Source organism: Myxocyprinus asiaticus, chromosome 1 (assembly GCF_019703515.2).
Source record: "Myxocyprinus asiaticus isolate MX2 ecotype Aquarium Trade chromosome 1, UBuf_Myxa_2, whole genome shotgun sequence".
NCBI classification, from domain to species: domain Eukaryota; kingdom Metazoa; phylum Chordata; class Actinopteri; order Cypriniformes; family Catostomidae; genus Myxocyprinus; species Myxocyprinus asiaticus.
In genome coordinates this window covers 53,897,341-54,185,698 of record NC_059344.1, presented here as the reverse complement: position 1 = coordinate 54,185,698, position 288,358 = coordinate 53,897,341, and the positions used below count along the sequence as shown (strand labels likewise).

The following is a 288,358-nucleotide window of genomic DNA, read 5'->3' as shown; positions in this document are numbered from 1 at the left end:
ATGAAAGGATGAAAGAAAATGTTTTCTCTCACAACTGTTCTTCCAATTCATTCTCTCTCTCTCTCTCTCTCTCTCTCTCTCTCTCTCTCTCTCTCAAGTCTAATACTTTCTGCAAGCAAAATTCATTTATTACAATCTTGGCCCTACATAAGATAAAACCACCTACGGATTTGCTGTCACAAAGAAAAGAACATTCTGGAAATATGGATGAAAAAAATTACATCGCCGCCAAAGGTTTGGGATTAATATGAAATATCTAGTCTCTTCCTGCCATCAGACACAAGGGAGTCGTATGAGTTAATCATTTGTTACTGATAAACTGATTTTCATTCATTTAAGCTACACTACTAATTACTGAGGTAACATGATTTTCATGAAACTATCTTCATCATGCTTATAATAGTCTCATTAAGTAACAACATGGGAATGTGAATTGCTTTAACAAATGTCAAGGGGAGACTTATCACATATTTTTGCAATGCATATTCCTGATATTTTTGACAATTGTTGAGAAATACATTTCACATAGTACACTTGAATATAATTTTTCATATGGTATCAACAAAATAGATGAGAGATTAGATGCTTAACTTCAGTCTTTATTAGCTGTACAGTAAATAAACAATACACCAGAGTATTTTCTTTTAAACAGTTTTTGGACAGCGTGGTGAAGAGAGCCCAATGTTGGCTGGGATTGAGCTTTTAAGGCCATTTCCTGTGAGCTGTGTCCATCATTGCTCTCCATTTCGCTACGTTCCCCTTGTCAGCCATTATTCATCAGTGTAATGTTGTGCTGGGCAGCGCCCCAAAACCTCCACTTACCATAGGGAAAGAAATGGAGAGAGAGCAAACACCCGACACAAACACATGCCATATTTAAATTTGCCATGGATGGGATGTTGATACCCCAGAGTGTAGATATAGCACCTTTAAAAGTTTTGTAACATTTGGAAAGCTCTGATAAGTTCATTGATGGTGTGTTGAGTACCAGTGCAAACTCGAGATAATCACGTTAATGATATATGAAAGCACATGCATACATTTGGGTTAAAAAATAATTATTGCCTAATCTGAAGCGTCCTTTAAGCAAGGCAGACACAGTGACCCCATAAAGTATTTTGAACACTTAAAAATTTATAAATGTCATTACATTAGATAACAAAATATCAAAAAGAGAGTAATCTGCAAACAAATAAATTATGAGGACTTTTTCTCAGACCTAACTTAACTTTTCTTGGCCATTTGTTTGCCCTTAATACTGTGCTGGTGTGTTGTTGTAAATAACATTTGTTAAATGCTGCAATCAATATCAAGCACCAAGGTTTCCTGGGAAACAGCATTTTGTTTTTTATTGGAAAAATTACAATAAACTGACTTTAACTTTATTGCTTCTGCCCTACTGTTGTCAAGGTGATTTAAAATTGATGTAAGTCAGTTCCGCTCAAGTTCATACAAGTGTAGTTTATCAAAATAACTATGTATATGTTCCACTAATGTCTGACAACCAGAAAAAGCCCAAATATTTTTGGGCAAATTTAATTCTGGATGATATATACAGTACATTGTTTTATCATTTAAAACCTAACAAATATAGTAACTGATGGTTTGACATTTTGTTATCTAAAGCAATTTAATGCACATTCACACCTTTTTAAGGTGTCCAAACAATTCATGGCCCCTGTATGTATATTTAATGATTCTAAATTACTCAAGTTTTGGTTAGGAACTATTTAGGAAGTATTTATAAGCATGCAAGGCTTAAGTTACTGTGGCAAATGGATACAGTGTTCGAAATGCACTCTATGAAACTCATGCTTCTTTAATAACTCCACTCCAGATTTTCTCAGCAGCCATCGTTTGGTTCTGTATGGGCCTCTGGGGCTCGGGTAGGGAGAGGTCCTGTTGGGATGGAGATAGGGGATTGATGGTGATTGTTTTAGCATGTGAGACTGCAGGGGAGGACAGGCTCTGCTGCAAACTGCCTGCCTGAGCTGAGGTTAGATAAGGTGAGAGCTGGAGGGCTGGAACAGTTCTCCTGGCTTCAAGCCCACCTGTAAATAAAGTCATACTCACACAGGATTCTCTGTCCAGGACCTTGTTTGAAGTATTTAGAAAAAGTGAAAGCTAAAGTTCCCCTGCTTCACTTGAGAGGGGTCTAGAGTAGCACTCACCAACTCGATCAGTTTATTTCATTTTGAGATAATAAGGGTTCTTTGTTTATCAGAATGAAAATTTGTGTTGCCTTTACATAGCATAACGGAAAGATATAAAGCAGTCTGCAACCTAGTCCCACAAAACACGCACCCACACCATAAAGAACAAAACTGCCTTATCTAGCACTGAACCGCTGCCAGTGATTCCATTCACATAATTGACTTGTGCCACAAGCCTGTCCAAATGAATTTTTGTCCCCTCACAATGAACCCTTTCCTCATTATTCATAATTAGGCTTACAGTCTATAATTGAAGAGGTACTGATAATGATAATGGAAATGATTATAGTTTTTCAGTTTTTGCTTTTGTTTTCTGTTCCATTTCAAGAATGGATTGTGGAACACAGTATAGATGTAAATCAGCTGCATTGTTGTTCAGCAACAAAATTGTCCCAAATCCTTATTAACTGGTTTTTACACATATAATTATATACAATGTGCTCATAAACTTAGCGTTATGAACCTAAAACAGAGGACTTACTGACTCACTGTTCCTTTTGTTGTCAAAACCAATTCAATACCCTCAGTTCACTGAATGTAATTGTAAAGTAGCCTCAAAAAGTATTTGGACAGTCAAGTCACACTTCAAAATGAAAAAAAATTAATTGCATTAGATAACAACATGTCAAACCCAGAGTTAAGGTTAGGATTAGAAGAATTTAGAAAGTCTAGCATTTAAAAAGTATTTTTGTATTATATGTCTCAGAATTTAACTTTTCTTGGACATTTATGAAATACTTTTAATGGAATATTCTGAATTCAAAACAAGTTAAACTCAATCGACCGCATGTGTGGTATAATGTTGATTACCACAAAAAAATCATTTCAACTCATCCCTCCTTTTCTTAAAAAAAGCATTAATCAAGGTTACAGTGAGGCACTTACAATGGAAGTGAATGGGGCCCATTTTTGGAGGGTTTAAATGCAGAAATGTGAAGCATATAATTTCATAAAAGCACTTACATAAATGTTTCTGTTAAAACGTGTTTATTTATTTATTTATTTTTTTAATTTTTTTTAAAGATTAGTTAACTATAACATGAACTATAGACATGTTCCATTACATTTGACAATCAGACAGTGTCTAAATACTTTAAATAGTATGATGCAGTATGCTGCATTTTGAGTTCATGAGAGAATGTAAATAGGTGAAACCATTTAGAAATTCAAAGGCAACATAACAGTAGCATTAAACAGTCAGAACTTTCCAAACCAACATCACCATGCCATTGACATATGTGTGATATATCTTATCAATGTTATAAAATAAAAATGATGCAACTAATCCTTGTATTCTGCTTTATTTCTGCAGCCAGATGCTAATCTTTGGAATTCTAGTTTATCAGTCTCTAATCCCACTTTTCCCTGGTGAGGTTCTGTATGTGGAAATAGCTCTGCATAGATACATACACAAACAAACTCTCCCCCCCAGTTTATACAGTAATCCACCGATCACAACACAAGACTTCGGCATTACAATGGAGACCAGCATTCAGAGGGAGAATGGGAGATGCCACCCGCGTTTCCTATGCTAATCTGAATATGCAAGATGAGGAAGACTGGCACCACTGCCAATTTGACAGATGGACAATTAATCTGAGCTAAGATGGCATTTTAGCCTGAATGAGAATTGCAAGATCGAGAGCTGGACCACAGTACAAACCACAGCATTGTTTCCCACGGAAACATGGTCTTAAGAAATGAGTCAGAGAGAGAGCGGCCGTGACTGTTCATCCATATGGGTAAATTTAATCACTCTCCGAACGAGACTAGTAATCACATTAATATCATACATGTGAGTGCAAGAAAGATGTGTTTCACAGATTAATTTTCAAATATTACTGATCATCACACTTTACTTTAAACTTAAGGCCTGGGAGGACAAGTTCTTTATTAAATTTCTGTAATAAATTACAATTCACTCAAGGAAATGTTTTTTTTTTTTTTTTTTTTTTTTTGTTAAAATGCATGTATAATATTAAAGCACAATATGAATGTGTAACGCTAGCCAGCTGGTACGTGATAGCTGTACAGTGTGTAAACATCATTCTGCTGGCCTTAAGAGAGGCACTAGCGACCGAGTCTAGAGGCCAGGGCTTTTCTAGCCTCCTTGCTAGTGTGTCCAGTCCCCATGCCGGGGATCACCGGTTTGAATCCCGCTCGGGGTGGGTCGAGTAGAACTGGTGAAGAATGCACAACATTAATCCTGCATGAATTATTATGCACAATAACTGTTTTGTTGATGACATCTATGATGACCTGCAGGGTTCCCACGGTGATAGAAAACCTGGAAATAGACCAGGGAATCTGAAAATTGTGATTTTCAGGCTTGACAAAGTGATGGAATTAATAAAGTCTTAAAAAATAATGGAAAAGGTATTCGCAGCCAAATCATTCGTTAAGTATGAGCAGTTCAGTGACGTGATCTGAGCCAATCTTGAGCAGTCACAGACGCTGCAATATTTTCAAGCATGTTTGATATTATTGGCACATAATCTTGTAGTGTAAGCAATGCAGCGACAACTGCAAACTGCTCCAGCTAATCACATCTAATCATGCATCTTTTTTTTTTCCTCCCTTTTTCACCCCAATTCGGAATGCCCAATTCCCAATGCGCTCTAAGTTCTCGTGGTGGCGTAGTGACTCTCCTCAATCTGGGTGGCGGAGGACAAATCTCAGTTGCCTCCGCATCTGAGACAGTCAGTCTGCACATCTTATCATGTGGCTTGTTGAGCGAGTTACCGCGGAGACCTAGCGCACGTGGAGGCTTCACGCTATTCTCCGCAGCATCCAAGCACAACTCACCACGCACCCAACTAAGAGCGAAAAGAGGAGGTTACCCCATGTGACTCTACCCTCCCTAGCAACCGGGCCAATTTGGTTGCTTAGGAGACCTGGCTGGAGTCACTCAGCATGCCCTGGATTCGAACTCGCGACTCCAGGGGTGGTAGTCATCATGCATCTTTATGTACAGGAATGGAAAGCCAAAATTTGACCATAATTGTGTTTTATAGTAATAAGACTTTTTAACTAATAAATAAACAGTCTGAGCACTCTACTTGACATTGTGCTGTTTTATTTACCTCCAACTCTTTTTCCAAAACAGACTCAGACAGCCTGCCCGTGACTTCCTAATAATTTTTTTCTGCCATATTTTCTTTTTCCCATCTCTTCTTTTATATTTTCAGACAATGTCAGTAAACAGACAACTTTTTGACAGCGAGCTGATCGTGACCATTTATTTCTGGAAAAACCTCAATTTCTCACCGGATTTATGTGAGAAAAGTTTTTTCCCCACTGCTGGCCGGGGATGCCTCTTGGCCAAAGATCTTGTAGTTTGTGCACCTCATCTGCATAGTATGTGTAGTACAGTATGTGCACTGCAACGACAGGAAACCTTGTTGTGTAATGTGAGCAGTACAGATTTTCAGGTAGTCTGATAGTCGTGTAGTGAGAGAGCAGCTTTAAGGGGATGTTATCACAACTAGATAGTTCAAACAACTTTTAAAAGAGTTTATCTGACATTATAGACGTTTTGGAATTGTTTTTTTTTTTTTATGTATTTATTTATTTATTTATTTTATTTTATTTTATTTTTTACAGTGCAGACACACTCTCTAGTTACATATAGAAGTTTTAAAATGTTATTTGTTATAGACCAAGGATGTAAACAATACCAAAGGATTTAGAACGCTCCTGGCCTGGGAGCACTTCCGGTATCATTACTGGATCCTTTGAATGAGGCTCTGAGTTAACATTTTCTCAAAGAACATCAAACGTTTACCTGAAGTGACTTATCCAGACATGTTGTTGATACTGAGCGTCTACGAGAGAGATGATAAAATTGTATCGTAGTTTAGATGCTCACAATTATATCCACAGCGGAGAGATCGGGAGTACTGGATAGTTCCTATTATAATCATTGAAGCTGTCTGTGTGACCTGTGGACAAGGTAAGGAATAATTTTTTTGTGTTGCTAATTTGTAAGTCATTTAGGATAAAAGTGTCTTCTAAATGACTAAATGTAATAGTAAATTACTTCAGCAGCTTCATTCATTATAATGGGAGTGATATATAATCACTTTTAGAGCTCTGCCTATCAAACTTACAATTAGTTGGCATACATTTCTTTCACATACAAGAAAAAAGATGTGTGCTACAGTTGTTAGTAATCGCTTCGGTTCATGTGTCCATTTGTAGTTTTTTCATTTAATTTCTGTTATTTTCAGGCATTAATCGTGTTAAAGTCACTATGAATGAAGCGCCTCACGCTGTTGTTTTGAATTAGTATGACAACTAGTATAAATGTGCATGGAACAATGATGTCACCATCTTGAAATGGTCTATTAAAAACTGGTTTTCTTGCCATTTATTATTACCAAAGTTTTAAGCCTAAGGGCACTACAAGTCTAAAGGATGTAGTGTCAGTAAAAATAGCACTGATCTTGAGAGTAAAACCACGCCAAAGTTTTTTTTTTTTTTTTTTTCTGGATTAGATTGTACCAGTCAGCAAGCTGGATATGTCACATGAGGAACCTACTTAAAAGAACCTTACAAGGACTGAATGGCAACTAAAAGGAAAAAGACAGGCTGCTTTTATAAATATCCCCAGAGAATTAGCAGTGAAAAGAATATATTACTGAATTTAGATGAAACGCTGTGATCTGCAGATTTACTGAGGGGATTCCATTTGTTTAAACACTGATGCTTCTCACATCTGGAGGGCACACAGTTTGGTTAAGTGTATGACTTGGCCACAAGAGGGCGATTGTTTGATAATTTCTTGCTGTTTAACCTTGCAGTGATGTTCTTTATGGTGTGAGCAGTGACTCACTGTACTTTAAAACAATTTCTACTTTCCTCCCACAATGCCTATTTTATTTTAAAGTACTCAGAATTACTATTAAAGGGATAGTTCATAAAAGTGAAAATTCTGTCATCACTGACTCTCATGTTCCTACCCTGTATGACATTATTTTTATTTTTTTTCCAGTGGAACACAAAAAGAGATGTTTGGCAGAATGTTAGGGAAGGACAGCCTTAGTCACCATTCACTGTCATTGTATTGAGGCCGTCCATCCCTAACATTCTGCCTATTGTGTGTCAAGGAAGAAAGAAAGTAATAAAGGCTTCAACAAAAGGGTGGAAGAAATAATGACAATTTAAGTTTTTGGGTGAACTATTTCTTTAATAGCACTGGGACTGTGACATAATTTCCCTTGAATATTCTGTGGTGTATATGTGAAAACTCTGACCCTTATTATTTACAACCAATGTTGTACAGGTGTAGAATTCCATTTCTGCTTCCCGTCCCATTTTTTTAAGTTAATTAGCGATTTGTTCTTTGTATATGACAAAAGGATTATTCTCACTTGCCCTGCTGTTAATCAGGAGTTTCAAAGCATATTTTTACTCCAAATTCTAGTTATTTTTCAAAACCCTAATCTCTCCTTCCAGATGGCCTGAGTCTCTCTCTAATATAATTGGCTTTAAATCTGGTGTGAGTTACAGCCTAACACATTGCAAAGACAGGTGCACGTTTCCATTTTCCCTTTTTTCAGAGGCCCTCACTTTCTGCTAAACTACAATGATCACACATGTCCATGGTGAAGTGAGAAAAAAAATCAATTGCCACTCTTTCTGGATCCCCGAGTTCTGGCCTTGAATCATGAAATTCTCAATGGCTTGCAATGCGCAGTAGACACATGTGTCCTTGTATGTTTCACGCCTCTGTGTTATTGCGCCAGCGTTTTCCACATATCTGTTAGCATATGTCAGGAATTAGGGAAGGTAGCGAGAGCAAAGCAACGCTGATGTGTTTGAAGTGATTGCCATGTTGGGAAGAACAAGGAAGAAAAAAGAGGCAGCGCTAGCGAGAGTACTCGAAGGAGATCGCTCAGGGGTACACCAAACATTGAGCCTGACCCCAGCGATCATTCCCCACACTTGCACTGCTTAGTGTGTGATTCTTTGGCAAAGCCATCTGGCCCTCTCTCGCTCTCATTTCCACTCAACATATTGTCATTCCCTCCCCCTGTCCCGATCACACACACCAATCTGTCCCCTACCTACGCCAGCCATGCAAGTGTGCTTGCACACCTCGAGAGAAGATCCCCGCTCCCTTAAATGCTCCCAGTTGCCCTTTTCCCTCTTCAATCACGACGAGGCCGATATCTTCCCTGTGAGCTCTGAATGGCAAAAGGACCCCATACTGCAATCATATGGAGATGATGGGTGGGGGGCGTCTTCTCAATAGCACTCCCCACTGAGGGAAAAGGCTTTCTCCTGTCTGAGCATGAAAGAGCGTGTGAAATACATGTGAAGTGTTCGGAGACGTCCAGAGGTGGGAAAAAAGGGATCATACTTCTTATATTCTCAGTATACTTTTCAGCTAGTTTGACCTTTGTCTCTCACTGCTGTTCGTTCAGCTTTGAAATAGGAGTTACTGTTAGTTTTCTAGATTGATTTGATATGGAGAATTAAACCTGAATACATAAAGGATTTACCTTTGTAGCCTTTTGTAATATTGACAATGATAATATTGGAAATACATTTAAGAACCAAATGTTGTCCTTCTAAAGGTCAAGTACATGCGTTAATGATCCAACTGTTCGCAACTGTAATCAGCCTTTAAAGGTAATGAGAGATTAAGAATCGGACATATCATAGCCAGTTGTGTCCATGAATAACAATAGTCTCCATGCTGGGACTTGTCCCCTAATGGACCTTCGCAAGGTTCCACTGCTTAGATATTCATTTCCCTTTCTATTTTCCTATCCCTCCTTCTACCTCTGACATAATTTGCCAATGAACGGCCAATCACAACAGATAAGGAAAGTGAGAGAAAGGAAAGCAGCCAATCAGTGGCAAGTGTTTCATGTGCCTTCCTGCACCAGGTCAAACATATGGTCAGCCTGTGCCACCTTCTGTCTAAGTGTGAATGAGTGAGAGACATCCAGGTATCACTGGCCAGCAGCTGCTGTGAGATGAAAAATGAACAAAACATTTAGTTTGCCAAGAATAAAAATAAATGGTAATGAAATCCACAGACAGGCCAAAATAAACAGTAAACAATCTGTAAGTGACAGCGGGTAAGGTAGCATATCTCATTGTATTCCATGAGGTGGTAAGGATTATAGTCAATATAAGCTAGCCAAGGATATGCTACTTTTGCACAAGGAAGTAACTTTTGTGTGAGCAACAAAGCACTAATTTGACATTACTTTTGTGTGAGCAACAAAGCACTGATTCTTGAGACAATCAACAAAGTCATTGGCTATGATGAGTTTTATAGTTTTTAGTTTTTCTTCTAATTTAAGGTACAGTAATTGCACTTAATGTATGGGTAGTTGACGCATAAAGCATCAATGGCTTTTTTGAATTAACATAAAATATTTTAGGGTAATATTTAAAAGTATAAGTGATAGTGTATAGCTTAGGTTCTGTAACTGGTACACTGCAAATAATCATTATTTTGTCTTGTTTTCCAGTAAAAATATCTAAACATTCTTAAAACAGGACAAATTTACTTGACAATGACATTTACTTGAGACATTTTGTCTTGTTTTTAGAGAAATCGAATTAAATGTAGTGAGATTTATGCTAAGAAAAAACGAAGTCCAATTAAAAGAAAAACTAGTTTTATTTTTCTTACGCCACTAGCAGATTTGATTTATTTATTTATTTATTTTTTTTCTTGATTTAAGCATAACGTTTACTAAATTTTGTCATATTTTTCTGAAAACAAGACTTAAAATCTTATGCCATTTTACTTGTTAAGTAATTACACCTTGTTTTAAGAATATTTAAATATTTTTACAGGAAAAAAATACAAAAATACTAAGATTTTTTTGCAGTGTATTATGTTTTTACATTTTTATATATATATATATATATATACATTTTTGCCTTTATCATTGGTAAATTGTCATGCAGTTCAACAAAAAGTACAAATAAGTACACATTTATCTCTGTTAATATGAGGTCATAAAACTATACTCACAATAGTTATAAAATAATTAAATTAATTTCGTAATTATAAAATAATTTGTACAATGGTGTAATACATTTTTAGATGGAATTTTAGTATGTCAGGCAGCAGGTCAACTACATTTATATGTTCTGTGCCACCAACATGATGTTAACTCCATCATTTACAATTGTTAGTAAATATCTCTTATTTTATGTAGGCCCTATGAGAAGCTAGAAACAACAGAAAAACAAAATTTCTAGTGCCATGCATGAAATGCAAAATATAGATTGCCTAACTTTCTCAGCATGTCAGCTGTCATACCTGTGTGTGTGTGTGTGTGTGTGTGTGTGTGTGTGTCTCAGGATGGTTATAATTCACGAAGAAACTGACAATCAATTTTAAACCAATCTTTTTTTTATTTGTTAATCAAAATGAAGGCTATATTTGTCAGGATTTAAAATAAAATTTTGACATGACTGTTCACATTATTTTTAATTCTGACAGGCAAGTCATCTGAACTCAAGTTTTCATTCTCAGAGGCCTCAGAAAGCCTAATCAAATCATGCCAGCACATTTTTCAATGTCATCAGCAACTGAACTGGGACTGGGCACCCACTCCGGACTGCATACGCATCTGTGTGCAACTTTCAAGGTTGCCAGGCAACAGTTTGGACATTGGTTACAGTGTAAGATGCCAGAAATGGGCTGGCATCGACCGTTACTATTCGCCTGCATTTCAACATTAAGCTGGGCTAGACATAATAGTGACCCTTATTGGGCTGGGTGCCAGTCCATATCAATCAGTGAATATAGAATTTTTGTTTGTCTATTGTGTATACCAGGGTTCACCACAATGCCTTTAAGATCTAGCAATTATATGATTTATCGAAAGGACTTCCACAGGGGGTCCATGACCTCTAAGTGGCCTGCCCTGCAGTGGTGTACTCACAAACTAATTTTTTGTAAGAGAAAAATAAAATGAAATAATGTGTAACAAAAAATGCAATATCAAGTTAACTTCAACCAAAGATAGATTTGGGAAACTAAAGTTATACTGCAAGTAAAATTTACATTTAATAAATTGGTTTTATGACGTAAAACTCAAAGTATGTAAATACATCAATTTGGAACTAGATTCAATATATGTTTTTATAGGACAGTCTTCAAAATGCATCACTGAGTATTACACAATATGTAACTAAGGGTCCCATGGTCTGAAAAAGGTTAAAGACCCCTGATTTAAACTTACATTTACAAATCATTGTATTTATTTTTTACACCAGAAAATAACCTTTGTTTTTGCAGAGCCTTGGTCTTGACATTTCCAATACTCAAGCCACACACAAAAAGCCTTCTCACAGATCACTTAAGGCATTAAACCACTAAGTGTTTTCAATTCATTCTCCAGGCTCAGCAAAGATGACAGCTGATGGGAATATTGGGTATCATTATGAGTTCAGTGCTGTACCCGTGCGCTCCCAGGCTTTGAGGTCCAAGACTAATCACTCAACCTTGTGAGAGTCAAAATTCCCAGGCCTTCAAGAGTCCCAAACGCAGCCACCGTCCCACACATAGATACTCCCCCCTCGGTCCTCCCCTCTGTGCGAACGCACTCTCATCTTAATGAGCGTAGAATTGGAAATCAGGCCTGATTGTTCTTCGAGCGCTTGCCTGGAGGCACGTTAGCGCTGGATGGAGGACTCGGGCCCTGAGAAGTCATACGTTTCTCTCTTGTTTTATTGTGAAGAGATCAGACTCCACAAAGGGCTCGTTAGCTGGTCCCCCTCCTCCTCTGTCTCTCCTTTTCCTCTTCACCAAGCGGCAGCTGATTATGAATGTGCAGGGGCTGGGATTCTAATTGGAGTGCTCTTTGGCGAGGGGACGTGCTGCACAAGGGTTTGAAGATGCCATGGTTTGGCGTTTCAGTGCTGCCAGTGGCTACGGCTCAGGATCGCATGCTTAATAATACAAAGGCACGTCTAGGAGGCTTCGGTCCACAATGAAGGTGTTTAAGTGTAATGGTCCAGAAAGGGCTGGAATTGATACAATTAATTAATGACTAACCGTCCCTAACACAAACCAGCAACTATGCACATTTCTCCATCTGTGATGTGTTGTTGATCGCAGAGGAGACAGACCTGAATAGGCAGTTTTATGCCAGTTCTAGCTCGTCTGTCCTCTCTGTCCTTGAGAAGTGCTCAGTCACACTGTCAGCATCTTTCACGCTGAGCCCAGGAGCCAAACCACAGAGTGCCAAAATCTGAGCTCACTGCGTGAATATCACTGTCTGGCTGTGCGTACGGTCGCAGTGCTTGAAATATAAATACTTTTTTAATACTACATCATAGATTGCAATGCGCTAAAATAAAAATCCTAAACATGACATCATTAAGATCATTTCCAACAAGGTTCAGCGTTATACATTTTGAATGCACTATTCATCATTCACTCTGAATACTTCTAGAGCGAGGCACCTATCTCAGACGAGTAAATCCGCTTATTGTTGTGTAATAGATTGAGATTTCCCAGTTGTGTTTGTGGCACAGTACAGATTAGAGTATAAATACAAAAATATCCCGGAACCCCCCAAAGTCTCTCAGAGAGCACTCTGAACTGTATTTATAGATAAGCCTCTGTAAATACCCACTGCAGAGATCATACTGTACATGTTTCTTTCCAGCAGAGGGCAGTCCCAATCTCTCCATATAAAGTAGACTTGGCACCACACCATGCAACACACCAACATTGTTTTGTGTCCAGTCAGTAGGGGAGATAGGGGCAGAAATTTTAATACTTAGACCTAATAAGCTGATTTGAGACCTGCAGTCTTTTGCTGCCATGTTCTAAAACCACCATTACAATTTTAGCACCGCTTGTCTGTGCCGGTCTTTAAGGCATTTGATTTGATTTATGTGCTAATAATGTAATGAGGTCAGAATTTTTTTTTATGGTAATTTTCTAAACCAGTGAGGGTTTCCAAATGACATGAACTCTTTCCATGATTACAGTTTCAAGAGTTCATTTATTTTTTTCTATATATGCATTTATGTGCTAAGGATGTACCCAGTCATGGTATTCTTTTTGTCTTCAAGAATTAAATGTTATGTAAGTCCTAAAAATAGTATGCAATCTAGACATTTCAATCTAATTTGTGGTCATATGGAGCTCAGTTACAATAACATGATCTACCATATCATCAAACCATGATGTTTCTTACAGGGAGAGTTTAACCTTACACTTTGGATAAATATTGGTTCTACTCAGCAAATTTATGGTTTATGGTTAATATCTATGTGAATAGTTGGCGCATAACATGCTCATGTACTTTTTATTTTTTCTTCCAAATCAAGATTTTAGGTGAAAATGTATATGAATGGTTAAGTGAAAGTGTATCTCTTAGGTGCCCATTTCTTTTAAATTGCTTTTAACATGTTTAACTACGCTTTTTACGCTTTAACGCCTTAACTAGCTCACTTTAAATGGTCCTGCGGTGTGACAAATGATTTTTTAAGTATAAGCATTCCACTTAGTGTTCCGATTAATGTGAGGTTTTAAAAACAGCTTGCATAATAATTAGAAATTGAATTAGAAAAATGCTGTAAAAATGCTGTTTTAGTTTAGTATAGTATGCAAGTAGCCACAGGACATGTCAGCTTTAAAAAAAGTATTTCATGTCAGATACCCATGAACAATTATATTGTTAGAATGAGAGTCATGTTGCAGTAACAATGTGCATTGCAATGTCTTGTCCTGTGAATGAGTCACTGGTTCAAAATCCTCTGTCAGAATGCACACTCTGATCAGACTATGAATGCTTAATAATGCCAGTTTTGTAAACATTAAATTTTTTGTTTTGTTTTGTTGTCTAAGGGTGATCTGATAAATGAAGGAAAATTAAGCTGTTTACATCAATACAAACAAATAAACATGCCTATTTGTCCAATCAACAGACATAAACACTTATAAACCCAATCTAATAAAAGCCTTTCAGTGCTCTTTATTGCAGCACTCATTGGCCACAAAAATCTAAAATATGAAAGAGGACATATTTAATCAGTATCACCCAAGCAAGAGTGCTGTTTCGGCCACAGATAATTAATTATAGACGTGCTGATATGTAGTACATTAGCAACTCTAGCTTGTGCATTAACACTTTTAAGAAGTTAATATCAAATATCTTACAGTAATTTTGTCTATTCACGTTCTGCTAAATATGTACTAAATATTAGCACTCTTGGAATGACACTTGTCCAAATCAAATAAGAGGACTGTATAGTTGCAGTTGTATAACTTTTGTTATCCATAATTTATAAGGCATAAAGTGAAAAGACTAACATTTCCCATGGCTCTGAGTTTGGGTCTCTCTCTCTCTCTCTCTCTCTCTGTCTCTCTCCGGAGGACAGTGGTGGTTGTGAGGGGGTGTTTTAGGTAGGTAAGAGTTCACCAGTACTGGAAGCCTTCTTCGTCCGGTAATGAATTCCCCAGGTCGGAATTCTGGTCTCTCCCGTTAAGATAAACAATGATTACACCTGGAGGGGGGAGCGAGGGAGCGAGTGTGTGCAAGTGTGTGTGTGTGTGTTTAAATCAGTGGCAGGTGCAGCAGCAGATCAGGCCTCATTAGCAGCACCTTCTGCCACAACAGGCCTTCAGCAGATGGGAGTTCCACCCTCGTACACAACCTCACCTCATATGGCATGGGCGTTTGTTCGTATGTTAGGAGGGGGTATTTAAATCAGCCTTTATAAGATAGTTGCGGACAGCCTGAGTAACACAGTGGATCCGTGGGATGATCCTGGCTTTCATATGTGCATGATCTGTTTTTACTCAGTACTGTGCTGCGGCATCTAAATCAGGAAGCCTGAGAGAAAAAATAATATTCTGTCTGTTCACATGCAGACGAACTAAACAACAGCTGATCCTCTTAATGCCAATCTGAATGGCCTTCAAAAAATTATCAACATGTTCACGAGCACCATGCAACACCATCATGAACCACAAGAATACTAGCTTGAAATGTGTATTTGCTAGAATGTTATCATACATTTATAACAGGATTAATAATAATCTAATCCAAAAGATAGGAAATCCTCGGCTCTTTACATTTATGCTTCAAAGAGCAAATGTCTTGCTCATTTATTTTCTAGAGGAGATTAGTTTCAGAAATCTTTCTCAACGGAATTCATAAATACTGCTCACCAGATACATAAAGGACTTTCTCCATCTGCCATTCATAGTGGATTAAGTACCTGCTTCTAAATCAATCTTTAGCATTTCCAAGCAACATTTCTTAGTCTGCAGCATTATTATTATTAGATTAAAAAAAATAAATGCTATGCAAGCATTTTTGGATACCAACCATAACAATGACATATGAGTCAGTGATAAAAGAATAAATAATAAAGGCTTAAAAGGCCAATTTTATAATCAATGTATGCATTAAATTTGGTTTCAAGGAGAACTGTTTTCAAGAAAGGTTTACACTGAATAATTATTTATTTATACCTTTATCATAAAATTATATATATGTAATGCATTTCTACAGATATACTGGTTATGAAAAGGATATAGTCTTGGAATATATGTTTATATAAGCTTTGTGTTGAATATGTCACAATCTATAGGCTACATCATTGTGGGCTGGTTTCCATAGTCGTCCTACAAATATTAAATTTAAACTACAGGTGATACACAAAGCACACAGTACAATAAAGGTTACAAAAAAGTACAATAACAGGCTTTAAAGCCTTAACCTCCATGAATTATGGACAAAGCTATCAGTTTTCCTCCTTTGTAAAATGTATTTTGATCTAATGCTCTATGGCCTTGTTTGCCCTTAAAAATCAAAAAAAGATGACTTCAATAATTAAGAGCCTGATGAAAGGAAAACAGTATATGTTAAGGAGTGTCAGTCTAGCCACTGGAATATTCCAACTGGGCACTATATTAATTAGGTGTTAATTAAATTGAAATGTATCTACTGTAAAGTTATGGCAAGAGTATTGCATATTAAGTATATTAAGATTTTGCTCCACCAATGCCTGCATTCTGAGTATGTTTCGTGGTTTGTGTCCGTATGCCTGTGTGTGTCTGTGGTATTTCGTTGTGCCCAACAGCATCTGCTACAATCCTGCCCCCTTTTAAACTGACAGCTATGCCAGTATGAAAAGGAAGGCCTCATCACATCCTGATCCTGCCATACAAAACACATGTTCTCAAAACACTTCTAAACTCATAAACTATGCAATTGCGTGAGAATGAGTTTTCTTGCCCTTTTTGCCCCAATTTCAATGTGATCAGACCTTCATCTGTTGTGAATGTAAATAAATAAAGTAAAACAAATCAAAACATTTGCTGGTGACATTGGCGGTTTAAATAACTCATTAGTGGAATGCACTTTTGGCAATATCTCCAACCAAATGCTTTCTTTAGCTGCTGATCAGAGGTATTTTGGCCTAATAGTTACTTAGTTTGGTGGGTTTGTTTTAAATTATTATTTATTTTATAAGATTTGGAATTAGTGGACTGCTGCAAATCATATCACATCATTTAAAGAAATCTGAGATATTAATACCTTGTTTTTTATCCAACGTGATCTCATGAGAATTCGTATGTATTCTTTTGTAAAATTTGGTTGTAGTAAATGTAGATTCTCTTACGTTTGCATAGATACCGAAACGTACAACACTGACATCATCTAAAAGGTCATAATTTTACATATTAACACCTTTAGAAAGGTACAAATGTTTATGTATACTGATTAAATTGATGAATGTTGGATTAATGGAATTAATCAGTAAATTTCATTGCATTTATAATCAATAAGATTTAACGTTAAATGCCATCACATTTATTTAACACAGTTGCTGCATTTACCTAATTTGACATTAATGGTTTTAATTGGTTCTGTGTGATTTCTGCTGCCAAGACTAAATGTAAAAATTTTAAAATTAATATTAATTTTCCAATCGTTTAATCATTCATTAAGCATTACATTTTTATTTAGCTTGCCATGGGAAACAAAAGGTGTTTTCAGAATACTGTATGCGAAAAAATAAAAAAATAAATAAACCACAATAGCACCATAACAATCACAAAATTATCAATTTTATTAGTTTGCTGTGTTCCAAACGTTCAGGTAGCTTTGTGTGAGGAATAAACCCAAATTCAAGCCTTTTATTCAGTTTAAATTTGATTACATTTATCTGTCTGTAACATTTTTTTATATGGTTTAGAAATGGTTATGGTTAGGGGTAGGGTGGTATTAGCAGCTGTAAAATAAATACAGTACATTAATATATTGTAACTGTAATTATTGTAATTATTGTCACTGTACATTAATCTGCCTGTTAGATCTTTTTATGTGGTTGAAAAGTGGTTATGTTTAGGGGTTGGGGTAGGATTAAGGGATGTAAATATCTATAAAAATGTAAAAATAAAAATAAAATAAAAAAAATTATTTGACCACAATTTTTTTTCTTCACAATTTCTCCCTTTGTGTTTAGAAAAAGAAAGAAAGTCAAATGGGGTTATAACAACACAGGGGTGAGTAAACAATGACTGAACTTTCATTTTTGGGTGAACTATCCATTTAACTGCACCAAAATGCACATCTGTCCAAATGCAACAAAATGATATCTGTCCAATTTTTATGACATTTGTTTTTACAGCATAATTAATCACACATTTTTGTAGCAACTTTGTGTTTGGCTCAAACTTTGACGGCAGACTTCTTACAACAGTGTCCTAACCTCGATACGTGCTCAAACTGTTCATTTTACAGCTTTGTTCACACATTGTTTTAATGCAGAACTTTTCCAGCAATAGAGCGAAACAGTCTGGTTCCAGAAGTAGAAATCCCACTCATTTATCCCATGGATGAATAGATTTTCAAAGATAACTTATAAACCATTAGAGGCAGACCTACCTTGAGCTAGGTAGGTAGCTCAAGGTAGGTCGAGTTTGTTTATCGAAGGTATATGCTTCCATTGAAGCCATCTGTCTACGTACAACTTCATTGTTTAAAAATCAAGTTTGATGAAGGGAATTCATGGTAAACAACTATATTACCCATGATCCAGCAGATAAAGCTTCACAAATCAGAGAACTGCGGCCAACGAAGCCTGGCCTCAGAGCGACCGCCCACTCCCATGACGCACTGTGAATGACGTAATCGAGTCGGTGTGTCTTCACCCTTAAACTACTTATATATTTGTACATATCAGAATATTTTGCAATAAACTTAAAATATATTGTTTCTATACTTATAGTCAACAACCTAAAATCAACAGTTTTACATTGTTTTTTATTAAACAACATCATTCGCAATGCCTCATGGGATTGTAGTCCGTGCTCTCATGAAAGATGGTAAGTACACAGCCTTGTACCTTTGTCTTTTTGTCGGATTTCAAATACTTTTTCACCTTAAAAATTCTTTTAAAAAAAAAAATAAATAAATAAAAAGGTTTGTGAAGTTGTGATTCACCTCGGAGCTGGTTGGTTAGGTTCATGGCTTACAACTCGTTTATGAAGGATTTTATGAAAAGTTTATGGAAGAAATTAATGGGGAAAATACTTCCGGTGGGCGGGTACTGTTGCACTCTATAATACATTTTCATATTTGCTGGTATTTTGACAATACGTCAAAATTCTAACAACAACAACAACAACAAAAACTTCCCTACATTGCACTCTTTCTCCACCAGCTGGGATGACATTTTGATGTTGGAATGCAGTTTTTTTTTTTTTTAAACCATAACACCATGTACATTTAGAAAAAGGTTAAACTTTTGTCTCCTCTATCGACAGAACATTCAGTCAAGATGTGGAACAAACGTCCTGGTTACTTTCATAACCTCCGTTCCCTGACGGAGGGAACAAGACATTGTGCCTATATAAAACGCCACAACTATCTGAACTGTTACGTGAGCTGGCAGTGTGTGACGGCAGACCGCTGTGTGCCTCGTAGCCAGCGCACCAGGCCGTCAAGTAACCTCCCCCAACGCTCTTATGAGCATCGAACGGTCCATCAGGAACAAGTCGACTGCCCAACTATAGGGACAGGCTAGCCCAGCCGAGGCCACTTTTCCCTCTCTTTTCTCCCCAAAAAGAGTGGAATTTGTTAACTGACTGGTAGCCATAAGTGTCTGCGTCGGGGGTGTCCCTCCCAAGGGGAAGACACTGCGGAGACCACACCCCGCCCAAAAAGAGGGGGGGGGGGGTATTTTGAGTGGAATACGTCACATGGTCTTACCGAGTCTTGTCGGAAGTGTGTCATGTGGAGAGGTCCCATGGTAGGTCCTACCCGAAGGGGGAGGAGTTTCTACAGAGCATGGCGACCGGGGGCAGAGGAGGCTCTGCCCAAGGAAGATGCAGTTTGCCGCCAGGGAAAATTTCACATGGGGTCGCCTTCGGGGAACCAGCACATGTGGAGCACCTACCTCAGTACATTGGCTCATTAGCGCACGTACTGGGCCGGTCAGCGAGTTTCTCCGCAAACTCAACTGCCAGAGGGCTAAGGAGGAAAGTCATCCAGGGATCACAGTCTGTGAACACGACTGGGAGTCAAGAGTGCACGTCTTCACCTCAAGGGAGGGGAAAGGCGCTATGCGCAAGCGGTACACCCAGCCAGCTGTCCCGGAACTTACCTGCTTGTGCCTGCCAATACACGGGACAAGACCAGCTCAACCCAGAGATTGTAGAACCTCGCAAAGGTGTTGGGTGCTGCCCAGCCCGCTGCTCTGCAGATGTCTGCCAAAGAGGCGCCACTGGCCAGGGCCCAGGAGGCCGCCAAACTCCTGGTAGAGTGGGCTCATAACCCCGCAGGGGGTGGCACGTCCTGAGCCTGATATGCCATCACGATGGCATCAATGACCCAGTGGGCGATCCTCTGTTTGGAGACAGCGCTTCCTTTCCGCTGTCTACCACAGCAGACAAAGAGCTGCTCGGAGCTTCTAAGGCTCTGCGTGCGATCCAAATAGATGCGTAAAGCTCGCACCGGACACAGCAATGCCAAGGCTGTGTCTGCCTCCTCCTGGGGCAGCGTTTGCAGGTTCACCACCTGATCCCTAAAAGGGGTCGTGGGAACCTTGGGCACATAGCATAGTCGGGGTCTCAGGATCTGGTCGCGGGCGCCAGATGGTGCCCCGTCCTGAGAAAGAAGGTCCTTCCTCAGGGGAATTCATCGGGGGGGGGGGGGGCTGTCGCGAGGAGTGTGAGATCCAAGAACCACGTCTGGGTGGGCCAGCAGGTTGCTACTAGGACGACCTGCTTCTCGTCCTCCCTGACCTTGCACAGGTTCTGTGCAAGTAGGCTCACTGGGGAAAATGCATCTTTGCATAGTCCAGGGAGCCAGCTGTGTGCCAGCGCATCTATACCGAGGGGTGCCTCGGTCAGGGCGTACCAAAGCGGGCAGTGGGAGGATTCCCTGGAAGCAAACAGGTCTACCTGTGGTCAACTGAATCGACTCCAAATCAGCTGGACCACCTGAGGGTGGAGTCTCCACTCTTCCCTGAGGGCAACCTGACATGACAACGCGTCCGCTGCGGTGTTGAGGTCGCCCAGGATGTGAGTGGCTCGTAGCAACTTGAGGTGTTGCTGAATCCAGAGGAGGAGACGGTGGGTGAGTTGTGACATGCAACGGGAGCGTAGACCACCTTGACGGTTGATGTACGCTACCGTCGCTGTGTTGTCCGTCCGGACCAACAAGTGCTTGCCCTGGATCAACAGCCGGAACCTCCACAGGGCAAGCAGTGCTACCAACAACTCTAGGCAGTTGATGTGCCAATGCAGCCGCGGGTCAGTCCAGGAGCCGGCGGCTGTGTGCCCGTTGCATCCGGTGCCCCAGCCCATCTTGGAGGCGTCTGTTGTAACCACGACGTGCCTGGAGACCTGCTCTAGGGGAACCCCTGTCTGTAGAAATGCAAGGTTGGTCCAAGGGCTGAAGAGGCGGTGACAGATCGGTGTGATGGTCACGCGATGTGTCCTGTGGCACCATGCCCATCTCGGGACTCGAGTCTGAAGCCAGTGCTGAAGCGGTCTCATATGCATCAACCCGAGCGGTGTGGCCGCTGCTGAGGATGCCCTTTGCCCCAGGAGCCTCTGAAAAAGTTTCAGTGGAACCGCTGTACTCCGTCTGAATGCCTTCAGACAGTTTAAGCACCGACTGCATGCTCTCGTTTGCGAGGTGTGCTGTCATCGAGACTGAGTGCAACTCCAAACCGAGAAAAGAGATGCTCTGAACCGGGGAGAGCTTGCTCTTTTCCCAGTTGACCGAAGCCCCAGTCGGCTGAGGTGCCGGAGCACGAGGTCCCTGTGTGTGCACAGCAACTCTCGAGAGTGAGCTAGGAGATAGTTGAGGATGCGGACGCCCACTTCCCTTAGCGGGGCAAGGGCTGCCTCTGAGACCTTCGTGAAGACGCGAGGGGACAAGGACTGGCCAAAGGGGAGGACCTTGTACTGGTATGCTTGGCCTTCGAAGACAAACCGCAGAAAGGGTCTGTGTCGAGGTAAGACCAAGATGTGGCAGTAAGCGTCCTTCAGGTCTACCGCCGTGAACAAATCTTGATGCCGGACGCTCGTTAGAGTGCGTTTTTGTTTCAGCATCTTGGACGGGAGTCTGTGCAAAGCCCGGTTCAGTACTCGCAAGTCCAGGATTGGTCGCAACCCACCGCCTTTCTTCGGTACAAAGAAGTAAGGTCTGTAGAACCCTTTCTTCATCTCGGCTGGAGGGACAGGCTCTATCGCGCCCTTGCGAGAAGGGTAGCGATTTCCGCATGCAAGGTAGCAGCGTTCTCGCCCTTCACCGAGGTGAAGCGGAGCCGCTGAACCTGGGCGGGTGCCTGGCGAACTGAATCGCGTAGCCAAGTCGGACGGTCCGGGTCAGCCATCACAACGGGTTGGAAAGCGCAAGCCATGCGCCCAAACTCCGGGCAAGGGGGACCAAGGGAATGATCACATCGGACGTACCGGCGGGTGGGGCCTCACGGCGGGGCAGAGCTTGAGGTGCCACATCATGGGGACTCGAGCCCCATGGCCGTGCTGAGTCCAGGGACATCGAATCACTTACCTGGCTCCTGCCGCCCACAATAAGATTGGCCGAGGAGGCAGAGGAGGAATCTCGTCTCCGTAGTCCACTGGAACCTTGTGTGGGTGTGTTTGTGCCACAGCTGGGCGCACAGGGGCAGGGGGTCCGTCACTGGAGCGCCATACCTGCCAAAATGGTGGTCGGTGGTCATGACGACGGCTGTGCGCACCAGATATGTGACCCAGGAGATGAGGGAACCATTCTTTTGTCAGGCTTTTGGGTGCCACAGCCTCCTGGGCATGCCGCAACAAAAGATTCCCCTCCCAGCCCTCCAACGGGGGATGGAGTGGTCTGCCGACCGGCCCCAGAGAAGTGGGTCTCCTCGCCCCTGGGTAGCCCGTCTCGGGGGCGCTTCAAAGCCTTCCTTGGGTTCTTAGCGGCCGGCCATGAGACGGGTGGCATATGCTTCCTGCGGAGGGCTCCACGCCAGAGCCGGGTCACGGGTGCGGGCTGCGGCGAAGCCGGCGTTGTTGCTGCAGGAGGACGCCCTTGGCAACGAGCAAACAGGGTGCAGGGTCTTAAGCCGCGCCGGGGCAGGATAAGTTATAAGGCCTCCGTCTGCTTCTTCATCGCCGAGAACTGCTGGGAAATGTCCTCGACGGCGTCGCCAAACAGGCCAACCTGGGAAATGGGGGCATCAAGGAACCGTGCCTTGTCTGCCTCTCCCATCTTGACCAATTTGAGCCAAAGGTGGCGCTCCTGGACCACCAGGGTGGACATCGCTTGCCCGAGAGACCGCACCGTGACCTTCATCGCCCGGAGAGCGAGGTCGGTCCCGAGTGCAGTTCCTGCATCAATCCCGGGTCAGAACTACCCTAGTGCAGTTCTTTTAGCGCCTTGGCTTGGTGTACTTGCAGGAGAGCCATGGTGTGCAGGGCGGAGGCGGCTTGTCCAGCGGCACCGCAGGCCACAGTCATCAGGGATGACGTAAATCTACAGGCCCTGGACGGGAGCTTTGGGCGCCCGCGCCAGGTGGCGGCGCTCTGCAGACACAAGTGCACCGCGAGCACCTTATCCACCTGGGGGATCACCGAATACCCCCTGGCCGCTCCACCATCAAGGGTAGTGAGAGCGGGGGAGCTGAAAGACCAGGACCGGGCAGTAAAAGGTGCCTCCCACGATCTAGTCAGCTCCTCATGGACTTCCCGGAAGAAAGGAACGGGGGAGGGGTGGGGCCGTGGGTGGCACTCCGAGCCCAGGTACCAATCGTTGAGCCGCAAGGGTTCAGAAGGGTTCTCAAACCCTTAGGTAGAAGGACCGCTGACGCTTACGAAAGCAAGCCACGACCGCAACGTTGCCATGGACATGTTCTCGCAATGAGGACATGACTCATCCACGAACGATGTCTCTGGGCAGTGCCCAGACACGTAAGACAGCGATCGTGGCCGTCAGAAGCGGAGAGATAACGACCGCAAACAGGAATAACACACAAACGGAAAGGCATCTTTAAAAAGATGTTCCGTGTGTATGCTGCTCTTTTTGTGAATGAAAATATACTCTTTTAGAATATACTCTCTTATTTTTGCTCTGCCGAAGCGCCCAGGGGCATTCTCTGTACTCCATGGGTGCAGAGGGGGAGAAGCCGCTGAAATGCGACGTAAATCCAGCAGTTTTGAGGTGCGTCTTTGGAAGGAATTGAAATCAGTGCACTGAATACAACCGCTCGGCTCTGAAGAGAATATCTGAATGAGTGGTTGCATACCAGCTCCTTTTATACCCGTATGTCCAGGGGAGTGGCATGCAAATTCCACTCGCCAATTCTCATTGGCATTTTTAAAAAAAAGCAGAGGTGTTTGGGGCTCCCAAGAGTGACCCCTAGTGTCACTACATCGACACAACATCGAGTGAGTGACAGATAGGGAACAACTGATGTTTAGCAAACTGGAAACAGCCAGCTAAAGAGCAGTTTTTCCACAGTGCTAACCTCCATATATTTTTTTTTTTATTTTTTTTTAGAAAAATAACCAAATCACAATTAAAACACATCTGCAAAGGTGAGTAACATTAGATTGATTGCCACTCAGCACTTTTGCAGCATTACTAACAATTAGCACCTACATGAGTTTTGACAGCAAAAGTTTTAAGCCATTAGTTCTAAACACTGCAAAATGATTTGATGTGTTGAGGGTAGAGCTTCAAAGATAATGGCAGCAAATGTCAAACAGAGACAAATTACACTGACAAAGAGAAACGTTGAGAAATCAAATCTTACAGGGACAGAATGACCCTTTACAGGATAGTCAGCCAGAAAAATACAAGTGACTTCAAAAAGTACAGTGCATCTTTAAAAATTATCTCAGAACTGAATCAACACTTGTGTGACATAAAAAACTATATGTTTTCAGCTTCACAAAGCTGGAATTTATTGCAGACCCTATGTTTGCATCAAAGGCCGATGCACAAAGGCATGTAGCCTGGTTTTTACAGAGCATAAAATCTGGCCTTCTGAGCAGTGGAAAAATAATATGGTCTGATAAATCATCTGTTACCATATTTGTTTTATCCAGATGTGTTTATATTTGGTAAATGTCAAAGCATGCCTTCAATCCACACATACAATATCTGAATCGCACATTTTTTCACTGTTGAGCCACAATCTAAATATTATTCAAGGAATAGTTCACCCAAAAATTTAAATTCTGTCACATTTAAGAGCGTTTTTTATGTCAGTCCACGCTGTTTTTTAATTGTTTTTCATTTAAACACGTACTAGATTGACATCAGTGTTTTTGTTGTTGTTTGTTTGTTTTTGTTTCGTGCTGAAGCAGTATTTTAGAGATTGTGTATGCAAAAAAAGAATTTAAACTTTTAAACAAAAACAAGTTCGGTCTGAACGGCCGCTAACCAGGGCCGCATTAATGCACGGGCTTACCTAGGCTTAAACCCCAGGGCCCGCGGCAGCAGGGGGGCCCCGAACTACCGGGGGGAGTAGCTCATGATCATCGAGTGAAAATGTCCACCCCCGACAACCGACAGGGGCCCAGTGAAACGATAAGCCCAGGGGCCCATGACAACCTTAATGCGGCCCTGCCCTTAACACACCTTCATGTTGTCCCAAAGACTTTCTTTCTTCAATGGAACTCAAAAGGAGATGTTAGGCAGCCTCAGTCACCATTCATTTTCATTGCATATTTTTTCCATACAATAAAAGTGAATGGTAAATGAGGCTGTCGATCTGCTTAACATCTCCTTTTGTGTTCCACCAAAAAAAAGAAAGTCACACAGGTTTGGAACAATATGAGAGTGAGTCAATGGTGACAATTTTCATTTTAGGAATAACTATAGAACTTATTCACGCTTGCGCCATCTTTGATTTTTAATGGGAATGACAATGAGGCTGTTAGGGATAGACTTACCATCACTTCAGTGGCACAAATGGTATAAAGCTGTATAAAGATCCTACATCACATCTGATTTTCCACAACTCATGTTGTCTGGAGTTCTTTGTATACTTAATGTCCTTGGACAGATATTTCATCAATGTTCTGTCTGCGAAACAATCTAAAAATACAACAACTTAAAACTGCAGTACATCCCATTGAAGAGACTGTAAGTCTTTCCCATTAAAAATCAAAGATGCGCTAGCGTGAATAAGATCTATAACTTTATTTTGTGGTGATCAGAACAACCACAAAGAGGAATAATTTAATTATGCTTTCAAGTAAAAGCACACAGAGAATGATGATAAAACATTACAACTCACCAATAAATAGAAGCCCTGGGCTTGTTTCCCTGCAGTCCCAAGATGGTCCCACCAAGGAGGTCTGGATCAGTTGATCCTCTTCCTAAATTGACTGACATTGATTCCGGTGTTGTATCGAAATGTGTTCCCCGTCGGAATCTGTTTCCCCCTAGCCCCGATAGGGTATGGGGTTATGGTTAGGGTAGGTAGGGTAGTGCAGGTTAGGGTGGGTAGGATATGGTAGGGTAGGGTAAGGAAGGGTTAGGCTTAGATTTGTGCATGGGGGAACACATTCTGATGTTAAGTTTTTGTTCTGTGTGGTCCCGTGTTGCTCTGCAATTCATTTTAGTTCTACGCGGTTTGTGTTGTTCATTATATGTTGTTTTAGTATTGGTTTCATGCATGCTAATATATGTAATCATTCATGTGACTGCTTGTACCATAGCGACGGCCCTGTTTGGTTCGGCACGGATACACGTACTGTTACAGCCCTAATATAAACAAATATGCATCGAAGTATCTTCATTTGTGTTCCACAGAAGAAAAAAATCATACAAGTTTCAGATGCCATAAAGAAATATTCAGTGTAGCTGTGTACGAAGCACCGCCCACACAGAGGTCACGGTTCACCAAACTTGAACTCGCAAAATAGCGAAATACGCAGGGGGAAATACTCGCCACCGGAAGTCCATCACGCAAAATTCACGATTCCTATTGAGGTGACTGTATGTCTGCCACGGAATTTCACCGTGTGAAGGTAAATGTGACTGGCCTTAAGGGTGAGTAAATGATGAGAGAATCATCTTTGGGAGAACTACTCCTTTAAAGGTAAAAATGCACAGAGAAGAATGTGGTGGCGCATATAGCAATGAGAGTAATGAGAACGGTGCTGTGCATAGCTATGGCCACGAACCATTAATTATGTTTCAATAGTTCAGGATAATAATGCACCCATAAACAGAAATATCAGGATAGTTTTAATCTGGTTTAACACATTCCCTAATCACATCTCTAATCATGAGACCCACCTAAACGGTGGGATTAGGACCCTCTGTCGTTTTTAGCATCAGGCCTGCAGCCCAGTGCGGCTGCACACTCCACTCTGTCTGTAGTACACCACAGTAATGTGGTAAAGTACCTGTAACACACAGCCCCCAGTATGTTATTGCTTATACAAAGCAGCGGCAACAGCAAAACTCCAATGTTCAATACATAGTCACGTTTATTAAAATTTACTGTATAATCGAAATACACAGTTCTTCTGCCAAGTAATATAATTTCCAACATCCTCATGAGGACTGTTTTTGGTTACCAACCAACACAGCAACTTAGCATTAATATTGAATGTGCAGTCACAGGTGTGCGTTTAGTGGCATTTTACAACAGAATGGAATGCGGCTCGTTTTTTATTTTATTTAGATTTGTAACTATTTGTTGTATAAGAAAGATTTGAAAGCCTTACTCTTTATTAAGTCAGTGATATTTTGTGAGTTGGTTGTATTATTTTTATAAACCACCAGCATTTTTTTTCTTTTTTGATGCTCTAAATAAATGATCAGTTAAAATGTTTGAACCATAAGAGAAACAGGACCACAACAGGGTAACCAGAGTCCTGAATCCATGTATCATCAGAATTTGGCTATTTTCTTGTTTCATGTTACCTGCCTTTGACGCCAAACATGCCAATATAGTTTAACATCAAGAGATTCCTATAATGTTAACGCTGATATTTAAAACCCTCTGTTCATACCCCGTTGTGATTTTAATGCAACTGAATCCCCCTTGCTATAAGAGGAACTTTGTTTTATATCATAAACAGTGTGAGGTTGAGCTGAGCTGAGGTTTGCAGACAAAAAACAAGACCCAAACTTTTGTGAAAAGGAAACCTTTGCTTGAAAATTGCAAACTGAAAACATATTAGAACATACAGTGCATTCACAAAGAATTCAGACCCCTTCATTTTTTTCACATTTTGTTATGTTTCTGCCTTATGCTAAAATGTTTTAAATTATTTTTTTTCCTCATCAATCTACACTCCATACCCCATAATGACAAAGCAAAAACCAGATTTTTGTTAACTTTGCAAATTTATTAAAAAGAAAAAACTGAAATATCACATTGACATAAGTATTCAGACCCTTAACTCAGTACTTAGTTGAAGCACCTTTGGCAGTGATTACAGCCTCAAGTCTTTTTGGGTATGATGCGACAAACTTTGCACTCCTGGATTTTGGGATTGTCTGCCATTCTTCTCCTCAGATTCTCTCAAGCTTTGTCAGGTTGTATGGGGACTGTCGATGGACAGCCATTTTCAGGTCTCTCAAGAGATGTTCAGTTGGGTTCAAGTCCAGGCTCTGGCTGGGCCACTCAGTCACAGAGTTGTCCCTAAGCCACACTTGCGTTGACTTGGCTGTGTGCTTAGGGTCATTATCCTGTTGAAAGGTGAACCTTTGGCCCAGTCTGAGGTCTTGAGTGCTCTGGACCAGGTTTTCATTAAGGATATCTCTGTATTTTGCTGCATTCAACTTTCCTTTAAACCTGACCAGGCCCCAGTCCCTGCCGCTGAAAAACACTCCCACATCATGATGCTACCACCACCACGCTTCTCTGTTGGGATGGTATTGCGCAGGTGATGAGCGGTGCCTGGTTTCCTCCAGACATGACGCTTGGAATTGAGGCCAAACAGTTCAATCTTCATTTCATCAGACCAGAGAATCTTGTTTCTCACAGTCTGAGAGTCCTTTAGATGCTTTTTTTGAAAATTCCAAGTGGGCTTTAATGTGTCTTGCACTGAGGAGAGGCTATCGTCTGGCCACTCTGCCATAAAGCCCAGATCGGTGGAATGTTGCAGTGGTGTCTGTCCTTTTGCAAGTTTCTCCCATCTCCACACATGATCTCTGGAGCTCAACCAGAGTGACCATCGGGTTCTTGGTCGCCTCTCTTACCAAGGACCTTCTCCCCTGATTGCTCAGTTTGGCTGGGAGGCCAGCTCTAGGAACAGTCCTGGTTGTTCCAAACTTCTTCCATTTAAGAATTATTTAGGCCACTGTGGTCTTGGGAACCTTCAATGCAGCCAAACAATTTTTGTAGCCTTCCCCAGATCTGTGGTTCGCAGAGATGGGAACTCGAGTTAGAGACAGAGACTCGACTTCAGTCTCGACTTCAGACTCAAACTAAAACAACTTCAGACTTGACTCGACACAAAGGACTTGTGAATATTTCAAAAACGACTCAAGTCTTTAAACCTTAACTTAAAGGAAGAATTTGTGTTTTATTGGTACAGTTTTATTACATCTGCTACGCATTTCCCTGTGTGTCATGATCGATCGGATCCTTATCATAGAATTTGATTGTGTATTTCTGCATTAACCCCGAAAAGTGCTACGAGTCCCATTAAACATGACGGCACCTGCCATTTGTGCTCACATTTGGTTGTGCCCTCAGAAGCAGAAACTTCAGGAAGAACACATTCTCAAAGGTTAGTTATTAATTAACACACAAAGCTAGCTTATATTGTACTGTCGTAAACACTGGGCAGTGTAGCTACATAGATCATTAGGATCGCCAACCAGAGGTTGCGTCAATTGAAACCTAGCGCTTTTATCAATGTGTGTGTGAGAGAGAGAGAAAGAGAGAGAGAGAGAGAGAGAGAGAGAGAGAGAGAGAGAGAGAGATTTCTCCCGTATTTTAGCATCTTGCAATCAGCACGCATACAGTTTTTTGTGGATTAAAACAGATGGCAAGTTTTTGTCAAAATGTTACCTATAGGGCTGGCCGATAAAACGATATCAATATTTATAGAATAAAAATATTAATGATAAACTTTTGAGTAATTTTCGATATTTAGCCTATGTTCTACATCTAGAGTAAAACAGATACGTGTCACTAAAAACACAAGCAGTTCGGAAAAGTAATACACACAACTAGCTAACTGAATCACAGACATGTAATCAGCCTGTTAGGAAGTATTAGCAGGCAGCCCTGTTGTCACGGAAACCAATAAGGCTTGGTAGCCACTAGCCATTAGCTAGCTATCCGACTAATTTAATATCGTTGTGTACCAAACAAGCCAGCACTGACAATGCAATACAACAACTGTTGACTGAACACAACAACAACTCTGACATCAACACCATTGCTCTTTATTTATGTACTATTTTGTTAAAGTTTTTTCATGATCCATAGCGCTGTCACAGGCAAGAAATATTTCTTCTGGTGATGTTTATTGCTGGTTGTCAATCCAATTTATGGTGCATTACTGCAACCTACTGAGCTGGACAGTGAAACATAACAAGAACGTCTTTCAGTGGAGTCAAACATAACGAAATTGGCTAAATTTCACCAAAAAGAGGTCACACACCTTATGTAGACTTAAATCCTATACTGAGTGTACTTTAAAGATAGCTTAACCTATGGAGTTTACCTGTAATCGAACAAGTTATGTTTAATTCATTCTTGAGGTCTAACAAACATGTGGAATATAGTTCTGCCCCCATTAATAATATGAAATGTACAGTGAATATATATTGTGATAAATATCAATATCGAACGATATGAAAAAAATGCTGTGAATTTTTTTTGGCCATATCGCTCAGCCCTACCAAATGATATTGTATTACATTTCATTGCATATGTCATATTGCATTGCATGTGTGTGCATTCTGAGCCTTGTTGAACTGACCATGAGAAAAGCAGCAGCACCTTTATAAAAAAAGAAAAAAGAGAGAGAGCGAGAAAAAAAAAACGTACAGGATAAGTTAATTAAGTCTGGGAAATCATAAAATAAAATGAAATAAAATAAAATACATTTTTACAAGTTCAGGTAGAATCCTATTGGTATCACATATTATTCAAAGATCATACATTTATAATTTTTAAGTAGAGTATTTAAAATATATATATATTAATATACAGTATATAAAAGATGTAATGTTTAGTGACTTGAGACTCGACTCGGACTTGTGACGAAAGACTCCAGACTTGACTCGGACTCCAGTGTTAAAGACTTCAGACTTGACTCGGACTCCAGTGTTAAAGACTTCAGACTTGACTTGGACTTCAGATGAAAGACTAGTGAACATCTCTGAGTGCCTCGACACAATCCTGTCTCTGAGCTCTGCCGGCAGTCCCTTTGACCTCATGGCTTGGTTTTTGCTCTGGTATGCATTTTCAGCTGTGAGACCTTATATAGACAGGTGTGTTCCTTTCCAAATCATGTCCAATCAATTGAATTTGCCACAGGTGGACTCCAGTCAAAGTGTAGAAACATCTCAAAGATGATCCAGAGAAATGGGATGCACCTGAGCTAAATTTCAAGTGTCATAGCAAAGGGTCTGAATACTTATGTCAATGTGATATTTCATTTTTTTCTTTTTAATACGTTTGCTATTATATTACAAGTTATAAAAAAAATAAAAAATAAAAATCTGTTTTTTTCTTTGTCATTATGGGGTTTGGAGTGTAGATTGATGTGGAAAAAATAAGAATTTAAAGCATTTTAGCATAAGGCTGCAACATAACAAAATGTGAAAAAAATTAAAGGGTCTGAATACTTTATGAATGTACTGTATACTGTTGTTCATCAGGACTATGCAGACGTGGCCTAAGTGCATAGTTTCCAATACAGCCATGCTTAGAGTTCAGATCTGCCTGTTTGTGATGCAGCAACGTGGAATTGCTTTTTAATGGATTTGCTCTCCTTGGCTCAAACCATTTATTTTGGCACAACACTCTCGTAGTTTTTGGCTTAAAGGGGGCCATTCCTGACTGAGCCCGGACCATGGCCAGGTCGAGATGAGAGATGTTGGTGTGTAAGTGTATTGCTGTGTGAGAGTGTTGAGCCCGGGGGTTCCCTTTAATCAAAGATGACCAACATTTCCATTCCACAAATAGACATAGATACAATCTCCAAAATATGGCTAGTCTCAGGCATGCCGGTATGTTTGTAAGTTGTTTTGTTTTTGTTTCCTTTAATCCAAGGTCATTATTGCTCATAGCTTAAACCAAACATGAAATAAAAATAGACCCTATTTACTTTCTTAATACACTGGTCATGTGCATGATTCATCAGTGAATGTTTTTCCAAAAAAAAGAAGGGGTTTGTCTTTGGAATCTTTTACAAAATGTAATAACTTGCTCTGCCTCTAAAATAACTTTCAATTTCGGCTGATGTCACAAATCCCTCTTACTTTTCAACTCCTAGCCTCCAACCATCTGACTCCATTCTGACTCCATTTCGTTTTTCACAATCCAGTCAATTCCTTATAGATAAAATCATGTCCCACCCTACAATGTTTTTTATTTTATTTATTTTTTCACTATGAAATTTGACAGATTATTGAAGTAAAATTAGTTTTGAACAAATTAACTTCAAACATAGTCTGGGTTTGTGAAGCTGGTCTTTAATGCACATTATTCTTGAGTCTACTCTAACGATCCCTCAGTTTGTTTATGCATTTGTTTCCTGCTAATTTAATAAAATCTCCTGGTATGTTTTAGTTAGTCACCTATTTGACCTATCCAACATTAACATCATGTCTGTATTTTATGGTTGTAGCATACAGGAAAAGTTACACACATTTTAACCCTCCTGTTATGTTCTGATCATTTTTTACCTATTTATGTGTTGAGAACATTCAAAAACTAATCTTGTATTTGGACTAAATGCCTTTGGATTCTCCACAATAATAAATAAATAAAACTAAATTGTATTACATTTTTATGATACTTGTTTATATTTATGTAATGTCAGGATTTTTCGGTGGTTACTGGGGCATTGCTAGTGTTGCTAGGTGGTTGCTAGGTCATGACTAAAGGCTAGGCGTCTGCGTATAAGACGCATGCCGCAAATTTCATCATCAGCAGAATGCTCAAGCACTAAACACGTGCAGCCCGATTTCTCTATTTTTTCTAAACAGGAGATGAAGGTAAAAACAACAAAAACATACAGGGAAATTCTTTTTTTCACATATCCCAACTAGGCTGGGGTCAGAGTGCAGGGTCAGCCATGATACAGCACCCCTGGAGCAGGTAGGGTCAAGGGCCTTGCTCAAGGGCCCAACAGTGGCATCTTAGCAGTGCTGGGGCTTGAACCCCCAACCTTCTGATCAGTAACCCAGAGCCTTAACCACTGAGCTACCACTGCCCGCTGGTAGTGCATGTGCACAACAACAGTGGATGTGCACATCAAGAACGTGTGTGTGAGGAGGTCAGGAGATACCATTATTTGTATAAATCAAGTCTAAAAGAATATAAAGACATCTTTATGTGTCAAAACACCTGACAAGACATAGTCCAGTATCTCATAGCAGTCAAAGAACACATGCGTCAACTACCTGTGCATGCGCGCACAGTCAAATGAAGTATAAGCTAAGCCTTTGCGTCAAAACCAAAGTATATTTTGGGCTTAAATGTTTGCTTGATGGTTGCTTACTGACCAAAGTCAAAAGGGTCCATCTGCAAGTCCATATGATATCTTGATCCCTAGATATGTGTGAGGACCTTTTCATTGAAAATCTGTGGGAAATTGTTATTGGTTTTTTTTTGCGGATTTTCCGACTGTTGGATGGACATTTATGTTCTGAAATAAAAATATTTTTGAATAGAAATCAATGATTCTGATTTAAACAGATACAATGAGTAAGTACTTTAATTATCTACTTTTTCAAATAAAAATTAAGGGTTTTCTCTTACTGTATAACTATTGTAAAATAATAGTACCACCACTGACTTAACCTCCTGAGACCCCAGCATGGTGGCTGTGTGCATTTTCCATTTCCCTTTTTTATTTGTAACTAGTAGCACCTAATAAACAAGCAAAAAAAAAAAAAAAATGCATTTACCTATGTTAATGAATAGAACCTTGTTGTACAGTGAAAACAAAATAAAATATACAAAAAATATTTTCATATAAAAAAATTACCCACAGATGTGTCATAACTGAAAATTATTCAAAATAACTAATATGTTTTTTCAGCTTTTGAGGGAAAATATATTTTCCACATATGTGGACTTTATGTTTATCAGCATGCTGACGCACGAAAAATTAATGGATTTTTTAAAGCGGCATGTCAAACGAAACTAGAGACCCTACTCTTTACAACCAATCAAAAATACTTAAAGAGGTTTCTTACCAGAGGCACTTTTCTTAGCATTTAGCCTGTAGGAGCGCTTCCTGGAAATCAGCGTCATGCAGATGTGTCATGTGACACGGTGCGGCAGAAATTTAACACTAAAATGACAGTGTAGAGTCATGTGAACAGTATTCAGTTGGTTTTAAATAATTTAAATTAAGCATTGCATATAACGAAGCCAAAATACAATATGTGGACATGGGGTTGCACGAGGATATAGCTTGAGATCTTTCCAGATGCAATGATACTATAAAAGCTTGTGTTCAGTGTTAAAAAACAAGCCTATGTAGCCGTTTATGTTGATAATCAAAAGCGTTTGCTGTCTACTGTACTCTACTGGGTAGTTTCCGACCTGAACAGAATGGTTATGAATTTTCTCACAAAACAGATTAATGTCAGACTGAGGAACATCAGCAAAGCTACACCGATAAGCATGAAAGAGGCAAAAGAGCACGTAAAGTCTTTCCTTCTGCTGTTTCACTTTCTCATTCTTACTTTTCTGTGACCGTAACCACGATGGCTTGGACCTTGGGCTGACAGAATCAATGTATAATCTTCCCAGGTTCTGCATTACAGCACTACATAGAGCTCTGTGTTCCACCCATGTCTAACAACAAGCTTTTCCTTCAGGCTGCAGATTAGGTAAATACAATGAGCGAGACAAAATGGCTGCTGGCCCATTAGAAGTTCCACTTGAATTTTGGCTCGCTATTAGTAGATTTATGAGACTCTAGAACCACAGACCTCTTTCAGTAAGTGTGCGGTGACAGATTGAGCAGTGCCTTTTGTCCTCTGCTGTGTGGTTTTTAAAGAGCCCCTGAGGAATTTTCCACAATGTGATTGGAGATGTGGTCATATGAGGATGGTCTAATTGATTGTGGTCTGCCACCGGTCAGAGGGCATATCGAACTATTTGTGAATCAAGTGTTATGGTAAGGAAGAAAGGCAAAACTCTACAGTCTAGTGAATATATTACTGAAAGTAGGAATGCTGATTCTGCTTACATGTTTTGTTTTATGAGGAAATGCTGAACTGAAATAACAATTATATTTCTTATGTGAGTGTACATCTTTTTAAACATATCTGTCTACTATTTATTTCCTTAGTGGTACATTTTTTTTCCCCCTTTATTATTATTATTATTATTTTTTTTTTTACAAATTTCATTATGTAGCCTAGATTATAAAATATCAAACCAAGTGGCATCTGCAAACAGATGTTGCTAGGCTTTTTCTCAGGACAAACTGCACTTCATTTTTACTGGATGTATGAGGTTAGTTCATCATCAGTTAATCACATTAACTATAGACATGTTCCACTATCATTTGAAAACCATAATGTGTCTAAAACATTTGGTAGTACTTCATTTTACTATACTGTTCTGCTTCTATGTAGTATATAATTACAAAAACTACAGTAATTACTAGGTACTAACCCTAAACCTAACTCCAACCATAACCTTAGCCCATATTAAGTACATGTAGTTACCTAAAATATTACGCAGTACTTTCTTGGGTAAGTAAACTGTAAGTATACTGAAAGTAAACATACTGTAAAATAAAGTGCAACCAAAGGTTTTATATTACTTTTGAACAATGTCATTTAAAAAAAAATAATTTTAAACCTACCAAACTTCTTTTTGTGAAATGTTTTGTTTGAAAAGTGTGCTTGTGCTATCTTTTTTAAAAATGAATGCCACTTTGATATATTGTTATCTAAATCAGTTACATTCATACACTTTTAAATGTGGCTTAAGTGTGCAATACAGTTTGGGGCCAATGTACTGTATATGATGCACATATTACATTGTATGAAAATGATGTATGCCTCTACAATGTACTGCATGATTTTTCTTCAATGCGGCCTACAATATAGATACTGAAGACATGGAAGTTATTCTTGCAAATTTCTTTATTTAACTAATCTATATTTTTTATGGAAATGAAGGGGGAAAAACACAAGGTGTTGTTAAATCAACAGAAGACAGCTTCTGTTAGGTTTGGGAGTAAATGAAAAGAAACAGACACACATATGGGCAGTTTTTTTAGTCCTTAAACATGTGCTTAGGCCAGATTCACACACCATATGGGAGTGGGTGAGAGTGTGGAAGCTCCTAACGCATTCTGAACGCTCCATCCAACAGCCCAGAGTGAGCCAAGATCCCTCTGGTCTGGCTTCGCTTCTACCGTGAGCTCATAAAAGCCAAGGTTACTCTTCACAACTGCTTCAGAGCACCTCTGCGCTGTTTTATCTTTTGTTTTGGAGATTGCCTCTTGAGTGGGTAGTATACACTCAGCTGTCCACAGGAAGGATGGAACGTAGACTAATAATGTTCTGTAATGGCATGTTATGAAAAACTTGAATGTAATATGTAATATGGCAAGAAGTGTTGTCGTTAGAATACATTATACATTATGTTTGTTAAGTGCATATATTTGGGAGGCTGCTGGAGTTAAATTCAAAGGGAAAGTCTGGATGTACTCCTCAAACATCAGAATGAAGGTGATTTTGTCTCTCCCTGCACCCAAGAGTCCTGAAACTCATCTTAACGTGTCCCTGTCCCCCTCCTACAGATTTCTTGGGTGTAAAGAGTATTTAAATGATGGAGTCAGTTGTCTGAAGGGAGGAACCACTGACCTTCAAAACGTTATTATGCAGAGCAGCTCGCTGGAGACTGTTCCAGATTTCTGGAACCAATTACCAACCAAAGAGAAAGGGAGGCAGAGAGAGAGAGAGTGTCAGAGTTGGTTTAAGGTGAACTGTAATACGTAGATAGGAATGGCTTTACAGCACAGAGAATGATGTGAGTTGTCTTAGGTGGATCTAACTGGTGATAGGACTTCCTTTAGGACTGCTAGGGTGCAGATTACTAAAGAATATGAAAAATTCCATGGGATACATACAATATAGATCATTGGTTCTCCAGCGGTTTTACTTCATTGTGGTGACATTTTTGTAAAATGATATTACGTGGTTCCTTGCATGTTTCACGGTATTTCTGAGGTGAAATGTCCATTGTGTGGCAGTTAAAGTGAGTTACATTTTCTCCAAAGAATATGAGGTTTTAAAGATTAATGCTCTATTGAGTTTTGAATCAACAAAACCTACCTTCCTATCCTAAACCTTAAACCTAACAAAAAAGTAGTCTCATAAAAAGCAAGGTGTGACATAAAAACACAATTGCTGAAACATAATTTAGTGGAGATTCTATGATACTTTTGGATCATATGTCGTTTCGTGTGCTTTTCAGAACTTGTGCAATACTCTATCCTAGAGCTATCACATTCCTGCTGTATCCTAGAGCTCAAGTCTATCAGTTGAGCTACCACACAATTTGATCGCATTCAAACAATCTTGTAAAAATAGTTGGTAATGTAATGCAAACGTTTATAAAAGTCAATGACAAAAATAGGCATTAAAGTCTTGCTGAAGAGGCAGTCATATGCAGATGTATTTGGTCCCTGTGGCATCACAAGTTCTACAAATTCCAAACTGACCATTTCTGGAGCCTGGTTTAAATAAATGCTCATTTTCTATTAAGGAGGAAGTTTTCAGTTCTGAAACTTACAGTGTTTTTATAGTACAATGACCTCTTATATTACTTATATTATTTGATTATTTGTCTTCAGACCCACAGTGAGCAAGCCAAAGGCGACTATGGCAAGGAGCAGAAAACTCCATAAGATGTAGTTAATGGAGAAAAATAACACTGGGGGAAACCAGGCTCACCAGGGGGCCAGTTCCCCTCTGGCTAAACAGCATGAATATAATGGCAATATTAGTTATCTATGTGTAGTATAAGTCATGGTTTAAATTAGTAAACTGAGTGGATGTTGGTGGCCAACTGGAAGATTAATGAATAAATGTCTTTGAAGTAAAAAAAAATGATAATCTGCTGTTTTCCTTAGGTGTTTTTCAGATTTGTGTGAAACAGAAAATAAGTAGTTGTTTTTGTAGCAACTCTAGTGTTCATTTTACAAGGAAAGAAGTGGAGTAGTAGTGTCTGAAGAGGTGGGCATACTGTGAATTTCTGAAAAGCAACTCCTATATATATATATATATATATATATATATATATATATACATACAGGTTTTGCAGGGTTACTTTTGAAATGTGTTCCACTACGGATTACAGAATACATGCTGTAAAATGTCATTTGTAACATTACTCAAGGTCAGTAACATATTCTAAATACTTTGGATTACTTCTTCAGCACTGTTAGATTTTTTCACTTGTTTTGACTATAAAAACTCTGCCAGTACAGTAAGACAAAATACACGTTAAAAATACATTCTCTGAAAAAACTAAATATCTTATGCGGTGTTGAATCTAAAACAAGATAAATCAAATTGATCTTGTTTTAAGGATTTTAGATATTTTCACAGGAAAACAATACAAAAATTATCAAGAATAAGATTTTTGCCCTAATATCAAAGGTCTTACTAGAAAAAAAGAAATTATGATCCAATGTGAATTTTCTTCATAAAAAAATATGATTGTGCCTGGTAACGTGTATGTAAAATGGCTAGAAATAGCATTTCTATTGTTATTCTACTTAGCGTAAAGCTGACAGGTTTATTTCTATTTCTTCTGCTCCAAACTTACTTCAAACATACTTCTCTGTCTGCTCGTATGAATGTAACACATCATAAGAAAGTGTTTCACCGCTGTTCAAATGCACTTTGGATCACATCATTTATATGTATAAATGTTTTCCATCTGAAAGGACTAAATATTAAATGAAACAAATGACAATAAAATGCAAAGTAATCTCATCAGTAATCAAAATACTTTTTGAATGTAACTGTATTCTAATTACCAATGATTTAAATTGTAACTGTAGTGGAATACAGTTACTTGTATTTTGTATTTTAAATAGGTAATCCCATTACATGTATTCCATTACTCCCCAACCCTGTATATGTATATATATATATATATATATATATATATATATATATATATATATATATACACACACCGATCAGCCGCAACATTAAAACCACCTGCCTAATATTGTGTAGGTCCCCCTCGTACTGCCAAAACAGCACCAACCCGCATCTCAGAATAGCATTCTGAGATGATATTCTTCTCACCACAGTTTTACAGAGCAGTTATTTGAGTTACCATAAACTTTGTCATTTCAAACCAGTCTTGCCATTCTCTGTTGACTTCTCTCATCAACAAGGCATTTCTGTCCACAGAACTGTCACTCACTGGATGTTTTTTGTTTTTGGCACCATTCTGAGTAAATTCTAGAGACTGTTGTTTGTGAAAGTCCCAGGAGATCAGCAGTTACAGAAATACTCAAACCAGCCCATCTGGCACCAACAATGTCACGGTCTAAATCACTGAGGTCACTTTTTTCCCCATTCCGATGGTTGATATGAACATTAACTGAAGCTCCTGACCCGTATCTGCATTTATACACTGCACTGCTGCCACATGATTGGCTGATTAGATCATCGCATGGATGATTGTTGGTGCCAAACGGGCTGGTTTGAGTATTTCTGTAACTATATATATATATTAGCAGGGAAATACATTTACAGCGCAAATCATGGTTACTCCAGGGATGCTTGTGCATCAGCATTAGATGCTATAAATGTCTAGCCCCTTACTGAAACGGAAAATATGATTGATTAGCAAATATCCAGTCATGTCTGAAATGAATGTTCTGATTGGTCTGTCTTGCCCGTGCCATCAGTTGTGCTCCCGCCTCCAGCAGCTCCATGCACATTTAGAGAGAACCTTTGTACACTTAAAAAATAAATAAATAAATAAATAAATAAATAAAATCTCTCAACGGTGAGCAAATCGGCATTGCGTTAGTATTTAAAAAAACTGTTCTGGGTCAAAAGCCTACTCGTTGTTCTGGCGGCCATACGTATCATCGCTTATTTTAGGTGGGCATACAGCGTATGCCTTCGTATGCCCTAGACAAACACTACTGAGGGAAAGTGCCACGATACCTTCAACGAACCATGTAAAAATCATTTTGCAAAAACACAGGTACAAGTGCTTTAAAAAAAAGTATTTGCCCCCATCCTGATTTCTTCTGTTTTTGTGTATATCTCATACTAAATTGTTTCAAAAATTCAAACAAAATCTAATGTAAAACAGAGGCAATCTGAGTAAACACAAAATACAGTTTTTAAATGATAATGTTATTTATTGAAGCAAAAAAGCTATCCAATACCAACCGGGCCTGTGTGAAAAAGTATTTGCCCCCTTGGTTACTAAATCCCCAAATCTATGAAACTGCATTCATAATGGGGTTCAGCTGGACTAGCCAGCCCTGTTTAATCAAATCAACAACAAAATAGAAATATTTCAGAAGCATGAAGCTGACTAAAAGCTCTCACCCAGTAGCACACTATGCCAAGGCTGAAAGAAATTCCAGAAATTATGAGGAAAAAAGTGACTGAAATGCATCAGTCTGGGAAGTGTTACAAAGCTATTTCAAAGACTCTGAGACTCACAGTGAGAGCCATTATCTCCAAATGGAGAAAACATGGCACAGTAGTGAACCTTCCCAGAAGTGGCCGACCTTCCAAAATTCCTCCAAAAGTACAGCGACAACTCATCCAGAAAGTCACAAAAAAGACAAGGACATCATCCAAGGACCTGCAGGCATCTCTCGCATCAATAAAAGTCACTGTTCATGACTCCACTATCAGAAAGACACTGGCCAAAAATGGCATCCATGGAAGACTGGCGAGGCGAAAACAACTGCTAACCCAGAAGAACATTTAGGCTCATCTGAATTTTGCCAAAACACACCTTGATGATCCTCAAAGCTTTTTGGGAGATTGTTCTGTGGACTGATGAGTCGAAAGTGGAACTGTTTGGAAAACAGGGTTCCCATTACATCTGGCGTAAATCAAACACAGAATTCCACAAAAAGAACTTCATACCTACGGTCAAGCATGGTGGTGGTAGTGTGATGGTGTGGGAATGTTTTGGTGTTTCAGGGTCAGGGCGACTTGCAATAATTGAGGGAAACATGAATTCTGCTCTCTACCGGAAAATCCTAATGGAGAATATTCGGTCATCAGTCCATGGGTTGAGTTGAAGCTCAAGCGGAACTGGATTATGCAGCAAGACAATGATCCAAAGCATAGGAGTAAGTCCACCTCTGAATGGCTCAAAAGAAGCTAAATTAAAGTTTTGGAGTGGCCTAGTCAAAGTCCTGACTTGAACTCAATTGGGATGCTGTGGCAGGACCTTAAAAGTGCAGTTCGTGCTCAAAAACCCTCCAATGTGGCTGAACTAAATCAGTTCTGCGAAGAAGAGTGGGCCAAAATTCCACCACAGCTTGTGAAAGACTGATCTTCAGTTATCGAAAGCGTTTGGTTGCAGTTGTTGCTGCTAAAGGTGGCACAACCAGCTATTAAGTTTAAAGGGGCAGTTAGTTTTTTACATGGGTGATATAGGTGTTGGATAACTTTTTTGCTTCAATTAAAAAAAAAAAAAAAAAAAAAGATACTTTTTCACAGCACTGTATAGTAACATGATTCTATGAGACCAGGTTGCAGATTTTACATTGGACATCAAGTTGCAACTTAATAATAAATTTTTTGAGACTAAATTCATGTCATTCAAACTGCCTTTGCTAGCATTTACTGACAGTCATTTGGCAGTTACACCAAAATACTGTGGATATTAATTGAATGCACAGCATTTGACATCATCAACAAAAAATAAGTGTTTTCTCCTCCTTTTTGAAAAGAATAAGACTTAGCTATTCCAAGGCATTGTATGTTATTACATTTTAATTACAGACTTGATTCCAGAAATAGCGTGCACCAATTAACCGTGCACAATAAGACCAATAATGTGCATTAAGAAAGTAAAAACGGTCATTTTAGGTATTTTGATTTAATATTAACTTGAAGACTAAACACACAGAACACACACAAAGTGATACCTATCTCTCCATCTCACCCTATAGTTTCTTTTCAAGAGTACAGTATGTAATCAGTGGTTTTCTGTTTGTGGTTTTCTAAGCAAGGGTGTGCATTCTTCCTAACGCCTCTACCCCTTGTGGTTTAGTGTTAATACCACATGCACCGGTACTGGGCTGGACAAACCTCTGCAGGCATTTCTCTCTCTCTCTTTCGCTGTGGGAATATGATTCCATCCTGTGAACCCTACAACCTAACAGCCTTAATGCAGGGGCCTTCAAGGTCCAACATGTGGCTGCATTTGTAGGCGTGCTCCATTCCCTCTTTTTCGTTTCCTCTCTCCATTTCTCTTTCTCCCCACGCCTAAGCAGGATTGATGTGGGTCATTATAAAATCACCTACACTATAGGGGAGGAGGCTGGCCGAGACTTAGCTACATGGGATTTTTTGAGATTCCCTAAAGAAAGTGGGGAATAAAACATAAGACTGCCATTCTCGAATACCTATAGTAGGCAGCTTGATGTATGCAGAGCTAAATGATATGCAAGTATGTGGCCTCTAACTAAATTTACTATAATCCAGAGGGTATCCAGTAACATATAGTGTCACATCCATAAAATGGAAGAATTGAACATTAAAGTTTGATACATCCATCATGTTATTATTCAAGCTTGGGCCATTTTGTTTTATTTGCGAGCGGAATCAAAGAGAAGATAGTAGTACTGAACAGGACTAGCTTTTGTCCTGGCAAGGGTATATAAAAACAAAATGTGTTTACATGGATAGTTGAAAAGTAGACATGTCCTGCAGTGTGACATGCTATGCTCTGCTTAAAACTATTTTAAACAGCATTTTGCAAATTCTTCTATAATCATTATGCATGTAGCTATTATTATGCAAACTGCATACTGTGCACAGAGGCAGAGTTATCACCAACGCGGACAAACAAAGTATACTTTGGTCACCATTCAGTCACCGTTCACATTGATAGCATCTTTTTTCAAAACAATGAAAGTGAATGGTGACTGAGGCTGTCATTTTGTCAACGTTGACTCTTGTGTGATCCATGGAAGAAAGGAAGTCATACAGGTTTTGAGCCACATTAGGGTGAGTAAATTATGACATAATTTTCATTTTTGGATGAACTTTCCCTTTCAAATGAACTAGTGAAGGCAAATAGGTGTTTAGAAATGGTAAAAAAACAAAGTAAAAGAAATTGTGACCAGTTACAGGACCTTACAGTAGATATGCTTTCCCTTATACTGTACATTCATATACATTTCAAGATAAAATCTTGATGTTTAAAAAAAAAAAAAAAGTCCATGCATGGACATGTTATGTGTCATCCATATATTTTCCATAACTTAGGCATGGTGATGGATGACAACAAGCAACAGGGTCCTGATGTGATGGGAATGGACAGCCAACACTAAAGGCAAGCCAGAAAGGCTTGACCGCTGGCTACCACACACTGTCTTGATGCCATGTGTTTCACTTGCTGCTCCCGGTCCTGCTTTCAATTACAACACAGACAAAACAAGCATGGAACAAATGTCATTTCTTACAGTAGACTGAAGACCATTTTGTTTGGCAATGGTCATACTTTTTTCCTTGTTCATATGGTATGAGTTTGTTTTTTCTTTTCCAATATTGAACATCTTTATATGCTAATGGTTTGGTTCAGGATACTTAAGCTCAAATTATGGAAAACTGAAGGGAGGGTAAAATAGTATTAAAAACATTTGTGAAACTGAGGTAATAAAGCATACATACAAAAGTAAAACTGAAAACATTTTGTGAATAGACTATGAGCTGAACTGGTTATTTACAGTAAATAAATCAGGGTAGTGTTCAAATGTGTGAACATTTTCTCCATATATTTGCATGTTGAAAGTGAATTATTATTCTTTAATACTTGAATTACAGAGTTGAAGAGGCTAGTTGTACGGGAAGTTATCACTACATACACAAATACACAAACAAGTCAGTCCACTCGGTGGCCATCTTTGAAATACTCCCAGGCAGCTATTTTTAATGAATACAATCTGCATGAAAGTATAGCTTCTATCTACTTGAATGGGGAAAGACTGAAATCTCAAAAACGGTTGGTCAAGATTATGATCAAAGAACATATTTCAAAACGGCAGTAAAATTTGGCAACAATGGAATCATAAATTGTGTTTCTTTAGCTCAAATCACAAAAAAAAAAAAAAAAAAAAAAAAAAAATTACATGAAAATTACATTACAAATACATGAATGTTCTATATCTGCCATGAGTGTTCCAATTTCTCCCATTCATTTAACACAAGTGCTCCATCTCGGGCTAAATAGTCTCTGGTTCATACAAGTTAAAAACTGTCTTTAATTAGAACATTTTAAAGGGAAAGTTCTTCCAACAACTATAATACTCTCATCATTTACTCACCCTCATGCCGTTTCAAACTCATATGACTTACAAACAAAGCTATTTTGGATGTATGAGGTGTTTTTGTCCATACAATGCAGGTCAGTGGGGTCCAAAACTTTCAAACTCCAAAAAGGACATTAAAGTAAAAAAAAGCATAAAAGTAACTGCAGTGGTTTAATCCATGTCTTCTGAAGTGATACATTCGCTTTTAGTGAGAAACAGACCAAAATTGAAGTCCTTATTTACTATAAATCTCCATGAGAGTACGTTGGGCAATTGTGAAAATGCAGACGTGAGTTAAAATGATAGTCGTGGGTTGAGTTTTTATTTTTGGGTGGATACTTTTAAAATGTATTGCAATCGCCAAAATGTTGATGAGAAGCACTAGAAAATGAAAACGAAATGTCTAATTGATGTATAATGATATAGGGATTGAGTACCTGGCAACTGTGCAAGTGTCAAAGTATCACCGTCTTGAAGCATGCTCTGTTTTCCAGTCGGGCCAGATGTCAAGATTTTTAGTGAACAAGGACATAAATTTTGGTCTGTGAAAGTGAGTAAATGATAAGAGAATTTTTATTTTTGGGTGAACTATCCCTTTAAATTTGAATATTTGAAAACAACACTGCTATTGGGGTATGTTGTCACAAAAGGTCAATGTGTGTTCAATTTAACTGTTTTTTTAAATATATTTTATTTATTTATTTATTTATTATTATTATTATTATTATTATTATTATTTTAGCCAGAACAATGTATGTATCTATTCAAAAATTTAGTTTCAAAAATAAGCTTATCTTTACAAATATTCACTGGAATAAAAATTATGACAACTTCCTCATGTTCTTTTGTACATTAAAGAGGTTGCCACTGCTCAACATCTACTGTTTAATACTTAGAGTCACATAACTTTTCACATCAAGGAACTATATAGACTACAACACATCACATTCCTGGAGACAATGTGTTTTAACCATTACAACATGCCACACATAACATTAATAGTTGGTTACAGCACATGCATGAAATACCATGAGATGTTAATGATGCTTTCATCAATATGTCATAGTACCAAAGCCAAATGAGGTGTTGATAAAATCTATAAATAAGTGTTGATCACCATATTAATCGATTCTTCTAAATTCCAGCAGTGACACATCTAGATGAACACATGTCTATGCACACATGCACACTGACACTGTGTCTGGTCTGATCACAGATGTATTATAGAGATGTGCGAACTGCTGCAAAATTGACAGGTCCTTTTGTTTACCCATTAGAAAGGGTCCCCTTCCACATTCTGCTTCACACATGGCCATTCGGACACCTGGACTTCAGTATGCATGATATGGAAACCATTATGGACATTTCAGCTCAAGTTGACAGCTAATTGGACAGGACTGAACCTATTAAGCATGTGTCTTAATATGTGGACAGTTATTCTAGGATCACATGATAAAAGTAAAATGAAGTTACTAAAAGTGTCAAATTACTATCTAGAGAAGAGTTTATTAAACTGGAGAAACTTCTAAATCCATCTTAGCTAGTAAATGTCTACATCCAAAGCATTAACAGCAAATTAAGTCAAACTTGCTGTTAGCACAGCTCTACCATGTACTTCCCAACCCAATCAAACAATTTAGATATGGACTGCAAACATCACTCATATAACCTTTAATATTTAAATACATTAATATTGCTAATGAATTGGTTTTATTTGATAAATGTGTAGCAAGACCAGCAATTAATTCTCTATTATTTCACGTTTCACCATGACAATGTCAGTTGACAGACAGAGACTGATCACAGGTGCGTGATTTGCCCGCAAATGAATGGGCCTAACATTTGGCACTGGGTTGTACTATTAGAGCCAGAGGCGCCTTTGCATACGTCAGGGACATCAGAGCAGCAATCATGTGTCAGGTTCTCTTCAGAGAGAGAGATTTATGACTTTATGAGGTGGAAGGCAAAGAACTGGAAAACTGTCAAGTGATTTCACACATGAGTTCCCAATTGTGAGTGAGTACTTTGCCTGGACTTTGTCTGTACACTAGTCCACACCTTGAGAATTACATGGGCTATTTTGCTAAAGGTATTCAAGGACTATTAATTTGAAGATGCCTGATGATAATTTTTTTTCAGTACACATCTCAAGTGTCAAATGTATTCCAAAGTGTTCAATCTTGCATCAAGAGAAAGAAAACAAAATTATTTATTTTATTTTTTTTGTCCTCCCTCTGCTTATATCAGTAGTTAATATGTAGTATTAAGTAGAGGTAGACCGATATATTGGTTTTACTGATGATTGTTGTGTTTTGGAACTATCGGTTATTAGCAAAAATCAACACTGATAGTTGCGATAGTTTTTTCTTGAAATTGAAGCAAGGGCATGCAACTATATATATATATATATATACCGATCAGCCACAACATTAAAACCACCTGCCTAATACTGTCTAGGTCCCCCTTGTGCCGCCAAAACAGCGCCAACCCGCATCTCAGAATAGCATTCTGAGATGATATTCTTCTCACCACAATTGTACAGAGTCGTTATCTGAGTTACCGTAGACTTTGTTGGTTCGAACCAGTCTGGCCATTCTCTTTTGATCCCTCTCATGAACAAGGCATTTCCATCTGCAGAACTGCCGCTCACTGGATGTTTTTTGTTTTTGGCACCATTCGGAGTAAATTCTAGAGACAGCTGTGTGTAAAAATCCCAGGAGATCAGCAGTTACAGAAATACTCAAACCATCCATGCCATTATCTAATCAGCCAATCATGTGGCAGCAGTGCAGTGCATAAAATCATGCAGATACAGATCAGGAGCTTCAGTTAATGTTTGCATCAACCATCAGAATGGGGAAAAAATTTGATCTCAGTGGTTTGGAGAATGGCATGATTGTTGGTTGCAGATGGGCTGGTTTGTGTATTTCTGTAACTGCTGATCTCCTGGGATTTTCATGCACAACAGTCTCTAGAATTTACTCTGAAAGGTGCCAAAAAAAACAAACAAACAAACAAACAAAAAAAAAAACATGGCTGATCGGTATATATATATATATATATATATATATATATATATATATATATATATATATATATATACTGTATATTCAAAATTCTTAATCTGGTGAATATATAGGCTATAAAAAGGTTAATTTGGTAAATACTAAAATATAGAGCATTGTAATGGAGCCAGGTCTCCATTTCAAAATAAGAGTCCTGAATTAAGTATATTTCGGGCTTTATTATGGTCCAGTGTTGTGCACTAAATCTTAATTTTGTTTGACCTATTATTGGGAATATGGTTGCACAATAAACTGCATCATTGTCTGTGCCCATCAAATTAATGAAAGGCTTAGAAAAGTTTTTAACATTCTATAAATCAATTTTAAAAACTATTGGCCGATTAATTGGTTATCTGCTATCGGTCGACCTCTAGTATTAAGCTCAGGGTATTAGAATTTTGCTGTTAATCTTTAAACATTCACCCTGTCTCCAAATATGCCTACTTCCCTAATCCCTAATATATAGTATGCCAAAAACTGTACTGTATGTCAAATGAGTTGGATTTCCGAATCGACAATATTCATAAAAGAGTATGTGCTATTTATATATATATATATATATATATATATATATATACAGTATGCAGTGTGTGTAATTTACGATATATACCATGAAAGTTGTTCCTTGTGGTTAAATTGTTAAATTGGTCAAATTATTGTGGCTGTTACTATGTCATATATTGGGGCCATGGGACAACATCCTTGTTACCAGATGAAGTATGTCTGGCAATGTAAGATATTGATACTACATGCACAGTGATGGGCGGATTACTTGTGAATTGTAATCAGGTACTGATTACAAATTACATTACATAAAATTCAATCAGTAATGTAATCTCGTAGATTACATATTTGGGTGATCTAATCTGATTACTTTTGGATTATTTCAACCTAATTCTATTTTATTTTGTCACATCCATTTGAGTAGGATAATAATTTTAACATAAAAGTACAAAAATGTATTCCATTCTAACAAAAAGAGCCTCATAAAAAGAGCTCCTTATGACATTTTTAAAAAGTGCATTAAACAGTACATGAATGAAATAAACATTCAATCTAACAGCAATGACAGTGCATGGCCAAAGTTTAAAATTCAAAACATTGAGAAGTTTTTTTTTTGTTTTTTTTGACTGCATAAAACACTAGCAACATTGTGAACATCAATGACCATAAAATCAACATAAAATAATCATAAAATAAACACAAAAATAAAAGAGAATGATTAGGATGCTCAGTAAATTAACAATGTCCCATAGGCTTATTGACCACAGTTGTTGTCTACTGATTAACTTTGACTGATTAAAAAAAATTAAGATAAAGGTATTTTTACCTTTATGAGTGAAATTTGGTTTCTAACCATATAAAACAAACTGTGCCTCATCTGTTCATAAATTAATTAATAAAAATGCTCATGCTTTAAAATGTATAAATCATTTTTGCCCCAATATTTGAATTAAGGGGGACTTTTTTCTCACTTTTTGTGTCTTTTTTTGCCCAGAGCTCCCTTAATTTCTGACCCTGCTCTATATTGCCTAATAAACTGCTTACAAAAGACACAAAAAGTAGGTTCCCAGCGGAAACGAATTCTTAATAAGAATTCTTCATCTTTTTTTTCCCAGCTGTCTGTCTCAAACAGGTCAGCTGTACCAGGTCCAGGGTACAGTACAGTTGTGTTGATAGTGTGAAGGAATAAACAGTTAAATAATTTAGAGCAAATGGTGGCCTTTTTTAAATCCAGAGTGACAGAAAATAAGGGAAAGTCATGCAAAAGTTATTCTATGGATGAAAGATGAAAACATGTTTAGACTTAGATCTGAGTCCAAGCAATTATAATGTTCCATACATAACACCCCCACTGCTGTATGTGGCTTAATTGTTGTCGAGCAGAAGTTGGCCGCCTTACACAAACCATAATTACTGAACAAATTCTTCATCATCGAGGCAAACAGAGGTAAACGCAATACGTGGGTGACAGTGTATATAACTCGAGTTATTCATCACGCAATTAGGTGGACGTAAAAGTCAATTTCCCCTTTACCAACTGTCACATTTACTCTTTCTGCGTTGCGTCTAAAAGCGTGCTCCATTTCCCGCGCGACTCTTTAGTTAGTTTCTGCTGCAAAACTCCAATATGCCAATTAAAGCACAACAATAATGAACAATAATTAGAGCGCGCGCCAATGGATGAAAGAAAAAGCCAGAAAAATGAACGGGGAAAAAAGAAAGGTGTAGTTGCACAGCGCTTAATTATTATTTTTGCGGTTGCAATCTTTAATGGGAATTGGTGTTAACGCGGGCCAAGTGCTGATATGTTGCCAGGCGCTGTTTTAGAGCGCGCTGCCCGCTTTCGCTGACGCCAACCTAGAAACAGCAGGCGACCCGCGCACCACTCAGCTCTGACCAGCGCGCGCACCTGCAGCTCATTATGCTGCCTGAGGTACTTAATGCAGCGCAGGTGGGAACGAGTACGGGCCTCAGCTTGGGAGAAAACACGAATTCACGTAACAAATACAAACACGCACCTGTCGACACGTACATATAGAGTAATTTAAACTCTCCACAGCGTACTCACACATAAACGCGCGCGCTTACATCAGTTTACATGGCAAAGATCATACACAGAACACACATTCATGCACAGCTATCAACACATACATTACACTCGAATACATCTCACACACTTCACCTTTCACTTTAACGAGTCTACGTGGTGATTTTAATTCACACATCCAAAGTGGCCAAATTAACAAATGGAGGTAAACCCAAGATTCGCTCCTCATTCCAATAAATTGCTCTGTCATACTCACACATGGACTACTCATTAAGTGCAGCCAATTCTGTGAACCTGAGCAAAGTTCAACTATGCAACCAGCAAGTGCATTTAGCACTTATGCAGCCAGCAATCTCAGCTGGAGCACCCAATGAAATGTAACAATGTCAAAGTAGAAAACAATTAGTTTGTCTATTGTTTCTTTCTTTTTACTGCTGGTGGCAATAATGTAGGACTATGCTTAAAGAGGGGTAGATTGGTGAGATTCAGATATTTATTCAGTATTTTTTTGTTAAAGTTTTACAGGAACTTTATTAAATGGATTGAACCAACTCTATATTTTGAATTAAATAGCTGTGTTAGAAGCCATTGCAAAATGACTTTAAACCCACACCTGTAAACGATAATAATTGATATTATATCTAAATAATAATACAATACAATTATTATTATTATTGATGATTAAACTATTTATTGATTAGCATTTGAAAAGACAAAAAAGTTCAAGAATGAGTACTTAAACTCTTTAATGAAAGAATAAACTACAATCCCATTTATTTAAGCCTCATGTTTGCCATTGTCCATGGTCAGGTATTCTGTAACGATGGGCTGGCAATGACAGGCAGACGATGATGACAAAGTGAAGAACCCAGGTGCAGTTTATTTACATGAAGCGTGAAAACCGAAAACGTGACTAGAAAACCTGGACTTGACTTGACTTGACTTGACTTGACTTGACTTGACTTGACTTGACTTCCAGACAATGTTACATAACACAATACCTGACCATGGACAATGGCAAACATGAGGCTTAAATACATGGACAAGGGAGAAACATGACAATGATAACCAATGACAAGACAGAACTGATAACAAGGTAACAAGACAATAAACCAATGAAAGCAAGACACATGAAAATGGAGGGAAACATGAAATCACATGACCAGGGAACCACATGACATGGAACAGGAACTAAACTTTCAAAATAAAAGACATGAAAAACATAAACATAAAACCCTGACATATCCCCCCCTCTAGGGGCTGTTTCCGACACCCCAAAACAAAAACACAAAATTCAAGAGGGAGCTGGGGGGGGGGGGGGGTGACCATGGAGACTTGACGTGGTTACGTGGCAGGACATGGAAATATGGTGAATCAAGGTGAGGGGCGTGGTCTGGTGAAAACATGGCGTGGATCATGAGACCAGGGCAGAACCCATGGGGTGTGGAACCATGAGAGGCTCGAGGGGCAGAGCCATGGAAGGTGGAGCCGTGAGAATCTCAAGGGGCGGAGCCATGGAGATCTGGATACCCGGAGAATAGCCAAAGACTTGAAGGGCCAGTGGGGCTGAGGACCAAGGCAGAGCCGTAGGGATGGAGGTCCCCGGTGGAGCTGAAGGATCGGAGAGATGAGGTATAGCCAGGTGACGAGGGACGAGGGACCCCGGTAAAGCCAACAGGCTGAAGGACCATGGTGGAGCCAAGGGAACGTAGAGCCGACGTGATTTCGAGGGATCGACAGGCCAAGGCGGAGTCCAGGGCTCGGAGGGCCTAGCTGGAGTCAGAGGTTAGAAAGTTCTCCATGTCTGGGATATCTCAGAGGGTGATGATCGAGCCGGTTGCTTGGGGGGAACTGGCTGATCAGGAGAACTCAGGGTGGGCACAATTCCAACTCAAATAGCCCAGTGAGAGATGGCTCTGGAACGGACGAGGTTTGCAACGCTGGCTCTGGGACGGATGAGGCTTGCAACACTGGTTTGTTGGCCGTGGCAGAATCAGCCTTATTGCCAAGTATGCTTACACATACAAGGAATTTGTCTAGGTGACAGGAGCTTCCAGTGTACAACAATACAAAAACAATACAAAACAGCAGCAAGACATAGATAATAATAAAAAATAAAAAATTTAAACTAATTATACACATGTACAGACACACACATACAAACAAACACACATACACATAGGTAGTGCAAATCTAATACAATCTGTTATCTGCTATGTACAGTGCAAATACAAATCTGTTATGTACAGTGCAAATGTTTTTTTTGTTTTTTTTAGAGGAATGAAATGGCAGAAGAGGTTGGATGTGTTGGATAAATATAAAAAAGACTAAACTGTGTATTGCACATAGTTATTGCTCAATGGGGCAATTTAACTGTTCATGAGATGGATAGCCTGAGGGAAAAAACTGTTCCTGTGCCTGACAGTTCTGGTGCTCAGGACTCTGAAGCATCGGCCAGAAGGCAACAGTTCAAAAAGGTATTGGGCAGGGTGTGTGGGGTCCAGAGTGATTTTTCCAGCCTTTTTCCTCACTCTGGAAGTGTATAGTTCTTGAAGGGGGGGGGGGGCAGGGGGCAACCAATAATCCTCTCAGCAGTCTGAACTGTCCTTTGTAGTCTTCTGATGTCTGATTTTGTAGCTGAACCAAACCAGACAGTTATTGAAGTGCAGAGGACAGACTCAATGACTGCTGAGTAAAACTGTATCAGCAGCGCCTGTGGCAGGTTGAATTTCCTTAGCTGGCAAAGGAAATACAACCTCTGCTGGGCCTTTTTCACAATGGGGTCAATGTGGGTCTCCCACTTTAGGTCCTGTGAGATGGTAGTGACCAGGATCCTGAATGACTCCACTGCTGCCACAGTGCTGTTTAGAATGGTGAGCGGGGTCAGTGTTGGGGTGTTCCTCCTAAAGTCCACAATGATCTTGGATGAGGCTGATGACAGTGGTGTCGTCTGCAAACTTCAGGAGCCTGACAGAGGGGTCCTTGGTGATGCAGTCATTGGTGTAGAGGGAGAAGAGTAGTGGGGAGAGCAAAAATCCCTGGGGGCCACCAGTGCTGATTGTACAGGTGCTAGAAGTGAGTTTCCCCTGTCTCACAAGCTGCTGCCTGTCCGTCAGAAAGCTGGTAATCCACTGACAGATAGACATGGGATCAGAGAGTTGATGTAATTTATTCTGGAGTATAGCTGGGATGATGGTGTTGAAAGCTGAACTGAAGTCCACAAAAAGGATCCTTGCATATGTCCCTGTTCTGTCCAGATGTTGCAGGATATGATGTAATCCCATGTTGACTGCATCATCCACAGACCTGTTTGCTCGATAAGCAAATTGAAGGGGATCTAGAAAGGGTCCAGTGATGTTCTTCAGGTGGGCCAACACCAGTCTCTCAAATGAATTCATGACCACAGACGTCAGGGCGACAAGTCTGTAGTCATTAAGTCCTGTGATTTTTGGTTTCTTTGGGACAGGAATAATGATTGAGCGTTTGAAGCAACACGGGACTTCACACTGCTCCAGTGACCTATTGAAGATCTGTATGAAGATGGGGGCCAGCTGGTTAGCACAGGAACGAAGACACGCTGGTGAGACACCATCTGGGCCTGAAGCTTTCCTCGTCTTTTGTTTCCGAAAGACGCGGTTCACATCATCTTCACAGATCTTAAGTGCAGGTTGAGTAGCAGGAGGAGGGAGGAGGGGGGTTGCAGGAGGTGTTGGTGTTTGTGTGAAGTGAAGGTCAGAGTGGGTGTGGAGTGTGAGATTGGGACTTTCAAATCTGCAGTAGAACACATTCAGGTCGTCAGCCAGTTGTTGGTTCCCTACAGGGTTGGGGATAGGAGTCCTGTAATTTGTGAGTTTCATGCCACTCCACACTGATGCAGGGTCATTAGCTGAAAACTTGTTTTTCAGCTTCTCAGAGTATCTTCTTTTAGCCACTCTGATTTCCTTGTTCAGTGTAGTCCTGGCCTGATTGTACAAGACTTTATCCCCACTCCTGTAAGCATGCCTGAGCTCTGCTGTAAACCACGGTTTGTCATTGTTGAACTTTAAATAAGTCCTAGTAGGAATGCACATATCCTCACAGAAACTGATATATGATGTAACAGTATCTGTGAGCTCATCCAGGTCTGTGGCTGCAGCCTAAAAACCACTCCAATCCCTGCAATCGAAGCAGGCTTGTAGTTTTCGCTCTGCATCATTGTTCCATCCCTTTACAGTCCTTACTACTGGCTTGGTTGATTTTAATTTCTGCCTGTAGGCTGGAAGAAGATGAACCAGACAGTGATCAGAGAGTCCCATAGCTGCTCTAGGGACAGAGCGATATGCATTCTTTATTGTTGTGTAACAATGATCCAGTATGTTCATGTCTCTGGTTGGGCATGTAATGTGCTGTTTGTATTTGGGCAGTTCACGTGTGAGATTTGCTTTGTTAAAATCCCCAAGAATAATAATAATTGAGTCCGGATATTGTTGTTCTGTGTCTGTGATTTGATCAGTCAGCTGTTGCAGCGCTGTGTTCACACATGCATTTTGCGCGATATACACACTCACCAGAATAAACGAGGAAAACTCCTGCAGCAAATAGAAAGGCTTACAGTTAATAAAGAGCGCTTCCAAATTAGGACAGCACATCCTCTTTAACGTTGTTACAATGGTACACCAACTTTTATTGATGTAAAAGCATGTTCCACCGCCTCTCATTTTCCCCGTTAACTCCGCGATGTGATCCACTCTGAACAGCTGGAAGCCCAGCAGATGTAATGTGCTGTCCGGAATGGCTTCACTCAGCCAGGTTTCTGTGAAGCACAAGGCAGCAGAGGTTGAAAAGTCCTTGTTTGTGCAGGTGAGGAGATGTAGTTCATCTGTTTTGTTAGGAAGAGAGCGGAGATTCGCTAGATGAATACTCGGCAGCGCTGTTCGAAATCCGTGCCGACGGAGCTTGACCAGCGCACCGGCTCGTCTCCCTCACCTGTGTCTCTTGAACAGCAGAGCTGCGCCTCCAACTAAAATGTCCAGCAAAATGTCTGAATATTCGAAAACTGGGAAAAGATTGTCTGGTATATGCTTTCAAATGTTCAACAGTTTGTCTCTGGTAAAACTGACTGGAAAAAGATTATTAAACACAAAATAAACAAACAAAAACAACAAAACAATAGGAGCACTCCACACCGAGGCAGCCATCCGTGGCGCCGTCATGATGTAAGAAGCAGGCTCAGGTGCGGCTGTGACATGGCATGGAGCAGGCTCAGGTGCGGCTGTGACATGGCATGGAGCAGGCTCAGGTGTGGCTGTGACATGGCATGGACCAGGCATTGGCGTCCACCTCCTCTACATTGAACGATGAACCACATATTAGTAGGGCAAGGTCGATATACTGAGCCAGGCTGTGGGTACTCTGACTGCCTAGCATCAGGGAAGAGATTGGCTCATTCAGTCCAAAGTGAAAACAGTCATTGAGGGCAATCTCATTAAAATCGACAAGGTAGCAAAGACCACAAAACTCCGTGACATAATCCTCTAGGGGACATGTAGTGTGATGAACCCAAGTGCAGTTTTATTATCAAACGTGAAATTCCAAAGCCGTAACTCCCAACATGAACAAAATACCTGACAGTGGTGAAACATTAGAGCGCGGCACTTAAAAGTCAGTTTGCAAAAATGTTGTTATAGTAACGTTCATTCTATGAGACTAGATTGGTACTTTGAGAGTGTAGGGACAATGACTTAGTTGCGTCATTCGCAGTGCATTATGAAAGTAACTTGGTAGCTCATGGTAGGTCTATCTTTAAAGGTTTATAAATTAATAATCAATTCCCCTATGGAAAAATTAGATTTTTACTTCCAAAAAAGACTCTGTAAAGCTTCATTGCTTTATTAAAGGTGCACTCAGTATTTTTTTTCCCCATCAAAAAAGTTTTACTCCTAAAAAAAATTAATTGTAATTTTAAAACATATGTATAAAATCATGACCACTCACATGGGATGAGGACTCTAGTCATATCAGTAACCTTATAAAAGCTGTTTTATTCTACATGGGGCAGTAATGTTACCATGGTTAAGGCAGGTTTTGGTGCATTGCATTGTGCCTTAGAACACCCCTTCCCTTGGTAGAATCACTGTAACGCATCAGCAGCAGACTGAATTACTGCATACTTGTGGAAGACACATTGTGGGGCCTAGCTAAGTTAATGGCTCTGCCGAAGTTGTCACGTCAGCATAATGATAAAATTTAATCATCCACTGCATGTCTTGTGTGTCCTCCATATTTTTCCACTAAAGATGCAGTGAGCCAAACAAAGCCAGGAAAAAAAAACTTCCAGAGAAACGCTGCTCTTCAGCACTGTAATAACAGACTTTGTGGTGACATCTGCTTTAACTTAGCCCCAAACACCCCGGCATTTAATAAAGCAGCATCAGTGTTGTATTGAGGATGAGAAAATGAATGTTTTTTGGAAGGAGTGGGGGAGGAATTTCTTTCTCTCTTCACCATGTGAACCACCTTCAAGAAGATATCTTGTGTGTGTGTGTGTGTGTGTGTGTGGGGGGGGTTCAACGCTGCCTGTTTTACATTTGGTAGTGGATGAGAATATACAACAAATCTAATGGCCAAAAACCCCTAGACAAAAACCCTTTTCCTACTCATCCCATACACAGGCATAATTGAAAGATCAGCCACGTATGTCTGCTGTTGCAGACACAAGCAGTCGCTTGTCTGGTTTTGGCTCTCACATACAATATATATATATATTGCACGCAGTATTGACATTGCTGATCTAGTCTTATAACAATGTTCAGTTTGTTCTATATGGATATTGTGATGTAATTCCATTATAATGACTCAATCAAATCATTTCAGACCCAATGCCCTGCCTCTGAGGTGGATTAGTCATATCTTATGAAGATAAAGAAATTGTGTGAGGAAAAGGGAGAGTTTGTCTGGGCTGTGACCATAAATCTGAGAGTTTAAGTAAAGGGAGATTCATGACAAACAGGTACAACCGGTGCACCTTCATGTACTTGTTTACCCCATCTAGCTCTATGCCATGGATCCATACTTGAAGGGACATTTCACCCAAAATCTTGTTCCAAACCCATAGGAAAAGGAAATGTTAGGCAGAATTTTTGAGGCCTTAGTCTCCATTTACTTTCATTGTATGAAAAAAGATGGAATGAAAGGGAATGGTGATTAAGGAAGGAAAGTCATACAGTTGAAGTCAGAAGTTTACATACACTTAGGCTGAAGTCATTAAAACTCATTTTTAACTACTCCACAGATTTCATATTAGCAAACTATAGTTTTGGCAAGTCCTTTAGGACATCTACTTTGTTAAATGTGCCTTTAAGCAGCTTAGAAAATTCCAGAAAATTATGTCAGTCCTTTTCTGTGAAAGCTTCTGGTGGGCTAATTGGCTAATTGGAGTCAATTGGAGGTGTACATGTGGATGTATTTTAAGGCCTACCTTAAAACTCAGTGCCCCTTTGATTGACATCATGGCAAAACAAAAGAAATCAGCCAAGACCTCACAAAAAAAATGTGTGCACCTCCACAAGTCTGGTTCATCTTTAGGAGCAATTTCCAAAAGCCTGAAGGTACCACATTCATCTGTACAAACAATAGTTCGCAAGTATAAACACCATGGGACCATGCAGCCATCATACCACTCAGGAAGGTGATGCATTCTGTCTCCTAGAGATGAACATAGTTTGGTGCGAAAAGTGCAAATCAATCCCAGAACAACAGCAAAGGATCATGTCAAGGTGCTGGAGGAAACAGGTAGACATGTATCTATATCCACAGTAAAATGAGTCCTAAATCGACTTAACCTGAAAGGCTGCTCAGCAATCAAGAAGTCACTGCTCCAAAACCGCCAACTGTGAAGCATGAGGGTGGCAGCATCATGTTGTGGGGGTGCTTTGCTGCAGGAGGGACTGTTGCCCTTCATAAAATAGATGGCATCATATGGAAGGAAAATTATGTGGATATATTGAAGCAACATCTCATGACATCAGCTATGAAGTTAAAGCTTGGTCGCAAGTGGGTCTTCCAAATGGACAATGACCCCAAGCATACCTCCAAAGTTGTGGCAAAATGGCTTAAGGACAACAAAGTCAAGGTTTTGGAGTGGCCACCACAAAGCCCTGATCTCAATCTGATAGAAAATTTGTGGGCAGAACTGAAAAAGTGTGTGCGAGCAAGGAGGCCTACAAACCTGACTCAGTTACACTAGAACTGTCTGGAGGAATGGGTCAAAATTCCAGCAACTTATTGTGAGAAGCTTGTGGAAGGCTACCCAAAATATTTGACTCAAGTTAAACAATTTAAAGGCAATGCTACCAAATATTAACAAAGTGTATGTACACTTCTTACCCACTGGGAATGTGATGAAAGAAATAAAAGCTGAAATAAATAATTCTCTCTACTATTATCCTGACATTTCACATTCTTAAAATAAAGTAGTGATCCTAACTGACCTAAGACAGGCAATGTTTTCTATGATTAAATGTAAGGACTTATGAAAAACTGAGTTTAAATGTATTTGGCTAAGATGTATGTAAACGTCTGACTTCAACTGTAGGTTTTTAACAGCAAGAGGGTGAGTAGACCTTATTGATGACAGAACTTTTTTTGGGTCAACTATCCCTTTAAAATGGACAATCTACACATAGTCTCTGTTCACAATGTCTTCAAACCAAAATAAGGGTGAATTTGCTGGAAGAAGAACAGTACTGTCTGATATGTTTCCTTCAGTTTCTGTAATGTATTGACTATTGGATCCTTGATTTGCATTGAAATTCAATATTCTTTTTTCTACGAGGAGTCTTTTATGCTGAGACTTAATGTAAGGCTACGTTCACACAGTGTTTGGGAATGACAACCATATTTACTTACAGGTGTGAGTCTTGAAATGTCTTGTTCATATAACAGCTTGCAGTAGTGGCTCAAATACTGTCTGTATGAACGAACAACCGAAGTCACAACCATATTGTAACAGATGTAACCATAGGGACAGTGACTAAATATCGCAACGTCCATAACACTGGCATGTCTTATCACAATTGCCGCCGCGTTATTAAATAAATGATTCCAACAGAGACACGAGTTCATCCATCAGATTATAATTAACTGTCAGCGGCTTTGAATACTTTTTAACCGCGTGCAGAGCACAGCTTTTGGGTCGCGCGGCTCGTGCCCGTGAGCAGCCTGTGGAAAACAGTGGCTGAATCTTTGGAAGACACGCAGCTCATTTCTCCGTCTCCGTGAGTTAACGAAACCCTGCACAAAACACACGAGACACGTGTGTACAGTGCAGCATGCCTCTCACATTAAATGATGTAACTAACAACTAGTTGTCCAGTACGGTTCTGTTCACACAGCACAGGTTTGCTGAGAATGCGGTTGTGAGACCTGAAAATTTGCGGGTGTCAGGTCGGTTATAGAATGCGGATGTCACACCCATAAATAACCGTCCTGTGTGTGAACATAACCATATTAAGCACTCAAAACAGGTCTGACAACATATTCTGCTGCTGTGTGAATGTGGCCAACATCTCTGTCAGCTTTTTACTTAAGACATCACCTTGAATCCATGCAGGTAACCTAATCCACAACCATTTCCCAGCACATCCCAGCTGCTTGCTTTCCAATTCCCTGTCATCACAATAAGCCCAGTCCATTTGGAATGTGATTTAAGGGCTAAGATGGCCACTCTGGTTTACAGTCTTTACCCTAACTCTGTCATGTCTTTTTGTGATCAATAAGGCATTCACAAAAATTAGAAGCAGATGGGACAGTGAATTTGTGCTATACAAAATGTAAACAGCACAAGCACTAATTGTGCTTATAGAATTTGATTGTGATTGGTCAATCACTGATTTCTGCAGTCAAATATTTTTGTATAGTGACAGCTAAACTGTATAATGGATTGTTGTCAGAGGTGGGTAGTAACGTGCTACATTTACTCCGTTACATTTACTTGTAACTTTTTGGGGAAAAATTACTTTTAGAGTAGATTTAAAAGTAGGTACTTCTTACTCTCACTCAAGTAAATTTCTAATTAAAATAATTTACTTTGTTTAATTTTAATCAAAATCTTCAAACAAAGTGAAACACTTTATTATAATAGTTTTGTCATGCAATGCATTAATTTAAAACCAAGACAAGTGGATATTTCAAGATTAAAATTGCAACTCCAACTTAAGGCAGCACTAAGGAGGTAAGTTGTGGCTCTAATGATAATGCAGGCTTTTCTGTGTCATGGTGATGGTCATTTTCAGGGTGATTCTGTAAATATGGGCTCTTGTGACATCAGTTTTTAAGTGTACATTTTTAAATCTGCAGCAATATATCAGTGCACTTTGTCCCGCGTCCCACATGTCATGAAGAGTATTTACGCATTTACGCCACACCCTTGCGGGGGTACTGGCAACTATAGTAACTACTTCAGGCTGATTAACTGTATAAATCCATGTAAACATCCAAGTTAAGTGTAAATAAATGCCTTTTGCTCTGCCGAACACGTAATTGACAATTGTAGTGCGAACAGACAGCATTTCTGCGCGTGATGCCCTACGCAGGCTACGTACTCTGCGTTTAGGGAGCGGCGGTACTGTGTACAGAACTAATGATCTAAATTCTTTCGACACTGAAAACTGTACACTGAACTAAGAACTAAAAGCTATGAAATAGTGAAAGTAGGCATTAATATATATAATTTATATATAATGTCCCTGTGGGACATTGTTCAGATTTTCACCGTAATAATTACTAGAAAGGTTTCAAAAGCTCTCTTCTTACTGACAAATTCATCCAGATCTGACAAGAGTCCTTAAAGGGATAGTTCACCCAAAAATGAAAATTCTCTAATTTTTTACTTACCCTCATGCCAGATGTGTATGACTTTCTTTCATCTGCTGAACACAAATGAATTTCTCAGCTCCTTTGGTCCATACAATGCAAGTGAATGGGTGCCAACATTTTAAAGCTCAAAATCACATATATTAGCATAAAAGTAATCCAGAAGACTCCAGTGGTTAAATCAGTATCTTCAGAAGTAATGTGATAGACGTGGATGAGAAACAGATCACTTTCACATTCTTCTTGTTTTGATTTTGGTGATTCACATTCTTCTCTGCATATCACCCCCTGCTGGGCTGGGAGAAGAACTTCTAGCAAAAAATGACTTAAATATTGAACTGTTTCTCACCCACACCTATCATATCACTTCTGAAGATATGGATTTAACTACTGGAGTTGTATGGATTACTTTTATGTTGCCTGCATTTGCTTTTTGGAGCATCAAAATTCTGGCACCCATTCACGTGCATTGTACAGAGCTGAAATATTCTTTTAAAAATCATAATTTGTGTTCTGCAGAAGAAAGGAAGTCATACATATCTGGGATGGCATGAGGGTGAGTAAATGATGAGAGAATTTTTATTTTTGGGTGAACTACCCCTTTAAAGTGATAGCTCAGCCATAATTTTATATTCTGGGATCATTTCCTTACCCTCATGTTGTTCCAAACCTGTGTGACCCTTTGTATTCTGTGGAACACAAAATATGTTAGACAGAATGTTAGGGACTGACAGTCTCAGTCATCATTCACTTTCAAAAAAAAAAAAAAAAAAAAAAAAAAAAAAAAAATATATATATATATATATATATATATATATCTATATAAAAACATTCACTGAAAGTAAATGATGACCAAGGCTAACATTCTGTCTAAAATATCCTTATTGTATTGCATGGAAGAAAGAAAGTCATATGGGTTTGGAACAACATGATGGTGAATAATGACAGAATTTCCATTAATAATAATAAATCTGTAATACATGTTAAATGTGTATTATATAATGGAATGTAGAGTGTTAATGTCCATTACGTCATTTGTGAAAGTCACGAGTTACTCACTACTTGAGTAATCTTTTAATTGGATACTTTCTTACTCTTACTCAAGTAATTATTTATGTTAGCACTTTTACTTTGAAATTTTTAAAAGTAATTGTACTTTCACTTAAGTACAGTTTTTTGCTACTCTACCCGTCTCTGATTGTTGTCCCATGTTGGGACCCAGGCAACAGATTTCCTACAATTTCCCATATCACTCCACAGCCTTTTTCTTTTTGGGGGGGCTTTTTGCCTTTTATTTATAGGACAGTAGACAGGAAAGTAGGGCTCAAAGAGGTGGAGCAGGATCAGGACATGACCCAGGTTGGGCTCAAACCTGTGTCCCCATGAGTGAGGAGCTCTTCTTTGTCCTGAGCATCTGTGCAGCCCACTGCACCACAGTTGTGATGTCGCTCTCTTTCTTTCTTTCTTTTTTCTTTTTTTTTTTACATAAAATAATTTAAACGCAATTCCATACTTCCCTCAGAGACCCAGCATAGCAGAATTGCTTGTTTGATTGTTTACAGCAATTAAACTATACCTATTTAATAGTCACCTCAAAGCAAAATGTGCTTAAAAACTTTTCTCAGATTGTTAAATTTTTTTGAAGCCACACAAAATTCACCTCAAAACAAAATATGCATAAAGCACAAGATTTTATTGGGTTGGGGAGTAACGAAATACAAGTAACGGGAATACGTATTTAAAATACAAAATATAAGTAACTGTATTCCACTGCAGTTACAATTTAAATAATTGGTAATTAGAATACAGTTACATTCAAAAATTATTTTGATTACTGAAGAGATTACTTTGCATTTTATTGTCATTTGTTACATTTAATCAGCACAATACTTGTTGACCCCTCTCCGAACATAGCACTTATGGTTGTGACCATAAAGCTCTATTTTGGTCTTGTCACTCCAAATTACAGTGTGCCAGAAACTGTGAGGCGTGTCAAGGTGTTGTCGGGCATATTGCAACCAGGTTTTTTTGTGGCATTGGCTTCTTTCTGGCAACTCGACCATGCAGCTCATTTTTGTTCAAGCATCGTCGTATTGTGCTCCTTGAAACAACCATACCGTCTTTTTCCAGAGCAGCCTGTATTTCTCCTGAGGTTACCTGTGGGTTTTTCTTTGTATCCTGAACAATTCTTCTGGCAGCTGGGGCTGAAATCTTTCTTGGTCTACCTGACCTTGCCTTGGTATCAAGAGATCCCTGAATTTTCCACTTCATAATAAGTGATTGAACAGTACTGACTGGCATTTTCAAGGCTTTGGATATCTTTTTATATCCTTTTCCATCTTTATAAAGTTCCATTACCTTGTTACGCAGGTCTTTTGACAGTTCTTTTCTGCTCCCCACGGCTCAGTATCTAGCCTGCTCAGTGCATCCACGTGAGAGCTAACAAACTCATTGACTATTTATACACAGACACTAATTGCAATTTAAAAAGCCACAGGTGTGGGAAGTTAACCTTTAATTGCCATTTAAACCTGTGTGTGTCACCTTGTGTGTCTGTAACAAGGCCAAACATTCAAGGGTATGTAAACTTTTGATCAGGGCCATTTGGGTGATTTCTGTTACCATTATGATTTAAAAAGGAGCCAAACAACTATAGGATAATAAATGGCTTTTAATAAATGGAAATTTCACAATTTCTGCCAGTGTATGCAAATTTTGAGCACAACTGTATATATATATATAGTGGGTTAAAGCACAGAACTGGTAAGCAGAAGATTGCTGGTTCGATCTCCACAGCCACCACCATTGTGTTCTTGAGCAAGGCACTTAACTCCATTTTGCTCCGGAGGGGATTGTCCCCGTAATAAGTGCACTGTAAGTTGCTTTGGATAAAAGTGTCTGCTAAATGCATAAATGTAAATGTAAATATATATACAGTATATATATATATATATATATATATATATATATATATATATATATATATATATATATAATCAGTGGCTTCCTAAAACATGTTCAAGGAGGAAAAAAGAAAATCACTATGGTGAGGGTTATTTGATAAGCGATGTAATAAGTGGGATAATGTACAGTCAGCTGATCATAATCACTAAATAAACAAATCCTGATTACCCTGTTGAGAATGTGCATTGTCTCTTAAATATTGAGATAACGCTCACTTTTAATACTGTAGATATTTTATTGGGGTTTCACATACTCAAATACTTACAAAAATGGTATCACATTCACAACATAAACAGTCACAACAGTTGCATATTTTTTTTAGCACTGAGCCAACCAAGTTCTTGACTCAGCACATGAGGGAGTTTTCTTCAATCCATCTGTTCCACCTGTAAGAAATGTCACTGCATTTTGGAGGAAAGGAGGAAAGAGTTCTGGTAAACTGATTTAATGTCATTTGTGTCTACTGCAGTTTTCTGATGGGGACAAAGTAAGTCAGATAAAACAATCTGGTCCCAACCAAATATATTGATTTCCATTCTTTTCTTCGTAGCTTTTTGACATAGGTAGGACATTTTTGCTGCTGACATAGCAACATGATCACATGAGAAGTCGACATGTTGCTACCAAATGTTCCAGTGCACTGACTGAAATCGTGTTCACATAATTAATGACGAGCATGATTCAAATGTTGTATTTTCTCTCTAAGATTACATTTTTACTCCACTGATGGTTAGGTTTAGGGTTGGGGCTTGGGTTAGGGGCTAGAGTTATGCATTCCTGTTGACTGTATTACATCATTTGCAACTAAAACAACTCGGTTCACTTGCTTTTGGCGCCCCTCTGTGGACATTTCACTGGGGCTCACACGTGCCAATATGTTAAATAACATTTCCCGCACTGGGGGCAGTGGTTCAAATTTCGGTAAGCACAGAACGAGTTTAGCTGAAGAAATTTCAACCTACTGTTGCCGAATTGTCTGGTAAAACTTCAAAATACACTTAATTTTTCAATTTACTCACTTTCCTCACTCAGATATATGGCTGGTTATATTCAGCCATTGTTAAGTGGGAATTATTCCCTCATCCTTTTATTCCTTTTTCCTGCACAATGTCTTCACAGGGGCTGTGATCATACCTCACAGAGCTCTGGATCAGTTTATGGTCTGTAGTATATTTACAGAGGTTCATGACAGCTGTGTAAGAGAACCCAGCCATTGGTATTGAGAGAAATACTGTGCCCTCGCCATCTCCTTGCTCCAGTTACAGCTAAATGTTCTCAACCGAGGCTGTGGAATGTCTTCGGAATCATAAATCAAGGCCTTGATAGAAACTTGGCAGCCACGGCCGCAGTCCTGTTCCAATGTAATGTTACAGTAAAGTGAACTTAAGGTAAGCTTCACTGTTGAACAGTTCGGAATCATAAAGGGAGGCATGTTTAAAAGTGGTGAGAAATAATTGGATTTGATTATAACTGTGAATGTTCCCCTTTCCTGCCACCCACTGCAAAAGCCTCATGATCCAGAAAGCCAGTCCACATTCCAGCAGCAGATAATGACAGTGATCATCGTGGGGATGCACAGATCTTTTCGTGTCAGCATCTGCTGTCTTTCATCTCCACATCACAGCTCGCTTGCTGCGCTACACCTCTAGCTGACATACACCATATAGAAATCCCCTTCTCAACAAAGTGAAACCCAAGGCTATGTGAGAATGATACTGTGGGAGTGTGCGAGTGTCTGTGGGTAAGATCTATTGAATAGCCAGTCACGGCTCAATATGATGTTTGTTTGTTGCCTCCCTTGTCTGTGGCATATGCAAATGTATAGAGTGGGAGGGGTGGATGTGTGTGACTGTGGGAAAGTGAGGGAGCTAATCCTGAGTGTTTCACAGGGGACGAGAGGACCATTCAGTCACCCACCCCTCACGCAAGCCCACCCCACCACTACAACTCACTGCATGCCACTTCTCAAGACAAGGACGTTGTGTTTTCTCTTTGTGTATCAAAGTCCTCTCTTAGCCCAGCCCCCCACCCCCCATACACACAAACACTTTAATGCTGAACACCTGTTTCTGTACACACACATCCCGCTGATGCGCAGACATGATAAAATCCCACGCTCCCATCTACTGCGGACCACACAAAACCCTCTTCGTGGGTAAATCAGCAGAGTATCTTAAAGGAATAGTTCACCAATCAGCATATGTCAGATTATAATTTGGTATCTAACAAATTATTAATAAATTTGCTTAAAATAAACCACAAATGGTGTCATTAGTTGGCTGTCATATATAACAAATTAATTTGATTGAAATCAAGCACTGAAATTGAAATTAATTAGCAAAATTATTGTTTTCTGTAATCTTTCACATTGACACTTCAAACCCTTCCGATGTTTCAACTTGGGTGTTATTCCGAGTTCCAACCGGTAAATATGACTTTATTTGGTTATCCATGCGCTTAGAACTTGTAATTACGATATTTCCAACTCCACTTGAAGGCTGCATTAAAATTTGGCCAAAATTTGGTATCTTACGAGACCTAATGATGCCTTAAAGGGATACATGAAAATGAAAATTCTCTTATCATTTATTCACCCTCATGCCATCCCAGATGTGTATGACTTTCTTCAGCAGAACAAAAACAAAGATTTTCAGAAGAATATCTCAGCTCTGTTGGTCCATACAATGCAAGTGAATGGCAAACAGACCTTTGTAGCTCCAAAAATCACATGAAGGAAACAGAAGTAATCCATCTGACTCCAGTGTTTAAATCCATATCTTCAGAAGCAATATAATAGGTGTGGGTGAGAAACAGAACATTATTTAAGTCCGTTTTTACTCTAAATCTCCAGTTTAACGTTCACTTTCAGACATGACAGTGAAAATAAACAGGCACCACACATTCAGATGTAAAAGTGAAAGTGGATATTTAGAGTAAAAAAGGACTTAAATTTTAATCTGTTTCTCACCCACACCTATTATATTGCTTCTAAAGATATGGATTTAACTTTACACTGGAGTCATATGGATTACTTCTATGTTTCCTTTATGTGATTTGTGAGCTACCATTCACTTGCATTGTATGGACCTACAGCTTTGTGTTCTGCTGAAGAAAGAAAGTCATGAGGGATGGCATGAGTGTGAGTAAATGATGAGAAAATGTTCAATTTTGGGTGAACTATCCCTTTAAAGACTGCCTCTGGAGGAAGCTCACTAGGTTTTGGAATCTCATGCTTGCAACTCAAAGTGTTGCACAATAGAATCATAGGCACACCTGAAATGATTTCATAACAGGTTTAAAAAACACTGTATACATTGTTCCAAACTTTGTCAGGTTAACCCTCTCATCTGATCTTACCCAGGCCTGGCAGACAGTCCTGTGCAGTGGCAGTTGTATTTCATAATGGGGCTCACTTCACCTAGCCTTGGTTGGCTCCCTTCTCTCAAAAAGCAAAGGCAATCACTCAGAATCCCACTGTACTTCTGCCCCACCAGACATTATCGGTCTGATTTGTGTCTTTTCAACATCATCAAATCACCAACAGCAGGCCTTGATAGAAAAAAGAAAGCCTTGGAAAATATTTGGGACACCCCAAGAGCCAAACCCTACAGACTTCAGCTGAGCTATTGAAGCCAGATGTTTCCTTAACTGACCAATTTTGATAAATGGCGTAATGATAACCATTATGCATTGGGGTAATTTTATATCAGCACAGCACCACATTGTTTTTGTTTTGCAGCCAAACAAACTCTGTTTGTGCCTATGGCCAGGTGCTGGTTTTGACCTAATTGATAAGCAGACAGCAGGACTGTGGTTTTCATGTTCTTCCAATGTGCCATCCACAAAGACCTAAACTAACTTATTCTCAACCCTGAGTGAACTGCAGGATTAGAGAGATGCTGTGCTATGCCAATAAGTGCATTCAACAGTACTTACGGCTTATCTAGTGGGCACATTGGTGGGTATATGCTGTTATTGTAATGGCGTTGTGTGTAAATGTTGAATACATTAGCTGTTCCCTCAGGAAATGACATCAGTATAACTTATCTATGCATACTGTATATCGTTGTTTAGACTTGGGCAAATGTAGTTACAATTGGGGCAAATTAAATCACTGTGATATAAGATATCCAACATGTTCCATAAAAACTCTTTGTTTTGCATATAGTATATAGTCTTACCTCAACATATCAAGATTTGCCTGAGGCCTGGTCCAGTCATAATTGATGTTTAATCTAGGTATGTTTGGTTTTGTTAGGGGCGCATTGTATAGAAAACCACATAATGAATGATTGTCCTATTAAATTTTCTGGTTGATTATGTTTCGCTCTTGAAGCAATATGGGAAATTTTATTCACCTACAAACAAAAAGTACTCTACTTTCATAGCTGGGTCTTTGATATATTACTTTAGTAAGAAAAATACACCAAAGAAAGGCAATGAAAAAGCAATGGGTCCAGGCAATGGTTGCTTTGTAGCATAGCTCATTTTATTGTTTAAACAGTTTTGCATAGGAAATATATCCACTTCCAGTAATTGACTGCAGTAAAAACAGCTGCTAGCAGTATAGGCTGGATATAACCATAACAATCACAAAAAAAGTCAAGCGTTATTTACACTCATTTTTTATCTTGTGGCAATTTTAGCCCCTGCACCAAATGCAACCAGCTTGAAGGCAATGCCTACTGTTTATAGCTGTGAAAACCAAAAAGTGAAATCAATAGATGAAAATAAAACAAGGCCTTCATTATACAGCTTCTTGAAGGACACCTACATGTCTTAAACTGTGAGTAAAAACACAAAAACTCCATAAAGTGTTTCTATAATGTACATTCAGAACATACATTAATATTTGCATATGACCGCCGTGTTTCCACAATCCCTACAAAAACTGTTACAACTTTATAACATTTGTTGGTGTTAGTGTTGTTGTCATGCTATAAACCAACCTACCACAATACCACTGAGATTGCAGTGGGCATAAAAGTGCCACAAGACCCCCCCACCCACCTCTTCAAAAAGAAAAGAAAAATTAACTCTGCTGTGGAGCTGGCAATTGTTTTTTTTTTTTTTTTTTTCATCTGACATTTTTTTGTAATCTATTATAGTACTAAGTGTAGTCTAGAAAAACACACTGCCCAACTATTACTTTTTCTCCTTGCAATAGAGACTGGGGGAATCCCATTTGACTAAAATATCCAAAATTGAACAAAGCACAAAAACACAAAACAAACATAGAACCAGGACCAAAATAAGCAGAAACATTTCAGGGGGAAAGACACGGGGTGAGGCATCCCACAGATTGAGTTTTGATTGAACATTTATTGTATTCCCTAAAGAAAATTCAATGCTTTTTCTATTTACAAGGGAAAGTCCACTGAGACATTGAGCTGAAACAGGCACTGCTTGAAAAAAAAAAAAAAAAACTTTTTTTTTCTTTCTTTTTTTCTTTTTTTCTGGTAAATGTCTCATAATATGTCATTTTTGAAAATGTTCCTGTTCATGTCAATGATCACTCATGCTGTTGGAAATGCTCTAGAAATGGAAATATAAGAGTGGATGTGGACAAAAATGTCCTCCTACCTTTCCCTGCACTAACACACAGAAGAGCTGAAAACAGACATTGCATGAGTTCCACTGGTCCACCTTGCATAAATTATCTACATGTAGAGCCATTACCATGGCTTTCACAACATTACCAGGACATCTTACTACCATTAATATGTAATTTCTTAACTCATTTCTGAAACTACCAATGAGATCAGCCCTTTGAAAAAACAAACATCGCTACTTGTACCCCAAAATAAAGTTTAAATTGACCATCATATAAGCCTCATAACATTGTATGCTGTGGTGAGGGGCAGTGCTCTGAGCTACCAATGCAACACTCAGTCCGACTATGAACACTCGAGCATCATAACTGCTTGACGTAATCCAAACAACAAACGATGTGCCAATCAAAGAGCTAGTGGGAACTGCCGAAAGTGCAAATGCTCAGCTGTTTTCCTCTGCGATGGCAACATAAAAAAGATGCCTGCATATCCACACAAAGGCTTTTAGGAGTTGCATTTCTCTCCGTACTGAGCCTGCCCTGAAAACTACATATCGAATGCGACCAGCATTCATCCTAACACGGCAATCCCTGCCCAGAGCGGACATATGTAAACACTGCAGAATGGAGATGCCTACGTGCCAGTATTGGCATAGTATCTTGCCGAAAAAGATCACCCTTTCAGCAAGCGTTCTGTATATTGTATGGTGGGTCAGCCTCCATTGATGGGGAAAATAATGCATGCTTAATTTTGCAAAAGACAGTAGAATATTCTGTGATGTCTTCAGTGACATTACCCTGGTACTTGTTGTTGGGAGACTCAAATCAGGTGCCTTTAATCTAAAGTGACTAGGAGTTCCCCAACAGTAAAAAATAGTAAAAATGACCCTACTTAACACAAATTTCAACATTTCTTTTCCCATTTTCAATATCACATAATCACATCAAATGCACCCTATGGCCACACTAACAAAACAACACTTCAAACATTTATGAAATGTCTCAAGGATCCAAGTTAATAACACGAAATACAACAAAAGACCTTCATCATTTTGTTTTAAACATTTACAGTCCCTTACAGGAATTCACTCCACTTTATAAGTACAGGAAAACAAAAATAAAGAATTACAAAGTCAACCTCTTTCTTATTTAATGGACAGCTGGAGAGTTGTAACACGAATCTAAACACATTTTTTGTTTGTTTTTTGTTTCGCTAAAAAATATGGACATCATTTAAATTCACGATTAAGTCAAACGTTTTTTTTGTTTTTTTTTTACAAATGGGGAAAAAAAGAAATTTACAGTGTACACACTTTTGTCAACAAGGCAGGTAATTCAACAGAAATACCCTCATCTACTCTCCTCTTGTAGTGTCAGAGTCATCCTTTAACAAACACTCTGACAAAGTCATCTACACACTCACATTTCACAAAGCTGCCAGAGCAGATTTTAACCCATAACGATGACTACCAAAAACAATTGCTATTACAACGGCCATGGAGATGGCCCCAAACTACGGCCTCCTTCACGGTTTCCAGCGCACCTTAAAGGAATATTCCGGTTTCAATACAAGTTAAGCTCAATCAACAGCATTTGTGGTATAATGTTGATTACCACAAAAAATTGTTTTCGAAAAAATTAAAAGCAAAAATTAAGGTTACAGTGAAGCATTTACAATTGAAATGAATGGGGCCAATTTTTGGAGTGTTTAAAGGCAGAAACATGAAGCTTATAATTTTATTAAAGCACTTACTTTAATTATTCTGTAAAAACATGTTTATCATTTGAGCTGTAAAGTTGTTTAAATAGTTTTTACATTTGTTTTAGGGTTTACCGCTTTATGCTGTCAAGGCAACCAAGTTGAAAAAATTGGACAACTTTACACAGAAAAGGTTAGTAAGTGATTTTATCACACTAAAATCATGTTAACACACATATTGTTTACATCTTGTGGCTATACTTTTGAAACAGTAAGTAATTTAACCTTTATGGATTGGATTCACTTCCATTGCAAGTGCCTCACTGGAACCTGGATTTTTTAGGGACTAGTCTAAATTAATTTTTGTGATAATCAATATTTTGCCACAAATGTCAAGCTTAACTTGTACTGAACCTGGAACATTCCTTTAAGAATACGAGTATTACTTCTATGACCCTGACACTCCCATCACACTAGGAGAAAATGCACTTCAGTGGCATTGCCAACGTCCAGAAGACTGCAAAGCACTTATTTTACACAAATCAAAAACAACTAAAAGGCGAAACAGTGCACATTGAACGGGGTGGCTTTTTTTCTAGTTTAATTATTAAATCTTGAATGAGGAAGGAGAGTGGCAGCTTGACTTGAGGTCTCTGAAAACAGACTGTGTAGAGATTTAAGAGCTAGAATTTCAAACTACAATTAATATAAAGGGGAGTTTTAGTGTGTTGAAGTACTATTATAAAAAGGTGTATTTTAAATGATGCTGGTAATCCCCTGTGTAGCAAAAAGCCTGAGTTTTTGTTGTTCTGTGTTTAATTGGAAGGACACTATGGGTGGATGATTGCCTATAAGCTGTAGGTGCAAAACCGTTTTATTTTCCAACAAAGATTTCCTTGATCCTCGAGACCATAAGAGCATTAAATGATTCCTTTTCACCGAAATATATAGCTTACGAAACAACTCCAAAATAACAATATCAATAGAAATAACTTATTGTCCCCAAGGGGGGTTTTATCCGTCTATGAACTATGATCTCAATAAGGCGGTAAATTTAAATGGATATTTTCTGATTGTGACATATTTAACACGCATGAACTTGCGTGGTGGTGATTGTAGCGCATTTTATAACAAGTCACTTGTTCGTTTAAGGCATCTACTTGGGAATTGCATATAGCTGCATTGTTTATTCTGCAGCGAGAACGGGGTAGTTACTCATGGGATGAGAATATGTCTGAAATGACGATGCAATAATATTGAATAATTTCACTGGTGATTGTCGCTCTCAAGTCAAGCTGTCTCCTCTAAGAAAGTTATCTTCTTCCGGGAGTCAAACTAGCACCCCAGGTGGAAAGTTTGAAGGAGTTTGTTAGTCACAGTAGACTAATCAGTGACTTTGCAGCCATATTAGACCAAATGGTGCATTCTTTACAGACATGCTTCAAAGTCTAGAAAAACGTCCTCCCCTTATATAGAATATGAAACAAAACGACTCTTACATGCACCTCTCCACCTTTTGGTACACTCAAGGGGGAAAAAAAGACCTTGTCACACACTGCATAGAAAGCAGTTCCCACTTTGGTCAATTAAGAAAAAAAAAAAAAAAAAAACGGAAAAATAACAACAACGATGTCAACAACAACAACAACAATAAAATAAATGTTTACACTATCTGTATTTATGTGCTAGCTTCTAATAATCCACATAGCTAAAAGCACTACCTACATAGGCAAAACTTGGTATTGCATAATTGTTATAAATCTGGACCCCTCCCTCCCCAATAATGACTGGAAGATGGAAAAACAAACACGTGATTAAAACAGAATCAAAAATGAAAACCAATGAAATACTGGAAAAATAATGCTGGTAGATTATAAACTTTAGAACGACAACTATACACAGCCTTGATATGCACTGTAAATGTGAGATAAAGTAGTAAATGAAGCTAAAAATCAACAATGTCTCAATTTCATCCAGAGTACAAAATAGTTATTATCATAAAACGGTTTCTTTCTTTCTAAACGGTAATAAATGCAGCAAAAACAAGTGTAGTGATGTTTTCTATAGTCGAAGGCAAGGCACGTAACGTGGACTATATACTGTATTTTCGTGCAAATTAAGATTATTGGAAAGAGTAATTATATAAATATGTCTGATTGGAGAGGCAATGGCATAGAAAATGCCAGGAGCAATCGTAGATTTCTGGGACTGCGACTGTTGGGAACTACCAAAGTGGGCGTTAAATAAGCACCTTGAGATCTCGCCTCAACCTGCAGATTAGGGTTGAAATTAGTACAGATTTTACACACAACACACATACACATTTTGTCTTAAAGTACTTCACCAGCCTGTGTTCATCTAGTTTCTCATGATATCAAAGTGTAAACAGTAGCTTCAGAAGCTAACAGCCGACTAAACATGCATACTAGAATGGTGAGTAATATGCCAAAATAAGCCATTTTATACACGCAGTGTGTTTGAGTCTTTTCACCTATTTTAAGTTTTCATTTTAATAAATAAAAAAAAAAAACTACCCGCATGTTTGGGTACGGCTCAAAATAAGTGCTGTCTTGTTCGTGTTCAGTTCTGCTCACGTAAACGTTCACTGTCAGTCCCACATTTCCACCCTCAGCTTTCCGTAGTATACCGAATCGAGGGTGCAGCTTTTTTAATAGATTTTTCTTTTTTTTTTATGTTTTACGTTTAAGTTCACTTAAAAAACATTTACTCCCCCTTCCTTTAGAGTCTGAGGGCAGACAGACTATGATAGCTTCCCTTCAGTAAAATCATTTAAATTGCACTTGCCTCTTATGAGATTTTGACTTTTTTCTCTCAAAATCCTTTTCAAAGGATAAAAAAAAAAAAAATAATAATTAAAAGGGGTTGTATTTCTTATCTAGTAATACAGGTTTTTCCTCTTTCGTTGAATAAAAAAACAATTGTTTTTTTTTTTGTTTTGTTTTTTTTTGTTTTTAGAGTCCTTAACTCTTCAGAATAAATTCCAACCTTTACCTTTAAAGGAAACAAGTACAGGATTGACAAGATTGCAAATTCCAAAAGATTTTGCACCACAGGCAAATTAAATTTAGAGGGAAATATGAAAATAGAAACATTAAGTTCAAAATTTTTCCTATGTTTATGTAATGAATAGGATGAGCCTCTGTTTGATTAAAGTTCATTAGAATTGCAGCCCGCTTACAAACCGTCCAGCCAGCCAGCCCTTGTGTGGCTGCCCCCTCCAAATCATTTCGTAAACCAAGACTAGTAATCATGACATAAGAACAAGAGAAACACTACGAAAGACTAGCATGTCATGCATATACAGTAAGGCATCTAAAGTTTTGTATGGTAAATATCACAGTATCTCAGTTTAGGGGCCTCCGTACACAATGACTGACTGGTGTGGAGAGGCTCACGTCAGAAGAGAACACTTTGACCCCACTCACTCTACTGCTATAAGCCAATGTCCTTTAGAGGATGGGACAAAGGTCCAGGTCGATTGTATAAGTGCTGCTTGCTGGTTTGTCCGAGGACCTGTTGCTCCTGGGTCCAAGTTCTAGGCCCCCTTCAATTGCTTGATTCTGCCTGGAGGAGGGGCTCACCAATGATGTTTATGCTGTAATTCTGGACATTTGTTGGCAGAATCGGAGTCCCGTTCGACACTTGGAATGGAATTAAGCTCGCCCAGGTACCAGGACTGCAGACACACAGAAGAAAAAGGGATTGCTTAATGAATAGAGACGTGGTGAAAATGCCTTTGAAATTTCATGTGTATGTAAGATTCAAAGGGGAACATCAAAAAGTATTTTTTACACAATATCCAGTGTTTAATATACACAGTATTTTGGATAAGTATAAACTATATGTTCAAACGGGAACATCAAAAAGTGTTCTGTACAATATCCAGTGTTTAACATACCTAATGATCTGGTTATATATACAATAAACTATATACAATATAGGTTCACATGAGTACATCAAAAAGTGTTTTAGCATAATATCACAATATAAGTGTCTATTATTTATTAAACTCTGATTATACACATTTACTAAATAGATTCCTGTGTATTTTTTGTCAGAATTTGTTCACAAAAAAGTATTTTTAATCTATTCAACATTTCATCATGTTATATTCATTAATTTTAGTCAATTTTGCTGACTAAAATGGCATTTAATTTTAGTCAAAAAAATTACATTTTAGTTGACAGTGTGCAAAATGACAAACACATATATCAAACTGTAACAGACCAAACTTTTACCAAATATTCCAATATTTCTAAAAAATGTATAATCATGTATTAAACATAGTAAAGACTTATAATGTTTAATAAGTAAGATTAAACAACAAGAGAAACTCCTGAAATAATAACATATAATGAATCAACTGAAGTATTTACTCTGTTGTGAATTCCTCAAGTTTAGACAGTTTAGGACACTGCATTATGTGTTATACGCACTACTATACTACTATATATATATATATATATATATATATATATATATATATATATATATATATATATATATATATATATATATATATATATATATATATATATATATATATATATACATATACATATATATATATATATATATATATATATATATATATATATATATATATATATATACACATATACATATACATATATATATATATATATATATATATATATATATATATATATATATATATACATACACACACACACACACATGTATGGCTCCTTGTCAGTTTTGAAAGTTTGTTAATGTAGGAGTGTTGTAAAATATATATATATATATATATATATATATATATATATATATATATATATTTATATATATTTAAATGGTACATCAATACATTTAATTATTAATTGAAGTTAAAACATCATCAGATTCTTTAAATCAGTAAATGAAAGAGGCATATCAGGTCTAGACTTTTCCCACCCTCTTTTGAAAAGCTACTCCTTTGCTCTACACACATGCACACACAATAAGAAGTTCGGCATCGTGTCAGTAAACAGGATATCCCAGAGAAACAAAGCACCCTTAGTGCAAATGTACGGGGGAAGTTTCCCCAAGAGCATGCACCCATCTCAGCCCCCTGCAGCTGACACCCACTCTGATCAATAGGGTAAAGTCAGGGGGACCGTCTACACAACTTTCCTATCTGCATTCAGCACATGTGAACAGCACAACAACACAAGACTGTTAATTGCGAGCTGTGGTGCGAATCTTGGATGCAAAAGTGCCAGTGTGCACAAACAGCATGTTGTTCCCTGGGGGTAGAACAGTGGGGCTGAATGGTGCGTACATGTGTCGAATAATTAGGCAGGCCAGAAACCAGAGCCCTGGTATGCCCCCCCCGCCCCCGTCTTAGTCTGAAATACCTGTCTCACCCAATCACCAAACACAATATTTCTGCTTGCAGAATACAGACCATACTCCTGCACTGTCAACAGTGCCCAGCACACACAGCCACCTCTTTGTTTTTGCCCCCTTCTCGTTTCTTTCTTCGCCCCACCAAAAAGAAAGGGGACAGGGCTTGGGGAGGGGTGGAGGGAGGTGGGCTGATTAAAGGAAAGAAGACTGTTGTGTGGAAAGACTTTTCCCTGGGATCACTGCTTGGGCTGCAGGTGCAAGTCTTTAGTGGGGTTTTCTTTTGGAGTTTGTTTGTTTTTCCGAGGGGGAGCTGACGGCTGGTGAAGGACAGGGACCCAGCGGATGTGGAACAGTGACTTTATTCTTCCTGAGGCAGCCTGGGGTGACACTGCTGCCTGGTGCCCTGAATGCAGCTAATGACTCTGTCTGTGTATTTTACAAATCACTCACAACCAAAGACTGAATCTTGGTTAAAACAACAGGGCAGCAGATTATGATTCTATTGTTGCACATGGAGTCAGACTTTGCTGAGAAAGAGACAGAAACAAGGTTATAGGATAAAAAGAATACAGAAAAACAAAGGAAGAGCAAGAGAGAAATGTTATATTTGTTTTTACCTTTTTCCTTTTCCATTGTCCTTTTCTTTTACCCATCATTTCTCATATTTCTTTATTTACTTACTTGACTTATTAAAGTACCGTATACGCTTTGGCAATATTGTAAATGCTGAAAATCATGCCAATAAATCTTTGTGACTAAATCGGAGAGAACTCACTCAGAAGGGTTAAATATCTCACATGAAGAACTAACTGGGCTGGTTCTTTTCTCCCCCTTTAGTCCTCACTTACCCTTTCCTTTAATCCTGCTCCTCCGACTGCCCCTTTCCTCTCCCTTTCTCCCTTTCAAGCCCAGTAGAAAATATCTAACAGGAAATGAGAGATTAAGTGTTTCAGAGATGTTGACAGGAGACTTGGACTCAAATCAGACTCAAGTCACTATTTTGAGGATTTATGACTTGATAAATATTAAAGTACTCTAAAACTCGGCTTCAACATTGTTGCAATTACTTGGAACTAGGCCTGACGACTTGAGACCAGTCATGTCTTTGTATTCAAAGCTTTAACCTTCTTACTCTCCTAACTCTCTTTTGAGGGCAATTTGTTAGGAAGCCATTAAAAAGGAAATCAGTCTACAACACCACTGAAAACAGTGGCAGTAGATCTGGTGACCTCCTATGAAAAATCTAACAGCATTATAAATATGGAGAATGCAACATTTGGTCTTTATCTCTGAGAAAACAACTTTTATCTGAGTTATTCTGATATGTACACTAGGTTTTGATGTCATCTAGCAAATATACCAACAAATAAGGCCTTCCTTAGCAACATTTCTTAAAAACTTTAGGCAACTCTGAGAGCACATGGACTTTAAAGACTTTCCATCAGCAAATACTGTTCATGAATGCCCTGATAACTAATTTCTTACTAACAGGTAAGCAGTTAGCTATGCCAATCCTATTTAATTAGCTAGTAAATAAACACGCTGACATTTGGTAAACTGTTGTTTCAGTGTTCTAAGTGGTTTCTATGGTGTAGCAAGGGTCCCTGGGTGGTCGCTAGACAGTTGCTAAGGTATTCTAAGTGGTTGTTAGGATTTTGCTAGGTGGTTCCTTACTGGCACAAGTCAAAAGAGTCCAAAAATTGTAGGAGCCCAGCCCACACCTCTCCTAGACAACCTGCACAATTTGAAGAATCATTCAAAAAGCAGGGAATGCATTCAATATTAGTTTCTCTCTTCTATCTTTGGACACTGTGCCGCTTCAGTAAAGGATTGCTAATGGCCCAACAAAGACAGTCTAGCACCCCTCTAGGCCTTTAATAATCCTAAGTACTGTTGCCCTAAACTGTGCCTTTGCAAAGCGCCAGTATAACAGTGTCTGATTGACTGTCATGGGGAGGGGTGCTACCCCTCTTTCCCAAGTTCAAGGTTCAGTCTGGTGTTACCTCATGTCTGGTTTCCCCTGGTTACCAGACAGCTAGAGATGTGATGGGCCCCTACACATGTATGATGGGTGTTATGTCAAATTAAAGGAAGAGGAACAAACAACTTTCCTCACTCTAACTTTCCCATCTCAGATTCTTGCTTGTTGCAGATCTCTCCCCATTAGCTGCTTAAGGTTCTTTCCACTCAAATGTCCACCCTGCTGCAGGAGCAAGCATGGGCCTGCTTCATTTTGGGATCAGGCATTAATTAGATTATCTAATGCCATCTTAATAGATTGCTGACCCATTTCCTTCAGGATGGCAACAAGCAAATCTGGCTGCAATTCAATTTGGGTTGAGTTATGGACTGGCATGCATCACACTGCGTCACTGCAGCTTTGCTAGTGCATGCAAGCAACAAATCACATTTCCATAAGCCAGTGACCTAAAGTCAACTCTTCAACTGCATTAGCCTTAATTTGCAGCAAACTGCCTTGCTTTCTAATTAGGTTCTGCCTAAAACACTTCTCTCTCAGTCAGTCTGCAAGCTTTTTTTGCAGAATCACAGTAATTTGTTAACTTTAAGTGAATCTTTTATAATTAAAAACCTCCGGATTTGATTTTTCAATGATTGCAGGCCTATGCTGCTATTCAATGTTGATTGTAAAATCTCTGCATGTAATGCAAGATAAATGATACAGTCTAAGTCCTTGCTGGGGTACATTTTCCCCTGTACTCTGTGTGGTCTACTAGGAGGCCAGAGAAGGGGGTGGAATGAAAGCAGGGGCCTGTTACCCTGATGCCTGCTGAAGGAAGAGAGAGTGTACTCTGCCTCTCCATAGATTTACTGCAGAGAGAAAGTGCTGAGCAAGGCCTTTCTCACTCCGGCTGCAGAGAGGTGGAGAGTAAGCAAGGGACTTTTAGTGTGTAGGAGAGGAAGACAGAGAAAAAGAGGGGGAGATGCCATTTTATAGGAGAAGGAAGGATATGGCTCAAGGACAAAAATCACACTAAGCACACGTTTCACAGAGATTTGTCCAAACACACTTAAAGGATTAGCTCACCTGAAACTTCTGTCGTTTACTCACCCTCATATAATTCCAAACTCATATGGCTTTCATTTTTCCATGAACCACAAAATGTTAGCTTTTTTAAGACACTGGTCGCTCTTTTTCATGCAATTACAATGCTTATGGGGACTGGAGCTTTCAAGCTTTATAAAGGGTGCAAAAGCACTATTAAAGTAGGCTTTCGGGTCTTCTGAAGCCATACAATAGCTTTGTGTGAGGAACAGACCAAAATTTAAGTTGCTAATCACTTAAAATATTGACATTCGCCCTAGCTTACCTTGATGTGTTCTTGAAGAGAAGTAGCGATGTCCAATTTGTGAACATTTGCTCTTTAGAGTCCGATCAAGTTCAACACACTGACTGAATGATCCAGTCACATCAGTTCTCAAGCTGACAGCTAAATTTTGCTCTGCTTCTCACCAAAAGCTATCATAAGACTTGAAAAGACTTGTACTAATGCACAACAGTAATGTATATGACTATTTTTTGTATGGTGTTTTTGTATCCTTTTTGAAGCTTAAAAATGCCAGTCTCCATTCAGTGTAATTACATGGAAAGATCAACCGGTTTGGTCTTCAAAAATGTGCTTTAAGAATGTCACATGAGTTCAGAATGGCATAAATGATGTGAATGATCACATAATATATTTTGTTTTACCAAACTATTCCTTTATTGTTGAACCACATTAGATTAGATTGGCTCAGGGAGGCACTGTAGTGTACTTTAAAACCTTAAGAACAGGGGCATCGCTAGGGCAAAACATTTGGCTTGAGGTCCGAATGATTTTGGTGTAGCCCCTAATGTTTTCTGTTCGGAACTCACAAGAAAACCTGCTTCAGCTGCACAGCGCAGATGAATCTTTCAGATCAACTGTCCTGAGGTGATTAAATGATTTTCATCTCAAGTTCAGCACTTGTATGTGCTAAATATGCTTCTCATCTGAAAGGCGCATTTGTGCTGTGCAATTAAAGCCTGGTTTTTGCATGAGAGTGACACGAGCCATTACTGTACCACTGGTGCAGGTGAAGTGATCTTCTTTCCTTCATTCTACTGTATTCCTGAAGCGCGCACGTCAACCTGGGATATAGGATAGCCCAGAGCGGATTACTTACACAAGGGAAACCGGACTTCCCTCGACATCACAGCGCAGACGACAAAATGTATACAACCTATTTGACTTCTAATGAGAATTTTCTAGTTTTAAGTGCTGTGAGGAAGTCAAACCTCTTGAACAGCTAGACAGCCCCAACATTATAAACAGCACTGAGAATGAAATGAGAGGTTAAGTTTTTAAATTTTCACATCACCTTTACTAAAATGTATCACAATTTTAAAGCAGTAACAATAACTGTGGTATTTTTATATAAAATGCATAAATAGTTTTATATTATATAATCTATTAGGAAGAATTTATTAGACTTCATTTTTTTCGTTTACAACTGTGGCAGCAGTTGTAGTTAAAGTTTTTCAATGTGCTTAGGCTACCATTTCCATAACAAATACTATCATTTATTATTTGTATTATTATTATTATTATTATTATTTATATTTTAAGAAAGACTAGCTAAATTGTCCTAACCACAGTAATGAGAAGACATCCAAGACTTTTCGTAGATTCCCTCAGCCCCTAATGTTTTGGCCTAAGCCCCTGATGTTTTGAAATCCTAGAGAAGCCCCTAGTTCAGAATTACGCAAAGTAGAAATTTTAGATTTGCTTATTAGATAATACATGTTATTTATCACAAAATCAAAAATCATCTGTAAAGAACATTCATGTAAATGCATACCTTCCTTTCTATTTCAATTTCCATCTTTCACTGCCAAATATTTTTTATTATTTTATTTTTTTGAATATTTTGATTAAACAGTGCAATGTTTTAATGCAGAGGGGAGGATGGGAGTGATTAAACAGAATAGTCCTGACTGCCTCAGCTCTGAAAACCCAAGCTTAGCAGTGACCTTTGCAAATATTCAGCTCTCTGCCATCAGTGAGCCTCAGACAGATGCTTCCGCACTAATGCAAGAGTTCTGCAATTTCCCAATAGTAATCATCTTCCTAACTGCCATTCTTTCAGAGAGATAAGGATTTTAACCATTAAATGGTCAGATTTTCTTTACTGATAAATATTTATATGGGGATATGTTGTTTTAAGAATCCTACAGCGTCATTATAGATGTCTAACTGACCAAGAATGTCGAGGCAGACCAAGGTATTACTTGTCATATACTGACAGACAAAACCTTCATATTGTTCATATTATATCAAAACCCTCAATATCATATGGAAGAATGAAATATGGAAGTGTGCTTTATTAAACATACTGAACTATTTTAGAGAATTATAATTCATTATAATGGGCTCTGTGAAGTTCTTATGAATTTGATTGCTCGTCCAGACGTGCACGGTAACAGTCTTACGACAGCCTGAAAAAGGTTTGTGAAGTTACACTTACTACAGTTTGGGAGATGTTTAATAAAGGGCAAGGAAGATGGACCTACTGTAGATGTGGAAATATGGTTAGAAGTCAAAATGAAAATAAGCACAAATTCTATCTTCTGTCACGTTGTTTGAACATCTTTAACATTTAATGACAAATATAGCCATTATGTGAATGAGTGATGACACAAATACACTTTTGTTTATGTCTGGTTTTTTTTTTTTGCAATAAGTGTAAAGCCACATTAAAAGAGGGCTTGATCTGGACTGGTTTGGAGAGGGTGTTAAACTACTGCAAACATAGGTTGCACAGTGCACACAGTAATACTTAATGGAGAGGTGGGTTAAAAATAAAAGAAACGTTTACCTTTGCCAAGAAATCCCCAAAGTCTCCTCTGAGCCATATGACCTGATGTTTTGATTCACGGGCCAGTCACAAATCCTCAGCTGTCAATCAAACACCTCTCAGTCAGACAACTGGGCTAGCACAACGGCACTAACAAACATTTAGCATGCAACAAGACCTGGAGCAGCCTAAGCTCATCTCAACACACATATTCATACATTTATCTCATGTTAATCATTACTACATAAATCCAAAATAAATTAAATTTACCACTAATGATAAAGATTAATAATTCAGTATAATAGATTCAATCTTAAACCTTAAGTTCAGTTTCTGGGCCTGGAAATAGGCCTAATTTAAATTACAATTAAATTCCATTTAAACTGAAGAAAGTTGCCATCAAACAAAAGGCAACTGTCATAAGTGGCATGCAATACAATTAGTGGTCTAATTATTAACCGTCCTGAAAGCAAAAGAAGAGGTTAGTATACAAAAATGGGGGCTGGGTTACATGGAGGTCATTCATCTATACCAGAATGCAACGGGAGGATGCGCATGCATTCCAAGTGGTGCATGCAATCTGTAATGGTCACTTCTATGCTGTTAGATATTCTCTCAAAGCAGCCAGTTTTCACCGAAGCAGAACATTAAACATTCTATGTGAGACTAATTTTGGTCGATGGAGCCAAATTGTTATTATTTGGTCCCTGGTCACAAAAAGCAGTTTTTGGAAATGTAAATGTGAATGTGGGGAAAAAACAAATAAATGGTCACATTTACACACAGACACACATGCATGCAACAAGTTGTCTGCATGAAAGTGGGAGAAGCACAAATGTGTAAAATTATCTACAAACAAATATAATATCCTTACACACACAAAACAGGTTTACAGTAAATGCCACAAGCGATCACATCATGGCGCTTTGTCGAACTTTCCATTTTGCTAATGCATGGTGGAAAACAGTGGTCAGACTCACAAGTTATTCACTATGAATATTCAATGACACTTCTTCTCTGTCAATAGCTCTATCCATTTCTGGAAAGCACCTGTACACTGCCAAATCAAATCCATTTCCATCACAATAAATCTAGCAAGGTGAACAATTGATTTTCTATATTTACTTCAAAGATGCTTTAGTGCTCACCCGGAGATTCAGGTGGCTGAAATACCAGTTTCCCAGAGTGAAAGCCACATAAATAAAGTGAGCAAACACAAGTGCTAATACTGAACGGGAACTTAAAGAAATTTCACGACTAACTTGTTGGCCCTGTCATGGGTGCTGCGGCAATATATCAGATTATATATACTATAGATCCAGCAGGGAAAGCAAGGAAAACATTTTACATACATGTTATGCGTAGAACTTAAGCGGAAAAAGCTAAAAATGCAAACTGTCTAAGCTAGTCAATCAGACATTTTTCAAAGCCAGGTTTATCAAAGTCTTTTGGTAATGCTGAAAACATAATCAATTTTGGCTATCTTGATAAATATAGAAATAAGTTTTGGAGAGTAACAAACTAAAACAATTTTCATAATCTTGTAGTTTTCCAGTAAAATGCTACTTTTTCCAACAAGTTGCAGTGTAACATGACAAAATGCTACATCACTGTTTTTAATGTCATATTGTATTCACTCTAATTGAGAGTAATTCATTTAAAATCCTTGTTTTGATGCTAGAAAAAAAGCAGCTGTGATTAAATAATAAATTAAATAATCAGATAGTTATATATTTATAAATATATTGCCCCCTTAAATAGCTTCAATGTAGTTAGCTACTTTTTGTTCATATTTTGTAGTGTAGCTAACTACTTTTTAAAAGGGTAGCTTGGCTGTATTTTAACTAATTTAATTGCATTTAAACTACTTCAACTACTTTAAACATTATTGCATGTTCTATTCGTAAATCAGGTCTCTAGAATCTACTGTGACTATTAGAAGAGTATTTTCAGTGAAAAATAAATTATTTTAAGTGGAGTTCAGCTGAATGTGCTCTAAAGTGTGAGTAATAGAGAAATATGTGAGGTATTTTCACACTGCTTCTGCAGATATCCACCTCAGTCAGTACTGTCAACCCTGCTTTAACAATCTCCACCAACGAGCGTGACAGTGTGTGTGTGTGTGTGTGTGTGTGTGTGTGTGTGTGTGTATGTGTGTGCGCATATGAGTGTGTTCTCGAGTGACCTGAAGCCAGAAAACAATGGCGATGGGGCAAAGTGGAGGTCAGCTATCACACTGTTTTGGTAGTGCACATTCCTTCATCCTGTTTTGGTCGACCCCACATTTTGTAAAAACACACACTCAAACAATATGTGCTGAAAAGGTCCTAAATGTGTTGTACTGCATGTCTCCTAAGTGTATAAGGTTACCAGTTTCAGAAGGGTAACAGGAGGGGTGATTTCAGGTCTTTAGATTTAGTTAAAGCTGAAGTGTGTGATTATTGCGATGTGACCATACTTTCTCCAATCCTAGCTTAATATCCAAAGACAACTACTGTATAAGTAAGCCATTTGTAGGCTGATTTCCCTGAAAAAAGTTAACTCTGTGGCACTATCAAAACTGTTTGTTTGAGCATCTTTTTTTTGGGGGGGGGGGGGGCTCAGGAAAACATTTTAAAAACAATTATTGTTCCATTTGGTGCCACTAGAGGAAAATAAATTATGTAAGCCAAAAAAACAGTATTCTGTGTACATACAATCTGTACTTTTTATGCCTATAACTACATATTACATAATAAAAAAAGTGCTACTTAAAAATTGCTACACTGCTCTTATGTCATATTTACAAAGGCACAGCTAAATGCCACATGATATCTCTGTATCAAATAAATAATAGCATGACCCCAGCAGCAAACTTGAGGTCAATAGTAAGCTGCACAATCCAGGCCCAGGCTCACATAGGAGCCATCTGTCACTGGCACATTCAGATCATAGATGTACACTACAGAAACCACAGCACCTTTACAGCTGTTGGGCGCTGCTTTTGCATGTTGGTATTAGATAAAGCCAAATAAGGTTGTGACCACTGATCACAACTCTGGGGGAGAGAGAGAGAAAGAGAAAGAGAAAGAGAAAGAGAAAGAGAAAGAGAAAGAGAAAGGGGGGGGGGGGGGGTGGCAGAATAGAAACTAAAAAAGAGAAAGGGAAGGGTCCCTGGGGAAAGCAGTTAATGAAATCTTCCTCTCACTGGTGTTTTCACAAACACATTACACTGGGTATCAGGCTAGATTAGGTGCTGTTGGGTCAGTCTTGTGCATGAATGTTCATCTGTCATTCTCTGCTGTCTGTCTGACTGGTTTTCTGTCTGTCTGTTGCTAATTTAGCTCTATAAAAATTATACCATATCATCGTTGGTCAAAGCATGTGCCCATTCCTTAGCTGCACTCATTAACATTTTCAATTCAAACGTTGCACATACATTTCTTTCTATAGCCTAAACAAACAGACTTTTTCAAAGTTATCAGCATATAATTGGACAATTTGAGATTTTTGGCATTGCCCAATAACCCTTTAAAGAGATTAACAGATGAATTTTCCCGCTCTTGCGTCAATTCCATAATCTAAAGACAATTAATTTTGCACATTTTTCTGTTTCAAAAACCTTTAGGTAATTTTTTTGGGGGGGGTCAAAATCAGAAGTCAGTATCTGGTGTGGCCACCAGCTGCATTACATACTGCAGTGCATCTCCTCCTCATGGACTGCACCAGATTTGCCAGACCTTGCTGTGAGATGTTACCCCACTCTTCCACCAAGGCATTTCCAAGTTCCCGGACATTTCTAGGGGGAATGGCCCTAGCCCTCACCCTCCAATCCAACAGGTCCCAGACGTGCTCAATGGGATTGAGATCTGGGCTCTTCGCTGGCCATGGCAGAACACTGACATACATGTCTTGCAGGAAATCATGCACAGAACGAGCAGTATGGCTGGTGGCATTGTCATGCTGGACGGTCATGTCAGGATGCAGAAAGTGCACACATGAGGGAGGAGGATGTCTTCCCTGTAATGCACAGCATTGAGATTGCCTGCAATGACAACAAGCTCAGTCCGATGATGCTGTGACACACCGCCCCAGACCATGACGGACCCCCCACCTCCAAATCGATCCCGCTCCAGAGTACAGGCCTCGGTGTAACGCTCATTCCTTCGACGATATATGCAAGTTCGACCATCACCCCTGGTGAGACAAAACCGCGACTCGTCAGAGAAGAGCACTTTTTGCCAGTTCTGTCTGATCCAGCGAAGGTGGGTTTGTGCCCATAGGTGACGTTGTTGCCGGTGATGTCTGGTAAGGACCTGCCTAACAACAGGCCTACAAGCCCTCAGTCCAGCCTCTCTCAGCCTATTGCAGACAGTCTGAGCACTGATGGAGGGATTGTGCATTCCTGGTGTAACTCGGGCAGTTGTTGTTGCCATCCTGTACCTGTCCCGCAGGTGTAATATTCGGATGTACCGATCCTGTGCAGGTGTTGTTACACATGGTCTGCCACTGCGATGATAATCAGCTGTTCTTCCTGTCTCCCTGTAGCACTGTCTTAGGCGTCTCACAGTATGGACACTGCAATTTATTGCCCTAGCCACATCTGCAGTCCTCATACCTCCATGCAGCATGCCTAAGGCACGTTCACTCAGATGAGCAGGGACCTTGGGCATCTTTCTTTTGGTGTTTTTCAGAGTCAGTAGAAAGGTCTCTTTAGTGTCCTAAGTTTTTATAACTGTGACCTTAATTGCCTACTGTCTGTAAACTGTTAGTGTCTTAACGACCGTTCCACAGGTGCATGTTCATTAATTGTTTATGGTTCATTGAACAAGCATGGAAAACATAGTTTAAATGCTTTACAATAAAGATCTGTAAAGTTATTTGGATTTTTACAAAATAATTTTTTTTAAGTTTCTTTTTTGCTGAGTTTATATATATATATATATATATATATATATATATATATATATATATATATATATATATATATATATATATTGTGTTGGGTAGATTTATTTGATTACAAATTACACAACTAAACTAAGCTAAACTCCCTGAGCACTTTCAGTCCCTGAGATTGATAGATAATGTAATCCATATGTAATAATGTAATAAAATCTGACTACACTCTTTTAAAAATGTAATGTAATCTAATTATTACAAGCACTTGATTTGTTTAATCTGATTACACAGTCAATTACTACCCAACTTTGGCCATCCTGCTCTCTGGATATCAGTACTGGCCATTTAAACCCCATATTTTCAACTACTCTTTGTATTCAGTTTTCATTTTTACTTCAATTATGAGTAAAAATTGTCTAAAATATTCATTCAAAAATTAATTTAATCTCAGAAAATGTAATTTGTCATTATTAAACTGTGTTGTATATACAGTATATCTCGGCATTATATGTACCATTGGCCACCATGCACCCTATAGGTATCACCACTTGAAAAACCTTTACCAGTTGACCACTGAAGCAAACTGTGGATCCTTTTTCTGCAATAAACACACTGTAAAGGCTATGGCCTCGGCTGTATTCCACAGTGTCTGCACTCCGGATGAATTGTCTTTATGGCTTTTCACACAGGAAACTGTCAATTACTCTAATGGCCGCCATCCCAAATCTGGCACTTCAGAGTCTGAGCACCATATCATACAGCGCTTGAACATAGAGCATCATATGTCATGTGCGCTGGTGACAACAGACAACAAGCATACTATATGAAGGACCTGAGCCACAAATCACAAGCAGCAACGTCTCAACATCTCACATAGGGGCCACAAGCCTACAGATGGTTCTTGTAAATGAAATAAGCTTAAACAGTTGCTATGGGACCAATAGGCGAAGTGATTATGTTCTGTATGTATGGACACACCCGTTTGATTAACTGACTCCAGTAAACAGAGGCTAATGAGACAGCATGAATGTTCAGGTAATGGAGTCATTATAGTGAGGGTGTGTTTCAGTATATACACAGACCCTCACAATTAATTTTAGAAGATGTTAGTCTTTAGAAGAAGAATAAAGGGGTGTGAATCAGCAGGGACCTGGAAAAAGAATATTATATCGCTATCTGTGTCGCGATAAAATAATATTGCAATTCTTTATGTTTACTGTATTGTGACTCAACAGTAATTTTTCCATCCAAGTTACGATTTTAATTGATCTTGATTAATTTATTTGAACCAAATTAGAATATTGCAAAAACAATTAACGAATAAAGCAGCGTTTCCATCCCATGTGTTCAAGAGAACAAAACTGTCACTTCCGGGGAAATTGGCACAAAGTGGAAGTAGTAGCCATTGGGGAACCCACTGTAGCTCTTTTGATCGATGTAATAAATTATTTGCAGTTTAGAGTGCACAAGATTTTTTAATGTGCATCTACTGTAGGAATTTATGTAGAAAATGTGTTTTCATCATAGTTTATGTGCATGTCTTCTTATTGAATGAATGTATCCAGCTCAAGTGAGTGCATACGTTTTTTATGCTTTTTTAACATTGTTGAGATTTTATTCGCAACTTGGTGTTGCCATCCAGCATTTTTAAGCAATATCCCAGCTACTGAGATATACTGCGAACTGTTACTCACTCTCATTCATCTTGAACTGGATTTTGGTGCTTTGTGCAACACTTGCCAAACTTCCTGCAGTTCCAAACCATTGCAGTCTAGCTGTACAGATGATCTGTACAGACACCCTTACAAATAAAACAATGAATAGACTTGTATTCTCACAGTAGCTCGTTCTGAGTTTGCATTTTGGTTAAATAAAAATAACAGTTTTTCTTTTTTTCCTCACACTATATTAATGTAAAAAATGTGAATGAAAGAAAGAAAGAGAGAGGTAAAAAACAGAAATGAGCTATGAGAGTTACAGAAAGATAAAAGAAGCATGGATTGGAGTGAAGAAAGAGAATGAACGGTGGCATTAAAGAGTAAGACAGAGCCCCGCTGCGTGTCTGGAGATTTCTCTAAGGTCTGTAAGGTGACGCCACGGCAACGACTGTAATCCATACACCCCACGTGTCACACCGCATGCCCTGACAAAGGCCCAGCAGGGGAACACAGGTGTCAATACATCTCATAATATCCTACAATAAATCACCAAGAATAAAGGCTAGAGTATATGGGAGAATTATTTACCCAACAAAAGCACTGGCTCAATGGCCACAGGTTAACACGGGTCAGGACTTGCTATACAAATCTCACTTCAGAGGACAAACAAAAGGCTCATATAAACATGATGAATGGTTGATATATCATCCTGTCTACATCTGATCCATCTCCATGGTAAGTGAACTACAGCTAAAACAAAAGGCATTAAGCGAGCGGTCGAGTCCGTATTAGAGACTACAGCAGCTGCGATGCCTGCATGTGATACCTGCTAAAAGACATAATAATTAACATCCATCTGTCTATCTGTGAACTCATTCATGAAGCTCACTCACTGAATCACTCTATGCATCCATTGTTATCTCGCTTTTATCAATATATCACTTCCTTTATTAAATCTGATCATCCATTCATTCATCTATCCACCCCTTATAAAGGTATCTTTAGAAAATAATTCTCAATGAAGAAAGCAGTACCATGTTTTTAGAAATAAGGCAGCCTGAAACACTGTCCCTGGTGGTGAGCTGTGCATTTTTTGGCCCCGTCCAACTATGCCAAACCAGAGAGCAATAAAATCGAAACTTGCCATTACTGTAACTCAGGAGCAGGGCAAGAGAAAACCACTAATTATGATGTCGCCGCGTGCAGATGAATTCAATTAGAGGAGGGTGGAAAATACTGGCCTCAGACCAGCCCTTTCATGCTGCAGAGGGCCATCATCACACATACTTACACGCGCAAGACTATTTCTCTTTTTACTTTTTGGCAAAAAGAAAACATTTGGCTAAATACCTTATAAGCCTGACCTGACATAAACCAAATCACTCACGTTAAGTACTGCACTTTGCTGTACATCATTTTATTCATTTGAAGACAGAGCTAGCTATTGTACCACAGTAGTTTTTACACTGTAAGACAAGATAAATTTTACGTTGGAATAGGCCTCAAGGGAGGTGATCGCAATAAAGATTAAAGTCCAAGAAACATCCTCTGCTGTAAATGAATCAATTAATTTCATTCTAAGAGCAAAATACTCCTAGAAAATTGAATTCTTTCACACTGTTATTCTCCAACAGAATGGTCGTAAAATAGAACAAATTATACTATTAAAAACAAATTTATACTAAATAGGCATTATGTGAATAAGTCTGTCATTTCTATGGTGTCCCCAAAAAGTATTTTAACACTTAAGCCACACTTAAATATTTAATAATCTCAGTGCACTAGATTCCAGATGGAATTTATTTTAAAGAACAAAATGTATTTCGACACTTTTTGGTTGTTAACATTAGTGGAACATGCCCATAGTTAATGTGATAAACTACACCTGTGGTTACACTACTAGGACACCTGTGTGCGCTTGAGGGGAACTGACTTCATACATCCACTAAAAATCACCTTGAGACCAGCTGGTTAAAAATAATTGCAAACATGACTCAGAAAAGTCAAGTTAGTATTGAGAAAATCTCTAGCATCATTTGCTTGCAGATGCCACTTGGTTTCATATTTGATCTAAAGCAACGGAATTCAAACACGATTAAGTCTGTCCTAACTGTACATCTTGTGGTTACTGTATATATTGGGGGTACCTAAATGAAAATGTCTGACAAAGGGTTTAGTCTTAGCATATTTCTGAGAATTTTGGATTCTGTGTCTATAGATTTATGGAAACCAATGGCTTCTTCATAATGGTGACATAAAACCACACTTGCAAAAACCATAAACCTATAAAAAAGACCTTGGTTCCAGAGCAAGTGGAAAGAGGTTTTCAATAACAGTGAGTAACAGAGGAAACATGCTATTTTGCCAGGAACGCCAGTGCCATTAAATGCTTAATAATAAATGTTATCTTCTATGCAGTGTCTGAGTATATACTGTATGTTGTGTGTAGTTCTGTAAGTGCCTTCAATTACCAAATGATGACAAATCAGATACAACTTTCAGACAGCAGGAGTTTTCACTTTGTTTTACAAGTGAAAGCTATCTTTGACGCTCATCAATGGAGCCTCAAAAGTGTCTAATATTCATGACCATATTTTTTTATATATCTATCTTACGGCTCTGACACCTGTTGGGAATACAGAACAGCTAGATAGGGATTTGAGAAAGAACGGGGGGGGGGGGGGGGGGGGGGGTAAAAGGGAAAGAGAGGAAGAAAGAGACAGGTAAAGGAGGTGGATCGTGTCTCACCTGTTGCTGGTGAAGGAAGGCTGGGTCTCTGGGGCTCAATCCCACAAAACGGTTGGCAGTGGGGGTGCCTGGAGTCGAATAACCTACACGTAACGCAGACATTCAATCAATATATTGTACAGAGTATTGTGTATGCAATGTATAATAATACATTGCATACACAGGTAGTACAGGTGAGTTTAACTCACCCTCTGAGGATGTGGTGATTGGCTTGGTGTCGGTCATGGAGAGAGACACTGGTCTGACTGTGCCATGGTGGGGCGAGGGGGCCAGCACTGGCGTGAAGTGACCAGGAACTTTCCCCAGTACCTGACCACTGCTGTTAGGCTGTGGCATGGGTAAAAAAAAAAAGATCTGTTATCATACCAGGCCTCATGGTTGAAATTTTTATATTAAAATGTTCCATGAAATGGAAATTGAAGTTGACAAAATGAACTTTTAGCAGACAAGCCCATTTAAAATTTTTAAGAATTTAAAACTTTTTTGAATCATCGCAGTAGTGTTTTAAAAAAAAATTACCAAATCAAATGCTCTTTAAAATTATAATGTCATTTATAAATTACATTATATACTAAAAATTTCAAAATTATAAATACCACCTGCCTTCAACTAACAACATCAAGCTGCAAATACTATTGCCTATTAAAAAAAAAGGACTTTGATATTTCCCAACCCAATTTCATGTTTCAATAGGAAATATCTCACGCAAAAATAAAATTGTGTTGGTCAGCAAATGAACATGTTAATTTTCGGGGTTTTTGTCAACTGCAGGTAGATTAACACAATCTTATGATGTTTACGCATCTTACTTTAGCATCAAAGCTAGACAGCTGAGTGCGCATTTGTCATGACTCATTCAAAGTCAAAACAAAAAAAAGAAAATGATGGGACTGAAGGACAGAGAGAGATAGAGAGAAAGAGCAAGAGCGAGCATTTACCTCCTTCCACTCATGTCTGCAGGAGACAGATCTACAGAATTCACATAGCGGGCCCTAAGTTCAAAACTCAAACAGGCCTTTATGAAAGAGAATGGTGTCCATGGGGTTGCCCAATGTGAATAGAATGTTTAATTAGGGTGTAATATAATCTGCGTTAAAGCAAGCATAAAAACATCCTGGCTCCAATCCACCCGATTATATGGCCTGTGTTATTTGCAGAGTGATCTCCACCCACCAAGTGCCGGACCCTAGCAACGGTAAATATTTACGACCTTTATTGTTCCCTGTGGTTTCTCCCGAGTAACAGTTCCAGCCCGCTATGCCTCGTCCAGTCTAAGAGCCCTTTGTTTACCGTGCGAGTGGCGAGGAAATAAAACTCGTATCGCGACCTTGCTTCCATCACACAGAGAGGGAAGAAATCCCTCAGACAATCAGCGCCATGATTCTCAACGTATCAAACGACATCAATAATGTATATTTCTGCATTCTTCCTGTGTACTAGTTAAACAGCTTTTAAATTCTTAGTTGCGCAATGCATTTGTTTTTTTGTATATTTTTACTTACCCTGCCATATTTTTTACTAGCAATATGTTTTGATTTGTGCAAGAACAAATATGTTTTTTTTCTTAAATGTTACATTTTCTTAACATTTGCAATAAAAACGAGAAATTGAACAGGTTTAACATAACATTATGACAGCTATATTCTCAAAATACACTTTTGCTTGAAAACGTTTGCTTCAAAACATTGATTGGTTTATCATTTTCAACCTATTCATATGCATCCCAAGTCATTTTTGCAATTTTGACAAAACCTCCACTTTAGTGACAATTTTAAATCAGAAGAATTTCCAAAACAATGTTTTTTTTTACATCACAGAAAACAAAATGTTTAAGTTTATAAGGCACAAAAAACCATGAACAACAAAAATAAGATTACACTGACTCGATAGGGCAAGTGACAATTTCATTTTCTGAAACTCCTCGTCTTGAAACCCTCTCATCTTTCTTATTAAGCTATTTGGTGGATTAATCACTAAATTAACAACATATTTTGACTTTCATAGGTTCTTATCATTTTTGCCACAAAAATTAGGTATCAAACTTCAAGAAAAGTGGAAACGTAAGCATTAACTTCCCACAATATCACCCAAAATGAAAGGAGTATAAATTTCCCCTTCCAAAAATGTTTGGATAGTGTTTCCCTTTTTGGGTGATTTTGTGGTGCTAATTAAGATGAGTGGAACAGTATGGGTTACTTGGCAGTAATCTAGAGAGTTCCTTTAAACACAGCCTCACCAAGAGCCCTATCCATCACCTGCTAAGGAGGAGTCATCCACAATGACCACAGCAGAGACAAACTACTGACCATGTTTTAAGTTCTTAAATAGACAGTAATGAGATAAATCTCTCAAAAACATGTTCTATAAGCTTAAATTATTCTTTAATAAAGACATGATTGCCTATATAATAGTGTGAAATAAAGCAGTATAACAGCATAATAAACACAAAAATGATTCACCTTAATTGCTCTTACTTTGGGAACTCCAGTTAAACGTATACAGAAACAGTAGTTTTCATAGAGTTGGATCCACACTGAGCACATATGTGTTTGTGTTAATGCGTAGTGGCTGGCATGGTTGGAGTGTTTATTGACTCGTTTTTGTTGTTGCGTTTTCCCCCTCTCTCTTTTTGTTCCCAATTTGCTTCATTTACGCTGCCGCTAGTAAACAGAGCCGCCGCAGCGATGAAGAGGCCGTTGTTTGGCCCTGTGCGCCACTCTGAGCACATTTCAACAAGGCGCCGAAAGAGCAAACCACTAATGATTTTGTGTTCGTTAGCTAAACTGGGTCAATTACCGTGCCGAAACAATGTGGCCTGTTAATCAAACTTGAGCTTGCAGTGGGAACAACAGAGACATGAAGATAGACAAACAGTGAGAGGTAGAGATAGAAGGCAAAGGAATAGGAAACTCACAAAGCTGTGCAAAAGCACCTTTGTGTTTATAGAATGTGCTGTTACAATGAGTCTCTCATTAGTTTTACGGGGAAGAGAAGCTTCAGCTCATGGTATGGTTAACATATGTGACAATTTACAGCTGCTAGGCACTACACACACAATGCATGTTATTTCAACAGCTCGTGCTGTATTTGTGTGTGCATGTCCACTGGGAATAAAAAGTCTGAAAATCTGGGAGTCAAAATCAAATTTAAATTTGGAAATAAACAAAGTTTTATGATTTAAAAAATGTAAAACAAAGAAATGTTTTGATGTAAAATGAATAAGAAATGGTTATGATTCCATGACCGTTAACTCCTTTGTACTAAAGGTCAGATAATTGTTTCATTTCATTGAAGCACACACTATTTGGAGCATTCTGTAATCATACTGTTAACGTGGATCATCAGGCTTTGCACAAACTTGTGAAGTCCATGCGAGCTCGAGTGCATGCAGATTTTTCTGAAAATCATGCTCAGTTTTCAGTTCAGCAAATTGTTATGCTTATAAAAATATTTCTAATAAAAATAAAAAAGAGAGAAATTAAAAATAGATGCTGTACGTGCATGTCTCAGGAAAGGGACCTTTTCAATTACATTGAGACGTTAAACTAACACCCTGTTTTAACAGCTGGTATCTATTAAATATCATGGACAATGCATACACAGTTGCTCGAATTAACGACTCTGTTCCAGTAGAGATAAACACTATTGTAATTACGTATGATTGTGTTAGAGTTAGGGTTAATGTGTGTGTGCTTGAGTAAGCCGCACTCACCTGGCTGCTTTGCGGACTGGACGGGTCATAAGGCTGCATGTAATTCTTGAGGGTGTCCGGTGGATTGAGGTGTGGAGGGTAACGGATGGCGCCGTGAGAGATGTAGGGAGCCGGGGGAAGGATGGCAGGGGCGGAGAACTGCAGCGGAGAGTGTGGAGGTGGACTCCTGGAGATTACTGCAAACAAATAGAGAGAAAAGCACTTAACTACGAGATTTTAATTTGAAAACAAGCAAACCTAATGCAAATCCATCAAATGGTTCTCATGGGTTGTTATGTCACAGTCCTGTCACTCTGTTAGTCAGGGATTTGGTCTGACAGGACCGTGGAATTATCCGCCCATGTCCGTCTTTGTGTGAGCACGCGGTCTCTGTTTTATTCCCTGCCGCGCACTCTTCAGTCTGTTGTGTTTCATGTCTGGAGTGTGGTGTCTGGGTCCTGACTTCCTGTCTAGTTTGGTTTCAGTCTGACCCAGACATTCATACTCCTAGTCTGTCTGTTATTGACGTGGGTGCTTGTGCTTGTGTCATCTTGTCTGCATGTGTCAATAATCTACATCAGTCTTTGTGTCTGTCTCTCGCAACCGCGGATGCGCATTGTGCTCGCTTTGCACTGCGTGCCTGGGTCGCGACCAGTCTTCATGTTTGTGCTGAGGTTCGGTCACTTTGGTAAAGGTGTATATCACCTCATTGGTTTGGCGATGTGCTCTCATGCCATTCGGATGTTTTGCCTTCTTGTGAGAACACGCAGCTTTGTTATTGTTTCTGTATCGGCACGTGTTTTTCTGTCTTACGTCACACCCCGCCTCGTTTGCTCATTATTGTTTCATTAGTAACACCTGCCCTTTATTCACCCGCTTGATTTCTCTCCCTATTTTAGTCTCCTCGTGTGTGCCAGTTTGTCTTGTTCTCTAGTCGGTCCTGTATGTGGTCTCTGTGTTCCAGTCGGTCCTGAATCCCTGTTCCCGTAGCCTGGTCCGGTCGCTCCTGGTTCCCTGTCTTCCTCTGCCCCAGTTCCTGGATTACTTTTTCCCCTACAGGGTGGTTTATGTTTTTCCCCCTCTTGGGAGTTTGTTTGTTAATAATGTATTTTTGGTTTTGAACTCTGCGCGTGGGTCCTCATCTCTGCAACAACCGTGACATGTTATCACTGTTTGTAGGTGTTCGTTTTGAAATATGCAGGGTTGCCACACCACTGGACCAATCAATTTCCATGACTTTTCCAATCGTTTATCATTACTGTTTTAAGATTAATAAATATAATTTTAGAGAGACTCTAAATGCTTCCAAATATTTCCAGGTTTTCCATGACTGTGGGAACCCTGAATGTGTCACACTTTTTCATAAAACCTTTGGTATATCAGCAGCCAGAATGTTAAGCGGTTGTTAGATGGCTTGCTTAGAGCTGGGAGAGACTTTCTGAGCTGATAAGCATTTTGAAGTCATACCACTGTGGCCGACGGTGGTCAGTCCTGGGTGGTGGTGCTGGGGGAAGGTGCTAAGCCGAGGTGAAGAGTCCTGTGGAGATGTGGGGCTGAATAATGGCTTCTCTGGCTTCTTCATGGTGGGAGAGGACATGTCTGCTGAAAAATAAAAATAGAAAGGGGAGGTCAGAAATAAGCTTAGTTAACACATTATGAACTAAATTCTTGCACAAAGACTTGACAGTATAAGTCAAGGCTATGAAGAGGCAAATTTGTCAGTTTGGGCCAGTAGTTCAGACTTCAGTACTTGCTCCATCATTATTTTCACTGGCCCCACCATAAAAAACTAATAATAATAATAAACAAATAGCAACATATTTTTGGTAACACTTTTTATGAAGCCCATATTTATAATGCATTGTAATGGCATTATTATGCATTAGTAATATATCATAATACACCTTATAATATGTTATAACTTGTAACCACAATTATAATAATTACCTATTCAGAGTTATACCTTAGAGTATAATGCATTATAACACAAGCAACATTTCATTTTATCTGCAGAAGTCAATGTATTATACAAATTTGTGATACATATAATAGGTATGCTTTAAGTAAAGTGACAAAAGCAATGTCTTCTTATAAACATCCATAAGATATTTTTAAGTGGTTATAAGACATTACAAGTCATGCTGGAAGTTATATACACACACATGCACAAAATAAAAAATAACACACATTCAATGTAAATTTTTATATATTACGAAATATACTTGTAAAGCAACAAGATTCAAATATATCAGAAACTCTAAATATGGATGTTGCTCACACATGTAGCCAATCTTCTGTGGTTATAATTATTTATGAGAAGTTATAACTTATTATATGTGTAATATGTATAATGCATTTATAATGCCTTTACAATGCATTATAAATATGGGCTTTATAGAAAGTGTTACCATATTTTTTTACATCTTAAAAATAAATATATTTCAATTTCTCATTAAACATTAGGTTCTCATTGCAAACTATAAAAAAAATCAACACATTTATATAACAATATATAATTAATTTTTACATAATTTATATAATTTTATATATTTACATACTAAATAATGTATTAGGTTTTTACTGTAATTAGCAATAATCACTGGAAATGATACAGCTATAATTCAACAAAATGACAGCTATAAATTCTTGCTAGAAAACAATGCAATACTGTGTTTTGTTTATAATTTTCAACCCATTTTAACTGACTCATCCAAGACTTTAAGTCATTCTCAAAATTTCAACAACATCATGCACGGTCTCTTTGCCATCAAGATGCAGTAACTTTACCATAGTGACATATTTAAATGAGTAGAATTTGAGCAAACAATGTTCAATATATCATTGAAATCCAAGTATGCAATGCACATGAACATGGTCAAAGACCACAAGACAAATTGACAATACAACTGGCCTGAAACTCTTTCACACTGGCCATCCTTATCATTGAGCCCTTTAATGTCCAAGAAAGTACAGCCAACAACATATAGACAAGCTTATTTTATGACATTTTGCATGGCTTGTTTTGGCGTCTCTCCTTCTCGCTTGCTGTCTGAAATGCAGTGTATCATCTATCTAGTTTGATTGTGTAAGGAAAACATTGACTTCACATCACATCTACTTCCAACAAGATACAAAAAAAGAGTCTGATCATCTGTTTCTCCAGCAGACATGGAGGAGACACGGCGCTTGGCCTGCGTGTCTCTGGCGCTCCTCCCTGACAATCACAGATGAGATGAGAAAACTGAAAAGAAAGGGAGGCAGATGCAATGAAATAGGAATAATAAAATGAGGAAAGGTGAGGGAGGGGGAAATATAGCTAATGACTTTTCAGCAAGCACTTCTCATTATGTGCAAGACTGTCTTGTGATTGTGTGTTTGGTTTAACAAGGCAGCTTTGCATGAAGGAATGCATCGCTACACTACGTCTTTGTATATTTAACTTCATACAGTAAATGATCCATCTCTATTCTCTCTCTCTCTCTCTCTCTCGTTTTTTGTGTTGTGATTGAAGGAAAAAGGTTATCATGACTCACAGTACAAAGGCACTGGAATGTAGGGGGATTCCGTATGTGATTTTTTGCGTGTATGTGTGTGTGTTCGTGCTTAGCTATAGTTTGGGGACAAAAATGTTGCTAAAAATTCTCTAAATCTGACTAATTCTATCTTTGGGGACATTCAGGGACGTCTTGTAAACAATCCCTATGTTCCTTGTCCACAGCAAATGATGACCACAGAAAACAAGGAAAATCTGGTTAAACTAGACACAACTCATGCATTTTTACAGTCTACAAGCATAAAGGTTAAAACTATTTTCTTTACATAGTTTTCAAGGAAAATAACTAGCATTACTGTAAATCGGACATTTAATCTTTTCCTGTGCATAGTCTAAAGATAAACCTTATGCTCTTATGAAAGATAACAAGGATTTTAAAAGAGCGACCTCACTCTGTCGAGGTGAAATTTTGACTGAACTTTTTTTTTCTCCAGACATGTCAGCATTTAGCTTTCGAATCAAATATTGTCACCACACCTGTTGCAACAGAACATGGAAATAGTTCTAAAAAAATGCCGCATGGAATTGAGTTTCCCCAGGAGTATTAATTAGGAAGAACAGAAGAAAGGTGGGTGGGAAATCAAGAGAATGAGAAGATAACAGAAACAACACTGTATGTGAGCAGTTGACCTTTTTTTTTTTTAAGACCAAGATTTTAGGTTAAAGTTAATCAGAAAGTGTAAGGGAAAGTGTTTGTTGTAGGTGCTGTGACTGGCCATACTGTCTTCACTAGTTCAATGGTTCTGTTATATAAAAAAATATATTTTATAAAAGTACAAATAGTCCATGTAGTCTCTCAATTATTATGAGGTTATAAAAACTGCATAATTATAAAAGAAATAAGCAAATGCTGTTTAAAATAGTTTTAGGTGGAGTATTGCATGTCAACTACCCATATATCTCCCAAAAGGCACAAACAAACTGTAATATGTTTGAATAGAGTCTTGGGAACAACTGTTCACATCTGAGAACACAGATCAGGAAAACTTTTTTTAGGCTACAACAACAGTTGGCCATCAAACAATTCCCAGAGCTGTTCCATCCCAAAGAAAAAAAGACAGTGACAGGGAGTGAGAGAGCCAATTATTTTGGGATGGTGGCCATATGAAATATCTCCTTTTCAGAGTTTATTTGATAGAAAATCAGACAGGTATATTTCTGTTTGAATGTGTTTATGCATGTGTTTCTCTGTGCACAAGAGGAATGGTTTGGCTGAGGCAGTTTCCGTCTGTCAAGGCCTCATATGTCTTTAATATGCATGCTTCGCTCCTTCTGATATGAGTTTTACAAAACAAACCACATTCTCATGAGCTCTGTCCCTCTCACTTCTACCCCATCCCCCTCTTCACTCCACTCTCCATCCCATTTTTCAGTCACAATCGCCAAATTATTATTATTATTATCATTTTTATTAATAATAATAATATGTATAACAACAGCAATATTATTGCTGACAAACTAAGTTAATTATGACAGAGTGGAATCTTTACGAATAGAGATTAGTAAGAGATTTCGCAATTTATCAATAGATGCGAGAAGGAACCGATGGCCAATTAAGTAGAAAAGTGTGAATATCAGTAAAATAAATAAATAAATACATTTTAAACCGATCATCAATCTACCTCTCAATAATGACAATTATTGTCAACAAACAAAGTCAATTATGACAAAGTAGAATCTTTCCAAATAGAGATTAGAGATTTTGACATTTATCGGTTGACCCAAGAAGTGTTAGAGCAAGTACGAGTACCGATACTCACCAAAACGATACCTTTTTGTTTTATTTTTACTGAATTTCATATCAACAGTTTTTTTAATTTTATTATCAAAATGGTGTCTAAATAAATGAATTCATTAAACTTTAATCAAATGAAAATAGAACTATTACTCTTTTAACATAATACTGTATTATTTCTATCAAATGATTTGTGCGCTGAATGTTTACGGAATGACGTGTACCACAGATGGATTTTTGGTATTGGAGCATTTTAACGAGCATGGGCAGAAGTACATGACCGCGGTATCGGACCCGATTCTGATACCAGTATCTGTAATGGGACATCCCTAAAAAAAGATTAAGATTACATTGTTCTGTTACATTGGATTACATCCACAGGCATCATCGCAAGAGGAAAGACTAACTTTTCACAGATTCCTTATCAATGATCCTGAGTGACTGAAGCTGTGGCTGCTCGCTGTTCACTGGGATATCAAAATACCCATTGAGTCACTAAAATATATTTCCCCTGCTGATTTCAGACCAGCCGAGGGATCCAATGATACTGACGTCACGTGAGAGGTAGTTTGAACTTCACCCTTGTGACTGTTAATACCATAGCAGGATGGAAGTGAACATTTTTCCTTAAAAAAGTTTTAAATATTGATCTATTTGTTACACACACCAAGCGTTTCGCTTCAGAAGACATTAATCATTTGGAGTCGTATGGATTACTTTTGTGATGGCAATATGGATTTTTGGAGCTTTAAGATTTTGGCACCCATTCACTTGCATTTTTATGGACCTACAGAGCAGAAATATTCTTCTAAAAATCATAATTTATGTTCTGCAGAAGAGAAAGTCATATACATCTGGGATGGCATGAGAGTAAGTAAATGATGAAAGAATTTTCACTTTTGGGTGAACTATCCCTTTAAGGAGGATAGGAAATCATATTTATATGTAGTGAGTGTGTCCTGGTTTCAGAAAAAAGAATATGGAATTTGGAAATATCAGATTAAATACAATAAAGATGTTTCACTGAAATAACTGAGCGCTGTTTTTTATTGCTCAATTTCTCTTTCTCTCTTTCTCTCTCTCTCTCTCTCTCTCTCTCTATCTCTGTCTCTTTCTCATACTGGCCACCTGTTGGTCGTCAAGAGACAAGTTCTAACAGACGCTGTCGCACCTGCCTGCCTCTATTTCTCTGTCTCACACAAATGTTTATTAAATGCTGTCCCACTTGTGTACATCCTAAATCACATAACACAATCTGATCCCACACATAATGCACAAACTTTATTAAGCTAAATTCTGAAACTCACAAATAAAGAAATGGGAGAAGGGCATGTTAACTAGTGAGTAACAAGTGTAACTAATGCTGCTGACTGTTAAGATCTCCCCTTTCACTACCCCCTCCCCCGTTCCATCTGGATCTGGTGTCTAAACACAAAGGTCACAACCCTGCCCTGACCTTTGACACACCCACTTCAGAAGCCAGGTCAAGTTCAAAGATTGCCACACGCCAGACAAATCCCCCTTTATGAGGGGAAACCCGACTAATCAATTACCTAACCATGCAGACAGCACACACGTCGAGACTGATCTACATCTCAGGGATTGTTTCTTATACTTGAATTAAAGCAGTTATGTTTTTGATTATTTTTAATAAATAATAAAAAATAAGTTAAATAATAAAAAAATTATTAATTCTCTATCCTAGCATAATGTGCAGAGACAACTATTAGATTGATTTCCCTGAAAAGTGGAATACTCTATAATCGAGTTACAGCAGGTTTTTGCAAAACCGAGCTAAAGTCTTCATCTGTCTGTATAATTATGCATGACACAATGCGTAATCGAATACTTCACTGAAGGACATCAAATATGCCAGGTTAAATACAAGTGATTTCTGTCTTTCGGAACAACGCACAATGCCAAGGTCAATTCTGGTCTGATTAACGTGCATAAATGCAGGACAAAGACAAGCTACAATCAGATTATCTAGGTTTGTTAGTCTGACTTCACACAAATCGGACTGATGCAAATGAAATAGAACATTTAAAGTGCATGCACATAATAGCTGTGCATTCAAAACCCTGCTATTTTGTTTATTTGAATGACTAGAAATTTGAGTCGCTAGCTCATCTATGACATTTAGTGGGAATGTGTATGGTAACCGTTTGTAATATTCGGTTAACTGTGAGGGTTCACGAGCGGTTATTTGGATATTTCTTCGAGAGTTGGGACTCAGGAATAAAGAATGTTAATTGCAATGGATAGGAGTCAAACACTCCTCAAAATAGCAGAGAATAAAGTCCACAACGAGCTATAAGCCTAAACAGCACAACACATAGATAGATCTTAGAAAAATAAAATCACTCACATTAAAGTCAAACAAAAAAAAAATCAAACTGTCACTGCCTGCAACGTAGTATTCTTAACCAATGGAAAATACAAAATATTTGTGCTAAACCTGATATAGAGCATTCAGAAATTATTCAGACCCTTTAATATTTTTCACATTTTGTTATGTTGCAGCCTTATGCTAAAATGCATTAAATTATTTATTATTATCAATCTACACTCCATACCCCATAATGACAAAGCAAATACCAGATTTATGATAACTTTGGAAATGTATTAAAAATAAAAAAAACTGAAATATCACATTGACATAAGTATTCAGACCCTTTGCTATGACACTTGAAATTTAGCTCAGGTGCATCCCATTTCTCTGGATCATCTTTGAGATGTTTCTACACTTTGACTGGAGTCCACCTGTGGCAAATTCAATTGATTGGACATGATTTGGAAAGGCACACATCTGCCTACAAAAGGTATCACAGCTGAAAATGCATATCAGAGCAAAAACCAAGCCATGAGGTCAAAGGAACTGACTGCAGAGCTCAGAGACAGGATTGTGTCAAGGTACAGATCTGGGGAAGGCATAATTCTTAAATGGAAGAAGTTTGGAACAACCAGGACTCTTCCTAGAGCTGGCCGCCTGGCTAAACTGAGAAATCATGGAAGAAGGACCTTGTTAAGAGAGGTGACCAAGAACCCGATGGTCTCTCTGGTTGAGCTCCAGAGATCATGTGTGGAGATGGGAGAAACTTGCAGAAGGACAACCATCACTGCAACACTCCACCGATCTGGGCTTTATTGCAGAGTTCCCAGACAGAAGCCTCTTCTCAGTGCAAGACACAAAAAAGCCAGCTTGGAATTAGCGAAAAGCACCTAAAGGACTCTCAGACAGTGAGAAATAAGATTCTCTGGTCTGATGAAATGAAGATTGAACTGTTTGGCCTCAATTCCAAGCGTCATGTCTGGAGGAAACCAGGCACCGCTCATCACCTGTGCAATACCATCCCAACGGTGAAGCATGGTGGTGGTAGCATCATGTTGTGGGGGTGTTTTTCAATGGCTGGAACTAGGGGACTGATCAGGGTTGAAGGAAAGCTGAATGCAGCAAAATACAGAGATATCCTTATTGAAAACCTTTTCCAGGACCTCAGGCTGGGCTGAAGGTTCACCTTCCAACAGGACAATGACCCTAAGCACACAGCCAAGACAATGCAAGAGTGTCTTAGGGACTGTCATTGAGTGGCCCAGCCAGAGCCTGGACTTGAACCCGGTCTCTGGAGAGACCAGAAAATGTCTGTCCACTGACGGTCCCCATCCAACCTGTCAAGAGTTTGAGAGGATATGCAGAGAAGAATGGCAGAAAATCCCCAAATCCAGGTGTGCAAAGCTTGTCATATCATACCCCAAAAGACTTGAGGCTGTAACCGCTGCCAAAGGTACTTCAACTAAGTACTGAGTTGAGGGTCTGAATACTTATGTCAATGTGATATTTCAGTTTTGAATAAATTTGCACAGTTATCAAAAATCTGGTTTTTGCTTTGTCATTATGGGGTATGGAGTGTAGATTGATGTGAAAAAAATAATAATAATAATTTAAAGCATTTTAGCATAAGGCTGCAATATAACAAAATGGGAAAAAAATTAAGGGGTCTGAATACTTTCTGAATGCACTGTATGTGCTCTGCCTGGGCAGGTGAGAAGGATATAGCTGCAGGCTGAGCTCCAAAAAAGGGCAGGAGCTTCAAACAGCCAGCAAAGCTATGCAAAGCCCCAAACCTAACCCTTTTCCCTAGCCCTAACTGTGTGTGGAAGTGTTGACCCCTTTTGGAGTTGGCCCCAACCCCCTTCTGGAGTCACCCCATCCTCTTTTAGAGATTCCACCCCCATTTGGAGATCTCCGGTCAGCAGCTATGCCTACTTGGGGCAGGTTGAAATTTTCGTGAGGCAGTGAACACTAGTATTGTCATGAATCATATGCATGGAGTTGCACTGCTACGGTTTAATAGCCTCTTCGGAAGGCTTTGATTTTTAAATGGTTTAGCATTTAAATTGTAAAATTATTGTCTGTACACTAGAGCAAATGGAAAAACACATTGGCTGACCGTTTATGAAGAGCTGAAAAAAAATCTCGAATTATGTGTAACAGTCATACTTGAACTTCTTCAGAATGTCAAATCTTTGTGACATCTGTGCTAAAAAAGCTAGATGCAGCGCAAATAATGGTTAAACAGAACGCAGGTGTCTTGCAGTGTGTTTACAAATATTAAAGTTCTTTTTAACTTGACACTGAGGTGCTGCATTACGCTGCAAAAAAAAAAAAAATAAATAAAAGTGAGATGTTCTCAACGCTCCATTAAGACGTCCATCCAGCATGTGTTTACATAATAATTTGTCGGGTACCGTCAAGCTCAGTTTGGGTTGAAGACCTCTATTGTACATGTAGAATACCCGAATAATGATTTTAGTATTCGAATACAGGCATGTTGAAAGGTTAACCAATTATCGACTATCCGTGCACATCCCAAGCATTTAGAGTGTGAAACTTGTTTAGAAAGTGTCATTATTTTTGTAATTCCCTTGGTGCCACTAGTGGTGCAGAAATAACACAGCTTGAACTTTTAAACTGGGAATATTTTGGTATGTTGCTTTAAAGAATAAAATATAGGCTGCAAAACCGGTCTTGGAAATGTAGCAATTAAACTACTGAGATATGAACCCGGACCCAAGACTGGCACACACATGCCCATACAACACAAGACTGGACAGTTCCACCCTGTCCAAGTGTGACATTATTTCTCCAATAAATGGAGTCTTATCAGAAGTTTCAATCAAAACAAAACAATAAGACAACTGGCTCTTTCTTTCTGTGAGAGTACAATTTAACTGTGCAGAACACTGAAAGCTTTACTGTTGTTCAAATCATGAGCTTTCAGAAGGCTGACAGAAGTTATGAGAATGCCACAGGCTGATGCTGACTAATGTGTTTTTGATCAGTATTGCATGACTGGAGTTCACTGAGTATTTCAAAAGTGAAGACCAGTTTATCAACATCATGCTTTACTGAGAGCAGGAGAGAGGGAAATCTAAAAAAAAAAAAACTAAACAAAAAAAAAAATATCTTGACAGGTGAAAAAGAGAGAGGGTGGGTTAAAAAAGCTGAAGCAGTATAAAATAGCTATAATAGTGCTCAAATGGAGGAAATAAGCTATGAGAAATCGCTTGATGAGCGCAGTTTTCATTCATATGTTGACATATTTGCTATTGAAATAGGAAGTTTGGGTCTCTCTCTCACCTTGGTCTCTCTCATGCCAAGGTCTGCTGGCCGGGGAACTGGGGGACGAGTAGAAGTCCGGCCCAGTTGGACTGGTCTCCATACTGTCCTCTGGGATCGTCTTAGGCCGCTTACTGCAAAGGACAGATGAACATAGATTAATAATGTATGTGTTTGTGTGTCTATAATTGTAAGTGTGTTTGAACATCCATACTAACCTGCCAGGTGGGGACGAGAGGGACCGGTGTAAACTCACTCCAGAGTTCAGGTCTTGATAATATGGTTGGCTCGGCATGTCAGCCATAGTGAAGTTCACTCCTGCACCCTGCGTGATGGGAGCTGAAGAGACAGAAAGAGAGAAATAAGACAGTGGAAATAAGCAATCGACAGATTTAGATGCTTAGTGGTTTTCAACTGGTATATTGTAACCAGTCTGATAGGATTGCAGACAGCCGAGGAAAAACCATGCTAAATGCAAATAATAAAATGCAACTAAGAATATAATTGTGCATAGTTAGGATGGCAAAATAAATGGACTTAACAACTTTTAAAAGGGATGAAAAAAACTCTTAACATATTGTTTGTCATTAACGTCAAACACCTTGTGTCCAATCAAACTCTACGACTATTAGGTGAAAATTCATCTGCCACTAACCAAATTAGGTAAACCAAAAAAAGTTAAAAGAAAATACGATCCAGACTATGTTTAATATAGTTTCACATGTAACAGGGATAAATATGATTTGTGTCAACCACAATGTGTTTTGTTGAATTACTGGGATTGAGAACCGGTAATTGGTATGGAGACTTTGGCATATTGTTGAGCCTATCAGTTCTTGGTAATAATAATGCATTTCATTTTTGTTTACTTTTGTTCGATAAAACATTTTGCTACTGTGTTGGGACTTAGATCTTCAATTCAGTATAAGGAGTCAATTAGCTAAATTTCTTTTGACACTCTCTCTCTCATACACACACAGTTATAAGCTGTTATTCAGAGCAATATTTGCATAAAGGCAAACCCAAACATGAATGTAGCTGTAACTCAATCTGAGAGAGAACAGACCTAAGGGCTGTAACAGTCTAAAGTGTGTCAGAGATATCATATCTACACAAAAACCACAATATCCATAGCACCGTTCAGCGGTCTAACCACTGTCACCACCCTTTTTGTTTATATACAATAGCATGCCACAGCTAGTTTAGTCTTTTATGAAGGGAAAACTCTATATGAGGCTGCCTTATAAACTTACTATTTATCAAAAATACAGTATATACCTAATATGTCTAAGTGATTTAGAAGCTGTACTCTGGCATTGAAAAACAATTGTGCAATTTAAAGTAGCATCTTTTTATTTTTTAGAAGTGCTATTAACATCTAATTTTTCATACATGAGATTCCAAAGATATCATTTCACTGATAATATGATGTCATTCAATTAAATTAATTTAAATAGCACTTTTTACAATACATACTGTATGTTGTAAGCCACTTTACAAAGAGTAGTGAATTACAAACCCTACAGCAAGCAAAAGGCAACAGTAGCAAGGAAAAACTTCCTTTTTTATTTTGTGTTAAAATTTCTGCATGCATAACAAAACTAGCTCTTGTTGAATTCATATGCAAGGGTTTGTGACTATAAATAAGACATTTATTATTTTTTGTTTACGAACCTTTATTCATATAAACATTAACATTTTGCTTGCTTGTTTTCTTTGCAGTTGATTGAGGAGATACACTCTTAAAGTTTAAGCTTCAGTGTGTGTGTGTGAATCATTTTCAGTAATGTGTGTATGTTCTCATGTATGACATGAGATGGCCTGAGGGTCTGACCTGAAGAAAATACATGTGAACATACTGTCAATCTCTGTTGGCAAAGAGCCCAAGACTTACAGTAAGCAGGTATGCATTTGTTCCAGTACATTTATATGTACACTCACAACAATCCACTGTTCTCATTGTAACCTCATTTGAACTACACCACAGGACAGAATGGCCATTACATTTTACACCTAAGACCTTAAGTGTGTAGTAAACCCTCTGTAAGTTTAGAATGTGTTGTTTTGTGTGCTAAATGGAGCTTTCTGCATAGCCGATTGAAAACGGTCACAATAATGACAGTGTGTGTGTTTATGTGGGGCAGATCATGAGCATTCTGTTACATGTAGGTATGACATGGATCATTTACAGTGTCACAGAGTGCATCATACACCATTAGGATGATAATGAGTGTCTTTGTGTGAGTGAGTGTGTGTGTGTGTGTGTGTGTGTGTGTGGGCAGGTTTAAGTGGTTTACGAGGACATTTTTTTTAGGTTACAAACTGGTAATTACAAGGGTATTATGCTATAAATGTTGTTTATGAGGACATTTCTAGTGCCCCCATAATTCAAATCACTTAAAAAACATACTAAACGATGTTTTATTGAAAATGTAAAAATGCAGGAAGTTTTTTGTGAGGGTTAGGTTTAGGGGTAGGGTTAGGGTTAGGGGATAGAATCATCATGGTTACTTTCGTAACCTCCGTTCCCTGATCTGTCGATGTAGTGACACTAGGGGTCACTCTTGGGAGCCCCAAACACCTCTGCTTTTTTGAATAAAGGCTAATGGGAATTGGCAAGTGGAATTTGCATGCCACTCCCCCGGACATACGGGTATAAAAGGAGCTGTTATGCAACCACTCATTCAGGTTTTGTGCTGAGGAGCCGAGACCAGGTCCCGGCCATTTCAGCGGGTAGCTCAGCGTTGTGGCAAGAGGGACACAAAGTCTCATTCCCTCCATCAGGGAACGGAGGTTACAAAAGTAACCATGATGTTCCCTATCTGTCACTCACTCGACGTTGCGTCAATGTAGTGACACTAGGGGTCCCTATACAAAACGCCACAACTATCTGAACTGTGTTACGTGAACTGGCGGTGCGTGACGGGCAGACCGCTGTGTGCCTCGTAGCCAGCGCACCAGGCCGTCAAGTAACCTCCCCCAACGCTCTTATAAGCGTCGAACGGTCCTTCAGGAACAAGTCAACTGCCCAACAATAGGGACAGGCCAGCCCAGCCGAGGCCTCTTTCCTCTTTTTTCTCCCCAAAAAGAGTGGAATTTGTTAACCGACTGGGAGCCATAAGTGTCTACGTCGGGGGGTATCCGTGGAGACCACACCCCACCCAAAAAAAGGGGGGGGGGTATTTTGAGTGGAATACATCACATGGTCTTACCGAGTCTCATCGGAAGTATGTCATGTGGAGAGGTCCTATGGAATGTCCAACCTGAATGGGGAAGAGTTTCTACAAAGCATGGCGAACGGGGGCAGAGGGGCCTCTGCCCAAGGAAGATGCAGTTTACCAACAGGGAAACGATTTTACGGAAGATATCACATGGGGTCGCCTTCAGGGAACCAGCACATGTGGAGCACTTACCTCAGTACAGGGCCTTATTCGCGCACGTACTGGGCCGGCAGCGAGTTTCTCCGCAAACTCAACTGCCAGAGGGCTAAGGACAAAAAGTCATCCAGGAATCACAGTCTGTGAACACGACTGGGAGTCAAGAGCACACGTCTTCACCTCAAGGGAGGGGAAAGGCACTATGCACAAGTGGTACACCCGGCCAGCTGTCCCGGAACTTACCTGCTTGTGCCTGCCAATACAAGGGACGTGACCAGCTCAACCCAGAGATTGTAGAACCTCGCAAAGGTGTTGGGTGCTGCCCAGCCCACTGCTCTGCAGATGTCTGCCAAAGAAGTGCCACTGCCCAGGGCCCAGGAGGCCGCCAAACTCCTGGTAGAGTGGGCTCGTAACCCCGCAGGGGGTGTCACATCCTGAGCCTGATATGCTATCGCAGTGGCGTCAATGACCCAGTGGGCGATCCTCTGTTTGGAGACAGTGCTTCCTTTACGCTGTCCACCAAAGCAGACAAAGAGCTGCTCGGAGCTTCTAAAGCTCTGCGTGCGATCCAAATAGATGCGTAAAGCTCGCACCGGACACAGCAACGCCAAGGCTGGGTCTGCCTCCTCCTGGGGCAGCACTTGCAGGTTCACCACCTGATCCCTAAAAGGGGTTGTGGGAACCTTGGGCACATAGCCCGGTCAGGGTCTCAGGATCACATGAGAGTAACCCTGACCGAACTCCTGGCACGATTCGCTGACAGAGAACGCCTGCAGGTCCCCTACCCTCTTGATGGAAGAAAGCGCAGTCAGGAGGGCAGTCTTCAAAGAGAGTGCCTTAAGCTCAGCTGACTCCAAGGGCTCAAAGGGAGCTCCCCGTAGACGCGAAGGACTACAGAGAGGTCCCACGAGGGGACAAGGCGCCGTCTGGAGGGATTCAACCTCCTAGCGCCTCTCAGGAACCTGATGATCAAGTCGTGCTTCCCCAAGTTCTTACCATCTACTGCATCGTGATGAGCCGAAATAGCGGCTACATACACCTTCAAGGTGGAGGGGGATAGCCACCCCTCCAGCCTCTCCTGCAGGAAGGAAAGCACCAATCCAACTGCACACCTCTGGGGGTCTTTGCGTCGGGAATAACACCACTTAGCGAACAGACGCCACTTCAAGGCATACAGGCGCCTCGTAGATGGAGCCCTAGCCTGAGTGATCATGTCTACCACCGCAGGTGGTAGGCCACTTAGGTCTTCCACGTCCCGTCAAAGGGCCAGATGTGAAGATTCCAGAGGTCTGGTCGCGGGTGCCAGATGGTGCCCCATCCCTGAGAAAGAAGGTCCTTCCTCAGGGGAATTCACCAGGGGGGTGGACTGTCGCGTGGAGCATGAGATCCGAGAACCATGTCTGGGTGGACCAGTAGGGTGCTACTAGGACGATCTGCTCCTCGTCCTCCCTGACCTTGCACAGGGTCTGTGCAAGTAGGCTCACTGGGGGAAATGCGTATTTGCGTAGTCCAGGGGGCAAGCTGTGTGCCAGCGCATCTACGCTGAGGGGTGCCTCGGTCAGGGCGTACCAAAGCGGGCAGTGGGAAGATTCCTGGGAAGCAAACAGGTCTACCTGTGCTCGACCGAATCGACTCCAAATCAGCTGGACCACCTTGGGGTTGAGTCTCCACTCTCCCCTGAGGGTAACCTGTCATGACAGCGCATCCGCTGCAGTGTTGAGGTCGCCCGGGATGTGAGTGGCTCATAGCGACTTGAGGCGCTGCTGACTCCAGAGGAGGAGGTGGCGGGTGAGTTGTGACATGCAACGGGAGTGTAGACCACCTTGACGGTTGATGTACGCTACCGTCACTGTGATGTCCGTCCGGACCAACATGTGCTTGCCCTGGATCTGGACCTTCGTGAAGACGCGAGGGGTCAAGGACAGGCCGAAGGTGAGGACCTTGTACTGGTATGCCTGGCCTTTGAAGGCAAACCGCAGGAAGGGTCTGTGTTGAGGTAAGACCGAGACGTGGAAGTACGCGTCCTTCAGGTCTACCGCTGCGAACCAATCATGATGCCAGACGCTCACTAGAATGCGTTTTTACATCAGCATCTTCAACGGGAGTCTGTGCAAAGCCCGGTTCAGTACTCGCAGGTCCAGGATTGGTTGCAACCCACCGCCTTTCTTCGGTACGATGAAGTAAGGGCTGTAGAACCCTTTCTTCATCTCGGCTGGAGGGACAGGCTCTATTGCGCCCTTGCGTAGAAGGGTCGTGATCTCCGCACCCAAGGAAGCGGCGTTCTTGCCCTTCACCGAGGTGAAGCGGATGCTGCTTAACCTGGGCGGGCACCTGGCGAACTGAATTGCATAGCCGAGTCGGACGGTCCGGGTCAGCCATCGCGACGGGTTTGAAAGCGCGAGCCACGCACCCAAACTCCGGGCGAGGGGGACCAAGGGAATGATCATGGCGGATATACCGGCGGGTGGTGTCTCACGGCGGGGCGGAGCTCGAGGTTCCACGTCGAGGACATCGAAGAATTTGAGTCCGGGGGACATCGAAGCACTTACCTGGCTCCTGCTGCCCACCATAAGATTGGCCGAGGAGGGGGGAGGAGGAATCTCATCCCCGTAGTCCACCATAACCAATCCGGTGTGGGTGCGTTTGTGCCACAGCTGGGCACACAGGGGCGGGGGGTCCGCTGCTGGAGCACCATACCTGCAAAAATGGGACGGTGGACGGTGGTCATGACGACGGCCATGTGCACCGGACATGTGACCCAGGAAACGAGAAAACCACTCTTTTGTCGAACTTTTGGGTACCGCAGCCTCTTGGGCATGTAGCAAAAAAATAAAACAAAAGATTCTCCTCCTGGCCCTCCACCGGGGGATGGAGTGGTCTGTTCACCAGCTCCAGAGAAGCAGGTTTCCTTGCCCATTGGTTGCCCGTCTGCTTCCTGCGTTGGGCTCCACGCCGGGGCCGGGCCACGGGGGCGGGCTGCGGCGGAGCCAGTGTTGTTGCTTCAGGAGGACGCCCTTGGCGACGAGCAGACGGGGTGTGGGGTCTTAAGCCGCACCGGGGCAGGATGTGTTATATGGCCTCTGTCTGCTTCTTCACCGCCGAGAACTGCTGGGCAAAGTCCTCGACGGTGTCGCCGAACAGGCCAAACTGGGAGATGGAGGCATCAAGGAACCGTGCCTTGTCAGCTTCTCGCATCTCAACCAAGTTGAGCCAAAGGTGGTGCTCCTGGACCACCAGGGTGGACATCGCCTGCCAGAGAGACCGCGCCGTGACCTTCATCGCCCGGAGAGTGAGGTCGGTCGCCGAGTGCAGTTCCCACATCAATCTCGGGTCAGAACTACCCTTGTGCAGCTCTTTTAGCGCCTTGGCTTGGTGTACTTGCAGGAGAGCCATGGCGTGCAGGGCGGAGGCGGCTTGTCCAACGGCACCGTAGGCCTTAGTCATCAGGGACCACATAAACCTACAGGCCCTGGATGGGAGCTTCGGGTGCCCGCGCCAGGTGGCAGCACTCTGCGGACACAAGTGCACCGCGAGCACCTTATCCACCTGGGGGATCAGCGAATACCCCCTGGCCGCTCCACCATCAAGGGTAGTGAGAGCGGGGGAGCTGAAAGACCGGGACCGGGCAGTAAAAGGTGCCTCCCATGATCTTTTCAGGTCCTCAAGCACTTCCGGAAAGAAAGGAACCGGGGCGGTGCATGGCCGTGGGTGGCGCCCCGAGCCCAGGAACCAATCATCGAGCCATGAGGGTTCTGGGGAGAGTGGAGGGTTCTATTCTAGCCCGACGCTCGCGGCCGCCTGGGAAAGCATGTCCGTCATTTCCGCGTCGGCCTGAGACTGGGCGATCATTCCCGAAGGAGGAAGCCCAGCCGAAGCCTCTGCGTCCGACTGGACGAGCCCACTCTCCGATGTTGCGCTCAATAACTCATCGTCTTCCCGGGCTCCAAACAAGAGGTCGAACTCGCCCTTAGACGAGCCGGCGGTCTCGTCCGAGCGCCTGACCGGGGCAAGCGAGCGTGCTGGGGAATGGGAGGTCCGTGGGGGGATACCCGGCGGAGGTGGTCCCATTGATGTCCCCAAATCGCCCCCAGTGCTAACCGACGTGGTCTCAAACCCCTAGGTAGAAGGACCGGTGCAGCCGGTCTTACGAAAGCAAGTCGCGACCGCAACGTTGCCATGGTCATGTTCTCGCAATGAGGACATGACCCATCCACGAACGATGTCTCCGCGTGGGCAGCGCCCAGACACGTAAGACAGCGATCATGGCTGTCAGAAGCGGAGAGATAACGACCGCAACCAGGAATAACACACAAACGGAAAGGCATCTTTAAAAAGACGTTCCGTGTGTGCCGCTCTTTTCGTGAATGAAAATATACTCTTTTAGAATATACTCTCTTTTTTCGCTCTGCCGAAGCGCCCAGGGGCGTTCTCTGCATTCCACAGGTGCAGAGGGGGAGAAGCCGCTGAAATGCAGCATAAATCCAGCAGTTTTGAGGTACGTCTTTGGAGGAAATTGAATTCAGTGCACTGGATACAACCGCTCAGCTCCGAAGAGAAAATCTGAATGAGTGGTTGCATACCAGCTCCTTTTATACCCGTATGTCTGGAGGAGTGGCATGCAAATTCCACTCGCCAATTCCCATTGGCCTTTTTTCAAAAAAGCAGAGGTGTTTGGGGCTCCAAAGAGTGACCCCTAGTGTCACTACATCGACACAACGTCGAGTGAGTGACAGATAGGGAACTATAGTTTGAACAGTATAAAAATCATTATGTCTGTGGAGAGTCCTCATAATGATAGCTGCACCAACATGAGTGTGTGTGTGTGTGTGTGTGTGTGTGTGTGTGTGTGTGTGTGTGTGTGTGTGTCAGACCATGACAACCCCATCAGCAATTTGTGCAGATCTTGACTGAGGGCAAGCCATCAGAGAAAGAATCTTTTTGGAACATCTGTCATTGTCTTTGATGAAGGCAGGCATGTCTACACATAAACTACTGCATGCTTGTGCACTAAAACCACATGCGCACACACATACAAGACCTGTCAGACTGGATTTTCCACACAAGTTCTGGGCAAGTCCCTCCCTTGCTAAATCGGGTATGCCTTAGCATAAAGCTGATTGCCATGTGTATTTACTTAGCTATACTGTGGGGACAAAATTGTCCCCAAAAGTGAGCTAAATCTGACAAAATTTCCCTTCGGGGTCTTCTGGGAATTTCTTTAATAAGGAAAAATAATTCCTTAGTAAATATAGGCCCCAATATAATATGTACTGTATATAATTGTATATATATTACATTTATAAATTATACAAATTTTATTGTGATGTAATGTAAAAATTAGTTTTATTTAAAAGCAGTAGAAAACTGTGGTATGTCCTTATTTCGATGAATGTAAATGTGTGTGTAGGTAAGAATTTGCCAATATTGTGGGGACCAGCCAAAACGGCTTAATAAAAATAAATAATGTCTTAATGAAAACATAAAAATGCAGAAAGGTTAGGCTTAGAGATAGGGGCAAGGTTAAGGGATAGATAATATCATTAGCTCAATATAGAAACAGCGGAAGTCAATGGAAAGTCCCCACCATGACAGAAAAAAAGTGTGTGAATGTGTATAGTGTGTCCAGACTTACTTCTGGACACTCTCACCAGCTCCGAAACACTGAAGACCCCTGATTTAACAAAGCTGTCTTCCAAGTAAACTGTGGGAAACAAAAGCATATTCCTCAGTGACATATTCTTACTTAACACATACACATAAGGACATTTCAAATGTTGCATGTTTGGTAAGTGGACATTTGCATGAAAGTCAAACATTTTAGTTTTCACATTCACATTAAACATAGAACAAAAATAATCTTTTCTCATCTTTTATTATACTTCAATCTTTACTTTCAGGGATTTGACTAACTAAATGTATTATAACTAGATGGATTCAATTCAGAGATTTTTTTTCTCTGACAAAAAAAACAACAACCATGCTTAGCATAATATGTAACATCGCATTCAAGACTCAAAAAAAAAAAAAAAAAAAAGTCCAGCCCCACAGGGTCAACCTCACAGAGCATTCCAGGACATCCAAATCTTTCCCACAATGCACCGCAAAGCCCAACAGGAAGTGCAGCGATGACTAGGGTTTCCAAGGTAGCGCTAGATGAGTTTGGGTCGTGACTTGAGAGCTTTATTTTACTTGGCAGGAGAATAAGCACAACCTGCTCTTGAGGTAAAGAACTAACTACACTCCATTATTTTAATTCTTTACACATTACATAGCAGCAATCGTGAAAGGAAAAAGAGGAAAAATTAAAGAGGAAAAAAAAAAACACAACTGAGTCCAGGGCAACAAACATGACAAATAGACATGGTCATCCATAAGCCATAAGCAAAGTCACTCTCAGTGTAAGCGCAAACTAAGAGCGCTGGTGATGTCATGACGTTGCTTGTTTTATATAAATTACCATTTTTGTTTTTCTTGTAAAATCACAGACATGACATGGTTAGCTTTCCAGTTGTCTTTAATTTGTGCAGAACATAGAGAGTAATTATGGTCAAAGTCAACATACTTTGGCCAAAAAAAGCCTGTTTCAGTAAATTTCTTAAAAAAAAAAAAAAAGCAAATAACTTGAACTTGAGAGGGTACAAGATTGGTTTTGGCAGAGTGCAATATAAAAGAATGTTTAGTTTTTAAATGATCAAAAAATATATCTATTTTGCAACTTGTTCTGGTTCATGTGGTACAGACTGAACAGCAGTCGTTACATCATGTGAGATAAGTAGATCACTAGACTAATCTAAACACACAAAGTTTCTCTGAACATACAGTAGATTTACAAGCCTATCTGCAAAGGATAAATCCAGTTACACCTTATACACAAACACACTTTTAAACTCACACAAACTTAAAAGTTCATTAACACTCTTTTTTTCATAGAGTGACATTATTTTCAGTACACCAGCAGCTGGGGTATAATTACGTAAAGGCTTTGATTATAGATGTGGGTGTGATTGTATGTGCAAATGCATTGATGTCCATCAGCATGTTTGTGCAAGTGTGCATTAACATACCTGGAGGGTTCTTGCCAGGCTCATTGTTGCTGGGACTTCCTGACTGCTGCGAGTCTGTAAACACAAATAAAGGTGGTGGATTAGAACACAAAACCCAGAGTGATCCGAAGCTCTACATACTGTATGAAAGTGCTGCACCTCACTATAATTTATCATCCTGTTCCAGTGCTTTCCCAAATGTTTGTTTAGATCTTATGGGTTACAGCTTTTTGTTGTTTTCTTGTACATAAGGAAATTAGACAAATTCAGTGTCGGAATTACACAGACACACTATACATATAAAAATGTGTGTGTCTCCATTGATGCAGAATTGCATGTATGTAAGAAATTTAAAACACTAAAAATAGCCCAAGATAACCACTCAAGTTATGTGTTTCAAAAAAAGAGGAAAATGGTGCATCTCCCTGTAACAGACAGCAGTTATTGTCGTTGCTGCCCCAACGTTCTTTCCAGGAAAGGAAACTACAGTTACTCTGTCCTGACAGGACAGGCCAGATGTGTGTAGAAACATGTTTTTTTTTCTTTCAGTGAGGGAGAACGAGAGTAGAAAGAGGGAGGGAGAGCAGGAAGATGTAAGAACAGGCAAAGGCAAGGCTGAAATGTGCCTCACAAAAGTAAAATTAAGTTTTTGTCCAAACGCAAGGAGACACACATACGTACAACACTTAGCTTGAAGTACAAGCGCAAAGTAAAAGAATGGGGAGGAATAGGTGGAAAAAATTAGAAGAATCCTGCCTGTCGTTGATGTGTGCTTTAAAGTTTGCGTTGATTGATTATGTTACCTTACCTAACAGTACATTTGGGAGGACGATCCCTATATTCTACAGTGTTAATGATACACAATGGCACTCATTCATCTCATCCTTTCATAAACTTGTTCAATGATCTGTTTTTTCCAAGATCACAACTGAGCTGCAAAATCACCACATTGTGGTGCAATCTTGGGAGACAAAGAGAGGTTTCAGGGATTCTGCCCACTACTTTGATGTCATCAATCTCAACTGCCCAAATCACAAGCAAACATACAGTACCAATGGCAACACGTGCTTCAAGAGAAACCACTGTGAAGGAGGATCAAGATATGGTCTCTACGAAATGGTAAGTGGTGGATTTTTCATTATATATGCAAGAACCCACACACACCAAAACAAACTTTGCAAGGTGCCGAGTCAAAAAAGAAAAATGTTGGAGTAGTGAGCAAGTGTGTGAGTTTTTTTCTATTTTTGATTAAGTAGTGGATTTTTCAACAGCTGATGTTGATACCGATATCAAAAGAGCATGGGAACTGATGGTCGATGTTATACCCACTATATTTTGCCCCGCAAAGGCAAAAGCAGTAACTACACATTTTGTAGAAAACAAGTCTTTTAGACTATGAACTGTCTTCTGACACACAGGTTTGGCTCACCTATGCTCAGATTTAGGGAAAATAGAGAGAGACCATATTTGGCTGGACAATCAAAAACTTAGAAGACATTTTTCTCAGATTTGCTGTTTGCACAGTTTACTTTAAAACAGTTTAACGATAGCAAAATAGCCTTTCATAAAATTGCTGAATTGAACACTTTACCACATTTTTATTAAAAAATCACTTCAAAATCTCAAAAATAAATAAATAAATAGTTTATTAACCATTGGCAAGGCTATCAGTAGATTTTGGAACTGACAAAAGGGAGAGCTAACACTCCTATCAATCAGTGAAGTGGATATGATTATCAGCCAGTTTATCAGTCTCTCACTAATAGTACGAATAAAACTGCAGGAGAGAAAATGAGCTGGGACATCACTCTTGTTCCTCCAAGAGCTTCATCTCAGAACTGAAAGTTAGAGGGGGAGAGTAACTGATAGAGAGAAATAAAAAAAGACCATTAAACAGATCTGCAAAAACAGAATGTTCTTGGCTCCAACTCAACAATGACAAAGAAAGGGAGGGAACACCATACGTTAAGAAGAAAAAAGGTTGGAGAAAGACAGAGGGAGAGGGGGAGAAAGAGACTACAATAAGAAAATCTAAATCATAAAAATATTATATATTAATGTTATTTTCCACTTTCACTGATTTATATTTTTTAACCAACATCAGTCCTGATCATAACTACCAAATATTCATTCATTTTCAGGATTTTAACCCTTTAAATTCCAGTTTGTTTACATAATGCAACTGTTTGTTTTTTTTACACACACACATACACACACGCACACACATTTCTCAATACACACATACAAAACACACTCTGACATCCATACCAACACACCCACACAATTTTAGCTGCATCATTTATTCAATTGGCTTGCAGTGCTCTATAATACAGCAAACAGAAAATAGGGAAAAAAGCATGTATTTACTCCATAGGCTAAACATGAGAAAAATGGTGCCATCTGGTGGAAAATATTAAAATTTTTAATTTTGAAGCCAGGACTCCAGAATGAAAGCATAATATCAAATAATTCATGATTTTATGCTTTAATGGCACTGGGATCAAATATTGTAGTTTTAATGGGTTTCAATTGGGACATTTTTGTCCTTAAGGCCCTGAGTGTAACTATTTTGTGTACACAGTGTATTATAGATGTATTTTAGAAAATTCCCCCAAAAATACACTCCTTTGGCAAAATTTATGCCGTTGGCATTAACATAGCCAAAGTGATAGAAAAAACAAAAATGAAAAAGACAAAAATGTCCAGAAGGTTGCACAAGGGTTAAAGTTATCTTTGAATTAAGCTAGGGCAATTGTCTTCCCACCGCAATAAATAACATCTTAAGTGGTGTTTGAATCAGGAAAGCCTATTGGACCGAAAGCCAACAGCTGAGCCTTTGATTGGATGTGGGCAGGTTGGCATTGTGACAGTGCCCGTTCCTATGCCAACTACCCTCCCCCCACCAATTCACATTTAGGTTTGATGCCATCCATCAGTCTGGTTAAAGACATCTCCTCCCATGCACACTGCCCCAAGAGAGAGAAAAAAAGAAATCGAGAGGCTAGAGGAACAGTTTGCATCATAAGGTACAATCTAGCATAAATGTTAAGTGATTAAACACAGGACACAGACTACTTAAAACATCACTGATCTAGATATATTCAACATTACTGTATGGGCAACATCAAAATCACCAGTCATACACTACGGGATTGATGATACAAACTAACCATGCCTCATTTCAGCAGGATATTCAATATTTTTGTAATAAAAATGCAGAAGTTTAAGTTTTGCAGTACCATAGCTACAAGTGCCAATTCTTTTGTTATTATGAACATAATAACATTTTAAAGTACAATATGACAGACTATGTATACATATAAGAGTGTGTGTGTCTGTGTGTGTGAGAGGTTGTGTGTTTTACACATGGTGGAGTGTTTGAATAAGGGATCGATGGTTCGCTTTAAAAATAAACACTTATAAGCCACACATTTAAACAGTTTGGCTAGGGCTATGTTGAGTGCGTGTGTGTGTGTGTGTGTGTGTGTGTGTGTGTGTGTGTGTGTGTGAGGTAGAGAGAGAGAGAGACAGCTCCCAGAAACACTGAGCTTATCCAAGTACAATAACCCTTGGCACCTAACAGTCCTGCCACTTGTTTAAACAAACAAACTGTCCAAGGAGAGAAAGAGGAAGAGAGAGGGCAGGCCGAGGAGGGTAAAATTAATCTCTCTTTTCTTTGTACAGTACCTGATAAAGAAAGAGAATGGTAGCTAGGGCATTGCATTGGGTAATTTTTCGATTTTGTCAATTTATCAGTGTAGTTGCTTTTGCCTTTCGGTTAGGTTCGATAGTTCATTTTTGTTTTTTCCATCCCCGTGGGCAGCTTTCTTCTAACACATTAGTTATCGGTATCAGCAACATCCTATATCGGTCAACCTCTAATTGCTAAGGTGTTCTGGGTGGTTGCTAGGTGGTTGCTAACTGGCCCACCACCAAGTCTGTATGATACTCTAGAGATGTCTTGGGGTCATACTTTAATGTAAGCTATGGGAATTTTTTTGCCTGTTTTATGTTCCGCCAGGTGAATATCGTAAGACAAATCACTTAGAAAAGTTATAGCACACCCTTTTTCAACAAGCCGCACAATTTTAGGGATCATACATATCTGTAGTACAAACAAAGTGCGCCCAAGTTTACTACTTAGGGATATCTTTGTTTGCATTAACAACCTAAAAGTCTAATATGAAGACACTTGATCTAGGATAATATCCAAATGAATAGGAGTAAGATGAGCTCATTTCTGGATGAGCACAGTTGAGCTTCATAAATACGAGTGGTAATGTATCCTTGTGCCACCCTATCTGCTGGATCTCATCCATACAACTGTCACAATTACACCATCGGCACATCTTCCACCTGCAAGGTAATGCAATGTCTTTTTTCAGGAAGAATATCTCCCAATACCCCAATCTTGGATCTACAAACCCAAACATGCAAGCTTACACACACCTACTCTTGGCTCTACCCCATGTAACCCAACCAGCCTCTTGTCTTTGTTTTGTGCTTGGTTGAGAGCTATCATATACTTCAGCAACTTTATCACACCCCCGGCAAACGCACGCGCAAAACTGACCCGCCGCATGCATACCGTCGACATTTCAGGAGGAGGCGTCTGGCAGCCATTTTAGAAAGCTGCACACATGTACTGTTCAGCTTGCCAAAGAAACCAGGCCTGAGCCAAGTTCTCTCTCTCTCTCATTTTCTCACCCTATCCTGAGTCCTGAGCCAAGCACCCAAAGAAAGCAGAGGGAGGGAGAGAGAGAGTCGAGGACATAGAGAGCGAGAGAGAGTGAGAGGCAGAAATATCTCCTAATTATGGGCTGCCCTGGCCGAAATGTTTTGAACGGTACAGCTGCAATCATGTAAATATTGTCTGTGGCTGAGTGACACCCAGCGATTGAGTGTGTGTGTGTGCTGGTCATTGGCCGGCATATGGACCTCATAGTATGATTATGACAGCACACGCACCCAAAAATGCACAGAGGCAGATCTTTGTTTATTTTTCCCTCTACCAATCAGTCCACACTTTATCTTTCCTTTTCCATCTCTATTTATACTTCCACATCAGCTTTTTCTCTGCCTTTCCCTTTTCAGTATTTACATCTTTACATCAGTCTTTTTGATGCATATCTCTAAGTCCTTTTTCTCTACCTGTTTCACTTTCTCCGTCTCTTCATTTTCTTTCTCAATTTTTTTCCTTTCGCTTCTCCCTTTTGGCAATTGTTGATAAAACACACAGCTGTTTATCAAAGTTAGCTGTAACCCAAACACAGATATAGTAAGGAAAGCAGCTTGCCAGCTGTAGAGACAGAGAGATAATGTCATAACAGGCTTGTGTTAGTGGGCAGTGCGCATACTAATGGTCATCTCTCTTTTAAAAGCACACCAGTATAAGGACTGGTGGTCATATACCAGTCCTAGTTTGTACCACCTCATTCTAAATGCATTTAAACATTTAATTAATGAATATCATACAATGTGCAAATTAAGTGCATCCTGCTCAATGTATTTACGGCAAAGCATTTATTTAATACTACATATAGTAGATGCTTTATTGATTCATATTATGCAAAAACCTTTAGATAAATATAACAATTCTGTAATTTGCATTAATACGCAGCACAATGGAATATTTTATTTTTTTTTTCGCAGCACTCTGTGGTCAAACATTAATGTATTAAGACCTCTAAACTGTAGAATTGACTGTTGACTGTTATGCAAAACACCACCGCATGGTACAGAATGAATGTTTCAATCAGAGTTTGCACTACAAATCATGACAGATCTTGTAAAATATCTCTCATGGTCTATTTTTATCTGCAATTAGTTCCTTTTGTGTTATTTTTGCATGTAAAAGTGCCTTTTCTCATGGCCAATTGGTTGAGAGCTTCTCTCTCTCTCTGTCTGTCTCTCTGTGTGTGTCTCTCTCTCCCACACACACACACACACACACACATATAGTGCACTCAAAGCTTCAGAATCAAAGCAAACATTTACAAAGTTCAATTTAGGAAATATATATATATATATATATATATATATATATATATATATATATATATATATATATATATATATATATTATTATTATTATTATTATTATTATTATTATTATTATTATTTTTTATTATTATTATTATTATATATTTTTTGGCTTGGATTAAAAAACAATGCAAAGAAGGTAAAAGATCTTTCTGATAAAAGTTATTTACTGATAAAGGTATTTCAGCACAAATCCAAATGTGTGAAAGTTCTACCATTATTTTAAACAAAAAAGAAGCTTTGATTATATTTTTCAGACATTTTTAATCACTTATTTACATTTTTGAAAAAACGAAATTACGTGCCTTATTACACGTTTGGCTGCAGTTTCCCAGTGAAATGTTCAGCGAGGGGTGCCAAAGGTGAGTGAAATGCTGTCGTAATCACACAAGATTTTAAGCTGAATCTTAGATGGAGGTTTTAATGAGTAAACTTATCTCCCTAACCTAAAACTTTACCCTAAACCTAACCAATAGTGATCTAAAATCAAATGAGAGGTAGACAGAAAACAGACCTCCTTACACTTAACCAATGCCTAAACCTATCCGATAGTGTCCAAAAATAAAATGGGAAATGAAAAGCACATTTTCTGAAGCAAACACATCATCTTGTGTCGTTCTATGACACTTTTGTCTCACGTGTCAGCTTGCACGCTTGACTGGTCTCAAACCACGTACTTCAGAGTCCAAAGTCCAACACTTCATCAGGTGAGCTACCGCACAACCTAATCACATTTGGAATAAGTGTGTAAATGTAGGTGAGTCTATAATACAAGCGTTAAAATATATAGTTTTTCAAATGATGCGTTATAGTAAAAGTGTTTTGATATCATAACATAGCAGTGTGTGAGTAATAGTGCAAAAAATAAATGTTTATAAAGTCATAATCAGCCACTGTAGTCGTGATTTGTGTGAAAGTGAATAAAATGAACAGTTGTTGTAGCACCTCTTGTGTTAATTTCAACAAGAAACTACGAAGAAACGAAGAATCCGGCACTTAAAAGTTAGTTTGCAAAAATGTAGTAATGTTCATTCTATGAGACTAGGTTGCCTGTATGCCTAAACATGGTCGCGTGACGGTTGAACTGCCGAGTGTCTTTAAGAGGATTTTCTGTGTTGCAGAATCCAGGCTCTGTAATTGGGACAAGTTTTTATTAAGGGCTCTGATTAGATTACAACTCCACTTTTCTCATATCAAGTATCCTTTCAAAAGCAGTGTCTGCATGTCACAGATCAGACTTCACACACACACACACACTCGGAGACAAACAACGACCTTCTCACACAATCTATCTATCCGTAACACATGCACATTAACAGATGGTTTGTGAAAATGGGACCAAAGCTTGAGTGAGTCTTTTCATGGAAAGACACCCCCCCACCCCCCCACCCCCTTCCAAAAAAAGAAAAGTTTCTCCCCAGCCACACATCCACATTAAACACTGGCCTCTGTTTCTCGCCTGAGCTCAAGCACTAGATTGCAGACGTGAAGAGGGGAGGCTAAAGTCACAGTCTCTGGGATGAATGAGAGATTGAGCAGAAAGACAGAGAGACAGGGGGTGGGAAAAAGAGAGTGAGTTGAAAAGAGGAAAAGAACAATGGTTAGACAGGATGGGGATGTTAAATAGCAGTGGGTTGGATTGAGCTAAGACAAACTAGAGATAGAGAGAGAGCGAGAACAAGAATGAAACAAAAGAGAAATTGTGTGTGTGTGTGTGTGTGTGCAGACTGCCTTCTGTGGACTCAAAAAAGTTGGAAAGAAAAGAAGTGTCTGGGAAAACAAGTCACTCAGGGCACCATACACACACACACACACACACACACACACACATGTGAATGCAACTTCAGGCACACGTCTTCACAATAACACAGCTATGCACTGTGTTAATAAAGACATACAGGCACAAAGCATTTACAATGGTCGAGACACACACTGCATCATGCAGAGATCTCTGATGTACACACGAAGTTCCCATGTCAACACAGCACTGAACCCAGGGTGGCTCATCAGTCACATTAAAAGTGACTGAAGCACTGTGACAGCACTGTGACACTGTTTGTATGTGTGTTTAACAAAGGATGCCTATAGAGCACACATCAAATCAAACTGGCTCACAACTGCTGTGTCTGTCCTTAGAAAGTCTAGTTTTATAGAAACGCTTTTGTCACATTTTCTTTCCAAAGGGGCCTTGGATCTCAGTCGTCATAACACACATCAATAAGTTGACAAGTGTCGACCAAACCTCTCTGAAATCCCCCCCCCCGACATATTGTTGTTTGATTGGCTGAGTGAACGGTCCATTTGCATGAATGTGCAGCTGTGCGTGGAGTCGTGGTATGCCACCATCTCCTTGATCCATCCGTAGCTGTGGTAAATATCCAAGCCTTTTTGTAGCCGTCAGACATGAGGAAGGGGAGGAGTGAAGAGAAAGAGAGAGGGAGGGATGGAGAGAGTGAAACTATAGATTCAATTATGCACGCACATTTCCCCATTTATGGAGTGTTGCACGGACGAGGAGGGGGATGGAATGTGAACCAATGACATTCGGCTGTACGTAGCTCCTGTCAGGAGAAACACTAATGAGGTGACACTCAGTGGTTGGAGCCCAGCCAAAACAGTCCATTAACTCTGCACAAGTAGTTAAGAGGAGGAGAGATGGGGAGGGGAATGCATCAAGAGAAATTAAAGAAAGAAAGAAAGAAAGAAAGAAAGAAAGAAAGAAAGAAAGGATGGAGAGCGAGATAGAATGACTGTTGGGTTGTAGTTGTGAATGCCATGACGGGAGGCCAATGGCTGTGAAGAGTATGTTCATGACCAGTAACTGTGGTGTGTGTGGAAAGTGTGTTGGCACTAATGAAGGTCCATGCAAAGCTTCAAACTAAGCTACAGGTATATACCAAGATGAAACAGAATGATCTTACAGCATCTATGAGAGGAACGCACATGAATGACCACCATGTCGGAAATAGCAATGGTATATCTTTGAAGGAATGCACTTTGATAAATACAAGTTAATCTAAATCAACAGCATTTGTGGCATAATGTTGACTGCCACAAAAATATTTAAACTCATCCCTTGTTTATTTAAGCCTCCTTTTTGTCTTTCAGGTCATTTTTGACCCCTAATGAAAACCATTTAAAATGTGAAGGAAGGTGCCGTAATAGTTCTTTCTGCTATCTAATGTTTTAGGAGAAATTTATGTTCAATAGGTCTTTTTCCATTTGGGGGCTTTTAGCCCCATTTTACCCTATCATATAAAATCATGGTAATAAAATCATTTACTAACTTATTACTAGTACTGTAGAAAAATACTCAGTGTGTGAATGTGTGTTTGTGTGTGTGGACATGTGCATGTGTGCACAAACTCTGTTTGAGAGAAAAGTATGTAATAATTTATTAAGACAATGGAAGGAACAACGTGTTCTAAATTGTCATTTCTCTTAAACAATTATATATACAATGAATTTTCATTTTATTTTGTTTGTTTTGAAGTCACAACATTTGGTTCCAGTACCATAAACTATGTGGTATTTCTAATGTATTCTTTCCCTGTCCAGTTTAAAAAAATCACCCTAAGACAATAGGGGGATTAAAAAAACAAAAAGACAAAAATCAAAAAGGCACTTACAATGGAAGTGAATGGGGCCAATACATAAACATTAAAATACACGTTTTCAAAAATATAGCAACAAGACATAAACATAATACACCGATCAGCCACAACATTAAAACCACCTGCCTAATATTGTGTAGGTCCCCCTCGTGCCGCCAAAACAGTGCCAACCTGCATCTCAGAATGCTATTCTGAGATGCTTTTCTTCTCACCACAATTGTACAGATTGGTTATCCGAGTTACCATAGACTTTGTCAGTTCAAACCAGTCTGGCCATTCTCTGTTGACTTCTCTCATCAACAAGGCATTTCCATCCACAGAACTGCCGCTCACTGGATGTTTTTTGTTTTTGGTACCATTCGGAGTAAATTCTAGAGACTGTTGTGTGTAGAAATCCCAGGAGATCAGCAGTTACAAAAATACTCAAACCAGCCCATCTGACACCAACAATTATTTTTATTTTTAATTTATTGTTGTGGCTGATCGGTGTACATGTAAACAAGATTTTAGTCTGATAAAATTGTGTACTAACCTTATCTGTGTGTAAAGTTATATCCAACTGCATTGTCGGCACGTAACGCCGGTAACACCTGTAAATTGGTAAATTATGTAACACTAGGAAATTCCTGATTTTATCACACTAAAACATGTTAAGACGTACTGTATAATGTTCATGTCTTGTGGCTATACTTTTGAAACAGTGTGTCTTTTGATGTTTATGGACTGGCCCACATTGGCCTCCATTATAAGTGCCTTAATGTAACCATGATTTTTGCTCTTTTTTTTTTACTGAACAAGGTTTGAGTCAAAATTATTTAGTGTGGCAATTAATATAATGGCAAAAATGCTGTCAACTATTGAACCTGGAACAAATCCTTTAAGCCTCGATTTTTCCCAGTTCCCAATGCACCCATTTTTATGACCAAGAATTATGACTTCTGAGTTTGTAAGAAGGAACTTCTCAAGAGGACTTGAAGGCAGCATAAGATCATGATATCTTCCTGGTTGGAAGAGTGCAGAACAAGCCTTTCTTTCTGGGAGAGTGTCATTTTACACAGTGCAAGCCTTGGCATGAATTAACCTCATGTACTGTACAGACCTTAACCCTGTTTGTTGTCTGAACTAAAATGAACCATTTTAAGCAATATTGATATTTTTAATGCTTATTTTATTTGTTACATTCTCACTAGAGCACTGTTCCCACAACCTCAAGACGAAGAACACAAATTAGCACTGCACTTACTGTACACACTTACAGTGTGAGAAGAAACCTTGTTTTACCACTTTGTTATGCTTCGATTGTCAGGACATGTCATAATAAGTGCATCATTGTTGTAAACCATGAACAGTTAGTCTCCTTTAAATAAATATGACAAGAAATGCAAATGTAGCTTTCAGTGGAGCAGTATGAGCAATGAGCACCCTCAATTACTCTACAGCAGGGATGGGCAACTGGCGGCCCACAGGCCGTATACGGCCCTCTGTATCATTGAATACGGCTCATCGGACAAGACCGAGGATTGATTTTATTTCTTTGAAAAAGGGATTATGTAAAGACTGCATTCAGTTTATGATGTTATTACAACTATTGACCAGAAGAGGTTGCTTGTTCTTAGCAGACCTGCTGATCATTCTAAGATTCTAGAATGCAACATCTTACACTTGCTCATCATTTCTAAGGTAAATTGAGCTAAATTGGGTGAAACCCATGTCTTTTGTTTGCCTGGATACGAAATCTGTCATTAAAGATTTCAATTTGATTCGCAAATACACCATTGATCAATTGATCAAAGAGGTGTACAGTATGAGAGATACATACACCAGAGCTGCTCTCCTCACAGATGTAAATGGTAAACAAAACAAAAAAAAAGGGTAAAAGGCATCAAAAGATTTTACGAAATCCGTGACAGTGCGGGAATCACCAATGACATCTAATGCTGTTTTGCCCATGCTTGTGAAAAACGAAAAAGTTGTTATAAGAGGGAGAAACTTTGAAGAAATGCACGATTGAGATGCCTGACTGATTGTTGAAAAGTCTTGCGAATAGAGAGAATGTTCTCTGACGCACAGAACTGTTCGGTCAGTGTGTGTATATTGTGGTGCTGAAATGTTTTGTATTAATTGACTGAAATGTTATGTTCTTGCATCCAGTATTGTTATTGATGATAATATTTAGATTTTAATTAATACCTATAATCTGTTTTATGAGGTGGGGTTGAAAATGTAGTCTGTTCATTAGTGTGTTTGTCTGTTGCAAATGTAGACAATGCAAATGAGATAGTATAAGTCTGAAGTATATTGCTTGTCAATTGAACATGAATTTGTACATGTGAACGGCATGTTTTAGTAGAAACGCAAGTTACAAAATAATTATATTAGTTTTTATAAATATTGTTAAATAAAAATATTAATGTTAATGTTACCTCAGCTGTTTCTGCAGTTTATTAAAACAACATTAAAAAGTGGGTTCTTTACTTTCATAATAGACCTATTGAGGACACATTTGTGGCTTTAGCTTTAGCCAATTATTCTTAAGTTCCTGAAAGCAGAATGTTGCTGTTTCTAAATTCTCATACTTACACTATGCATTAAAAGTATGTACTTCACTAATGATGGGATAGTACCTACTTTTAAGTGTACAGCAATAGAGTATGCCTGTATTGGGACATACAATTTCCACTTCCTAAAAAGTTTGGACATTATTAAATAAATGCTAATAAAAACAAAAAGAAGTGATTTGTAACTTCTATTCACACTGTGCTCTATTGAAAGCACTACAACAACACATTATTTGATGTTTTACCTTGTGAATTTAAATGTAAAATATTTAATTATATACACAATTCAAATCAGATGATTGCAACAGACTCCAAAAAAAGTTGCGACAGTCGAGTGTTGCATACTATGCTGCTTTGCAATCCTCGCCATTTTTCTTCACCAAGATATATGTCAAATTTGGGCATATTACTTCAAATCTTGCATTCTATGGTATGCGAACTGTGACGCTGAAAAGCACACAGACCAGCATCCCTTTTACAACTCTATTTCCTTCAGCTGCAAGTCATCACTGTGCCAACCTCAGCTGATAGTCAAGCTTCCATCTGCGGTAAGGGGCAAAGGGGTGTCAGCTCAAGCATGAGGAGGCGGGGCAATGTGCCAGCACAGTAGAGGAGTAGTACCCAAGTATGGCCTCACTCCAGCTGGGCCAGAGGCGACAGACAGCCACTGTTTAGCACCCATACACACATAGAAACACTTGCACACACCCACCCACAACCTAATTAGGATGTTGAGGGAATTATTGGATCATATAATGCCACATCTAAGGCGAGATCTTGGCCAGAAACAGACAAAGGAACAAAGAAAGCACTCATTTAGACTGCTCCACTGGCACACACTTTTTGGAACAAGACGGGGGGTGGGGGGTGGACACTGAGTTTAATGTGTCAAGACAAACATAAAAACTGACTCCCAACATAGCCAACTGATATCAGAGCACTTTTATAGTTCTACGACACCACTAATTTCAGTGTGCAAAAAAGAAAACCTTAGCATGGGATAGATACTGCAGATGTGTCTCGGTGCAACAGCACTATATTATCTGTGAACTGTTCTTGACTTTCTGTGCCCTGTCTAGTCTGATTGTCCCTTGATTAATGGGCAACAATCTTCTGGTGTCAAGCAAGGATGTCAATAAGCCAGTATAAGCTGGGGGATACAATTCAGAATGCATGTTAAGAAAATAAGACCTGCTGTGCCATTAAAGGTGAATCCTAGAAAATACTAGAAAATAAGGAATGTCGTCATGGTTACTGGTGTAACCTCCGTTCCCTGATGGAGGGAACGAGACGTTGGTGTCGATGTAGTGACACTAGGGGTCACTCTTGGGAGCCCGAGACACCTCTGGTCTTTGATAAAAGGCCAATGAAAATTGGCGAGTGGTATTTGCATGCCACTCCCCCGAACATACGGGTATAAAAGGAGCTGGTATGCAACCACTCATTCAGGTTTTACACTGAGGAGCCGATATAAGGTCCGGCCATTTCAGCGGGTAGTTCAGCGTTGTGGCAGGAGGGACCAACGTCTCGTTCCCTCCATCAGGGAACGGAGGTTACACCAGTAACCATGACGTTCCCTATCTGTCACTCACTCGACGTTGGTGTCGATGTAGTGACACTAGGGGTCCCTATACAAAACGCCACAAGGCTGAACTGTATTACGTGAACTGGCGGTGTGTGGTGGGCAGACTTGCTGTGTGCCTCATAGCCAGCGCACCAGGTCGACACGTAACCTCCCCCAACACAGTTATGAGTGTCAAACGGCCCTTTTTGGGGACAAGTCGACTACCCAGAGATAGAGACAGGCTTAGCGCAGTCGTGGCCTCTTTCCCCTTCTCTTTTTCCACTCCCTAAAAAAAGAAGGGGGATTATCTGACTGGGCCGCCAGGTCTAGTCGGGGGGTGTCCCTCCCAAGGGGAGGACACCGCGGAGACCACACCTCGCCCCAAGAGAGGGGGGGGTATTTAAATGGAAGAATACATCACATGGTCTTTCCAACCATGTGGAGAGCCTTCAAGGTAGATCCTGCCCAATGGGGGAGGAGTTACTACAACATGGAGACTGAGGGGCTCTGCCCAAGGAAGACGCAGTTTGCCAGTAGGGAAACGAACTAGCGGAAGATATAGATTGCATGGGGTTAGCCTTACAGGGAACCGCCACATGCGGAGCACCTACCCCAGAACCGGGCTCTTAGTTAGCGCGTGTACTGGGCCGGCAGCGAGTCTCTCCGAAAACTCGACTGCCACAGGGCTCGGAGGAAGTCAACCAGGGAACAACTTTTGTGAACACTATTGGGAATTAACAGCGCATGTCTTCAGCTCAAAAGGAGGTGGAAGGCGCTATGTGCAAGCGATACACCCAGCCGGCTATCCCGGGCTTATCCGCTTGTGTTGCGTGCCACTACCTGGGACGAAACCGGTTCCACCCGGAGGTTGTAGAACCTTGCAAAGGTGTTGGGTGTTGCCCAGCCCGCTGCTCTGCAATGTCTGTTAGAGAGGCACCTCTGGCCAGGGCCCAAGAAGCCGCTACACCACGGGTAGAATGGGCTCGTAGCCCTACCGGGGGCGGCATGTTTTGGGCGAGACATGCCATAGTTATGGCGTCAATGAGCCAGTGGGCGATCCTCTGCTTGGAGACAGCGCTTCCTTTCCGCTGTACACCACAGCAGACAAAGAGCTGCTCAGAGATTCTAAAGCTCTGCGTGCGATCCAAATAGATGCGTAAAGCGTGCACCGGACACAGCAACAACAGGGCTGGGTCTGCCTCCTCCTGGGGCAGCACTTGCAGGTTCACCACCTGGTCCCTAAAAGGAGTGGTGGGAACCTTGGGCACATAGCCCGGTCGGGGGTCTCAGGATCACGTGAGAATAGCCCGGACCGAACTCCAGGCACGTTTCGCTGACAGAGAACGCTTGCAGGTCACCTACCCTCTTGATGGAAGTGAGCGCAGTCAGGAGGGCAGTCTTCAAGGAGAGTGCCTTAAGCCCGGCTGACTGCAAAACTCAAACAGGGCTCTCTGTAGACCCTGAAAAACTACAGAGGTCCGATGAGGGAACAAGGCGTGGCCTGGAGGGATTCAGCCTCCTGGCGCCTCTTAGGAATCTGATGATCAGATCATGCTTCCCTAAGGACTTACCGTCGACTGCGTCATGGTGTGCTGCTATGGCAGCAACGTACACCTTCAAGGTGGAAGGGGACAGCCTCCCTTCCAACCTCTCTTGCAGGAAGGAAAGCACTGATCTGACTGTGCACCTCTGGGGGTCTTCCTGATGGGAAGAACACCACTTAGTGAACAGACACCACTTAAAGGCATACAGGCGCCTCGTAGAGGGAGCCCTAGCCTGAGTGAACGTGTCTACCACCGCAGGTGGGAGACAGCTTAGGTCTTCCGCGTCCTGTCCAGGGGCCAGACATGGAGATTCCAGAGGTCTGGGCGCGGGTGCCCGATGGTGCCCCTTCCCTGAGAAAGAAGGGCCTTCCTCAGGGGAATTTGCCCGGGGGGAGCTGTCACGAGGAGCGTGAGGTCCGAGCACCACGTCTGGGCGGGCCAGTAGGGTGCTTACCAGGACGAACTTCTCCTCGTCCTCCCTGACCTTGCACAGGGTCTGTGCGAGCAGGCTCACTGGGGAAAATGCATATTTGCGAATGCCAGGGGACCAGCTGTGTGCCAGCACGTCTATGCCGAGGAAGGCCTCGGTGAGGGCGTACCAGAGCGGGCAGTGGGAGGATTCTTGGGAGGCGAACAGGTGCATCTGTGCCTGACTGAATCGACTCCAAATCAGCTGGACCACCTGAAGGTGGAGTCTCCACTCTCCCTTGAGGGTAACCTGTTGTTACGGCGCGTCCGCCGAAGTGTTGAGGTTGCCCGGGATGTGAGTGGCTTGCAGCGACTTGGTGCTGCTAACTCCGTTGGAGGAGACGGCGGGCGAGTTATGACATACAGCGGGAGCGCAGACCGCCTTGGCGGTTGACATATGCTACCGCTGCCGTGCTGTCTGTCCGAACTAGCACGTGCTTGCCGTGGATCAACGGCTGGAACCCCCGCAGGGCGAGCAGAATTGCCAGTAACTCGAGGCAGTTGATGTGCCAACGCAGCCGCGGACCCGTCTAGAAGCCGGCGGCTGCGTGCCCGTTGCCAACAGCGCCCCAGCCCATTTTGGAGGCGTCTGTCGTGACCACGACCAGTTCTAGCGGAACACCTGCTCGTGGAAACGAGAGGTCGGTCCAAGGGCTGAAAAGATGGTGACAGACCGACGTAATGGCCACGCGGTGTGTCCCGTGGCGCCATGCCCGTCTCGGGACTCGAGTCTGGAGCCAGTGCTGAAGCGGCCTCATATGCATCAACCCGAGCGGGGTGGCCACCGCCGAGGACACCATATGCCCCAGGAGCCTCTGAAAATGTTTCAGTGGAACCGCTGTTTTCTGTTTGAACGCCTTCAAACAGGCCAGCACCGACTGGGCGCGCTCGTTCGTAAGGTGCGCCGTCAAGGAGACTGAGTCCAACTCCAAACCGAGAAAAGAGATGCTCTGAACCGGGAGGAGCTTGCTCTTTTCCCAGCTGACCCGAAGCCCTAGTCGGCTGAGGTGTGAGAGCACCAGGTTCCTGTGTGCGCATAACCCGTCTCGAGAGTGAGCTAGGATTAGCCAGTCGTCGAGATGGTTGAGAATGCGAATGCCCACCTCCCTTAACGGGGCAAGGGCAGCCTCTGCGATCTTCGTAAAGATGCGAGGAGACAGGGACAGGCCGAAAGGGAGGACTTGTACCGATACGCCTGACCCTCGAACGCAAACCGCAGGAAGGGTCTGTGTCGAGGAAGGATCGAGACGTGAAAGTACGCATCCTTCGGGTCTACCGCCGCGAACCAATCTTGATGCCGGACGCTCGCTATAATGCGTCTTTGCGTCAGCATCTTGAACGGGAGTCTGTGTAAGGCCCGGTTCAGTACTCGCAGGTCCAAGATTGGCCGCAACCCACCGCCTTTTTCCGGTACTGTACCGGCGGGTGGGGCCTCGCGGCGGGGTGGAGCTTGAGGTGCCACACCACATCGTGGCCGTGCTGAGTCCGAGGACATCGAAGCACTTACCTGGCTCCTTGTGACCACCCCCGGAACAGCCTGGGACGGGGGAGGAAGAGGCCTGTCCTCATGACCCGTGGAGACTGTCACATCAGGGGTGGATTTGTGCCACAGCTGGGCGCTCAGGGCGGGAGACCGCCGCTGGAGCGCCAACCTGCCAAATGGAGTGGTGGACGGTGGTCGTGATGCCAGCCGTACACACCGAATATGTGACCCAGGGAACAAGGAAACCACTCTTGCGGAGCTCTTGAGTACTGCAGCCACTTGGGCATGCAGCGCAATTAAATGCAAAAGGTAACAAAAAGAAGATCTGCTTACCAGCTCCAGAGCAGCGGGTTTCGTTGTCCCTGGGTCGCCCGTCTCAGGGGCGCTTCGAAGACCTCCGTGGGTTCTTCGGTGCCGACTGTGAGACGGGTGGCGTCGGCTTCCTGCGGTGGGCTCCACGCCGGGGCCGGGCCGGAGGGGCGGGCTGCGGCGGAGCCGGTGCAGTCACCGCAGGGGGACGCCCTCGGCGATGAGTAGATGGGGTGCAGGATCTTGAGCCACGCCGGGGCAGGACAAGCCGGCTAGCATCCATCTACTGCTCTACCATCGAGAACTGCTGGGCAAAGTCCTCGACGGTGTCGCCGAATAGGCCCGCCTGGGAAATGGGGGCAGCAAGGAATCGTGTCCTGTCGGCCTCACCCATCTCGACCAGGTTGAGCCAAAGGTGGCGCTCCTGGACCACTAGTGTGGCCATCGTCCGCCCGAGAGACCGCGCCGTGACCTCCGTTGCTCGGAGAGCGAGGTCGGTCGCCGAGCGCAGTTCCTGCATCAATCCCAGGGTGGAACTACCCTCGTGCAGTTCCTTTAGCGCCTTGGCGGATTTGCAGGAGAGCCATGGCGTGCAGGGCGGAGGCGGCTTGTCCAGCAGCGCCGTAGGCTTTGACCGTCAGAGACGACGTAAACCTACAGCCTTGGACGGGAGCTTTGGGCACTCGCGCCAGGTGGCGGCGCTCTGCGGGCATAGGTGCACCGCGAGCGCCTTTATCCACCGGGGGATTGCTGAATAACCCTTGGCCGCCCCACCATCGAGGGTAGTGAGAGCGGGGAAGCTGAAAAGATCGGGACCGGGCAGTAAAAGGTGCCTCCCGCGACCTTGTCAGCTCTTCATGCACTTCCGGGAAGAAAGGAACGGGGCGGGGCGTGGCTTTGAGCGGCGTCGCGAGCCCAGGAACCAATCACCCAGCCGCGAGGGTTCAGGGAAGAGCGGTGAAATCCACTCTAACCAACGCTCGCGGCTGTCCGGGAAAGCATGTCGTCATCTCCGCGTCAGCCTGTGACTGGGCGATCGACCCCGAAGGGAGGAGCCCAGCTGAGGCTTCCGACTGGACGAGCCCGCTCTCCGATGCTGCGCTCGAGAGCTCATCACTTTCGCGGGCTCCGAATAAGAGGTCGAACTCGCCATGAGACGAGCCGGCGGACTCACCCGGAAGCCCGATCGGGGCAGACGAGCGTGCTGGGGTATGGGAGGTCCACGGGGGGATACCCGGCGGAGGTGGTCCCATTGGGGTCCCCAAATCGCCCCCAGTGCTAGCCGCGCTGGCCTCAAACCCGTGGGTAAAAGGACCGAGGCGGGAGCCTCTGGGGTGGCTCGCTTCCTTACGAAGGCGAGCCGTGACCGCAACATTGCCATGGACACATTCTCGCAATGAGAATGTGACCATCCACGAACGCTGTCTCCGCATGAGCAGTGCCCAGACACGAAAGACAGTGATCGTGACCATTAGAAGGCGAGAGATAACGAGCACAACCAGGAATAACACACAATCGGAAAAGCATCTTTAAAAAGACGCGTCTTTAAAAAGACGTTCCGTGTGTGCGCTCTTTTAGAGAAATATATACTCTTTTAGAGGGGAAAAATGCTCTTTCAGAAAATATACTCTCTAGTTTTTCTGCCGAAGTGCCCAGGGGCGTTCTCTGCAGTGCACCAGTGCAGAGGAGGGAGAAGCCGCTGAAATGCACCGTCAGATCCAGCAGGTGAATGAACAGTAGTATTCAGCTCAATGAGCATGACCGTTCGGCTCCGAAGAGAAAATCTGAATGAGTGGATGCATACCAGCTCCTTTTATACCCGTATGTTCGGGGGAGTGGCATGCAAATACCACTCGCTAATTTTCATTGGCCTTTTATCAAAGACCAGAGGTGTCTCGGGCTCCCAAGAGTGACCCCTAGTGTCACTACATCGACACCAACGTCGAGTGAGTGACAGATAGGGAACATCATGTCATTTGGCATTTCATTAATGTGCCTAATTTTTATATACTGGAATAGTCTTTAGAGATTGATGCCTGAACCCATCTGAAGTAGATCAAATGTGGAGTGTGGAGCTCCCTGCAGCAGATGTTGATTTGCACTTCCATCTTAGTACCCTGACAGACCTTCCCCTGGACAACCTTTATCATATACTCCGGCCCCTACATCAAATGTATGTCAACTGTGCTTACTTCTGCATCATTTACAGTTGACATGTATCTGAAACCTCTATGGCAGGAGCGTCAAGATAAGGGCTGGTACACTTTCTAATGCAAACATGCCTGAACATCACAAAGTCCTGACTCAAGTCTCTAGAGTCTCTGTTGCCCTAAGTCCCAAGAATATTCCCAGTTAAGACTCTTAAAGACTTTACCATACTTAGCTCATTGCCAAACTAAGCTACGTCAGTATAAGAAGCCAATGGAGTTTCTAAGATTAGCCTGCAGCCATGAGGGATTCTGCCCACAACTGCTGTAACACTACCAGGTAGGGACTTAAAACAGCTCAAGGAATGTAAACCAATTTTTTTTTTTTTTTTTTTCAGAACATAACTGAAAACAGGAACCCCTTCCAATTGTTCTGGAGTAAAAACTGCTGGTAACCAGTTAATATTGCTATTTTGTTAATTTTTTCACAAAACTAAAGACCAAAGGGTTTATCACATTAAAATTTCAGAATTACACCACTTCCTGTTGCCTGAAAAAATGAGGCTTCTCTCTTTATTGTTGAACATGATAAGCCTGTGCTTTGATTCTGAAGGAAACCGCTGCACCCCATTTCTTTGTCTATTTGCACATTGTGGATGTCGCCTTCCGTGACATGCTAAAGGCATGCCTTTTTGACAACTACTGTATATCTAATTACAACATATAAATGCTTCATCTAGATGTTATTTACCTGCTTATCCCATTTCTATGCCAAGGATGCACCTTCTAACAAGCTTTCCCTCCTTTGCGAAAAAAGTTAATATTAGGAATGCATTTAGAATTTAATGAAAAACATTATTTTATAGAGGCCATTGTACACTGTATCACGTTATTTACCGTTCTTTTGTTTTGTTCTAATCAGTTTTCATTTGGAACGGAGACCGCGGAAGGCCAGAGCGGGAACAAGAATATACTGTTTCTGCTCAGAACTAACAGAAATAAAAAACATTTAGTTTTTAGTCCCTGCTACCAGGTACTATGTTTTAGCAGTATTCTATTTTGTATGGGGAAAAAACATGTCTGAATGCCCTTAAAACATAATTTAACCATGGTTTTATCATTAGGTGGTAAACCAATGGCCTTTTTGTCAGGTCTGCATTGGCTGATTTTTGACATCGATAGCTGTTTGTCAAAGTTTTTCATGGATAGATATGTCTTTCAGCTTCTATTAATTCTTGAGATATTATTCATAATGCTTAATGAGTGTAACGCCACCAATCGCTAAAGTATATGATATTTCCAACAGCTTTGCAGAGGCACTTTTTCAGGTTCCCCTGAAAAAGTTTTTCCTGTGAAGAGCGTCAAAAAGCCAGTGGTTGATGATTAATACCAGGATAATAAAAGGAGTCTCTCTCTTCACTCTGGAGAGCGCACACGACCGCCGCAAGGTCAGCAAGCAGGCGATCAGCCAATCGACCGGTCTTGCCGCAACAACAGCCTCAAAGAACCCCGGCTAGCCCTCCAGAATGGAGAGACCCAATCCCATAATTCACGTGGCAGGATCCCTCGTCCCTGGCAGACGCTCAGGCAGGCAAATCCTCCATGTGCTTCTTTGGCTTGCCAGGGTGGCCTTGGGCTTCAACAGTAACATGTGGTTTGGCTCCAGTGCTGAGTTTATATGGGTGATGGTGAGAGGAGGAACCGCTAAATGAATTTCAGATTCTGTTGTTCTAAAACCATAAACAATTTTACACAAAGCCTGGCATTAAGGAATGGGATCCTGGCTCAAACTGAGGAATGCTTCTAAAAACAATCCTATTATGCAAACAGCTTTGTCTTCATCCTTCTGTAACCTGTCAATCACTCGAGTAAATGACTTGCATCTACTTCTGGTGAATTGCCGCTTTCCCATACATGTCATTGTTAGAATGTTCCATAGGTCATTTGATCCCATTTGAGAGATTTTATGTTTTTCAGTGCAAAACATTAAAAAGAAATCATTAAAATGCAGGATCATGCACTGTCTATTTCATTCTGTGGTTCCTCTAAAATGTTGCAAATCAGGTTCTATTTAAGCAAACATATAAGGATAAAAGGAAGCTTGTGGAGAAGTTGCAAGACCTTCAAGAACTGCAAAGAGTATCAAACTATTTTATAATCACACGTTGTCTACAATAAGAGTTACAGCAGGCATTCCTATGCAGTGTGGCATAGGCCACCCTCCTTCGCTTTAGGGGCTGGAATGCAAGAGGTCTTTGTGTGTGGTTCAGTTTTTTAGGGAAAGTTGCCAAAGCACTAAAATGATATGAAGAACAATGCCCAGCTGTCATGCAGCCTAATTCAGAGGGCTGTACATTCACCTGCACCTACAAAGGTGTTTTTTCTTAGCAAACCTCCCAGCATATGCTTTGAGGGATAGAGTGGCAGAGGAAGCTGGGAAAGGCTTAAGAGAAAGGAGGGAGGACGCAAGAGGCAGTGGTGGGAGGCCTGAGATGTTAGTTCACGGTTTTTGTTCACTTGACCTCAAAAGGCAAGTTCACATGTTAATCACATAAGAGCTCTTTTGTCCGACCGATGTAGCCTCTCCCTTGTAAAAATGAAGAGGTGGAAGTGGTCTGAGACCCAACAGCCAGCTTTTACAAGGGCCAGCTCAGGAATTTCCCATCCTGCATTTTTTTTTACTCCTGTTGTTTTTTTTTTTCTGCCACTTCTTCTGCTATTTGTGACTGTCTACTTGACTTAACAGTAAGAGACTTTGAGAGACTTTGGACTCTCCTAACAGCTAAACCTGCCTCCTTGCCCTTCTGTTGTCCAAGCATGCAGTTTTCAGTTTATTTTGCAATGCTGATAAATGGGTCAAGGGTAAGCACGATGTCATGTGTGAGAAGTGACCGGACACTTCTCTAGCACTGCTCAGGAAGGCAAAAATCCTGATGGAGAGTGAGACATTCTTGTTTGCATTTGAGTAAGGCCCTATTATTTCCGTGATGCAGAAAACGTGGACAAAATCACGGAATCCAGTCATAAAAATAGAATTTGCTATAAAACATGGAATTTCACCGAACTTGACATATTTGATTATCAAAAGGCTGTGATTTAATAATATACATTTACTCTAGATGTGCTGCGCACTTCAGTGTCAATGAACGCTCTGTTCTCTATCATATACTGCACACAGAGAGCGTACATGATGCTCATGATGAGGTGTTTTCAGTGTGTGAGTGGCTTAGTCTTTCAGCTCTCATTCATTCACTTTGAAGCGTCCAGCACATGCATACTTTATATTTATTTAATCAAATCGCAGTCTTTTGTGGTTTAATAATTGCACTAGGCCAAATGGCGAACTGCTTATGTGGAGGTTAGAGACCACAGACAAATACACACTGAAACTCAAGGGCCTCACACGGTTTTCCACCAAATAAAAGCTTGACTTAGCCCTAACTGGACGTGTGAAATTAAAACATTACAACTACTTAAGGCTGGGCGATAAAACGATATTGATATTTATCTAAAATCCTCGATATCGATGAAAAACTTTCGAGTAATTTTCGATTTTTAGCTATGTGTTCTACATCTATTCTAGACAATCAGATCAGGTGACACAATTTTTTTTTTTTACTTTAAAACATGGAGTTCAGGAAAAAATGGAAAACAGTGAATTTGGGAAAAATAAAATAAAACAGCGTTCACAGGGCCCTAGTTTTGAGGGACAAGATTCAGAGATAGGTTTTAAGGAAAAGAAGTAAAGAAAAGGAACCCTGCTGAAAAGACCAGCTTAGGCCAGCATGTATTTTCATACTAGTCAAAACTGGTTTAAGCTGATTAGTACTGATTTTGTGCTGGTCTAGTTGGTGGACCACCATAGCCATGCTTTTCTTGTTGGTTAAGCTAGTTTACACACCAGCACACCAGCATCCAATGTCATGGACCACTATCCATAACACAACAAAAGGTGAAGTCCTTGCTGGTCTTTTCAAAAGGGAAGAAGAGGTAAGTGTAGGCGTGGTGTGATCTGATATAGTTTTTCATTACCAAGCCCCCACCCCTCCAGCACAACCCTGAAGACCTCCAGTGCATGAACACTTTGCCACTGTTCTAGACAACAAACACATTGTTTCCATTGAGTCACTACTGCTTGTTGGGAGATCAGGGCTCAAAGGCACACCCGTCTCTTCACCAAGAGAAGAATGCTTAGGGCCAGAACACTTTTTAACTTCTTTTTACAGCCCAGCTACGCTACCTTCGTGTGCATTAATTATTATTGCCCGCAGCAATTTTCCATCATCTAAGGAAAAACCCCAGCAACATTTTTACTACCCTTTTTTTCTCTGCCCTATATGGTGCTGCCATAAACATGTAGACATTTGATCAACTCAGCTTTTCATTTAGTTACACAGTGTAACTGCACATATCATGCATATTTATTGACATGGCCAGTGCTGGATGTGTCAGTTTAATTATAATGCAAAAGTTTCTCTACCAGAACTATACTGTTTTATACTGTAGTAGCTACCAACACGTTCCTTTCACAAATAGAAACAATAACATGTTATAAATGACAATGGAAACAAATTCCTTCACTCTCCATTATGTGTGTTTGCTAAATGTTCACCAACATTTTTTGCATAGTCTGGGGCGCACTAATAAATCTAGAAGCAAACCAGGAATGAATCCACATGTTTTAGACACTCGGCTACAAGTTCTATAACTCACACTGCTCTCCAATCATACAGTGTGTGGGAAAACACTGGCCATTTGTGTCTATCCAATTAGGATTGCTTTTGCACACGTAACTAGACTGTGACCAATGTAAGAATCAACAGGCCAGAAATGTGTTTCCCCCCCAATACACCTTTTCGCTTTATAACATTAATGGGCTGATGCTCAAGTGATACTCCCCTAGTGCTTGGTGAAGCTTCCCTGCCGAGACTGTAAAATGTTATCTGTACTAGAGCTGGACATGCCTTTGCATCATGGGAACTGGAGAGGATATCAAAGAGTCACCACTGGATTTGACACAGTAATTCACACACTCGGCAACTGCTCACATTAACGCACACCCCAACTTTCAATACAGACTGTGGGACTATATTTTTCTATGAGAGAGGCACTTTTTCCTAATGTTCCCAAGAAGTGAGGTCAATGTCGCTGCTGACACCAGTGGCAGCAGGGCTTCACCCAGAGACCCAGGCAGTTGGCAGAGGTGTTGCAACATTTCCCATCCGTGGCCCAGGGCCCTAATCCAAGCCACTGAATTTTGGCATACTTCACCTGGAATAGCCCAGGCCTCCATTTGTAAACATTCACCATGGCAAACTCAGGAGGCCATAGTGTCACACCACTAAACGTACAGTAAACGGATCCTCAGCAAAGTTAAAGCTGCGTCAGAAGGAAAACGGTGGGGGAAGAACCTTCATTTAAGCTATTCATGCTGAGCACACAAAGGGCGGGGCATGCAAGGTGGGTTTTTTATCATTTGAAAGAATTATACAGATGGTATGTCACCATATGGAATTCCTTTTACACATAATGCATTTCCTTCATGGAGACGGTCTGTGAGAGGCCATATAGCATTCCTACAGGGAGCACCTTTTAGGACTGAGAAAAAACTTCACTGACTTTCAGTGCACGTGGGGTGGGGGTGGGGGCCTCTGGCAGGGGCGGTCTCGTTGCGCTGAAATATGCCATATGCACTCGTTGAACTGGGGCCTGCGCAGGCTCCTCTCAAGGTTATTAGAAAATTCTGCACACCAAGTAGCCAGAGCAAAAACAAACAGTGCAGAAGCAAACTCCTAGAAAGTTCTGCCACAGGTTTCTCAAGCATGAAGTCTGTGACTTGCTGGGAAAGAGAAAACTTTTGAATACATTAATATAGTCAAATTAAAACTCACATTATACTTTGCATTGCCTAGTTTGTTGTATCAGTGTTCACCCAGAAGCGAAAATTATGTCATCATTCATTCACTCTCATGTTGTTAGAAACCCATATGTAGGCCCTGGTATCGATACAGATTTACTGATTTGATTCACAAGCTCTCTATTTGATTATGATTCAATCAGTTTGATTTGATTTGATTCAATTCTGATTAATTTGGGTATATTTCAGTTATAATGTTCATTTTGCTTACATAAAAAAGCAATTTTACATTTCTCAATACCAATTTGATACCGCAACAGAATAATAACAAATTTAAGTAGACATTGTTTCAACTTAAGTAATTATTCAAGCTAAGTAAACAGAGAAACAAATAAGCACTAGAACAATTCAAAACAATGAAACAAAGATACAAATTAAGAAACCTGTTTTACATTTTTTAACAGCAATATCTAGTATTCAAGTCATGAAATGTAACACAAAACTACTTAAATTACTATACTTCACTGTATGATTAACATACATTAATACTTTTGAAAGCTACTTAAGTTATCCAACCAAGAGCATTAAGTGATTTTCTTGTGTTCTTTGTTTTTGATTAATATTAACAAGGCAGGTCTATTAAGCTGCATTTACATTTTAAAGGCACGGTCGCTCTAGGCTTTGAGCACACAAATTTGTTTCTGACATCCTAACGGACCAGGATATGATGTCACGTAGGAGAGCTTCTGGTTTTAGTAAATAACACTTCACTAATAACATGTTATAATAAAAATTTCACTTTCCAGCAACAATAAAAAAAACACAGCTTTGAAACATATCCTTGGAATTGAGCCGAGTGGTCAGTGTGTGACCTTTCAATCTTCTATTGGTCACGCGTCCTCTCGTCATGCAGATTCGCAGATCAGAGTTGAAACTTTGGTAAGCAGCATTGTCCGAAATTTCTCCGCATGAGCTTGCATTTCAGGTCTCCTGCGTTTGGATAAGTTTGAATGGGAGTGAATGGACGCAAAGTGTAGTGTGACCACCCCTTAAGTCACAATTTTAGTGGTGTATTTTTTTTTTTGTGCCGCAGTTTATGTTCTCTTTAGACACAAAGTTTTTAAGTGTATTTTACTGTTTATGCACGCATCTGCATAACCAGTTTTTTCCTATAGAATGAAAGTGAATGGTGACTGAAGCTGTCATTCTGTCTAAAATCTCCTTTTATGTTCCATGGAAGAAAAAAAAAAAAATCATATGGGTTTGGGGTGAGGGCAACAACATGAGGGCCAGTAAATGATGACATAGTTTTCATTTTTTGGGTGAACTATCCCTTTAATGTGTCAGTGACACTGTAACTATGATTGTCTCCATCCCAGATAACAAGAGCTGCTGCCTTTGACACTAAGCTTCCTTTCCCTTCAAAGCAGCAAGTGGAGGGGTTGCGCATCCGCTGCTGCACCCCTGGGCCCTCGTCCACACAAAGGTAGGAAACGACAGCCACAGCCGCTTGCATTGTGACCTGGTCTCTAAATCACATCTTGTTTCATGCGCCGCTCTTTATGCAAGTTTTTACAAGAGGAAGCCATGAACACAACAGCGGCCTGTAAAGGTATCTGCCCATAACTGTTAGAGTGCCCAGGACAACCAGGCAAATAATTAAGTAACGCCATGGCCTATTGCGGCGGCATTGAGTTACGGTGTGCTGTAAACAAAACCTGCACATCTACAGACAAAAGTCTCTGAAAAAAGGAAATGGATACTATCAGACCAAGATAGTAAAATCAAAGACAAGGTTCAGATAGTCCTACACAAACAAGGTGTGCTTCATTGACTAGAACCCACAACGCACTGTGACACAATCAAGTCGGACTCCCTACACCACAACTACTTTTTTATTTGAAATCATCTGAATATTTTGCAATAAAACTAAAATACTGTATATTGTTTATATACTTATTAGGGCTGAAACGATTAGTTGACGTTATCGACAACTTCGACAATGAAGAACTGTCAACAAAAATGTTCATTGTCAAATAGTCATTTGATCTCATTTAATGTAACATAAGATCACATTAAACTCTAATGATGATGCGCGAGAGCAGCACTGCAGCTCGCACCTGACTGAAGAGAAGAAGAATTACACAGCTAACAGTCCAGATGCACTCCAAACCTTCCAAAGAGCTTCAGGTGAAGTAGATCGCAAAGTATGAGGGAATTATAATGCAAAAATACAAAATAAGTAAATACAGAAGCACTCTCGTTGTGGAATAAGCGGAACAGGAGCTGCCGCTCCACTGAAGCAAAACTTGCGTGTCGAGCGTCTTTAAAGGAAACACCCCGGCGTTACATCTTTAATGCAGTTATTTTTAAAGTGTTATAGCTTTAATTAAGTTCAAATAATATGGAAGCAAGTCATGTAAATATCAACAATCTCCGAAACTGGCATTTCTCTGTAAAGTCAGCGCCTCTTCTATGAGTTGCGCGAATGTGCCGATCTAAGGGGAAGAGATTGAAACTTCACCAGGCTGATGCACACTCTGTCGCTCTGATTATAACGTGATGGCTCGCGACTTATTGAATCATAATAAATGTCATTGTGCATTTCTTATCGTGAAGAAAATTGGCAATACACAGCTTTATAAATAAGAGAGAGTTTGTTTTTGGGAGTTAAAGATGGATTGAAGTGAACAGAAAGGTGAGAGAGGGTAGTCTTCGCCCCATTATACACTGCAACAAAATACGTTTTTGATTTGTTTTTGTTTTGGCTTGTTTTCCAATTTAATATCTAAAACTACATTTACTTTAGGAGCTATACTGCAGAAGAAAAATTTGTTATCTGAGAATGTTGAATATAATATTAAAAATACAAATATTTTAAAATATCTAAAAATCCTTTAAAAAAATGCATTCACCTGAGCAGCAACATTATTTGCTTTTAGAGAACAGATCTTGAATATAAGTATATTTTGTCTTTACTGCACTCGCAGAAATATAACCAAGTGAAAAAATTCACTTACATACAAAATACACTTATATTTAAGAAACATTCTCTTAAAGCATGTTTAAATATCTTATATGTTGCTTCTCAAGTAAATGTATCTTGTTTTAAAGATTTTTAGACAATTTTAAATGGAAAACAAGACAAAAACACTCGATAACAATAGGATTTTTTGCAGTGAATTTCTTTACTGAATTAAACTTAATAAAAAGTATTTTTTTCCCCTTTAATTCAGTGAATGTCATTTAGAGGTATTTTTAAAAGATGATTTTGTCCTTTTTATTGTTAGTAAGCATGTTTAAGACAACCATTTAAGTCGGCGCACAAGCTGAATAATCGGTTAAGAGCTAATGATTAATCGTTGCAATAATCGCTGAATAGTCGAATTCTAATAATCGTTAGATTAATCGATTATCAAAATAATCATTAGTTGCTGCCCTAATACTTATAATCATCAACTTGAAATCAATAATTTTATATTTGTCCATTGTTTTTCATTTGAAAATGCTTCAGGGGATTGTAGTTAATTCCCACATTAAAGACATTAAGTATACAGACCTTTGTCTTCTCGTCCATTTTTCAAACACTTTTTTGCTTCTTTTGTAACATTGTGATTCACCTCAGGGCAGGTTGATTTAGTTCATAGCTTAGAACTCTTTTATGAAGGATTTTATTAAATCACTATGGAAAAAATGATTGAGAAAAATACTTCCAGAACCAAGACGGCTGAAAAAGTGGGCTCTATTCCATTTGCCAGTGACACTAGTGGTGCAGAAATTACACACTTCAGCTTTAAATCTTAAAGTAAAACAATGTGCCACAGCAGACATTTTTAGAAACATTCCTGACTTGCAAGAATTGGTAAGCAGGAAAGTATATGAACTGCTGGGGAACTCCTGTCAGCCTGCTCTCATTAGGGGATGGTTAACCTGTCAACATTCCTCCCCAGGCCTGAATACAGGCCTACAATGATAGGCAGTAAATAAACAAGCAGGTAAATGAATTGGTTCCTTTGCATTAACAGACCATTAGCACCTCATAAAGAAGCTTTTTTCTGTTTTTACTACAGATTAACCCCCGTCTTCATAAAACCAGACCAAGGAACTCATCTGCTGCAGGTATCTACCAGAGCAAGACCTCACAGTAGGAAATGGGCTCGATGAGATCAGATTTAGGAATCCTGGTCTTTCCAGACCCACAGACTCCAGAAGAATGGGATAGGACATGAAGGGCCATTCATCATCACTCAATCATGCCTCATGCCATTTCACCACACCGTAAATTCTTGGTGCACAAGGACATGGAAGTTAGGAACTCCAGGTCCCTGGTCTGGCTCACATTGTCTTGAGGCAAGATTTGAAAGAGGCTGAACAGTTTCATGTGATAGTCTTATCAGAGACTGTTTAATAGAAGATACTGTAAACTATGTCATAAAGATAGATGACAAAACACAGTTGTGTTCTAATTAATAAAGTAAAGAAACCTCAGCTTCAATGAGGAACTGACAACGGTAGAAGATGTCACTCCAGGACGTTGACTCCAACTGATCGATTTGACCAGATGGAGAAGAGGGGTGATTTCTAACTCATTTAGCTTTGGTTTTATTAGCTGCCGTCACTGGTTGCTCTTTGTCAAATTAAAAGGTCTTGAGTACTTGAGTGGGTTGAAACAAAGGCAATAATTGTTCTATTTTTATTGGAAGTTGTTATCACTCCATTTGCCAGGCCGACTGATAATATGCCACAAGCAGAAGTTACACAACCCTCCCAACTATCTGAAGTGGGAAGGCTTAATGACAAACCAGCCAAACCTGATGGAACATTACAACAAGTAAACAATTTGCTATCACCGTATTTAACCTTGGCAGCTGCGACTAAAGCTCAGTGAAAGACGTCTAGAGCATTAACCCACAGCTGCTGTGGACTTGAATCAGCACTTCAAAAAACACTGGCCTGGGTCATGGGCATGAGTGCGGAGTGCTTTAAAAGACCAACATAGTTTCATTTATAAAACAGGGCTGCAGGATTGAAAATAATGATAATCAGTTCTCCATATAACTCTTTTAAGAATCTGTTTTTGGTGCTATGTGCAAATAGCAGAGTAATGATTTTAGCAGATAAGACACATCTTCCAAAACACTTAACAGGTTCTAAGCAGCCTCCACCACAATACACACTTTCACATACAGTGGAAGTAAATGGTAACAGTCATTCTGCCTTACATATCCTTTTGTGTTCCACAGAAGAAAGAAATGTGTTCGGAACAACATGAGGATGAGTAAATTATGGAATTGTTCCATTCTTCGGAACTCAGCATGGCATTGTTGTCATTACAATTGGTCCAGTAGCTCAAACCTGCTTCAAAGTATACAATGTCATCATAATGTTTAGTTTTCTCACCAAACAATCACTGCATTTCTGTTCATGGTTTGACTAAATTCAGCTATTTGAATCAAACCTGCACCTTTTGAAGAGCCAAATTATCCATGTAGGAATAAGAATAAGTAAATCTGGTTTATGTCATATTAGCTTGTATACATTGTCTTTGTTAAACAAAATAAGGAGAATGGGGCCCTGGCTAACAATAAGCTAACTCTCAAAAATTGTCCATCAAATCTGAGTAGGGCCAACTCTAATGGAGCACATGAAAGTCTTGGTGTTAGACTTGGTTTACATTCAGTCTTAGTGGTTTTTACTGTGTGGAGAGAGGATAAGCATCAGCTTCACTTTATCTCTCTGCCTGCACCCTGCAGAAGATATAAACATTTGTGTAATCAGGTCTTAGAGGCCTCTGTTGGATAAAGGGTGGGAGCATGCTGCCAGGACAGGGGGTCACTACAGTAGGCTATACTCCAAGTCACTGAAAAGCTGATGCTTAAAGGAAAAGTTCACCCAAAAAACAAAACAATTCTTATGTGGAACACAAACCCAAAAGTATCATAAAAGTAGTAAATGCAATTTGTGCGACATATTCCACATCTTTTGAAGGCATGCAATAGGTTTTGGTAAAAAAAACAACAAGAAATGTAAGTAATTTCTGTTAAAATCTTGCTGTCCTTTGCGCATTCATAAGCACAATGAGAGTTCACAGTGGCATGCGTGAGCTTCTCTCCTAGTGCTCATGAACACACAATAGACGTCAAGATTTTCACTGAAAAATTACTTCAAATTTCAATCTCAAATTTCTTTTGCCTTCAAAAGACTTGGAATACGACACAAGTCTGTGGACTACATTTATGATACTTTTGGGTCCTTTTTTAAGCTTTAACTTGAGGCACTATCCACTATCATTGTATTGAAAAAACAGGCAAAAGTTTTCATTAAAACATCTTTTGTATTCCACAGATACAAAAAAGAAAGCTGTAGAGGTTTGGAATGAGTCAATTATGACAAATTGTCATTTTTGGGTGAAAATTTTTTTAAAAAGAACTTGATGAATACCATGGCTGAACAACTCATTTTAGACTATTAAAAATAGGCCCACATTTACGTAAGGTGCTTAAAAATGTTAAATATTCCTTTTTAATCTTGACAAAGTTCTTACAATGATCTTCAACCTCACTGCCCTAAAAGACAAACCACAAACTCCTCACCACCCCCGCTGCCCTTGCTTGCCAGCAAAGAAGTGGGCACTCATCCTATGTCCTCTCCACAACAACCAAAGTTTTAATATGATGGCCAATCCAAGCTGATTAAGCATCGCAGAGCAAAAACAATGATGTCCCTGGAATCTCTGGGAGCCTCTTTCAGGGGATGGGAGAATGAAAGAGCTCTCTGTTTTACCTGATGACAGACGTCTGTAAGTGAGATATGTCTGCTCATTCAAGCGCAGTGCCCAGCACAGCTCCCAATGCAAAGCTTATCGTAGCGCAAGTGTACGCGTAACTTTGAAAAGCACCAACACGGCAGTGACGTACACATGTGTTTGGGTCAAATGTGCAGGTGGGTAGAGTGCAAGCAGACCTATCTAATAAAATAAAAAATAAAAATCTGGGTTGTCATTCAATTCATCATATTGTATCACTTTACATTTATTGAATTGCGAAATTTTTAAATGGAGTTTAAATATCAATACAGAATCGTGAAATAAAATACACTGCAATAATATTACATTAATAATATTGCAATAAAATATCCACCCCCCAGAACAAAACAGCCTCCAAAAAAACATTTAAATATAGTTATCGTTATAGTTTCAGTAAAGTTACCGGTTGACCGCATTGCCTTTCAAAGTATACTATTTTTACAGCGAGTGAATACGAATGTGTTCGATGCATGTGCACTAGGACTGCTTTGTGATACTCTTTTAGAACAGCCAACTGCAGGCACGTGTGCAGATGATGCACACAGATGAGGAATGTCTGTGAAAATCTGGGCCACATGTGGACAGTCCACGCAGACTGTGCTGATGACAAAATTTGCCATCGCGGACGATCAATAATACAGACAACCAAAGTATACCTTGGCCTTGAGTCTTTAGTCCATTGTCCCGCAGGGTACTGATAAAAGAGGGGAGAGAAAGAGTTAAATGCTGAGAGCCTCTGAAGCTTGACATTCATGTATGCAGTGCAGCTTACAGCTATTGAGCAGGTGACTCTCAACTCTAGAGCCTGGTATGCAAGCTCATTTCATGATTACAAGTACATGCAAGTGAAAAAGCTTTCAGAGAAACAAAGGTTGAGTGAGATGGCGGGAGAGCCATGTTTGGTTAGTGGAGGTATACATTAGCTTAGCTTTCAGTGCTTTAAAGGAACAACCCCTCTGGACACACATTTCAGCGGAGTTGGTGGATTCATCAGCTTCTAAAAACAAACACACATTTTCTAATAGACTCCAAAATTAGTCAGATATACAGTAGGTGTGCTCCCTATTTTTCAACTCATAAGAAAGATTGTGAACAAACATTCTCCCATACATACTCAAAAGGGCATATTTCCATTTAGACACTTCACACTTAACAATGCGCCTTGATTGATCAGATTACTATTCGATTAGTGTATCCGATATACACTTGGCCACTTAAATGTGTCTCCACAAAAAAGATATAAGTGCTATACGCTAATATAACAGTTCCCTTCTGTGATGGTGCTAATGCCACTTTATGTGGCTTATAAATACAAAAAACAGCCAGGTCTCCTAAGCAACCAAATTGGCCCAGTTGCTAGGGAGGGTAGACTCACATGGTGTAACCTCCTCGTGGTCACGATTAGTGGTTCTTGCTCTCAATGGGGCATGTGGTAAGTTGTGCCTGGATCACAGAGAACAGCATGAGCCTCCACATGCAGAGTCTCCACAGTGTCATGCACAACAAGCAATGTGATAAGATGCGCAGATTGACTGTCTCAGAAGCGGAGGCAACTGAGACTTGTCCTCCACCACCCGGATTGAGGTGAGTAGCCATGCCACCACAAGGACCTATCCCCCTGGAGCAACCTGGAGTTAAGTGACTTGCTCAAGGACACAATGGTGGTGGATGTGGGGATTGAACCAACAACCTTCCACTTACCAGTTCAGTGCTTTAGTCCACTACGCCACCACCACTCACCTCACAACATACCAACATGCCTCACATTTGCATTAAAACTCATCATTTTGAGACAGTATCAGATTTTGTATCATTCCAAGATATCACAGTCCCTTTCCCTGTCCTTATTCCTGCTTTCAATTTGAAGTCTGAAGAGCCATAATGGCTGCCGTATTTTTACAGTTGGCTGATGCATATGGTGTGTGGTATCACTTGGGTTCCACATTTGGGTGAGAGGAGGAGGTTGTGGGATTTATTTTTGCAAAGCTACAACAATAGTGCTGGTTTATATTAGTTCCTGATTTGAGTGGAACGGCCTCAGCCACCAGAACATGAGATGTACATTCTCTGGCTGCTGAAGGGTCACACATTACTGTGGCACATGACAAACATCATGTTGTGGGAATTATGATCTTGTAAAAAAATAATTGCAATTCACACTGAGGTTTATTGTTCGTTTAACAGGCTCAAATATAAAAGATCCTTTAAAAGAAATTTCACTATAACTAGTTCACTTGTCTATTGTTAGGGATTTACAAAATATCTGTGATCATATTGGTATTGACCAATATTAGTGTCATTTTGAATATCAGCACTGGTTTTATTAAACCAATATTGCAAGCATATAATGTCAGGTCTTTTTTTTATTATTCAACCTGTATGCTCATTTTCTATGACAGGTTTTAAAAGTACTAAACCGATATCCATCTTTTCTAAAGCACATTATAATGTTAAGAATACTATCAGCCCTCATATCAGTTATCTGCAATAATATAATGTATAATATTGGCCCTTGTACCTTGATTATTGGCCATAAAATTTAATATCGACTTTATATCTGTTATTGGACATAATATAATATCGGTCCTCCTATCAGTTATCAGTTATCAACCTCAACATATAATATCCCCCATTGTATATAATATCGGCCTTAATGTCGATTATTGGCCAAAAAATATAATATCTGCCATTCTATCGGTTAACGGCTATAACAAAAAATATCGGCCCTATTGGTTATCAGTCATAACATACAACATCCCCATTATATACAGTACTTAGTTTTGGCTCTCTTGTCAGTTATAAAAAAAAACAAAAAAAAAAACAATATTGGCGTTAATGTCGGTTATCATGTAATATCTGCCATCCAATCGATTATCGCAATAATATATCAAGCCTCCTACCAGTTATATCAGCCATAGCATTTAATATCCTCAATAATATATAATATTGACCCTCATGACAGTTATCGGAAAAAAAGCATATCATATCAGCCTTAATGCAGAATATCGGCAATAACATAAAATATTGGCCGCATATCGGTTATCATATAACAGTTTTTGTTTTTTTGTTAGTTTTTTTTTAATAAATCAGAAATCTATTTTTTGTGGTAATTAATATTATGCCACAATTTCTGTTGATTGAGCTTAACTTTCACAGAACCCGGAACAAAAAACAAAAAAGAATTATCACTATCATATCGGCCAAGATTTCTATATCGGTGCATCCATTTCTACTGTACAAGTAATCTTCACTTCTTATATATGAATAAAACCCTTTTTATATTCTTAATCCTCAACAAACAAAACAAATGTAAGAACAGCTTGATCCTATCAGAGCCATTTTGTCTTTGAAGGATTAGATTTACTAGCCATACAGCATTACCTGAAGCTCCTTTTCCATCCAAACCAACACCCTTCTAAAAATGTATCTGTACGTTCACTGCATCACATGCCTTTTCACCTATGTTCAGATTGTGCTCGACTGCTTGTAGAGTTTTCAGGTTGCCTTTGTTTGCCTCTTCTCTTATTAACGCCCCTCCTAAACTAATCTCTCCTCACAAAGCTCTCCATTTTGTGTTCCTTTTTAGAGATAATGTTACACGCAACCCAGACACAACATGCAGGGCCCGGTGGGGAGAAGGGGGTGGCTAATGGGGGAGCATAGGGCCGATTAGCGCACTTCCGTCCTCCTAAGCATGCAATATATGTGCACTCCGTTTACTCCCTCAGTGTGTGCTTTGTGCTGTAACACCGGAAGAGTGGGACGAGCAAACGGCCGGTGAGAGGAGATTATGTCAACTTGCAGGAATGCAGATGGCCAGAGCAATGGTACATGGAGTCAAATAGTTCAGAAGTAACTTGTGCAACTCATAATTCATATTCCTGATCTGTAGATATTTTAATACTCTTTTCATTACTCTCCTTACTTGAACTTCCTTACTTCCACGCTAAATTCGTGATTTCAGCAAAACTTGCCACACAGGTACAACATAAATTTCAGTACTTGCAGCAAAATGTGCAATTTTGCATTATAAAAAAAAATCTACACATGGATAAAGCAATTTAAAAAGTGCCACAGAAAAGTTTAGCTATTTAAGTTAAGCTTTAGTATCATTTGCATACAGTTATGCAATGATATTTCAGACATTTAAAGCTAGGGTGTGCAATCTTTTCCAGAAACATTTTTTGTTATCCTGGTTGAAAGTCTCTTCACATCCTGATAGCAATCAATAATTTAAGTGGTCTAAATGTAAATATATATATATATATATATATATATATATATATATATATATATATATATATATATATATATATATCTTCTGTGGAAGGGACAGGACTGAAAAATTATCGACCAGTCATTGCATTCGGTCTGAATGCAATTATAGGATGTCCTTCCTGTCTGTCAATCTATATTTGCATACCGCCGCATAACTTGTTCGTGCAGACAACCACACATCATCAGCGTGGGTTCCTTGACGCTGTGCAGAGCGAGCGCGAGAACGGAAGGCGAACCACAGCTACCTTATGTTCCTCCTGAGCCACCAGTAAAAGGAAACAAGAAAAGAAAGACCGTGTTAGAAACTTCTACAACGAAAAAACGTCTGGATCAAGAGCATGCTAAAAGCAGAATTAACATTGGCATTGCTTTTCCACGCTGTGGCAACTGCGGGACTCAAAAGGGTCTGAAAAATGATGTCATGGTTGCTGTTTTTCTTTTGGACAGGTAACTACATGGTTTGATTTGTTTTTGATATATTTTGTTAATATAATGAAGTATTTAGCTCACGTAGTTTGTGTACCTTTACAAATTATGTGTGGTAGAGGAGGCATGTCTTTGGAGACACCTCTGAAGTGAGGGCAGGCTCTATTCTTTCAAAGCTAGCTTGCTAACTGCTAGCCTCTCCGGATTACACACCCTAGCTTTAACTTGTCCAAATACTTTATATGGAGCCACCGCATGTATGGTCTTTATTATTGCAATATGCTTTGAACAAGCTTAGCAACAGCATCAATTTGAGTTGGAAATATCTGCAATCATTCATATCTCTGCCCACAAATGTGGCCCTGTGCATGTGTAAAGTTCCAGTAGATGGCTATCAAGAGAACTAAGGGGACTTATCTTAAACACAAATGTGCTATGATCTTATCTGCCGTGTGAGTTGTTTGTCACTGTTGACATGGAAGCCTGGAGTATAGTGTGAGGGTTTGGAGTTCCCCTACACTGATATCCCAGTGAAGTGAAATGGCCAAATGGGTTTGAGTACGTGTGTGTCCGTGATGGTTGAGAAAGGGTTGTGCTGAGAAGCTACCTTGACCCAACATTTAGCTATTTAGCTAGCCAAAGAATTTTTTTTTTGACCAATTACTGCCCTGATATAAAATTATTGTTTTTAATTTATCAGAGTTTTCATCAGTGATTTAAAATTTATTTTCTTTATGAATGATTGCAATTTATAATTGTTTATACACTCGAGTTACTATATTATTCCTCAAGAGCCCTCACACAATTCGAACACTACACACACACTTCCCTGAGGTCATGTGCACACACGCACATACTCTTTCTGCACAGCTTCTCAGGTGACCACTGGCCTCAGGGTCATTAAGCGTGTGTCTTCATTCTTCTTCCTTGGAAAAAAGGAAGGGGGAAAAAGGGGAATTTTCTCATGTACAGGAAAGGGAGGGACGAGAGAGAACCTCACATAGTGAGCTAGAATGGAAGAGAGTGAGTAAGAGAGGGAGAGCTGACAGGATCTTTTCCTCAGAGGAGTGGTGATGAGCCCTTTGTTTACACAGGTGTTTTACGAGCTTGGCAGATTAAGCCTCGCGTTCCGCAACATCTTACTTTAAATACTGCAGTGCAGCGCAACATACTGCATTTCCAAACCACAAAATGCACAAAAAATACTTGATGTTTAACAACTAAAACTGTTTGACCTATGAAAAATAAAATAATCATTTTGCTGGCAGGACAAAAATGGTTATTGTTATTGGGCTCAAGACAGCAATTACAAAATTCATGTCGTTGTTGAGGGTTTAAATTTTACAAATAGCTACATAACGGGAAAAAGTGGTACATTTTTGTCTATTTCCTCATTATATATCCCCCTATATATGACAAAAACAAAGGCATCAAAACCTTATTGGCTCTTCTCACGCACTGTCCTGACCTTTAAACTTTTTGATATGTGCCATCTTTGATGTTGCCGTAACTAGTTGACACGTTATACTGTTTTTGCTTATAAACCATGTAAGCTAACTGTAAATGAATACCAGAGTCCAAAACCAGAGTTGTTTATGTGGGGAAACAAGGAAGAGACACTGGGCTAATGTACAGTTTGTGTATGAATGTGGCACTTGGGTTCGAACCAAATCCTTGTTGACCGAGGGCTATCTTGGCAGTCAGGGTCTGTGATCAGGGTTGGCAAGGTTAGACTGACCACCATCAATCTAACCGGCAAAGATCTAACCTACTATGCACAAAGCAATTGAAAGTGACTCAAAATTATTCACAAAAGATATCTAATCATAGTTGATTAAAGTTTACAACGACTATTCCTTGCTTTGGCACATACTGTGGGGATAAAGTGGACATGATACTTTGGCACACACAGTAGTGCAGTAAAACTTGGTTACTGAGAACACTGAAACTTCCACTGTCAATAATAAAATTATAATAAAAGCCATTCAACTTATGTTAGAAGCTATTGATTTAGCAAAGTATTAAAAAAAAAAAATTTACAATGCAAAATAACAATACTATAAAGATATTGATACTTGGTATCAGTGTACTGATCTAAAACTGTGAAAATAGAGTATCGCGTTACTATATAGCAGGGACTCCCCTGTGTTTGTGATGGAACTCAAGGGGTTTTTGTGAGGTTGTGACAGAAATACCAATGCTAATTGAAATTTAAAAAAAAGTATAATATAAAAAAGGAATAAAGGTTAATGAAACCTAAATATTTAATTAATTTAAAAGTATTAAATTAAATTAATTACCAAAGGAATGTTCCGGGTTAAATACAAGTTAAGCTCAATTAACAGCAACTGCGGCACAATATTGATTACCACAAAATTTTTTGATTTTGCTGGTTACGGTTATTGTAAGGTGCTAACAATAGAAGTGAATGGGGCCAGTCAATAAATATTAAAATACACACTGTTTCAAAAGTACAGCCACAAAGCGTAAACATTATACATGTTATCAAGGTTTTAGTATAAATGAAAATGTAATATTGAATATAACTTTACACAGATAAGGTTATTAAGGGATTTTATCACACTAAAATCATAACACTCATAATGTTTACATCTTGTGGCTATACTTTTGAAACAAAGTGGCCCCATTCAATTTGATTGTAAGCGATTTAATGTAACTGCAATTTTTGCTCTAAAAAAAAAAAATATATATATATATATATATATATATATATATATATATATATATATATATATATATATATAATACACTTATCAGAGTTACAAATGACTTGCTCTTATCATCTGAATGCAGCTGCATTTCTCTTCTTGCACTTTTTGATCTTAGTGCTGCCTTTCGACACCACAGATCACGACATAGATCATCTCTTGAATAGTCTTGAGAATTATGTTGGCATTTGTGGACTTGCATTAGCATGGTTTAGGTCCCATTTAGCATGCCGCTACCACTTTGCCTGTGTAAACGAGGAATTGTCATATCAAACAGAAGTTAAGTATGGAGTACCACAGGGATCAGTTTTAGGGCCTCTGCTTTTCTCCATATATATGCTTTCCCTGGGAGATATTATCAGGAATCGTGGAATAAGTTTCCACTGTTATGCCGACGATACCCAACTTTATATTTCTTCATAACCCAACAATATTTTACAATTCTCTAAATTAGCAGTGTATCAATGAAATCAAAGATTGGATGGCCAGAAATTTTCTTCTACTCAATTCTGACAAAACAGAAGTACTAATTATTGGACCAAAAACCTATAAAAATAAGCCACTAAAATATAATTTGACTCTTGATGGATGTACTGTTACATCGTCTTCTACAGCAAAGAATTAGGTGTTTGTAGAACAGCATTCTTCCACCTCAGAAATATTGCTAAGATAAGACACATGCTCTCTGTTGCTGATGCCGAAAAACGAATTCATCCATTCATGACCTCAAGACTAGATTATTGTAATGCATTACTGGGACGATGTCCAGCAAGTTCAATAAATAAACTTCAATTGGTTCAAAATGCAGCAGCCAGAGCGCTGACTAGAAGCAAGAAATATGATCATATTAGCCCCATTTTATCATTGGCTACCTGTTAAATTTTGTATTCATTTTAACATTTTGTTAAAGGTGCAATATGTAATATATTTACTGTACTAAAGCATAAAATTATCATAATATGTTATCAGAGATTTAGGAAACATGCTAAGTTGAAATACTGGCTTCTCCAAAAACAATGCTACAGCCAGTATATTCTATACTGAAATGTCCATTCCGGGCCCATTTCCCAATAGTATTTAGACACCCCAGGTTGCCAGATTTGAAACAAGTTAGCGGGCAAACACAGCATGCTGCAGCCATCTAGCTAACATTGACAGAGTTATAAAAAATACACATGAGCTGGTTTATAATTTGCAAACAATAAAAATATTGCAAACGTATACATTAGCTGATCAACTTACAGTGTAAGGCTCGTCGCTTGCCATTGTCATTTTGCTCGTTCCTGTTGCATGTCCTCATCCTGGCAACCGGCGTGTGCTTCCAGTTTGGAGAGGAGGGGGTGGGGGAGACAACTCTCTCCAATATTTTGAATTTGGACTGCAGTACCCATTTTAAACGCTTGATGTCAATGTTACATATTGCTCCTTTAACTACGTACAAAGCTTTGAATGGTCTAGCTTTGCAGTACTTGAGTGACCTTCTACCATGCTATATTCCACCACGTTCAATATGATCGCAAAATTCTGGCCTGTTAATAGTACCTAGAATATCAAAATCCACAAAAGGAGGCAGATCCTTTTCCTATTTGGCTCCTAAACTATGGAATATCTCCCTAACACTGTTCGGGACGCAGACACACTCACTCAGTTTAAGTCTAGACTAAAGACTCATCTATTTAGCCAGGCATACGCCTAATTTATCCATCAACTCACAATTAGGCTGCTTTAGTTAGGTCTGCCGGAACCGGAAACATTTATCATGATCTATAACTCTGCAGAAAAATGTAATGGCTTCTACGCTAATATTATTCTATTTGTCTCCCTGTCTCAACATTCGGATTCATACCCCGATGTTACAAGAGCCGGTCAGATCCAGCTCCATTCCTGCTTGATGTCAGACTCCACTGCTACGTGTCTCTGAGTGATGATAACTAAATGCAGCCTGTGCCAGCCAAACATCACTTCAGTCTATTACGATGGACTTCAGGGGATGAACTAATGCCAACTCCAACCATAAAACATGGAATACTTCATATGCCACTGCCTGAACCCTGGACTTAAGATAGACCTCACTGAAATGACCTGCCAGTTGATCTGTGATGCACCTCACTGATCTCTGCCTGCATCACCTTGGTCTAATGATGGACTACACTATTAAAATGGAACACATAGACTATCAATTCATTGCCAACAAAAGCCTTCATCAGCCGACTAACAAAGGACAATGCATCTATGTGAACTTCTGCAGTTAATCCAGGATGAACTTCAAAGACATTAGTCATTAATCTTACAGTTCATACAAAATCTTTGTTTAAACACTGGCCCTTAACACTTACTTAGTTTACTCATTTGCACTGACCATAAATAACTAATACTGGCATTATATTCATGCTGTTTAGCCAGAGGGGAACAGGCCCCCACAGTGAGCCTGGTTTCTCCCAAGGTTATTTTTCTCCATTAACCAACATTTTATGGAGTTTTGTGTTCCTTGCCACAGTCGCCTTCGCCTTGCTCACTGGGGTTAAAGTTATTATTTAATTATTTATTTTTATACAGAATTTACAATCATATTTAATCAAACTACACAATGATGACCGTAAGACTTTATAGATATTACAGTTTCAACTGAAGCTCCTGACCCGTATCTGCATGATTTTATGTACTGCACTGGTGCCACATGATTGGATGATTAGATAATCGCATGGATGATTGTTGGTGCCAGACGGGCTGGTCTGAGTATTTCTGTAACTGCTGATCTCCTGGGATTTTCACACACAACAGTCTCTAGTAGGACCTACACAATATTAGGCAGGTAGTTTTAATGTTGTGGCTGATCGGTGTATATTTTGTGACAATCAACATTATGCCACAAGTGCTGTCAATTAATTTTAACTTGTATTGAACCCAGAAACATTCTTTTAATTTAATTACATTTTATTAATTAATATTAGTTGAATATGTGATATTAATTATATTATAATAATTACATTTGTATTTTTAAGTTAATAATTTAAGGGTTCAGCTGACAAAAAAAGTATTAGAACACCTGCTATGCAGTATCACATAAACTATTGATTCCCTATATTGGCTACACAGCCAGATCGAGGAGTATTAACAAAAAGTTTATTCCAAATTCTAAGTACTCCAAGTTTTAGCTACATTACTGTTTTTGCTATGTAGGTTGAAAGAAATAAGAATGATTCCTCCTTTGAGGTTTCCCGCCATTTTCAGTAGGAGTCAGGCAGTATCAGAGGCAGAGCTCACCTCAGAGTCAATGGAATGCAGCCAAAGCTCCACCTACTGTATGATTCTACTGGAGACGAGCTGAAGGCAGATACTGACAGAGTGTGTTCACCTCAACCAGCAAGCCAAAACTACAGCTGTGAGTAAACTTGCTGAGGTAATTGTTCCAAGCACTTTGCTCTGACACAGATTACAGGCAAATAAAGAGCATGCCAAACACAACACATCCATTAGACTTGAAATTTGTGTAAAAAAAAAACAAAAAAAACACAAAGTGTGTGTGGAACACGTGAATGAAAAATGTCAGCTAGTGAGCAGAGCAGGTTTTATATGGTCTGTTTAGGAATATTACCAGTAAAGGAAAAAAAGAAAAAAGTTGTCACTGTTCTCTCATTTACAAGAAGGAACTTCCACACCAAAATAAACCATACATACCTTTAAGCTATCTGTCAGGGGAGGTAAAAGTGTGTGTGTGTGTGTGTGACAAGGTTGGTTAGTTGGGTCTTCTAAGGTAAATGAAAAGAATTTAGGTCACAACTGCTAAGATGTTTGAGCCGCTCATGCAAAAGTTCTTTAGAAAGAGCAGTGGAGGCCCTTAGTGGGGTGTACGTGTCCCATACATGCTAAACAAGCCCAAGTTCCAAAACACACAGAGTCATAACATCCCACCCCACACTGTATAAACACTCCTAGAACAGCCCTAATAATCTGCATCTAGTGCATAAACATTTCCCTCACTCAAATACACTGCAAAATGCAACTGTAGACACAAAGACATGTTTGTATGGTTTTGGGAGCACTACAGTTACATTTACCATAGTACAGACACTTGATCTTTTAACATATAAGAGGCTATTTTCCTAAAATAAAAACAACTGTAAGTTTCAGAACTCAAAACTTTAAACCAAGCTGCCAAAACGACTTGTTCTCTACTTCCTCCACATTGTGATATCTCACTGTGGTAGACATTTGCATCTGACCGCCTCCACAACAACACATCAACGTCTACTTTACCTTACTCCTTCCGTAGCTCTGCCCAATAGCGGTGAGCAGTGAGATGGAAAGGAGAGAGCAGGGCCTCGTTTTCCAATAAAGATTGATTTTTAGCAGTTAAGCGCATTTTCTACAAGCATTTTTTTTTTTTACATGCATTTCACAAACTGCACTTAACATGAACACACAAGGATACGCTTTAAGTGCTACTTAAGATAGTCACTGTCCATATACGTAAAGTGCTGAAATGTGACCGTATAGTGCTGCTCGTCATTGTAACTTCATTATATTTGTGCGTAACTTTATAAATGTTTGTAATTCACCTCGCTAGAAATATTTAAAGATATGTTCTTAAATGTAAAACCTAACTTATGACATATTTTCATTTTGTTTTGCTATCATTTTTGCAGAACGTTCCATTTCTTTTACACAATCACTGCTTCGTTCATCAGGTATGCATTTGTAATATTTTGTTTTCACAAATTGCTCTGTGGGTCGAAATGAAAGCTTCCAGGATCAATGAAGCAAGCAGAGGGCTTGTGTATTATCCTGCCAATGATGAGCATTAATTTAATATAACGTTCACAGTTATTGTGGAGCGTAAATAAGGAGATATGTGGAAGATGTGCTTTAGGGACATTCACCAATCACAGGGAGCGCTTTACTCCCAAAAAGATAAGGGAAAGAGCAACACTACAAAACGTGTGGATCTACACAACCAGCCATATCACCATGTAGCTCAAGACTGGTTGCCTATTGAAGCTAAGCAGGGCTGAGCCTGGTCAATACCTGGATGGGAGACCTCCTTGGAAAACTAAGGTTGCTGCTGGAAGAGGTATTAGGGAGTCCAGCAGGGGGTGCTCAACCTGTGGAATGTGTAGGTCCTAATATAGTGATGGGGACACTATACTGTAAAAAGGCACCATCCTTTGGATGGGAGATGGTCCTGACTCTCTGTGGTCATTAAAAATCCCAGGATGTTTCTTGAAAAGAACAGGGGGTGTAACCCTGGTGTCCTGGCCAAATTCCCCCCACTGGCCTTTATCAATCATGGCTTCCTAATAATCCCCATCCATTAATTGGCTTTATCAATCCATTCTCTCCTCTCCACCTATAGCTGGTGAGTGTACTGGTGCACTATGGCTGTTGTTGCATCATCCAGGTGGATGCTGCACACTGGTGGTGGTTGAGGAGAGTCCCCTATTCACTGTGTAAAGCACTTTGAGTGTAGTGTCAGAAAAGTGCTATATAAATGTATTGTTCATTCATTTGTTCAGTGGTGCAGGCGAGAGTGCCTTTGGGTGTCTGTAACATTGTTGCTGGCACTGACAAAGATGATGACAATGAAGTAAAGAACCCAAGTGCAAATTTATTAACAAAAGTGAAATCCAAAAACCCTAACTACAAACGTGAACCTTGACTTGACATAAACGTAAATAAACAACCAAAATTACATTCAACAGTACCTGACAATGGACAATGGAAAACATGAGGGTTAAATACATGAACATGGGAGAACACATGACAAGGATAACCAATAAACACAAAGAACTCTAAACAAGATAACAAGACAATCAACTAATGAAAACAAGACACATGAACAAGGAGGGAAACATGAAATCACATGACAAGGGAACCACATGACATGATACAGGAACTAGACATTTCAAAATAAAAGACATGAAAAACATGAACCGACAAAATACACATAACAGTGTCAAGAGAGGAAGAGGAGACCAGGATGATGAGCTGATATACGGACGCTTTTCATGCACTACAGCAAGTCATCTCTCTCTAATTTTTAATTTATACATTTCTCTGCAACAATGATGTCACCTCTTTGTTGTTACCAACTAGTCCACAAATAATTTACTAATTAATGTATCTGTTCATCCAATATTGACTAATTATTTAATGCATTTATTATTATTATTATTATTATAGCCTTGTCAGTTAAAATGAAAAAACATAAAACATAATGAATCCTTGCATTAAAGTCTCAGCATAAAGTGTTGCTATAAGTATTTGTATTAGGTGTCATTTGGCGATTGTCCTGCAGGTGTCTGCATAAGTCGATGTCCTTACAATGCTCTTAGCTCTGTACAATTACTCCAGGATGATGGTGGAAAATTGTCATGCTTTCCAAATATATGACTGTTTTTTGTGCAAAAATACTTTACTAATATTACAAGTGAACATCAAGGAATATATAAATATAATAAAAAAAGGCATGTCATGACCCCTTTAAAATGGAAGTGAATGGGGCCAATCCATAAACGTTTAAAAACACACTGTTGCAAAAGTATGGCCGCAAGACCTAAACATTAATTGTGTTAACACATATGCCATTCCCTCTATGAATTAAGTTGTAGAAAGCAGTGGTCACTTGCATAAATTACTGAACTATGCGTTTAGAGTGGGAAAAAGCACTTAGAAGTGGAGTGATGACTGTATTTAGCTGCAGTTTGTACGTGGCCTTTCTGTGTTTCCATTTGTCTCTCTGTTTGCATCACATTTTTGTGTAATTTGGATACACCGTTGGATCACAGCTGGGTTAGAAAGCAATCTTCTCCCTTTTTAAGCCCCTCTCTTTCACCTTCTCCTCAATCTCTTTTGTCGCTTTGCACACCGGCAGACAGACAGACAAGTGCCTGGCACTCGAGCTGTTTCACATACATTCAGACGTACACACACCCACACACACAGACTGTAAACACTCTTTAAGGAGATGTGAGGCCCTATGCAAACACGGCGAGTTTCTATTGAGCTCTCTATTGAGAGGGTTGCTGAACAATAGAAGACCAGAACGTCCATCCGCAATGTGTGTGTGAGTGTGCTGCTTGCAGACGGTGCGAGTAAAATCCAATTATCAAGGCCACGGCATTAACATTCCTGCAGTCTGGCAGGTGACGGCAGAGTCTTTTCAGTCGGTAGGGCCACCACACCCCAACAAAGGCCAGCGATGAAGATGTATAGACGCAGAGTAAAGGTCCCGCAGGGGTGCGTTCGCAAACACAAGGCCTTTTTTAAGGAATTCATAGCTTTTGTTGTTGGGGTACAACAGACTGTCTGTGTCATTTGACTAGATGGCAGCTTAGTGTGAGAGCGGTAAATTCACGGTGAAAACACAGCGGATGAGACAGGGGAGGAATTTTAGAGCGAGGAAGTCAAATTCCTTAACAAAAATAACCATACGACCCATAGGAAAAATCACACATGAGATTACTTTAGGATCTCAAATGCTTCTCTGACAGCATTGGGATTAAATAGAGAGTAAATGGTGACTTTTGCTCAAGTCTTCTGCTTCACAAACCCTTCTCCTGAGAAAAGTACCTAGCTAATCTCACATGTGTCTCAGTGTGAGTTTCAGAAAAGTTCTAAACAATGTCACAAACTGTTCTCAGATTTGCTAACATCCCAAAGGCCAAATGCAAAGTCAAAGATTTAAATATGAACTCAAACAGTTCTCATCAAATTCTTCTCATAAGAAATTATCCACATTAATTCTTTATCTTATAATCTCTTATTATAAGTGCATGTCAACAGTAGTCGCAATGGTTTTTATTTTTATTTCTATATATGACATTTTAGGAAAAATATCAGAGACAAAGTTGATACTTAAAAGAAACATAACTGAGGACCTCTTTAAGTCTCCTGAGCTATGAAAGACCATTACTTAAGCAATACAATTCTCCTCTGGGAAACAGTTCAGACATTACTAAACAAATTCTATCAGACTGGCTAAACTAAGTGTGAGATGTTTTTAAAAAGCAGTTTTTTTCTATGTTGGGTCTCAGACTGGTGGTCTGTGTGTTTGTGACCATAACTATACATATTGTGGGTCATGACTGAGAGCATGTCACACGCCACATGCCAATCTGTGTCCTGCCCTGAACTCAAGTACATATATAAACACAGACACATACAATCTCTCTGTCAGCATGCAAGAGCTCTTAGAGATTTTGCTAGTCGCACATCCAAGCACTGCCATGATAGCTGTAAAATCCTATGTGATTTATTATATAGCAGTGATGTAGGTGCTGACACAGCCTTTCACACACTCTCTCAGGGTGATCTGATCTCCTTGGGAGATGCCAGACAAGCACAGTAGCAGAATGATTGGCGGTGGCCCTTTGTACTTTGTGAATCCGCAGGTGCAGCAGATCCCACACTGGGCAGAGTGTGTGTGTGTATGTGTGTGTGTGTGCATGTTTATACTATATTGTGGGGACCAAATGTCCCCACAAGGACAGTAAAACTTGAGATCACCTACCTTGTGGGGCCCAGCCATTGGTCCCCACGAGGGAAATGGCTTATTAAACATACTAAATTATGTTTTTTTGAAAATGTAAAAATGTTTCTGTGAGGGTTAGGGTTAGGTTTAGGGTTAGGGTATATAAATTATCGTTAGATCTGTATAAAATCCCTAAAATGCATGGAAGTCTATGGAGAGTCCCCACAATTATATAAAAACAAGTTTGTGTGTGTGTGTGTGTGTCATCACAAAGCCTTGTGCTGTTCTGCTCACTGCACTCACACATCAACTCATCTAAGATCAGATCCTTTTTTAAGAGCACCAGCCTTAACAGGTTCCAGCCAAACCACAGAGTTGACTCTCCAAATCCCACAAGATAACTTGAGGGAAATATAAAGAATGAGAGCTTTCCTCTCAAAGTGGAGGACTATATTGTTCCAACCATGAAGACATTGGCAATCTTATGAAGCCAACACTTCCAGCAGTATTGCTTTGTTGAAAAGGTGAATAAAATTAAACGGAAGCCAGGAGATCCTTGTGAAAATGTTTTTCAAAACTTCTCGGATCCTTTAACTTTTCCAACTCTTGGTCATCTGGAACTCTCTTCAAAATATGAGAAGAACAAGAATTTGCTGTTTTTTGAAGTAAATGCCGGATGAAAATCCTAAATCAGATCACTTAGAAAAGTCATAGCGCTCTTCTCCTAAACAAGCCAAACAGTATTAGGTATCATGCTTTTAGCACAAACAGTGCAGAATAAATTATGTGCAAAAGTTTAATACTTAAGTGTTAGGCATTTAAAATATTTTATTCAGGTTTATTATCAGTATAATGCAGAGGTAATAAACTTGTCATTGTTCTCTTGTTTGCAAGAACACATTTTTACATAAAAAAAAAAAAAACATACCATGCCTGCAAGCTATCTTTCACGGGAGGTAAAGGGGTGTGTGTGCTGGTGTGGGTGGGGATTTTGGTTGCTGGTTGGTAGGGTCTTCTGAGGTAAATGTGAAGAATTTAGGTCATTACAGTTAAGGCAACTGTGCAAAAAGAGGCAGAAGACATTAGAGAAATATTCCGGGTTCAATACAAGTTAAGCTCAACTGGCAGCACTTGTGGCATAATGTTGATAACTAAAAAAAAAAAAAATATTTCAACTTGTGCCTCCTTTTCTTAAAAAAAAAAAAAAAAAAAAAAAAAAAAAAAAGCAAAAATCTGGGCTACAGTGGGTACTTACAACGGAAGTGAACAGGGCCAGTGGCGCCTACAGCTGTGTGGACATACGCACTGTGCATACCATGAGCGCTCCGACTGACCTGAGACATTGACTCTCAGACTATTTCAGCAATCATGAAGTGCGTGTTTTGTATTTCTGTTGGCTGTTTAAAAGAACTAGCAATGCCCAATTTGCGAATGAATAATTCAGTTCTTTTCAGTGAATTGGCCAAACGGGCTTGCAAAACGGTTTGAATCGATTCGTGATTCAGTAGAATTCGTTCGGAGCGCTCTCTCACTGAATCATTTGGAGCGGATTCTCACATAGTAAAACAAAGTCAGGATAGTTATGAACACAGAACAAACAGCACTAGATAAAGTGGAACTGAAACAAAAGGCTGTCTTCTTGAGAGGTAGCTTTGAGAAACTACAGCAAGTGCTTGTGTCGTGAACAAGGGGCAGTTCGACCCGAACGTGTTTTTGCGTCTGCTCACTCTCTTTTTTTAATTGTTTTCCATACAAACATTCAATAGATGGATGTCTTTAGACAACTGTGTCATGTTTCACTGTGTTTTTAGCATCTCTCACAGGAGCGCTGCATTTTTAGACGCCGTTTCAAGTTAAAAAGAACTTCTTCAACTGATAAAAATTCCATAAAACACTCACATGTCCACAGCAAGCGATGTCCTTCATAAAGTCAATGGAGTAAGTAATTTTGTTGCACTCGTGGCAGCCTAGTGGACCGGCTCACTGAACATTTGCTTGACTGTTTGAAGAATATGCGCACTCTTTTTGTGCTGGTTCCACCTAGTGGCTGGAGTTTATTTTGTAGAGTAACACACCTTCAGGACAGTTTTTTGGATGAATCTACACACTCTTTCTGCATTGTCTGTGTATCAGCTGGAGTTTATTTTGTAGAGCAACACACCTTCAGGACAACTTTATGGATGAATTAACATGCTCTTTGTGCTTATTCCACCTATTGGCTGGAGTTTGTTTTGAGGAGTATTTCTTGTAAAGTCATTGAAGAGAGTAAGTCATTTGCTTGCACTCATGTTGCAGCCAAGTGGACCGGTTCACTGAACATTCACTTGACTGTTTGAGAAATCTGTGTGCGTTTTTTTTTTTTTTTTTTGCTGGTTCTGCCTAGGGACTGGAGATTATTTTGTAGAGTGTCACACCTTCAGGGCAGTTTTATGGATGAATCTACACACTCTTTGTGTTTATTCCACCTATTGGCTGGAGTTTGTTTTATAGATTATCTTTTGCCGTGTAATTCTGTCTCACAAAATTTGTATAGAAACACCGGACTTGAGCAATCCGACAGCAAAGTTGTCGCAGGGGTTCTTGTAGGCGTACATGGACTATTTGAGTTTGGAGGGATGGACGCCAGTTGGCACTTTCGTGCGCGGGGTTAATGCACATGTTTTTCTTTTTTCTGTTTGTTTTGTTCTGGGGGATGTTTGGGTTTCAATGGTTGCACTAATGTTGGAATGTGGTCTTTATAATCTTTTTTTGACACACGATCTGTCTATGTTAAATGTTAATATTCCGTAGGAAGCTGAAACATTATGGGGTGGGAATTTTTTTATAGTGCTGGCTCAAGTAAGAGCAGGGGAGTCATTACACTGATAAGTAAACATCTACAATTCAAATGTCTCAAACAGAGTAAAGATAAATTAGGAAGAGTCATTATTGTTTTAGCTGAAATTCAAGGACAAAGTCTTAATTTGGCTAATATTTATGCATGTAACGTTGATGATCAGGGTTTTTTTTATAGATCTTGAAGGGATGTTGCAAGCCGCTGGCACTACTCATGATATAATATTGGGAGGAGAATTTAATCTTTTGATGGACTCAGTCCTTGATCATAGTGAAGCAAAAGTGTGCAAGCCCCCTAGAGCAACACTGAAGCTTCACAGGATGTGTAAAAATATTTGTCTTACAGATATTTGGAGACTTCTGAACCCATCTGGTAGGGACTATAAATCTTTGTCATCAGTCCATAAAATGTAATCTAGAATAGACTTTTTTTATATCTAAGTCCCTCATTTCATCTGTTGTTGATTGCTCAATTGGAAACATTTTAGTCTCATATCACACCTTGGTGTGTTTAGAGGTGTTGCCACATACAGAGAAAAATAAATCATACAGTTGGCACTTTAATGTATCCCTTTTGCAAAATCCTGAATTCCAACAAATGCTAAAGGCTGAAATCAATGTCTATATGGAGACCAACTGGTCCTCAGTATACTCTGTGGGCGTGGCTTAGGGGCCGGATCATACAGTATGCCTCATTCACCAAAAAATTCAAAGCACAAGAACTCATGGAATTGGAAGGGAATATTAAAAGTGTCGAGGCAGAGCTGAAGATTTCCCTTAGTGAAATCTGCTGGTGGTGAAATATTTACCTCGGCCATTGATATTAATAATGCTTTTAAAGAATTCTATCTTGATCTCTATAGCTCTTTGTCTACTGATGAAGATATTAGAAGCTTTGTGGAACCATTAGAACTTCCTAAACTGATGACTGAGCAAATTCTCTTGATCCTGAGATAACCTTGGAGGAGTTTGGCGAGGTAATTAAGGCCTTGCCTACAGGCAAGGCTCCGAGGCCTGACAGCTTTGCCGCTGAATTATTTAGATCTTATGCTTCAGAACTGGTTCCACTTTTGCTAGAGGTTTATATGGAATCATTAAAGAATGGAAAGCTTCCGCCAACCATGACACAAGCCCGGATCAGTCTGATTCTTAAAAAAGACAAAGATCCAAGCAAGTGTATGAGTTACCATCCAACTTCCCTGATCCAGCTAGACGTTAAAATATTGTCAAACATTTTGGCTAACTGATTAAGTAAAGTTATGACATCTCTTATACATATAGATCAGGTGGGGTTTATTCGGGGCCGTAGTTCTTCTGATAACATTAGGCGTTTCATCAATATCATGTGGTCAGTGGCGAATGATCAGACTCTGGTCGCTGCCATCTCACTTGACGCCAAAAATGCGTTTGATATGGTAGAATGGGATCTTTTTAAGATTTTGGAAATATACGGGTTCAGGAATACTTTTATTGGATGGATTAAGTTACTTAATAGACACCCGGTAGCGGTAGTACAAACAAATGGATTAATTTCAGATTATTTAACTCTGGATGGGGCACCCGGCAGGGTTGACCTCTTTCCCATTATTGCTCTGTCTTGTCCTGGAACCATTAGCAGCCGCGATAAGAAAGGAGGATGATTTTCCAGGGGTGATGGCGGAGGTGTGGCACATAAGCTTTTGCTTTACGCAGATTATATTTTATTATTCGTCTCCAATCCTACTAGATCTATGCCTTGCCTCCACAGAATTATTAATTCCTTTTCTAAGTTCTCAGGATACAGAGTTAATTGGTCTAAATCCGAAGCTTTGTTTCTGACAGCATACTGCCCAGTAAAGTCTTTTCAGCAAGGTGCCTTCCAGTGGCCCAAACAGGGCTTTAAGTATTTGGGTATTTTATTCCCAGCAAATTTGTGTGATTTAGTTAGAGTTAATTTTGACCCTTTAATAAAAAGGTTTTCGAGCGATGTGAGCAGGTGGGCTTAATTACATTTATCAATGATTGGGAAGGATAATGTTATTAAAGTGAATTGTATTCCAAAATTCAACTACCTGCTACAATCTCTCCCTGTAGATGTCCCCCTCTCTTATTTCAAGCAATTTGATAGCATAGCGAAGTCCTTCATTTGGAATGGTAAACATCCCAGAATACATTTCAGTAAGCTGCATAGGCCGATTGACAAAGGTGGGCTAGGCCTACCCAAGATTTTGTTTTATTATTATGCATTCGGTCTCAGACATTTGGCTCATTGGTCGCTTCCACCTGAGAGAGCCCCTCCCTGGTTTTGTATTGAACAGGTAGTTCTTGCCCGTTTCGCTATTGCAAAGCCTTTCTATCAAACTAACCGGCGAAGTTGTTAAACCCTGTTATAACGCATTTGCACGTGGTATGGACAAAAGTGTCCGGAGTGTTTAATTCGGACATTTATTTAAATGTTGCTTCGAGGATATGGCTGAACACAAAGTTATGTATTAATAAGTCCCCTTTCTGCTGAACAGAGTGGATTGTGAGGGAGGTTAATACGCTCGGTGACCTATATGAGAGTGGAGTGTTGAGATCCTTTGAAAATATGCTTCAGCATTTTGGGATCCCCAGGTCTCAATTCTTTAGGTATTTACAGCTGCGCAACCTGCTCTGTACTATTTTTGGGAGTAGCATACACCCCCCTAAAGCGGCAGATACTTTGGGAGTGGTGATTACTGCTTTTGGAAAAGGTCATGATTCTTCGGTGTATTACTCTCTGCTAATTCAGAGTCTGGGGGATGGAGCTTCAACTTCTCTCAAGAGATTATGGGAGAAAGATTTAAACTTGGTATTGGAGGAGGGAGGGGGCTAGGATTCTAAAAAACGTCAAGTCTACATCTAGGGATGCAAGGGTGTGCCTTTGCAATTTTAGATTCCACATCGATTCTATTGGACCCTCTCTAGATTATATAGGCTTGGTCTTAAAGACACACCCACCTGCTGGTGATGCAAATCAGAAGATGGGGACACAACCCATGTTTTTTGGTGGTGTGTTAAGATACAAGAATTTTGGTTGAGGGTTCAGAGTTTTATGTGTGACGTATTGGGCACTCATTTTTCATTTTGCCCCAGACTCTGTATTTTAGGTGATGGGGTGTTCATTAATATAGGGGATAAGAACATAAAAAATTGGGTTCTAGCCAGTGTTATGATCTGTAGACAGGTCATCCTTAGGGGATGGAAATCAGCTGGAGCACCCTTTATTTCCGGAGCGGTACACGGAGATGGGCAGGGTAGCGGCATTTGAGGAGATGGCATGTAGAAGGCTGGGTAATCGGGATTTGTACAACAGGAAATGGGGCAGCTATTTAGCCATTTTGGAAGGTTCTCGGGGAGGGGCAGCAGAGAGAGACTAGTGGTTTTGGATGTGTGTGTTGCAACCTTTTTGTTTTTGAAAGTATGCTTTTAATTTTTTTTTTTTTTTTTTTTTTTTTTATGTTTCTAAGTATTTTCTGCTGTTTTATTGTCTATTTGTGTGTCTTTGTCAGTTAGCTTTTGACCACTGGGGTGCTTGTTTGTGTCAGGTGGGGGGTGGGGGGGGTTAATATTCGTGGGGGAAAGTTATGATTTCATGTGGTTTGATTCTGCATTTTTTGTTGTGTCTATTTGATTTGCAGCATAGAATCAATAAAAATTGTTTATAAAAAAAAATTTTTTTAAAAAGAGTATAGCTGCAAGACAGACAAATGCATATTAACATGATTTTAGTGTAATCAAATCCCTTACTAACCTTTTCTGTGGGATGTTATTTACATTTTTACAACTTTGTTGTTATGGTAATGTACGCCATAAACCCTAAAACCCTAAAAAGACTGAAAAATTATGATTTAAACAAACTGATAGCTCAATTAATACATGAGTTTCAATTGAAAAATCAATTTAAGTGCTTTATTAAAATTATAAGCAAGATACTGTATTTCTGCCTTTAAACTCTCCAAAAATTGGCCCCATTCACTTCCATTGTAAGGGCCTCACTGTAACCTCACTGTAAAGGGATGAGTCAAAATCTTTTTTTTTTCAACATTATTCCAGAAATGCTGTTGACTGAGCTTAACTTGTATTGAACCCAGAATATTCTTTATTTTTAAGTAACTTCTTATCAGAAAATTGTCTTACAAAGGGCACAGCACAATGTATGAACATGTGACCTAAATAAGGCTGGTGTTTATACTAATATTTTAACAAAAGACTAAAAGGATAAAAAATTTATTTATCCACAAAACAGCTTTGACATTAAAGCTTGAATGAAACTGCTCAATGAATGAATCCCTCACTCGGTGTGTGTGTGTGTGTGTGTGTGTGTGTGTGTGTGTGCGGGTTTGTGTAGTTTATGAGGACATTTTTTAGGTTACAAACTGGTGATTACAAGGGTATTATGCTATAAATGTGGTTTATGAGGACATTTCTAGTGTCCCAATAATTTAGATAGCTTAAAAAACATACTAAACAATGCTTTTTTGAAAATGTAAAAATGTAGAAAGTTTTCTGTAAGGGTTAGGTTTAGGGGTAGGGTTAGGGTTAGGGTTAGGGTTAGGGGATAGAATCTATAGATTGTACAGTATAAAAATCATTATGTATATGGAGAGTCCTCATAAGGATAGCCGCACCAACATGTGTGTGTGTGTGTGTGTGTGTGTGTGTGTGTGTGTGTGTGTGTGTGTGTGTGTGTGTGTAATACCTTGGGGTTGGTCACTACTCTTGCCAGACTTGGTTCCAACTCCCCTACGCTCTTCCAAATCTCTCTCTATTCACTTTTCAATAACTCTGTGGTTATGTCCACAGCCAGAAGGACTGAGCGTAATTATTCTTGGATGGCGAGTAGACAAAAGTCAAGCCTTTCTCTAATTCAGTTGATTCATTCATGCTCTCAGTCTGGCACAGTGAAACATATTCTTTATGAATGTCCTTTTTCATTTTATTCCATATTGACCGCCACAATACACCTCTGACCTTACTTTCCATGCATGGTTGTCCCAAAAATCTTGACCCTCAAGTTTCCAAATGGTTGTACCTGTCAGGAAAAGCTAGACTTGACTGTAGCTCTGTTCCAAAATTTTGCAAGCTGCCTTCTAAAAAAGCGCCCTAACCGAAATTAAACCTCATAAGTATTTAATAAAAATGTAATTTATAATGGACTCATTCGGCATCTTGAATTAAGGTAACTTAGAAGGCAGCATAAATTTGCTGCCTACCTTATGGTGGAAGCACACTTCTGATCCCTTTAAAATGCTGACTAGACAGGCAGCACACTAGGTTTTGTCCAGAGTGTCTCTGTTTCAAACGAAGATAAAAAATGTACTACCAATGAATTGTTCTGCAACAAGCACATGGTAAAGTGTTAGTGCTGCTGCTGAGGACTAAACAGCAGACAGGCGAGCATATCAATTTGTTAATCCTCTAACTCAGTGAAATGGTGGGACATCAGTCTCATGAACTGTGTGTATTCATCTGAGTGGTGTCCAACCAACAGTGACCACTGCAACATACACTTCATCATTACAAACCTAGTGGGAATGTAGTCCCTGACAAGCGACTTCCCGCAACACGTACACACTCAGCAGCTGTGTAAGTGTGCATGCACAAACAAGTGTCTTTGTGCTGCATTATAGTGACCTAAATACTTTAACTATTTCTATTCATAAACAGTGTGCACATGCTTATGCTATATCATGCATAACTGTACTCAACTGACCTACACAAACCCACATTTGATTGAACTGGAGCGAGCAAACTTACATTAACTCAATAAAAACGCGTCAGGCACTTTAAGACATTTCTCCACACTCGCACACACAAGCGGAGCTTTGCTAGGCCAGCGGGAGTAAGGGCAGGTTGGCTAGCTGTGGATTAGAGTCTGACAGTGGCCCATTGTTAATTGAATGCCATGTGTGAAAGCTACAGAGAGATTAGTTTGTACAGCTGCTGCCATTTGTCATAACTGCCCTTAACAAGACACACATGGTGGGTTGTGGTTCAAGCCACAAGAGTGCTGACCTCTCTCTTTCACACTGCCCAATACGTTAGGGTTAGCCCATTAATATGTTTTAATAACAAAACACATCACTGTCCTTGCAGGGCATTTGTTCATTTTCCTCAATGGCTCGGTCTTCTTTCCTTATTGTAGCTTCTCAGTCAATACGTTTACACGCACTTTAAAATGTTAATTTCATTCAGACTAAAACAGTTATTTGGCTTATTAAATGTACTGTAAATGCTTAGTCTAACTGAAATCGTCCCACTCTGATTTGTGCAAAGTAGGACTTACAGACCTAGATACTGCGCTGGATGCGCATCATGCATGTAACTTGTATTTATCCTGCCGTATTTGATGTCCTTCCTTTAAATATTCGATTACGTATTGTGTCATGTATACTCATGTATCCTAGACAGATGAGAACTGTAGCTTCACTATGCGAAAATCCACTGTAACTAGATTATAACTGCATGCAAATGAACTGTCTGAACTTTCAGACAGTTGTAGTTGTCACTTTGTTTTAGAAGGTAATATTTCTGGCTGCAGAACGCTTGTGTGCTAATAAAACTGCATTGACCTGAGCTCAGGCCACTGTCAGCATTTTCAGGACACATCAATTACCACTAAGTGCATTAAAATGGGGCCATGCTTTAGCATTACCAATAAAGGCTAACCTTCCTGGCTCTGTTCCGTCTAGAGACCTGATACCAATCTAAAGGAATGGTCTTTCTGCAGCACTACCTTTCTAAAGAACAGAATGACTCTTTCTGTCTAGACCCTCTCATTCTTTTTCTCTTTCAAACACAATCAGTCTGCTTCTGTCTCCTTTCTAAAGATAAACAGCAACATTTACAATAGTTTGAAACTTAGCAAAGTACTGTAATAAAAGCAACATTTAATTTGACAAATGCAAACAAAGCTATAAAGGACACAAGTATAGTCCGTGGGTTGTACTGGCTGAAGGTCCTAAATCACATTTCATTTTCACAAACCATGTTTCCTGAAGTTGTGTATCCACTGGAACATTTTGGAAAGATGTATATGCAGTGTTTTTAGGATGAACGATTGACACCAAAGGTGAACAAAATTGCAACACATTGAACAGTGCGTCTATCCCTTACAGCCTTACTTTCATTTGTGTCAAATTAAATATGCATTTACCCTGACTAAGCTCCATAAAGAAATATAAAGAATAATCTATATCTAAATAACAATTTTATTTTCAAAAATCCCCTTTTCTTTCTCAAATGCACACACAATCTGCCTTAATAACACGTATACACACAATATTTAGAAATGAATGTTTAGCAATAATGCATTTGTCAATGTAAGGGAAAGGCTAAATACAACACATCCTCTCTGGAGAACAATGGTCAACTTTCCTCTAAGCCTTCTTAACGCTGATTCAAAAGTTCAGAGTCCGTGTCTGAGCAAAGATGGCATTGTTCTGGAGCTCGGAAAAAGGCACTACAAAACATCACATGCATTGTAATGCATCCCACTGGTGGCACATGAATGAGTCGGAGGAAATTCCAACTGGCAGTTATGGATTGGGATGTTTTGAGGTTAGGGGTTAAATGTGGTAAAATGGGTGTCAGGGAACTATGGGAACGGTGAAGCCAGGACTTATTTCCAACACAGTAATGAAAAAGAAAAGCCTACTTTGACCTGTAAAAAGTATTATTTTCCTATGTGCCATTTTCTTTATGGTCTATGATGTCCATCCAAACATCAAAATCAGCATTAATGCAGTAACTGTGCTTTCCCTGGTATAGCAAAACTCAATAAGACCGCATCATTACATTATTATTTTGGGAACGAAGTATAATGCAATTGTGGGTTCAGGGGCCTATGCACATGCAACAGCCTTAATTACAAACTTCCACGGCAGAACTCGGTACCCAATACTGAAGTTCTTGCACTCATAAATATAATGGCAGTACTGAAAAATGCCATGGTGGAGCTGCGGTTATCAAGGATATACGCCTGATTTTGTATAAATGCAGGCTGCAGGGACCGAAGTGTGGGCGAGCGTGTGCGTTTCTGTACAGTAAGTGTATGTGTGCGAGTATGTGTGTGGGTGGGTGCATGTTCTACATAAGTCAGAGAGGCACATTGGGGGAGAAGGAGAGAAAGGGAAAAAACAGCAGTGAGAGTCCTAGGGCCAAGCAAAAAGGCAGACCAATTCCAGTAATCCGGAGACAGTGCGTATATCCTTTCAGTGCAGGCTCTCGTAATGAGGCACATACGTAGCTGTTAAAGCCCTGAATTCATTAACGACCCTGTTACCGGTGGAGTGCGTTTAATCACCACTGCCCAACCGCTGGTTTTGCACCAGTCTGTGTTTAACACGCCAAATTCCCAAAACCGTCAGCACTGAACTGTCACCAGACGGGGCGAATTCTATGAACAGACTTCTGAAGAAACTAAGAAGCAACAAGTCAACAATCGGTGACAGGTGGATACACACTTGGGTAGAGTATTTATAATGCACTGTTTTTGCATTATAGGGCAAGTAAAAATTTTGCCAACCTACACTCAGTAACCCAATGAAACTGCTTAAAACGGTGTAATTTTTATTTTCGAGTCCCATATTATTATGCTGCGTCAACTAAATGTAAGCCATTTGTAGGCTAATTTCATCCAAAAGTTTAACACTGTGGAGCTATCAAAACATTATTGTGTTTGTTGGAGTGGCCCGTCCAAGCCAACACAGCAACACTGGCTTGACCAAATATTTCTACTCATCATTGTGGATTAAGATAAAGTGTGCTGAATATTTGCTCTGTGGGTGGATTATTGGTAAAATGAGTACTTCATTATAAATAGGCTCAGAAATCGACCTTCTGGTAACTGTGATCAAGGAAACCATTAGGCCACCTACTCAGTTTCCAATTGCTGTTTAGGTCACTTCATAACTTTTTACCACAGGTCTATCAACTGCAACTGAGCTAATAAAACACCCTCTTCTTGCGCTCTCCTGCCTTTTCATTTTTCCTAAATCTGCCTTCATAGATACAACGAAGCTATGTGGAAACAGGATGATATTATCACTTGGGGAAAGTGACTGAACAAGAGTGTTTTGACATTTGTCGTTCCCATGACAGCAGGGGGTTTGTTTTCATGTTGTTCTACCTCACAGGGCACCCAGCTACAGATTACTAGAGAGCTTGTGTGGCTGTACTTTAAGGACTAGAACTAATTTCAGAAACTCAAAGAAAATGGCTTGCAAAATAGGCAATTGCATTTACAGTACTCCACCTAGGGCTGTCGATTTAACATATCTTTTTATTATCATTATATATTGAATTACTGTTATTCGAGGGCCTTTCTCAGCAAATATTTATATATGCAATTAATTGTGATTAATTTTATGAATTAATCAACTCTCCACATAATTAATTTGAGAAAAAATGTTTTATCGTTTGACAGCCCTAACATCACAATAATACATTTTATAAAAGAAATGTGAGTGGTATTTAACTGTGCAAGGCTTGCAGTCACAATGCTAGGCTGTTCTGTGTGGTTGCTAGGGCACTGCTAGGCAGTATTTTACCTATTCATAGGAATTCAACTTCATAATGAAGTTGTAATAATATGGACTGAAATATTAAAGAAGCAAATACCACTGATTAACAACCTCTGAGCTCATGGTAGGTCTGTCTAAGTTATCATAAAAAAATTATTCACCTATGTAGATAATGAATGGCATTTGAACTTCTGGAACCCGACTGTTGTGCTCTATTGAGATCCCTAGATTTGGCTTGGGTCCCTCCTTGAATATAAATCTATGGATTTTTTTTCACCCATTTTATTGTTTATTTACCCAATCGCTTAGATAAGTAATAGCCCACCTTTCCTCAATAATCAGCATGACTTGAGGTGTCAACCCTAAGTATGAGCAATAACAATAATAATAGTGATGCGTTACTTTGCAAGCACCACTTATTATTCTAACTGCATTATCTGTCTTCTACAGAAAGGTGTGATATTTTTTTTTGCATTGCCTTTACAGGGTAAATGTGACAGATGACACATAACCCTCTCGGGCAAAAGGCGGCACTTGAACTTTCGTTGACATGCCAAATGCATTATCACACCAATCGTTGCCTTAGCACTATTGGTTGTTTAATGGAATCTGCCATCAAGACTGTAATTCAAAATGTACTCAACATACTTTGGAGGCAAATTTGAGGCAGATAACTCCAAAGGGGCAACTTTTAACCCCACAAAAAGTCAATCATAATGTGTTTAACAGCTTTGGGACTGTCTATTGGACAGACATGACCCCATAGTGGCTTTCCTCCTTTTCCATACAGTTACCTCCAAGTCGTCCGTCTCAGCGGCTGGGGGTACTGTACAAGACAACACAAAGAAGAGATGGCAATCACTCTGAATCCTCTCTGCCATGAAAAGACTTCAACAGTGGGCGGAGGGGGGAAAAGTCACTGTCTCCCATGGCAACCTCCCCGATTGTCCCTGGCCTTCTCAGGCAGCTATTCATCGGGCTGTCCCCCTAATGAAGGACGCCCATCAGCGTAGAGATGTGAAAGACACGGGGGTCCCACAACGGAGGAATCCAGACTCTCTCTCTTCATGTCTGTCTCTTGCCCTTTTCAGCTCCCCAGATCTTGCAGCTTCAATATGGTTTTCTCTGCTACCTTAACCCTAAACCCCCTCTGTCTTCCTCTTTTGTCCATCTATCTCCCTGTCTGTCTCTTTCTGGGTGATCTCCATTGGCGCAGCTGTGTGATAAGCATGTTTGGTTGATGGAAAAGAGGAGTGGAGGCAATTATGGGGTGGTGCTGGTCCAAACACCCCATACAGTGAGATACAGTATGGGAGGATGGGGCCATCTGTCTTAATTTGAAGAACGTAGAAGAGAAGGAGGGGTTGGTGCTGGTCATCTTGTCAAGAGGGCCCCAGGGAGCAACAGTGCATTCTGGGTTCTCACAAAGCCCTTGTCTGCATGGATGATGTGGGGTTCTGTGGAAGCAGCTTGAAAAAAACAAAAAGCCATGAGGCAAATCTGTGACCCCTGAAGAGAAGTTCATTTGCAGACAGACTTTCCCATTTTTTATGATAGTAGATTCTGGCATTTAAGTCAACATTCATGATAGGCTGTGTGCTTCAAACACTTCTGATAAAACATTCCAAAGGGAATATCCCTTCCCTCGACCACACACTCGGACACCCACTCACACACACAGAGGTGAAGCAGCACCCACACTGTTGCACGGACCCTTCCACACTCCTCGTAATCATAAAGATTTATGTACACGTTACAGTGTGCGAAAGAAGGCGAGGGAGGTTATAGTGTGCTTAAGCCTGAGGGTATTCAGTCAACAAAGGGTCTCGGAGATAACACACACACACACACACACACATAAACTTATCTTCACAAACAAAATATAAACCCAACAAAATGTTATACCTTGAGGGAATTTTGTGGTGAGGTGAAACAAAGAAAGAAAGAAAGAAAGAAAGAAAGAAAGGATATACAAAACTAAAAAATTAAGCAACAAGGCAAAAGAAAGAAACAAAGTGAATGAGTATAAGACAAAAAGATAGAAATGAAAGAGTGAGAGAGAACAAATGAGAAGGGTGGGGGTGATTTCCTTTGCAGCAGAATGTGGAGTAACGATACACCACTGAATTTAACCAACAGCGGGGCTGAGAGGGAGAGACTGCGGACACGAGAGAGAGATTCTGAGGGAGGGGGGAAATCAATAAGTGGGGCCGGAGAGCTGGAGGGAGCTCTAAATGGATTAGACTAAGGGAATGTGTTCGATAGGTTATGGCTTTTGCGTGAGCTAGTCACCATGGGCCATGCAGAATACTAATCAGTACTGCAGCCTCTGCTTTAGAGACCTCACTGCATGCTCAGCACAAACGCAATGCGACCTCATCCCTCTCACCAATGAAGCTCTATGAGATCACAGCAGCATCTGTACATTTGTCCGGTACATTTGTCTGCAGTTCCAGAGCAGATTCAAATGTTTTTCAGTTGCATTCTTGTGATGCTTACATCATAAATTTGTTCAGTGGAATGTGATCAGATGGCCTCTTGCTGTTTGGTTCCTTTGCGTAGAAGGAGATCAAGTTCCCCCACAGAAAAACAAATGGATGGCTGAGGTCAAATAAGGCCAGCATGTGTCTGTCTTTATCTCTTCTCTGGCATTCAACAGCTTACACAAGCTTTCCAGCACTCAGTCTGTTACATACTTTGAAATGCAGTAGTAGATAGATGCAAAGAAATGTGTGTTTTAGTCAATCAGGCTTTTTATCGGAGGAAACAGCAGAAAAGCAGCCACAACACCCACAGGCCACTAAGATTATCGTCTGGATTGAAGTCGTAGTGGCAAATCCTTTCGCAGCTCCTCCACTGCCCCCCTTTCTCCTTCTCTAACCCTCTTTATGTTTAATGTGGCGGTACACCAGTGTACTAAAACATCAAACAGAAGCTATTGCCTTTCATTTCCACAAATGAAACCAAGTCGTGCATTGTAGTTCTTTTTTTGAAAGCAAAGCACCAACAAATGCTTGCTTCTGATGCAAAACAGAGAGTGGGAGAGAAAAAGGAGCAGAAAAAGAGACCATTTGTACTGGTTTTTGGGAGTCAGTAGCTGCAGGCCATCAAGTGGATGTGCTGAACACTTTTTGTCTCTCTCAAAAGGACAAACTCATGACTGCCTCAACCACAAGGGCCCACTGGAAACAATTAGCAAATAAATAAATAAATGACTAAACAAAAACAAATGCTGTGGCCCGGTTGCGTTCCACACACTTGTAGTTCCATAGCGGTTTTCCTAGAAGCTTCAGTTAGGGCCCCAAACTGTCAACGGGTTTGTGTTTGTGTTGCATCCCTGCCAGCTGTCCCTTTAATTGTCATTAAAATGGTGCTTACAAGACTAGAGAACTTAAGTTTATACTGCATCAGAGCATGCTGTGAATCCGTTAATGGTGTGTAACAAAGACGTAGTGGTAAAACGCAAGAGTTTTCGAAAGTGACTTTCAAAAAATTACTTTCACAGTTGTTCTTAATATGTAATATTTTCGGATCATGGGACAATGCCACATTCCCATATGAAGTATGTCCGGAAATGTCTTCATACTACTCACCTGCATACCTAAAGGCCCCTGCACACTTCCTATGAAATCAAAGAATGAACGGAATTGAATGACGTAATTCAGAACAAAATCTGGCCAAAAATAAGATATTTTTGAGTTTGATTCGGTGGTTTGTAACAGCTCATCAGGGTGAACTTTCAGGAAAACTTCTTACTGGCTGATAAAAACCTTCTTACTGCACCTCTCGATGCCTCCCACAGAGGAGTGTTCGGTCTCTGAATGCTCGCAAACAGTTTGCCATTGCTCAGCTGTTTCAAACTTCTTTTTGGCTCTGAGTGAAGAATGAAGAAGTACTTCGCCATGAGTGTGCTGGAGCCTTAAAGAATGTACTTTATTGACAGCTGAGAAGTGCATTCTTCATCAAATGCAGTACATACTGGATGCAGCTTTAACTAGAAATCCAATGACCAATTTGAATTGAGAGGTGGGTCCAGTTGTACTTTCGGCAATCTAATTTGCCATAGTCATTTCCACAACCTCAAAATGCTTCTGATGCATTCCTGTTCATCAAACACTCCGTCAGAGATTTTTCTAGTGTGTAAGCACCCTTAGTCAGTAAGAACTATTGCAGGATTTTTTCTAGAAATATTCCACTCTTATTTTGCATATAAATGGACATCAGGGACAGAAAGAAATAGATAGGAGACAGACAGCAAGAAAACTGAAAGTGGGGAAACCACAAGCTGAACTTATTCACTGACAGGGGTGACGACCTCTAGGTCACGCTAGCTAGTCCTGACCCTGCCGTATACTCAGCCAGCTGGAAAACTAGGAGCAAACAGCTCTGCTACAGAGTACACACACACACATAGGCTCATAGAGGCCCAAAAGGGAGCTCTGTGTGTATTTGTGTGTTGGGGGTTTTGGCAAGTCGAGAGAGGGAGTTTGATGAATGACCAACTCTTCTCAAGGAGCTGGCAACCGCTTCACTGACCCAGACATCCAAAGGTCACAAGCAAGCTGGGGGTCCAGGTGCCCCTCAAAATGACCCCCTGGCCTGCCCCCACACGCCACAGGTCGCCACTTGTTTTCAAAGATCTGTTGTGCTCAATTAAACTTCACATGACAGCTTCCGCATCTTTAACTGAGGTCATGACATGGGGCCAAAAGCTAAGTCATGCAGTCGTAAAATAGACCTATTTAACATCCTAGAACAAATGAGAAATAATCCACACAACACCAGAGGAGCGGCCAATAAAACACTTTGGGGCAGGAAATCATGACACCTTTACACAGTTATTGTCAGAGATTGCAGAGAATCAGAGAAGGCTCAGGACCAAAACGCAGAGTAAAAACAAAGGGGAATTTATTTAACCAAAAAATAGCAAAAACAAACATAAACTACCCCGTAGGGGAAAAGTATAATCCAGGCTGGGGCAGACGTAAATGGGGAACCAGGAACGACCAGACCGAACAGGAACAGGGGAAAAACCAGACAGACATAAATACGAAACAAGACCGACTGGAACACGACCAACAAACAAGACGAACTGGCACTGGACAGCACACACGAGGAGACTAAAATAGGGAGAGAAATAAAACAGGTTAACAAGCAGGGCAGGTGTGACTAATGAACAAATAATAAGCAAACAAGGAGACAGAGTATGACGCAAGACAGAGAGACACGAGGCAAAACAGAAACAAAACAAAGCCACATGCTCTCACAAAAATGCAGACACTAGAATGGCACAAGCGTATATCACCAAGACAACAGGTAACATGCACTCATGCCATCCGACAGATAAGACGAGAGAATGCATGGCAATGCTAACAAAGCAATGCCATGCATTCTCACACTAGACAAAGCCTGAGCTTACATCGCGAGGCAAACACCACGTGATACACGCAACAGGCGATAAAACTGTGCAAGTGTTCAGCCACACACAAACCCGACACCTTAGACCAAAGTGACCAAACCTCAGCATAGCGTGAAGACAGCTCCCGACCCGGGAGTGCAGTGCAAAGCGAGAGAGACAGACACAGATTACTGATGCGAATGCATCCCGCCAAGATGACATAAGTGCAATGCACTCACGCCAATACAAGACAAGACATGGAACATGAGTGTCCGGATCCCGACACCAAAACCAAAACCGAACTAGACAGGGAAGTCAGGATCCAGACACCATGCTCTGGACATGAGACACGAGACCGACCATCTCGTGCAGGGAAATCATGGCAGGAAATCAAAACCGAAGCCATGCGCTCACACAAAGACAGACAGAACATGGGGCATGAGTGTCCGGATCCCGACACAGACCGAAACCGAACCAGACTGGGAAGTCAGGATCCAGACACCATGCTCCAGACATGAAAGAAGACAGATCGAAGAGTGCATGGCAGGGAAATCAAAACTGAAACCGTGCGCTCACACAAAGACAGACAACGAAACACAAGACAGACATGGGACGATGTCACAGTCCTGTCACACAAAAACCCAGACTGAAAGAGTGACAGGACCATGACAGTTATTGCTACGTTAAGCTCTTGCGATTGTGTAACACCTTCGGTTTGTTGAGGTACACTGACTGTGCCTCCAAAACATATTTATTTATTTATTTATTGTGCATTTAAGAGTTGATATTTCCTAGGGGAAAAAAACAGATTTAGCAACTAAAATTGACATTTTGATTGTTAATTACTTAATTACTAGATATTATAAACAAACCAACTGCCAATCAAATGTTAATATTTAATAACAGGCTTGAACCAGCACTTAATTAACACTAGAATTTTAGAGGTTTTGTGTCTGTTTGAAAAATAATGTCACAAGTTTAAAAAGAAAATCTAAACACTGAGCTGGAGCTTACAAACATATTCCAGAATTGGATGGAAAATTAATGGCATGGGTTAAAAACAGAAATGAAATATATTTGTTTGATATACAGTTGAAGTCAGACGTTTACATACACCTTAGCCAAATACATTTAAACTCAGCTTTTCACAATTCCTAACATTTAATCATAGAAAACATTCCCTGTCTTAGGTCAGTTAGGATCACTACTTTATTTTAAGAATGTGAAATTTCAGAATAATTGTAGAGTAGAATGATTTATTTCAGCTTTTATTTCTTTCATCACATTCCCAGTGGGTCAGAAGTTTACATACACTTTGTTAGTATTTGGAAGCATTGCCTTTAAATTGTTTAACTTGGGTCAAACATTTTGGGTAGCTTTCCACAAGCTTCTCACAATAATTTGCTGGAATTTTAGCCAATTCCTTTAGACAGAACTGGTGTAACTGAGTCAGGTTTGTAGGCCTCCTTGCTCGCACATGCTTTTTCAGTTCTGCCCACAAATTTTCTATCGGATTGAGGGCAGGGCTTAGTGACGGCCACTCCAATACCTTGACTTTGTTGTCCTTAAGCCATTTTGCCACAACTTCGGAGGAATGCTTGGGGTCATTGTCCATTTGGAAGACCCATTTGCGAATGAGCTTTAACTTCCTGGCTGATGTCTTGAGATGTTGCTTCAGTATCCCTCAGTCCTTCCTGCAGCAAAGCACCCCCAAAACATGATGCTGCCACCCCCATGCTTCACGGTTGGGATGGTGTTCTTCGGCTTGCAAGCCTCACCCTTTTTCCTCCAAACATAGCGATGGTCATTATGGCCAAACAGTTAAATTTTTGTTTCATCAGACTAGAGAACATTTCTCCAAAAAGTAAGATCTTTGTCCCCATGTGCACTTGCAAACTGCTGTCTGGCATTTTTATGGTGGTTTTGGAGCAGTGGCTTCTTCCTTGCTGAGCAGCCTATCAAGTTATGTCGATTTAGGACTCGTTTTACTGTGATCTATATACTTGTCTACCTGTTTCCTCCAGCATCTTCACAAGGTCATTTGCTGTTGTTTTTGCACCAAACTACGTTCATCTCTAGGAGACAGAATGCATCTCCTTTCTGAACGTTATGATGGCTGCGTGGTCCCATGGTGTTTATAATTGCGTACTATTGTTTGTACAGATGAACGTGGTACCTTTAGGAACGTAGGAAATTGCTCCCAAGGATGAGCCAGACTTGTGGAGATCCATAATTGTTTTTCTGAGGTCTTGGCTGATTTCTTTAAATTTTCCCATGATGTCAAGCAAAGAGGCACTGAGTTTGAATACATCCACAGGTACACCTCCAATTCAGTACACCTCCGATCAGAAGCTAATTAGCTAATTGTCTAAAGGCTTGACATAATTTTCTGGAATTTTCCAAGCTGCTTAAAGGCACAGTTAACTTAGTGTATGTAAACTTCGGACCCACTGGAATTGTGATATAGTCAATTAAAGGTGAAACAATCTGTCTGTAAACAATTGTTGGAAAAATTACTTGTGTCATGCACAAAGTAGATATCCTAAACAACTTGTCAAAACTAAGTGTATGTAAACTTCTGACTTCAACTGTAAACTGTCTGGTCTCCTTTCAAATCTATTTCTGCTTAGTCACTGTTCTAGCATATAAAGCCAACCAATGTTTTTTCACAGAGTATAAAACCCAGCAATCGCTAAAACAAAGGTGCGTTAAAGGAATATTCCGGGTTCAATACAAGTTAAGTTCAATCGGCAGCATTTGTGGCGTAATGTGGATTACCACAAAAATTTATTTTGTGGGAAATAAATTTGAGGCACTTACAATGACTAACAAAGTAAATGAGGCCAATTATTGAATGCAAATACTTACTGTTTCAAAAGCATAGACACAAGACATAAACAATATGTGTGAAAAATGGTTTTACTGTGATAAAATCACCTTCTAACCTTTTCTGTGTAAAGTTATAGCTGATTTTACAACTTCATTGCCATGACAATGTAATGTCAACAAACACAAAAGCCCTAAAATGACTGTAAAAATGATTATTTAAACAACTTTATAACTCAAATAATACGTGAGTTTTAATGGAAGAATCAATGTAAGTGCTTTTATAAAATTATAAGCTTTAAATTTTTGCCTTTAAACCCTCCAAAAAATTGGCCCCATTGACTTCCGTTGTAAGTGCCTCATTGTAACCTTGATTTTTAACAACATCACCAATGATACATTGCAAATTATGAGCATAATTCCATTGTCTAAAATGTGGCCTGGCAAGTGAGATTTATGAGTTCTGAAGTGAAATGAGCATCAGTTTACATGTACAGACTTGACTAGCTGGGCCAATGTTGCAATAGTCCGAGAAACTTTATCTGAAGAGTTTCAAAGCAACTTGTAAAAAATACATTTGGCCAAATGAGCCTTTTATTTACAAAACGATATTAGTATAAAATACTGTAATATATCACAAAAGTGGAAGTAAGCCAACTGAAAAAAAAAAAACGCAATCAGATTCAAAGTGCCTTTTTTTAATATTCACTGAAAATTCAGTGTTGCTTTAAAAGAGGTGCTGAATTATATCTAACTATTTTTACAACTGTGATCTTGATAATGTTATAACCATTTTACGAGAGAATGGAGCTGAACAGCTCACACACAGGCACAGCACAATGGCATGGCCAGGCTTTGTGAAGTACAGAGGCAGGGCATGGCACGATGCCCACCCGCAAGCCTGCTGCCCCTCATTCCTGTCCTCTCCACCACTTTTTCAATGGGCATTCAGCAGGGTATTTACCAAGGTACTATTGCAAATGCTGGCTGGTCTGTTAAGCCTTCACCCATAAACCCGTGGCAAACTGTATGATGCCTCTACGGATGCCAGCTATTGGGGTTAGCGCTAAAACACCTAAAACAGTTAAACCAGATCAGATCCCAAGATGAATTGCTAAATGAGCTAGTTAAAAAGTTAAAAGTAAAACCTTGACATTACAAATGGAACAAAAGCAGTAGTGGTTGGTTGTCACCTTAAAAAGAGCTTTCCTTCACTGGCAAATGACTGTCAAAAATCATCCGAGCACTGAACACGATTTACTCTTTCAATTCACAACCACAGACCACAATCATACTTTCCTTCATGAAGTGGGTAAAGATTTCCTTTTGCTTTAAATTCTGTTTTCTTTTGATGGAAGTGAATAATGTCAAACGCTTTCAGAAAACTTTCCTCAGTGCCCACTGCATTGCGGATGCCAACTAACGAATCAAAGGCATGCTGCAAGCAGACAAATAGGGTTTGATACCAACCGCCATCCTCATTCCCTGGCACTCTCCCTACCACTCTCCTAGCACAACGATAACAAAATGGCCACCCTGGGTACACTGGCACAATGTGAGGCCATTGTCTAGCGATGGGCATTGGATACTAGAGGCAAAACACGCCACACTAGCCACGGTAAGCCTCTGATGGAGAACCCAATATTCATTTGCTGAAACTAAATATATGGCCTCTTACACTTTTAAAAGGTGACAATGTAAATTATATCAAGTGTTTTTCCTTATATCAACATTCATAACATTAGTCGATTTCCAAGATCATTCTAGCAACAAAAGGATAAAAATCTTCGCAATATTCAAAATCACTGTAAACATTTATAAAACAAATTACTAGTGTTAAAAGGTTACACACTAACGTTATTTCCTGAACAGGACAAAAGTGGCTACTCTTTATTAGTCTATTCAGAGCAGCATACAAGATATTTAGGCTGTAGTGTGAGTGCCAACAGGGCGAATGTACGCCATCTTACAAAGATACAAAAGACATTCTGATGCCAACCATGGTGCCAGTGGCAACCATTATTGTCCCTCCGCTCTGCCTTCTGCTTACCCTGGCACTTCAGCTTCACAAAATGGAGGTGCCATGCCTGATGATAACCCAACACATTGAGAAAACATGAGCCGAAAACATGAACACATTTACAATGTTAAAATACACTTTGTTATGTTGTGATTTTCATCATAATTTGAATTGGTGCTCTGTGGAAAATGTGGAGGATGTCTAATATTTTTCAAACAGAAAACCTTAAGAGTGGGAATAAATATAAGGAATAGTTTACTTTGTAGTTTTCCTCATTTGTAAGTTGCTTTGAATAAAAGCCTTTTAAATGAATAATGTAGAAGTACAGAAGAGTTCCTTAGACCTATTTTTGCTTTTCTTTTCTTTTGCTTTTAGCAAAAAACAAGCACAAAACAAAAGAGTAGAAGAACTATGAAAATGATCAGAACAAATTTACAAAAAACATTAATATCAAACAAGGGTAATAATAATAAATATATATATATATTAATAAAAATAAAACAAATCAGTATGTTGCTATTGGCCAGTTGTGCCATTTGTGGCAACACTTGAAATGTTTATTTCACACTAGACAAATATACTCTTTAGTTCTGAAGAAAATTTTGTACCGTGTTAAATTCTTTTTGTCTTAAACCGCTTCGTGGGAATAATGCCAAGTATCTGTGTCTAGTTCATTCTAACAAATGTACAGAGCTTCCAAAGAGACTTTATTCACTCATTCTCCTTTCATATGCACTTCTTTTATATGCAAACTAATCTGTTAGAGACGCTAAAGAGTTCTTTAAGTGCAAATGTAAAACATTTTAAATTACAAAAGTAAAACCATAAATAAAAACCACATACTCTATAATATTATAAATTTAAATATACCAAAATAGATTTGATCGGAACTTTCACCATGTTTGTTATATGAATATGTATGAGAAAAATAATAATCGCTTGGTAAAGTGCATAGATTGCAGATAGTAATTACATTTATTTTATTTTGTTTCTACAAAATAAAAGTTTGTCTTCGTCTTTTTAACCTGCTATAAGTATCACAAGAAATGAATCATGTCAAGAAGTGTTATCTCCAAACCTACATCCCCCCCCCCCCACCCCATGTTCCCATCTTTCTTGTGCTTACCTTGGTCCTGAACATAGTACGCCAGAAACAAGTCCAGCTCTTTCACCGAGACAGTGATGTGGTGGGGCTGGACGCAAAGTGCCGGGTTGGTGCAGTGCGGGAACTTGACCAGTCGCTCGCCATCTGTGCTCTCCAGTGGAATACCTTTGAACAGGATGACCATCACCAGGTCCAGCCGCCACACTTTATCAGCCTGCCTCAGACAGTCGATTCGGCGGATCTTGCCCTTCTGGTCAGGGTTGGAGAGAACACAGCATGGATGCTTCTTGCCTGTTACGCTGAGCACAAAGTCTTCCCGGTACTCCTGCCGGATGTCCTTGCGCAGCTTGGCCAGGAGACGGGACGCCCACTTCTGCTTGATTTCAGGCTTTTCACTGAGCAGCTCGTCTTTTACGGCCCGTTCCTCATCCTTGGACATCCGCTTCTCGTGCTTCTTGAAGTACTTGCGTTTCCTCGCCTGCAGGTTGAACCAGGTGTAGGCTATGGCACGGACATGAGGGAGCAGAGCCTCAATGAAGGGATGAAACTCATCCTGTGAAGAGAGAGAGAGAGAGAGAGAGAGAGAGAGAGAATGAGAGAGAGAGAGGGGAAAAAGAAAAAAAGTGAGCAGGGGCAGAAGTGACCTTTTGGCAAGGGTTCCCGTCTGAATTAGCCAACAGCCCGTGCGGCCAAAAACAAAACAGAAAAAAATCTTTAGAAAACACTGCGAACAAGGACTATTTATAAGATGCAAAAAGCAGATAGAAGTGATACAAGTGACCAGTTAATGGTCCACAAAAACAATTTTCAACTTTAACAGTTACAAAGTATGCCATCTTAATTCTACCAATATCCTGTCTCTGATTTCCTCCTTTAAAGAACTTTTAAGAACTAAAGTTATACAAAATGAGATTTTAAAAGATCAAGATAAAAGGTACATCTACCATTTCCACTCCGACTGCAGTAAGTGCTGGCCTGCCTGCAGGTGTTGGAGGCACACAGAAAAAGGATGCCACTGTACCGCGTCTGCCCGCACCATGCCAGCTTCGAGCAGACAGTTACAGAATCAACACTCTCTCACTGCCCTTCTCTCTCTCTCTCTCTCTCTCTACCTCTTCTCTTGTTTGCTCTCCGTCTCTTCAGCCATGCTCAAAGCACCAGTTCATGTGTTGGCACAGGAGAGCAAGCACCCCCCATACTTTCAGATCCCTTATCAAAGCGTCCTGCATTCCTGAAACAGCCCCTATACCACTGAGCCCTGCAGAACCTTTCGGAATCCTGGAAAACCCAATAGAGAGTATCCAAATGCCTTAGACAAGGACAGCTGAGAGTGCTATCCTTAAGCACAATTGCAAAGACATCAAGACAAATGGGTACATGTCTTTTGTCTAAAATGAGAGAACAAACCTTCTCAAGGCCAGAAGTACGGTGCAAGGCTTTTAACTAAAAAGGGAACAGTGAAGAAAAGCGAAAAGTAGGCAGGGAAAAAAATCAATTTTACACCCTCAACAAGAGGCTATTTCTCTTTACTACGAGGAGGTGTTTGCGGTCCTTGGAAATCACTTAATTTGTAAGCAATAATGTACCGCAATTAGTCTGAGCCCCTCCAAAATCAAACCAAGATGGACAATGAAAACAAATTCTTGGCACAAAAGGCACATTCTTTGGGCCCCAGAGCCATTTGGTAAGAGTGGCATTAAAATGCCAAACCAAAACTATAGCAGTCTGACTCCTCAAACAAGCTTCTCGGTTAATTCACACATGTGAAGATAAGCCTTTTTTCTCTTCATATGCCCCAACATGTTATGTAGCATTACACTACAAACCGAGTAAACGCAATTGCTAATTTTACAGACCATTGAGTAACATTTGGTCAATGTTTGTCCACACATATAATCTCCACGGCATGAGAAAATTATTCAACATTGTCAAGCAATATCAATCATGTTTTAAAACATGAAATAGAATAGCAGGGCCAATTTTTAACAGTAATCAGTGAAAGGCAACCCCTAACACTTTCTGAAGCTACCCTTTATAATTTTCCATTGCAACAAATAAAACGGCATTCATAATATCTTTTCAAAAATCTGTACATTCTTAACAATGGGAAAGATGTTTTAAAAAAAAGAGGTGCGAAGACATCATAAAGTGTGAAAAATCTCAACAAGTGAAGGTGAAAAAGACTACCCTTCACACGCTCTGCAAACCCCTTTCATTTTCCCACCACTGCACTGAAATATGAACAAGGACTGAAGTGAATGGATCGGAGAGGAGTTAAACCACATATTGTTTTGTGTGCAGGCGGGCGGCAGCTCTTTGGGAAACCACAACCAGCACACCACTACCTGAATCTCAGTGACAGTCCCACACACATAGCCCACACTCAACCACCATATAAATACCATGCAACTCTGCAACAAAACTGCACAATTTAGGAATGTATGTGCAATCCTTCACACCATAGTATGCAATGGTGTGTGTTGCAGAAGAAAAATGTAACTCGGCGAATAGTGCGAGTTTTCGCAGAATGTGGTGTAGTCCAGGAATATAATCAAATAACTCTCAAATCCATTTAAAGTGTTCCTTTTTTAACAAAACATCAGATTACTGATACTTTGCAGTCAGTTTTTCACATTATAGCTTGCGAACAGCAATATCCTGAAATATCCTTAATTCTCTCTTTCACGTTACACCTTAATGCAACCTTTAAATGTCCATAACCACACAATAACTCTCCCCAAAAATGATGCACACATACTGAAAAAAGCACTGGACAATATATAGATATGCTATAAATTTATTGACCAAAATTTATTGACATTTTTTTTTTTTTTTTGACCACATTAAATTATTTGAAAAATAATTTCAAAACCATTACTATTCCTGTCATAATAAATAATAATAATAATAATTAATAAATAAATAAAAGTTTTGTTAGATAACCCAACAATATAATATTAAAATCAATTATCTCCTTAAACAAGTAGCCGAATTTGAAATAAAAAATATCCCACTGATAAGTTGCCATAATATTAGTAGTTAAGCAAATGTATTTCTTATTATCATCATGTTTAGGAATGTCATTAAACCCATTATTGCATTGAGTTTTATTTTTAAAAGTTTAAATGTCCAGCACAATATTGGCACGAGGTTGTGGGCCCCACAGACTCGCGATCTCTCCTGTATTCACCATATCTCAGTCAATCACTCTCTCATGCCAAGTAAAATATAAACAGTAAAATTGTGTCAGCCAAACCCGGCGGACTCTGTCCAACCGCTGAATCAACCTTATCATTGTTTTCATCTTAATTTACTGTGTGAGAGAGGAGCTCCCGGCTCAAACTGAGGCAGGTTTCCTCAAAACTGAGGGAAACGAAAGGTTCAAACGCACTGTCTTTACATTTACGTTTGAAATAGCGTTTAGATGAACAATGACACATCTCCCCGGAATTAAGGTCTATCCTGGTCGTTCGGCTCATAAATCTTTGCTTTGTTTAATCAAGCCCTTGATTGAGATCTTAATTTGAACGCAAAATAAATTGGCTAACTGCGAATGCCATAGAAATAGTAGCAACAAGCTATTGAGTAAACTTTGGTCTACTGAACCAAAGTTGTTCAGCAATTATTCAGATGAATGTCTTTCACTACACACATGTGATCTGCCGGGAGAGACGCTCAGTGAGCTCAGTACATTCTCTCACATGAAGCCTACTAATAATCAACCCTGAAGTTAACAGAGTCCGCCATTCTGTTTTTAATGCAAACTTTTAAGAAAGCGCTTTAAAATTAACATCGAGCTTTAAGGTTGCATTTAATTCGCAACAGACCGATCTTCTCGCTCGATATTAAAACACGATATTAAACTTTGTTAAAAAAATAAAATAAATAAAATGCAGTGCACTGCATACATAGCCTATAGGCTACAGCAATTTTACAAGTAATCAAAACACAGTGAATAATGCGCAAATAAATAGTCTAAGCAATTGCCTATTCAGAGATACACAAATATAGAATAGTATAAAATAGGCTACCTGTGTTAGACAAATCGGCGAATACATCATGACCTTGTTCGCCGGAGTAAATAGATCGCGCGGTTATCGAAGTCCTGAAGGATCTCACAGATGATTTATATTATCGGTTCATTCTTCAGAGCTCGTGCCCCACCGTGCACGTCTGAGTAAGACCTGATATCCTCATTCAAAAAAGCCACGGTGTTATCCGGCAGTGGAGAAGAACTGGAGATTCCACACTCAGCATTTAACCGATCCCAGCGGCTAGTTAAGAGCACTAACGCTTATAAACGGAGTGAATCTAGACGCATCCACAGCGAGTGCGATGCGCTGAACGCGCAGCTGAAAGGGAAACGCTGCCGGAATCTGAGAGTTAAGTTTTAAAGAGGAACCTTGAAAAAATATCACACGTGCAATATGAAAACTTGAAGGCGGCTCATTTCTGATCCTATGTTTGCTTTTCAAACTTGATATAATATGAGCCGGTAACACCCTCTAGTCTGCTGGAGCCTAACACATCAGTCTGAAGAATTTTTACCCCCCCTTTAATTACACAGTCACACTCCTCCTCTTCCAGCAAGCGCATATGCCATATCTCCAGCCCACCTCGACAGCACCTCAAACCATGACATTGACAAAGATTTAAGCAATTTCCCTCTTTTTATCCAAGCGTCGTTATTTTACGGCAGGCACGTAAAACTATGTCAATTTGATGAAGCACAGCCTGCGAGACGCTTCAGTTCTGCACCTTTATAAATAAACGACATAAGGATTGGTTTGCTGGGTCCTTCAATGACAATTTAAACAGATTTAGAACGTTCAAATATGTTTGCAATAAAGAAAAAAAATGCACAATGATTATTCACATTTTTCATTTGCATATTTCAGTAGTTATAAATCTTATTTTATTTCCAATTGACTTTGAAATGTTAGGCTATAGGCTGCATCGTCTTCACAAAGACGCAGTTCATATGTAGCCTACAATATTCTGCATTTATTATCAGATCATTTCACTACAGGCAAAAATGATCTGCCTGATATGAAGAAAACTATTTCTGACTTTCACCCCAAGTCATAATAGGTATTCATCTGATATGCCTAGTTTGTCTAGGTTGTCTTAAGTTTACTTACACTATCAGCTAATAGAAACAAATACGTTCAGGCTTTGACAATTGCATTACTCATAAAGCCATAAAAAACATAAAGCCTTTGGTATTACATCACACACTTGGAAACGTAGCTCTGAAACACAAAAGCACGGTTTATTAATGATGCAAATGCAAGTGTGCTCCTGCAATAGAACTCAAAAAATGAACAAGCTGAAGGAACTGCAGAAATCAACAGAAGTGCACGGTTGCGTCACGTATCCCAGTAAGAGATGAGCACAGGGATGGTTTGTTTGCTGGACAGATAATGATTCCCATCACGTTACATTAGCATCTTGTATCAAAGTCAAAGCCCACCCCCTCCGTCCAACTCTGAAGTCCGCAAAAGTTTAATTACGACTTTATGAAGGGACGCTCTATCAGTGTTGCTACAATGTTACAAGAATGTTACTTCTAGCGCTGCACAACAAAGTCCAACAACGTTCTTAGTAAAACAATGATTCGATTTGTGGACGCGAACATTCGGCGACTCTTAAACGCCTTTACTGGGGTTAACGTCTTTGTACAATTTGTGCATAATGCATTATTTCTCAGATTTAAATAATAATTTATGTCATAAATGTTAGTCGATGCAATTGTTATTACGTATATAAGAAATGGTGACATGAGTAAATATCAACACGACTTGTCCAGGTATTCACGCTACTGCCCCGTGCCAGAAGTGCACTGCTATTCAATAGGGGGGAAGAGTTTTAAGCTACACATGATGCATGCCAAGAGCGGATACACACTTCTGACACAATGATATGACCCATATAGGACGGCTGCCAATACATGACATAAACAATCTAACATCTAGGCTACTATCGTTTTCCTCGAGTGCCAAGTTTGAAAGTGTCTCGATTAGTTAAAAACATGGAACTGGCTACTGCGCTAAAGACAGTGCTGAAGTTACATGCGCGCAACACAGTAACTCGAGAAAGAGATTCACAAATGTTAGTAAGACAGTACCGTACCATCGCACTGTACTGCATGAAACTGAAGGGGGTTCCTGGACGCCGGTTGAAACTGAAGCCGGTACGTTCACATGTCTCAAGTTCAAAAAAATGTGTGCTTTTTTATTTCTCTCTCTCTCTCTCTCTCTCTCTCTCTCTCTTCTTTTCACGTTGTAGTGCTTACAAAAATGAACACCGGAAGAGAATTCTTGGCAGACAGGCGGCAAAATCAAGTCAGCGAACACCTCAGATATTTTTTTATCTTCCTTCCTCTGCGAGTCAGTCTTTTTGGATAGCTTTTTGGTGGTGGAGTTGAACGCGGTCCAGAATAGGCTGAGTTTTTGGAAGTGGGTAGGTCTGCGCCTTTACTCAGTCTGTCGTCGCTGTTGCTGCTCGCAGCAGCCAAACGTAGCTGCGCATTTGGAATTACATCCTCGTTTCTGATTGGCTGGCGCACCGGCGGAGCTACGCTCTGCGTTCCATGTCCAAGGCCCCTCACTTCCGCCCGGCAGGCAGTGTCACTATTTGCATATTAACACTGACCAAGTCCCATCAAAGCGAGACCGACCGAAATTGAGACTAGTGGCTGAATATAGGTCAAATTCCTTTGTGCATTTTGGCCTTGGGGATTACAAATGGTTCCGGGTGGATAATTTCCTTGAAGTGTGGTAGCAATAAAATTGCAAATAAATAATTATAAATAAAAAAATAAAAACACATTAAAATAAAGGATGATGATAATAACGGTGCTCCTTCCTTTTCGTACTGTTGTTTGTTTGTTGTTATATATATATATATATATATATGTGTGTGTGTGTGGGGGGGGGGGGGACTTTCCATAGACATAATGGTTTTTATACTGTACAAACTATAGATTCTATCCCCTAACCCTAACCCTACCCCTAAACCTAACCCTCACAGAAAACTTTCTGCATTTTTACATTTAAAAAAAACATCGTTTAGTATGATTCATAAGCTGTTTTCCTCATGGGGACAGACAAAATATCCCCACAACATCAACAATTTCGGGTTTTACTATCCTTATGGGGATATTTGGTCCCCACAAATTGATAAATACCAGCATACTGTATACGCGTGTGTGTGTGTGTCTGTGTGTGTGTGTGTGTGTGTGTGTGTAGGCTACTATATAACTATTATTATTAGGATATATGTTATAATAATATTATATATTATGATAGGCTATTTTATATTTTATTATTATCATTCATATATATATTTATATATATATATATATATATATATATATATATATATATATATATATATATATATATATATATATTATTATTATTATTATTATTATTATTATTATTGTTGTTATTTTCAAAAAAGATTTGTCAGATATTAAAGAGAAACAGACCACTGTTAGAGAGCACAATGATGGCAGTGGTCCAAACCAGCACACCACCGTTTTAAAGCCACACAGATACATGAGTCTAACAACATAAAAATCAAACGCGCATTAATATGAACATATTTACAAATGAGTGTTTTGACCGATTGCTGAATTAGCAACTGCGGTCACCTAACCAGATACTATCATAAACAAACAACGAGATACATGAGAGTAATAAAACTGTATGTATAGGGATTATAATGTCACCTACAAATAAATAAAACAAATAAAATAATTAAAATCACAATCCTTTTCGCAAACAGCTTGAATTTTAATGTTATTTTGAATTTATTTATTTGTTTAGCCTATACTAGGCTATATTGGCAATGCCACATGATAGTCTATGAGGTTTTTTTTTTTTTTTTTTTTTTTTAGTGATATAGCGTGTTAATATAATTTCTCTTAATTTACAAAATAATTTTCAAAGTAGCCTACTTTGTCTTTCATTTGGGTTGATGTTACAAAATCAGTCGACGAAATGTGTGTATTTATTCCTTGTATGATTTAACCACACCATTGCATCCAACTATTTAAATTCTATATCAATCTGTCCGATAAACTTTTTATTTATTTATTTATTTATTTATTATTATTATTATTATTTTTACACTTTTCACCTACACGGAAAAGCGTTCCGTTTCGGACACCCACACAAAGACGCAAGTGTCATTTGTGGCACATTTTTGCTCTGCACGACACAAGTTATCACCTCGAAAAGTTCATTTTAGTTGTTATTCTGTCTTTACTCATGCCCAAAAAGAGAACGAAACTAGGCTATAAAAAAGACGCACTTCAGTTTGTCAAGACAAATGACATGAGCTATTTGGAACCCATATGAGTTATTCGGGTTTACATTCTCATACTTGTAAAAACAAACACACGGCTTGTTGAAGCTTTATACCGAGTAGGTGGAGTGTGATACGAAATGAAGCGAAAGGGCTCCAAATTCTTCAACGTAAACTTTGGCAAGCTCAGCGACGAGGGGAGGACAGGGAATCATTAACAGCGCAAGTATTTGGAGGCAATAACACAGAGATAGATCGATGTTCTGGAGATTTTTAATTCTGTTCACTTTTGGCAGTCAATGATTAGGTTACATGAGTTTGGATATGTGTCGTGTGCGCGCAGAGAGCCTCAGTACTCCGATGTAAGTTCTCATTTTAAATACAGAGGTAGCCTACTCTCAACGCATTTAACGCTACACTTTCCTAATCAATAGTCTAGTCTTTTTACCTGTACGTTGTGAATGTATAGCGGGCACATCTGCAGGCTGTAGTTCCAAATCGATGTTTCGTTTCCAAATTATCTAGAAATTATTCAGAAGATTCTTATCATTGCTGTTTTAGCCCATAATGTAAAGAAGAGACAGAACTGAAAAAAAAAAAAAACCGCATATAGGCTACCCTTTCCTCATTTCCTGGATTATTTTTTCGCCGACATCAATATTTGTATATATATATTGATTTATTGTCCATCATTTGAATGTGTGGGAGAATTTATTCAAAAGCAGCATTTATTGTTATACATCCATTATTTTCCATTTAATCAAAACATTTTGCCATGCCCTATTCACCAGTTAAATTGCACGATGGACAATAAATCAATTAACCGAGCAGCAAAACGGCGCACTGCTATCCTAGTATAGGGGTTTGAAGATGACCTAAACCTCGTAACGTCATGCCATCAGATCTGTTACATGCTTCTTACGTCATGTTTTTTCTTCTTCTTCCTCTTCCTCTCAAAAGTTTTTGTCCTATACTAAGGCAACTGATAACAGCCTATAGACCATATTTTCTGAAACCTACTGTACAAAGGCTACTCTCTCACGAATTAGTAGGATTTCAAATTGATTTGATTATTATTAATTCATGCTACTTTGAGTGCTTCAAATTTGTTGTGAGCCTAATTTTTCTCAATGACAATTCAATACCCTAAATGCTTTACAAAATAGTGAACGATAAATGTGTTTTGTTTGAAATAAAGAAGATACAAAGATGTCTAGGTCATGATTCAAAACAGCCAGGGATAATGACGAAAAACACATGTATTTTTGTTTTTGTTTGCTTCGTTAAGTTGCTTATAAAGCCAAGTATTGTGTGTTCCCAGCATTTATTAGCCTATATGCATTTTATCTTCATTCTGAAAGCAACTGCATAATAATACACATCTGCACTGGCCTATCTGAACTTGAAATTAATTAAAATAAATTTGTATCTGCTCAAGACATTTCTGTAAAAATGTGAACAATGTAATTTTCCCATTTCAGCAGAAAGTACTGATGTGGTGAAATTTATTTGTTTTTCAATGAATATGATATGTATGACATCCTTTGAAAAAAAAAAAAAAGAAAAAAAAAACTTATTTTGTGCTAATCTGATGGCATTTTGGATTAAGGCAATAATTTCACAATACATCTGACATATATCCTATAAGAAGTGGACTTTGCCTTATAATTCGAAAACATGCGCAGTTAACAGTTCAACAGTTATTAGATAACGATTACAGTCATCTGCGATGTAAAACACGGAAAGGAGAATGCTTGTCGAATGGATGATAGGCCTTTTTTTTATTTATGTTGAAAGAACTGTCATTTTCAAGTTCTCTTATAATATAATAATTGGTCTCTGCTTTTATGTGGCCTTTTTTTTTTCTTCTTCTTCTTTTTTTTTTTTTTTTCTGGCACAATTAACTTTCATTTTGCACCACAAGGCCATTGCCACAAAAAAAGAAAAAGAACAAGAAAAATATATATATATATATATATATATATTATTTTGGCCATCAGCGGGCCGCGACTGCAAGCAGTATGGTATTAATCTGTTAATCAAATCAGTGTTTGGAGGTGGGGAGATATTCGAATAATATCACATTCAGAAGGCGCATTTTGATCCACAACCCGTTGTAACATAAGAATGCTTGTGCGAGAAGAACTATGACCTCACAGGGGAGCACACGCCAGTGATCTCATTCTGCACTGTACGTCATCACTTTAGAATCTTTCATTTACACAGGGCCTCCAATAGCATTTGTTTTTCAGTTTTGCAGGCGTATTAGCCTATTAATCGGTTTGATTTTTTTGCCATTTTTTTTTTTTTATACTTTAAAATTAAATAAATACATTGACAAGTTTTGACAAAACTGTCATGACATAACAATAGCGAAGCTGTTCGGAGATTGTTGCTTCATTTGTAACTGAGTTCCTCATAAACAATTTAATATTATAATAGGCCTATTACCAACATAACACTTGTGTCTTCATAGCGTTAAGTTAAAATAATTGTCATAAATGATAATATTTGCATTGGACACATGCGCGTTTGTGCATTCGTATGTCAGCTCGTATAGCTCGCCGTGATCGTATAGTGGTTAGTACTCTGCGTTGTGGCCGCAGCAACCCCGGTTCGAATCCGGGTCACGGCAAAAAGAATAACATCGAGTTAGCAGGGTGGTATTTTGACATTCTTTAATTTAACGTGCCAGACAGTGAAAATCTGATGAATTTTCAGGTAGAATACGTTAGTTATATATTAAATTAGAACATGTAGAAAAGTACTGTGATTGTTAGTGTTGTTCACGATTGAAGTCAATCTTTTTTTATAAAGCACGTTTTAAAACAACAGAAGTTGACCCAAAGTGCTTTACAGATCAAACAAACAAAATAACAGAGTGATATAAAAACAAACTGAAGGTGTCTTTCACTTTGAATGCGAGATTCTATTAAGATATGTTTGCAACACCGCACCGTTTTGCTCTTTATTGATTATTTTAGTGACAGTTTGTAAAGAACCACAAAATACCCGTTTGTCAAAGGCTGAATGTTCGGCACTAATCAGGTATAAAGAAGTTTTGTTGTTCGCCGAGTTTTTTTTGTTTTTGTTTTTTGTTTTAAATAAAAGCAGCGCAGTTTACTATTCAGTCCACAAGGATGCGGTAGTGATCTTTTTGACATTAACTGTGGTCTCAAACGCCTGCCGTGATCGTATAGTGTGGTTAGTACTATACTGCGTTGTGGCCGCAGTAATATCGGTTCGAATCCGGGTCACGGCAAAATCACAGATAGTGAGGTGCTGCTCTTTTTATGTAACAGGACCATGTGGTCGTGCTGTAAAAACAGCAATTCAAAGTATATATATATATATATATATATATATATATATATATATATATATATATATATATATATACACTACCGGTCAAACGAACACTGACTGAAATGTTTCTTATGATCTTAAAAATCTTTTGATCTGAAGGCATATGCTTAAATGTTTGAAATTAGTTTAGTAGATAAAAAATATAATTGTGCCACCATATTAATTTATTTCATTATAAAACTAAAATTTAATAAATAAATAAATAAATAAATAGAAAGTTTTTGAAATTGATGACTTGGACCAAATAATAAAGAAAAGCATCCAATAAATGCCCAACATAGATGGGAACTCCTTCAATACTGTTTAAAAAGCATCCCAGGGTGATACCTCAAGAAGTTGGTTGAGAAAATGTCGAGTACATTTCTGCAAATTCTAGGCAAAGGGTGACTACTCTGAAGATGCTCAAATATAACACAGTTTTGATTTATTTTGGATTTTGTTTAGTCACAACATAATTCCCATTTTTCCATTTATGTTATTCCATAGTTTTAATGACTTTACTATTATTCTAAAATGTGAAGTAAAAAAAAATATATAATAAATAATGAGTAAGTGTTTCAAAACTTTTGACCGGTAGTGTGTGTGTGTGTGTGTGTGTGTGTGTGTATATATATATATATATATATATATATATATATATATATATATATATATATATTCAGTTCTACTGTGGTAACAGAGAGGACTACATAAGCTTAACCAATATGTGTCTGTTTATATATAAGCTAGTTTAAGACATTCACTAATACAACAGTTTCTATAGTTAAGCACCAGATGATTTAAGCACCAGAGGGCAGCAAACGACTATGTATAGTCAAACCACTGCCTACAAAGAGATCATTATGGCAAATTTAGCTAAATTAAAGACTGATTAATCTCACAGTTTGAGATAACTGCACCTGTATGAATTTTAGACAGTGCTGTTTCTGAGTTTTACTGAGATGGCAGAGACCCTAAACAGACTGAATAATGCTATATAATAGAAATGTTGTGTGAAAATGAATTACATTCATTATTAATTGCCCCAAACCCTTTTTGCTAGTTTTCACAAACATTATCTGACCTTAAACATTGCAGCGTTGTCTTGCCTGAGCATGTATATGTGCTAACAGTGAGTGTTGTCTGATAATTAAATGATAATGCTTTGTTGTTTCTTTTAAATTTTCACATACTGAAATGTAGTGACATGCAATTAAAGTCAGAAACACACATATGTGTCTGACTCTGCACCTGTGGTAATTCTAATTAGACAGGACTGAGATGGCAGAGACCACAAAAAAGCTTTTATATGATAGAAATTATGTGAGAAAGTGAATAAAATGAATTAAATCTGGCCTCTCTGTCTGTCTGTAGTGGTATGCAATTTAATTTAGAAACACACACACACACACACACAGACACACACACACACACACACAAACACGTATGTGTCTTTTGTTAAAAGAAAATTTATTTTTTAAAAGGTGAGTGAGTTTTCTTATTTTATTCCTATTTTCCATGTAATCCAGTCTTGAAAAAGAAAAAAAAAAAAAAAAAAAAAACTCAGTCTCTCTCACACATCAACAAAAACACAAATACATATTCAAACACATGCAGAGGGAGCTCTTCTGCACCTGTTGGCAACCATGAAAGACTCTCCTTGTTCCTCTCTACCACAAACCAGCCATCAAGAACAAGAGCAACAACGAGACGCACGCTCAAATAAACAAGGAGAAAGCTTATAGTAAACATGGAATCCTGCCAAAATCACTGCGTCCCATTCACACACATATGCATGCATTGCAAATCCTTCAGCAATGAGAAAGAAGCAGCAGGCCTCCACAGAAGAGCCAGGCAAAATTGCTGTGTACTTGCTTTCTCTCTCTATGTGCGTCTGTCTCCTTTCTCACTTCAATAGGTCTTGATTGACAGGACAAGCATGCACCTATGTTGCATGAAATGCGCATCTCTGCAGGCATTTGTCTGGTCTCAGAACACATGCTTCTGTAACAATGTGCATCTTCATTAGCCACAACTTGGGAAGCATCATTGCTTGATATTTGATCTTTTATTTGCCTTAAAAAAGGGGTTTCTTCTATCTTCAAGAAATCCTAAAAAAAATTTTGTGGTCACTCCACACTAAAAATAATTCAAAAATACATTACAAATTCAATTTACACAAAATAATTAGTTGACTACACCTTGTCTATGATGAACATGTTTTCAATTATGGAGTTAAAAGCTATTTTGATAATTATTTCTGGAAGTCAAAAATGTCATGTGGAATAACCGTCCAGACACAGTAAAATAAATAAATAAATTCATTTATTCATTCATTCATTCATTCATTCATTAAAAGTTTAAATTCTTGAAAAAAATTAAAGAAATGTGCAGAATAATTTTTTTTTTTAAATGATTATTTATGTTTTAAAAAGCACTGAAACAATTCTATTTTTAAAATATGGTTAATATTTGAAAAACTTTTGTCAACCAAATCAAAGTCATGTGGTGTAACCAACAACATGTGGTGTAACCAAGGTAGCCATTTTTCTGTCATGTAAAAAAAAAAAAAAAAAAAAAAAAAAAAAAATTTCAGAGAGAACCCCTTTAGGCCCTCAAGACTGTTTGTGAAGTTTAAAAAATTATATTTTGTCATAACATTAAATATCTATATTTTGATATTTTTGTTCTGGTCATTTAGTGTAAACCTGAGAAAACTTCTTGATTTTCCTGACTCATGATATTTGCAATACTACTAATAATAATTAACAAATAAATAAATAAATTATCAATAATATAATTATAGTATTATTATCATATATATATATATATATATATATATATATATATATATATATATATATATATATATATATATAATAAACGATTTAGTATTAATAATTAAGTTGATTAAGTGTACACTCTCATGTATTCAAGGTGCAAGGAAAGTATTTTAATACCTTTTACATGTTTTTTTCTTTTTATTATTTTATTTGTGAAAGCAACATGGACTCAAAGATTACATTTCTATGAACTTGACATGTTTTAAACTAGATTTTTAAAAGATTTCTCAATCTGTTTATCACCTTGGACAACTTGGGTCAAAGAAATGCTTGCTAACATCTGACACTCTACTTGACATACTATTTTTAAATAATATAGCTAAGGTTTTGCATGCTATACGCATATGATACATAAAATATATAGACCTTAAAGGTGCTGTTGGTGGAAGGATGGCATTTAATGATTTTAATTACAAAATATATAATTTGAATGAACTTGTGTGCCCTTAATCTTTTTAATATGTGGTGACCATTTTATAAATGCAATAAGGTGCTCAAGGCTGTGCCATGTTGTGAATATAGTCACCTAACAATGCCCTTCAGCCGTGACTATATTCACAATATAGCACAGCCTTGAGTGCCATATAGCTAAAGTAAGCAATTTTTTATTTTATTTTTTTATTTATTTATTTTTAAATTTTTTTTTTTGGAATGTATGCGGAAAATGTCCTGAGATACCTCACCGATCTCTGTGACAGCACTAGACTATGTAAACAGCAAACAAAAATGTGACTGCGGGTAAGGAACACCTTCTTTGATCAGCCAATCAGAAGACTAGATGTGCTGTCTGCAGCTGCCTTTCAATTATTGCACGTTCTTATAGTGTAGTAGTTGAAGCAGAACATTCAACTAATGAGTGCCTGAAAGGGCTTGTCAGCTGTATAAGCAAGCATGAATGAAGGTTTTAACAAAAGGCATGCCAGCAAGTCCTTGTCTTCTTGGTCAAATATGAACTTTTTTGAATAATTTCATGAGCATGAGTGAAAATTGATTGATTATTGACCTTTATTAATAATCTTAATTCATACAGATTTTTGCATCAGTTATTATTATTTCATTGAAAAGTTTGCATCTAAGCACACCATTCCTCCATACAGTACTTCTTGCCCCACACCTTGATGCTTCCCATTTTCCTCTCTCAAGTCTCCTTCTTTCTTTTCTTTCACAACGTCCCTTCATTGACCCCACAACCCTGTTTTGAACAAAGAGGCCTTTTGTTCTCTAATTGCCCTGAGCAGATCTTCATCAGGCATGGCTACACATCGCTGAAGCAGTTTAAGGAACCCCTGGTCGATAATTCTCCTCAAAATTGTCTCCATCTGATCTCTAAAAGATAAGTTAACTGATAGTCAGCATACACTTTCCTTCATTTATGCCTTTTCATGACTTTTTTACAATGCTCCTCGCATGTACGTGCGCTACAGGTGCAAGTACAGTATCATGTCCACTTGCCCAGTGTTCCCAAAAGCTGAAAAAACATTGTACCACAGTCTTAAAGTATTGTTTCGGGTTCAGTGCAAGGATTTGTGGCATAACGATGATTACAAGAAAAAAATAATTTCGACTTGTCTCTCGTTTGTTTTAAATTATTATTAAAAAAAGAGCAATTATCAAGATTAAGTAAGGCACTTATGATGGAAGTGAATGGGGCCAGTCTATAAACATTCAAATAAACACTGTTTTAAAAGTATGGCTACAAGACGTGAACATTATGTTTATTACCATAATTATAGTTTGATAAAATCAGGGATTTACTGATGTCAGAATGTTTATCAGATACTGGGTTTACCGGCATTACGTCATCATGACAACGAACTGGCTGATTATCATGAAACTTGTCATGAAAATGCCCTAGTCTTATGTTACACCACAATCTAAAGAAACAAATAAGAAATGTTATTTTGCATATAAATATATGAAGCCTTTTTTGGTTCATTAAGATTTTTTTACATTGTAACATTATTTTCATGACCATAATGGAAATTTTACCATTTTACCCCACAATACTCATTACCACATTGTAAAAACTAGATATATTACTTAAATTACAAATTTATATATATGCAGTTGAAGTCAGAAGTTTACATACACATGTCATTATAACTAATTTTTTAACCACTTCACGGGTTTAATATTAGCAAACTACAGTTTTGGCAAATAGTTTAGGACATCTACTTTGTGCATGACACAAGTACATTTTCCAACAATTGTTTACAGACAGATTGTTTCACTTTTAATTGACTATATCACAGTGTCAGTGGGTCAGAAGTTTACATACAGAAAATGAAGAAATTAGACAATTAGCTTCTGATAATTTAATTAGCTAATTGGAGTCAATTGGAGGTGTACCTGTGGATGAATTTTAAGGCTACCTTCAAACTCAGTGACTCTTTGCTTGACATCATGGGAAAATCAAAAGAAATAAGCCAAGACTTCAGAAAAAAAAAAGTGTGGACCTCTACAAGTCTGGTTCATCCTTGGGAGCAATTTCCAAACGCCTGAAGGTACCACGTTCATCTGTACAAACAATAGTACGCAAGTATAAACACCATGGGACCACACAGCCATCATAACACTCAGGAAGGAGACACATTCTGTCTCCTAGAGATGGATGTAGTTTGGTGCGAAAAGTGCAAATCAATCCCAGAACAACAGCAAAGGACTTTGTGAAGATGTTGGAGGAAACAGGTAGACAAGTATCTATATTCACAGTAAAATGAGTCATATTATCAACATAACCTGAAAGGAAGAAGCCACTGCTCCAAAACCGCCATAAAAAAAGCCAGACTACAGTTTGCAAATGCACATGGGGACAAAGATCTTACTTTTTGGAGAAATGTCCTCTGGTCTGATGAAACAAAAATTTAACTGTTTGGCCATAATGACCATCGTTATGTTTGGAGAAAAAGGGTAAGGCTTGAAAGCTGAAGAACACCATCCCAACCGTGAAGCATGGGGGTGGCAGCATCATGTTGTGGGGGTGCTTTGCTGCAGGAGGGACTGGTGCACTTCACAAAATAGATGGCATCATGAGGAAGGAAAATAATGTGGATATATTGAAGCAACATCTCAAGACTTCAGCCAGGAAATTAGAGCTCGGTCGCAAATGGGTCTTCAATATGGACAATGACCCCAAGCATACCTCCAAAGTTGTAGCAAAATTGCTTAAGGACAACAAAGTCAAGGTATTGGAGTGGCCATCACAAAGCCCTGACCTCAATCCGAAAGAAAATTTGTGGGCAGAACTGAAAAAGCATATGTGAGCAAGGAGGCCTACAAACCTGACTCAGTCAGACCAGTTCTGTCTGTAAGAATGGGCCAAAATTTCAGCAAATTATTGTGAGAAGCTTGTGAAAGGCTACCCAAAATGTTTGACCCAAGTTAAACAATTTAAAGGCAATGATACCAAATACTAACAAAGTGTATGTAAACTTCTGACCCACTGGGAATGTGATGAAAGAAATAAAAGCTGAAATAAAATATTCTCTCTACTATTATTTTGACATTTCACATTCTTAAAATAAAGTAGTGATCCTAACTGACCTAAGACAGGGAATGTTTTCTACGATTAAATGTCAGGAATTGTGTAAAATTGAGTTTAAATGTATTTGGCTCGGGTGTATGTAAACTTCTGACTCCAACTATATATATATATATATATATATATATATACAGGTGCATCTCAATAAATTAGAATATCGTGGAAAAGTTCATTTATTTCAGTAATTCAACTCAAATTGTGAAACTCGTGTATTAAATAAATTCAATGCACACAGACTGAAGTAGTTTAAGTCTTTGGTTCTTTTAATTGTGATGATTTTGGCTCACATTTAACAAAAACCCACCAATTCACTATCTCAACAAATTAGAATATGGTGACATGCCAATCAGCTAATCAACTCAAAACACCTGCAAAGGTTTCCTGAGCCTTCAGAATGGTCTCTCAGTTTGGTTCACTAGGCTACACAATCATGGGGAAGACTGCTGATCTGACAGTTGTCCAGAAGACAGTCATTGACACCCTTCACAAGGAGGGTAAGCCACTAACATTCATTGCCAAAGAAGCTGGCTGTTCACAGAGTGCTGTTTCCAAGCATGTTAACAGAAAGTTGAGTGGAAGGAAAAAGTGTGGAAGAAAAAGATGCACAACCAACCAAAAGAACCGCAGCCTTATGATTGTCAAGCAAAATCGATTCAAGAATTTGGGTGAACTTCACAAGGAATGGACTGAGGCTGGGGTCAAGGCATCAAGAGCCACCACACACAGACATGTCAAGGAATTTGGCTACAGTTGTCGTATTCCTCTTGTTAAGCCACTCCTGAACCACAGACAACGTCAGAGGCGTCTTACCTGGGCTAAGGAGAAGAAGAACTGGACTGTTGCCCAGTGTTCCAAAGTCCTCTTTTCAGATGAGAGCAAGTTTTGTATTTCATTTGGAAACCAAGGTCCTAGAGTCTGGAGGAAGGGTGGAGAAGCTCATAGCCCAAGTTGCTTGAAGTCCAGTGTTAATTTTCCACAGTCTGTGATGATTTGGGGTGCAATGTCATCTGCTGGTGTTGGTCCATTGTGTTTTTTGAAAACCAAAGTCACTGCACCCGTTTACCAAGACATTTTGGAGCACTTCATGCTTCCTTCTGCTGACCAGCTTTTAAAGATGCTGATTTCATTTTCCAGCAGGATTTGGCACCTGCCCACACTGCCAAAAGCACCAAAAGTTGGTTAAATGACCATGGTGTTGGTGTGCTTGACTGGCCAGCAAACTCTCTATGGGGTTCAGGTCTGGTGAATCTATGGGGTATTGTCAAGAGGAAAATGAGAAACAAGAGACCAAAAAATGCAGATGAGCTGAAGGCCACTGTCAAAGAAACCTGGCCTTCCATACCACCTCAGCAGTGCCACAAACTGATCACCTCCATGCCACGCCGAATTGAGGCAGTAATTAAAGCAAAAGGAGCCCCTACCAAGTATTGAGTACATATACAGTAAATGAACATACTTTCCAGAAGGCCAACAATTCACTAAAAATGTTTTTTTTTTATTGGTCTTATGATGTATTCTAATTTTTTGAGATGCACCTGTATATATATATATATATACAGTATATTGTATATAGTATTGATTTGGGGTTAAATATGACCAGGACATTTTCTTGATATTTACAGAATCACAGTTGTGCTATTGGTTATAACTTTACACTTTAAGCGATTTTATCATGCTAAAATCATGTTAACACGGAAAATGTTTACGTCTTGTGGCTAAACTTTTTAAACAATGTGTATTTTAATTTACTGTTTATGGACTGGACTATCCTCATTCACTTTGTAAGTGCTTTATGTAACTGCAATTTTGCTTCTAATATTTTTTTATAAACAAGGGATTTTGAATTATTATTGTTATTATTATTTTGTGGTAATCTGCATTATTCCACAAATGCTTTGATCAAGCTCAATCTGGAACATTCCTTTATGTAGTCGTTTAATGGTACACACTAGTAATTGATGGAGAGGTAAAGGTGGTTGAAGCTCTTGAAATGCTACTCTGACAATATTCAGTGCCGGCAGTGTCAAAGAGTAGTAAGGGGAAGTCAAGATTGATCCCTCTGATAAGGATCAAACTAACCTGTGGTGTACCCAACAGCCGGAATAATGTGTAAACACTGTGATTATGGAGAGAGTTTATATGCCAGACAAGGAATACTGTTTACTTATTACATAAGTTAGAGGATTTAAGTCTAGACCAAAAGCACCACTGTGACCCATCTATAAAACCACAACGTCACTACTGTCATAATGTAAGCCAACACTAATCCTATGTTGTGATCAAATTACATGATGGCCATTATTGGGTTAAACCCTAAGCTCCTTATGACTTTTTTCTAATTTCAACAATGTCTTTGTTTATGTACGTACATGTGCGGTGTGCACATGCTTAATTAGTATAGTACATATGAAGTTGTACAGATGTACGACGTGCATTTATTAGTTTTAACAATACCAGTTCTTACATAAGCAGTGCTTACTTTGTCTACCCATTATTAACTAGTCAGCATGCTCTTATCATCATCTTACCAACAGCTCTGAACTGATGAGACCAGTGGTCATTCAATCAATATCATAAACACAGTTGTTACCAAATTTCTTCATTTATTTCTACCCCTACTGCTAATCATTTTAATTACTGCCTTACTCAATGCTAATGTTATTCACGATTAGTTGGTATTATGCTAATCTTCGACCCACATTCGGCAAGCTAGCAGGAGCATCGTCTGATGGCCAGATTGCTGGGAGGCTGCATGCAGACTGACATCGGTCTCCCAGCTGCACAAAGCAAGCCAAACAGGGGGACTCTTGCACAAAAAAAAAAAGACACCCTCAATAAAATAAATACATAAAAAACAGTGTGTACCTTAATGAATGACTGTTGACCACAGGGATTAGTGATAAATACTGCTTTCCTCTCTGAATAGCCTACCCCAGCATCTGCTGACACTGCTCACATTTTGAGCCAGTTTCTTAGTTTTGAGTTTAGAGTCTGAGTGGTTAGCATTTCAAACTGAATCATGTCTCCATTGTTTAGATCATGCTTAGATTAGCATCCATGCCAGATCCAAGTTATTTGTGCAACACAATTCTTTTTCTTTTGCATTATGGGAAACATGGAAAAATGTAAATAATGTTAAATGTGTTGTGTTCCAAATTCTTGATTAAACTAAGCTATTTTATTAGACACTGGTTGAGAAGGATAAAGTATCCCAACTGTCAAAATGTCATTAAAGCCAAGGAGAGTTTTTGTCTGAATTTGATTATTTTTCATTTATGATGAACTGAATTGCACTTTTTATTTCTTATGAATGTACACAGCAGGGATATCTACAACATTAATTGAAAAGGGACTTGTGCGTATGTTTCAAAATCAATCACTGCCTTGATTTTTGATCATTTTCAGTGATAATGTCACAGTATGCAAAAACAAGATTTGAATAACGAGAACACAAGCATGTCACAAACAGCTGAGCAATTATGACTAACATAGCCAAAAAAGTAATTAAGATAACCAAACAAACTTTCCTTATAAACACTGAACACCAATAATTGCTTAAAATAATCAGCTTTATATTATATAACTTTAAATCATGCATGTAACTTTAACTTTTATTCCAGGTTTAATACAAGTTAAGCTCAATCGACAGACTTTGTGGCATAATGTTGATTACCACAAAAATTAATTTCGCATTGTCCCTCCTTTTCTTTAAAAAAAAAAAAAATACAAAAATAAAAAAAAAGCAACAGTGAGGTGTTACAGTGGTTAAGCGATGCAATATGCACAGCATGTCCAATATGCATGTTTACATGATTTTAGTGTGATAACATTGCTTACTAACCTTTTCTGTGTAAAGTTATATCCAATTTGACAAGTTCATTGCCAATGACGACGTAACACCGTAAACCCTAAAACGACTGTAAAAAAAAAAAAAAAAAAGAAATGATTTAAACAACTTTACAGCTCTAATAACACACAAGTCTGTACAGAAGAATTAATGAAAGTGCTTTTATAAAATTATAAGCTTCACATTTCTGCCTATAAACCATCCAAAAATGGCCCCCATTCACTTTCACTGTAAGTGCTTCACTGTAACCTCTATTTTTGCTTTTCTCAAAGAAAAGAAGGGAGGAGTCGAAATTATATTTTGTGGTGATCAACATTATGCCTCAAATGCTGTCCATTGAGCTTAACCTGTATTGAACCCAGAATATTAATTTAAGAGAATTTTCATTTCTAAGAGTCCCAGAGTTTAACTTATATGGCTCAGAAAGAATCCACATTATTACACATCAAGCAACAATGACTTTATAATAGAAATACCACAGATAGTACCACAAAAGTTTTACATTGTGTTATAAGCAAAGTAAGCGAGTACCAAAAAAAAAAAAGCACATTGTTCGAAGCAACAAAAGTTATTCCTTTATTAAAATGTTTGCTGTCATTAAACTTTTACGTTGTGAAAACACCAGGAGTAAAAAAAATCTAAAGTAGTTTCTTGGATAACAGTAAGCATCACTTACAGTATACCTCTTATACCCTTAACCACACATAGTTTTATCTGTCTTGTAAAAGAAAACAAAGATAAAATGACAACTCACAAGGAGCTGGCAGAAGGAAAAAAGAATGACTAAATTAATATTCATAGTGGAATGAGAACCAGCAGTAGCTTCATTGAAAGTGAGCTTCAAACAAGAGCCTTTTGTCAGCCAGGAGGGAAAATGAACAAACACAGAGAAAAATGTCAACAAGTGCAGAGCAAGACCACATCTTGTGTGACAATATTCATAAGCGGAACGACCAAAACCAGGGGAACAAGTTACTATCGGAACTCCCAGCAATGAAGCGTGGTTGCAAGAATGATGATTTGGAACAACAAGAAAGCACCATTAATGCACTTGACCTCTCCAACTTCTCATCTGGAGTAGATCATCACCGACATTTTGACATACTCTCATAATTCCAAAACCAATGAAAACTGGAACGGACACCTCAAACGTAAAGGTGAGTCATAATCTGATATAGTACATTTATAGATTGTGGTAAGCAAAGAGAGGGGGGCCTCTGTCTCTAGTGCAGGATCTTGACCTCACCTGACACCAGTGACATCCCTACCCATCCCTACCCAACACGCGGTTTGGTAAAAAAACAACACATATTTGGAATGGATTAGGAGACCAGGTCTAAAAAATCCAGTTGCTAAAAGACGAATTTAAAGAAAGGAAGTACAACAGTAAAAACGAGGTGAATATTAAAAGAAATTAATATATTAAATAAGAGTTAACTGTTTTAAACAGCACACAAAAAACTTCTGTACATAATTGCTCTGTAAACCTTTTTAAAAGTCTCTAACACATGCAATGAATCACACTGAAGGAGGAGTTACGTCACTCAAAAATTGGTGGGAAAAAAACGTGCAGACAGAAAAAAAAAAGCTCCAAAAAGCACCAAACTTACCATCCACCAGGTCCTGGCTGTCATGTCATAGCATAGCTGCCATTTGATGGAGCTGTCTGCCGTTTTCCCAGCCATTCTCCCGTCAGTAGCTTTCATCAGGAGCAGCTCAAGAGTAGATAACACACTAATCAAGCCTTCATCAGACGCCACTCTCTCAGCCCCATGTAGGCCAATCCTTATCACACTGCATTATGGGAGAAAAGTGCACACACACACACACGCGCACACGCACATACGCACTTAGCCTTGTGCTCCAGCCATGACTCCAGCCTCCAGTGCTGCCTATAATGACAGGATCAGGATCTGAATCCCTCGCACACACATAGAGCACCCCCCCACCCACCTCAGCCAGGGCTTTAATTTTTTAAGCTGTGTAGAACAGGAGCATGGATCTCTTTCTGGCATCTTGAGCAGTACAACAAGTGGGCAACCAATGAGGGGCTTTTGTAAGAGGACGCGCTTCAAAGTTTATTTGCATTTTCATCTGTTGTATATAGTTGATTTATGGAACAACCCCCCCCCCTCACAAATGAACCTCACTCGATGTCGATGAGGGGAGGCCCACATGGGAATTATATTCCCCAAACAAAGGCTGGGGAGTTTCATGGACATGAGAGCCAGGCACGGTTCAGATATCACAGACTTACACCTAGTGAGGGAGGGAGACAGAGAGAGAGAGAGAGAGAGAGAGAGAGAGAGAGAGAGAGGGAGCAAGGAAGAGAGAAAGAAAGAGAGGCGTAAATACAGACAGGTATTCCAAGTCCATTCCCTTAAAAGCCAAAGGTACTAAATTCAAGGTTTCATCTAAGCTTTAAATGTTATTTACATGACAGCACAGGACAACTTAACTGACTCAGAATCAGCAAGAGAATCTAAGCAGCCACTTCATTTAAAGCACAGAAACTGCAAATTCTTATTACATTGTAAAAATGGTTTCCTCATTTTGTAAGTGTCAAACTTGTCACAATTGATTTGTTTCATTTTTATTATTTTTTTTTTTTTAATTAAATTTCAGTTTCAACTCGATTTTCCTTTCATTAGGAATTAAATTCAAAGAGGTTGAAAGAGTAAAATGAACTTTTCACTTCAGGTTGTAACTTTGGCACCACTTTGATTCCATTAAAACAATTGAGTTTTCAGTTTTGGTGGGTTGGAATTTTTTACAGTGTATCTGCTTTTTTAAAAGCTGATGCATTTGCTTCTGTGGTGTAGTTTCTTGTGTTAAAATATAATTGCTTTGCTATTTGAGTTTCAGGAAAATTATTTGGTATGAATAAGAGTATGCGGTTTTTAGTTGAAATCATTTTCAAATGTTTAAGTCATTCCCACTCCCAAGTTATGTGGCTTTATTCAAGTCAAAAATATAATTTAATATTAATTAATAAACCTGACTACATTAAGTTACATCAGGAAAAATAAATTTTACGGATCAGATCACGAAGAAATAGCTCATTGAGTTAATGACTGCACAGTTTCACCATTTACAATTTACCACTGAATACCATGCATTATATAAGGTGGAGGCAATAGGCTTGTTTATGTTCATTTAATGTCATTGTATATTTAGAAAAGAAATTATAGATGTTATAATGCTGCAGTATGCTGGATTATGAGCTGAAACACGAGATTGCTGTTGATAGGATGTTGATCAAACATTTGTAGGTGCATGGGAATTCTTTATAAATTACACAGATGTGGCCTGGGAAGTGCATTAGTAACGTTTATCATTCTGTCATGTTCTCAGGTATCACTGTAACATTAACAGTAATTTTAACATATTATCAAATGGAAAGTCAGAAAAAAAATAATTTGTGCTCATTTAAATCAAGCAGTAAAGAAAAAAAACTGAAATAGCTTTCATCTTTATGTTGTGAAACATGGTTTTGTATTGTTTCATAAAACTGAGTGAAAATAAAAGTAAACACTGTAAGCAAGTTCTAATGTACAACTAAAAGCCCTGAGAGGTTTTAACTGAAATAATCATATTTAAAGTTTCAGATGTTATAAGGCTTTAAAGATTGTCTAGTTTGATGCACCAGAGGGATGAAAATGTATTCTTAATCTTGAGATGAAGAGGACAGTAGGTGTATTGTTCTGGGCATGCTGAGTATGTTAAGTTAAGGTTTTTCAGAGCATGTCTTAAAGCTGAGCAGCAGTGCAGAATTACTAGTTATATTACTGCTTTGGGTAGCTTATTTTCTGAAGATCACATGCTTTTTCATACTTACTCTGGGTTTTTGGAACTTCATAATAGGCTGACTGGACTATTCCATGCAGGTGTGTAGTCCCTTGATCCATTTAAAATTTAATTAGGTTGAATATGGCATGTTTAGGTTTCACAAACTCATTTAATGAGTTTATAATTTACAGCACAAGTTTCCATTAAACCTTTATGGATTCTTAGAAAGGATTTTAACACCTCAGATGAAGTATTTCATCGCAGATGGGAGTTTTACTTACACAAACATGTTCTGAGGGCAGAACGAAATATGATTGTTTCACAAAGATATTTCATCAGTCAGTCAGTCAGTACAGATGAGATTCAACCAACTTGTTTTAGAATCCATGACAATGAATATGTAACACCATAGATTTCAAATTTGATCGAGATTAAAGGAATATTCCTGGTTCAGTACAAATTATGCACAATAGACAGCATTGTAGCATAATGTTGATTGCCACACAAAATAATTTGGACTCATCCCTTGATTATAAAAAAAAAAAAACAATCATGAAAAAGAACAAAACTCATGGTTACAGTGAGGCACTACAATGAAAGTGAATGGGGCCAGTCCTCAATCATTAAGTTGCACATTGTTGCAATAGCGTTGCACGAGACATAAACATTCTACATATTAACATAATAAAATCTCTTACAGTTGTAACCAAGTGGAGAAATTTCATGTAATTTAACTCTAGTCATAAATTTGATGTGGCCACTTAAAGAGTTTTGCAACACCTGCTTTTCGGCACTCACTCATGTTGGAGACGTGAGAATATGCATTGTGCAAGAGAGCTCCCAGTTTTGTTCATAGTTTGGAAATTCTTTAGGTAAATATCACATTTTACACAAAATGCTTATAAATTGCATTAAACGTGTTCAGAAGAGTTGAATGTTAAAACTGAATGTTTGTTATGGATCATTTTTGAAGGATGCATATGGATTGCATGTGTGGAGTTTGACCATGTTTGTGCACAAGAACTGGGTATGTTAATTAAAAATGAATCATATCTTATTTAATGATTCATAGCCCAGAGTGTTTTCCAATTAACTGTAATACGTGTTATATGTGAGAACATGTGTAATGAGAATTCTATTGTTTTAAACTGCAATACATGTTAAAACCTGCAAACCTGGTTAAAAATAAGTAAAATGCTTTGAGTGATTCAAGCATGTGTTAAATGCATAAAATGCTGTGAATGATATAAGCATGTATTTAGGTGATGTATGCTGTAAAACATGGGTAGGCTAATGCCTTATTTGTATTTTCTTTTGACATTAGCCTCTACCGTATTTCGTTGTACCATATTTCATTTTTAGTATTTTCTTTATTTAAATGTTTTTTTTTTAAATATATATATATATATATATATATATATATATATATATATATATATATATATATATATATATATATATAAGGCCCCATCGACCACAGTTTTTTTTTCTTTTCTTAAAACAGTGTCAGATTAAACCCCCCAAATATATTTTTGTCTCCTGTGGTGATTATTTTCAACCCACCGGCTACACAGTGTTTACCAGCGTTATGCCGTTATGGCAACAAAGTTGTAATTCTGGATATAACTTTACACAGAGAAGGTTAGTAAGCATTTTTATCACACTAAAATAATGATAACAATGTTTATTTCTTGTTGCTATACTATTGCTACAGTGTGTCTTTTAATGTTTAAATGGACTGGCCCCATTCATTTCCATTGTAAGGTTTAAATATTTTTTGGTGGTAATCAACATTTTGCCACAAATGTTGTCGATTGAGCTTGACTTGTATTGAACCCGAAACATTCCTTTAAGACTGAAGATTCTAGCAGCAACTTCATTAGTAACACGTTTAGAGAACTTTCAGGTTCTTGAGTGAACAGCAAAATAATGTCCTCGGCTGAACTTGAGGCAAAAGAGAACACATTCAGTTTTAAACTTCATCTTAAAACAACAACCATCAAAAGTGAGTTATGTGGCAAACAGACCTAATTTGTTGTCAGTTTATTTCATTTTTGATTTTCATTGATAAATGCTAACATTGACTCTGTTAGCAATTGGACATTCTGTCCAAAACTTTTTTGGAGTGTGTTGCAATCATCTAATATGAAATTAGTGTATGTTAAAAAAAAAAAAAAGTTAAACTCAAAAGGTAAAACATTAAATAATGTGTTGTTGCAGTGCTTTCAATATAGCACAGAGTGAACAGAATTTACAAATCACTTCTTTTTGTTTTTATTAGCATTTTCCATACTCTCCTGACTGTTTTGGAATTGGGGTTGTAAAACCCACAGCAGCCTCTCACTGGGATCAACCACTGAAATATAAATTCAAACAGCTGTGAGAGCTATCAAGCCTCTAGAATGTTTTCAACCAGTCAAGCGATCAGAAATTTACAAGAAGCTGGTGTCTTTGCAGGGCGTAAAGTCATCAGCTAGCACATAATAACTGGCTTGCATTAATAGCATTAGAACAGCTTTGGCTGTTTAAAGCAATGCAAAGTAGGCTTTGATGACATTAACTAATTACATGGACATGTACGCTTGGCTTTAGAAGGCAGACAGATCTATCTGATCTGACTGATTTACTGCTCTTGTCCGAGCTGCACAACACCCTCATGTTTGAGGTCTGTAAAGCTTGCTTGTATCCCACTCGTTCAGAATTACGTTTAATGCACATACATACACACAAGTTAAACAATGGTCATGCTTTTGACATTTGCAAATTTACGCATCAACCTGAATCTCTGGTGTGAGTAGTGGGGTTTAACGCTGAATGCCAGCTTTGTTCCATGTTTGGGACTCTCTTTGTAACCTATCCAGACCTTTTTCACTCGGCAGCGCATTCCCAACCTCCACCTCCTCACAGAATGTTCCCGCCTGCAGCTGCTTCCCTCCACGTGAATTGTAGGATTGTGTGAGAACGTCCCGCGAGTCAGGGCACAGCGCGTCTGGCATTCAGGGGCCGAGGTGGTATTTCAGATGCACCAGGGCCAGAAGAATACCTTGAGTGCTGTTTATCCTTCTCGCCTTTTGCATAGTGTCTATTCATTTCCTAAACCTTTCCCACATTTCCATGCAGGATCCAAAAGGGATTTCTCTGTTTTCTTACACTTTGGATTTCAGGGTCATAACTCATTACATCTGAAATACACCACATCCAGGCTCATCCAATGGAAGCATTAGTCACATTACAGTTTTTCAAGACCAATTTTACACATTTCTCCAAACTCATGTCACTGCTCTCAAAACAATTAACAGCCATCTAAATACTTTGTAACTGTCCTAAACAAACTGTACATTTTCCTTGATTTTCATCATTTTCTCGAAACACAACACACAAATTTCTCTGATCCAAGATTTATGCTTTCAAAACAGTTAACACAGACAACTAAATTAAAGTCATATTCTCAAATGCACGTCAGGTTGTCAAATCCGTTTATATGGATATCTGCTGTGTTAGTTATGCACACAGCAAAGAAAATGCAATTTATTACATTTTTCACACAACTGTCATGACTTTGCTATCTAAAACATTTAACAAATATGAAAATTCAATAAGGAAGAAGAAGAAGAAGTAGAACAAGACAAAGAAGAGGTGCAAATTGAGAAGAGGTTGAGTGGATAAATGAAGAGGAATTAGGAAGAAGTGAAAGGGGAAGGTTTTCTCAAGTCTTTCAGGGGTGAGCATAGAAAAAGTTGAGGAAAGACCAAATGGAGATGGTGTAATGATGGTGAGCAGAGAGAAAGAGGACAGCACGATAACTAACTTAAGCATTAAGTTATAACTACTAAGCATTAAGTTAACTAACTTAATGCTTAGTAGTGGTGTAGTGGGCTAAAGCACATAACTGGTAATCAGAAGGTTGCTGGTTCGATCCCCACAGCCACCACCATTGTGTCCTTGAGCAAGGCACTTAACTCCAGGTTGCTCCAGGGGTATTGTCCCTGTAATAAGAACACTGTAAGTTGCTTTGGATAAAAGCATCTGCCAAATGCATAAATGTAATGCTAATTAAAAGCAAACAGACTAAAGACAATAGGGAATATGTCAATGCATTATGTATTGTTACCATTGTGAGATGCTTTCAGTGTTTTGTGAACATGCAGCCATCGATTACTGCAAGGCCAACTGACTTCACTGAAAGCCTTCTTTTGACATTTCACTTGAACTGCCCTCACATGCGCGGTATTGATTTTGACTCTTCAGATCAATACATTTTCTCGCCTTGATTGGATTAGGATTACATTTTACAGACTCTAGTTTAATTGGATTTCTACTCTCTTTCAGTCAAGTATTCGTGAGATTTACATGAAAAATCAATGGGCAAATCAATAATTTGAGAGGCCTGAAAGTGAGGACTGGTAAATTATCCAAGTAACTTGAACACCTGCTACATCCGAAACACAAAGAAACAGACTCTGCATCTATATAAATCTGTTTGTAGACTCATACCTTTGCGAAATGTCTTTGAACTTTCTACAAGCACAGTTTGAAGATATATTAATAGTTCATTCCTATTGAAATTTTTGATATTTTATTTGATATTTGTCAATATCAATTCAGTATTTATAAGATATGCACAATACCTTATATACTTCTAAAAATGTGATGTGGTCCTAATAGTAGTCTAATTTTATTTCCAGTCAAAGGTCAGGCTCATTTAAGGTTCATTCATGTTACTGAATGTACAGCGCATGTACAGCCTTGGATTAGTGTAGACCCATATGGGTTGGGCTGTCAGGCAATTAGAAAAATAACAGCGCTTGTCTGTTACTAATTGATTAACAATATCCAGAGATGCTTTTTAATCCCAGTCTAGCACTGTTCAAGAGACTTTGGGATTATAATTCTTTGAATCATATCCTTAATAGCTGTGTAAAAGGGATATCGTACTTCATATCACCCCTCTAGGCACCCCTATTAGGTTTTATTCCCATAATTCCCTCTTTTGTTTCACCAGATGTCCACTCCTCAAACAATAACAAGTTGGTTAATTAGGCCAGTTTACTTAGCAAGCCAGACACATGGGGAAGCAGCAAATAATTATTCAGTATATATACAATATATTCAATATGCATAATGAAAATAAATAAATGTAGATATTCTTTAATTAAAAAAAGCTATTAATTCAGTTTATGATTCCTGCAATTGGTGAGGGTGCGATCAGTGATCGAACATTTTTAACAATAACAAACTAGGTAAACAAAGTAACAACAAACTTTTTATTTTATTTATTTTTTTTTTTAAATAAACAGCATTTAATGCAAGAATAGATAATGACTGACAGTAATGGAGTAGTCTTGGATAAAAAGTTTTCTATCTATTGGAGAAATTAATTTGTTCACAGATGACCACCTGTTGTTCCACAGTGGAAAATGATGTCTGCTTCAGGACAATGGAGAGAAATTAGGGTTAATTTACTGAAGTTACAACCCAGATGTGTGTTTTTTTAAGGCATGTGTTTGCGCTTGAGGAAATGCATGAGACCAAATTAAGTGTGATTCCTGGGAATACATTTGAATTCATGTGTGAAGAGTTAAATGGCTTGATGAATTAATATAAAATATTCCACTGAGATGGCAAAAGCTATTTGTATGAAAACTTTGTTGTAACTACATAACATTTATTGACAAAATCCTTTCTGGGAAAATCTGGTATAAAGTCAGTGTGGTGAGATCAAATGTCACTCCATATTATCACATGCAGTGACACCAAAAATATATGGACACTTAAGCCACATTTAAAAATATAACAAAATATCAAACCAAGTGGTATTTATTTAAAATAAATATAGCAAAATCACATTTTCAAGCGAGAAATTTCACAAAAGGTGTTGGTAAGGTTTCAAATGATAAAACAGTACATTGTTCAAAATTTAGACTAAATGTATTTGGACACTTTCTGGTTGCCTGAAGTTAGTGCAACATATCCATAGTTATTGTGAAGGAAAGGCAACACCTATAATTACTCTGCTAGGACACCTAGTTGAACTTGCAGGAAACCGATTTCATCTACTAAAAGAAATCATTGCAAAAAATAGCAATAAAGTGAAGTTAGTTCTAAGTTAATTTGCTAGCATATGCTACTTGGTTTGATATTTTGTTATGTAATGCAATGAAATGTCTCACCTATACCTATCATATCGATTCTGAAGATATTGATTTAACCACTGGAGTCTTATAGAATACTTTTATGCTGACTTGTGTGATTTTTGGAGCTTCAAACATTTTGGCACCCATTCACTTGCATTGTATGGACCAAAAGAGAGAAAAATTCTTTTAAAAATCTTAATTTGAGTTAAGCAGATGAAAGAAAGTCATACACATCTAAGATGGCATATGGGTGAGTAAATGGTGGGTGAACTAACCCTTTAAAGCCAAGATATATCTAGCTATGCTGCTATTTTGATAATGTATTGATTATAAGAAACAGGAAAGTTACCCTCCTTATAAATTAATTATAAGTTTTAGCCATTATAACCTTAAAATGCATATTTGCACTGAAATTAAATGAAAATGAAATGAAATGGAAATAAGAAAATGAAACAAGAAAAACAAATTTAAAAAAGGAACTGCTTTCTATTAAAGGAACATAATAGAAACTGATTTACTTCCAGTGGAGTTCGCCACAAACATGAGATGTTCTAGATTAATTTTGGCTGAGAGGAGCAATGCAGGCGAACATTTGCTCAGAGGTCATGACTCAGTGAGAGAGAGCGACATTAAAGAGTCCCAGCCAAGACTTTTTTTTCTCCAATCTTTTAGGTGGTCCTGCCATCACACAGGCAATCTTTTAGGGTAATTCAAGGGAGGTACTATCTGCTGTCACTCAAGTGAAGAATGCTGAACGCCGGGGAGCCAGTCAGTGCTGACAGCGGCCGTCATTCACACCAGCACACAGTGCAGGACACACGCCAGGCCAATCAACAGAGGCCCCTACTGGGAATGGACAGCATCAGGGTGGGAGGCATCCAACCGTGGCAGGGAGAGAGAGAGAGAGAGGGTGGGAGCGGGTGGACATGGGACCTTCTGGGGCTCTGCCAGAGTTCTACAAGAGTTAATGGAGGCAACTAAACAACCAGTAGGATTAGAGGTTAGGATTCAGATTAGTTAAATGAAAGGCCTTGACACTGACTCGCTGAGCATAATGACTCATAATTCTCTCTTTAAAAAAACAAAAACAAAACAACAGCAACAACTAATTAGTCACAGTCTTGTGAAATACAGTATAGAACAATTACAAATTCATTGCATGCATGCGTTCTCGAAGCAGAAGTGAATTTCTGCACCACTAGCATTGCCAAACGGAATTGAAAAAATAATCTCTGTTTTCAAACAGATTCCAGGAAACCTCCCTCGTTTTCCATAGGTTGTGCACACAGATAGTCCTGCCCCAAACTCACACCATTGATCAAGCCAAACATTGCTGTGTCGGGCTGGATGGGCCACTCAAACAAACAGAGCAATGTTTTTATATCACCTATATTTATAGAGCCATAATGTTACACTTTTTGGTGAAATTGTGAATGAATTTTAACACTGAAAAATGTATACATATCAGCTTTAAATTGACTAAGTTAATTTTATACTGAATGAACCAGATATTGGATCTAATTGCACAGGAAATGAAAACACAACAGAGTTCAAACAAGGTTGGCAGAAGACAGGGGTAAATCTTTCCATAGTGCTGGTTCTTTCTGGCCCAGACGCCACCTTTCAGTGGGGCATGCACACACACATTTCACTGATCCAATGAATTGTTCTTTATCCGACACACCATCCAAAGCCCCCTCTCTAAAAGACTTCTACTCGCAACTGTCCCCTGTGCCGCAGTATTAGACCTGCCAGCCGAGAGGAAGTACATAAGGAGCTCTTTGTTAGGTTGTACTGGAGGGACATTGTGTAAAATACAGTGCCTGCCCGAGATAAAAGGCTTGCCTTTCCTCTCATCTGAGCTAAGTTTATCCTCCCTGAAGTCTCTCCTTTCTGCTCCACAGACAAAGGGATGATTTTATTTTAAGGACCAATGACCTATCAAAATGTTCATCATTTTAAGAGGGTACAATCAATTTGCCAGTAATCGGTTGAAAGTGGGAGTGTCATAATATGCATATGTACACAACCCCAACAAGGGAAAAATAAAGCCCCTTTACGAACGAAATCAAGTACTTTCAGGATATCAAAATTCTTCAAGATCTAACTGATCTGACGTATCACTCTTTTGAAAATTTGTTTAGGCTTGAAACAGGTACAAGTAAATTCTACATAGGATTAGACTGCTGCAAATTGAGTCTTGGCTATCAGGAGGTTTGTGTAGAGCAGTTGGAAGCAGAAGTCGGCCAGTTCATGCCAGTTCATGAGTTTTTGGTGTAACACTGAGCCCAGTAAGGCAAGGACCAAGGCAAACAGGATACACACGGTACATTTCCATGGCAACAAATGTTGGCAGCCAGAAACCCTGCATTGCTGAAGATCTCGACAATGAGTTGGCAACTTCCCTGCTCGCAGAATTACATTTGTTGGTTAATTAAGGATACAACACAAATAATAGGTTTGGTGTTGGAATAAGAGTCTTGAGAAAATGCCAAAATAAGTTTTTTTAGAGAATTAACTGAAAACTTAAGAATCATTCTAGAACTTAAAATGTATATTAATTTGTTTGCAAAATAGGTATTCTAAAGCAGTGGTCCTCAACTGGTGGGTTGCAACCCAAAAATGGGTCAGAGGTCTGTTCTAAAAGGGTCAGAGTTTGCAAGAATTAAACAATGCTGACTGCTAATAAAAAACATCACTTACCATGTAATTGTGCATAGTCTGGACAGTCAAGTTAAATATGCTGATCAACTTTTCAACGGGTGGAAACTCTTCCAATATCTTTTGTTGTTGATGTCAAAGGCCCTAAATCACACATCTGTTTTTGTTTATGCATTTATAAAATGATCAATTGTCGTATTCAGCCTATAATTTGCATATTGTTGAACCTGCAGTTCAGGAATTTCTAATTTTAAAGATTCCTTTTTATTGACATTTTGTATGAAAAATAATTATGGTACTGTGTTGGGCTGGCCAGCACTCAATGTTCAGTGTCAAATCTGTGTCCTGAAGCAAAACCAATTGCGAGTCACTAGCTGATTGAACTTTTCATCAGTTTTCATTTCATTTCCTCATTTAAAGCTACACTATGTAACTTTTGGCCCTCTAGCGGTTGAAGCATAGAACTGCAAGTTACTTGCGGAGACACACTGTTATGGAAATTATGTCAGTTGGGCTTTGGCTCTGCTCTTCTGCGTGGATGAATGTGATGGTTTAAATACCACCAGTGTAACCATGATCAGTGGTGGTTATAGCTTGTATGGCGCCCTGGGCGAACCCCCCACTTCAGCACCTCCCAGGGTGGGGCGTGGGGAGGAGAGGTGCCCATGTCGCCCACGCCTAAATTCGCCACTGACCATATCAGTGCAAATGTCACTAACAACAACAAAACTCGCCTCTCCCCTCAAAAAAAAATAAAAAAAATAAATAACGAAAGAAAAGACGACTATCCGAAAAATATGTCTTTATAGCAGGTAAGTAGCTCGTTTTGAGTTGTTGGAAACAATTGTTTTAAAATAAATAACATTACAATGACATTAGACAACGATTGCTAGTCAAATCAGATAAAGTAAAATGGTGGAAACTATAACTTAGCTAGCAGGCAAATAGACTAAGGTAGTAACTGGTTTAAAGACTGACATTGTTACCAGCATAAAGTTACATTTCTTTTTTTCCCCCCATTGTCCTTCCTCGAAAATAAAATTGAAAGCACTGCAGTACCACAATCCATTATAAAATGCCCCATCTGGGTGGCTAATGCTACCTAACAAATTACCGCGATAAGAGACGGTCCAATTAAACGGTCCAGACCTGTCTCTTAATTTGATCGGTCCTTTGAAATATCTTACCTGTCGAGCGAGAAAAACTCCATCTCTGGGTCGGTTTTAAATCCTTTCTCGGAGCTGTCACCACCTATGAAAAAGCCAAGCCGATGTTGCTTCGTGTTTTATTACGGGCTTTCCCTTATTGCTTGCAGACTCTTCTCGGTTTGAGGTTTCTTTATTTTAAAAATGGGTAATTCCCCAGAGGGCTGCCTTTTGGAACGATCCAAGATCAATGTCGCTCATTTGTTATGGCTAAAAGCTGTCAGCTTCAAACTACTACCACACCTATCACTACACATGTACACTCGCTGTAGTAGGTAGCTGGACGGTCTTTTCTTTATTTGCGGACGTTATGTAAACACGCATGGATGACTGATGTAAGTATGCAATTTCCCGCCAAATCCGTCCCAACAGCTTTAAATTATAAATCATTATTATAGGCTTACCGTAGTGAATCGGAGTAAGGCAAATACATGGTTTGGAAGACGGAGTGTTGGTGTTCTTGCACATTAATAAAAAAAATTTCATTTCTAACAAAAAAATAAAAATCTTATATAGTGTAACTTTAATAAATTGAGGAGAATATCAGAATAGTCCTGTCTCATCTCTTTCAGAACAAAATGGGTGAGAGGGAAATGAGTGAACACTTTTCAAGTGAATTCTTCAAGTCTTTAAGGGGAAATGTATAACTACGTATAATTATAATGATAAAATCATTATAATTATTCTTATGCTCCCCATGATATGACCAAAATTAAACAGAAGATTGTCTTATCTTTAAGCATATCTCTTATCTCGAACTCTGGATCATAAAACAAAAGCAGTGACAACGAGCGAAAATTATTATACTGACGAGTTCCTAAAGTAACACTTGATTTTTTATTTATATATTGTCATATATCTCTACATTTTAATGTACATCAATTATTGTTCAGTTGAGCATCATAAAAGGGATAATGTACTGCAGGTCCTTTATCATCCTGAAAGTGTTTATTTTGTGATGATGACTTGCTGACTGTTTGTATATACATATATAGACATATTACAACATGGCTACTTACAAAAAAAAAGTAAAACTATTATGTGAGAGAAAAGAGACCAGGAAGTGATATAAGTGATTGAAGCATGGACAAAAATCAGGTAAAACTTTACAATAAGGTTGTTATGCAGTAGTTATGATAAATGTTGCATTATATATATATCAGTTGTAGTATTCAGCCTATCTATATATATAAATACAGTACTGTGCAAAAGTTTTAGGCACTTGTGAAAAATGTTGCATAGTGAGGATGTCTTCAAAAATAGTGCCATAATTAGTTTTCATTTTTCAATTAACATCATTCAAAGTCTAGTAAACATAAAAAAAGCTAAATCTATATTTGGTGTGACCAACTTTGCCTTCAGAACAGCACCAATTCTCCTAGGGACACCTGGACACAGTTTTTCTTGGTTGTTGGCAGATAGGATGTTCCAAGTTTCTTGGAGAATTCGCCACAGTTCTTCTATCTATTTTGTCTGTCTCAATTGCTTCTGTCTCTTCATGTAATCCCAGACTGACTCGATATTCAGTGGGGGTCTCTGTGGGGTCATGCCATCTGTTGCAGGGCTACATGTTCTTCTATTCTATTCTATTCTATTTGCAGAAGGAATGTTTGGGAGTCTAAAATGTAATTTTCCTATTGACACACTAAAGCTGAAGATATAAATAACCATCTTAAGACAAATGTTTTTGTTAAACATCTTATATACCTAAGACTTTTGCACAGTACTGTATATATATATATATATATATATATACACCGATGAGCCACAACATTAAAACCACCTGCCTAATATTGTGTAGGTCCCTCTCGTGCTGCCAAAACAGCGCCAATCCGCATCTTAGAACAGCATTCTGAGATGCTATTCTTCTCACCACAATTGTACAGAGCTGTTATCTGAGTTAGTGTAGACTTTGTCATTTCAAACCAGTCTGGCCATTCTCATTTGAAATCTCTCATTAAAAAGGCATTTCCATCCACAGATCTGCCGCTCACAGGATGTTTTTTGTTTCTGGCACCATTTGGAGTAATAAAAATGTGTGTGTGAAAATCCCAGGAGATCAGCAGTTACAGAAATAATCAAACCAGCCCATCTGGCACCAACAATCATGCCACGTTCCAAATCACTGAGATCACATTTTTCCCCATTCTGATGGTTGATGTGAACATTAACTGAAGCTCCTGACCCGTATCTGCATGATTTTATGCACTGCTACCAAACGATTGGCTGATTAGATAATCGCATGGATGATTGTTGGTGCCAGATGGGCTGGTTTGAGTATTTTTGTAACTGCTGATCTCCTGGGATTTTCACATACAACAGTCTCTAGAATTTACTCAGAATGGTGCCAAAAACAAAAAAACATCCAGTGAGGGGCAGTTCTGTGGACAGAAATGCCTTGTTGATGAGAGAGGTCAACAGAGAATGGCAAGACTGGTTTGAAATGACAAAGTCTATGGTAACTCAAATAACTGCTCTGTACAATTGTGGTGAGAAGAATAACATTTCAGAATGCTATTCTAAGATGCGGGTTGGCGCCGTTTTGGCGGCGCGAGGGGGACCTACACAATATTAGGCAGGTGGTTTTAATGTTTTGGCTGATCAGTATATATACAGTATATACTGGGTTGGAAGGGTTACTTTTGAAATGTATTCCACTACAGATTACAGAATACATGCTGTAAAATGTAATTTGTAACGTATTCCATTAGATTACTCAAGGTCAGTAACGTATTCTAAATACTTTGGATTACTTCTACAGCACTGTTAGATTTTTTCACTTGTTTTGACTGTAAAAACTCTGCCAGTACAGTAAGACAAAATACACATGTTAAAAATACATTCTTTGAAAAAAACTAAATATATTATGCAGTGTTGAATCTAAAACAAGATAAATCAAATTGATCTTGTTTTAAGGATTTTTAGATATTTTTACAGGAAAACAATACAAAAATTATTATCAAGAATATGATTTTTGCCCTAATATCAAAGGTCTTACTAGAAAATAGAAATTATGATCCAACGTGAATTTTCTTGATAACAAAATATGATCGTGCCTGGTAACATGTGCATGTAAAATGGCTAGAAATAGCATTTTAATTTAGCATAATGCTGACAATTTACACAAGGCTTATTTCTATTTCTTCTGCTCCAAACTTACTTCAAACTTACTTCTCTGTCTGCTCGTATGAATGTAACCCATCATAAGAAAGTGTTTCACCGCTGTTCAAATGCACTTTGGATCACATCATTTATATGTATAAATGTTTTCCATCTGAAAGGACTAAATATTAAATGAAACAAATGACAATAAAATGCAAAGTAATCTCTTCAGTAATCAAAATACTTTTTGAATGTTACTGTATTCTAATTACCAATGATTTAAATTGTAACTGTAGTGGAATACAGTTACTTGTATTTTGTATTTTAAATACATAATCCCATTACATGTATTCCATTACTCCCCAACCCTGAGTATATATATATATGACTTCCTGTTTCACAGGGGTATAAGTATGAGGTAACACACAGGCCAAATTCCCTTAATCATCAATCACAGTGTTAGACTAAAGAATATATTTCTGATGTGCGGAAAAAGGTTGTTGAGCTTCACAAAATGGGAAGTGGCTATAAGAAAGTAGCCAAAGCATTAAAATGCCCATTTCCAACATCAGTGCAATAATTAACAATTTCCAGTCAACTGGAGATTTTAAGAACCGGCCTAGAAAAGGATGTGTCTATATTGTCTCCAAGCACAGTGAGGAGGATGGTTCAAGTGGCCAAAAATTCTCCAAGGATCACAGCTGGAGAATTGCAGAAATTAGTTGGGTCCTGGGGTCAGAAAGTCAAAATAAAAAAATAAAAAATAAAAATAAATAAATAATAATAATAATAATAATAATAATAATTATAATATCAGACATCACCTACATCACCACAAGTTGTTTGGGATGGTTTCAAGAAAAAAAAGCCTCTGCTCTCATCCAACAACAAACTCAAGGGTCTTCAGTTTGCCATACACTACTGGAACTTCAAATGCAACTGGGTTCTATGGTCAGATTAAACAAACAAACAAAAAAAAAATAGCTTTTTGGCAGCAAACACCAGAGAAGGGTTTGGTGCACACAGAGATGTAGAAGTACCCAATGCCCACAGTTAAATGTGGTGTTGGAACTTTAATGTTGTGGGGCTGTTTTTCTGCCAGAGGTCCTGGAAATCTTGTTCGGATACATGGCATCACGGACTCTATCAAATACCAACAGATAAAAAATAAAAACCTGGCTGCCTCTGCCAGAAAGCTTACAATGGGCCCTGGTTGGATCTTTCAGCAGGACAATGATCCAAAACAAACATCAAAATCAACACAAAAATGGTTCACTGACCACAAAATCAAGGTTCTGCCATGGCCATCCCAGTCCTCTGACCTGAACCCCATAGAAAATTTGTGGGGTGAACTGAAGAACAGAGTCCACCAACATGGACCTCTGAATTTGAAGGATCTGTAGAGATTCTGTATGGAGGAATGGTCTCAGATCCCTTGCCAGGTGTTCTCCAACCTCATTAGGCATTATAGGAGAAAATTCAGAGCTGTTATCTTGGTAAAGGGAGGTTGCAAAAAGCATTGAATAAAAGGGTGCCAATAATTATGGCCAATGCGTTTAGGAGAAAAATATTTATTTAATAATAAGATATTTCCCCTGTTTCAAATGTTTTACTTCAATTAAAGGTTCGATTTTTGTGATTTTTTTTAATGAACGATCAATAGGATAAACAATGCAGATTTTGTTTCTCACAGCCTTCTTTGATCATATTTACCAAGGGTTCCAGTACTTTTGGCCACAACTGTATATCATTTTATTTTAAATAAGTAGGATTAGTTGTATATGTATGCTTTATTTCTATTGGAAATCTGTTGCCGTTGCTTTAACCCTCAGTGACATTGACAATAATGGTGTATTTTCTTCTTTTCTCCTTCGGGTGAATTTTGTGTGATTCTAGCAAACAAAGGCATTCAATCGGAAAATATAGATTTTTTAGCATACTTTTCTTTAGAGGTGAATTTTCAATATGCAGTTTTCCCCCCACCAAAACAGTTGTTGTGATACAATTCAGTGTTTCAGCTTATTTGTAAGGTATTATTTATGGTAAAAGAGGTATTATTAAAACAAACTTTGCAATTCTGCAGTGAGTCTCTGAGGGTTAAATGGTTTTAGTAGATTTTTTATTTTTAACCGATGACGAAGGCCTCGGAGCCACCACAAGTGTTGCTGTATTCCTTTACAACACTAACATCTTACTAAGAATAATAAATGCAGTAAAAATTATTGTTCATAGTTAGTTCATTATACTGAATGTATTAACTAATGTTAACATTTACAGTATAACCTTATTGTGAAGTGTTACCAGTGGACAAATATGCCATGTAGTAGGCCTAAGAATTAAATGAATGACCAATCAGAACCAAGCAGTGGAGATTTCTCAGGGCCAGCAAAGCCTTCTCTGCTGGCCTAACATGCTAAATAAATAAATATTTTTCATCCTTTCATTCTCAATCACCTTTTTGCCTATGTATTTTTAATCGCTTTCCACTCTTAATTAATCTGCAAACAAATGGAGAAAACAAAAAGTTTATCCAGTCAGAATTTATTCCTTGATGCTTACAAACAAAGTGTGACAACTGTTTCACAAATCGCATGCCAGAAGCAGTGTGTGAGTCTGAGCTCCACCCCCTCAGGCCTTCAGAATTTCTTCAGAATCCCTTAACAGTGCAAATGAATGAGCAACTAAAGTCAGATTGTCAGATTCATCAGCCAATCAGATTGATTTATTTGTTCTTGGTGGGTGTGATCTTTAGGATATGTGCCGGTCGAGGCCTTCTAGCTGGCCTTTGAGTGATGCAATCACGCTTTAAGTGATGCACGTAATTTGAAAGTGAAGAGCGTGAGATCTTGCTGACGAGTCGGCTGTCATCACTGCTGGTATTGCCTTAAACAGGAAAGGAGGGCTGATTTTCACTTCAAGCAAATTGGTAAGTGCTTTTTACATTGTTATAGCAACATCAGGAGTTTTCTAAGTGTAAATTAGGCTGCTTGAGCATTCAGTGTCGTATCAAGTTTTGAAAAGAAGTGCTGTGTTCCATTCAACTCGGAAAGTCAGATTTTACAACTTCCTACTAGGAAAAGTACAATGGAATGCATCTTTAAGTCAGAATTACAACTTGTAAGTCTGTGCAGAAATTCTCAACTCCAATTTCACCGAGATGCAGGTGCATGATATCACACAAACATGTCGACACTCAGGGAGATATACAAAGTAAGTGATAAACATTCACTTTATTAAGTAATATCGATAAATGAGTTTGTTTCCACAGTACATGATATTAAAGCTTGTTAAACAAATACCTGCTGCAGAAACAGATGTATAAAACATTATAATCTCTTTTGACAATTGTACACCTGAAGCACAAATGCTAGCACTGCAGCATTGTTTATCAGTTGGGTTGCTAGGAGACATCTCTAATGAGAGTCAAACCCCTGCTAAGCTAACGGGAGCATTGCAGTTTTGTTTCCTTAAACATCATCTTCCGAATAACGGGGAGTGGAGGGCATATATGGTCGGAGATATCAAGTAGGAATATCCCTCATCCAACTTGTATGGAACGCAGCATAACCGTGTACCCTGATGAAACGAAATGTATTGCAAGCAACATTTAAATCGCAAATATTATTAGATAGATTTTTCCATGTATTATAGACCTCCTTGGTAGATTCATATGAAAAATTATGAGTTTTGAATGTCTGTCCGGGAGATTTTAATTTCACAAAACAGTCATACTGCAGTTAAAATTAGGCTTGCTTGAGCATTAAGTGTTGTTTCAAGTTTTGGCTTTCGTGCGTGGACATGTTTTTAAAATGTCAGTTGCTATTATTAGTTAGCTGCGACGTAATGTATGATGCCCAAAGGCATAGTGTGTCTTATTCATTGTGAAACTGTGTTTTCTTAATGGCATGAATCACACTAAAGGCCTAGACTTAAAATGCATGGCCCGCCACTGGAACCAAGTATAACAGAGAGCCTTGTAATAATTTTTGTTAATGGTTCATTGAGGAACAAAGAGTATTACCAAGGTCTCTGTTAAATGTTTTCTTTGTGTAAAAAAACAAAAAAAAAAACATACAAATTAAATTAAATTAAATCAAGATGACAGTGAATTGCTAAATGAAAAATGGTTTATTGGAAGCAAAAGTAAACATTATGGTGATGTTTGATGTCAAAGCTCTTGATAACACAAACCTAATCCAACAGACCTTATGCGCTTTTCAACCACTGGTTAGAGAGATATTGGCCATCAGTGCGTGTATGTTGCCAGGGCCTCCAACTGGAACCCCAAACTGGCACTTAACTGTCACTGTGACCGTGTGTGGAACAGTGCCTATCACCAGAGAGACCCTGGCACACACCAGGGCATGAGACACAGAGGCAGGCAAAGAGGGCATTGGGCAACTGGCCAGACACATAGAGAGCTGCTGGGAGGCAAAACACCACTGCCACAGCCAACAATAACTTGCCCAAAAAAAAAAAAAAACACCACAAACAAAAACAATAAACTGCCCAAATAAAAGGTTATTTTGGAGATAACCCTCAAACAATATTAACCATCTTTACATGCAAAACCAATAATTTTTAGAGTGGAGGCAAACAGTGCCACCTTGCAAATACCTCTAAGAAATAGTTCATCAAAAAAATTAAAATTCTGTCATTATTTACTTAATCTCATATCATTCCAAACCGATATTCTGTTATTTTTCCCAGGAACACAAAAGGTGAATTCTGAAGAACTTTCATATTGATCTTTTTCATACGACAACAGTTCATTGTGACAATGGGCTGTCAGGCTCCAAAAATGACAAAAAAGCAACATAAAAGTAGTTCATACAACTTGTGCACCATATTCCAAGTCTTCTGAAGCCATTCAATAGCTTTGTGTGACCAGTAGACCTCGTCATTATCTATATCTATAAGATTTATTTTGTGTTCCACATCAAATATAACAGCATACTGGTTTAAAACAACATGAGGATGAGTAAATAATGACAGAATTTTCATTGTTAGGGTGAACTATTCTTTAATACTTTTAATAGTGCAAAAAGACCAAGACTATACTACTAAATATTTTCATTTTTTGACAACTATTCAGAAAGCAGGAATATACTACAGACGGTGCTCATTGTTTTCTTGGAGGCTTAATGTTTGTCTGCTTTAAACAGCTTTAGAACAGGTGGAGAACCAGGTGACAACTCAAATCAAGTCAATCATTAGATAAAGAAGACCAAGGCGTACAAAATGTCAGCTGCTTTAATCTTATCCACAGGCCTCAGAGCTAATTGTTTAACTGTCTCAAGAAAAGCTTATGATGCACAGGCCAAACAAAAAAAAACTTTGTGTTTCAACAGGACAAATCCGGTGTTACAAAGCCTTGGTCCAGACAGTCAGTGTGTGGGTGTGGATCTGGTAAAGTGAAATGCTGAAACACGTGTATAAACATAAATGTAAAGGGTTAACTGAACGGTCACTGATTCACAACAAAGTACAAGTGCAAATGCATGACACAGACTGATATTAGTGAATGGGGGGAAACACTTTCATTGCATCTTTTTTCCATAAAAAGTGCAAAGTGACTGAGGCTGACATTCTGCCTAACATCTCCATTTGTGTTCTGCAGAGGAATGAAAGTCATACGGGTTTGGAACGAAATGAATGGTGACAGAATTTTCATATTTGAGTAAACAATCACTTTAAGTCTGAGAGGAAGAAGTAGAGAATTTGAAGAAAAAGATGAAGGCACAGGTTTAAAATGTGCCTTAAATTAAAGAGGTTGGGTAGGGAAGGATGAGTCGAGCTTTATTTGTTTAAGCATATGAAAATAACTCACATGGTAGACTGACAGCCAAAATTCCACCACAGATGGGAGGATTTCATGTTGACAAGAAACTCTTTATTAAAGAGAAAAAAATAAAAGGAAGACATTTTATCCCTTTTTGATTGGACGTTGAGGTTGCTGCTCACTATTCTAGATGTCAGTGTCCTGGTCACCCTGTCATGGAATGAGCTCAACAACACTGTAAGAAGTTTAACAATCAAACTAATTATGAACAGTGAATCATTCTGAAGTATATGGTTTAAATATCTAGTCCTTGTGAGAAAAAGCACAAATGCACAAATTAACGCAGATCAAGCAAAATAATTATTAAAAAAAATAATAATAATATATATATATATATATATATATATATATATATATATATATATATATATATATATATAATTTTTTTGCTATATTAAAAAATTGCCTTCATTAATAATTTAATTTAATTTGCTCTGATGTACTTCAGGATCTTATGATTATGATTTTTTATTTTATTATAAATATTTAGACTAACACCACAAGTGAACAAATTATCATAAACCTAAATATGGTCACGTCCTCAACAGGGCAGCGATTAGTAGATTCAATATTTATGAGGAAAAGATTCAAATGGAATAATCTTCAGTAGGCAGCCTGCATATTATTAGGCTTGTATATTATTAGGTGTATATTGTATATTGTGTTGTGTAACAGATGTGTAAATTGTGTTATGTGTAAATCAGATGTTTATTGTAATTGTCATACTGCTATGTTGCTTGGAACCTCACCCTAGACTTTCACCCACTGTTGCACTTGTGTATATGGTTGAGTGACAATAAAGGGATATGATTTGATTTGATGCACATAGTATTTGCTATAATAGTGAATAAACTCTAGCAGGCCTTATAATTGCTTTACAAAGGGGTACACAGATACATTAACACGCCCAATATAAACACAAAGTTACAATGAGTACATCACTGTACATCTTACATAAGCTCCAAAAATATTTTAGCCTGTTTTTAAAATGTACACATTTCAATTTCATAACAAAATTCCGTCAAATTGAATTGCATAATCTTTAACCAAATTAAATGAATAAAACTTAGTTTTATATGATTAAAGTTTCCCCAATATAATTTGGTGGAATTTTGTTATGAGATTGAAATATATAAATAATCGTTTTGTATTTAATGTTAATATAAGGATATTATAGTTGTGCTGTGATGTTAAACATATAACATATTATGCCATGAGTCAAGTAACGGAATCAATCAAATAGGGACTGCACTGCATCTTTTCACCAGTGTTATATTGTTGGGTGATGACGAAAACGATTACACAACTTCACACGATTGGTCTGGCAACAAAAAAAGATCATTAAAATGTCTCGTTTTTAAAATACAAAGAAAAGAGCATCAAATAAAGTGATAATCTTAAAATAACCAAACATCACAGATGAAACCCAGTGGTAGTTTTATAGCCCATTATACGATCCCCTACTTAAAATCACAAGATACAAAATGTAAACTGAAAGGAACACGAACTAGAAAAGGGCAAATAATAGGCAATTTAAAAAAAGTTCTAAATAAAAACTGTATTGGTGAATGTGTGATATTCACAGTACATATTTGGGTAGGTATGTCTTGTATTGGGCTAACTTTGTTAGCTTATAATTGCTGTAACAAAAACCAAGCAGCCATTTCATAACATTCTTCAGTTGGAGTGTAAATCCTTCATCAGCCAACTAACAAGGACATTGATTGCATCTATGTGAACTTCTGCAGTTAATCCAGGATGAACTTCAAAGACATTAGTCATTAATCTTACAGTTCATACAAAATCTTTGTTTAAACACTGACCCTTAACACTTACTTAGTTTAATCATTTTAAACCATGACTTGCACAATACATAAGTAATATTGGCATTATATTCATGTTGTTAGCCAGAGGGGAACTGGCTCCCACAGTGAGCCTGGTTTCTCCATTAACCAATGTCTTATGGAGTTTTGTGTTCCTTGCCACAGTCGCCATCAGCTTGCTCACTGGGTCTCTAAATACAATTATTATTTAATTACTTATTTTTAAACACAATTTACAATCATATTTAATCAAACTACACAATGATGACTCGAAGACATTATAGATATTACAGTTTCATTTTCTGTTAATGCATGATTTTCTGTAAAGCTTCTTTGAAATGATGTGTGTTGCGAAAGGCGCTATACAAATAAAAATTACTTGACTTGAGTGTTATGCAAGATTAAAAAAAGGAAGAAAACTGGTTTCCAAGGAGATACTCTTTAGTTGACAAATGTAAATTAATCAACTTTATTAGAAGTGCCTTCTTTTTTGTTCTGAAAGAAATTCATATTCTCTGCCTTTCAGAATTTGAATGTCAACATAAAGGCTAGAATAGGACAACCAGAATTACCATTTTACATTCACCCAGGCAAAATAGCCTGGGTGAATGGTTTTTGCCTATAGTAGTAGGCAAAAACCAATATTGTACATTGCACCATTTGGTGCAGTTGTAAATAATTGCGTCGAACAACAACAATAGAGAATGGCTTGTCAATATTAATATGTTTAATATGAATTTAAACTTAAATTTGCTTGAGGAATGGGGATTGTTTTTGTGTATTAAGGTCACTGTAAACTATACACGTATCTCATTTCAAATCACTAAATTAGCAGCGGTACATGTGGAAAGTGAGTTGTTACTTTAGAACTGTGTGTTTAGAGGCACTTTCGACAATTGATGATTTGTTCCGAGATTTAGGGGCTGAATTGAAACATACATAAGTTTTTTTTTTTTTAAATATTTAAATGACAAATCCCTTTTGTTGTTGTGTATAAGCCTTGGGTAAAATCTGGGCAAAAACTATTTAAATTCCTTAGTTAATTAAATTATTGACATCAAGCAATTTAGTGACTTTAGATTAAAAACATTTTTTTCAAGCAACTAACTTTCGTAAGGCTATATTTTCACAATACCATTTACACATATGAAATATATTATTTCATAAATTATTATTATTACAAACACTGGGTTAACTGTTCCTCCAAAAACATAACAATAATCAAGGTTTGCAATGAGTGACTTGAATATTGTGACAAAAATAAATTAGTAATAAAAATGAGACACGAATGTTAAAAACATGTGGATTTTAAAAAGGCATGAAAACATGAATTACGAAAAATAAAAGATAAAAGCATAATCAAAGCAGTGGTGGTAGACAAAATTTCAGTAGAGGCATTAGCAGTGTTTGGCGCGGCATGCGTAATTATGCACACAATAGCGTTTGTGTTTTCAAGTTATTGTCTTTGTGTGTGCGTGTATGTGTGTGTTTTTAAGCAACCGGTTTTTGGACTTTAACAGTGTCTTTCACCCATGCCAGAGGTCATGACTCACCTCTAGAGCCATCAACCCTCAGAGCCTAAAACCAGACAACAACCTCCGCTCACTCCCCCTCCCTACTCACATGACATCACGTGACCCAGACCTGGGGGAGAGGGCTGGGCCAGGATCTCAGCAAATAAGGGTTACCCTGGAGACAACATTGCCACAAAATCAATTATCCGCCTTTCACTGGCAAATATGCAGACTGACCCAAAATGTGTAATTAAATTTTTTTTATAAAAAAAAAAAAATCCTTGAAATCGAAAACTTTTTTTTGACATGACATTGTTCAGTGACAACTGTATTCAGTTTTACGCATCTATATGAATATATATGAGTCAGATCATTGTCAATTGTTTGAAGAACCTGAAGGAGTTTGATCCTTTAGAGATACCAAGTCATTGTGGACAAGGGGGGAAGAGAGAGGGCAGAGGGTGGCCCACATTCCCCACTGGAGTGCTGTGTGTGTCTCTGTATGCCCGTCTACACATGAGAGCACGAGATCAGGTTGAGCTGTAAAGGCTGTCTGCTCCTGAACGGCAAGAACCACAGGATTTTCCAGTGAGTGCCAAACATCTCAGCCATCGCTTGCTGCCATGACCGCCGTGGGCCACTGAGGGAGAGGAATAAATTAAAATATGCTTTGTCAGTTGATGTGAACTTGTATCACAAAATATTTAAAATTAATACTATACAGAGAAGCATAAGAACATTTCTTGAAATAAGGACATTATTAATATGGCTGTCAGTTTAGTGCAATCGTTTGCATCAAAGCAACGCCAGGGAAAATGTAATTAATCATGTCCCCTGACCTGTACGTACATTTCGTAATAAGATTTTCTCTTACCATCTAAGCAATTAAAACTAGAAGTAACACCAAAATGCAAAGCATGTTCTTGCGAATTTAATTCTGCAGTCAGCACAACCCAAGCTCATACTACAGGAAACATGCCTCGCCAGACCACAGTTAAGACTTCAACACAAATTTTAGCCCCGAATTTCAGTCGGGCAGAGTCAGTGCTAGTCTGCAGATTTTGGGCCAGTCTGAGAAAACTGCATAGTTTATGATGAATACTAACACTGATTAATCTAGTCCGAGGATATCAAACATGTTTGATATTTTTGAGCCACCTATCCACAACTACAGAGGAAATCTTGTAGTGTATGATGCTCCACGAATCGAATCTAAAGTCATACGGTGAGAAGTCAATGGAAATCGAGCATGCGGGGTGACGAACCTCAAGAAATGGAGATGCAAACAAGCACTCAAAGTGAAGTTTAACTTCTTAACCCTTGTGTTTGTTTTGTGCTAACACATTTTGTGCTCCCAGTCAAAAATGACCGGCCCACTAAGATTGTTTATAAATCTCTCATATTGCATATATTATCACAAGATATTGCATTAGGTCTTTTTAACAACTTCTTTTTTAGTAATTTAGTTTTTTTTTTACATGTTTTTAAAAAGATATATTTTTATTGATAGAAGGATTACTTGAACTGAGCTTATTCCGAGACAATGAGGGGCACTTCCTGCATGAAATATATATATATATATATATATATATATATATATATATATATATATATATATATATATATACATACACACACATACACACACACAGGGTTGGGGAGTAATGGAATACATGTAACGGGATTACGTATTTAAAATACAAAATATAAGTAACTGTATTCCACTGCAGTTACTATTTAAATCATTGGTAATTAGAATACAGTTACATTCAAAAAGTATTTTGATTACTGAAGAGATTACTTTGCATTTTATTGTCATTTGTTTCATTTAATATTTAGTCCTTTCAGATGGAAATCATTTATACATATAAATGATGTGATCCAAAGTGCATTTGAACAGCGGTGAAACACTTTTTTATGATGTGCTACATTCATACGAGCAGACAGAGAAGTAAGTTTGAAGTAAGTTTGGAGCAGAAGAAATAGAAATAAACCTTGTGTAAATTGTCAGATTTACGCTAAGCTAAAATGCTATTTCTAGAGATTTTACATGCACATGTTACCAGGCATGATCATATTTTTTTATCAAGAAAATTCACGTTAGATCATAATTTCTTTTTTCTAGTAAGACCTTTGATAATAGGGCAAAAATCGTATTCTTGATAATTTTTGTATTGTTTTCCTGTAAAAATATCTAAAAATCCTTAAAACAAGATCAATTTGATTTATCTTAGAAACAACACTGCATAAGATATTTAGGTTTTTCAGAGAATGTATTTTTAATGTGTATTTTGTCTTATTGCTCTGGCAGAGTTTTTATAGTCAAAACAAGTGAAAAAAATCTACCAGTGCTGAAGAAGTAATCCAAAGTATTTAGAATATGTTACTGACCTTGAGTAATCTAACGGAATATGTTACAAATTACATTTTACAGCATGTATTCTGTAATCTGTAGTAGAATACATTTCAAAACTAACCCTCCCAACCCTGTGTGTATATATATATATATATATATATATATATATATATATATATATATATATATATATATATATATATATATATAAAATTACAAAATAAATTAATAACCCCTTGCTTGATCATTTTAAAACTTAGAATCTGGACCTTACAATGCATATAGCTGATCCTAACAATTCTTAAATAATGCTTTTTAATTTGCTGTCAAATAAGAACTGGTTCTTTCTCACCATTTGCAAATTTGTTATCACAAATTTTCCTTAGTACTTCCTGAAACATATAACATAGAAAATGAAGTATCATAACTTACAGCAGTCTATCCCTATTCAGACAAGCACAAACACAACATAAGTAGATCCTGAAATATTCCTCAAAGCGTGTACATGGCAAGACAATGCACAAAAGGGTGCTCAACACACAATGTGTGTGTGTGTGTGTGTGTGTGTGTGTGCGTGTGTACATTTCCCAGGACTTTGTGTGTGCAAGCACACATCCACATATGTGCTCATCTAAAGATTGGGATGCTACTGAATGCTTAATATTTCTGTATATTGTAGACTAATCTAAATGCAGGATGCATTCTTGCATTCAAAAACAGCAAGATCGAGACTTGAGTTGTTCAAAGTTGAACTAATTTAACATGACACAGTCAAGTTCATGGTGCAGGATGCTCCAAAAACAGTGAGACATGACACAACACGTCCAAATATGTCTGTTTGACATATGTATACACTTACAAACAACTACAAAAATTGCACAGACAGAATGCGAAAACACCCTTTGAGTGAAAGGCCCCTATATCTACCCCAGATAGATTGACAAACTCTGTTGCAAAATGGATTATTGTGTACAGTAGGCCAGTGTTAGCCTACAGAATAGTCAATGACAGTAAATAGATTATAGACAGTATATTGACTTTTTCCATATATTGACAATGCACTTTTTATTCACTAGTCTGCCACAACAATGTCTTTACATTATGTTCATTTGGGGGCTTTTCTCAGCAATTCTGAATGCAATTTATTGAAATTAATTTGATTAATCAACTGAAAGCCCTAATTATTAGTAAACGGCTGAAAGATGCAGCAAGTTCAGATACTTACCTGCCTTCCGATGAGTGGGACATCTTCTCTATAGTAGCTGTGTCCTGTTGTGGAAAACATGAAGGATGTTGCTTCATATCACCATTGAACCATGAACATGTAAATTCTTATGAATGCAAGAAACTATACAATGACGATTCGAGAAATTATCTATGACAGCGAGCCAGTGGATGCAAGAGGGTGAATTGGATCAGTTTTGATCTTTCCCACGCTAGGAGTGAAAACCGCTACGGCATACTCCGAGACAAAAGAGAGACAGTGAAGCTGACAGCAGCAAGACTCCCTTGGTGCCCTCCTCACCTTGCCAAGTTGGCACGGGGGCAAAAGGGCATCTGCTTGCGGACAATAAGCCTGTGTGCATAAGGATGCTAAAATCCCCCCTGCTTGCCAGGTGAAGAGACGCGGCAAACAGAGGGGAAAAAAAGAAAGACTGAATATGTAAATTAGCAGGGATTAACGGAGACGAAACTGAAGGGCCTGTTTGTGTGAAACATGGTGGAAGTGTGATTGACAGTGGGTTTCTAGAACAATCTGTGCTTTGTGAGTGATCCACTAGACAAATAAATAAAAAGGGTGCCATCCCAGACGTCATGAGATGACTTAAATTGTTAAAGGGATAGTTCACCCAAAAATGAAAATTCTCTCATCATTTACCAAACCCATATTAATTTATTCTTCCATGGAACACAAAAGGAGATATTAGGCAGAATGTTAGACTTAGTCACCATTTACTGTATGTGCACCATTCACCATTCATTGTATGGAAAAAAGAAGCAATGAAAGTGAATGGTGACTGAGGCTAACATTCTGCCTAATGTCTCCTTTTGTGTTCATACGGGCTTGTTCGGAAACAACATGAGGGGGAATAAATTATGACAGAATTTTAAGTTTTGGATAAACTATCCCTTTAAGGTTAAGGACTCTGCATTAGCAGTGAAGTCAGATTCTAAAGCACTACTGGACACACTTCTGGCCCAGAGCAGCCAGTGCCACTCCAATCTGGCCTGGCTACAATTCAGGGTGAACTCAGTTGGCCTCAAAGAGGATGTGTGAGAAAAATAGCTTAGCAGGGATCAATGTTTAAGTCTGCAACCTCAATTGCAATGACTGGCACAGGGCTACAGGCTAACCACCCTCTCAGCCACTAAATCTTGTAACACATGCCAACATAGGATAGTAGGGTGAAGGGGCGGCTTGCGTGTAAAAGTATTGATACGTTTGGTAGCCTGTGGATAAGGAAAAGGCTTAAGGGTAGTATAGGACACAAGATAAGACAGCTTAACATGGACTTTTAGCAACACAAGTTAGATTAGTGCTGCCACAGGAAGTCTCCTGGAGGAATAAGTTAGAGTCAAAGGTCACCTAAAAGAAAGGCTTGACGCAACTTGTGCAATAATTAAGAATAACCTGATTATGCTGTTTGATGGTGGTGCAACTTGACTTGCGCAACTTAGCCTGAAGAACAAAACACAGAATTTGCAAGGGTAACATGTTATTGATAGTGTCTTGATTTGCACTAAAGGGGCAGTTCACTTCAGTTTACTCACCCTCATATTTTTCCCAGCCTGTATGCATCAGGTACCATTCACTGTCACTGGACTGAAAAAAGATGCAATGAAAGTGAATGGTGTCTGAGGCTAATATTCAGCCTAAATACTTTTTCCAAAAAAGAAAGAAAGTCATAGGGCTTTGAAAAAACATGAATCAATTATGTCAAAATTTGCATTTCTGGTGAACTATCCTTTTAAAGTGCGGTTAACATAAAGAATGACCATGCAAGTATAAACTGATTCAATTTAATAGTTTTAAATTAGATGATAGAACTAGGCTCTTGTACACAAATAATACAGGAAAGAATGTAAAGAGGGATGCATTCTTTGGCCAGGAGAAAAAAATAATAAGATGACGGAGACTCTTCCACAACATATGGTGGATGCACAGGGTCAAGTGAACATGACTGGGAACCAGAGAATGAGATTAAGGGGAGGTGTATTCTTTTTAAAGGGCCACACTTTTTTTCCCCCAATTTAATTAGGTCACTACTAATCCTCTTTGCTCTGGCTATCACATGAAGTCATCAATTAAAGGATCAGAGTCAAATGTGATTATCCCACTCCCCCCAATCACAGCCATGTTTCAATCCTAATCAACAGAGAAAGGCTGGAGGAAATAACAAAAGTCGAGAAAAAGAATGGACCATTTTGTTCTGCCAACTAAACAGGGCTGTGTGGTTATTATCTCTACCAGTTTGTTTCCCATGTTTTATTTCTTTGGTTCAATTGTGACGAAAGTATTATTACAACAGTGAACCAGCAGGTGTCAAGTAACTAGACTGCATTTCCTTAAGGAAATACCAGTGCAGTCAAGGCAGTAGAACAATACTGCTTATGTTTTAGGCAGCATCAGAGCAGCAAACAGATGCAAGAAACAAGGCATTCACAATTCAGTATGCAAACATTACAGTGAAATCAATGCTGTTAGTTAGATTTAGAATGAAGAACATTCCATCAATGGTGCACGTCATATTAGAATTCTCATAATTACGAGATGGCAACTTGTAGGTTTTACTCAGAGCGGTTCATGTCCTTGGAAAGTTTCTATGGCAACACTCATAATGCCAAAATGGCTTTGTTGTTGATAACAAAATCTTTATCACTACATTAATTCATTAATTCATCATATATTCTTGCAAAATGTTTAAGAACTAAGAAAGTGCTCCAGGTAACAATGATGACATAATAAAATGGCATATCAAACAGAAACACAGTGCTGTGGAAAAGTATTTGCCCCCATCTTGATTTCTTTTATTTTTGTGCATTTTTCATACTAAATTGTTTTAGATCTTCAAACGAGATATAACATAAAACAATGGCAACCTGAGTAAACACAAAATACAGTTTTCAATTTAAAATGTTTCATTAAAGCAAAAAAATCCAACATCTATATCCAGATGTGAAAAATGTGAAAAACTAACTGCCCCCTTAAACTTTATAGCTGGTTGTACCACCTTTAGCAGCAACAACTGCAACCAAACTTTCACAACCGTTGGGGAAATTTTGGCCCACTCTTCTTCGCAGAACTGCTTCAGTTCAGCCACAGTGTAGGGTTTGAGCACGAACTGCCCATTTAAGGTCCTGCCACAGCATCTCAATAGGTTTCAAGTCAGGACTTTGATCAGGCCACTCCAAATCTTAAATTTAGCTTCTTTTGAGCCATTCAGAGGTGGACTTACTCCTATGCTTTGGATCATTGTCTTGCTGCATAATCCAGTTGCGTTTGAGCTTCAACTTACAGACTGATGACCGGACGTTCTCCTTTAGGATTTTCTGGTAGAGAGCAGAATTCATGTTTCCCTCAATTATTGCAATTCGCCCTGACCCTGAAGCAGCAAAGCATTCCCACACCATCACACTACCACCATCATGCTTGAGGTATAGGTATGATGTTCTTTTTGTGGAATTCTGTGTTTGATTTACGCCATATGTAACAGGACCCCTGTTTTCCAAACAGATCCACTTTCGACTCATCAGTCCACATAACATTCTCCCAGAAACTTTGAGGATCATCAAGGTGTGTTTTGGTAAAATTCTGGGTTAGCAGTGGTTTTCACCTCGTCACTATGGCCAGTGTCTTTCTGATAGTGGAGTCATAAACAGTGACCTTTATTGATGCGAGAGACGCCTGCAGTTCCTTGGATGTTGTCTTTGGCTTTTTTGTGACTTCCTGGATGAGTCATCGCTGTGCTTTTGGAGGAATTTTGGAAGGTCAGCCACTTCTGGGAAGGTTCACTACTGTGCCAAGTTTTCTCCATTTGGAGATAATGGCTCTCAATGTGGTTCTTTGGAGTCCTAGAGTCTTTGAAATAGCTTTGTAACCCTTCCCAGACTGATGTATTTCAAATCACCTTTTTCCTCATAATTTCTGGAATTTCTTTCGACCTTGGCATAGTGTGCTACTGGGTGAGACCTTTCAGCCAACTTCATGCTGCTTGATTACTGCAATCAGGCCTGGGTGTGTCTAGTCCAGCTGAACCCCATTATGAATGCAGTTTTATAGATTTGGGAATTTAGTAACTAAGGGGGCAAATACTTTTTCACACAGGCCCAGTTGCTATTGGATACATTTTGTGCTTCAATATATAACATTACCATTTAAAAACTGTATTTTGTGTTTACTCAAATTACCTATGTTTTGTTAGATTTTGTTTGAATTTTTGAAACAATTTACTATGAGATATACACAAAAACAGAAGAAATCAGGATGGTGGCAAATACTTTTCCACAGCACTGTATGTGTTCATAACCTTTAACTGTTTAGGCTGCTGTCAAATTGGTTTTTCACTGACAAGTCGGAGCTCTCATAGAATTCCAAGTTTACAACTTGTAATTACGAGTTCCACAAAGACGTAAATGCTTTTAACAAGTCGGAATCTCATAATTACAGTTATTCCAACATGACATAAACGCACCATAAGACCACATTCACACTAATCCATTTTCGTTTGAAAACTTAGTTTTCTGTTTCCTAATGACATTGTTTTCCAAAGTATGGAGTAATGGAGTGCGTTTTCAAAATGATCTGTTCTGGTGGAGGAAAACGCTGTTCTAATGTCAAAGAGAGGCTAAATCAATGCATTTTTTTAATTAAAACATGTTGGTGTGGACACGGCCTAATGGTGTATTCATGTCATGACGGAATTAATGTAATTACAACTAGTTATAATCGTTCACGTCTTCGTAGAATTCAGTATTACAAGTTGTGACAAGGAACGTCACAAAATATCGATATATTGATTATTAATAGACACATTGTTTTCTCTGTATGTTTCTGAGGCATCGATATATTAACATTAGCCGACATTTAAATTAGAAGCATAATTTGTGTGCTTTCCATTTCATTGTTAGCTGGCCTTCTGTTCAATGTAGTCTGGCATAATAGCTTTGGGAGAGCACAAGGGGGTTATGCCAGTCACAGGTAGGCACAGGTATCACACATGATGTGTTGATGCCGCGATGGAAGAAAGTTATCTTGAGTTGTTCCTGGCAGGCTACTCAGCCTTAAGGTCTTTGCACACCAAATACTAATCTTCACCATGATTTCTCACTGTGATTAACATTTTGAACAGAAACAATGGATTACTAACGAGCCATTCTCACCTGGAACGAACATTCGTGCCAAGTCGTGAGTGTGTCAATTTTTCGTGAGTGTGATTTTTTTTTTCAACGCTGGCTGATGAAATGCCCTAATCAATAAAATGTGAGATTTGGATCATGTGTCTGGAGTTGCTGCAGTCACCAAAACCAGCTCACCAGATGAAGCTAAAGCACAGAAAGCTGTTTTGAACACTGACATTAAATGCTGAAGGAACTCGAGAAATCCTGAACCAGCAGTGAGGACGTGTGTTTCATTTGCATCAAATACCTTAAAAAAACTGGTATTTTTGGGTTCTCTTAACATGTAAATAATATTGCTGCATCACTTCCTTGCATCCCCTTAAAAAAACTCTCTGATCTTACATGGATTGTCTTCATAATGTATTCCATTTTGCCACAATTTTTGCCTTTGCATTTAATCTAACTTGAGTTCTCTTATAACTCCAATATAACATCTATCGCAGCATATTTACCATTGTCTCACCTTTTTTAATAAAAAACTTTACAGATCTTAAGTGTTTTTATTAGTGAAATATTAATCATTAATACTACTGCTATGCCTTGCAGTGCACTGTTTATATGTCTTAGTATTAAAATGCCTTTGTATACCAAAAATGTGGTGGTGTCTCCACAAAATCGTTATTTCTGTGCACTTGTTAATAGTCAATAACAGCTGTGCTGTTGTTGGCAAGTATTAAAGTATCTAATAAGGGGTCAGGCTTAAGAAGGGATTTGTACTTTATTGCATTTTATAGACTCTTGGAGCATTTAAATGTCATCACGTTTAATTAGTAACATGCAGGGTTTTGAGTAAATGCCTCGCAGTGACACCATTAATATTTTTATTTTTTTTACCCTCAACTGTAATCTCGAAAATAAAACAAAAAAAAACACATGCAGTGAGCGGCAGTTCTGCGGATGGAAATGCCTTGTTGATGAGAGAGGTCAACAGAGAATGGCCAGACTGGTTAGAACTGACAAAGTCTACGGTAACTCGGATAACCGCTCTGTACAATTGTGGAGAGAAGAATATCATCTCAGAATGCTATTCTGAAATGCAGGTTGGCGCTGTTTTGGCGGCACGAGGGGGACCTACAGAATATTAGGCAGGTGGTTTAAATGTTGTGGCTGATCGGTGTATATATCATCTGGAAAATGGTCTGATTATCTGAGTGAAAGGCATTGATCTCAAGCCTATAGTAGTGACGTCATGTAAAAAGAACCAAAATGGTAGCGGCCTCAACAGTTAAAGGTAGTTTACACATATTTCTGTTTAATATAATATTTTATTACAGCCACTGCTACCTGGAGCTCTCTGTTTGTTCCTAGACATTTTGCAACATACTGTATAGAGGTGAATTAATGTAGTGATGAGTCAAGTCAAGTCAAATTTATTTGTATAGCGTTTTTCACAACAGGCGTTGTTTCAAAGCAGCTGTACATGAAATAATGCTATAAAAGAAAATGAATGAATATAATGCCAATATTAGTTATTTATGTTTAGAACTATTAGTGGTTACAATGAGTCAACTAAATAAGTGTAAAATGTGTGAAATAATGAAATATTTTGCGGTCATCAACAAGTCCACCAAAGACTGAAATTATCAACAAAAAATAATTAGAATATAGTCTATACACTAAAGCTCAATTAATAGCAGAAAACTGGATAAGAAAAATGTGCTGCCCTGCAAGCGCTGTATTTATAGCTAATCAATACAATGATTTCCATGGCCAGTTAAGTTAAACCTGCTGGATTTTCAAACTCATTTATCAAACTCATCCCTTAGTGAAAGAAAGAGAGAGACTCACTGTGAGGATTCCTTTGAGCTGTGTGTTGAAAAGGCCGCTCTTTCCACCAAACATGGTCAGCCCCATGAAACGACGCACAGAGCAGAGCTAACTCATGACGTACAGCAAACTCTTCCTGACAGAGAAACATTAAACACATGTGATCCAAAATCTCACAGCCGAATCAGCAAATTCCCATGTAAAATTGTTCTGCTACACACACACACACACACACACACACACACACACACACACACACACTTTTCGCATTTCACAAAAGGAAGCTATGAAAAGTGATGTGACACTATGTTGGTTCTCTGTGTATTAGGCTTTCTGTGACGATTAAAAAAAAAAAAAAAAGAAAAAGAAAAGGAAAAACAAAAACGCATAAAAACACACAAATAGACAAAATCCACAATATTTTGCCTGGTGTGGAAAGTTAAGCTTTTCCATGAGATAACACCACTATCTCTCTAATACAGCTGTTCCAGCGCACATTTACACCATCTCTAACTTCTCAGCGGCATCTGTTTACTTGCACATAATGCTTCAAAGAACAAACAACAACAGGAAATTGAGCGTTATGGGCTTTTATTTGCAGGCAGTCTGCTGTTGTCATGATGGCTCAGCTGTTCTAGTGTTATTGTGAAGGAAGTGCATTCAGGTTGTGGGTTAGAATTATGCTGCCGTGAATATAAACGTTTTGGAAGAAAATGTAACACCCCAGATAAGAGCTGGTGGTGAAGAAAAAAAAAATTTCCTAACATTACTCAATGGAAAACAAATCACATATCAAAAGCTTTTTATGTGCTGGATTTTATTATGCTAGCAATAATACACAGAAAAGGTTCAACATTTTGGAATTTGGTATTTACAGGTGAGCTGAGGCTTTAAACACCAGCACAACTGATTATAGCACACAAAAACACCAGGGGCCGGATTCACGAAAATGTTTGTCAAAAAAAAAAAATAAATAAAAAAAAAAAAAACCTTAGGATAAATTATAGTTCATATAAATGTTCAATTCCTAAGTGCAATTCTTAAAAAATTCTTAAGTTTTCAAATATGTTTTTAAAGAACATCTATATTTTTTCCTTAAAGGAATATTCTGGGATCAATACAAGTTAAGCTCAAATCAACAGCATTTGCGGCATAATGTTGATTAGCACAAAAATTCATTTTGACATGCCAATCCTTTTCTTTAAAAAAAATAAAATAAAAAATAAAAAAAAAAGCACAAATCTGGGTTACAGTGAGGCACTTAAAATGGAAGTTAATGAGGGCCAATTTATAAAGGTTAAAATACAGTTTCAAAAGTAGCCACAAGACATAAACAAAATGCATGTAAACATTATTTTAGTGGGATAAAATTGCTCACTAACCTTTTTAGTGTAAAGTTATAGCCAATTTTACAACTTTGTTGTCATGATGATGTAATGTCAACAAACCCTAAAATGACAATTTAAACAACTTTACAGTTTAAATAATACATGTGTTTTAAGAGAAGAATTAATGTAAGAGCTTTTATAAAATTATAAGCTTCAAATTTCTGCGTTTAAACCCTCTAAAACGCTTTTTTTAAAGAAAAGTAGGGGTCAGAATAATTTTTTGTGGTAATCAACATTATGCCATAAATGCTGTCGATTTGAGCTTAACTTGTATCGATCCCAGAATATTCCTTTGAGAGTAATGACCAGCCTTGACATTGTCTGATTACTGTATACTAGTCTGCTCATGAAGTTGCCTTGTCCAATACAACAAATTAAATACTTCAACACTGGTAAAACGTAACAATAAATGTATCTATGTACTATTAACCTTTTCTTTTCTTTTCTTTTTAAGTAGCAAATATCTCACATTCCTTTTTTTTTATTTAAAGTGCATGATGTGTTAATTTAACAACATTAACCAACATAGTTTTATGCACTAAAGTAAAAAAGGACAGTCTCAGCTTTCTAATGATATACTTTTGCTTCTATGGACTCTCGGTCGTGGAGAGAAAGCGCTATCAAGGCATCCGTTGGAATTAACTAGCATGATTGGTCACGTCACCAGATTAAGAAGCTTCAAAACAACATTTATTGTTTGAATTTCGTGATAACATGGTTTGAAAGCTGAAAATAAAAATAACATATAACACAAAACTAAAATCACAAAACAAAATCTAAAGTCTAAATGACATGTCTACATAAACAGACCATCGCGACTTCCGACTCAACATGAGAAATCATGCCACATTTGAAACAACCCAGTAAATCCTTTAAACATCTTACCATTTGGGATTCAAGGTTATCCTAAATGTAACTTTAGTTATTTAATACGACTTCTAAGAAAAAAAAAATTATTTCGAGAATTTGAATTTGTTTAAAGCTGAAGTATGTCATTTCTGCGCCACTAGCGCAACCAAACGGAATTGCCAAAATAAACAATGATTTCAGAAAAGTTTTTCTAAATATGCCCCCAGTCAGCCTTTGGTCAAACAAAGAGATAGTCCCGCCCCCAACTCACACCAGCAGTTCACCCAAATCAAACAGCAATTTTCAATGTGCCAAAGACAGACAGTGCTTCCAGTTTCAGACAAAATATACCTGTGAATGGCTTACTTGTAGTTGTCTCTGCATATTAAGCGGGGATAGGAGAAGGTATTTTTACACAGAAAAAGTTACATACTTCTGCTTTAAGAAAAAGAAAAAATTAAGAAGAAAATTGTAAAGAAAAATGTTCTTCCTAAGAACATTTCGTGAATCCAGCCCCTGGTGTGAAGTTCAGTTTCTCTTATTCTAAGTAGAATATGGTGATAGCTTATTACATACTTAGCAGTAATGCTAATGCCACCAGCAGTTAAGAGCAAATCCAGTGATGATAATCTGCCTCCATTGTGAATATTCCATATTTACTCCATGTACTGTTTCTGCAGTACATAGTATGTATACTGTGATACGCATGCATGTTTTCTGTTTGTGTATATTACCTGGATGTCTACATTGGTCAAAATTTGCAGTAGTGTACAACAGAGCATACTCCCTTGGGTACTATTTCCCACAATGCTCCTGACTACATCTTCCATTTACAATGTGCCAAATTAACTGGAAATAATATCAATAATGGAAATAATATCATAATATTTAACTCATTTAATCAGACAGCAAAAAAGTAAGACATTTAACATGAATTTAAAACGTGTATTTTTTTCTGAGAAGATAACTATACTCCGCTAATAACAGAAAAACAAATTGCAACAGGGTGAGGCCACATGACAATTGACAAAGCCTACTACTGTTTTAAACGTTTAAACTATTTCACAACATTGTTTTAGATTGAAGGCAGGCACAAAACAGTATGTTGTACAATATTCTAGTATTATTTTCTGAACATATCCATAGTTTTCCCAGGTAAACATGTAATTGGAGGGTTATAAAGTCAGAGTTATAAATTTCTTACAAAAAATAAAAAACTATTTAGTGATTTTTAATTTGCAATGTAACAGTAACATGAAATCAGCTTTTAAAGGGAGAGAGTGTGTTGAGCAAATACTTAAAATACAATAAAGGGAAAAAGGGGGCCTTTTTAAAATTTTGCAACTCGATTGCTTGTTTGTGAGATTTTTTTTATAGTATTTTACAAAATTACTGGCCATATGTATTGTGTATCATGCAGCCTGAAACATTGTGCACACTGGATTTTGAAGGAAATATAGAGGGTCCACCTAAATCAAGAAGTATGATGACACAACAGCTCCAGTGGTACAACTTTACTTTAAAACTTAAAAATGTTAAAGTCATTAAATTATTTAAACCTATGAAATGTACAGTGACTTAAAGCACTTGGGACAGTATGGAGGTGTGTGAATGTAAGCTGGCCTTACCAGGTGCACAGAGAACAGAGGTTGGAAGTAGTAGTACTGGCAGAAGTCCAGCACCAGGGTGTAAAGACTCAGAACCTGAGTGTAAAAACACAGCTGCAGAAAGAGCCAGTGGTTATCCTCTCCAACACAGTTATTAATCCTGCAGACGTAGAAACAGAAGGAGGGATAGAGTGGAAAATCTTCAGGCATTTTCAATTAGCAACAATGAGAATTACATAAATGTGTATACAGTTGAAGTCAGAAGTTTACATACACCTTAGCCAAATACATTTAAGCTCAGTTTTTCACAATTCCAGACATTTAATTGTAGAAAATATTCCATGTCTTTATTTTTAGAATTTTAAGAATGTGAAATATCAGAATAATAGTAGAGAGAATTATTTAGTTCAGCTTTTATTTCTTTCATCACATTCCCAGTGGGTCAGAAGTTTACATACACTTTGTTAGTATTTGGTAGCATTGCCTTTAAATTGTTTAACTTGGGTCAAACATTTTGGGTAGCCTTCCACAAACTTCTCACAATAAATGCTGGCCCATTCCTACAGACAGAACTGGTGTAACTGAGTCAGTTTTGTAGGCTTCCTTGCTCGCACACACTTTCTCAGTTCTGCCCACAAATCTTCTATCGGATTGAGGTTGGGCCTTTGTGATGGCGACTCCAATACCTTGACTTTGTTGTCCTTATGCCATTTTGCCACAGCTTTGGAGGTATGCTTTGGGTCATTGTCCATTTGAAAGACCCATTTGCGACGAGCTTTAACTTCCTGGCTGATGTCTTGAGATGTTGCTTCAATATATCCACATAATTTTCCTTCCTCGTTATGCCATCTATTTTGTGAAGAGCACCAGTCCCTCCTGCAGCAAAGCATCCCCACAACATGATGCCGCCACCCCCATGCTTCACAGTTGGGATGGTGTTCTTTGGCTTTCAAGCCTCACCCTTTTTCCTCCAAACATAACGATGGTCATTATGGCCAAACAGTTCAGTTTTTGTTTCATCAGACCAGAGGACATTTCCCCAAAAAGTACAATCTTTGTCCCCATGTGCACTTGTAAACTGTTGTCTGTCTTTTTTATGGTGGTTTTGGAGCAGTGGCTTCTTCCTTGCTGAGCAGCCTTTAAGGTTATTTCGATATAGGACTCGTTTTACTGTGGATATATATACTTGTCTACCTGTTTCCTCCAGCATCTTCACAAGGTCCTTTGCTGTTATTGATTTGCACTTTTCACACCAAACTACATTCATCTCTAGGAGACAGAATGCGTCTCCTTCCTGAGCGTTATGATCGCTGCGTGGTCCCATGGTGTTTATACTTGCATACTATTGTTTGTACAGATGAACGTGGTACCTTCAGGCATTTGGAAATTGCTCCCAAGGATGAACCAGACTTTTGGAGGTCCACAGTTTTTTTTTTTCTGAGGTCTTGGCTTATTTCTTTTATTTTCCCATGATGTCAAGCAAAGAGGCACTGCATTTGAAGGTAGGCCTTAAAATACATCCACAGGTACACCTCCAATTCAGTATACCTCCTATCAGAAGCTAATTGGCCAATTGTCTTGAATTGGAATTTTCCAAGCTGCTTAAAGGCACAGTTAACTTGGTGTATGTAAACTTCTGACCCACTGGAATTGTGATATACTCAATTAAAAGTGAAACAATCTGTCTGTAAACAATTGCTGGAAAAATTATCGTGTAATGCACAAAGTAGATGTTCTAAACAACTTGCCAAAACTATAGTTTGCTAATATTAAATCTGTGGAGTGGTTAAAAAATGAGTTTTAATGACTTCAACCTAAGTGTATGTAAACTTCTGCCTTGAACTGTAAATGTATTGGAATACATGAACTAAAAGAAACTAACAGAACTTATAGTTATTGATGGATAAATATGAACTGAACAAATATTTAAGATGAAGTGTGCAATTTCTTTGGATGTTAAAATACTTTCTCCTACCTAACAAAAAAGTATAGTGGTGGTACTATAGTATAATAATGGTTAAAATTGTAAAACCATAGCACTTTGATATATCTCATGGTACTGAAATCCATGAACCATGGTTCCCCTTCTGTCACTCACTCAACGTTGTGTCGATGTAGTGACACTAGGGGTCGCTCTTGAGAGTCCCGAACACCTCAGATCTTTGAGAAAAGGCCAATGAGAATTGGCGAGTGGAATTTGCATGCCACTCCCCCGGACATACGGGTATAAGAGGAGCTGGCTCGCAACCACTCATTCAGATTTTTCTTCGGAGCCGAGCGGTTGTAGTATCAGCGAGCTGAATACTACTGCTGTTCCATTCACCTCTTAAGAAGCGTATGCTGTTGGATATATGGCACATTTCCAGCAGCTTTCTCTCCTTCTGCACGACGAGTGCAGATTTCACCCCTGGGCGCTTCGACAGTGCTAAAAGAGTGTATATTCCTGCTAAAGAGTATATTTTCTCTATTAGAGCACACACATTGACGTTGAACGCCTTTTTAAAGACTTGTTTTTATAAAGATGCCTTTCCGTCTTTGTGTGATTCCTGGATGCGGTCGCTATCTCTCCGCTTCCAACGGCCATGGGCGCTGCCTCACGTGTCTGGGCAGTGATCACACTAAGGCAGCGTTCGTGGATGGTTCATGTTCTCATTGCGAGAATATGACCATGGCAACGTTGCGGTCGCGGCTTTCCTTCTTCCGGGAGAAAGCCACTCTAGCCCCCCTGCGCCTCCCTTTTACCTCTGGGTACAAATGGCTGGAGGCAATTTTGGGGCTTCAGTGGGCGCGGCTCCACCGGGTAAATCCCCACGGACCTCCCATTCCCCAGCACGCTCATTTGCCCCCGACGAGTTCTGAGAGGAGACCAGCTCGCCCCAGGGCCAGCTTAGTGTCCCTTTCAGAGCTCCGGAGTGGGATGAGTGCCCAATCGCTGCATCGGAGAGCGTACTGGTGATGTCAGACGCAGAGGACTCGACTGGGCTGCCACCTTCGGGTCTGCCCGCCCGGCCTGAGGCTGACGGCGAGATGACCGTCATGCTTGCCTGGGCTGCCGCATGTGTCAGGTTGGAGTGGCTCCCCTGAGCCACACCCCCCCCCCCACTTCCCCCCTTTCTTCCCGGAAGTGCACGACGAGCTGACGAAGTTGTGGAGGGCACCTTTTTCTGCCCAAAACCGACCTCCCATCTCGTCCGCTCTCACTACCCTCGATGGCGGGGCAGCCCACGGGTATACGGAGGTCCCTCAGGTGGATAAGGCGGTTGCGGTGCACCTGTGCCCGCAAAGCACAGCCGCTTGGCGGGATCGCCTGGCACTCCCTTCCAAGGCCTGTAGGACGACGCCGTCTCTGACGGCCAAAGCCTACAATGCCACTGGTCAGGCCACCTCTGCCCTGCATGCCATGGCCCTCCTGCAAGTATACCAGGCCAAGGCACTCAAGGACTGCATGTGGGTAGCCCTGATCCTGATGTGATACAGGAGCTGCGCTCAGCGACTGACCTCGCCCTCCGGGCGACGAAGGTCACAGCACGAGCACTCGGGCAGGCGATGTCCACCCTCATGGTCCAGGAACGCCACCTGTGGCTGAATCTGGTCGAGATGAAGGATTCTCGGTCCCAGCATACAGCCCCCCACAGGAAGCTGAAGCCTCCGCCTCATGGGCCAGCACGAGGACCCAGATGGCTCCTAAGCACCCCTGAGACGGACGACCCAAGGAGCGAGATGTCTGCTGCAAACCCGGAGCTGGTATCCAGACCACTCCATCCCCCGGTGGAGGGCCGGGAGGTAAATCCTTGGTTTCCTTTTCTTTTATGTTCACCACACCCTGAACGGGCTGTGGTACCCACATTCTCAAAAGAGCAGTTTCCTCACTCCCTGGGTCACATAGCCAGTCTTTACGACCACTGTTATCATGGCAACTGGGCACTGAGCACCTGCGACTTAGACGCCGCGAACTTGGAGGTCGCTGCAGGCCAGTCACATCCCGGGCAACCTCAACGCCACAGCGGATGCGCTGTCATGGCAGGTGACGCTCAGGGGAGAGTGGAGACTACACCCCCAGGTGGTCCAGCTGATTTTTTGCCTGCCTCCCACTGCCCTCTCTGGTATTCTCCGATGGGGGCCCCCCTTGGCCCAGACGCGCTGGCACACAGCTGACCCCGGGGGCTGCGCAAGTATGCATTCCCCCCATTGAGCCTACTTGCACAGACCCTGTGCAAGGTCAGGGAGGACAAGGAGCAGGTCACCCTCGTGGCCCCGTATTGGCCCACCCAGACTTGGTTCTCAGACCTCACATTCCTCGCGACAGCCCCTCCCTAGCGAATTCCCCTGAGGAAGGACCTTCTTTCTCAGGGACGGGGCACCATCTGGCACCCGTGCCCAGACCTCTGGAACCTCCACATCTGGCTCGTGGATAGGACGTGGAAGACCTAAGTGGCCTACCACCAGCAGTGGTAGACATGATCACTCAGGCCAGAGCTCCCTCCACGAGGCAGCTTTATACCCTGAAGAGGTGTCAGTTCACGAATTGGTGTTCTTCCCGAGCTGAAGACCCTCAGAGATGCACAGTCAGGTCAGTGCTTTCCTTCCTGCAGGAGAGGCTGGAGGAACAGCTGTCCCCCTCCACCTTGAAGGTGTATGTGGCCGCCATAGTGGCACACCACGATACGGTGGACGGTAAGTCCTTAGGGAAGCCTGACCTGATCATCAGGTTCCTGAGAGGTGCCCGGAGGCTGAATCTTCCTAGGCCACGCCTGTTCCCCTCATGGGATCTCTCCATGGTCCTCCTGGGCCTTCGCGGAGCCCCCTTTGAGCCACTAGAGTCAGTTGAGTTGAAAGCCCTCTTCCTGAAGACGGCCCTCCTGATTGCGCTCACCTCCATCAAGAGGGTTGGGGACCTGCAAGTGTTCTCTGTCAGCGATTCCTGCCTGGATTCGGTCTGGGTGACTCTCACGTAATCCTGAGACCCCGGCCGGGCTATGTGCCCAAGGTTCCCACAACACCCTTCAGGGATCAGGTGATGAACCCGGAGGAGGCGGACCCAGCCCTGTCATTGCTGTGTCCGGTGCGTATTTGCGCATCTACTTGGATTGCACGCAGAGCTTTAGACGCTCTGAGCAGCTCTTTGCCTGCTTTGGCGGACAGCAGAAAGGGAACGCTGTATCCAAACAGAGGCTTTCCCACTGGATCGTGGATGCCATCACTATGGCATACCAGGCCCAAGCCGTGCCCGCCCCTTCTGGAATACGAGCACACTCCACAAGGAGCCTGGCATCCTCGTGGGCACTGGCACATGGCACCTCTCTAGCAGACATCTGCAGGGCAGCAGGCTGGGCAACACCCAATACCTTTGCGAGATTTTACAATCTCCGGGTTGAGCCAGTTTCCTCCCGTACAAACAGGTAAGTTCGGGAATACGGACAGCTGGCCAGGTGTATCACTTGCGTTTAGCACCTTTCCCCTCCATAAAGGCAAAGATGTGCGCTTCTTTTCCCATGCGAGTTAATGAACCCATGAACCCTGGATGTCCTTCCTCCCTAGCCCTGTGGCTTGCGAATTCAGCGGAGGAATTCACAGTCAGAACCATTACATGTGCTAATATGCCCTTACTGAGGTAGGTGCTCCACAGGTGCCGGTTACTCCGGTAACCCCCTGTGACGTATTTTCCGCAGTACGGTCTCCCTGTCGGCAGACATGCGTCTCCCTTCAACAGAGCCCTCTCTGTCCCGGTCGCCGGCGCATATATTGAGTGTTAAAATGGCCCCAGCCGAATAACTGAATACTCTGTGGAGAGAAAACATAGAGAGAAAAGGCCCACTGGTGCGGTACACGTCCAAAAACCATGGTAGTACACAGAATTTTTTTGTTCACTTCACCTTTTAAACAGCATCAGGATAAGATCATACAGTCATAAAAACATTAATAACATCACAAAAACAATAATACAGTCAAAGAATGTGTGTATATATATATTGCTGTTTCAGTACAACACTAATGTTATTCTCTTACATTAAGACAAGTCACACCAAAGGAAGCACTAGAAAAAGGAATATGTGAGAGAGGGGAAGAGAGAGAGAGAAGGCCTAAAGAGAGAGAGAGAGGAGGCCAAGTTGAAGTGTTATTCAAACAAATCGGAAAATGATATGGCCACATTTTTTTCTCTCTGCCATTACAGGCGATGACAGGGAGTCACGATTTGCTGAATCCAGACAGACAGCAGCCTTCTTCAGCTGTAGTGTAAGGCTGGACTTAACACGGGCTTCTCTGGTCACTCGATATCGCCTCTCCCTCTGTTTTACCTCTCTACAGAGACCTCATTAAACTTCCTCCATACAAAACCCAGCAGGAATGTAAATCTGTCTGGGGTACGGGGTCTTTTAAGGTTGCTTTGTGACCTTAGGTCAACAGGCCCCATTTCAGTTTGTATCCTAAGACGTCATAAACATCTGAGCCTGTCTCACATAGACATAATAAGCCTAAGCACTACGTTACTGTTAACAGATAAAAACTATTTTGTTAAAATATATAATAAAATCATAATGATATAATGAATATATAAACAAAAGGAAAATATTACATAATTATATAATGATTACATTTGTGGTAACACTTTACAATCAGGTTTTATTTGTTAACATTAGTTAACTCAACAGTTTACATGAAATAATGAACAATACTTTTACAGCAATCAGTAATCCTGGTAAATGTACATTTTTACATATACTAATACGTTTTTTTACATTATAAGTTGTACACGTTAAGTAAGGCCTAATGTACAGTGAGCCGGTCATTAATCGCAAAGTGATACAAGTAGTAGTAAAGATGACTTGCAATACCCAAATGACCGGTCTGAAATCACTTTATAATATCAGACAGCTAGATCAATCATGAGATTGACCAATCAGAACAGGATATTCCAGAGAGCTGTGGAATAACATCAGTTAATGATAAATGAACTAAAAAAAAAAAAAAAACGATCAACAATAGAATTTTGATCATTTAAAATTAACCAAGATTAATAAATGCTGTAAAAACATTATTGTTCATTATTGTCATGACACCAAATGCATTAACTAATGTTAATGAATAGAACTGTATTGTAAAGTGTTACCAAATTTGTTGTTTTTTTTTTGCTTTTTTTTTTTCTATCAAGACTCTTAACCAATTGATGGTGGTGATACTGACTTTCAGAATGTGAAATTTTACCAGGGACAGTGGTGGTCCATACGACAGACACAGTGGTCACAGCGGCTACAGTGGCGTGACCTCTTTGGCCTCATCATGTTACATTTATTGCACAGTTCCCAACTGTCTCTCTCTGAAACAAAAAGACAAAGTCAGTAACAAGGTCCTCACAATCCATCAGTTTTGGAAGCACAAGGGTTAGTTTTTGTTTCCAAGTAATGAAAAAAGGTCTTCATCGCCATCTAGTGGCAAATAAAAACAATGACTCTCATTTTTATCATCGTCTTATTTAGAGTACAGATATGCAGGAAGGCAAATAGAGTGAATGATTAAGGCAAAAAAGAAAGGCAACAAACAAAATATTTACAAGAGCAGGATGCTGAACACTAAAAGAACAACAAAGAATATGAACTGCGGATAAAAGCTCCTTTTATCATCGATTGCATCATCGATAATAAAAAAAGAATAATAATAAATAGAATAAATAAAAATAGAATAAAAAAGAAAATTGAATATAAAATAAAGTATATATAGAATACACAATAAGACAAAATATATATATATATATATATATATATATATATATATATATATATATATATATATATATATATATATATATATTAGCAAGTTTTCCGGGATCAGCAGTGGAAGCCCTGAGCAATGCTGAGAAACACAGCAGTGATGCTAGATAGTAACCTAGAGAGAGACAGAGACAAGGAGAGGAATGTTATATAAAGTGGGATCTAAAAGTCTGAGACCACTGCTTTTGAAAATGCTTTTGTATTTTTCTATTATCAGCGTAAAATTACAGTAAAAGTTGAATTGAAAAGTAAACATGGAATTCTGAATTTCTTAGAATTGGTATGTCAAGCTGGCATGATCTCCACAAGTTAGTGCAAAACCTAAAGATTCATGTTCATCCAGCATGATTCGAGATTGTTCCAAAAAGCTTCTTGTGTGCTTCACCGGAAGCAAGAAAATCTGATCTTTCATTGAAATAAGTGAATATATAGGTAATGTTAAATATTTGCTTTATTGTAGGGATGGGTAAATAAATAGATAAATCGAATATATATCACAAACCAAAAAAAAAAAAAAAAAAAAAAATGCCGAACCATATTGAGGCAAAGCTCAATATTTAGACATTTAGAATTTGCAATTTTTCCATGTGATCATAAATGAAATGACCCATCAAACATCATAATCTCTTTATCGTTTGATTTTATCTTTACTGTGCTTATTTTCTACACTGTTTACAGGGTTAAGCTTTTAGAAATTTAAGTACTGGAATACCTGGAAAATTGCCTTGATTTGTTTAAAAGTGTTTGAGATTAAAACAGAAAAATGTTTCTGTATAATGTGTGTCCAACAAAGATGAGATCACGCACTCCACTTTCATTGAAAAATTTGTCTTTTAATATCACTTCTGTTCTTTACTGTCAGATAAAAAAGTCAAGAAATATTAATAGCACGGTTGTGCTGAAAAAAAACGAGACTTCTCTTTTATTAATAAATGAACTGCAACACCCGTGCAAGTCTGTGAGATGCACATTGAAGTGACAGTACCATTTTAACTCAGTGTTGTTACTTGCAAATTGTACACATTATTTAAAAAATGGACGGCTCATATCATTATTATAAATATTATTTATATTGTGTATTAAATAATTTTATTTTGATGAGAAATTATAATGTGCATTTTGCAAAAACATTTTTCCAAAAATAAACAATTTTCTGTCATACTTTGTCATTAAACTGTTATTATATCGAATTGAGATTATATCGAATCGTGAACCTCATATCGTACATCTAACTGAATCGCGAGATAACCATATCGTCCCAGTGAAACAGAAACAACCCTAGAATCAGTGCTGAATCTTAAATATTTCAAATTAATTTTCCATCATTATGTTTCTTTTTTTAATTAAGAAAAAGGTTTATAAATATTTTATACTTTTAAAAAATGAAAATTCTCTCATCATTTACTCACCATCATGCCATCCCAGATGTGTATGACTTTCTTCTGCAGAACACAAATTAAGATTTTTAGAAGAATATTTCATTTCTGTAGAACCATACAATGCAAGTGAATGGGTCCCAAAATCTTGAAGCTCCAAAAATCACATAAAGGCATCATAAAAGTAATCCATATGACTCCAGTGGTTTAATCCATGTCTTCTGAAGCGAAACGCTAGGTGTGTGTAAGAAATAGATCAATATTTAAAAAATATTCTAAAAATGTTTGCTCCCGGCCAGGTATGGTATGAACGGTCATGAGGGTCATGAGTTCAAACTGCCTCTCGCGAGATGCAAGCGCGTTGGCATGTCAATATCATCAGATTCCTTGGCTGGTCTGAAATCGGCAGGGGAAAATGTTCAATGCACACCCTCAACATTTTGAGTGACTCAGTGGGTATTTTGATATCCCAGTGAACAGCAAGCAGCCATAGCTTCAGTTGCTCGAGATCAATGATAAGGAATCTGTGAAAAGTTGGTCTTTCCTCTTGCGATGATACACGCGGATGTAATGTAATGCTTTTTTCAGTAGGTTGAGGCATCCTGGATAAGCACATGCAAGCACCATCTTGAAAAAGGAACAGATACAAATCTATAGCAAAACCAATTCTGCTTCTGTATAACACGTCACCTCCTCAGTTGTAAACAACACAGCGCTTCTGTATTTTACACTTCAGTTCTCGAAGAGTGTATTCACCTCTCGTGACCATGCATACCACAGCTGGGCAGAATTTTAGCGAAATTCTATAAATAAAAAAGCTTTAAATATTTATCTTTTTCTTATACACACCTAGTGTTTTGCTTCAGAAAACATTTTTAATCCACTGGAGTTGTATGGATTACTTTTATGATGGCAATATGTCCTTTTTGGAGCTTCAAGATTTTGGCACCCATTCACCTTGCATTGCATGGACCTACAGAGCTGAAATATTCTTCAAAAAGTCTTTATATGTGTTATGCAGAACAAAGAAAGAAAGAAAGAAATTCTGGGATGGCATTAGGGAGAGTAAATGATGAGAGAATTTTCATTTTTAAATTAGATTTTGAATCCCAGATTTTTAATGTAATCACTTTGTGCAGACCGAAAATTCAATTGCTATTCACTCTCAAATCAAACCAACATTATTAATAAATCCAATACGGTGACATGAATAACATCAAACCTCATTGATTCTTAAGCCATGGCGTCATGATGTTTGGTCATGTTTGATGCACAAGAACCAATGTGATTTGATGTTATTGATGTGTCACCATATTTGATTTACAGTTTATTAATGATTTAATTTGATTGATTTGAGAGTTAATGACAACTTAAATTTCAGTCTCTTCATCATACAAAGTAATTGTTTTCCTTCAGAAGACTTGGAATATGACGCACAAGTTTTTTGACACATTTGGGTGCTTTATTAAGATTTTACGTGAAGTACTATCCATTGGTATTGTGCGGAAATCAGCTCTCAGGACATTCTTTAAATATTTATCCTTTTGAGTTCAGCAGAAGAAATAAAGTAATTTGTTTGGAACGACATGAGGGTAAGTAATGCAGTAAATAATTACAAGAATCTTCCTTTAATTCCTAGGATTTAATTTCTATCCTTTTAAACACATATCCAACTCACTACAATTATAACCGATATAATACCAACAGATGTGGAGAGATACTGTTATTGCTCAATGAGTGTTTGCAATTAACTCTCAATAGTTGGTGAGCGAGTGTAAACAAACATGTTGTTAAGAACCTGTCGTGTTAAACGTGACCCCATTATCTCATTGTATTGTTCTAATCTACGAGGAACTCAGGTTTTAACTGACTCATTTGATGCTCTCCTCATATACTGCACAAACAAGTTTTCAATGAAACTACTCATAATTTATTACAAACATGTGATATGAGCTGTTATCAGCAGAATGTGAGTGCATCAGAGTGCTTCTTTTGCAAAGTAACTTACAGACCACTAGTGCAGCAGGTATATGTCCCTCTGTGTAATGTGGCAACAGCACTAGCTTGGGAATGAGGAGGGTATTACAGAGCTAGATGAACAGCACTGTGCTTATGCAGAACCAGCCCATGGAGTCCACCACAAAATGCAGTCGCAGCATCTTCTTTCCAGGAAATCTGGAGCAGCTCCTGATCACAGACTTCAGATCAATTCAAGACAAAAGTACAGTTTAATATGAAACATACTGATTCATTTGAGGCCAAATTATGAAATGAAAAAAATCAACCAGCCTGTATAATGTCCTTACAAATTCACTGCATTCACTTCAAAATAACAGTCAGTGGAAATTCTTGTAGTGTAGGCGCAAAGAGAACAATGACTTAAGTGAAACTTGTTGTAATGTAGAAAATACAGTTTACACACAAAAAAACATTCAAATAAAATTATATTTTTTAAAAAAGCATCAGTGTATAAATACCATCTCATATAGTCAAATGAATATGCTATGCTAGTGAATGTGGAATAAAGTATATAACGTTATGAATTGTTTACTGCATATGTTAATATGGGCATTTAGTAGCAACTTAATACATGTGCTACAGGAACTTTCATTTAAAGGAAGTAGGTAGATGAAGCATTTTGAATCAGTGATTACCTCTTTTTTAGCTTCAGTCCACAGAAACCAGCAGCAGCACACTGGCCCTTGCCATGACAACCTGAAATTCATAAAACAAACAGTGGATAGTTTTTCATTTATGGACACTAGGCCTACACAAAAATTGACAATCAGAAATCTATATCGTGCCAATATCGAAGTGTTTTTATTTTTTACAACTTATATGTTTTTGGATTGTTGTAGGAAGGCACAATCCTGTGCAAACACAGCCTAATCAAAGCTGCAACTTCCAGCACAACCCACAACAGGGGTCGACCGATTATCGGCCTGGCCGGTAATCCTGTTTGCTTGTTTTTTTGTTTTGTTTTTCTCTCTTTTCTGCCACTTATTTGACAATAAAATATCTAAATATTAAATATTAACAATAAAATCTAAATATTACATTGGATATGGGGCTTGATAATGTTAAGGCTGTTTTCTGGCTGGCATTTGAGGATTCTGGCTTAACTGTCGACCAATTACTGCTGCTTTCTAATGCTTCAGGGTCAGTTGTGGGTGAGTTCTGTTCTGGTTGGTGGAGTCAGTTATTTTGTTGAGCTCTGAGGTGGGTGTGACATGTGTTTGGCTGAAATTTGGTTGACATTTGAGCATTCTGGTTTAGTTGTGGTCCAATAATGCCTGCTTTCTGGGGATACGGGGGACACAGGAAAGTTGTGGGTGAGTATTGGCTGCTTTCTGTTGTGGGTCCTGTTTCATTTCGGCAAGCAACTTTTGGGCCAATCTTGGACCGTAATCCCAAGTGGCATGTGAGCAAAACACACAGCCGAAATGTTGCCAAATTCATCCCACAGCTACCATGCAATCTGGGTTGTAATCATGGATTTGAACTGTCATTTGCTTTTAACTGTTTATTTGCTGACAATCTTCACCAACCAATGGCAATACAATGCTCACTTCCTCATTTACCCATTCAAAAAACAACACATGTTTGCATAGATTTGATCAAATACAAAGAACGGTAAGTCGCATAAGAGACACCCACCAATTGGACCGCTCTGGCTTTGTTAATGTATTGCATGCCCATGTAGATAAACAGATGGTTTCTCAAACATTCTTGATTTAAATAACTCATGTGTATATGTCTATCTTTCAGGCCATTATATGTCTAATGCTCATATAACACTTTGACTTGTAGAAATGCTCTCACAATGGCTCATCTTGAAGGATGCCCATGAGGATGATCCACAAACCCACCTGGATCACTGAGAAATAAAATCTAGACACATTAAGCCTACGCACAACATGTGGAGGAAAAAAAAATTCACATCTGATTACCTACTGAAAATAATACTTAACAGGTTCCTTACCTGCCGTGGTCTCGGTTCAGTGTTGAGGGTTTGGCGTTGATTTATGAAGATTACAAGATATCAGCTCTACCTGGACTGTGATTGTACGGAAGCTGCAAAGTGCGAAACACCTTTAGTGGGCAATGCCGCTGAACGTCGAAATGACACAAAGGGTGCGTCCCATTCAGAAGTGATCATCCCTATGCCCTATTCCATTCTAAGACTTTACCATCCACTCTGAGAGCTTTGAAAGACTAAAAGGTGTGGGGCTCAATAAGGGTCATCCAGAACTCACTTTTTAAGTCATTTTTATTGGAAATTTTGTTTGAAGCGATCTTTCAGCATGACTATCGTGATTGTTCTCCCTTCAAAGTGCACTTCGGAGGGTGATGTATGCCGTTTGGTACGCACATAACATGAGTGCGGTCCATATCCGAAAACCCCACTCTCTACCATCAAAACCCAACTTTAGACTTTTCTTTATTGATTACAAATTATTATTTTTGACTCCCTGTGTTCTACTTCAATCAAGAAAGCGATTAAAGCATCTCTTTTAATAAAACTACATATTTGCTAATTTGAAAGATGACTGTTCAATAGTGTGTTATCTGGTCTAGAGGTTTGTTCATTTATTTATTTATTTATTCATTCATTCATTTATTCTTTATGTTTGTGCTTTATTCACCTATCTGTTTCTAAATTCAAAATAAAAGTATTAAAATAGTCTAATATAGAGCATTAACATTTATGCATTTAGCAGACACTTTTATCCAAAGCGACTTACAGTGCACATATTACAGGAACAATCCCCCTGGAGCAACCTGGAGTTAAGGGCCTTGCTCAAGGACACAATGGTGGTGGCTGTGGGATTGAACCCACAACCTTCTGAGTACCACCTACATGCTTTAGCCCACTACGCCACCACCACACTACTCTTTTGTTTCTTCTTTCTTTTTTTACGTCAAACAAGGCACCAAAACATTACGACATATATCTCAACTCAAAAAAGATCATCTCAAAAAGTTGAGCAGACAACAGCATAACAATAAGGATGAGTGGAAAAATAAATACATAAATAAATGAATGAATTGAAATAAAATACATACTTTTTGTAAACCAAAGTTAGGTCATTCCAAGGCTTTCTACTAAATTAAATAATTTAATTGCATTCTTTTTCATCCATCTCAGTGAACTGAAAAACAATTGTATTTCGTTCAACAACAAAAAACAAAAAAACATTGAAAACAGGTTGGGTCTTCTTCATCGAATTTGCTTTGTGAATAAAAAATTTAGTTAGTATAATTATACAATTTATAATACACTCTTTATCTTTGTTGCCTATGATAATCCCAAACTATATGTTTATATTCTAGTACAGGCATCTCCATATAAGTTTTGATCCACTCCACAACATTCTTCATAAAAGCCTGAACATCTGGACATGAAAAAAAGATATGTCCTTTTGTTTCAATATCATTAGTATAGAAAGAACAATTGTTTTGCTCACAATTAAGATGTAACCATAGAAAATCAGCAGACGGGTAAATGTCATTCATAACCTTAAAATGAATTTCGTTTGCTTTTAGTGTAATTGAATATTTTACATACTCTGCTCTCAATTTGTTGCCTTCACTTTTCTTATAATATTTATATATCTCTCTTCTGTGAATACACAGGGGATAAAGTTCTAGAGTTAAGGTGCTTCTTATAAATTGGTTGTTAACATATCTTTTTTTCTAGAAAATGTTTCTCATTCACTATTAACTAGGGGATAGACTGGTGAATACATAACCAGATTTTTTGCTACTTGAAGAAACTGAACCGGAATGGCTTTAATTAGAGAACTGTATTCCCTTCTATTAGTAAAGATTACATTTTGCGCAAAAATAATCAAATAGAAGTATATAGCCACTGGCAATAAAGCTAATTAAATTTAAAAAAAAAAAAAAAAAAACAATCTGCAGGCTTTTGTCTTTTATGAGTGTTTTAGGTAGTAAAATTAATCATTTATTTTATTTTATTTTTTTATTTATTTATCATAAGATCTTGAGTTGTGCTCATATTATGTTATATTATTATTGTTGTTGTTGTTGTTGTTTATTTATTTATTTTTGGAAACCAAGTTCAGGGACTTTAATTTTGAAGGGTTTCCTGCCGCAACTGTTATGCCTCCAGCAGCTTGATGTACGCTGTAAATAGTGTTTAAATGGATACGAATACACCGCATCCACATTAACCATCAGGTATTTGGTGCCAGGGTAAACCGTGAGACTCGATCTGTTTTAATGAACATGAATCCTCATGTGACAGTCAGCGGAGGAGAGCAGAGACCGCTTGTGTCCAGCTGTGTTGAGGAAGCACTGAAGGCAGCTCTGCACAGGGCGTTTGAGGTGGCGCTGGAAATCACCGTGAATGAAATCAGCACACTGATGGGTCAAGCGCTGCGTGATGCCTACGACCAGATACATGAGACCCAGCGGGAGAACATCACCCTGAAATTACGACTACAGCAGCTCCAGAATGAACAAGACAGCACACACCACACTGCGTACAGTCAGACGGATGCAAACCAGAGTGGGACCACATCAGACATTCAGGATGAGGATACACCGAGGAAAGTGTGTGAAAAGGAATCGGATGAATATGTGGTTGCGAGTGCAGAGATGACCTGTGAGAGGCTGAATGGATCTTTTCATGAAATACGTGATGATGGTCGTGTACGCTCTCATGAATCCAACACATCACCTATTAATGGTGCGTTTATTTAAAGCGACAACAAAAGTTAGAGCTAAACAACACAAGACATTTTTACTTTACTTTTTACTATTTATAATGAAACCTTCACAAACCACAAGTGTGAACCTGTTGAATTAAAGGGACAGTTCACCCAAAAATGACAATTCTGTCATCATTTAATCACACTCATGACACCTACGACTTTCTTCTTGTGTTGCTTACTGTATTTTTCTTTCCAAACACTGAGTGTTGCCACCTTGTGGACCCACTAATTAATGCAAATAATTCCAGGCGTGGTTAGAGAAATAAGGCCGCACGAGTTCAGTGCTCGAGCACTCGGTTGATTACGAAATTTGCATCATGCGTCCTGTACGCGTACGCCTAGCGTTTGCATCTGACTGAAGAATACTTTGCACTTAAGGGGCCCAAGCTAGACGCAGCACAACGAACAGAACTGAACACAGGTGTCTCGAGGTGCGTAGTTGCCATTCTTTTTAACCTGACACAGACCTTGCGTTCGAAATCACGTACTGTCACAGTATGTGTTGTATCTGATGAGGTTAAACAGTACGTTGTTTAGGTATGCATGCTAGTAGTATGAATAGATTCTGGACATACTTCATCCAGGGACGTGGGTATTGAGCCGTGACGCGAATATATGTCATAAGAACAACAACTGTGAAAATTGCCTACTCTGGTGTTGTTAAACAAGCACCATTTATCACAAAGAACAACTTGCAGTTGAAAAGAGCCTTCCGACTCGCAGTTCACCGCCATTCTTTTAAATCCAGCATTTTGAACATGACGTTTCCTCAGCTCCCGAAGGATCGCAAAGTGTCCAGTAGATCCACACTTTAGAATCCCGTGGGAAATAGTAGGTCATCCGGGAATTTCTCGCTTACAATTTTTGAATACTGAGGATTCAGATATACTACTCCATTGGCATACTGTTTTTGGCTTGATTTGAGTTAAAGAAGCACAATTTATGAGACCAGTGTTGTCAGATTTTACTGCTGATTTTGAATATGTTCTTTGATCGTAATCTTGACCAACCATTGTAGAGATTTCAAGTAGTAGAGATTTCAAGGAGCTGCACTTTTATGCCACTTGTATCCATTGAAAATAGCTGCCCAGGAGCGTTCCAAAGATGGCCGCCGAAGGGACTTTGATGTGCCGCAACCATCAAAGAAACTATTGCATGTTTACATATAAAAAAAAAATAAAAAAAATACAGCTTTGAGTTCCATGGAAGAAAGGAAGTAATTCGGATTTGAAACAAGTTGAGGCTGAGTAAATAACAGAATTTAAATTTTTGGGTGAACTATCCCTTTAAACCTTTAGCACTTCTCTTACAATATATTATAACAATAATCCAAAGTTTCTTTACAATTGTATTCAGTCTTGAATAAAAATGTATCAGTAATTTAGCATTTTTATAATAAAAGTCATTTAATTTAGTTCAGTATCATGAACAACATGTTATGTTGACATCTTTTCTACTAGAGAAAGAAACCTTAGACTCAGTAAATGATCCCAAGATGGACCACAAACAAGACGTAGAGCCAAGTGATCAGGACCCATCATCATTTCAACCTGAGTTTGAACCAGTTAAGGTGAAGACGGAAAAGCCAGAACCAGAGGAACCACTGGTGGATGGCAGCTCTGGATGTGATTCTGATGCTAGACCAGACTATAGCTTTGACCCAAGGCCTAATGAGGAGTTTGGGCTTGACAGAATAGCTTTTGCCCAGTCTAAACTATTAGAAGACTGGAGGACTGATCCAGAGCAGCTGCAGTGTGAGACTGAATCTTTGGAACAAGGACCCAGCCGTAGCCTTGGTAATGGTTAAAACTGTTCCTAACAGCCTGAAATATTCTTATTCTATTTATTGTTTTCTTGTCATAAGTGTTCTGTTTTTGACTAATGTCTCCTTCTTTTCTTTTTTTTTTTCCTTCACATTTCTTTGATATTTCCCCAGGTTCCTCAGAAATCAGTTTGTCCACCCCGTTTCATAGCTTCTACCAATCAGCGGACAAAACTTCCCTCACCCAGTCAACTCAAAACTGTAGTGATCAAGTGAGGAAAAACATCCAGTCCAGCCTTTATGTTTGTAAATTCTGTGATCATGTGTTTCACAGTGGAATCGAACTGCGTAATCATCACATTCAACATCACAGAACTATATTAATGAGAGTGGGAAAAGCCACTATTACAACCAGGCGAAAAAAACAGCAGCTTTTTCCCCCAGGGTGCAGCCCATATCACTGCAATGTGTGCAACCGAGACTTTAATCGCCTGGAGAACTTAAAGACTCACTTGCGGATACACACTGGCGAGCGTCCGTACACCTGTTCAGTGTGTGGTGTGCGGTTTCGCCACTCAGGGGCGCTGACACGCCACTTCCGCATTCATACTGGTGAAAAACCATATGTATGTGCAGAATGTGGAAAGAGTTTTAGGAACTGCGGAGGTCTACGCTTCCACCAGAAATCACACAGCCTGGGCAAATGAAACTGCAGAAGACATGTGATATTTATTTAAAAGTGAACAACCAGCAGCTCTCTATGATTCTGCGTCTCATCATTAGTCTTAAGGGATAGTTCACCCAAAAATGAAAAATCCGTCATCATTTAATCACCCTCATGTAGTTCCAAAATCATAATATTTTCTTCCTTGGAACACAAAAGGAGATGTTAAGCAGTATGTTAGTCTCAGTCACCATTCACTTCTGTGATACAGAAGAGAGAATGTCATACAGTTTTGGAACAACATGAGGGTAAGTAAACAATGATTGAATTGTTGTTTTTTGGTGAACTGTCCCTTTAAGATGGCCTATTTGATTATACAGACTTAATGGTTTTCCCCATACTTGACTAACGTTGGACATAAAACATCCAAAATATTACATGCGTTCAATAGCCAATTTCAATAAAAGAAGAAATGCACTCAACTCGTGCCTTTAGCTCAGTGTCTGTAACGTTTCGTCATACATAATCAGGTTTGAGGTTCTCCGCAACACAGAACCCTCTGTTGGACCTTGCTTTGAATTTATGATCAATTTATAGTTTGTGAAACATCAACTGCTACCTTTGACTAATAAAAAAATAATAGTTTTATTTGGATTTTTACATTAATGGTTTTTGAAATGTGATCTCGGTAACACTTTGCAGTAAGGTTCCATTTGTTAACATTAGTAACAACATTAGTTAACATGAACTAACAATGAACAATACTTAAGCATTTATTAATTTTTGTTTCATTTTAGTTTTAATTTAATTTCAACATATACATTTTTAAAATCAAAAGTTGTAGTTGTTAACATTAGTTAATGCTCTATGAATTAACATGAACTAACAATGAACAATTGTATTTTTATTAACTATCATTAACAAATATGAATAAATGCTGTAAAAAAAATATTGTTAATTGTTTGTTTATGATAGTGCATGAACTAATGTTGACTCAATGGAACCTTACTGTAAAGTAAAACCCGAAACTTTTGCAGGTACACTGTTTTTCAAAAAGCCTGTTTTCCAGGTACAACGTTGTGGTGCTGTGAACCTTTAAAAAATAATTACAAACAAAACAAATATTTATTTTATTGTTTAAGAATTAAAGGAATATTCCAGGTTCAAAACAAGTTAAGAAAAATGGACAGCATTTGTGGCTTAACATTGATTACCACATAACTTTATTTTGACTTGCCCCTCCTTTTCTTTTAAAAAAGGAAAAATCGAGGTGACAGTGAGGCACTTACAATGGATGGGAATGGGGGCCAATTTTTTTACATTAAAATATTCACTGTTTCGAAAGTATAACCACAAGACAAACAGTATGCATACTAACGTGATTTTAATGTGATAAAATCACTTACAAACCTTTTCTATTTAAAGTTATAGCCAATTTCACAACTTCATTGCTATGATGATGTAATATCAACAAACCTTAAAACGACTGTAAAAATGACCAATTTAAACAACTTTACAGCTCATATAGTGTTTTATAAAATTACAAGCTTCACATTTCTGTCTTTTAAACCCTCCAAAAATTGGGTCCATTCACTTCCATTGTAAGTGCCTCACTGTAACATCGATTTTTGCTTCTTATTTTATTTATTTTTTTAATTTTTAATTTTTTGTCATTAATGTTTTTATTGATTCTTATATATAATACAGAATAAACAATAAATATATATATATATATATATATATATATACAGAATCAACTTTTAACCCCAATTATTTCCCCTTCCCCCTCCCCAACCCCAACGCCACCCCGTTCCCCAACAAATAACCTTGTGGTCAAAGCCTGAGTTACACACATATAAACAAACAAACAAAAAAATAAATATGTGAGAAAATAAAACTATAACTAGTTTGGACCCAGCTTTTTGCATGTTTGTCACCTACTTTTTAATCGCCTCATAATAACCCAATATACATAGTCTGGGCCTCACAGATAAAATTCTTGACTCTCAACCAGAATTCTTGAATCTTAGCACAGAATCACAGAGCATGGGCTACTGTATGTCTCCATCCTTCAGCTGACATCACCAGCAGGTAGGTGTGTCTTTTAAACCAAGCCTTAACAATCTAGAGGGAGTCCAATAGAAACAATGCAAAATCTTCAACTGAATAAGGCATCCCTAGACATGATTTAAAAAAAATAAATAAATTTTTATTATTCTTTCCAACTACCCATCCTCCAATACCAAGTTCAAATCTCTTTCCCATAACCACTTAAGAGCTGTTATCTCCATCACCAAGACTCTGAATCAACATGGAGTAATACACTGACGCTTCATGACCCTTTCCAAAGGCTGTGAGTACCATACAGAGAGTGTCTGCAGCTTTAGGGGGCTGTGCACTGCCACCAAAAATAGAATAAAGTAAATGGCGCAACTGTAAATACCTGAAAAATTGAGATTGAGGATCAGGGAAATTGGACGAGATCTCCTACATTCATTTGGGTCTTTATCTTTTTTCTCCCAATTTGGAATGCCCAATTCCCAAAGTGCTTTTAAGTCCTTGTAGTTGTGTAGTGATTTGCCTCAGTCTGGGTGGTGGAGGATGAATCCCAGTTGCCTCTGTGTCTGAGACTGTCAACCTGTGCATCTTATTACGTGGCTTGTTGAGCGCGTTGCCATGGAGACATAGTGCATGTGGAGGCTTCACGCCATCCACTGTGGCAACCATGCTCAACTCACCATGTGCCCCACCGAGAACGAACCACATTATAGCGACCACGAAGAGTTTACCCCATGTGACTCTACCCTCCCTAGCAACCAGACCAATTTGGTTGCTTAGGAGACCTGGCTGGAGTCACTCAGCACACCCTGGGATTCGAACTAGCGAGCTAGTGAACTCCAGGGGTGGTAGCCAGTGTATTTTACCACTGATCATGTGAGGTCAGACTGGCAGACCTGGCTACCCAGGCCCCCCTAGGTCTCAAATTTTCTGGAAATAAAATGCCTACCTAATGCCTAATTATCTTTTTTAAGGTGGTATTGGTTGGTGGTAATTTACCTTTCTTTAATGACTCTGTGTAAACTTCTAACATAAGTGGAGCCAGTTCTGTGACAGAAGATCTGAAAAATTCTGTGGCAAAACTATCTGGCCCCAGTGCCTTACCTGTTGGCAAGGCTTTAATTACCTCAACAAGCTCCTCCAAAGTAATATCTGAGTCAAGAAAGTCTTTCTGATCACTCGTCAATTTAGGAAGTTCTAATGGCTCTATGAAGTTGCTAATATCCTTATCGGTAGACAAAGGTGTGGAGCTATAAAGATCGAAATAGAATTCTTTAAATGCTTTATTAATATCTGTGGCAGAAGTAAATATACTGTCTCCAGAAGACTTCACTGAAGGAATGGTGGAAAAAACTTTCTCTGTTATATGTATCTGTTAAAGGTTTTCCCCCGACTCAAAGTATGTCTGTCTTGCCCTAAATAACCAAAACTCTACCTTGTGAGACAAAATAGTATTGTACATATACTTTAGCTGAGTCAACTCTCTAAGACCATTGGATGTAATTTGGTGCTTCAACTCTGTTTCAGCACTTTTAATACTCTTTTCAAAGTCTATGAATTTCTGTGCTTTGATCTTTTTAATGAATGAGGCATATTGTATGATCTGCCCCCTAAGAACTGCCTTAATCGCCTCCCATGCCACGCCCACAGGACACTGAGGACCAGTTGGTTTCTACATAAACATTGACTTCTGTCTTTAACATCTGATCAAATGCTGGGACCTGTAGAAGGTATGTATTAAAGTGCCATCTATATGATTTTCTTTTCTCTATATGAGGCAACATCTCTACTGAATTGAGCAGTCAGTGCCAGATGGAATAAGTGACTTAATAGTGAAGAACTCTATTCTAGCCTCCTGAGACCCCCACGTGACTGCTGTGTGCATTTTCCATTTCCCTTTTTGATTTGTAACTAGTAGGACCTAATCAACAAGCAAAAAATAAAATCTTTCATAAAAATTGATGTCCACATACACTATATTGCCAAAAGTATTCGCTCATCTGCCTTTAGACGCATATGAACTTAAGTGACATCCCATTCTTAATCCATAGGGTTTAATATGACGTCGGCCCACCCTTTGCAGCTATAACAGCTTCAACTCTTCTGGGAAGGCTTTCCACAAGGTTTAGGAGTGTGTTTATGGGAATTTTTGACCATTCTTCCAGAAGCGCATTTGTGAGGTCAGACACTGATGTTGGACGAGAAGGCCTGGCTCGCAGTCTTCGCTCTAATTCATCCCAAAGGTGCTCTATCGGGTTGAGGTCAGGACTCTGTGCAGGCCAGTCAAGTTCTTCCACACCAAACTCGCTCATCCATGTCTTTATGGACCTTGCTTTGTGCACTGGTGCGCAGTCATGTTGGAACAGGAAGAGGCCATCCCCAAACTGTTCCCACAAAGTTGGGAGCATGGAATTGTCCAAAATCTCTTGGTATGCTGAAGCATTCAGAGTTCCTTTCACTGGAACTAAGGGGCCAAGCCCAGCTCCTGAAAAACAACCCCACACCATTATCCCCCTCCACCAAACTTCACAGTTGGCACAATGCAGTCAGACAAGTACCGTTCTCCTGGCAACCGCCAAACCCAGACTCGTCCATCAGATTGCCAGTTGGAGAAGCGTGATTCGTCACTCCAGAGAACGCGTCTCCACTGCTCTAGAGTCCAGTGGCGGCGTGCTTTACACCACTGCATCCGACGCTTTGCATTGCACTTAGTGATATATGGCTTGGATGCAGCTGCTCGGCCATGGAAACCCATTCCATGAAGCTCTCTACGCACTCTTCTTGAGCTAATCTGAAGGCCACATGAACTTTGGAGGTCTGTAGCGATTGACTCTGCAGAAATTTGGCGACCTCTGCGCACTATGCGCCTCAGCATCCGCTGACCCCGCTCTGTCATTTTACGTGGCCTACCACTTTGTGGATGAGTTGCTGTCATTCCCAATCGCTTCCACTTTTTTATAATACCACTGACAGTTGACTGTGGAATATTTAGTAGCGAGGAAATTTCACGACTGGACTTGTTGCACAGGTGGCATCCTATCACAGTGCCACGCTGGAATTCACTGAGCTCCTGAGAGCGGCCCATTCTTTCACAAATGTTTGTAGAAGCAGTCTGCATGCCTAAGTGCTTCATTTTATACACCTGTGGCCATGGAAGTGATTGGAACACCTGAATTCAATTATTTGGATGGGTGAGCGAATACTTTTGGCAATATAGTGTATGTGGACAGTTGGACTAAGTTGAGAAATGTTAAGTAATACCAAGCTATAGAAAGTCAAATTATTTTCATCAAATAGTTTATTATGTGTCTAGGAGTGTTGGTTATTCCTGTTTGACTTTATAGACATTACAGCTGATTTTCTATAAAGTTGAATTAATAATTCTTATTAATAATAATGTCCAGCATCATAAATCGCTGCCAACCAAGTTAAAATAAAATTATACATTATAAAATTCTGAATCTATGTACTGATTATCATTTTCCCATGTCTGCCAAACATGTTGAGTGGTCCAAACATTATCTGCAGCCTGAAACTGAACATTTGGTCAGATTTTGGGAGTGAATGCACTTAGCTGAATAGAAAACTATAGGAAGCACCCTTGCTCCCTGTTTAGTTGATGACTTAACCTCCAGTGAGCTGTCTGTCTGCACTGGTCTCAGAACAGTTAGAAATGCACCTTATTTTCATCCTAACTCCATATAAAGCCTTTGAAAGCACAGTTTTTTTAGCTTTTGCATGAATATATTTATTTATTTATTCTCAATCTGAAAATGCATATTAAATATATAGGAATTCATTTACTAATGTTAATGAATAGAACCATATGGTACAGTGATAACAAAATAAAACAATAACAAAATTTATATTAAAATGAATTGAATTGACACAGATGTGTTAATGTTGAAAAATATTCCAAATAACTAACATATTTTTCAACTTTTGACGGAACGCAGTCCTAATTTCAACATATGTGGACTTCATATCAGGAGCTGAAGGAGAGTTTTTTCCCCCCCTCTATAACTACTGCCCGCAGGTTGATTTATCATGAATATTTTTTTAATTAGATCTTTCATTTATCTGGCTTTGGGACCTATCGCGCATCCACAAGCTTTAAATATGCTCAGGGTTGCCAGATAATAGATGCAACACCCCAATCAGATATTTATACATGCACAAATAGGAAATATTTCGCCTTATGTCATACTTAATTTATGCAAACTCTCACGCATTGAGCGTGAGTCATGCAACTGGCACTGTTCTCACGCCACACGTCCCTTTTCTCGCGCAGTGATAACGTTGCGGAGCAAAGAAGACACTGACAGCGCACAGACAGACAAGACAGAGCAGGCAGCACCGTGCAGCAGCGCATTATTCAGACCAATCGGGAGGAAACAGCAGCAAAGATCCCTTTGTTGCGCCAAACACACACACACACAGCAAAACCAAGTGAGAGAGGAAAAAGTTTGTTCTTTGTGTTATTAAGTGCACTTCAGAAAATTGTGCATCATTCATTGAGTGCATGAGTGCACTACTACTTCTGAGCTTAAAAGATTCAATTATGTAGAAATTTTTATATTCTCTCTTCCATGTCCTATTTAACGGTTGACGTGGCCCCTGTACCAAAATAATTGCACACCCCTGCTCAACTGAGTATGCAAGACTAATACCGTAAATTGGCAAGCAGATTTCCTTGAATCCCACAAAAACACAAAATGCTGCATCAATGTCCTAATCTGCAGATGCAGAATTTTGCTGTCATTTTCAGCGAAAAAACGAAGCAATAAATGTTTTGTACATGAAAAACTGTTCTTTATGTTGTTTTAGTAGCATTTAAACATGTTTTAAATCTATTAAAAAATGTGTAATCACGATACATCTCCACTTCATACAGAGCACCCACACTATTTTAAGAAGCACGGCCTGTAGCTGGCTAACATCTACGGATACATTCAATTATATAGCCTATATTTTGTAGGTCTATTTTGGGTACATATTTCATATTGCTTTCTCTTTTTTGCCCTTTTTTTTTTTTTTTTTTTTTTAAACTACTTGTGCGACCGGCAGTTGTTTATGTGTGTGTGCTTGCATTTCTTTACCATGTCTGGTCTCTTCCATATTCTAACTTTGTTTGTTACTCAAAATTACTGTTTTTTACATCAGTAATGTCCTGACTATACTTCCTTCCAAAACAGCAAAATCGGTACATTACTCCACACTTTTGGCCGCCAGTGTACATATCTGCCAGAATAGGATTGTGCAAAATAGTGTGGGGGGTTGGGGGTGCACTACACAGACTGGGAGTATAGTGAGCGGTAGTTCCGGTCAGTAATACTACATTGAAGATAAATAATACCAAGAAATTGACCATATATTCAGACTGTCCCTTACCACATCCCTCACAGTTTTGGAAATAAATGCTTTTTTTAGTTATTAAAAATAAAAAGTGTAGCCTATATCCTTTCTTTTATGCTGAGAACTTTCCTGACCAATGACTTCTAAAAAAAAATGTCTTAGATTATTTTATTATTATTTATCTGTTTTGGTTTATATGTATTTTAACATTGTTTTTATTTACTTTATTTTAATTATTCAGTTTTTTTTCCTGTGCGAAGCTTACCTTCTGTTGGTGCAGTCATTCTTTTAAACTCTTTGAATCCGTCCTGCTTCACCTGTGTCGCTCTAGTAAAGTCTGGAAAATCCATGATATTGTGGACCTCCCTGCACAACTTGCCTCTGTCAGCAGACCGCAAGAAGATGACCGAGAGCTCTGTGCGCACACTCTATCTTGAGCTGGCGGCCCGCTGTGTAGATCAAATTCGAAATAAGCCCCTCCAAAAACCTCACCATATCTTGACCTTCCTTTCCCTCGAGGATTCCAATGAAACAAAATTTTTACGTGTGCTCCAATTTTCCACATCCTCTAGTTTTTCCCCACACCCATTCCACATCAGTCTTGGTAGCAGGTGGGTTAGCCTGTAGCTCTCTTTCGGCTGACCCCAGAAACTCTAACCATTTTTCAACATCATCCATTCTTGTGATCAGGGTGGAAAGTTTCACCTCCTTAGATGCAACCGCTCAACCTATTTCTGCGAGGGCCTCCATGTCGGTCGAGATTTTCATTAGTGCTGCATAAATGTTCGAGATATACCGCTGTCTCTATCAACTGGGCCTCTGCCATCTTGATCCTACGAGGTGTCCGATGTGTGGGAACGTAAGTGCTTTTTAATGTCCCCACAGCCTGACGATTTAAAAATTTTCAACATCCTGCCCTTCCAGTACAGTTTAACAAACATAACTATTACAGTTCTCACAGGTTAATATTGCTTAAAAGGATAATTGTAGCAAAGTTTAAGCGGAGCACTCCTCTAAGCGACCAACCCTCACATAGTGTCACTCCTCGATTTTTGCTTTTTTTAAAGGAGGGACGAGTCTAAATTGATTTTTGTGGACATTATGCCATAAATGCTGTTGATTGAGCTCAACTTGTACTGAACCCAGAATATTCCTTTTAAGAGTAATTTTTAAATTACTCTAAAGCTCTAAAGGGGCAAAGCCAGACCAGCAGAAATTACTAGTGTACAGCCACTGGTCACAGTAAAAGAATGGCCGTACTGTCTACAAAGTGATTCAGTATGCATGAACAGATAAAACACAACAGGCCACAATGATGAATACATAAAAATAAAATAAACTTTGAATTGCACAAATACTTAAGAAATAATGTGAATTAGACATAAAATTCACACACCTTAACTTGCATACTTCAGAATTAAGTTTGACTGCAAACTCACTGAGCACTTCTAAATTCTGCAGGCTACTTTGGGCCCACCTGCAATGGCACAAATGGTGGTCTTTCATAAGCAAAACTTGTTTCCAATAATATGTACCTTACAAAATCCATTGTCATTTTCATTCATTATCTGTTTGTGTATGTAGCGTAATGTGGCTCCTTTACTCTATTTAGTGCATAAAGACAAACCTGCAAATGCTGATGAACATTGGGTCATCAGCTTTACAAATATCTACAAATTAAAGCAAGTCTTGTCACATAATAACAGACCGACTACAAACCATAAATTCTGTCCAGGAAGTGTCTTTATTGTCAGCATATTACATTTCAAAGGTTTTTGTTTTGTACAGCACATAATACAATTTCACTAATTTGTATGAGCCATTTCCATGAGTGACAATTAAAATAGAAGCATAGTCACTTAATAAATACAAAGCAACTGATTTCCATAACATTGGTATGATTATACTTTGGGAGGTAAAATGGAAATATCTAGACACTAATAGGTCACTACTGTTCCATTTGATGGTTGCATGAATGTGTTTTGTGCATGCTGTATGTGTGTCACTGTGCTTTTTGTTTCTCCCACTGCTCTGGTGTCAACGTTTTCTGCTCGAATGCATGAATCTCTTTCAGCTCCTCAGCAAGGCAATTATTCACCATCCTAAACAACAAACATATATAAAAGTCTGTGTTTATATAATTATAATAATAATTAAAAAAAAAAGAAAAAGAAAAACCTTGGGGTCAATGAGTCTATTGATCTCAGCATGGCTGGTCTTTACAGCTTGCCTCCACTGCTCTCTATCCTGTCCAAAGACAACAGCCTTCCACATGACTTGGCCCTATATAAAGATCCAAATCATTCTGCTAAGGCTGCCCATCCACATCCATGTCTGGGGCACACTTTGCCAGCTGGGACTCATATTGGCTGCAGGTGACCCTTTCACAGCACTCTCCACTGCATGATTGATTCCATCAAATCAACTTAAGCTTTCATCTTAATGTGTTCAGACTCAGGGCTTGTCTGAGACAGAATCCCTATTTTGTTAAATGTCAATATCCACTTTAACATGAAATGCAAGCAACTTGCTTGTAGCATAACAGTTTGACATTGATGAGGCGGTATTAATTAGAATCACATACATTTGTTACGGGGTAAGGTGGGCGAGGAGGAGGCGGGAACCGGCTGAACAGTCAACGTAAGTTTTAATGACATAAATGAACTTGAATCAACTTAAACACATAGACACACACACAGCTGCCGCATGTGTCTCTCTCTCGAACTACCGTCCCAGGCTCCTCTTTTATCCCTCTCCCGCTGATTGGGCCGATTCAGCACCGGGCGTCCATCGTTACGGCCACGCCCTCCTCGTCACATTTATATATTTAAAGGTATGTTTAAGCATAGTGTCAATACAAACCTCTCAGACCTAACATATTCCACTGCTGTTCCATGTTGTCATAATATATGCTGTTGAAAATGTCATTTGTTAATTGACCAGATCTTATTTCTATCTGTTCTCATGAGAACTCTATAATGCACATAGTTATAAGACATTTTTGCTTATTAATAAATGTAACATCAGGCATTAAAGGAATGTTTCGCTTAATTATCTCAGAGAAGTATGACTTTCTTCTGCTGAAGATTTTTAGAAGAATATCTCAGCTTTGGTGCTCCATACAATGCAAGTGAATGGTGACCAAAACTTTGAAACTCCAGAAAGCACATAAAGGCGGCATAAAAGTAATCAGTAAGACTCCAGTGGCTAAATCCATGTCTTATAAAGCGATACAATTGGTTTTGGGTTGATAACAGACCAAAATGTGTAACTCTTTTTCACTATCAATCTTGACGTCAGCGGTCTCCTTGGCGATGTTGATTTCGAGCTCAATTACACTTCCTAGCACCATATTTCAGTGCTGTCACTTTTCCCCCACAGCTGCCATATTTCTGACCATCAGCGGGAGGAAACAATGGAAAAACACCCGTAAAACGATATCAAGAAAAACCTCAAAAAATATTTTTGATCCATGACAAGTCCCAGGAAAGGAGTATACAGGTCTGAAGGCAGCACAAATATTGCCAAATTTGACTTCTACAGACATTTAAATATATTTTATCCACAATCCATCTCCGTATGCCAGCGAGTCTGATGTGACCGGCAAGTACATCACCGTAAACATATTTCATAAAAAGTTACAAATATTTGTTGTTTTCTGCTCTTATTTGGTCACAATCTCACAAAAAGTCTGTGATGATCCCATCTGTATGAATTTAAGAGCTGCTTTGAACTCATGAAGAATACAAAAAAAGTGGCATATATTTGACTAATATGTTTACATTGTAGACTGGGGGTGTAAATAAAGTCTGTGCTTCATAATCTTATGATGTGTTGTTTATTGACTAACATTAGTATATACATATTAAATATATGCTATTTATTCACATTATAGTGTTTTTTTTATTTTTTACAGTGTGCTACAATTATGACATAAGTTTATATAGTCTGGGTGTAATAAATAACATTGTCCTATATGTGCATTACCAGTTTAATTGTGTCTGAATCAATGATCTTATAAATAAAATTGACAAGTGTACAGATAACTGACATGCCTGAATAAACGAACAAACAACCAACAAGTGTTTTATCCCTGTTCTCCCCCTTCATCACTGCTTGACTTTCGCGATATAAAGCAGTCACTTTAAATATCAAACTTTAGTGAAAGAAAAATATCACCTTTTCAAGATGTATAAATAAAATAAAAAATGTTGCCAGCTTTGTCGCATCCCACAACACAGCACACCGAAGGAATCTGGAATTTTGGTCACAAACATGGCGGTGCGGTCATACAGTGACATTACATAAAACAGGTCAATAGTGCTGTGGGCATGCGTCAAGCACTAGTAAGTGTAATCGAGCTTGATATCATAATCGTGCCTAGAGATTGTAATGGCAAGATATTACAGGTACAGTGAAAAAGAAGTTACATTTTGGTCTGTTCTCACCCAAAACCAATTGGATTGCTTCAGAGGACATAGATTAAACCACTGGACTTATTTGGATTAATTTTATGCTGCCTTTATGTGCTTTTTGGAGCTTCAAAGTTTTGGTCAACATTCACTTGCACTGAGTGACCAACAGAGCTGAAATATTCTTCTAAAAATCTCGGTTTGTTTTTAGCAGAAGTAAGTCATTCACATCTGGGAAGGAATTTTTTCATTTTGGGGTGAACTATCCCTTTAATCATGTGCACAAACATGAAACCTATGTCCTCTTTCACCAGATTATACAATATGTTTTCTTTTTAAATGTCTGAGACCACATAAATCGGGGGTATTATTTATTAAACCAACATAGAAATTTAGAAATCAAATTGTGACACTTATACAATATGATCTGTAATCAAATAAAAAAAATTAGAAAAAAACAAAATAAAAGCTTCTCACAAGTGATCTCAGTCTTTTGAACCCCACTGTAAATAATGCAGTATACATTATTGTATTGTCCGAAGAAATCTGTGTGCAAAAGTTGGTACCACTGAAACTAACTCACCTGTGCCTCTGTAATAATGGTTTCCCTTCAAACTGAGGAGAAACTACAAGAACTTTAAAGCTGGCGGCGCATCTGTTTGGAGACGTGTCTTCAACATCCTGAAAGAGAAAGGCCATTTTTTAAACAAACCACCTAGTGAGCAATTCTTTAAATCGATAAATAGTCTGCTTTCCGTTTCATTCGTATTATCCTGGTCCCCCTGACTTCACAGACTCAACAATTTGATTCTGGCTTCCTCTGCATTTATACATTGTGTGTGCACTTCTCACATACCACGTGTATCGCACCAATCTCCTCTATCAGTTTTTCACGAATCAGATCTGGGGTGACTGACATCTTTCGGAATAAAGTAGACCCTTTGGTAACGAAAACGTTTTATTAAACACTAAGATGAAGTAATTTAACATAAAACAGAGTTGTCTCTGATTTATTTGGTCACTACCGGTCTGCTAGAGAGGAGGAGTGCGCTTCGTACTTTATATAAGCCACGCCTCTGAACCGCAGTGGTGGCCAATCAGTTTTCGAAATGTCAAACAAACAACATGAAAACTGACCAATCATAGAAGAGTATCTGGGGTCCTCGCTTTCATAGCTGTAATCTCTAGTTGCCCTGCTAGGAAGTGTCAGATAATGCCAGATAATCTGAATAAAATCACCAGTCCATGTAAAATAACATAGAACGTCGTAATTAGTACTAATATTAACGCTAAATATGATAGAATCCTTAACTTAAGATCCAATACACTTAATCCGTTATGACTAACTCGTATATTATTTCGGGCAATATCTGAACACCTTTGAAACGGAAACACACACACACACACGCACACACACACACAAAAGCTGTGTTCCCAACAACACACTGTATACTATGTACTTACTTAACACTATGTACTATGCACTCAGCCATGTAGTGTATGAATTTTCAGTGTAGTATTGTCCAAAATGGAACACTTAAAGTTTTTTTTAATACACGGAAGCGCTCGCCATTAACCACCTGCCTAATATTATGTCGATCCCCCTCGTGCCGCCAAAACAGCGCCAACCCGCATCTCAGAATAGCATTCTGAGATGTTATTCTTCTCACCACAATTGTACAGAGCAGTTATCTGAGTTTCCATAGACTTTGTCAGTTCAAACCAGTCTGGCCATTCTCTGTTGACCTCTCTCATGAACAAGGTGTTTCCATCCGCAGAACTGCCGCTCACTGGATGTTTTTTGTTTTTGGAGTAAATTCTAGAGATTGTTGTGCATGAAAATCCCAGGAGATCAGCAGTTACAGAAATAATCAAACCAGCCCGTCTGGCACCAGCAATCATGCCACGCTCCAAATCACTGAGATCAAATTTTTCCCCCATTCTGATGGTTGATGTGAACATTAACTGACGCTCCTGACCCGTATCTGGATGATTTTATGCAATGCACTGCTGCCACACGATTGGCTGATTAAATAGTGGCATGGATGATTGTTGGTGCCAGACGGGCTGGTTTGAGTATTTCTGTAACTGCTGATCTCCTGGGATTTTCACACACAACAGTCTCAAGAATTTACTCAGAATGGTGCCTAATACAAACAAAAAAATAACATCCGGTGATGTTCTGTGGATGTAAACACCTTGTTGATGAGAGAGGTCAACAGAGAATGGCCAGACTGGTTTGAACTGACAAAGTCTACAGTAACTCAGATAACCGCTGTACAATTTTGGTGAGAAGAATAGCATTTCAGAATGCTATTCTGAGACGTGGGTTGACGCTGTTTTGGTGGCATGAGGGAGATTGACACAATATTAGGCAGGTGGTTTTAATGTTGTGGCTGATCGTGTACATGTTACCAATTTAATGTGCAGAGACAACTATAAGTAACCCATTTGTTGATTTTGTTAGTCAAAAACTGAAAACACTGTGTCACTTTGTTGCTATAAAATTGCTCTGTTTGTTTTTGAGCAGCCCATCCAGCCCGACATGGAAACATTGGCTCGACCAATGGTGTGAGTAGGGGGCAGGACTATCTCTTTATTTGATCAACAGCAGATGGGTGTATTCAGAAAGCTGTTTGAAAACAATGTTTATTTTTGCAATTCAGTTTGTTTATGCTAGTGGCGCAGAAATTACACACTTCAGCTTTAATTTTGGGCTGAAATATGACCTGAAAATGTTTTTGTGAGATCTACATGTTACAGATGTCAAACCTGTTTGTCTTCCTGCTCTAGTTTGAGTGGGCATGGCAGCATTCACACATCTCTCCTTGGCTGTCCCATGTTGCCCGGCGCAACCGCAAAGAGTCCAGTTTGCAGTTCCATTGGCGAGTGGTGTCAATCATGCTGCGGGTGGCGCCATGGAGTCGAATCCTCCTAACTGTTCACTGGCTTAAAGGGGACCTATTATGCAAAATTCACTTTTACATGGTGTTTGAACATAAATGTGAGTCGGCAGTGTGTGTAACCTACAATGTTAAAAGTCCACCCACTCCTCTTTCTTATATTTCTATTAATCTAAAACAGTGTCTCAAAGTGATTGGTTTTCATCAAGTCAGAGCAGGCCTCGCCCACAACTAGTGACGGACTCCACCCTATTATCACAGATCCTCCCCTGAGTGATCTACACGCAGTCCGCCATTTTTTTCCGTGCTGGAGCAGCTACGATGAGAAGAATAATGTCTCAGCTTCTTAAGCGTCATAAGTGTTCTATTGTTGGCTGTAAAACTGAAAATAAGAGTCTTCATGTACTCCCGGCATCAGAGCCACTGAAGATGCAGTGGACAAGTTTTGTTTTTGAAGCAAATGTGCCCCAAAACATACCAAAATTAGTGTATGTTTGTGCAAATCATTTTACACCGGACTGCTTTGTGAATGAGGGTCAATATAAAGAAGGATTTTCCAAAAATTTGATTCTCAAGCATGGATCAGTACCAACTGTTCGTGTTCCAGCTTTATATCCTGAAGATGTAAGTATTGCACTTTATATTTTGTGAATGTTTGCAAATCGCCTTTCCGAATGTGCTTGTTAGCTGATTCCACGGCTAATGCAGCTAAAGTTACCATTGTCTCTGATTGTATTCACGGAGAAGAGAGCTATGTCATTATTTGTAATTTTTAACCCGAAAACGCTTACTGTCAGTTACCATTGTCTCTGATTGTATTCACTGAGACCAGAGCTATGTCGTTATTTTTACGCTTAATGTCTGTATAATAATAGGGGGCGGGGAGCAGCAGCTCATTTGCATTTAAAGAGACACACCTGAAAACAGCGTGTTTTTGATTTCACCCAAAAAGAGGCATTTACAACATGGTATAATAAATGGTCCGTGGGGTATTTTGAGCTGAAACTTCACAGACACATTCTGGGGACCCCTGAGACTTATATTACATCTTGTAAAAAGGGCAATAATAGGTCTCCTTTAAACAGGAGTACAGTATGGACTTTGCTCTTAATCATCAGATCTTTGTCCTTAACCATCAGATCTTACTCTCCACCCTCTCTTCACTGGGCATCAAAGGAACTGTGTTTAAATGGTTTAATTCCTATCTCTCAGGTAGGTCCTTCAAGGCAGCCTGGAGAGATTAGGTGTCCAAGCCACATCCGCTACTTACTGGGATACCTCAGGGTTCAGTGCTTGGGCCACTTCTTTATATACACAACATCACTGGGACCCATCATTCAGGCACATAGTTTCTCTTACCACTGCTACGCCGATTACACGCAACTCTACTTGTCTTTCCAGCCCAACGACACCACAGTGACTGCTCGAATCTCTGCCTGTTTGGCAGACATCAGTAGCATGTCTGGTCTTTAATGAACCAAAGATAGCACATGTTACACCACTCCTTGTCTCTCTTCACTGGCTGCCGGTTGATGCACATATCAAATTCAAGGCTCTGATGCTGGCATACAGAACAGTCACTAGGTCTGCTCCAGCATACCTAAAATCATTTCTGCAGAGCTACGCACCCACTAGAAGTCTGCAGTCAGCTAAGGAATGTTGCCTTGTTGTACCAACACAAAGAGGCACCAAAACACTTTCCCGGACTTTCGGCTTCATCGTACCACATTGGTGGAATGACCTTCCCAACTCCATCCATGAAGCTGTCTCACTTTCTGTCTTCAAAAAATGGCTAAAAACACATCTTTTCCATGAGCACTTAACCAGTCACTAAAAAAAAAAACAATTCTTGTTGCACTTTAATCTGTTTTGAATACTATTATTCTGATGCTAGTGAAACTTTGTAATATGGCACTTTTCGTACCACTGTCTCCTTAAGATGATTTGCTTATGTTTTCCTCTTTTGTAAGTCGCTTTGGATAAAAGCGTCTGCCAAATGAATAAATGTAAATGTAAATGCCCTTGAGCTGCAGCCTCCTCTGTGGCTGTGTTCGGGCTAAGAGGAAACCACAGCAGGAGTGCAAGGAGCAAGAGGAGAGACAGATAGAGCTGTGTGTGTTATGTAGGAAGCTTGTAAAGGTTGGTTCCTCTTTGGTTTCAATCTAGTTCTGCAAGAAAAATAACTGGGTCTCAATTATTTCTGCTTTCTACAGCCGTAGACAGACTGTCTTGTTTCCACTCTTCCTGTCAAATGGTTTGCCATCTGATTTGCCTGGCCAAACACTTTTTGAAGTCAGATCCTTCCCATTTACTTCCTGCGGAGGGAGAATGTCCTGGCTGCTATCACTCAGTGCTGTGGGGGAGTCTGATTCGCCACAAAAATGGCTGTTATGGTGATTTAGAAGAAATATGGTTAGCTAAATACTTGATGTCTTTAAAACCCCAACACACTGTAGATTTGCATTTTACTTTAAATTTCACAGTCATTTTACTATTTTTAGCCAGAGATGGTAGGCTGTAAGGATTGTAGCTTTTAGAGAACTGAGGTCCACAGTTGATTTTATTAAATAACTTTATGAAGTTGTCTACATTTTTACATTTGGATACAAGGATATTCAGAAGGAGATTAAGCATTTACTTCAGAATTCAGTCAACCTTTTGAATTACAAGGTGATTGTAGAGCCGAGGAGGGCGGGGCCGGGCTGGTATGAGACACACCCGGTCCCCAATCAGCCTGATGGGGTGCACGAGGGATAAAGGCGGCCGGGGACGACAGTTGGAGAGAGAGAGAATTGCAGGCAGCTGTACTGTGTGTTTTCGGTTGTGTGTTTTGTTTAAATTGTTTATTAAATTATTATTTATAATATTTCTCGCCTCCTCCTTTCCACTAAACCCCCTTACACTGGTGCCGAAACCCGGGAAGGAGGAGGGATTCCCGTCGCAGGGTCCTCGACACTGCCGTCCACCCAGGGGAGCGCCGCTGCCGACTCCCCGACCGCCTGGAGCGAGGGAGCCGCTGTCGGGGGCGGAGGAGTGCCCTACCGTCCCCCGGGAACGCGGAGGGGTCGAGAGAAGACCGCCGTCCGCGGGGTGAGGAGGGAAGTGACTCCCCGACCGCCTGGAGTGGTAGGGCCGCTGCCAGGGGTGGAGGAGAGTCCCCACGGGACTCCGGGAACGCGGAGGGGCGTTCTGTCCGCTGGGGGTCGGAGGTCTGTCTCCGGTCCGCCTGGGGAGGAGCGGCTGCAGTCCGCCTGAGAGGGTGGAGTAGTGATCGGGGACCACGCGACGGCGCATCAGAGAACCGGCTTGACAACTTAAATAATAATTTAATAAACAACTTAAACAAAACACACAACCAAAAACACACAGTACAGCTGCCTGTAATTCTCTCTCTCTCTCTCGAACTGTCATCCCCGGCCGCCTTTATCCCTCGCGCGCCCCATCAGGCTGATTGGGGACCGGGTGTGTCCCACCCCAGCCTGGCCCCGCCCTCCTCGGCTCTACAGTGATAAAGCCTAAAGAAGGTAAAAAATATTTTAATTCAGCAATAATTGTTAGTAAATAACTGAGTTTTCAAATGTGGTACATTTTTAGTCAACCCATTGAAATTGAAGGTAATAAGCCAAACATAGTCTTCTAAACATATTTTAAAATAAGATATTTATAAAACATTTTAATTAAGCAATTATAATTGTTAGAACATCACATGTAAGCTCTCTTTTTTTTTTTTTTTTTTTACAATAATAATGAATAATTGATGGTTTTTGTTGTTTTTAAGTAACTATGAAAAAGAGTTTTCAAATGTGGCTATTTTGTATCAGAATCATGTGTGGTCTTATTTATTGAATAATAAACCAGTGGATTTTGTAGTCTGGAGTGTTATTTTTCTTTCTTTACCTTTTTCTTGTTCTAGCTGATGTGACTCATCAAAATATGTTTAAATACTTTATACAGAGTGTGTGTGTGTGTGTGTGTGTGTATATATATATATAGACACACACACACACACACACACACACACACACACACACACAGTGCATTCATAAAGTATTCAGACCCTTCATTTTTTTTTTTACATTTTGTTATGTTACAGCCTTATGCTAAAATGCTTTAAATTGTTATTTTTTTTCACATTAATCTACACTCTATACCCCATAATGACAAAGCAAAAAGCAGATTTTTAATAACTTTGCAGATGTATTAAAAATAAAAGAATGAAATATCGCATTGACATAAGTATTCAGAACCTTTGCTATGACACTTAAAATATAGCTCAGGTGCATCCCATTCTCTGGATCATCTTTGAGATGTTTCTACACTTTGAGTCCATCTGTGGCAAATTCAATTGATTGGACATGATCTGGAAAGGCACACACCTATCTATATAAGGTCTCACAGCT

The 288,358-nt window shown here is 39.1% G+C and overlaps 3 protein-coding genes, 1 long non-coding RNA gene, 1 other non-coding gene and 1 pseudogene across 11 annotated transcripts; 3 read left to right on the top strand and 3 right to left on the bottom strand.

The window, feature by feature from the left end:
- Window positions 1-68,286: 68,286 nt before the first annotated feature.
- On the bottom strand, window positions 68,287-195,058 carry LOC127441137 (nuclear factor 1 B-type-like). Of its 7 annotated transcripts, none has more exons than XM_051698362.1 (12): window positions 194,730-195,058; window positions 188,619-189,150; window positions 116,614-116,667; window positions 115,182-115,250; window positions 106,391-106,511; window positions 106,194-106,306; window positions 96,732-96,866; window positions 95,286-95,461; window positions 91,762-91,900; window positions 91,574-91,656; window positions 82,308-82,387; window positions 68,287-74,778 (listed from the first exon to the last, which is right to left on the bottom strand). In XM_051698362.1, exons 1-12 carry the CDS (start codon window positions 194,745-194,747, stop codon window positions 74,649-74,651), a joined length of 1,650 nt encoding a protein of 549 aa, XP_051554322.1. In that variant the 5' UTR covers window positions 194,748-195,058; the 3' UTR covers window positions 68,287-74,648. The 7 variants fall into 7 exon arrangements, with proteins under 7 accessions (XP_051554322.1, XP_051554327.1, XP_051554314.1 ...); XM_051698367.1 differs by having other exon boundaries at window positions 96,732-96,863; XM_051698354.1 differs by lacking the exon at window positions 194,730-195,058 and adding an exon at window positions 192,629-193,100.
- Window positions 117,274-146,941, top strand: LOC127441288 (uncharacterized). The gene is made up of 3 exons (XR_007897286.1): window positions 117,274-117,711; window positions 143,558-143,664; window positions 146,249-146,941. It is a non-coding gene; the product is annotated as an uncharacterized LOC127441288 (long non-coding RNA).
- A 4,415-nt stretch (window positions 195,059-199,473) lies between the features above and the next one.
- Window positions 199,474-199,545, top strand: trnah-gug (transfer RNA histidin (anticodon GUG)). Its single transcript has one exon. It is a non-coding gene; the product is annotated as a tRNA-His (tRNA).
- Window positions 199,546-233,629: 34,084 nt separating this feature from the next.
- On the bottom strand, window positions 233,630-262,223 carry LOC127440118 (palmitoyltransferase ZDHHC21-like; annotated as a pseudogene).
- Window positions 262,224-266,193: 3,970 nt separating this feature from the next.
- Window positions 266,194-269,844, top strand: LOC127441206 (zinc finger and SCAN domain-containing protein 22-like). The gene is made up of 3 exons (XM_051698387.1): window positions 266,194-266,779; window positions 268,265-268,600; window positions 268,741-269,844. Exons 1-3 carry the CDS (start codon window positions 266,311-266,313, stop codon window positions 269,271-269,273), a joined length of 1,338 nt encoding a protein of 445 aa, XP_051554347.1. The 5' UTR covers window positions 266,194-266,310; the 3' UTR covers window positions 269,274-269,844.
- Window positions 269,845-278,368: 8,524 nt separating this feature from the next.
- LOC127441258 (bolA-like protein 2) lies at window positions 278,369-282,129 on the bottom strand. The gene is made up of 3 exons (XM_051698453.1): window positions 281,912-282,129; window positions 281,639-281,736; window positions 278,369-278,745 (listed from the first exon to the last, which is right to left on the bottom strand). Exons 1-3 carry the CDS (start codon window positions 281,972-281,974, stop codon window positions 278,646-278,648), a joined length of 261 nt encoding a protein of 86 aa, XP_051554413.1. The 5' UTR covers window positions 281,975-282,129; the 3' UTR covers window positions 278,369-278,645.
- Between the last annotated feature and the right edge of the window lie 6,229 nt (window positions 282,130-288,358).

What these genes read in the sequence shown, in the direction of transcription:
- LOC127441137 (XM_051698354.1), bottom strand. Translation starts at nt 192,658, where the DNA reads ATGATGTATTCGCCGATTTGTCTAACACAG. An exon ending in GTACTATGTTCAGGACCAAG is followed by an intron (nt 116,668 to 188,618) that starts GTAAGCACAAGA and finishes TTGTGTTTACAG; the next exon opens with ACTCGCAGCAGTCAGGAAGT. An exon ending in GCTGGTGAGAGTGTCCAGAA is followed by an intron (nt 106,512 to 115,181) that starts GTAAGTCTGGAC and finishes CTGTCTCTTCAG; the next exon opens with CTCCCATCACGCAGGGTGCA.
- LOC127441206 (XM_051698387.1), top strand. Translation starts at nt 266,311, where the DNA reads ATGAACATGAATCCTCATGTGACAGTCAGCGGAGGAGAGCAGAGACCG. An exon ending in CAACACATCACCTATTAATG is followed by an intron (nt 266,780 to 268,264) that starts GTGCGTTTATTT and finishes CTTTTCTACTAG; the next exon opens with AGAAAGAAACCTTAGACTCA. An exon ending in AGGACCCAGCCGTAGCCTTG is followed by an intron (nt 268,601 to 268,740) that starts GTAATGGTTAAA and finishes ATATTTCCCCAG; the next exon opens with GTTCCTCAGAAATCAGTTTG.
- LOC127441258 (XM_051698453.1), bottom strand. Translation starts at nt 281,974, where the DNA reads ATGTCAGTCACCCCAGATCTGATTCGTGAAAAACTGATAGAGGAGATT. An exon ending in AGATTGGTGCGATACACGTG is followed by an intron (nt 281,737 to 281,911) that starts GTATGTGAGAAG and finishes TTTCTCTTTCAG; the next exon opens with GATGTTGAAGACACGTCTCC. An exon ending in CCATTATTACAGAGGCACAG is followed by an intron (nt 278,746 to 281,638) that starts GTGAGTTAGTTT and finishes TTTGTTGTTTAG; the next exon opens with GATGGTGAATAATTGCCTTG.